Here is a 288,358-nt window from a genome sequence, read left to right on the forward strand (position 1 = left end):
TGCTCTGGAAAACCGACAAACCTCGCAGGTTGTGCTGTGAACTAAAGGAAGGGTAGAAGTAATTTGCAGGCATAATGCATTCTTAAGAAGCTGTTTGGAATTTACTATAGCAAGGAAGAATTAGTTGCCTACTGAAAATTTTCTTCATGTTTCCTTAATTTCTCCTCACCCCCCAAAAAATAACGATTTTCAGACTTTTGGATAGCTTTGAATTTACTTACTATATCTTTGCTTTTACTGGATTGTTTGTGTTGCACAGATCACAGAACATACTACACATCTAAGCTGGGCACCTAAGCAACTCTGGTGAGAGAAGAAACCTCCGTGATCAGAGGAAATGAACAACTTGCTCAGTGAGCAAAGTGACTTTGTTAGTCACTCAAACCCAAGCAATTTTGCATTCAGCCCGCACAACTAAATTCCCCCCCCCCCGAAAAATGTCAGCATAAATAGTACAATATGATTACTCTTGTCTGTATTTATGAGATGCAACAATACGTTCTCCCATTTGCTACCTAAAATTACTTCCTAATGTGCTAACGAGTTTTATGTGCCAAGTAACAGCATTCAGTGTTAGGATCAAACACTTCAATTGCATGTGAGAAAGCATTTAAAGACAGATGTGAGTTTTGGCTTTGTGTTTGGTTTTGGTTTTGTTTTTTTTTTAAGAAGTTATTCTTAACCTGATAATATACTCACACAATTTCAATACTGTAGGTCAATTATTCCTAAAGTTTATATACATATGAAGAGCTCAGGGCTTCAGGTTTTATTCAAACACATTTCCTGGATTTGGATCACAGCTATTTGTATTTGCAAGTTTTATTCTACAGCTGCTTTTCTTTTAGTTTTAGCCATTTTCTGCAATATGGTTTAATTAGTGCAGATACTTGGTCCGAGTTGTTAGTACTCTGCAGAAAACCTGAGAAATCAACTGAGTTAGTAGGTGAAAAGCATCCCAGGAAGATTTTAGCAATGGCTATAAGGACTCTGTGGGGAAAGATATTTACAATTGCCCAAGAGGAAATTTATAAGGGTAAAAGGGTCACTGCCAAGAGTGAAGTCAAGCTCCAAAGAAGACCTCTAAGATGCACTTTCTTTTCTGGAGCCAAACCAAGGAGGTTTGTGGTTTATTTTGAAGATGAGATTTGTTCTTGCCAGGCATTTTTCCTCAAGAGGAAGAAAGTTCTGCTCTATGATCAAGTGCAATGTACATTCCTAAGGTAGGAAGAAAGCTTCCCTGATGTTCATTTGCTCAGTGTCTCTGCACAACTTCTGGACAAAGAGAAACAGTCCATAGTTCAACTGAGTCTTTCCCCCTCTGCATTTCTGGGCACAACCAGCAATTACCTGAGTTTCGTTTTCATGAGACAACCCCGTATGCACCTACGACTTGAATAGCTATCTTGCAAGTAGCATTTAAATGGCCTGTTTTACCAGAGCTCAGTACACAGAAATTTCCCTATACTGTATCATCTCAGACACTCAAGTCTTAATACAGTTAACTTTTTATCTTTCTTTTACTCTATTGCCTTTCAATTGCCTCCCCACCTCCATAAAGGGAAAAAAAATAAAGAGGATGAGAGTGAGAGAGATATCTCAATTATCTTGGGGATAACAGAGCACAAGCTGGTATTATCTTATTTTTTTCACAACTAACTCATTTGCTGTATACATAGTCACAAAAATCGAGGAGATTTCTGTCTTGTGTTCCAGAGGAGCGAGAAAATTGATTCTGTTTCATAGTGTAGAAGGCTTGGCACTTGTGTTTCCATTCCTGATGACTTGGATTACAATTAATATTAGAATATATCTTATGCTGAAGAGACGTAAAAAGAAATCTTCTATATTTTCTACATAACTGCCACTATGAACATGAATTTACCAAAGAAAGACACTTTAAACTATTAAATAGTTAAATAGTTAAATTGTAATAGTTAAATAGTTAAATTGTAAATCTTTTCAACTGCTGACTTTTTTTTTTTTGCTGACCCTTGCTGAGTTGCAGTGTGTTTGGCTCCCCACAGTATAGGTTAACTGAAGTATTGCAAGGCATGACTAAAGTATCAGAAAGCATGGCTTGCTTGAGGCATGTTTCAGTGTGTAATTATGGTACTATTATAGTGTACTGCAGTTACGAGTTTACAAAGAAGAGTGTATATATAAGTACACTAAGACGCTAAGGCTTGAATAAAGAGATACTATAACTGTAGCTGAGTTTTCCCTTTTCTCCCCCAAGTTTTCCTGTTTGCCTTGACAGTAGAACTTGGATAACAGAGAAGTATAATACAAGTAATTTATTTAAGTTTTCTTTAAAATCACCCAGAAACTATTTGTTAGGAAACAAAAACCTGTCACATCATAAATCCACAGCACCACAAAACACTTCCGTATAATGTGTATGTAATAAAGATTAAAGTTCTTCTAAACAACTATTCCCAAAATTTACAGTAAAAAAAAATTGATAAGAATTTATCCTCAGTTCCCCTGTTGTAATGACAACAGTAATTTCTGACCTATGGTAGCAATATAGTTATAATTCTCACGTAAGTTATTTTGATGTACCCTAGCCTTTCTCCCTGCTGTGATGGCAAAAATTGCTTCAACTTCAATATTAAGATGATTAAGCCCCACATTTTAGTAGTGTTAGGTCTTAGGAAGAACGAGTTACTCTGTAATATTGACAAATCCCTTTTACTCTTTTACCTGCAGAGCACAGGCTCAAATTCAACAGCACCTGAAAACAAAACTGAAAGTGATCCCCTAGGTACCACACAGTCCTGACTCAGGAACCAGGCATAGCTGTGTGACTGAGGATATCTACCCAACTGACTTAAATTACAGCTGTGTGAGCAGAATGCACAGAAAGAGCGCAGTTGCTATAGGCAAGCATAGGTCACTTTTCTCTGCAGAGGTTCCAGAAGAGATTGAAATGCACTGTTGCACTGCACAGGGAGTAGTTTTATGAGTACCACATGCCATCTACTCATTGCCTGAACAAAGGAAGACATATCTTTACATCTGCCATCCTAGCTCCTTTCGTCAACCTAAGATTCATACTCAAAATGCAGACTTCAATAGAAAAAGCTCTCTTCTCAATATTAAATTCATTTAGAGTTTGTTCTGTGTTTCTACTAGTCTACACACAAACCTCGTAGCTGACTTCCACAATTGCTTCCCCTCCAACTTCAATTACATGCCATAGCATCATTATAGCTCAGAAGTGAAGCTCAGCTATGGTTCTCTCACACTTTCCCATGTGGGCACATATTGCAAAGGACCAGCTCTCACTAAATGTTTCCCAGCATAGAACTAAATGAGGCTGTCAGCCTACCACGAACCTGTTCTCACCTGCCAGCCACAGTCATATGGAACGCATTCTCCTTGGCCATTATCTTAATTTTTTGTCTGAGTGAAACCTGAAGCTGTAAGTATGGATCCCAAGGCTGGGAGCTGGCAGTCCTTTCCAATTGCACTAATACAGCAGGCCCTGCTAGAGCTGGGAACGGCCAAGGACTCGTCTCTCAGTACCTGTGGCAAGCTACTGATGCAGCTACCTGTATCTTTCACCTGTAGGCATAAAGTGAGCAGCTGGATTGCTTCCTTTTCCACCCACTGCTTCTTTCAAAGAACACTCAAGTTCAGCTACCTCCACTTTTCTTCAGTGGCCATTGAGCTAAGGAGAGAGACATAGAGGAGGCGAAGCACTCCGGCTGTAGCTGTACAGTTCGGGGAATATGAAAGATGCCCCAGCTTGAAATGCTGAGGAGCTTGATGATGCCTGGAGCTGGTTCTGCATGGACTAAGCCACCTCCAGAATTAGCATAGCAATACTTGTACACTGTTGCATGCCCAAGCCAATAAAAGTTGCTTTGCCACATGGGATATTGGCTGGACTGCAGCACCACAGGAACACTGAACCAACTGAGAACCTAAGCTGGAAAGTGTGCCTGGTCCTGCCAAGTCCTGCACATTTACCCAGCCCCTGTTGGCTCCAATGTGTTGAAAGCTGTCCATCTTTACTCAGCATGTCCTCCTGAGTTGATACTAGCAGCTCTCCACCTCTTCCCTTGTTAGGCAAGGTTTTTAATAGCTTAGTGTGCTTTTGATCTTAGGTTGTGGCCTTGGGAATAACAGGCCTGGCTGGCAGCACAGAAATAGATTAATAGCTCATGAACTGTTCTCTTAATGGCCTTTGGAATTGCCTCCAGAGACGCTTCATTTCTGTCGTGGTTCATACCCTGCTTACTTTCCATTACAGCCTCCTTTGATGTAGGTCTCTTCAGTCAGACAGAGGAATATCAGTTAAGTCATTTGTGATACACTCACTATTAATACTAAACAAATACCTCCATTATCCACAGGTACTATTAGTATTAGGGCATGTCTACACATGGGAACTATGATGGAATTAGGTAGGTGTGAATTGGTAACGTTTTCACACAACTCCCTGAATAAGATCTCAGTATTATACAAAGCACATATCTGCAGGAGTGAATTAGGCAAAACCTCACCAGAGCGCTCAGTCTTGGTTAGAAGTGGCTGCAGGAAGAACTAGCACGATATTAGTCATCCTGCTCTGCCAAAAGCCAGGTGCTATAGTTCAGCCCAATATAAAGAATGTGCAATTAAAAATACCAGTTACTGGCATAGCTTAGCAGTGATGAAGACTTCAAGAGCACTTTCTGTTACAAAGTGTGTGGAACTGATTTGCAAGTAGTGCTACATGCAAAAATCACTATCATTTTGACTGAACTGTAGACTATATTTCAGCAATCTAAACCTAAAAAATAAAAAAAAAATCAAACTAAGAAATACCCATTTGTCCAATTGTTAAGGTTAACGGCTAAGGTCGGACAATAAAGAGCACGCCTTTGTGACGTGAACGACAGAAAATATTGGAGCTCAAAACTACCTGTTTTGGTCTCAAGCCAAGCCACCTCCTAAATACCATACAGTTTAAAAATTGCAGCCATGCTCATAATAGTACTTTAAACAGCTCATAATAGTATTTTAAACCTCACAATAAAGTCCTGCTGAACATGAATCGTTTAAAATCTCTTTTCCATGAAGACAGTAATACACACAGAGGTAGAAAGGATTTTCCATTCTTGCATTTAGGCGATTCAGACGTAGAATTGTACTGCATATAAAGCTCACTATCCTGATCCCTTAGGGGAAAAGGGAGGAATATATTTGCATCATGCTCATACTTCTGGCCCCAAAAAGTTTTTGCACTCTCTGTTATTACTGGCATACTAAATAAACTTTTTTTATTGCCGACAAGCATTTCTCCAGCAAAACTAGACCACCAACACTAATTGTAAATACACACATTATAACAGCTTCTAAAAGGTCAGTAGGGAAAGGTCCTCAGCTTCTCTCACCACTTCCTAAACCTCTGTAGAGCTATGGCAATTTACATCAGCAGGCCATCTGCCGAATGTAATTTTATTTCCTGAGAAGCGCTGCTCGAGAGATGCTGAATGACAGTCCAGGGGCCATTAGCAGTTCCCAGAGCGAGTGCTCGTAATCCATGGGGAACCATCCAACTGTCTGGGCCTCCTGTGTTGCATTCAGCTCTTACAACAACAGCTTTACTAGGTATTTCTCCACATGAATTCTCGCTGTAAGCGCAGAGGACTGCTAAAAGCCAGGAAGGTAGTCTGTGAAACAGTTGACCTAGCTACTGATGTCAGCCTAGAAAGTAATTTAGAGCTGAAAAAGCTGTGAAAGAATAGCGTGACATTAACTGATGAGCTTTCAGAAAGAATGCTCCAACCGAGGGCAAATTACTACCACCTACACATGGCAATTTCAGGTATATTCACTTCCTTGTTCTCCTCATCTCTCCATCTGTTTCCTCTGGTTTTGCATGCCCACATCACAAGTACATGTTAATTTATTTTCTCCCATCTCCTTTTCCCCTCCCTCCTACTTCCTTGCAGATTTGCCAGGAGCACAGAGAGTCTGCAGACACTCTCCTCTTCAATGGACGGACTCCAAAGGGAATTCAGAATAAGAGAGGAAATTAATTAGGAGTTTCACTCAGCCAGGAAGAGTTCAAGTGTACAGCAGCCAGAGGCAACTCACTGTTTTGACTGGGTTGTCAAAACATGCAAATCTGCATACCTATTTCTTCAGTGCCTCCTTACTTCACCTCTGTTCCATCCCTCTGGGGATGCTATACAATAAATATTTGTTAAATACTCATTCTTTTTAGCAAATTGGATCTTTCTCAAAAATTTCTGGACCATTACTTTGACTAGTGGATCAAGTACTGCTTACAGATCTTAGAGTAGTAATCTTAGCAAGCTCCTTTCCCTTTCATTCTTATGAAAAGCTAACATACCAGTTTTGCATATCATTTAACATAACATTTATTAAATTTATATTTGGGAAACTTGCTCTATGAGATGCTGAAAGAAAAACATGTGGCAAAGAAGCACCGTAAGTTTAATTATTCTGCTGCACCAGAGCACACTCCAAATGCATAGTAGGATTCTCACAAACAGAAAGGAAGACAGAAGCTTTTCTGAGCAAAACATCAGAATCTAACACTTGAAAGGTACAGTGAGTGTCTGCCACTATTCCAGTCTATTGTGCAAAGGCACGTAAAGCACCATCACCCACCACAATGCTCTGATGATGTGGCTGGAGATGGGATTAACAGCAGTAAGTGTGCCGCCCTCTCTTACGTTGTCCCTCGACTGCAGCATTCTGACAGCCTGCTTTTAAGTGTGTGCACTGTCCTGAACTTACACTTCTGAATGTAACGTAACGTGATCAAACCCTGTGATTGGACCAGAGAGTTATCAGCTCTGAGAGGATGTTCTTCCACCATCTGTATTGATGAATTGTAAAAGCATTGTCTCTTGTGCGCTGTGCACGAGGCACAGAGTGACAACGTGCTAGAAGGGCTGAGCTGTTAACGGCTGTTCTCAGCTTGGAGCTAGCTGGCCAGTGAACTCCCACAACAGATGATTAATTTGGGGAGTTCACAGAAATGCCTGTGAGAAAGAGGTGAAAGCAAATTTATTACTGCACCTTTTTTTTTATTTGATACTTGAAACTCTATTCATGTCCTTTCATAGGAGGCAACACTGTCAACTTGGCCTTAGAGCATACTTGTTCCGTTACACAGAGTGGTGGTAAAACAAGTCATCTCAGCTAAAGCCTCCATTTCATTCAATATCCTAACAGTAAGATTCCTGAAAAAAACAACCTTCATGAGATATCCAATGATCAACAAATATGCTGCATGAAATCCTTATAGTTTTTTTTCAGAGTCTTCAGGCTCACTCTCAATCTGCTTTGATCTTAATCTCATGAATAAGCCCTGCCCGTTTCCACTCCACTGTGTGAGAGGGAGCATGGTTTTATCCTTGGCCACTTAGATCCTTCAGTGTGCCCCCTCAACGTTGCTTCTGTCACCCAGGTCAATTCACACATGGGCTGGACATGCAAAAGGGAACAAAGCAGCAAATTAGTTGTGGATCATGTGGAAATGGTATCATAGAGCTGAGAAGTTACAAATGTTAGAAGAATAGCATTTTGTTACTTGTTTCTGATAAGAAACATGGAGAATTTTGTGCTTTTAATTTAAAGAAGTAGGACAATAACAGGAGTATGAAAATGACCATTAAGGACCTAAATAAACTTTATCGCCACAGCCTAAATGCTGATAAAGTCTCACAGGAGGAGAGGAGTGGGATACTTTGGATGGATTGTGATGGAAGTAGACATACGTTGTTGGTAATATTTCCTAAGTTCACTGTGCCTGCTCAGGTCTCACAGTCTGTCTAGATGATTTCTGCAGAGACAATGAGGCAAAGCAAGGAATTTGGGATATCAGTACTTAGCCATATAACTGGAATTGGAACATTCTTTGAGGAACTGACTGGAATACTTTTTGAAATGTGAAGACAAGCCTCAAATCTAGACAAAGACAAGCTTCAAACAAACAGACAAATCCTGCCTAATGAGAGCTTCCAAAAAAGCAAAGATACTTTAACAGTGCAATCCCATGACTGTTTAAGCTGACTCCAAACGGCATAGCAACAGTGAACTTGTCTGGTATTTTACTGAGCCAGCACCGAGACCTCAACCACCAGAAAGCCAACCCAAAGAATAGCTTTGTGCAGGTTCAGCTCCAGGAAATGAACCACAGTGACGTGAGCTGAGTGACAAGAGCACTAAGAAGTAGGGTATAGGAACAGATGGCTGGAAGGTGACAGCAGCACCAAGAATGGTTTTAAACCCATCAAGGAATTAGAGCCAAAATTAGCTGGGCCAAAGGGATGGAAACCTGAGCTGCTGCTCTGCTCATAGAGTAACAAAGACTTCCCTACAAGATATTCTGACAAAGGAATTTTCCTTCTGTGGCCAGAAGACTAAAACAATGCTATCTCATTTTAACAACTGTAATTGCCTGGATGGTTTATATTTTCTTCCAAGACTAAGTCCTAATTTCAAAGCAGGTCAAGATCCCTCTGATACATAAACAAAACAGAAATTCTAATTTCTTAGCCTGCCATCAGTCAGAAGGAGGGAGGTCTACTCCAGCTTAAGCCCTACATAAAATTCACATGGAGAACCACTTTCCTAGAGTTCCTGCAAAAAGAAATGTTTTTTTTTTTCAAGGATCATGCCCTAAAGAAATCACTGCAGTAGCATCTTCCAGTCTAACTCAAGAGTGTTTAATGGCAATGCTCCAAAAGACCAAAATAAAAATTAGGAGGATCTATATACATCAAAAATGATGATATTTTTTAACTGAAATAGTTTGTGCTATAAACCATCTTGGGGATGGTGAACACAAAGACCTGAAGATAGGCAAAAAAATGACTCTGAACTGCATTCCTGTAGTTTGTGGGTATACTTGGGGGCAGACCAAGAACTAACCCTCAGAAAGCCACCACTGAGCAAATTATCTGAGTTCAGAAACAGATGTGTACAAAGAAGCCTGTTCAAACAAATAAGGAAAACATGCAGCACATACAAATCACTGGAAGCTTCAAGTCAGTTCCTCTGAAGACCAAGGATAATAAAAATTGAACACAGAATGCTAACTACATGGACTATAAATTCGTTACCTTCTTCCATGCATATTCTATAGCCTAGGGCATTGAAGGCAGATATGGACTTGAAATGAAATTCCTATTCCGCGTCAATTTTGAACAAGTATCAGAATAACATTTTATAAAGTAGCTGTCATTTTTGTCATCATATCAGCTGATAACCTTGGAGTGACACCTTCCCCCACTGCCTTGCTGGTCACCTTCTGCCACGCCTGCGTGACTAAAATTTAGGTCCTCATTTACACAGGTCCTTGAACTAGTCTTAGAAATTGTGTATTCCTTTAATTTTTAAGAGAGCAACAGAACTTGAATAACATAGGAACTACTAGAGGAAATCAAAATAAGAAAATTGGTTAACTCTGAGAAAGCAGGACTTTCTCCACCTCCGGATACTGCTGCAGGGATGACTGTATACATCCAGTGTAAAAATACGAACTCCAGTTAAGAAAATACTTACCTCAGAGACTTTGCTGTCACATCAACATGTGTCAGATAGTGTTTAAATTGTGAGTTGACTTTGAGCCTTACTGCATCAAGGTCTGTCTCATTCAATTTAAAAATCAGAATTAATATAGTAATCTGTTGTCTCCTCTCACCATTGTGGGGACATCTTGTGATTGCTGCTAACTTATATGAAACATGTTCCTTCCTATTACCCTGATTTCTGATTTACAGATGGACTGGATGTGCACTAGACATGTTCACAGTAATTGGCACAACAGGCACCCTGACCGGGGACTCCGAACCTCACCAGACACAAATAACACACCCACAAGCACCATGTGTAATGCTCCACTGTGAATTAATATTTCTGTGAAATGTAAACATGCTGTTTGCTTCCCAGCATAATTCCCACATCTAATTAATACTTGTCTAAGATATGTGCTATAACCAAGAATGTTCTTTGAGGCTACCTTCATCGTTCTTTCTTAACTGGAATGAAAAAATAATTGCAATGTATTTAAGAGATACTAGAGGGAAGCCAAGATGTCTTAACAACCCTCTCTAATAATACAGCTTGCACTCCTAAATGCAAAGTTAAAAACAAAAACATCCTTACCACGGTGTAGAAAATACCAGTTATACTTACTACATGTAAAGATGCCAAATAGATTATTTATTTACAGCATGGCTTTGCTGTTTCTTTTTCATTGGCACTCTGCATGCTGTTAGGCTCCAGGCTGTTCCCTCTGTGTTCCCTTGGTGATGCTGAGAGACTGGGAACTTTCACAGTGTAACACTTGACAGTAATCTCATGAAGCATTCAGACAATGTGGTAACTTGCTAATATACACTGTAAATGCGGGGGGTGAGTATGTTGGTGTGTTTTCTTCCTTATTTGCTCTTTGTTATACAGTTGCTCAGGTAATTTCTACTGTGGACATTTTTTTTCTTTTTTTTTTCAGCACCCATCACATTGATGAGGCTCTCAGGATGCCCAGTTCATCCCCTGTGTGTCCCTTCACCAGCATTACAAAAATCACTTACTTTCACCCAGAGCACAGAGGTAAATCAGATGCAAATATTCTCAGAACAACTGGTTTATATTCCTGCTCTGAGCTACAGTGATCAGGCACAGGGCTTCTTTAGGGTACCGTAAAAAGCTCCAGTTATGTGACTGATTTCCCCTTAAGTTTCCCTTTCCCCTCTCCCATCTTCTTACTCTGACACCCACATTTGCTCCCAAACAAGCAGCTATTTACCCTTTTACCATAGTCCCCAATTTTGCTGACTTGATATCATGGTACTTTCTACCGTGGCCATCAATTCTGTTAAATTAGTACCACTTTATTTTGCCCGTAGCATGCCGCTGTTTCTTATCCTGCTGTCTTTTTAGAAGTGACGCAAATCAGGGTTAACCATTGGCACATATATCTTTAACATATCTGTTTATCTTCACTCCCCAGCAAGAGGGGTAACAAAAAAAAAGCAAACAAAAAAAAAACATTTGATATACAAAATAAGCTGATGGTAACACAATGCCAAAAATAGCTTATTATGTTAAGTGCAAGGGAGAAAAGCCTTGATATAAAGCTTGATTGCAACAACATTTCAATTTACCAGTTTAAATACAAGACTTGCATTAAAATATTTCTTGAGATACATTTCTTGCTCTCTAAGGTGATTTTTTAAAAATTTATATACACGTATCCAGTTGTAACACTTGACAGTAGTCTCATGAAGCATTCAAAGAGTATAACTTGATAAGTACACACTGTAGATATGAGTGGTTAATGTCTGTACGATGTCTTCCTTCGAGGGTTTATAACATTAGGTTGAGTACTAGCCTCAGACAGGTGACCAGCCACCCGATACAGTATAGCACCCCCAAGCCCTTCCCCAGAGTCCCACAGTCTATGCTTCCAGTGCTCACTGGATCCAGATGGTGTTGCCTCTTTCTGGTCTGCGAGAATCCACTGTAAGTTCTCCAAAAGTAGAGAAAAACTGCTCCATTTCCTTCTGCAACATATCATTCCTCTTCTCTGCATCTTCCTTGGCCCGTTCTGCATTACGCATTTTGATTTCTACCATTGTGAACTTCTTCCGCTCTTGATCCAGTTCTTCATGCAGGGCCATCATTTCTGTCTCCAGGGTGAGATTTCTCTGCTCCAAGCTGCAAAAACAAAATAAAAGCAGACAGCTCGTGAGCAGCGCTCCTCACTCACTTGAGCAGAAATGCACACCACCACCAAATTCATACACGTGTCTTTTCACTTACAAAGCTTAGACCGAATTTTTGAGAGGTGTATCTACAAACCATGGCTTCATCTATGAACGATTCTCATAGGGCAATCTCTTTGGTAGCTCATTTGGAAAATGCCTAGTAACAGCCACTGGCAAGGTGCACAGTAGCAAACAGCTCAATCTAATTCTCCAGGGACAGCTTACGTATTCCTTTTACTTCTGGAAATGCTGACACCCAGCTCCTGCTGTAGTTGCACTAGTGTCCCTTAAAAGGTCAGAGTAATGCCTTTTTTTTCACTACTAATCTCCTTTTTTCAGCTGATTTATCTGCTGTATCTATTTGCAAATACAGACCGACAATTTAAAAAAAAACCCTGCAATCAACATGGGTTCTGTCTAAAAAACGGACCCTACTTCAGATCTAGCTTTCCAATGGAAAGCATTAGAAATCCTAGTGGTACTAAACACACAGTCATCACGCATATTAAACATTATAAGAAGTGCTCTACCACACTGCATACTGAGCTGAAAATAGTGATGTGGGCGAAAGACTGCAATATTCTGTACGCTGCACTTCTGCTGGCTGCTGCTGTTGCCAGTAGCTCTCACATGTTGTGATTCAGCTATGATTTGGAGTGCCAGAGGTACCAATGCAAAGGACTGCTGTGCAACAGAGGTGAGAACAGGAAAACAAGTCCCGAGCAGCTTTAGTGAAGACCCTTTACTACAATGAGAGTGCATTCAGCTCTGCACTGTTGTGTGCACGAGTTAATGCCCAGCCCAGACTTTGAGGTTATTCACTGATCGTTATGGCCATCCACCCAGCAGCGTTGTGTGCAAGAGTCCACGCTATCTGTAGACAAAGATAAGGCTCTCCCATGCCTTCTTTAACGGGTCCAAGCTGTGAAGGAAAGGCTCAGGCAAAGCAGCAGTGCGGAGACAGGACCGTGAGCAGAGGTAACTCCCAGATGCAGCACTGTCTCAAGAGGAACAAGGACTCTGGAAAGGAGAGTTCCAGCAGTCTCCCAGTCCCAAAAACTACAGGTGGAATAGCCACGGCACTGCTTTCATTGAAAGGTGATGCCCAGTTGCCCTTCTGAGTCTCTGCAGAACAGGCATCAAGTATGAGAGCCTACCAATTTTGTTAATTAGATTCTACAGAAATTCACAAGGTTCTGGCTTTATTTTTATACCAATAGGACAGCGTGTCACAACCATAGCAAGAAATTGCTCTGAAACAAACCCCTTTGGATCATGATATCAAAAAAGCAATGTCAGAATATGTCAACACTGAAAGATGGGAAACTCAGTGGCAAGCACTCAGTGACTGCAGCTAGTGCACACTGCTAGCAAGTCACGAAAGGGAAAGCTTCTTGTATTTACTCTGCAAAAGACAGTCAGATAGTAGCGCCAACCCGCCTCACCTTTTTATCCTGGTCTCATACTCTAGTTTTTGCTTGGCCATCTCTTGCTTCAAGCTGGACACCAGGCTGTGCAAAGCACTGTGATTGTTAGTACTGCTGGCCACAAAGGTTTCACTGTTGTCGCTGCTGCTCGTGGCTCGGCTGCTGTGGCCTCCCACACTCCTTCTGTCACTTTTGTTCTCATAGTCACCTGGGTTAGAGAGATCTTCATGTGGTGGTCCATCCAGCACAGAGTCTTCAAAGTTACCTGCATAAAAGTCCTGCTCAGGGCAGGTGGTGGTGGATGAACGACAGGAGTTGGAGTGCTCAGGGAGGGATATTTCACATGAGGATGTTGACCAGGTAGCACTGTCCACACTCTGTTTGTCGTCAGAGTTCACCATAGAGAACTGCTGGTGGACATTGTCGTAGGTGGAAAGCCTGTTGTGCTGGCCTGACTCACTCACCGATTCCTTCTGTTTGTTGTCCCTCAGTGTGACGTAGCCATTGGGCACCCAGCCCGGGGTCCGGCTGTTGAGAGTGTTGCTGTGCCCGTCTGTGCTAGAAACACCCATCCGCATACCTCCGTTCGGCACGCTGTGTGTGCCCATCTTAGTCACTGGTCCTTTCAGGGATGACGTTCTCCTGGTTTGCAGGGTACAGTTTGGTAAGGTCTGGCTCTTCTCTGGGCCCTCCACAGAGCTGCTGAAGGACCCATTGGTGACTATGCCGCTGCCTTTATTAAAAGCAGGATTTTTTTTCACCATGAGTGGTGGGCTTCTGGTGACATCTAGCTTCTGGATGCTGTTCCTGGGGCTATTTGTCTTGCTGCCTGGCAGAGCAGTTGGAGACTCATTGTCCAAGCTTCCTCTTTGGGGAGACTCAGGTTTGTCCCAAGAGCAGCGCCTCACTGCCGTCTCCTTGCTGTTGTTGTTCTCTTTGTTCTGTAGCTGCCCCGGAATCACTTTCTTTGGCATTTCATTGTTGTTGTTGCATACCTCGGGTCCCATCTGAGGGTCTGCATCCTTGGGAAACAGCTCTTCATGTTTGCTAATCATCATGGACATTAGCTGCTGGACTACTACTGTACCTGAAAGGAGACACCAAGCACACGGTCATTAATGGCCTGTCCTGTTTAGGGCATAAATATACTTTATTCACCAGATTCCACAAATACTTAGTAAACATTCAGCTTATACAAACATTTATGTAATGCATCCATGTGTGTAACATCCCGAATGTTTAACATGCCTGTGTGGCAATGACTCGGGGGGGGGAAATTAGTTTCTCTAAGGTTTATCCTGATAGAAGAACTTCTTAGGTTAAAAGGCAGTTGCTACTTCCAGGACGGAATGCGGCTGGCATACTCACTACAGCAGTTCCCTAGGCAACACAGCCTGTCTCCCTCAGCGTACGCCAAGATGAACAGAACGGACAGTGGAGCGGAGTGGAGACACCGCAGCCAAACTCTGTTACACTCCCTGCAGGGACGGGAATTTTCTGGTACCTGGTGGCTAATAAGCCGTATAGTAGCTGATAAACTGCATTGCAGCTGTCAAACAAGAAGAATGCCAGTTGGTGAGCCAGGAACTGTGGTGAAATTGTGTCCTTTAGATGAAGAAATGAGGCAAGAGAATTTTACACCAATTAGCAATAAAAGAATGTATGACTAGAGTCACTCAAACTCTACCTTAATGTAAGAAACAGTATAAACGTAAATGGACCAGGGAAGAAAATTAGCAAGGACTCCATCATAACTTCTGGGATCAGTCAACTGGCTGAACCTGTGTTCTCCCCCACAGGGACGCCTATTGGGTCAGAACTTCATTCTATGCCTGCTATAATAACTAACCTAAGCTAGCTGTTATCAGTAACTAGAGTTTGGTTGTGTATCACTTCAAACTTGTTTTTGCAGTCAGTTTACTATCACCAGCAATCTTTGAACCTTATCCTGTCACAAATCTATATTTTGTATAACAAAATTCACTTTGCGCAAATTTCTGGGACCTTGAATAATTGAAATAAGGGGGATTGACTCAGTGGCTCTGTCAACATGGATCCCCGAATAGGTTAGTCAAATCACCCTCCGATACAGTGTGTTTGGACAGACTGGTCGGGTGTAAGGGTCTTTCTTGGGATACTGACAGACTGGGCAAACGTAAAGGGTTAATTGGCAACGCCCTCTCTTAATGTAACAATGCCTGAAGTGTGTCTGGCTACCAGGCCAGATCTGCACCATCTCTTCCTTCCATCAAACCAAACCAAGCCAAGCAGGCCTCACAGACCCCCTAAGAATAGGAACTTTTGCAAAAAACCTATTACCATAGCAGTAACTGCATTACAGGAAGACCACAGAAAGAGACGATGAGTAGCAAAGGATAACATCACTGTAAGTGATGTGTTTCAACTCAATGTGGCCAACATTTTAAAAGCCAAAGTCTTACTGTGGAACAGCACTTGTGTTTAGCAGTTAAACAGAAAACAGGCAGGCAAGGGATTTGCACTGCTGGAACACAGATGTTTTAGTCTTTTGGAGCAAATCAGGGCAACAATATGACAGAATTAATGTGACTGCCTTTAACCACTCTGTGGTGAGAATATATCCAACCAGGAAACTATGTCACGTTATAGCACAGTATGGAACTAATGCAGGACCACAGCTTGCTACTTGGTGAAATAAATGGCTATTTTTCCTCTTAAAGAACAACCTCTTGGTGCGCAAACCACTAGACTGCACTGTAATTTACACACTAGCATTTATAACTGGATTTGCGGTAATAAAAACGTGCAACTCTATTTCGTTAAGCATACCCTCATTAAGGATTATTAAGAATATTTCAGGAACAAGGTCAAGGTAGTTATAATAACCACTCCATTTTTAAGCTCCTAGAGAGCTTTCAGAGGCATGCTGTGCTCTTCTAATCAATAATTTCCCACTGTGCAGTATTGTTTCAGATCAACACCTTTGTAATATTCCAGATCTTTATACCCCACCCTTAAAAAATACAACTACTAAGAGCCAATTCAATGTGGGCATTCAACAACATCTTCTCTTAGTGTTCATGTTTCATTGTTTGTTTGCTAAGGCAAAATTGTACATTTGAACCACACAGCAGGAAAATTCACTTAGTTACTCCCATAGCACATTTAGCGGTATTCCTTCCGAGAACACTAGCTGTTACATACAGAATTTTACTACAAACATTGCAGGCAACTTTTACTCAGGCAACTTTTACCTCTGGGTTTGACAGGAAAAATTTAGCCCATGATTGGAATTCTGGAAATCTCTCTTGAACCAAAACAAAAACAACACTTCATCCCTATTATACAGGTATGGTTACCCATAGCTCCTTCCTCCTTGAGGTGAAGAACTCCTCACATTCCTCCCCTACTCTAGCATGGGGTCCCTCCCACAGGCAACAGTCTTTCACAAACTGCTCCAGTACGACTCCTTTTCCACGGGGTGCAGTCCCTCAGGAACCGGCTGCCCCAGCGTGGGCCCTCCAAGGGCCACAGCCTCCTTCAGGCATCTGCCTGCCCCGGCGTGGCATCCTCCACGGGCTGCAGGTGGATCTCTGCTCCTCCATGGACCTCCATGGGCTGCAGGGGGACAGCCTGCTTCACCATGGTCTTCACCACGGACTGCAGGGGAAAATCTGCTGGGAGCTACTTTACTCTTCCCCCTCCTTCTTCACCGACCCTGCTGTCTGCAGCCATTCCTCTCACAAAAAATGCTTCACAATCAAGCTCAGGCAGATGCCTCTCAGGTTCTCGTCACATCTCATCTCCTTTCTTCTCTTCTTGCAGCTGGGGTGGGCCGGATCAGGTCCAGTTGGCCGCCAGGTGGGAGGCCAGAGGGTGAGAGCCGCAAGGCCCACAAGGCTGATGCCTCCTCCTCTCTGCCCTCGCTGCTGCTGCTTCTTTTTTTTTAAAAAAAAAAATATTTCCCGCTTAAATATGTTATCACAGAGGCGTCACCACTGAACATTCCATCAGCAATTGGCTTGGCCCTGGCCAGCAGCGGGTCTACAGCCGAGTCCACCAGACAAACGAGAAACTTCTAGCAGCCTCCTGCAGAAGATGCCACCGTAGCCACCCCACTAAAAAAAAAGCAACCCAACACTGCTGGAAATAACAGAATGCAGCTGACAAGTCAATCACTGATGTGCAAGAAGGCCTGTAATGTACCACTGCCTTGTGGGGGATTCTACATAGGTCACTGCAGTATGAACTGGTACTAAGTTTTTCTCATACTCAAGAACCGTAGGTAAAATATTAAATGCACTCCAACCATACGTGCTGAATAAGACCATGCCATATTTGTAAAAAAAGTACATTTTTAGCAAGGTTGCCAGAGCAGCATAACCTCATCCAAAGCCTGTTTGCAATTACACATTTCAGCCACTTTGACAGTAACTTGCAAGATTTAACCCACAAGTTCATTTTGGTTGAAGAATTCTGTGTCTGTAAAACAGATATATGGAACTTACTGCACATACTGTTAATAAACCTAGAGACTTCTTTCCATTACAAGTTATGTACAGTAAGCTCACCCTCCATGATAGTCAGAGGATCTTCCACTTTGGGGCGAAGGATGTTTGGGCCAAAAACAGTAGCCAGATTTTGCACACTCATTTTGTTTACGCCTGAATAAGACTGGACTTCATCAAGGAATCTGTGGGAAAGAAAGAGGCCTTTAAGGAGTATGCAAAAATGAAAAAAAAAAAAAAAAAGGCAAAGCTTTTAATGGTTTCTTAACATAGTTCAAGTATTCCATTCCAAATCCTCAAAGAACATCTTGAAAGCTCAAGGCTATTCTGGTCAACTTCTTCAGATTTTCTTCAAAATTATACATTGTTAACAAAATTTAAACGTCAATCTGGACTGATTACAAGATAACTCTATTGAAGATGGTAACTTTCTCCAGCATAATTAATCAACTACTTTTCTGATAAAAGATCCTTGAAATGCAAACTGTCAGTTAAAAAAGAAGTTTATATTCTTCTAATTTTTTTTTTTTTATGCTGGGAACTTTCTATAAGTTCACAAATTGCAACAGTGTAAGACATGTTTTTTTAAGATTTTAGATGTATCCATGCAAATATTCTACATACTACAAGACATACACAGTTTTCAAGGATACCACACTTCAGGAGTGCACAGCCAAGGCCAATAACTGCAGTTAGAAATGGGAAAACCAGGGTCCTACAAAGAGGACAGAATATATTCACTTCAACCTTCTTGCGTTTCTTGTTGAGTCTGGCCTGCTTATGAAAGGAAAATCGTAACTGTGCACCTTGATAGAGCAAATTAGTAATTAGTCATACAGTAAACCTATATATTTAGTGCATTCAATTAAGTTCGCCAGTCCTCTGACTGTGAGTAATGCTCTTCCTTCAGGGCATGTACACAGACAGGTTTGTCTGTCAGCTCACAGTTATAAATACCATTGTGATAGTCTTGCAAGAACACTTACCTACATATGTATTTCAGCAGATTATAATTGACAGCTGGCAGGCTCTTCACTTGCTTCACCAGTTCTTTCAGGCCCTTTAAGTGGTTTAAGAAAAATACAAAGAGTGAGGAGGCATAGTTTCTTAGTATTTTACCAGAGATTAAAAAAAAAAAAGTCAAATTCCAATTACAAGATAATAAACACATCACTGAAACTGTTAAATGCTATATACAGGTTACCATCAGGAACAGCTTGTAGGACCCATTTTGGATGGGAAAGCTATATTTGGCTAACAAAGATTAGCTCTGGATAAAAATAAACAAGTAAATAAATAACTTGGTTTCATCCTGTCTCTCCCTTCTCTTTCCTTCTTTCTCTGACCAGCAGCTTCGTTCCTCGTCCTGCTGATAACAAGGCTGAGGCTTCCAGGAACATTTCTGGTTTGAACTAGTTGGCGTTTTCATATGAGAAACTCTTCGGGTATTTTACCCAGTTCTGGTCCATACTGGATTCTGGCCAATCAACTAATTTCTGTGCCCTATGGAAACAGAACCTGGCTACACGCCTTACCAACCAGTGCCTTTAGACTCTGTTTCAGTATGGGGTTTTTGGTACTTTGCCAGCATCAGTGGGGTTTTGATTACAATACGTTATGAAAACAAATGCAAACAAAGATGGGTGGACCATGATGGTGCACAACTGAAAATCAGCTGAAAATCTAGCCAGATAGCCTTATAGCTGGACTGTTAAACCACCGTAAAGAGGACTGAAGCGGCTCATCATCTACAGTACTGATTTTTCATAAACTGCCAGCACCAACTCCAGCACTGAAACACCAAAGTAATTTGAATCTTGCTTTCAAAATGAATTTAATGAAGTTATTTGCAGTATAGTTGCAGAGGAGCTACACAAATACACTCTGGACTAAGCCAATATAAAAGGACTAAATTTTAATCTGAAAATTAATATCAGTGCAAGTATAAACAGCATGATGACTAACTGTGGAGTTGTCAGGTGGCTTTACGTTGGAGCTGTCAATGGTTAGAGACAAACGCAACACACACAAATAAATAGCTGCAACTTTAGCTCTGAGGATCCCCTGCCAGAACTTGTGCAAAAAGCAGCTCAAATTAAACCAGACGAACAGCCCACTCCGTTTTGCAAGCAGCTGATAAAAATTTGCACCTTGTAGTAAGCTGTAAAGGACAGCAAAGAAACCAGTCTCATTTCAGTGGATATAAGAGGTTATGACCATAGAAGACAGTTTGCCACACATCTTTCTTCCCCCCTGCCATTCCATGAGATTGGAGCAACTACCACCTCTGTTGTTGGCTCAGAAAGGCAATGGTCTCTCAGTTAGAGAAGAGGGACTCCTATTCAATTAATTAGAAGATTAGGTGGGAGGGGTTCCAGTTCTAGCAGGATTTGAAACGTCAAAAAGGAATTAAACAGAAAGAACCTCCGTAGAAAGTTAGGGGAGTAGACTGAAATCAACATAACGAGACTATTTGTATTTAATTTGAAAAAAAAATATCAGGGTTGACCTCATTATCCATAAGCACACAGAACAATGTAAAAGAAGCCCTTATTTTCTTATGTTTTCAGACTAATATATAGTAGGCCTGTGCCACTGCAGAGCACAAATAATCTGTCAGAACCCTTATTTTTGCTCATCTGTGTTATACTATTTTAGAAGACTGTGGAAGGTGGCCTGCTTCTAGTAGTCCCCTTCTATCTTTTTGAGGCCTTCTGATTCAATGACAGGCAACGAATAGAGTTTGTTGGCCTTTAATCAAAAGTCGGTAAAAACTAGCATCCTGATGCTTAGAAGAAAATGATCCCTGATTTAATGGCAAGAGTTGGACAGCAACTACTAAGACCATTCCTTTTACAGTTCAGAATGATAATCCATGAAAATACAAGTCTATTCCATGCAAAATGGAAGCTACTGACCATAATGATGTTTACTTGAACTGGATTCAGTGACACGCAATATATACAGCTAAGGTTATGCTATGCACCTTTATTTAGACTTTCAAATGACATAAGTGGCAACAAATTTCATATATAAACAGCCTCAATTAATAGATGCACATCTGAAATTAGGATAAGTAATCATCAGCTTCTCTCCTCCCCAAAATTGGAACAGGTTATAACATGTCAGTTTTTAATTTCATCTTACTCAAGTTCCCAACTCACCGTTTCTTCCTCCTTGCTGAGCATTTTGGCACAGGAAAGAAAATCTTCATATTTTGCATATGGTATGACTGGTTCTGGGAGTTCCCTTAGGTACAGCTTAAGCAGTGATGCCACTGTGTGCACATCTGTATTGCTGTTGGGTTGGAAGACAAGAAGTCATTACTGTGAACCAAGATAATACCATGAGATTACAGGCTAAAACCTGCCACTTTTCCGTCGTCACCCCAGATTTTACTCATCAGCAGTATATACAGTTATAGATCATAACTGTAATCTGTTTTTTGCGGGGTTTTTTTTTTGTCCTATAAAGAACTTAGGATACCTGCAAGCAAGAGTCTGACAACTCCGCTGATTATAGATTACAATAATTACACATAGGCCCTATTTGCAGGCACAGGTATTGAGAAGATCCTGGCTCTCATTGACAGGCATCTCACATCAGGCACACAAAATTCATCTTAACTGATGCTTTTCATTTTCACCTGAGACAGAAAGTAGGCGTTGTATTTACACAGTGGGGATTATTCTTCTACTACAGATGGCTCCAGCTCCCAAAACATGCCCAGCATGTCTCAATTCCACCGTATCACCATCTCCTCTGGTATCAGTATTAAGTAAGCAAGTTTTAAAGGAGACAATATATACCACAGGTGTGTAGTTGAAACTTGCCCATCTGAATTACAGTTCTTTCTCTGGCATGCACCTTTTTTCCTATGGGGTCCCACAAAATGACTACTGTGCCTTTTAGCTGTGCTGTTACACCAAAAATCTGCATATACTTTACACAGAGAACCATTAATCCATGGGAAATTTATTTTAGGTCCATTCTGTTCTAAGTAAGCTAAGCCACTGCAAGTCACCAAACTTAGAAAATGTCTGAGTGCTAGCACAACAGCTAACATTACAGGGCTGACAGTCAAAGACCTGGTATGACATGCTTTCTCATCATTACATTTGCAGAAACTTAAGGTATTTGGGATATAGCTAGTAGGAGCCTAGGCTGTTTATGGGGTGTACTCAAAGTAAGAAGGTGGGAGAAAGAAATCACAACTTCAGAGTATGTGATAAAACTTGCTTAAATATTTCTGTGGTGTGTAAAGTTACATTGTGGTAACTTAGGAGTACTTATCTCAAAATAAATAAATTGAAATAGATAAAAACTACAAATTAGCATGAAGAAATCTCTTTTGCATTACTTCTGACTCCATCTCTGGGTTTAGCTACTCAGGCATTTATTCAAATCCTTTCTGGAATGTTCTATATGCTTTCCCTGTTTCAGATAAAGAGTTGTACTGCAAGCTGGCATTGTTCCCCTTGACTTCTAAAAAATTAAAAAACCCAGCTCCTAAATGATGCTAATTTCATTCATAAGAAACAGAAAATGCACAGACATTTCCACACCGTGCATTATTGTGTATTTTCTTTTTCTTTGAAGACTTCACACTTGGAAAATTTTTTAAACTCACAATCTCTCAAAGAGAACCACTGGTATTTGATGCACTTAAGCTTTGCTAGAGGTATGTTAATAATTATTTAGGAATGATCTGCTAAAATAACAATGGCTTTTATTAAGTAAAATCTTAACAAGAATGATGGAAACGACCTTAGATTAATGTGGCTTGGTGTGAACAATCTAATCTAACAGAAGAAGAGAAATAATAAAGTCCTGTATATATTTAAATGTTAACTACCACCACTCTCCTCAAAATAAATTCCCAGAAAACATTTCTATTTCAATCATGAATAATTCCCAGACAAAATTCCAAAAAGTGTTTTCTAGAAAAACTCTATAAACAAAGCAATAATGTAAATCTGTATTTTTAAGGAAGATTCAAATTCTAATCCCTTGATTGCAATCTTCTCCTTGTAGACTGGCTTGGATCCAAAGCAGGAACCCTGTGTTTACCCCGCCCTGCTCCTCGGATGCAGATATGTAAATAACATAGGTAAGGAACAGTACTATACATTAAACTAGATAGAGTTGTACTATTTTATGAGATTTCAAATGCTAACTCAGATTTGGCCTCTAACCTTAGCCTTCTACCTATCCCCAGTCCAGACACAAACTAAGTGAACTGAAGCTCTTCTTGACCTCCTGGCTAACAAAACTCTTCACAGACTGCACAACCCCAGGTCTTAAATCCCAGACCCCAGCAATCGGTCAGGTAGCTGCTTACACACCTTGTTGCCATCGGTGCTGGTTTTTAACGGCATGCATGCCCACGCAGTTGCCACTATTCAGCCTTATCCACGAAGTAAATTTTACAGAGAGATCTTCAGTTTGCTAAGCTGTCGGTGCATCAGGAAAGCAAAAAGCAAATACAGAGGGATAGACTTCTGCTCGTCAGACACTGAAGGAGAGCAGCAGCCACAGGGATGTGAACTGGCAGCCTCAGGACAGTGCCCTACATTGCAGCACCAAAGGGAGCACAGGCCATCAGTCTGCAGAGAATTTAACTCTGATTGCCCAGCATTGATGGTCTTTCCAAAGATTTTATTATTACTATTTTTATTATTTAAACAAGAAAACTTCCCAGGCCTCGGTGAAGAACCAAACGACATCCTTCCAGAGACTATTTCCATAGAACCAGAGAGGCTTTTCCAAAATACAAGATTCAAACAGGCTGAGTGAGAGAAATTACTGAAGACCAATTAAAAGTTAGCACACAGGCCTCCCTGCAAGGGGATTAAGCAATATCACCTTCCCTTCTTTGTACTGCCAGGATCATGCTTCATGTAGTACATAAGAATAATTTTACACAAGTGGAATACTTGCTCCTTGAGGGCACAGCCGATGGAGGATAAAAAGGCTGAAGAAGGGGACAGAAGCCCTGAAAACTGATGCAATTTATAAACTTTCTCCTTTCAATATGAAGTACTATATGAAGACTATCACTGTGAAGGGTTAGCTGAGTGCTAAAAACTGGCTCTACCAAGGAAGAGCTGAGAGAGAAATGCAGATGCCAGATACCAGGCAGCAACAGAACAATAAGAAGTCTTGTATTCTCAAGCTACCCTCCTGAAGTACATGCTGTATTCGAGTCTACAGAAAGGCACTTTCTGAACTGGAATTAGAAACCTCTGTCCCAATTAGTAGACAGGGACACATTTGGAATTTTATTTTATTTTTAATTTGTTCTTTTTAAAATTTGCTTCTGTTGACCTCATGCTAAGGCAATACCGCAGACTGCCACAAGATGGTGAGATTGCAAAATAAGATTTTGGAAAATTTGTTAAGTTTTTTTTTTTTTTAAACTACACTGGAACACTGCTTAGGACTTTATATATCTATACAGAAATTACCATACAGATTTTGGCAGCATAAACAAACATACATAGACACACATATTGCTTGCAAAGCTCTTTAAGAACTGGAATTTTTAATTCTATTTAGCAACAGTTAGACAAAAGCTAGAAACTTTCTTCTTTCAATGTAAATATTGGTATAACAATATGTCAATGTTTTTATAATAATGTAAATAAAAGTGTTTCATATAATCTGAGACATGTTTAGACCTTGCAGTCTAGTACTATTTTTTTCACCTTTTATTTTAAAATACAGAGGAAAACTTTAAAATGGCAGACTCCAGCATTACTCCACCTGTATTTTCAGTGGTTTAATCCACAAATACCATTAAGTGCATTTCAGGCACAGAGGACAGCTGTGAGTTTCAAAGGAGGGCTGAACGGCAAGCACTCTTGAGGACTGGGAGCATTTATTTCCCTTTCTGGTCTGCAGTGTTCTATCCACAGCCTAAGTCAACCAACTCCACAGCCTAAGTCAAAAAACAGCATTTATATATCTGCCTTGAGGGCATTTGTATAGTTTGTAAGACGTGGATCTTTCCAAGGCCTGTAGAGAACCTTTTCCAGCTATGACTGATCAGTTTAAGACAAGGCAGTATTTCTTCCCCCAAACCTGGCCTTGCTGATACTGTAGGACCATTACAGCTACAAAAACGTAATGATTATACAGATCTTGGTATTTCTCTTGCTATCTGACAGTGTAATATCAAACTGTCCTATGATTACACATTCATAATTAACATGATTAAAAGTATTCACTAACAAGTAGTAAAATAGAGAATGTCAATTCCAGCAGAAAATCCTCTGTTATCTAAATTGGAACAACCCTCATTAACTGAGGCAGACTTTCTCCAAATGCACGATGAATAAGTACAAGTTTGAAGTGGGAACAACAAAGCATGAACCAGAAAATTTAATGCAACACAAAAAGCATCAGCAGCTAAGAAACGGGCTACTTTGGTATGTCATGCTGAAAAGTCTGAGAAAGACTACCTGCCTCACTGAAACATTAATACTGCTTTCCAGCTGATACGTTTCCAAAGGAGCATCCCCCACTCCACCACTGTCCATGCAAAGGCATTACAAATGCAAATGCACCACAGCCTCTCCTTAGTCATCAGACTACACAGATTCAAAGCCCCATTCATCCAAACTTTGTCATTAATACCACTCATGGCATTGCTGTTTTGACAGCACTTTCCTTTGTGATACCACAGACACTGTGGAAGTGGCTGTCAAACCGATTACACCGCCTGGAGTTTTTCACCCTCTCTACCATAAACAAAAATCACTGCAGCCCAGCAGTTCACCAGAGACCCACGCATAACCCTCACACTCGGACAAGCAGATGGCGTGTTCAGAGAGCTGAAGTCAGCGCTTCAGAGCACAAAGCCAACACGCTCCTCATAAACTCTGAGAGGAAATATTAACAGGGCAAGGTCACATTACTAAAAGATTTATGCTGTGCCAAAAATAGCTCTAGATCATGATGACACATAAACAGTTTGCATAAAGAATAGACAGTAGGGAACAACAAGCTGCGAGGCTGTAATTCAATTTAAGGGTTCTGGTAATAAAATGAAGAACAGTACAGTTCACACAGTTTGAGTATCAGTACCTCCTGGAATTACTAGAATTACAGCTCCATCATTTCAGATGTGTCACGGATCACAAATCCTGGAAACAGAGAGTCTCCCTCACCAACATATCCTGTACTCACCACAACATTTGCTGACTGTGTCCCTGCTCAGCTGCATTCAGGTCTGTAGAGCAGATCTCCAACCAGTATAGATGTTTTCCTGACATGGGAGGATGAGTTCCTAACTGGTTGCCCAATGTGTACCTTTGCTGCCAGTCTGCAGACAGCTTAAGTGAGATGCTAGAGCCCGTGATAAACCAGTGATGAAACACTGAGTCAGTAACATCAAGGGAATATTACAAATGTGCATAACCACATATAGAGAGAATCGGAGCATTGTTACTGCTGAGAAGCCAGCACCCAGAGGCCAGAAGGGCAAAGCCTGTGTTCAGTAATGTTACGGTGAATCAGGAGTGGTCTGACTGATCTGGGGAGTCATGCTTTGGTCCAGAAATTCAAAGGTCAGGTCAAATGCACAACACAACATGCTGAATGTCCTATGTGATTTTTATTCCTCTGTGTAGATATCTTCAAAGATTACTCTCTATATAACTTTCCTATGTAATGCATATCTAGTACAAGCAGTACTGTGCCTAGCCCAAGTATCACCTCAAGTTTTGCCTACAGCTTGTGAAACATATATGAAAGCATTTACTCTTTTACGCCCTGAGCTGCCTGTCGCCCTCTCCACGCTGCTGCCACAGCCTGGCTCTACTTTACGTTAACACTGATTTCAATTCTTATTTTTCTGTTTAGGCACAGAAAAAAACCCAAACACATATTCTTCTCCTTTGTCCTTGTGCTCATTATTTTTACAGTCCATGCTATGTTCCAGGGACCTATTCAGGGGATCAAGCACTGCAAGGAAAACTGAAGATTGACAGACTCTATTTCCAAGTTAGACATCCACTTCAGTAATTATAACAGCAGCCAGTTCATTCAGGTTAGAGAGTGATGCTTTAAAAGCAGCAATGAGGACAGCAATTTAGGATAGACAAATGGAAAGACAAACTCTATGGAAGGACATCAAAAATTACTTAGAAAAATATAGATCCTTAAAGAGAGACACAAGTGCTTGCAAGTAAGGTGGGCAGAGCCCTAAGAAATAGATGGGTTCCCATAAGAAAAAAAAAAAATCAACCAACTCCAGTGAATATGCTGCTAAATTATTTTATCATTTGATAGGTTGTTCAGAAAGGCTGTTAAGTTTCTGTAAGATTTTGCAGGGATTACAACTATATATAAAACATGGGAAAACATCACAAATAGACTACCTGTTCTTGTTTACTTGAAGAGAAAGCCACAAATCTTGCAACCCTTAGTAAGGATGCTTTAAAAAAAAAACACTCTCAGCTCTTCCACATTGTAACAAAATGTCGTCCTTTCTTAAAAGTGATCATGGCCATCTAAGAAGTCATTTGTAATCGGCAAATGAAATGCAGAGCTGCCTTTTTTTTTTTTTTAAATCACAGCAGACACACAAGCTCTACTCCTGAAACTGAAATTCCTGCAAAGCAACTACAAATGTTCATTCACTGCCAATAGCTAAAAACACACTCTCCTACAGCAGGACACCAATTAAACTGGTTTGCATCATGCTTGAAACCTGTCTCTTAACGTGTATTTAATTGCTAGACTAGGTCTTTAAGTCGTGCTATATGCAGAGGTTATTTCTGCTAGCTGGCTAGAAAGCTGCAATTAGAAAGGACGCGGAAGTGGCTCCAGAGATGTAACTGATGAGCAGATTTTGAGGATCAGGGAAGGAAGCCCGGAACAGGCAGAAACAAACAGGAACCTTCACAGGCCTAAGGCCATTTGTGTTTGGCAGGAACCAGCTTTCTAGTAAAGACTTCATTTCACATAAAAATGTTTTGTGTAGGGATTACTGCGCTTTCCCACTAGGAAGGGAATAAAGCCCCTTCCTTGTGGGGAGCTATCTGCTTCTAAACAAAGAAATTCTTATGTACAGGCTTGTATTTGGAAAATAAAAGAACAATTTTCATAACCAGTGATTTCCAAGTCAGTGTCCACTGGCAGTCTGTACAGTGCCAGTGCAGCCTGCAGCCCCACTGAGACAGGTCTAATTTACTGCATTCACCAAAATGTTAAAACATTCTTTGTCTCTGGAGAAGAGTAAGAGTTGTGCAGGTGGTCCTTCTCACCTTGAGGATATTACATTAGTACCATCCTTGTCATTGTCTTATTTTGCTTCAACAATGCCAGTTGTTCAAGTTCTACCAGTTCTACATTCTGGATTATTTGGCTCCAGTAAACAACAGTTAGCATTTGCCAGCTATCACATACTACATACCCTTTCTCAGCTGATTGCAGTAGTGACTAGAGCAGAAAGTAATATTTTGTCCTATAATGTACTGCATTCTTCTTTAGAGGATTTCATAACCCTGAGAGAATGTAACAGGGATTTTCTTTTGCTAAATATGCATTTATGTGCTTTCCTTCTCTCTTGTGCATACACACAAATGCAGGCAGGTGAGCTCTGTAATTTTAAACTCTTCTGAACATATACATCAGTGATAGTTATGAAAATCCAAGCCACATACATAGATCACATAAATATTAATATTTCTTTTAGTGACATTTCAAATATTTTTTTCTCCCTAAGCAATCTTAACTCTCATGTCATCTGGTAGCAATTGTGATTAACAGTAGATGGAAAGAGGTAATCTAAAAAGAGAAACCCAATTTTGTACCCCTTCTAGGTAAAAATTGTAGAACCAACCCTTATGTTATTTTCCTTACGCAGAGCCATATTCGCTATGCTAATTTTACAGAACAAATAGTCATAATCCACTTTGTATCTTTACAAATGTATGATTTGTAAAGGAGCTGAGGGACTTCAATTTTAAAATATAAGCCACACAAGCAGAAAGAAGCAAATATACCAAGGGCAAGTGAAATGTATTCCCCGGAGGGGACAATTTTACAGAGAGATGAAGCTATACTGGAAATACCAAGGCTATTTCAAATAGCAGCAAGCATGAGTGACTGTGTAATTGCACTGTTAGTTCCTTAAAGCAGATTTCACAATATGTGCAGGTACATAAAGAGGGAGTGAAGTATTTATTCCTTTTTTTTTAAACTGACATACAATTTTCAGGTTGTTTTTTTTTTTCTTCACACAAAAGGCCTCAGCACTTTTCAGTTGTAGCAGCTGTACCTCCCCTTTCCAAGACTGCTAGAAATGCTGATGTTCCTGTTTTCATATGAGGGGGGCTGGGGTGTTGGATGTTTCAAGTCAGATACTGGGTTTCCTCATTCTATGAGTTTGAGAAATTTGAAATACTGCCTCCATTCTCATATACATAGCTCACAATTCTTCAGCAACTTCTTATCCAACTATAAAATCAAGATCAAATTAATACATGAAGGTTTTTGCTGCTCTCCGACGTGTCCTGGGCTCACTCTGCATTTTTACAACTGACTTCTGTATCAGAACACCCAGCTGCTAACTCACGTGAGAGGTACTATTTGTCAAACATGTTTTATGATTCAAAATCTGGCTGTATTTTCTTTTGAGCAAAGCTATTTTACTACTTCTTTCAAATGTGCCACATTTGTTCTGCTTGCATTCTTTCTGTGGTCTTTGACAGAGGACAGGAACACAAGAGGGGAGAAGGGCAGAGTCTCCACAGAAGTGTGGACGGCAGCCGAACTCCAAGGCAAAAGAGCAGATCTGTGCCTTTGAACTTCATCTCCCAGCGGGTCTAAGGTGTTTTAAGATGGTCACCATCTTAAAACAGAGATGACATTCTAAAGGAGTACTAATCATGGTTTACAATCTTACTTTTGTTTTTGCTTTTAATTCTACAAGTTACACATTTTACTGAATTAGCTAAGAAAGCACAAAGAGAAGAAGGATTATTTAAATAAGAATTTCTCACACAAATATATACACAAGCCTATATACACATTACAAAGCATCTTCATTGGTTCTAAAGTCTTTGTTTGACTTATGTGCAGTTGTACACAGCAAAAAATGTCAGTATGAAAAACGGCAAACACCTCAAACATCAGCTCTTTGTGTTAGTTCCAACACTGATGACAGCAGCTAGTCTTTCCCCCAGTCAGAGCCGATGACCTGGCACCACTACGGAAGCATGACCTGGATTCCATTGTGCTTTGTGCCCCATCAACAAAAACCATCAGCTCAGCTCTAACTGCAAAAATCTTTGTTGTATTGATGCATGAGAATGGGCAAAATGTAAATTAATAAACAGAACCTAGGTAGGTTTTGAACTACCAGATTTTTCACTAATAGCAACATATAATTACAGATTAAACACAGTGGATCTGCAGGTTCATGAGAGAAAGGAAGCATGGACCCCTAACATATATATTTTTTTCTTTTCTCTATAGCAATTTTTCATACTGTGGCCAATTTCCAAGAGCTCAACTTGCCAAACAAGTTGAATCAAACCTGGAGATGACACTGCTGTTCAGCACAAAGAAAAGAACTTTACCCAAAACCAAGGTAATCTAATCATATAGGCACTCTGTAAACATTCTGAAATGAACTTCACTGCAAAAGTTTAGAAATAGAACAAAAGGTTGGAGGGAAAAAGTAGATGCCCAATGGAAACAATGTCAGAGACTGGAACAGAATTTATGTCCGTCTGACTTCTGGACCGTTGCTACACCTAAATCACACCTCCCCAAACTCAAATGTGAAAACGTAAACAGAAAAAGTATCCTTCACAACGAGACGTGCAGACATACAAGGTCAGTGTTCTATAAATTCTCAGCTTCAGAAGCAGAACTGCAGGACCAGCGATTTATAGGCAACTTCTGCTGACGTTTCTAATTGCTATAGTAGAGATTATGTGCCTTCTTCACAGCAGTAGCATGTAAAATCTCTTCTCCATTTCATCTGCTAAAGTTCAGCTAGCATGCCTGTTCCTGGGGCTCATTAGTGTGTGCTACAGATATTGCTAGATAACCTTGAAAAAAAATTTATGTGACTGAGCCCCAGTCTCATTAATTTTGAATAGACAGAACTTGTGCATCTCTTCCAAGCTGTACCTCTCAGTTGGGTGTTCAGTACATCATCTTCCTGGAGTTTGGAGGTGGCATTTTCTTCTTAAGCATTTCCTCCACAATTATTTGGCGTACAGGCACGGAAAAAATAACCTTCTGTTTCTGCCATTCACCTGCCTGTATCTCTGGTAGAGGCTGTGCCAGAGACATGACTAGCAATATTCATCTTCATGTCCAAGTAAGGAAAACATACCCAATGGATGCTTCTTTACCATTTTAAAATAAGTTACATAGTTTTTGAACAGTCAGTGAGTATGCTACAAACATTTATCAGCTAATACTGTCACTTCCCACAGTCCTTTGGCTCCTTAAAGCTATTTTCTGGTCAATTATCCTAACTCTCACTTCAACGAGAAACTAATAAACCTCATAGGAAGACAACTCACTCTTCTTTTCCAGAGCATTATAAAATCTTGACATTTCTTAAAGTGAGGGTCAGGACTGAGGAAACTGTCAGAGATAAAACAGCATTACAGATATCTGTCTTCTGTGCATCTGTGATACACATACTTTCATGCGTAACAAACTTGCTCACATCATAGAAATAGGGAAGGGACGTAAATAATTTCCAGCAATCAGGTTGATATGATGGCAATTTTTTGCACTAAAAGATCAAGCTATGCTTTCTTTTATGTTACTTGCATTTCTATCAAAGGTCCCACAAAATAAATGACCTGCCTCTTCCTCTTAATTCACATTAGATCTTCAATTGGAGTGATGTATCCTGGTTCTACTTTGGAGATGTGTTACAGATGTCACTTAAAGCACACACTGAGGACAACCCCTGTTTAACAGTCTCTTTAATCGGAATTTCATTACCGTTATATTAATTCTGATCAGAGTTTAAAAGCCTATGTGGCATTCATAATCCACTGGGTCTGTTTCTCTGATTGCACTCTGAATATGTGGGCTACTGCTATCAATGATTATAGGAGGAGAGCTGAACTTGCACAAGAAGTTAATCTTACAAAAGACTAAAAGTCACACACATCTATGTGAACAGGACTGGGTTCTTCCTTGGCCCAGAAAAGTCTCATTAGATTTGCAAAACTGTATAAATATTGGAATATAAATTGGACCTGGACCCTCAAAACCACGTAGGTTTGTTATTATGATCACAGCAACTTTTATTTTAAGTCTAAAGGCCCAAAATTACAAAGGAATACATAAAAGTAGACTTCCCTTCCAGTCAGTTTTATAGGTAACAGAACATATTGAAATTGGTGATAAGAGAAATTCTTCCTTTGTGGAACTGACTAAGTGCCAGCATCACCACCGTATTTCAAATGATACTAAGATCAAGGCAATCCAGATATTTTTGATTAAGCTAAACCATTAGCAAGACTTTTCCTAACCAGCTTCTCACAAATGGAAATTCTCCAGAAACGCTTTGAAATCAGACATCAAAGTCAGAAAAAAAAATAAGACATTTTAGAGTGATAATAGGAAACATACAGAAAAACCTACAAAACCCATATCATTCTATCTGTTGCTGCAATGTGTTTTACAGTGCTGCAAGTCAGCCAGTAGAGCAGACTGTGTAGTGTCTAAGCTTCAGGGAAGTAGCGGACCGCTGGAGGATTTTACCTGTCAAAAGAAGGCTTCTCTCCACAGTCAAATGCATCCTGTAACTCCTTGACAAGATTAGCCTGCCCAGGCAGTCGAAAAAGGCCTTCTTCCTTTAGCCCCCGCTGTCGGATAAAATCCACACACTGCTCCACCAACATAGGAGCCAGGCGGTTCCCATATCGCTTTTCGTACCGAACAGTATCTTCCAGCTTCTGGCCAAAAATACCTGCATGAAAAGGAGAGGTGTGACTTGGTTGAGATTCATAAAAACATTTGAAGTGCCCAAGTCTTCTAGTACAAACCCATGCAATTTAAAGGCACAGACAAGTAACCTACTCCTTAAGAATAAAATGCTCAATTTCACCTTTCATACTCTCATTGAAATACAATGCTGGCATATTTCACAACAATGCTAAAAAATTATTTAAAATAGAAAACTGGAAATGATTGAGAGACCTTACAGCAGCCTTCCAGTACCTAAAGGGTGCCTACAAGAAAGCTGAGGAGCGACTTTTGACAAGGGCATGCAGTGATAGGAAAAGGGGTAATGGCTTTAAACTGACACAGGGTAGGCTTAGAGTAGACATAAGGAAGAAATTCTTTACTGTGAGGGTGGTGAGGCATTGGAACAGGTGGCCCAGAGAAGCTGTGGATGACCCATCCCTGGAAGTGTTCAAGGCGAGGCTGGATGGGGCTTTGAGCAACCTGGTCTAGTGGAAGGTGTTCCTGACCATGGCAGGGGGGTTGGAACTAGATGACCTTTCAGGACCCTTCCAACTCAAACCATTCTATGATTCTATGATTTTTCAGAGCATAAGCACAGAAAACATAGAAATAATACAAATAGGATTTTCCATCACAAAACTTCTGATTCGCAGGTGATACAGATCTCCATCTTCTTTGGTTCATGCCTAATTATCTATAAAAAAATAAGTAGTTCCTATATCAGGTTCAATGGCATACAAACATTACCTTTACACATGGAGAGCAAAAGATTTATAAATATAACTCAGAATTTCACTCCTACTAAAACAAATTATTAATTAAGTTTTCCAACATAAACAAAGACTTTTCCTATAATATATTACCAATTGCATTATCACTGTCTGCTTTAGCAACAATAAATTTTGTGTATGAAAAAAAGACCCTGATACGAAAGGTGAATGAATGTCAGACGAACTGCAGGAAACCTGCATTTGTACTTAACCTCAGAAGAACATGGAGGTTTTTTGACAGAATTAACTTCAACTCTGATCTGAGGATATCATCACTACCACTGGAAAGACAGCTACTCTTCATAACTTATTTTGCCTCTCCCTTTCAAACTGCAGAGCCAGCCATCATGGACAGCATCACAGTAATACTGAGGTATGTAATCTGTGATGGAATCTCTCTCTTGAGACCACCATTTGTTGAATTGTATTGAGGCTCAAGCAAGGCAATTCAATTTCTATAGGTAGCAAGGCAGTGAATAGCTCTAAGGCAGTCATGACGAGGAACTAAGGACCAAACAACTACCTATGCTTGGAAGGCTCCTTTTCCAATTATGTACACTATAAAGTTGGAGGAGGTGGGAAAGCAGTAAGTCAAATTGTGCCCTTCACTAAGCACACAGTTCCTATTAGTTTAAAAATATTGAACAAGGAGAACAGAGTTGTTTTGGTTTGCTTTTTTTTTTTTCTCCAAGAAAGCCCAAATTTGAGCTAGTCAGCTTTTGCTTTTGGCCTGAAAACTTCATTCCCCCATAAATTACAATTACATGAACAAGTAACCACATTTTTCCTCCATCAAAAGAAAGTTAACTCACACTTCAGTTTTAGGGGGGAAAGTTGCCTTGCATATGCTCCAGGATGTTACGGCAAATGGGTAGCAAGCTGTCAGTCTTCCAAACTAAAGGTTGGGGTTGGTATTTAAGTGCAATTATTTTTACTGTGGCACAGGAAATAACTGATGTCCAGCTAAAACATCCAGAAAGTACATTTCAATGCAGAGCAGCATATTTTGTCATTTCCATGGTACCTACACTTGTGGATGCCAAAAACAGCAGTAGGTAAGAGGACAGAACATCACACAGTCACTCTTTATTAGCTCACTTTTTTCATATTGTACAAAACCCCAAACCCAACAATTAGCAATTAAAGAAGGAATTTTTAACATTTCGGAGCAAGTCAAGCTTAGAAGAATCCTGACTGATGTGGAATATTTGGTGTCTGCAAAGTTCAGATTGTTCATACTGGCAGAGGAGTTAAAGTATAGAATCCTAGAATAGTTAGGGTTGGAAGGGACCTTTAAAAGGTCATCTAGTCCAACCCCCCTGCAAGGAGCAGGGACATCTTCAACCAGGTTGCCCAGAGGTCACCTAACCTTGAACGTTTCCAGGGACGGGGCATCCACCACCTGTCTGGGCAGCCTGTTCCACTGTTCCAACACACTCATTTAAAAATTTTTTTTTCCTAATATAAAGTCTGAATCTGCCTCCTTCTATTTTAAAACCATTACCCCCCATCCTTTCACAAAAGGCCCTGCTAAAGAGTTTCTCCTCATCTTTCCTATAAGCCCCCTTTAGGCACTGGGAGATCACTGTAAGGTCTCTCCGGAGCCTTCTCTTCTCCAGGCTGAACAGCCCCAATTCTCTCAGCCTGTCTTAACAGCCCTCTGATCATCTTCGTGGCCCTCCTCTGGACCCTCTCCAGCTGGTCCATGTCCTTCCTTCTTATGTTGGGGGCTCCAGACCTGGATGCAATACTCCAGATGAGGTCTCACGAGAGCAGAGTAGAGGGACAGAATCACCTCCCTGGACCTGTTGGCCACGCTGCTTTTGATGCAGCCCAGGATGTGGATGGCTTTCTGTGGTGCAAACATGCATTGTCAGTTCATGTTGAGCTTCTCATCTGTTTTCTTAATCCTTACATGCCTTCCTAACCACCTGCAAACTGTCTATGGGGATCACAGGAGTATTAAATGAATTTGACTTTCCTGTATTTGTCTGAGTTAAGGGTTGCTGCTGGTTAACATGGAGGAAATCCTCAAGTCTCTCCATTTTCTAGACCCTCCATCTGGAAGTTGGAATTAAGGAGCAAGGTCCACTGAAAGTCAGATAAGGAATCTGTGTGATTATGAGAGTCTGGGGATTTCAAAGTCCTTCTTAACATACAAGAAGGCTGCTGTTCAGTGCCCCCAAATCGTCCCTTCTCTTGGCTGAACCAGCCCCACTTCCTCTGCCTCTCCTCTAAGGGTGTATGCTCTAGCTCCCAAGCATCTTGGTGGCCCTCTGCTCAACTCCCTCCAGTTTTATCTCTGCCCCCCCTCCCTTATTTAATGGACACAATATTTGGAATACAGTCTAAAAAATGCTGAGCAGAGGCAGTTAATAACTTCCCTTCCTCTGCTGGCTCTGCTGCTGCTGATACTGCCTAGACTGCTGTCAAACCTTCCCTGCTGCCAGGTCCACTGCTGGCTCGTGTCCAGCTTACTGGCCCCCAGGGCACTCAGGTCCTTTCTGCAGCTTTACTGGGGTTATTCCTTCTTAGGTGGAGGACTTGGCCATCCTGCTCCAGTTTGCCTCATGAACATACAGTCTGAACTTCCCTTCAAGAGCCCGTGAGATCTCTTGGTTTTAAATACAAGACTTTCTGCCTCTTTTCAAACAAAATTAATCAGCATAAGAGAGGATATTCCAATTATATGATGTACAATTACAGCTCATGCCCACTGACAGTACAATTAGTATGAATAAGCTTTGTCCTCTTGGCTGTACTTTCTCCTCTCCATGCTAACATTCTTTAATCAGCAATGTGCATATTGCAGCCTACATTTGGAGTGGAAGAGTAAGTTCTCAAACCTACCAGACTGCTTTGAAACTCCAATTAGTAATGACACTGCAGTCAAAACATACCACTTCTTATTAATACATTTTTTTGGGATGCTGCCTTTTTTTTACCCCTTCATTTTAGAATAAGGGTCTTTTGTGCAGTGGGAGCAAAAATCATTCCTATATTATTATAAATTGCTGATGCACCATAAGACAAAATGTAATGCAAAGAGGTGGCAACCATAAAGCATTGAGATGTCTGTAACTAGTGTCAAACAGTATTTTTCAAGACAAATAGAAAGTAACAAGTGATTCACATAGAAAAGTTGACATATATTAAATGGCTATGAGAAACTTGGTTCTGTATTGCAGCAGCAAATCACAGGTACTAAATGAAGAAAACCTTAAAAAAAACTATATCTAAGGAAACATAAAAGCTGATCGGATGGAGAAGTAACCAGTGTCAAAAAAATACATCTGCAAATTGGAGCCTAAAATTACCCAATTCTGGTCCCTTAAATGTGAACATTGAATTGTTTCTACTACTGACTGCAATAAGGTACATTGTAAATTAGGGACTTCATTGAGACACTTAAAATACACATAGCTAGGAATGTCTGAGACAGAATAACTATAGCAGTTTTCTTGGATTTACAGATTGGATCCAGATCCTACACAATTCTCAGAACACAGTTGCATCAAGTTTGGCCACATATATACTTCCCCGCTGGAGGGGCGGGTGTATGCCCCACCATCCTCATGCCAGATAAAGCCTCAGGGATTTGGTACCCCATCTATATGAGTGGTGATAATATCATATCTACCTCACAGGCATGAGAATGTCCACACTCAGCTTTGGGAAGCTCATAGCTAGCGTGGTAATTCTGACAACCATGTAATAACCTAAAGTTAAGACCTAAGTCTCATGGAAAAATCAAAACGTCACACCTTGAAGTACTTCTGAAGTCACTATTTACTACACTCTGCATTCTCCAATGTGTTTGGCTTTGGAACTCATTTCAGGCAGGCTTGGTTTGGTTTCAAAGTCTAGACTGAGCTTCTCCAAAGGAAGTATTTCCTTCATCTAACAAATGCAGAATGCTGCGCCAGGCAGCACTTGGCCATGAAAGGAATCAGTCATGATAACCCTGTACAAATATTGACTTGAAGTTACAGACTTGCTGATGCCTTATGGAAAAAGTACTCTGTTGCCAGGGGTAGAAGTGGTGGAAATATAACAACTCTGCTTCCATATCATGTTGTCATAACTTGCTCATCATCTTTCCAGTGTCTGTTGGGTTTTTCATTGTTTTGGACTAAAAGTCATGATCATTGCCCTGTAAGATGCAACTTCTTCCACTGTCCCTTTGCAATGCTCTTATCCCCTATTATGTCACAAGTAACTACTACAGAGATATTGTAGATTAATAGTTTATGAAGACTAAGATGTTGACTACTATGAAGCAAAGGCAATCCTGTGAAGAATTGTGGCTGCAAACATACAGTTACCTTTGTGGTTGGCAGAGGCAGACAATGGTGAACACTAGCAGCTACACTGGTAACTACCAGCATCTGCTTTACAGAGAAGCAAGGGAAAGACAGTCCAAGTTATGGAGACTAAAACATAACCAAAACCACAGAGATAATTTCACATACTCTTTTTTTAAAAGTAAATTTCCACTACAGTAACTAAACAAGAACACTTCTGTGGAGAAGGAAATAAAAGAGAGCCCTCATAACTCATGCTGTAATCCAAACCCAAGTTCTCCTCCTAAATCTCCATGTCTTCAAAATCTGGAAATGCACAGATGCACAAGTGCTGACCTGTGGTTTGGTTTATCCTTGGGATAGGGTGACAGAGGAGAAACAAACAAACAAAACCAAGAATAAATCTTGAGATTCAGCTGGTGGAAGGCAGGGAAATGTACAGGATTCCAGTTCTGACCAGTCATTAGATTTAATCAGCAGAACTGCTTTTTCAGAGAGGCCCTTGTAGGTCTTTAAAGCTATATCCAATTAAGCCAAGATCACGCATAACATCAAAGAGGAAAATCACATGCTAGTAAAGGGCATGCCGAGCAGTTACACATTAACTAGAACATTCCCGTGGCAGAAGTTTTGTAAACATTTTGAGAAACTGGATTTCCAAGCCTAACAGATATTCATAAAGCTTATGAAAGACACTACAGTGCTACATCCAAATTCTGTGTACATCTGCTCAAGAGTTGTGAGAGCACTGCAGTATTTTCAGTGGTACACATTCACAGTCAAAAGTATGGCTTTAAAATCTACGAATGCTATTAGTCAATTATTTCCTTAGCTGCTGAACACAGGCAGGGGTCACATCTCAAGTCTATTGACTCCAAGCTTCCAATTCAGTAAGAAAAAAGAAGAAAAATCTAGGCAGCTGTTCTGTCTCCTCGTTCTATGAGGATTAGCTTGAAAAAGCCCACCTGCTACTCTAGCTCTACCACTGCACACAGACTCAGTGAGCAGAAGGTTTCTGCCTTTCCCAAGCCACCCTTCAGAAATCCAGATGATAGCATCATCTTCAGAGAGCATAAAGCACAGAGCGCTGATGCTTTCAACAGTGGGCTCACACCTGTACGTGTGTTCTCTCAATGTGCAGGACAGGATCTCCATCCTTCCAAAACAAGTTCTGAGTTTAAGGGCTATACTGATCAGAAAGGGTTAGTTAAGGTGAAAGGAACTGATCTCAGCTTAGGATCTGGACGAGAATTTTAAGCAGCTCTCAATTCTACATCAGTAATTCATTGACAGTGAAAATAACAGATCAGGTGAACAGCTTTCAACAGCAGGGCTGGGAACAAAGGTCCTGAAATAACACAAAGAAGGGGCTGTCATGGCCACATAACACTTAATATGGACTTTTAAACTGTTATTTCTTGTCAGCTTTCTGCTCCAGCATTCCCCAGCAATAAGTGCTGTTTTGAGCGGATCAAAGGCAAGGAGTATTTTCTTCTTCTATACAGATTTTGTAATGTCCAGGAGAGGAAAAATCCCATCAAAACCAGTGGTGGCAGAATTTTATTCCCAGCTGACTCATTTGCTTTCCTTCAAGCCTTCTCCTACCCCACAGTCAGTGTGATGCCAGCAGTAGATAAGGTCTGATAAACTCCTGCCCTGGAGTTTAGCACAGCTGCACACCAGAGGTTACTGCCTAGAAAAAACAGCTCTGAAATAAGAGCAGAACTAGTTACATGCTGGAAAGGAATGGAGGCAGTTTTAAAAACATCACCAGGAACTTACCACAGTCAATCACGTCGGTGCCTGCACCATTTCTCAGTCCGTGGCCAGTGCCACGTCCTCCTCCAAAACTCTGCTCACCCAAGTTCACCATGCTATTGAATGTTATCACCACTGCATGCCAGCAAAGTTACCCTCAGTTATTGCTTTCTCCACTTACCCTGCATGTGCTCTCAGGAGGTTCCTGTGGTGGCACTTAAACAGAACGTATCTTCTCTAAATTGGATCTTGAAGATGCTTGGCTCTTTCTCTGCTCAGATGCTGGCCTCTAAGTACTGACCACATGACCTCTAAACAGGTCTAACATTTAAATTTTTTTTGTGTCTATTCACAATGAGCTTTGATCTGAATTTCCAGGCAGGGTTCTACAGTTTTTATCATTGGTGAAGACGACAATAAATATCTCTGCCTAAACATACAATGTCATAATTCCCTCGTAGTTCTTCCCATGACTAGCCAATGGTTTTCCCTGACAATTTTGTTTTCTGCATCGTGTTGCACAGCTTAGAACTAACTGATCTGCTTTGCAAGTATGGGCTAGGTTTGCAGAAGGCTAGTCTTGCCTTTTTTTCATACTTAGGTATAAAATCTGCAATGAAGTTACAAGAATTTGGTATACTAATTCATGAGACAAGTGTAGTTAGCCTGATTTGCCTGTGCAACCATAGTAAAGGCTTGACTGAAAGTCCAGTTAATCTTCATCTTTCTGTTTACTTCGTGGGACATAGACCTAGTTAAACATGCACACGCAGCGTTCTGCAGCTCTGATCTGCGGCCTCGTGACAATGCTCTTGACAAAAAACCTGTACAAGAAAGCAACTGAAACAAATGATACGCAGCGGAAAGCAAATTAGAAGCATGGCCTCCATCATTTTGTCCTCTGCCCCAAGCGCTGCAGCTTCCTTTGGAGTTTTAGACATGAAGAGTTTTGGTGTCAGAACATATGCGGAAAGAATCAACAGCTGAAGCTCTTCCTGGAGTGGCTAAGGCTGAGCCTCGGGCACAAAGGCAGCTGCCTGCAAAATTATCAGTTAATCCTTTATGCAACTTCCAAACATTTCTCAAATAATTAAGTGTATAAAAGGGGCCCAGACAGCTCTAATTCACACCGACACCTTGAAATGCACTGGCACACTTCATACAGACACAGCCACGTCCTCCTGGCCAGTTTCCAGAAGGACTGAACTCCAGCAACCAAGGGAAATGCTGGCCCCAGGGAGGGGGGGTACAGGCAGCAAACAGCTTTCTGTGCTATCTCAGCTGCAGGTGATAGCTGATCTCTGCTGTAGCTCTGCAGCGAGCCCCTCATTGGTTGTGATCCCTCATTTCAAGGCATCGCCCCTGACTGCCTGCGCACACAACCCTCAGAAGCAATGACGCCACTACATCACTACTGAGTCTGGTGAGCAAAGAGCTGCATGGTCTTGCAAAAGGACAAATGGTAGCATGGAGGAACAGTTTAGGGAGGAGCAAGAGATGAAGATGACTGTATTTGTACAAGCCCTGTGTAAGATAATTTCTCATACATTGAACCACATGATATTTAGCCCTTCTACTTGGATTTCTGTCTAGAGTAGTTTGTAAGACAGCACCAATATTCTCCTCTTCCCCCACACAAAGTTTTTGTCATCCTCATAGAGGTAGTTTCTCCCCATCCATCCCAAGCACTGTGCCACCTTATCATCACTTGTCACATCTCTTTCTTAGACCTACGTTTCTCTTCCAGCACTTCCAGCTGACATATTTGGAAGCCCAGCCTCCTCTTTGCCCTCCCCTCCTCATGCTCTGCTTCAACAGGAGTATGTGCAATGCAGAAGAAAACTGGCTTTAAACATCTCTATGCAGCAGGTGGAAAGGCAAATGCAGGCTGCAGGGCAGCAGGATGAAGTGGCAATGCAGCACTTGCGACAGGACAGTTCTCATTGTAGGGCTACACTTCAGTCCATCAGAAATCTCTGAATCCAAGGACTTAGTCTTCTGCACAGAAGCACATTTACCACGTTGCTTTGCTCCCTCTCTTCTTCCCCTTCCTCCTACACAGACAAAATGCAAACTCAAACTCTTTTCCCTGATGTTCTGCCAGACAAATAAGGCAACTCAGAGCATCACAGCTCTGATTCCCCCACCGCTCTCACTGATTTTTGCTCAGAGGCTCTGCAATAATCTTGTCTCAAGCCACTCATTCAGGCAGCCCATTCTTCAGCTATTATGTAGAGGAGACAGTATCAGCTGGCCAGCTACAAACAAATGAACAAAGAAGTAAATAAATCATTCATGCAATGTTGGCATCTGCATTGTATAACGCCTTTTGTTTCGGTACTCTCATCTGCCCCTGCACACGCAGCCCCCTTGACTTCTCAGAAACCACAGCTTCACTAGTAAAGCAGAACACAGTGATAGAACGGACCTACCTTTACGGAAACTAAAACACCGCTTAATTCTCCTATAAGTAGTTTTAGGAATGAAAGGAGCTGCTGCTAAGGCACCTGGGCTGCGGATTCCAGCATTTCTGTCTTCAGGCATCATACAGGCCAGGGCCCCCACGTCCCTCCAAAGCTTTCCTTTACCGGCTGCATCCAGACGAAACACCACGACTGCTCATCGTTACTGACTGCTGAAGCGTTTTTATAATACTGTATTCTCCTCTGGAGCTAGGAGATTTGTGGTCTTCTAGATCTTGGGTAGGGCTTGAAGTGATTTTAATGTTCTATTCCCTGCTTCAATTTTGCTTTGGGGAACAATTTCCTTCCGTCTATTTCCTTTCTTTTCTATTATTTCCTGCGGCGAGACAACTGTCTATTATGCAATGTCACAACAAAAGAGTTTCAGCAAAAAGATATATCTTCCATTCAAACAGAAGTGCCTGCGCAGACAGAGGGGGAGAAAGATCTCTTCCTCCCAGCTGGAACAGGGGGTTGAGTGGCAGAGACTCCAATTCCACAGGAAAAGGTCAGCGCTTTGCAGTGCGCAAGGGGAAAGAGAAGAACAATACCAAAAAGGCCTCTGAAGAATTCTCCAGGATACGATACTCCTTGCTCGCTCCCTTTATCTCTGCAAGTGAGAAGCAAAAACAACAGCCCCTTTGCCCAAAAGGCTCTCTGTCCATAACAGATTCTGTTCAGAACGTGTTTTGTATAGCCAGCTCCCTGTCTGATGTTCTTATGGGCTTCTTGCTTGTTTTATTGCCTTCGAACTACTAGAAGCTCTCATGGGAGAGGCGCGTCACATGCGGCAGCAGCGCATCTTTGCCGGCAGGATCCTGGGGAGCTGCTGAGGAATACGTGCCTCCACACAGGGATGCTCTGCTTGCTCTTTCCCTCCTGGTTCAATGCCTGGCAATGGCAGCCACTGCTGCTGCTGTTGCCTGCGCCAGCCCCTCGCATGCAGCAGGTGCAGGAAAACGACGGAGAGGAGGGAGCCGCCGCAACGCAGATTTGTCTGCTCCTCCGAGTGACTTTGAGTTGACTTCAGGCGGCTGTCGTCTGCGGCGGCTGGAAAAGCTAGCAGGCTGTGCCTGGCTCCTGCAGGAGGTGCCAGACCTTACACTGCTACCCCTGCTAAAATGCTCATGCTCCTTCTTTTCGCCTCCTCCCTCCCCCTTAGTTGCAAGCTCTGCAATTAAAGCTCAAGCCTTTCCCTCCTGTAAAAAATTGCCTTTTTAATCTAATCAGGAAAGGAATTTCATGTGCAAACAGGCATTACATGCCCTGGCTCATTTACATTTCTTTTCCCTTTCAGAATTTTTTCCACAGTCACCTTATTCTTTCGGTGCAAAACCCAAGCTGTTTCTGATCACCTTAGCAGATTCCCACCTGCCCCCCACTGCCTTGTCTTTCCAGCACAGGTTAACAAATAACAATTTAATGATATGGTTAATCATTTATAAAGCTCCTTGCTCTGGTACCAGGAGTCCTTTCCCACTGCCAGACAAACTTTAAATATTAGTGCCTCACCAAGGCTCAGACACATCTGTTGCACGTGGGCACACACACAGCTTGCTTACAATGCTTAAAAGAACCAGAAAATTCAAATATGTTACTGAAAGTGGCACTTGACTTCTATGACACCAGACTATTGTGGTTTACCATCTAGTACTGAAATTTAGGAAGCTGATATAAAACTGGTGTTTTGATTAATTAGCTGTCTGAAATAAATTTGTGTGGCAAGTAATTACTTGTTACTGCCTAGCCACCACCATGTGACTGTAACTTTCCTGTATCTTGTTTATAGCTAATGGAATAGGTGAAAAAATTTTTAACTTCAGTGGCTACAGCTGATAAAGGCAGGCTCTTAGACAACTTAAGCCAGAAGTGCCCTTCTTTAGAAGGGTCAGAGTGTTGCAGCAGCTGTAGTAACAGCCATGTAGCACGGGATAATAAAAATATGACTGTGTCCAGCCATATATAATTACAGAACGGTTAACAGGGCTTATTAAGATAGCTCAGACTATCACCTTAAGTAACAGGTAGGTAATAAAATGGGGAACACACTAGAAACACAGTTCATAATGGTGACACATCCCACAGTACTGCTTTTGCCTTGTTATCACAGTAAAACCTTCTCCATGAACACTAAACCCAAAATCGTGCTCCATCTATTCTCACGTTTTCCAGGGAGTTAACTGTTTGCTTCCCTGTACAAATAACCCTGAGTCAGTGTATTTGCTCAAGAAATCCATTAGGAAAAACAAAAAGAACATGCTTAGAAGTGTTTTAACTAAAAATGAATTTAAACAAGGATTGCACTCATCTCTTGTTTTATGCAGATCAGCATTCAAAGTCTTCAGCGAGGTGCTTCCCTGAGTAATCGGCATTAAGCACTCCTACAACAATGATGATGTCCTGAGAATTTTCATGGTGGCTGGAAGGATTCCCAGTTGTAAACTAGAAATAGCTCTTGCCCTATAAAAGCAAATGAGGTGCTGGTGAAGAAAGCACAGGGTCAGGACTCAAGAGATTTGGTTTCTATTTGTAGCTCTGTGCATGGACTTCGGCTAGAAACAGAGTTTCACGTAATATCAGCTCCCCGCCTGTAAAATGTGGACACTTCTCCACCTGCAGAAGAATTGCAAGGTTGCCTTTCCTCATTATTTGTCACAGAAAGATACTGTAGTGTTGAAAGTCAAGTGCAAAAAAATCACAAAGATACTCTTCGAAATCCAGTTCTGTTACGCCCCCAAATTTATTATTGCCACAGTAGCTTATGCTGCTACTGGACTGGTGTAAGAGAACACCGAGGAGCAAAACACGAAGCCTGCTTTACAAAGAGAAAGTTAGGGATGAGAAATCTTCATGCCATATAAACAACCAGATTTGTTACCCAGCCTATCTGGAGAAGACTGTCCTCCCACCTCCCTTCTCCCAAACCAACTCAGTATGCCTGTAGAAGATCACACCTTTTAAGACAAACCTTTCACTGTGTGAGTTTTGGAGTTTGGTTTTTTTGGTTTGTTTTTTGAGCATCTTCCTATAAGATCTATATACCCAGATCCAGGACTGTGCCAGCTTATTAATGAATAGGGCCAGGTCCCAGTGAGATGACTGCTTAGCACCATCTTTCTAGGGCACATTTCTCCAAGAGGAGCCAAAGAGAAGGCGGTCATGTTTGAAGAGGTGCCAGGCAGGCCCTAGCTGATCAAGTCCTTCAGCACAGCCCACCAGCAAGACTAAAGCTTTCTCCTAAGAACTGTGTGACATGAACAGAGCACAAGGGAAGACAAGTGGCTTACAGGAAAAGTTTTATTTAGAACGATAATTTCCTTCAGTCCCTCCCATCCTCTCTCCTGTGGTCTACCTGGCAGTTTGAGAAAAAGACATTTGCAGTCAGCAATCACAGTTTTCAGTGATAACTGTGCTTCTCAGTCATGAAACAGCACAGACAATCCTGCCTGACTTACTTCTCTAGCAACCTGCAGTCAAGACCAAAAAGCGTCTGATGCAACACAGGTGCTCTTGCACAGTGGAAAAATATTTCTGTCCCTGAACTTGGGAGATTTGAGAGCTTCAAAGTACTCTGAGAGCTCCAGAGTAATTAATGTACTGACATTTTGTGCAAAGATACCAATCATACTTGTATTATAACAATACAGGCATTATCACTGGAATAATAATGATGAAAATGTTGATAATAATCTTTAGCCCATTCAACATGAGAGCTTTTTAAAAAGACAACTAGACGTCCGACAAGAAATTTTGATCCAGTACTACTGAAATTATTGTGTATGCCAATCAAAAGAAAAAGAATCTATCCTATACGGCTAGCGCTAATATTCTGAGGCTTTTATTGGAGCATATAGCTTTATACAATAATACTACTGGTCTTAGCTGTCCCTTGCAGGGGAATCACTGACAGCTTCTTGTAGAAATACATGGATGGTCTTTTAGCTGGTGACCAAACGAATTACCCTGCTTCTCCTTGCAGGAAGTTGATTTCATAGAAGACCAACCTCTGTGAAAACTTCCCCTTGCCTTGCTAATACACTATCATATGCTATCCTCATCAAGGGAAGCCATTCCAGACAGCTTAAAGTCTTTTAAGTGAGCCCTCTGTAACATGCCTGGTACCTTCATTGCAAGTGAAAATAAAGGATTGACTTCACAGTTTTTGAAAGATCTAGACCATTCTGCTCTTCTTCACTTCAAAACTCTGGCTGTGACTGAGAGATGACAGAAGAACCCTTACATGTCTTTGTGTATCTGAGAGCCTTGCATGTTGCCTCACTGACTCACCTCCTCCAAATGGCGCCCATATAACTCTGCGAATGGACTTCACCCAATCCTCCATGTCATTCTGCGTGCTCGCCATAAGAAGGTACGTCTCATGATTAGCTGTCATCCGCTCTCGGTCTCCTCCTGCAAGAGAAGATAATTGCAGTTAGAAACCCTTTTGTTTTCCTGCCTGGTCAAGTTCCTGCCAGGCTGACTGCTGAAAGCAGTAAACAGTGGCTCCATCACAGACACAGATACCATACAGTGGAGTGTTTATCGCCAGAAACGGCATGAAAAGAAGGTCCTGTAAGTACATTCCCCATCAGAGAGCGAGAAGCTGTCATGCTTCCAAAAGGAAATGAGAGGATCAGTGTCATCGGTAAACAAAAACAGCCCCATGCCATTCCAAGAACCACAGGGACCTGCACTAATCTGTAACTCGATATACACACTGGAAATTTTGCAGCAGTTACTGTACCATGATGGAAAGAATAAACGCAGAGAGAGATAAGCATGTTTTGAACAAGTGGGGATGACTCCATTTTTATTTTCAGGAGCACAATGTGTCACATTCATGGCAATGACATTTGATATATTCAAGTGTTGCTGTGAATCCCTAAGGAGAAGGCAGCCGACGCTATCAGCTGACATGGTACAACCCACTGCCTTGGATGAGTCTCAAGGAGATTAGATTAAGAGGGAACACACTGCCTTATTATCCTTTATTTAAAGGATGGGCCAACACTAAGAAGGTCAAAAGCAGAACTTGGCTTGCCACGGCTCCAGGTTTTCACACTTGCAGTACCTGTTCATGTCCATCCTAATGGGTACTATGTTAGCGCAAGAGCCCATGGGGATTCAAACCACCTTTCCTGCACTGCAGAAGGAGCAAACACTTCAAGAAAGATTGCACCAGACATTTTGAAACCCTTTCACTGAGCCAAGGGGCATGCTTGTATACGTCACGCACAAACGTGATGCATCTAGAAATTCCGCGAGTTCTCTGTTCATCTCTTTCCAGCTTCTTCCATCTCTATTTTTGATTCTAGTCATACCTAAAGTACATATATCTGTCCATTACAGCAGAAATACTGCTCCTGGGAGGTCTTCTGAAGAGTGCCATGCTCAGTGCTGGTCACTGGAACAGCTAGGTTTATAAAGAAAAAATTCTGAAGGGCTAGAAAGTCCAACCACAACTTCCTGGCACAACTGTTTGGAATGAACATACTTGTGTTGTCCACACTTTACAGAATCTGGACACACAGCTGAAAAAGGGACTGAACTGGAACTTGGTGAACACAAAAGCCAGATTTTCCTAGACACAGGCAGATTCTACTGAACGCTTATTCTTAAGGTTTACATTATTATTCAAAACTTAAATTTTAACTCGGAGTTAAAAAGAAACTGGTTTTCTACAGTCAAAACACAGCCATTCATATACCATATGTTCCCCAAAAAGGCATCCAAAGAAGGAATCCAATGCAACAACCTGAAGTACAATACATTTTAGACTATACCACAGTTTAAAAGTCTGAAGAACATTACTTTTTTTTCTAAGACACAGTTAAAAGATAGGGATGAACCTATTCTATGAGCCAACACTAGAGAAGTATCAGCATGAGCTAAACTGCGTTGTATTGTTTGGGAATCTTTTCAGTGACTAGCATAAGAATTAGTACAAAACATGGGTCTTACTTCTATGCTATGTTCCATCATTTTTACCTCTCAAGAAGCAGAGGATGAGGGTATGGGGAGCAGGAAGCATTAGCATCCCAAACGGCAGCACTCCACATAAACCCTGCCCAGAAAGCACATAGTCAGGCGCTGGAAATTTACTCCCCATCTCTAACTTTTACATAGCCATCTTGACCAGAGTGAGGACAGGTCTCTCTCACTCAGGCACAAAGAGTAGACATGATACTGTCTACAGTCTACTTAAACTGATGTATTTTATATATCATCTAGAGTTCTCATCCAGAAAAGACCAAAAAATAAAGATACAAACAGAATGCCTCAATATATTGTCACAGCTATTAACTATAATATTAATAAATATAGTATAGAGAAAAAAAAAAAGCATACAATGCATTTGCGCCCTTTTTGGGGCTGTTAGAAACTGCAAAGATCAGGGGACAGATAGGAAGAAATGACCATGATTCAGGAAAGAGCCATCTCATATAAGAAGTATCAGATAAACAGAAATAGATTTTCTGATCTTCAGTAGGTCCACAGGACACTTCTGAAAGATGATGTTTAGAATCTCCACTTTTTTTTTCCCTTGTAGTATTATTGTTATGACTATAATGAAGCATAAGTAGATCACAATCTCCAAAAACCAGACATCTATTCATACCGTAAATATTGGCATCATCAACTTGAAAATGGTGCTCATCATGAAGTCTAGTACAGCTGTGAATGCATCCTTATTATTTTCCTGTGGGTGTGCAAATCATAATGTATTTTACGTGTATTGTTGTATAGCTCCAGATAATGCCTTCTCAAATATCCCTTCCTGCATTTGTAGTTCAAATATGAGAAATGAGAAATATGAGAAATCCTGTGTGTTGTGGCCTGCTTGTGAATACCTAATTTGAGGGGTTGGAATACGAATTCCGCTTTTTAAAAAATCTTTTTCCCTTGTGACTTTGCAGGTGTCACAAGATTTGGAAGGAGCAGAACCCGGTCTACCTAACCAAAGAAGTTGACTCTGGCATCTTCAAGATGAAAAACTGCTGTTTACACAAACCGTGTGTATATCCTGTTTTTTCCAGGTAATAGCCTTCTCTGGTAAAGGCCAAAATGAATTGGACCTATACTGTTTCTCAAAACTACAATGGAATATGACATATTTTTATTCCTGCAGCCCTAACCAACTCCTAATCTATTTTATTTTCTTGGCAGCATCAGAAATGAATTCTTATTTATTGAAGGAATCTATCCATAACATCCATTTGGAATGGAAACAGTGAAACAGCACAATATCATGATGAATCTTCTACTCTGAACAGGTCCGATTTCTTCTCCTGCCTTCTTTGGCACTAACAATGACTCAGAGGTTCCCAAGGGCTCCTTCCAGCCTCCTTGGGGGCTTGGTGACCAGTAAATAGGACTGCTGCTGAGCTTCCTGATCAGGAGAGCCTGTGGGCGCTCAGCCCCATGCCAGCTGCAGCTCTGTGCACTGAGCCAGCCCCGCTTCGATACCAGCCAGGCGAGGCATTTTAAGAACTCTTGCCAGCAACTGAAAAAAAAAAAACAAAACAATTAAAATATGGCGAGGCAGGTCCCTGCAGGGATCCACTCCGCAGGGGGAAAGAAAGGGAACAGCCTGTGCTTGCTCATGCAGCACCACACCACACACTCGGAAAAGCATGAAGCGGAGGTGACTGAATTTAAGGGTGACTGTTTCCTCAAATACCAGGCTTGACAACTCTCCTGCTTTTTATCATCCATCCATTAAATGTGAATCCACAGACATTTTGCATTTTGCCCAGGGAAGTCGTGCAAGGTGTTTTTATTTTGTACTCTCTTTCTGTCTAACCCAACACCTTTCTCTTACCTGAATGCACCCAGGCTGAACTTCGAATGAAATATTTGCTTGTCCTTTTAAAAGCATCTTGGCATTTCTTGCAAACAGTAGTTCCAGCATTCTTGAGAATGGAATGTGAAGGGATTAAATTCATACCAACTGTTTAAAAGATAATTTTCTCCCAGGAGGAACATCAAAAACTAGGATTAATCTGATTTTTCAGAGCTGAGAATGTCATGGCCAACCTCAAAAGAATATTCACATTCCAACAAGAAAAATTTGGGGGCCAATTTCAAAGTGAAACAGTTCCCTACTCCCTTGTGCATTTCTCATCGCCACAGTTTCTGAAACCCTTGCTCTCACCTTTGGAACTGAAAGATGGTGAAAGGCAGACTGCCATTACAACGGAACCCACGGGGTTTTCTTTAGAAACATCCTCCTGCTTGAATGCTTCACATTCGTTTCCTAGATTTTTTATTTCTCGGGAAAATGCTAAATAGTAAAATTTTAGCCTTCTAATGTTTCAGATGAATACACTAAATGTACTTCCATATGGTATTCAAATGGGTACTCTAGGTTACTCATTACATCACAAAAAAAATCAAGCCATATACTTACAAAAAGATTTAGGAGCTGATATTCAGACACTAATTTCTGGAAAACTTGCCTGAGGAGTCCTTTCTTTTCTTTCTACTGCACTCTCTTTTAAATTTATTTTCTTAATTTTTTTAAAATCCTTTCAAATTCGTATATGGTCTGGAATTCTCTTCCAGCTACTACTGTCCATCACCACATTTCCGCATACATGCACTGAACAACACTGCCCTCTTCTCCCACGCATCCCTGTTTCTCCCAAAACCTCATAGTTGTACCAGCCTTTATGGCAGAAGGGTTGATCTTTGTACAACTGATATTCCATACAAATCATTTGCAACTTAAACATATGCACCTGTGTTTTGCATAGATCTTCCAATTGCAGCCCAGTGTAGAAGTGCGTGCCATCCCCGTGTGCAGTGAAGCAGGCATGCTCTTATCCATCCAGATGTATGACTATGTAATTTATAGCTCTTGATCACTACTCCAATTAGTATTTATTCACAAGCAAACCACCAATAATTATGACAGAATTCATGACTCTTCCACTACACTTTGTGTTCTTAAATTTTCCCCAACGCTACAAATGAACTGCACATTAAGTGCCATGTTTCACTTATTTCTCTGGAAAAACCCACCTGTGTTTCCTTCATCAACTTTCACTTCACAGCATTCATCCTGAGACTTTTTAATCCTAAGCAGAAATAATCTCTGCAAGTTGTAGAGGATACTAGAACATCAGAGACCAAGATGAAGAACCTTATTCTCCTTTTTTTTTTTTTCTTTAATGAAACTCCTTGTTTAAGAACAAAATTGAAATTATGATTACCCAGTCTTGGTATCAACTCAACACTAACCGCTGCTGCTTTAAGTGCAGAAGTCTTACTTGACATACTGATGAGCTACTAAAAGACAATTCAAATCCATACATGTCTGTCTTCCATATGCTGACACTGGCAACTACAGGATCCATCTATCCTCAATGGAGTCAAGAAACTCTACCATAGATGTTAAATTATAATCACACCTGACTTTAATGGAACATAAGAACTCTTCTGCTGGCCCCTGCCTGTGCTCCGAGCTCTGCGCATCCCGAGTCTGATGAAAACCACACATTGGTGCCTTTCAAGGATGATTCAGGTTCCTGCATTGAGGTGATATGGAACAATTTGCCCTTCAAACTGACCTCAAATTGTCATACCAGTTTGAGCATGAAAATGTTTTACGTTCCTTCCAACTGGGACATTGTGAAAACCTAACTGCAAAAAGGTAGGTGGGGTCTCAGGTTGAAATTTGAAAAGCAAAATGAAGGAGCTACGCTCCACGATGCAATTGTATTTTAACGAGATTGGCTCTGGGATTCAGTGAGAAACCTTTCTTCACAGCAAGTGAGAATCTGTGCTGAAGGCTTACCAACTGCTGCATCTCACATCACCAATTTAAAGAATGGAAAGAGACACAGCTACTTCAAATTTGCAAAATTTTTGAACTGTGCATACTGCTTGCTAAGCACCCAAGCATATGTTCTTACAGATGTGCCGGTGGAGGGGAAGTAGGGGCAATGAATTTCTGCACATCAGTTAGGCACTTATTTCTGATGATACAGGTATAACATGGAGCTTGCAGATGAGAGCTAGGGGGATGGCTTTTGATTTTTCTGCTGTTTTGTTTGTTTGTTTATAATTCTTAAAAGCTTCTTTATTCTGCATATGCCTTGTATTGCTCCAGCTCTTCCTGACTACTTAAAACTTTACCAAGAATTTACAGCTTAAAATCAAAGAGATATGGGCAATCATGTATCTTAGCTGCTTATTTGATGATTCTTGAGATTTTAGGATCCATGTTTCGTAGACCTTCATGACAAAACTAAGTGCAGAAACTTGTTTCTAGGAAAAAAAAATTTAAGCTAATAAATTAACATATTGTCACTATTGTAGCATTTTTTTAGTATCCCATCATAAGAGATAGTGAAAAAGAAGCTGAAACATTTCACTTGCATATGAAAATAAAAAACAATTGAGATATACCAGTAATTGAAATTAGGAACTTCTCACTGGCCCTGTTAAGTAATATATGGCAAACCAGATTCCAAAGATCATAAAGATACTAAGAAGAAATTCCTATGTACTTTAAACGTCTTAAAATTATTAGATAAAATAATATGTTGGCTGCTTTTTCCACAGATGTTTAGACAGATAAATCCATCTAGATGGCTGAATGTTAAAACATGAGTGGCTACCATTAGAATTTAACTCCTAGGCATTTTCAAAAGGTGTTCCATAAAATACGAATGATACCCCCTGTTGTTCTGTTAAAACCAGAGCAGGTAGCAGATCCAGCTCATTATTTTGAGTTCCACTACATAGCTGCATTACCTCTAAAGCCTCAATGAGAGGTAACAGACTGGGTTGAGGAAGATATACAAATTACAATTACAATTCTTTTACCCAAGACTGTCCTGTTATAGCTCTGTTCTTGTTTGTCTCAATGTTGCTCTGTCTTCTGAAAAGAGACAGAGATGGCTGGAAGATACGCTTCCATCACCTATATGTTTCAAACGACTAATACGACCACCACTGGGAAACCTCAGCTTTGAAATACAGAGCTATCAAACTCAGCATTGTTTTACTACCAAACCACATTATGTGCACTATTTAATTTCTCTCTTCACAAATAACTAACATATTTTCCTGAAGAGGGGAATTACGTAACTGCAAACAAGTCAGTAATGAAGATACTGCTTTTTAAATATTTCAGTACAAATATAATTTTCTGCTGCTAGTATCCAAGCCAATCTTTTGCATTAATATCTTGAACAGCAGTTTTCTGCACTAAGGGTGTATTGGGTTTGGGGCATACTAGCTTTTCAACATGAGGCTGCAGCCTAATTTAAGTTCTAAATGGCAAAAGACTGTGAACACAAGTACACTCCCTGGTGAGCTTTGTCCTCTGTCACTTTTCCCAGAGATTTCCCCACTTGCAGAATGCCTGGAAGACAGCAGGGCTTTTTCAATAGAGAGAGTTGTTTTCATGAAGCTTTGAAGCAGCTGCTGTTGGATACCTGAAATCAGGTTCAGGAAATGTATTCATCATGTGTAACGTGACGAATACTCTGTACAGATAGCTTTCTTCTGTGCTGCAGGGTTACAACTGCAGCGCATCTGTCTAATAAAAGTAAGTTTAGTATCTTGCACAATAAAAGCATAAAATCAGTGCCATATTTAAGCATTTTGCATATTGCATAGCTACTAAGTCTTTCTTCTAAAAATAATAATTATTGCTTAGATACCTGAGCAAAAAACTGTGATGCTTGCTCATCAGCCGTTATAATTGTGTCAGAAAGAAGTCATTAATGAGGAAAAGAGAGATGTGAATTCAAATAATCCCTTGTACAATATAAGAGCTCTGATATTTTTTCAGAGCACTTAATGTTTTCAGCCATGTCTCATTCTTCCTCTCCTCTATTTTTGCTGCCCTTCCTTTATTCCTAGTTTGAACTTCTGCTATGCTTCAGATTTCACAATTATCCACCTCATCCTCAGATATAGATCCTGAGTGGTACCTATTTCATAGAATCATAGAATGGTTAGGGTTGGAAGAGACCTTCAAAGGCCATCTAGTCCAACACCCCTGCAATGAGCAGGGACATCTCCAACCAGATCAGGTTGCTCAGAGCCCCCGTTCAACTTGGCCTTCAATGTTTCCATGGATGGGGCATCCACCACCTCTCTGGGCAACCTAGTCTAGAGTTCCACCATTTCGTAAAGTCTGTTCCTCCTATCTATCCCTGTCACTGCCAGCACAGTTAACTTTTGTATCTTGCTCTTCCCAGCTGAAAAAATCTCATCTCTCTTCTTGCTTAAGGCACACTGCCCAGAATATTTTGCTTACACATTGCATTAAAAGGCCATCAAGCTGTGTGGACCTCATCCCAGCTCAACCCTTCACCAGCCCCTGAGCAGCACACATCGCTGCCTTCCCAGTTAATCACTACCACTGAGAAGTCAGAGTCATGCTTCTTTTGCACTGCTGTTGATATTTTTAGGTTTTCCAGAATTTTTCAGCTTTGTTGTGATATAAAATGCAGTCTGAACTGTCATGCTTGCTGTTCCATTGTGACTTTCAGCTGTTGTCAGAGTTGCTGGTAACACTTTCTGCATCCATTAATGATTCCACTTTCTTATTGATGCTGAAGTTTTGTGAAACCACACAACAGCAAAAAAATATTTTTCTACTTTTTTTTTCAGCCGTACTGACCGACATTAAATTACATTCTTCTGCCTGTATAGGGAAGACTGACAATGAACTTACAGAAACAGATGGATCAGGGAAAATAAAGGTCAGATTTACAGTATGTGTGTTGTACCTTTATACAAAAGAAATTGCTTTAGTGCCATTGACTGCAAATATCCTGAACACACACTCTGGCACTAACATGAAACTTAGCAAACATTCTGACAAAGCATGTATTGTAATTTTACCTGGTCTTGACAAACTATTACACTTAGTGCAGGGAAGCAGAGAAATAATTTGGTGGCTCCACAAAAGACACACTCAGTACTACTTCTTAAGACTTCTCATTCTTTGCCTCTTGCAATGGAATCTCACAAGGGTTTTTTTGGTAGGAAGATGTGGAAAACATAAATAAACAAAAAAAAAAAACAAACAAACCAGAGATTGGCTGTAAGAAGCCCACTCCTCTGTGTCCTTCATTACTACTGGGATTTGAGACATACACAATATTGAACCACCTGTGGGTCAAAAAAAAAAAATTGTGGGAAAAAAAATTTGCAGGCCATACTCATCTATGTATGTGTACAGTGCCTTCACATTGCCCTGTTTTCAAAACTTAAACCATAAAGAGCTTTCCTCTGAAATTATGACTTCAAGAAAGTAAAAATAAACCCATAAACAATTAAAAACATACTGTGGCTTTTTTAGTTAAAATTTGTACACACAGAAGACGTAAAATAAAATTGTCAAGGCCTTATTTTTTTGGACAAAGAAAGTAGACTAAGTCCATCTTTGTGAGTTTTCTTCCCCCATTTTTCTGACATTGGTCAGTAGTTTCCTGGGGACAGAGGCAAGAGAGATTTGCTTTCTGAACTATAGCTTGGATACTTAGAGACAGCAGAACTGGCTTGTGATCCCCCAGAAGAAACAACATAGAGAGAAGAACGTGGGTTTTGCAACGACCTGTGATGCTCCAATGTTTTACTGCTTTATTTCTACTAGCTTCACATCAAGCTATATAATTTCTACCTCAATTGCAATAACCAAGAAAGGAATGGATTGCTACAGCCAGGTCTCAGCTCTGTGTTTCTTGCACAGTATTTTACCCAGCCACTGACTACACAGGGTTGTATCTGATGCTACGCCTATAGGGTTGGTGATTTTAATTGACAGGATGTCCTCAGCACTGAGGAGTTCCACAGAAGACCTATTGTCTTTAATAGGAAAGCTTCACTATGAAATTCAAACATTTTTCAAATACTCTTATGTGCATTCATTAGAAACGGGGGAGGGCAGAACTACAGAAATGGCTCCACATTTAACTGCTTCAACTGCCCACTGGTTCCCACCTGATTGTGGGAATATTGCTGCAGTGTCCACAGACAATTTATCAAATTTAACAGTTCTCATCCCTTGAAATTACTATTTCACTTTCTCCTTCCAATACCAGATAAAATCTGTGGGAAAATATCGCTTGTCATATTGACTTGCCAAGAAGGAATCAACATATTTATGTAGTTGGGAAGAAGTGTAAGGGTCACATAATGTCAAACATCAGTGGTGGTGCAAGACTTAGTGGATCACTTCACTGTTACCTGTTGTATCTGATTTATTCTAAGAGGAAAGCACAAATACAAATTACTACAGCAAACTTATTTTCTCTGTCCTACGTGACACACCTCAAACTACTGCACTCCTGTCATTTGACAGTAAGAAGCTTCTTTGAAGTGTCTCAAGTTGAACACCCAAAATGACCACCATGTTACTTGAAATTTGGCTGATCTCTAACTTTATTTTAGAGAAAGTCTCTGCACACATATATCCATCTCTGCTGCTAAGGAGAGAGAGGAAAAAGCCCCATGCATTTGCTGGTCTATACATAGTCAGCAATGTAAAAAGATGCTTTAGAACAGGTTGACTGCGAGGACTCTGTTTTGGCAAAAAGCAAGATGCTGGAGCTGCAAGAAATGTCTGCCCTGTGCTACCAAATGCTTTCCTGGCTCTTCAGCCTCACATCATGAATTGCACTGAAGTGCAAAGACTCAACTTGAGCTGGATTATTTTGAAAGGTCAGTTCCACAGCACATATTTGTATTTAATTTCCTAGCAGGAAATTAAAACTTCTGATGATTTTAAGTAAGGAAGGATCAATACCTGAACAAAAGCCCTCAAGTGTAAATTCACCCAGGGACTGGGAGGACTTACCTATGCACATTGGCATGTGAACTTCAGGCTGCAAAGCCAGCATGCCAATATGCCAGACCTAGCTTATCAGCAAGAACAACATTCAAAGCACGTGCTCACTTCTGCTCTCTATTCCTCGTGAATACGGATACCCTGAGCCTCCAGCAGGTACAAACCGAGATGCTCTTTCATCAGTCTAAACATGCTCTTGTGTGCACAACATAAGGGGGATAATTAACTCGGTACAAAACCTAAGTCAAACAGCTAAATTCTTGTGATATTTCTTTCGAAAGAGGCCAGCCAAAACGAAGAGCTTTGATCAGGAGGTAACCATCCGGTATCTCAGGACAGTGAATTGCAGCTGAGCCATAACTTGAGCCCGTCTTTGAAATTCTGTCTCATACACAGGCCTATAGCCATTGCTGCATACAGACAAGCAGACAATGCTATTGTTTATTCATTTTCAGGTAACAAAACTGATCTGCCAAACACAGAAAATGTTGCATTTCTTATAATTCTACAGACAATTATTTTGTAAACAGTCAGAAAAGTTATTGTGTTTCCAACAGCTTCCAAGAAAAGCACTTTCTGTTCTGCAGCAGGAACTGGCAATACTCTCCAGCTTCTGGACATGGTGCTTTCCAGTCTGCACTGAATTACACCCAAACATAGAAATACTTCATTTCTCCAGAGAGCAACCAGTTATTTCAGCTCATATCTGACTTCAGATTTGATCACAGATAAAAATAATAGCTCTTTGTGGCATAGATACAAAACCAAGAGGACGCAAATATCCTAACTGAGCAAGTATATATTATGCATACACATAATTTCATCGTAACATCACTTGATTAATAATGCAAAGTCATGTTTTAGCAGTTTAGAAAATAAATCAAGAATAAGTTATTCAGTAAAGCATTTGGGCTAATTGACATATACAGAAGACAATTATCTAATATAGAGTTAAACCTCAGCATACAGCGATCTTGCTTATCTAAACTAGCAGGAGATTTTAGTCGTAAGTTCAGGACATTTGCTACACAGCTCATCTGAAGTCAACCATCTCCAGGAATATCGTGCCTCTTAGCACCATTTTGGGATAAGAGTTCAATATTAACTGAGACAGAAGCATGCCACTTAACGAATTATCAGCTCAACTCTCCAGTCCTTTAAATGTCTCAAAAATTTCTAATTCAAATGCAGCTTTCCTCAAAAAGAGCCACCAAACAGCAGTTTTCTGCAGAGCACAAACAGTGCTTAGTGTTAGTATTTTATCTCCACACCTTGCAATAGAGCAGATGAAGCTAAGAATGAGCAGAAAACTCTTTTCAGCTTTGTATTGTTATATATATGCAACCAATAGACACATGTTGCTCATTCACGAGCACAGAATCATCCCAGGGTGCATTTACTTCTAATTTGGGTAGGTCTACACTTTTGCCTTGACAGCTAGAGCCTATATAGCACTGAACATCTTTTTCAGACAAAAATCACTTGTGTCTCATTTCTGGCAGTGTACGCTAACAGAAAGTACTTGCAAGGAGAAACGCAGTATATTTTGAAGTATTGTTTTTTATATGACATTATGTGGGATGAAATGCTAACTTGGTTCATGCTACAGAAAAAAAAATGTAAAATGGATAAAATACATACATTTTCACAGATAGATCTTGTACAACAAAAAGACTGTCTTTTCTCTACTTGCCAATTCTTTGGAACACTGGAAGAAGACCATCGATGAGGTGAGACTCCTGCCAGCCACAGACATGTCTCTGACAGGTGAAGATGGCCCCTCCTTCCCTCTACGCTTACACTTGGTCAACTTCCCACACAGAAAAAATCCACAGAAACTCTGACACGTGTAATGAACTCAAAAACTGCTTGGCAGCAGCATTACACAACACAGGAAATGCTCATCGTGGGTCCACTTCTTCCTAGGAGAAGTACCAGGAATTCTTTAGTCCCAAGATATTAAATAACACTTGAGAACGGATGCTATCTATATGACCAAGGAAACAGCAGACATCAATATCCTCCATCAGGCAGATGTGGCAAGGGGGGATAACATGCATAACTCCAACAGTAGCTGTTTAGCTTAAAGGAAAATTGTTTATTGTTTCTCGTATCTTTTCACTCACAAGTACATCACTGGGCTAGTCAGGGAGAGCCTATCAAAGATTTTAGCTTCGGCTAGTCATAGGCTCAAGCGGTTTCAGGTCCACTGGGAACCAATGGAGCTTCAGCTCCTAATACAAGCAGTTTTGCCTCCAGATCCTCATTCCATCTGAGAAAACTCACAGGTGTGCTTTATGATACACTTTAAGGTGGCAGTCAGATAGTTAAATCTGAACTAGTCACCATATGCTCTTTTTATGGCAAGGAAGAACTGCCAGAGGGTGATTTATCTGAGCTATCTTTGGAGCCTCTTCTAGGACGAGATGAATCACACTGTGGACATGTCACTTCTCTTCCAAGCTGTTAATGCCAGCCCACTCACATTGGCTTTCTTGGTGAGTTCATGGACATGCAGTCCATTCCCTGGACTGCTCTGTACTGTAGCTTTCAGACGTGCACAGGTATATGATTGTGAGGACTCAGAGAAGTATTAGCATTTCTTAAAATGGCCCGAAGTATCTACAAACCATTTACTTATTAAGAAATATCAGTAAATGCACAAATTAAGTAATCTGCAATTAAGCAGAAAAAGTTATTCAAGACACTTACTTTTCCTGCTAGGAAAGAAAAAAAAAAAGTTCTTATAATAAAGTCATAACAGTGCATGACAAACATGAGAGGTAACCAGTGGGTATTTCTGATTCTGGCACATGATTTTTGGCAAATTTCTGTACATCGGTGGAAGGATTCAAACTCTGACAATGGAAAAGGGGACAAAAATCCATCAGTGACAAGCAGGACACCAGCAATGTATTAACCAGCAAAGCCACACGCTCATCAGACACTGGCTAATATTGAAGACAGCATCTGTCCTTCAGGTAATCACTGACCCCCTCAAGAAGCACAAAGCCTGAACCAGGAAACAGTTACAAGCTTGGGATAAGGATCTAACGATGGCACGCAAATATCTGCTGCTGACAAAACAGGGAACAAGAATTTAAAGGCCATTGATTCCTTTGAAAAATTTACTGTTCATAACCACTACATGCACTGTAAACTGAGGCCTCTGTCCAGAAGTTGGTACAACTTTCTCATGTCCTCACAGAATAACAGAAGAGTGTGCTAATGTTAGCTGGAAATTATCAAAAAAAGATTTCCCTGAAGTTTAACAAGATTCTCTAGCTATGTTGAAAGATACAAAATTACTCAATAGTAAGTTATGTTCTTTTGATGGATTCTTTAAAATTCTGTCTTATGCTTAGATTAAGTCTGTAAATTCAATAAAAGGGTTATTCATTCACTGACAGGCTCCTATTCACTAAGGATGTTATTTCCATATGGACTATTTTTTTTTGTCCTATGTGCTGAAGACAGACACAGGAAACAATTGTCCTAAACCACGCAGCATATATGGCAGAAGATATTTTTATAAGAACAGGAATAAAAATTATATGATAAGATAGAAGCCAGTAAGAGATAAATATTTGCCAGTAAGATGACTAAACTAATCACCAAGACTTCCAACTCCAAATATAGTGGGAACTGCAGGATCTCATATCATGCTGTGCATGGAAGTTGCCAAAACCTGAGAGATTTTTTGGAAAGGTGACTCTGGTATCTTAGAAAGACTCAGTATCAGTGGCACAGCTTGAACTGGCAAGTATCAGAAAGATTGTGAGAGAGCCGGCTCCTGTAAGGTTTCCCACGTAATTTCTAGAAATTAAGTTTTCTGATAGGGACACAAACTCTCTGATGCTTGTCCAAGCTGAACTGCTGAGCCCCTCTGAAGTGTGCCGAGCCACTCATCATGGGGAGAGAGGGAGGCTGCCATCAGGAGCAGAGTGTTTTTAAGCAATGCACCCAATGCAGGGGCGCAACTGTGCTCCCAGGAACTGAGCAGAAATCCCAGGTAAGCCTGAGACAGCACTTTACAATTATTTCTCCAAGTATTTTATGGTATAGCCAGCAGCTGCCAGAAAAAAAGATGTTTCCTATCACAATGAAAGCCAAGTCGCTTCTCCCACGTACCACAGAACAGACTCAGACTTTACTGGATGCTGTGGTCAATCTATCAGACATAATACAATTAGCCCCCAGTTTAAAATAATTTCCTCCTTTGCAGCTTTCTCTTCAAAATTAAATATTCTGTTTAGCGTTGTTTTACGCACTCACACAGAGCTGAACTGTAAGTTTGCTACCTCGCCCAAAGCCAACAACTGCAGGCAGCAGGGCGGCCGTAGAGCAGTCTGTAGGCATGACTGCAGTTTGGGGGTCCCCCTGCTCCTCCATGTAGACTGAGTGCAACCAGCCTCATCAAACCTTTCTCTGAAAGGCTGCTCAGCCAGCATCAGGAGATGCAGGAGAAATGCTTTCCTATGTACCAGGGTCTGCTTAGGTTTTCAAAATGAAAGATGAAAGAGAGCAACTGAAAATACTTGAAAGACGATGTTTAGATGAGACCCTACTACGTGTTGCACTTGCAGCACAATTTTAACTTCCTTTCAAAGAATTCATCTTCAAAACATCTCTATGGTCAGAGATATAGCATCTTTAAATTATCAATAAAATAATAAAAGCACCTAAAAGGTAGAATAATTTGTTCAACGCTTTACAGAAAATAAAAAAAAAAAACCAAACCACCAACTATTGTACAGCTCTGGAAAAAAGCAGCATGATCTCATCTCTGTGCTTCCTTTGCAAGCACACTACCCCCATCACTTTCTGAACTGTCAAGAAAATAAAGTGGATACAAAGTCATTTTGAACATTCAGGTTTTTAAGCAAATGCCCTGGAATTTGACACCTATGTTCTCTATGTTTTGTGTTTTTTTCTGAGAGTATTATACTGTAAAAACATTTATTGATAACAAGGTGAACAGGAATACAGTTTCCATCACACATACTACATTTTGAAGTTTTAAGCACAAATATTCCCAGAAGAACCACACAGTAACTCTTTATTCCATAATAAAAATCTCACAAAGAAAAGAAAAACTCAAGCTGACTATGGCTAATTAAACAGTGAAAGAGACAAAAACTTACTACAACTTCATTTTTGCAGACCTGTATAAGAGATCTTGTTGCCATGGACAGATTGTCAATATCTAGTTAATCTCTCCATGTTCCTTATCTATTAAACACAACGTCAGCTGATGCCCAGCATTACAAATTACTCTGTGACTACACAGCACTCAAGTGGAGAGAATAATCCTTTACTGCCAGTAGCTATTTTTTTTAGTGGAAGATGTATTCAAGATGAATGGCACAACAAGTGAGCCAAATGACCGAAGGACACTCTGCTAAAAAGACAAGAGGCCACAATACTCCAAAGCTTATCTGCCTGGAGCTGCTACAGTACCCACAGATGGAGAAAGAAGTTACCTGGCAATGGGAGGAAGCAACTCAAACCAGGCTAAAAATCCCCACCTGGGAAGCAGGATATGTAACACAAGAACCAGGCTGTACTGAGATCTGTGCTGGCTGTGGCCAGGCTGCTAGCCACACCTGAGTGAGCCAAGTAAAATCTCTCCTGGATAAACCCATGTGACACTTCAGGGACTACACTTAAGAAAAAGTCCTTCATGTATACATGCTCCTCAGCCTGTGAAAAAACCTGCACTGCCCTGTTTGTAGGATGGTTTCTGCCCGAGTCATCTGTGGCAGGAGAGTTTGTTTCGTGCTGCAGTTTCTGTCTTTACAGTCTCTGACTAGGCTCACTTTTCATGCAGAAGAACTCCCAGAGAATTAGGTTCTAGCACTCGGACAGAGACTGCTGAGAGGGGAAATGGCCTGTTCAATACTCAGATTCATCTGTTCTGCAACTGGTATACGCAGAGTAAACGAACTTGAATTACACAAAAGAACTTAAATGATTTCTCCTCTGATGAAGGATTAACTATCAATGCCTTGAAAGGCATCTGGCAGCAGTAATCTGCAAGCCGTCCTTCTTAGGAGGCTGGACCACTACAGAAATAACTGCTGTTCCAGACAACAGTAGGCTGCCAGATCAACAAATGGATTAACACTGTCCCAAAGGCCCACAGATCCAGCCTTGGACCCCAGTGACCGGGTTGCTCCTTTTCTCCCTCAGTTACCGTAGTAGTTATGTTGCGTATGCCCAAAACGCCACCTAAGTTTTCAATATTTGGGCACAGGAGAGAGAGAAAACCCTCTTGTTTTCCACAGTCTCACAGCTCTTTGCTACTGACTTACCTAGGAATCTCAGAGAAGTCGTGCCATTTTTCCTGAGCTTCAGATACTCTGTTAGCAAAACGGGAACAAGTGCCTTGTGCCTTGCTCTGCTCATTATTTTGAGATTAAACACTCTATTTAAGTGCTGATAAAATAATTATAAGTGAGACAACATCCTGTGGAAAAGAAAATGAAAAAGGCAGCAGGATCTGAGGGGAGAGGATAGGTTAATTCAAAACAATGGTGGAAATATAATGATACAATTAAAGTGGTAAACAAATTTAGAGGTAATGAATCACTATATTAAACTAAATGTCACTATGCATTCTTACCGTGTAGGCATAATTCTCACAAGAATGCCTTAAATAACTGAAGAACTAAAATGCACAAAGATTGCAATTTTAAAAACTAATGGCAAAATCTACCATTTAGGACTGCTAATAAGATTCTGCAGTTTAATAGCTTTTCTCCCTAAAATAGATTTTGTATAACCATGTAACTAACCTCACAGATCTCAGATCCAGTGGTTGACACACTGGAGGGAAGGGATGCCATCCAGAGGGACCTTGACAGGCTGGAGAAGTGGGCCTGTGCAAACCTCATTAAGTTCAACCAGGCCAAGTGCAAGGTCCTGCCCATGGGTCGGGGCAATCCCAGGCACAAATACAGGCTGGATGGAGAATGGATTGTGAGCAGCCCTGAGGAGAAGGACTTGGGAGTGCTGGTGGATGGGAAGCTCAACATGAGCCGGCAATGCGCCCCTGCAGCCCAGAAGGCCAACCGCATCCTGGGCTGCATCAAGAGGAGCATGGCCAACAGGTCAAGGGAGGTGATTCTGCCCCTCTACTCTGCCCTGCTGAGACCCCACCTGGAGTACTGTGTCCAGCTCTGGAGCCACCAACATAAGAAGGATGTGGACCTGTTGGAGTGAGTCCAGAGGAGGGCCATGAAGATGATAAAAGGGCTGGAGCACCTCTCCTATGAGGATAGGCTGAGAGAGTTGGGGCTGTTCAGCCTGGAGAAGACAAGGCTCCAGGGAGACCTTATAGTGGTCTTCCAGTACCTAAAGGAGGCCCACAGGAAAGCCGGAGAGGGTTTTTGACAAGGGCATGTAGTGATAGGACAAGGGGGAATAGCTTTAAACTGAAACAGGGTAGATGTAGAGTAGACATAAGGAAGAAATCAGTCACTGTGAGGGTGGTGAGGCACTGGAACAGGTTGCCCAGAGAAATTGTGATATCCCCTCCCTGGAAGCATTCAAAGCCAGGCTGCATGGGGCTTTGAGCGACCTTGTCTAGTTGAAGGTGTCCCTGCCCATGTCAGAGGGCTTGGAACTACATCATCTCTAACATCCCTTCCAACTCAAACCATTCTATGATCTCTGGTCTCAATCTTCTAGGGCAACTTCCACGACTGTACTAAAATATACATGACACTCTTAGGTCTGGGAGACAGATTTGTTGCCACAGAGGCTGGGCCACTGAAAGGCTGATTCTTTTCGTAACTGCTTCTCAGCAAGACTCAGGTATTATGTCCAACAGCTCTGCTTCCGTGTGCAGCAACAAAACGAAGGTGTTTATTTATACATGAAAGGGTTGCTAGGAATGGAACTCTGTTTATGGGGTGAAATCCCAACAGACCCATCTAGGCATCAAAACTCAAGGTTTCCAAAGAAAAGATTGCCAGAAATAAGGAACAGTCTCCTACCACATGGTGCTCTTGAAGCCTGTCCGCATGAAAAAAATCACGGTCTTAGCTAAAATGAGGGACAATATTGCCGTGTTTAGAAGAGGTTTTTAGCCACAACAGTAAATAATTATTTCTTTGAATCTGAACAACCTGTTGGAGAAGATGCATTCTCAAGGGCATTTTTTTTTTTCCATTTCTTTTCCATAGACATAAAGTGACCAGGCATGAGAAGGTTGCTTTGGTAATACAGCTTCAAGGCATCCTGACACACAGCTCAGAAGAATGGTAAGCTTGGGGCTCTCCCCTGGAACTATCAAGTCTCTACTCCAGCACATTTCGGTGTTCTCAGCTTTCATGTTAGCTAGCACATGGGTCTGCCCTTGTTTGCAAGCCTCTGCTGCAAGCAAGGGCTGCCTCAGTTTACAGCACAAAGAGTGTCCTAAGCCTCTGCCAAGGAATGCTGGATGATGAGAAAGAAAAGCATAGGTGCTCAAACTTGTTTTAATCCAGCATTTACATAAGCAGTGATAGAGTAGAAGACGAAATATTCATTAAATACTAACTTGCTATGGGTCCATTTGCAAAAGCTTAAGAGAAGACTGACCAATTAACACTTACTTTAATAGGAAGCTAAGAAAACAGCTAGGGCTTATCAAACAATGTTAATCTAGCGGCAGACAAACATAATCAGACTCTCATTTCACCTCACATTTAACTCTTTATTTTCTCCCTACTTTTTCCATGTGCTTCAGTGTCCCGAGCCATATAGCCGTGATCCTTCATTTCTGTTTTTGTTTTATCCATCATCCTGCCTTGTTTTATTTCTCAGGAGTAGGTCCACATCATACACACTCACAGTGATAATCTGTGAAATCTGTTACTGGACTTTCTGAAATCTGCCTGGGAATCTGAACAGCTAGTCTGAAAGCTGTTTTCTCATCAAATGCCTCCATTTGTGTATCCACTTGAGATTGTCAGGACTGGGACCCATCCATGCCAGACCAGAAATGATCATGAGCCATTATATTCAGCTGATGCTTCTTTTTTTGCGAATTTCCTTGGACTCCATGTTTACTTGAGCAAGAAGAAAGCATTTCCCACCCTTGGGAAGGGAGAACGTACAAAAATAAAGAGGAAAGATAAGCTACATCCATATGACAAAGATGAGTGACAAAAGAAAGTTTCAGGAGTTGTCAGAGAGAGATGTAGGAACAAACCTTCAGGCGAAAGGGAGAGTGGTGCCTGCAGGTCTGAGACCACAACAAACAGCTCTCGCCTCTGCCAGAGGCAGAGAAGGTTCACCCTGAGCAGCCTGCCCACCTGCCAGCCCAGACTCCAATGTGCAGAGAGTTTGGATGTGAAGGACAGACCAAACAAAACCCAATACATTTAGGAATCCTACCAACTTCAGATTATTTCTAATCTCTTGTGCTTTATCCCTAAGTAAACACAATTGTGTGCTTAGTAACTCCACACAAGGTCTAATAAATTGCAAGGCTATCACCTGTGGAGAGAGCCCACAAAAGGCTGTGTTTGTGCTAAGATAGGATCTGAGGAGTGACCTCTGGGGATGGGATAATGAGTGCAAGTTTCAGCTCCAAGGAGGAGTTACTGGAGAAGGACACACATGCCCTGGAAAAGCCAAGGGAGGAGAGGGTGACAGCAGTGCCTGGGCTCTTTCTGTTTAGGCTCCAGACATCTAAAGCACCTGGGATGCTGCATCCAGCAAATCTGGCCCTCAGGATGACTCTGGACCAACACTCCACATACATATATGTGTTCATGTGAACAGCCAGCCAACACTGAACAACTGGCTTTGCTCCATTACTTGCTTTAATTCAGGTACCACAGAAACCCAACCATTTGCAATATTAACTTCATTTAATTTTGTTACTGTATTACTTTTCCCAGGCTAAACCAAGCATGTTGAAATCTAACAACCAACTGCAGCACGTGTGGAATAGCTTCATCCTCCCATCACAAGATGAAAAAATACATCTTGCTCAAGGACCATCAGATCCACACAGCCTGGTCACGCTACAGCAGGAGAGAGGCATCGGACTGCAACGTGAGAGCATTTCCTCCCAGCAATCCCCTCCTCCCAGCAGCACAGACCACCTCCCTTACCTCTCCACAGAACAGACGAGCACAAGAAGAGATGTGCTCATCAGTTAAGTGCCACTCTAACTGTAAAAGGTACAATGCTATCACCTACATACCAGCACGCTGCCACCGCATACCCCAAAGTACTATAGTTAAGTTAGCCTCGTCCACCTCCACTTAATAAGCAAGTCATGGCCTCTTGCACCAGTTTCAGTTTTTAAGTGGTCCTAAGACATAGTGCCATGCAGAGCTCACTACAGTAATCCCCTCCTGAAGCAAGGAGGTGTTGGATGAATTTGGTAAATGATGCAATAGAAAATGTTTATATTCTAATGAGGTGCAGATGGAAAGCAAATAGTGGGTATAATAATCATCTGAGACACTCCATTCCAGCTGCTCTTTTACGTAGATTTTGGACAAACTGTGTCAACTCCAAGCCCTTAATCCAGGGGGTCCCACTGCTTCATTACCCCACCACCCCTCCTAACCCATCTTGCATGGGCCACAGGTATGAAAATGGTTATCCACGGGCCAGGCTCGTATGCACACTGCATGAAATCTTCCATTTCACTGTCTGCTGGTGTGAGACAGCTGCAACAACGACATATTTGACAAATGCATCCATTTATTTTCTTTTTCTAAGTTTTGAAATAAGGCTTCAAGCCTACTGAAGCAGCTGCAAGCTGCCTCAGTAAGACCTACGAACAAGAGTTTGTTTGCAAAACAAACTAAATTTCTCTGGGCCACTACCAAACGAAACTGAACCTCCCAGACAGCACATCCATTCTCTCTGTGAGATGGCAACAGAACCACTTGAGTTTCTCTATTAGTATTTAAGCACACAACTGTGGAAAAACCACAGCCCGGCACCCAGCCTATTGTGTCAGAGGCTTGTGACTGCTAGATGTCCCTCAGAGACCGCTCTTGGAAGGTGCCAAGCTCACACCTTCAGTAGATAGTAATTCAGCTTTCATGCAGGTGGGCTCTCTAAAGGCACTGAAAAGGAAGTTATTGCGCAACATTTCTGCAGAGCACTGCACTTCAGAGCCCTCCTAGAGCAGGCTGTATTCACTCAGCTCCGTTATATAGTCCATCTGTAACCAGTACTGGTATGAACCCAGAGAACCCTTTTACTGCTCTCCATACTATTGCAGAAGTCAGAGATACGTGTCACCTGTGTTACCTTCAGCAACAGAAGAGACTCTCTGTTGTCACTTGCCAGGATTTGTAGCTACTGGTCGCTAACTAGACTTTCTCTCTCCAGAAGATGGACTGCTCTGACTGCTTCCCATCACCACCACAGCACGGCTTACGAAAACCCCAGAACACCACTAGAAGCTTTGCGTACCTTGCAAACCAGCTCACCTTGGCCCTTGCTCTTGTCAAATCCAGTTGTGTGCTTCTCACAGAGACCCTGACTATTTTATAAGTGAGAACAAGGAAACCCTGCTCAAAATGCACTAATACTGTATGTTGCCTGTACCTCAGGACATAAGCAACCTTCCAGCCAGATCTACAGCTTTTTGCTTTGACATCCATAGAATTCACCTGTAGTTTCCTGCAAAACACATGTTTCTTCACAGTCCGCCTCTCTGTCTCCCCTCCCTGCAAAGGACAAAGGAGGCTTATGATCAAAAGAAGAGAGACAAGGATATCAGCAGCCTACGAAATCTGCTCAAAGCCGTGCAAACAACAGCTCTGACCTTGGAAGCAGTCAAAACAAAATTACATCTTATCTGGTTCCCAGCATGGGTATCTGATTAGCCGGAAGGACACTTAACATGGCAAGAAAGAAGTACCCTCACTACACACAGGAAAATCTTGCCTGCGTACAACAAACCAACCCAACAGTAAATTCACAAGAGTAAATTCAGAACAGTTACTTTATGACAGAAAGTGACCGTGTACTCCAAGTTAGCTGCCTGGATGCCATCCTATCGCTAGGGATTAGGTCACTTGCCATTCCAGCCTTAGAATTCAATATATAAATTACTTTAAAAAATATTGTTAGCCTTGAAAACATAATTATTCCTTGGAGAAGGATGAGGAAGGTTGAAGGTACCTCTGAAGGGTGAAAGGAGATTTCTAGTGTGTGCACGGCGGTGTAGAAACCATACTGGTAGGTAAAGGAGGGAGACTGATTCCAGTGCTGGGCTAGAAATGTGCAATATGCAATTCCATTAGAGAAGATTTACACTGGTAGACTATGCTTGGGATAAACTGCTAATCCTATCCAATACATAGGGTTAGAAAAGAAACTGGGAGGTTCGTGCCACTTGCATCACAAACTATACAGGTCAAACATTTTCTTTGCAGTAAGAGGATGAGGTGAAGCAGTTCACTAGCTGAGTGAAATTATGAACTCCATTTTGGGGTTAAGATGCAGGTCTGAGAGTTGAAATGCAGCTGTCATCTAAAACATCTTTGATGGGTATTTTGTTTGTGTGTGCATTTGTTTTTTTGTAAAGGGATGAAATGCCATCCATATAAGTTATCTCAATGTATGCATTATCAAGTATATAACAAAATTCCTCTGAAGCCAAAAACTGTAAAAATGAGCTGAGAGAGACCGTGGGATTTGCAGCAGCCAACCATTTTAAACAAGTAAATCCTCTCTGAGAACAAACCACGCTGAAATTGTTCCCAGGCTGCATTTGCCAAAGCGGGGAAGAACACATACACTGGCTCAAGTTCTGAAAGAAAACCTTGCATTTTCTAACCTGGGCAAGTGTAGAGAGGCTTTATTTTAAAACAAACAAACAAACAAACTAGTCAAACGTTTCCTATACCCCAACCCACTTCCTCTATATTTAGTCCCTGAGCTGTTAATTTAAGAGTAAACGAATTGCTGATTCTGACCATGGACTCCACAAAGAAGAACATTCAGAAAGCTGCTTTTGGCAGAGATACTGGAGAAATTGCTAAGTCTCAGAGACAGGTTCTGGGAACCAGTAATTTATTTGTTCAGTTGTGAAGGCCAAGACCTGGAAGCTACACTGCATTAGAAGTTTATGAGAGACTCATCAAAACACAGAAAATTAGATTAATAAAATCTCAGGTGATAATGTATTAGGAAACACTAATTAATGAACAGCAAGTATATCACCATCTGTACACCAGGTGATGACATTTGGGTACATTTACCCAAGAAATACACTCTCCTTTCTGTACCCTACATGCTGAATACACTGCTGCATGCAGGACAGTTTCCCCCTGTGGCATCACCAAAAGTTCAATGTACTGGAAAAACATGGAGACTGCTATACAAATCTGCAATGCAGGCTGATGGTGAGACCTTTCTCCATTGTTGCACACCATTTCAATAGCTTTTTCTATCATGTGATCTGCAAATAGTTAAAGATTATCAGAATATTTAATTTAAAAGTCTCTTGTGAATTTTTCAGCATTTGTGATGACTTGGAAAATAAGAGGCTACTTCAACTTCTGCTTGTAGTAAGATCCATCAGCAGTCTGTGAGGTTACAGAGACAGAGACAAGCAGTATTTAGCCCTATCAAGTAAGCACAGGCTTTCCACTGGCCTACCACAAAATCAGAGATTTAATGATACACCAGTTTTCAAGGCAGATATGATGGTTATTGAGATGAAAAAGCTGCCTTCTGAATGGACCCTATATTGTATGCAGTCATGGAGCTATTCTAGGCCTAAATCCTCTGCTAAAAGTACTGTAAACACAGAGGACATAAACAGTCTGTACTTGAAACTAAAAGTAAAAAATTGAGTATTTGATTCATAAAAATAGAAACAAAAAGTCCCAACCAGCAACAGAAACCTCAAGTAAACCCAAAGCACAACTTCTCCATCAGATAAATTAATGCCATTATAGAGTCATAAGAATCATTACAAAGCACCCAAAGAACCAACTCAGTTCTCCCTGTCTCCCTGAGCCTGCTGAACGCTCACTCTTTACAATGGAGGCCCTTCAAGCTCTGTTGCCTGTCCTATTTCGAGCTTTGGGATCCAGTTTCAACAGGAAAGCCGATGCTACTGAATCAACAGCAGCTGAGCCGGCGTGCCCTCTCTGCCTCCTGTCGCCTCCCTGGCTGTGAGGTGCACCAGCCACGCTACAGGAGGGGATCCTAGTTTTAAAAAGCAGCATTAACTTCTTCTGTGAGAACAAAAGCCTCAGGTACGGGCCACAGAAAGATAAGCATCTGGCTCCTCCTGCACCAGGAATAAATGGGATTTAGACCCCAGTGCTTCCTGAGGGACACACTTCAAGACTCCAGCAGGCTGTACCTGCCCAGCAGCAATGGGCTCAGACTTGCTGCTTTGCTCTTAACCAACCTAGAGGACAGTCCTTGCTCCTCTCTTGAAAGCACAAACATGACCGAAGCACAGCACTGGGAGGGCGCAGGAGGCAGGCACCTGAGTTTTTCAAAATCACTGATCACACGTGAGACATGGTAGCACCATCCACAGGCCACAAACACAATGAAAAGGCAGGTCTTTGTGAAGCCTGTGAAACAGAAAGCTGGGCACAGAGAACCTCTCTGGGTGGAGAACCACTGAGCTGTCCGAAATGCCATGTGCTGGGGTTATTTCAAGCAGAGGGGAAAAAAAAAAAAAAAAAAAGAAAAAAAGAGGGACAGACAGAACTGCAGTTATAGCAGACATGCACCGAAACCTATCCACATATCCTCAGGAAACAGAAACTGCAGTGATGCTACACTGCAGTGGGGGCAATCGGGGATGGAAATCTCAAACTATTACACAGGAATGACACCCATAACCAGCGGGGCACAGACCTCACCGCTGCAGGAGGGTCAGCGGCTGCAATAACCCTCTCACCCACTCCCCATGCCGCACTCTGACCCTGGAGGCTGCTCCTCCTTTGGTTCAAGACTTGCCAAGAATTTGGACCAGCTGCTCAAAAATCTGCTCTTCAACAAACAAATTTGCTCTCTGTTGGAAGGTCCCTTCCAACCCTAACCGTTCTACGATTCTAACAGCCTCATGTGCCAGACTGCATCGGCTGATGCAGAAGTCAGAGGCAAGACAAACAGCTTTCAGGGAGACGATTAACAGCAATACGCATATACTAATTATGTGTTTTACCAATTCTGGGTAGGTGATAGTATTGTCCCTCGTGTAAATCTATAGCAAATAAAATCCCTAATTTCACTATAGGTGTTTATATGAGCTTTCACCAACTTTGATTTTAAGCTGCCTATTTCACCTCAAACATCACTGTTTCATTGATTACAACACATAAACAGAAACACATGTTTCTAGATCAACACTTTTTATGTATCACATGTGATGACAGATATATTATGGTACTACACAACAAGCAACCAGTCAATTCTAACCCCAACACAAGGTACAAGTTGGGAATATTTCCATTGAGAACAATAGGGTTAAACTGGTCCAAACATATTAGCAGCACGCTTTTGCAAGCTAATCTTTTAACTAACAATAAAAATGCGAATCTCTCTTCTGTTTCTCTCTCAAACACTTGTTGATATCAATGGTAATCATGTCATGAAACAATGCACGACTGGATATATTTGAGCCAAAAACACTATTCCAAAAATCCTTCATTTTCAATTTTATGGAAAGCCCTGCAATCTTTCTCATTTGGACTTTATAAAAGATGAATTGATGTCTTTTTTATCAGCTGTAAAAATGAATTTTATGACCTAATTATGCCTTCAAACAAACTTTATCAAGGAAACTATTCAGAAAAAAAAAGTAACAGCCCACTGAACACTGTGACACAGTTAAAGGTAGTACAGAAGGACAGACACTCTTCTGTTACGCCATTTCACCGCAGCAGTCAGAAGATCCTCTTTTCTTTATCTCTACAGAGCCCACGTTACCGAACAGGCCTGTGAAAATAAATTCAGCAGTCACAAGCGACACCGCAGCCAGCTCGTGCAGTTAACATTGCGTCGGGACGTGATCCCGAAAACCCTTACCACTGTGAAGTGCCTGTGTATCATCAAGCTTATTTCAGTGCAAGAATCCTGGAAAACTTGCTGGAAACCAGGCAACTGATCCATCATTTCCCAACTTTGCACTGCACAAACTCAACTTCTGATCCCTCTGCCGTCTCCCGCTGCACCGACAAGCCCGGACGTACTGACGCGGCAGGTCTTGCCAACAGCCAGGCTCTGCTCTGCTGTCCACACACCACTGCTGTGTAGGGAACTCGGGGCAGTCAGTCTTAGCTTTGATGCTGTGCGCTTTTAAATGCCACACGTCAACCATGTGCGGTGGGGTTTCTCCCACTTGCTAAATATTAATTAAAATATTTTCTTAAATAACCAGTTGAATATCTATCCTGAAACATATTCAAACATTTATTAATTTAAACTAAAATTTGTAATCCTTTAAAAAGGACTCTTCGGGATACTCGGCTGTCCAGGGTGAGGCACTTTCATCGCACTTATCTCTGTACTACTCCAAACTAATCAAGATGCATTCATTAACCACAGACAATTACTTAATCCACTATTTTCATAACAGGGGCCAGATCCCACACAATGTTGTTGTACCACTTTTTTTTTCCTATGAGGGGATATGTAAAAGAAAATATGATGAGGCATCAATATTGATGCTAATTGTCAGAGTTACAAAATGCCAGTTTGCAACAAAACTTCCAGTTTGGGATTTGCTTTGAATCTACCTGTCATTATAACAGATGCAGCCAGTATGCCCACTGCCTGCCAAATATTCTGCTAAGGGCTACTTAGAGTAGAAAACCTTTCTAATGACAGAAATTAAATTCCTATTAGATTCGCTGCATATCATTTCTCTACTGGAAAACTGAAACTGAGTGTCATTCAATGCTACAGCCTCTATTCTCCTGATAGGCAAGGATAAGCCACAATGAAATCTGATTTAATTCTTAGTTTATTTAAATTATAAGTAACTTTCTGATTTCTTTGCCAATGCCTTAAATAACTCAGCAGTAACAGACAGGCTTTGCAGAACTCCTGAAGGTCTTACAAAAATAGGATATCATAATTCAGCAGTCCCTGTAGAAATCTGAAGTATTTGCAATAACAGTTAACATTAATAAAGGAACCCACAGCTTGCAATACAGGTATAGTGATATTGCTGACAATATTTCATTATAAAAATTCCTAGAGGGCAGCAGGGATTCAGCTATGAAGACAGCACTGACATCCACAGCTCTGAAGGGAAAAAAGCAGATTTTGACTATCATTTCTTAAAAAGGAGCTTGACTCTTACACTCATTCAGAGCTCATTCTTTCAGATAAAGTTCTGTTTCTTCAGTCCACCTAAAGCACACGTTAAAACACACAAGGATGGCATTTCAAGTTGGAGTGCAGTTGTCTTCCAGGCTTTACATTAATAGACATTTTGCCTTTGTTTTGATTCATATAATTGCCAGACTAAGCTCTGGTAGAAAGAACACAGTTAGAAAGGCTTTAAACCATGCTGTTAGATTTCCCTACATATGGATATGACAAGTATATTATTATTGACAGTGACTGCAATATCTATCGAGGATGATACTTCCAACACTACATACTGTGTCTGTAATTCAAGAGTGCGACTTGGCAACATATAACCTTGAGCATAGAGTGGTATAATTACTAAAGAAAAATGAGATGGAATTACAAATTTAATTTACTCTGACATATTTTTAAAAAATATATATACAGTTGGTAAATGGTGAGACCAAAGGAGGAGAAATTGTAAACCTGGGGCTGGAAATCTAGTAATGTACATCGTCTGGCAGCTCCGAGTCCAAACCTGTGAGTGGTCTGCACAAACTGAGGTGGAGCGGACAGGCTCAGAGACATGCGGTGACTCCTCTGGCTCCAAGTCACCCAATGACCATGGTGGAAAAGCAGTTTATTCACTGCTGGTGGGCGTAGGACAGCGCGTAGTCTCCTGTGCACCAGCTTTTCCTTTGGCACTTTTCACAGCAGCTGTACATGATGTGTTTGTCTGCAAAACTAAAATTAGTGGTAGGGAGAGGAAGGAAACTTAGGGAGAAGGGTCCTCCCCTAGTTTTCTGTATTCAAGATATTGCAGACAAATATTAGCTGGCAGCTGCAGTTTCTACCAGGTGCTTTGAATTATATGGATAAATATGTGCAGCTGTAATTATTGCAGATGGGTCCCCTAAAGACTATACAGAGCTGTGGTGGGGAAGCAGGCTGTGCCTCAGTGCGGGTACCGGGCAGAAGCCTGTCTCAAGGCTAAATGAACACTTGGCTTCTGACCTGCTCTGATGGGAGAGCATCTGCTATGAACAGGGTCACAGAAAGCTGCCTGTCTGCCCTGCCACCTGGGCTTCAGAGGATCTCCACACACAGCTGACTGTGGCACATTTCTGACCCGGTCCTGTTTCAGCTGTGGTTCTTCAATGGTCACATTCAAGCTTGATTACTGAAGAAAAAGTCTCCAAAACCTCCTGAGTACAGCACAGAAACCAAGGGAAGAAAGAAACCAGTCTAGAAATGTCTGCATGTGGAGGGTGATGTTTGATTTTGTTCATGACAACTGAGGCTCACAGGAGACACTGCGTGTGGTCCCTAGCCACGCTGCACCAGGCACACAAAGGAGCACTCTGCCCATTAGTCAGCTACAGGTGACATTTCTGCTTTGACAAGGATTTTACTCAGAATGTAACCCTGCACTGCACCCAGCCTCTGGACTCCAAATGTAGAGCAGGTACCTGTGGGATTTATGGTCCTGAGCTTGTTGTGTGGTTTATGCCAAGAGCTGCAAGCATCTGACAAAACTCTCATTTCCCCTCTTCTCTGCTCGTTTAACCTCTCATTACAGATTCACAAAAGGACCTCAGTAAAATTAAGCTATTACAATCCTACAGAATTTTTGTTTAGATAATATGCATGAAGAATGAGAATGTAAAATATTTATACAAACAAATTACACTTTCCATGCTAATGTGTTAAGAGGAGAATGAAAACACAGTTTACACTGAAATTCCTTCTCCCAGTAGGTAGAAATTAGATATCAGACATGACATAGTGTTAGGAAAAAAAAAGTCAGTACATTAACCATGCCGCAGCCTGACATTTGCAGCTCGAGCCTCCTTTATGAGTGTATCTTTTCACATATGTGCAGAGGGAAAACGTGCAAACCAGCCTCTGTCTTCGCTTCCTTAGCCCCATTTCTGGTACCATCATTTCCATAGACTCAGGTGGCTCATTCTTAAACACAGAGTTTCATCATTACAACTCTTAAAGTTCTTGTTATGGTTAAAATCTGCCTACTCATGGAAAACATGTGCAGACCCGCACACTCTCCTAGGCTGCAGTAAAAGTAACCCGCGGTATTATTTTAACACAGGTAGGTAAGTCAGGTTACAACAAGCAGTTCTCAGCATGACATGCCTACGTACTGCTGATGCAATGGCTGTGGAGATGCCTGGATAAGGAGAGTTGGCTCCAAATGCTTGATTCCAGTTATGATCGTGGTTTAGCATACGGCCCAACTATGTGGGCTCTTAAACCGATTGTTTTGTACTGCATTTAACCCTTATGGCATACATTACATACCTAGATTGTATTAAGAAGCACATAGCTGTTATGGTAACAGCTTTTGTAGGAAGATGACATTCTCATCCCCCCATAAAACCAGCAGCTATAATGGCACCTTCTGTTCTTGGTGATACCCCAAGCAAATACATCCAGTCACAACAAGTGAAGCAGGCAGACTGCTGCTGCCATCAGCAGCAATATTTTCTGCAGCTTGATGGGCTTTCACTGGAGACGTTCTTCCTAAATAAGGACCCCTAAGCAGGTTAAATAGCCAAGGCTGCCTCACACAGGGATTACTTCTGATCAGCTGGTGAACAATGGCAGCTTTAGTCTATTCTCAGCACCTGCAAAAGGCAGCAATAACCACCACAAGTACTACAGCGAAAACGCATGGAGAGGTGCTGAACAACTGGCTACTACAGTCATGGATTTATTAAAAAACACAAGCCTTCTAGGTTGCTGAGCACCCGTAGCATATTTTAATAAGACAGCAGAAAGGCAGCCGCTTCTTTTCATTATTTCCTACGGGGGAGCCGGCCTCACTTTGGCACAGCTGTAGCAACCCAGACAACAACAGAGCATCAAGGCGGACGAAATCACAGAAACAGAAACACACTTAACCACCCAAGTGAAGCATTTTCATTAGCGATTGCCCTGGACCAGAAAGCAGCATCAGAGTGCCTTCCCTTAGAAAGACTTTGGTAGAGCTGAGATCTGAATCAGGACTTTGTGCCTTGAGTCTGTGCTATTTTTCATGTAACGCTTGGTGTAAGGCTTGTGTAGCAAGCATCACGGAGGAGAAGGGAACGTGAGACTTCACTCTCGGCTCTCAGGGTGACAACAACTCCTACCTCAACACAGCTGTGGCTCACAGCTACAACTTTTTGTAACGTACCTGTGGAGCTCCCCTTTACAGGAGGCCATTATAACTGTGGAAGGATAATAAAAGCCAGTTGTGAGAAGGTGAGGACTCTGGCTGCTAGCAGATGCTAAGTTGGGAATGACCCTGATAAGATGAAATGAGAGCCAGAGCCTGACCAACAAACAGCTTTAGCAGATGCCATCGAGGCTGCCTCTCTGGGAGCAACAAGAGGGGATGCACCAGAGGCAGCTACAGCTATTTCTGAATGGCAGAAGCCTTTGCCCAGCAGCAACACTGCCCAGACAGCCTTATACTGTACATCCAGGTAGCCATTCATTCCCTCTAGGGCTGCAGAGATCAAAAGAATAACATCACATCTGTGTTGTCCTTGAAACACTGCCACTTCATTTTCATCAATTCATCTCACCTGCCGCTTCAGAAGGAGAGTCAAGAAACAAACCTCTGCTTCCCTAAAAAAAAATCTGAAAGAAGCAAAACCAAATGGCTCCATCCCAAGCAAAGCCCTCCGCTCTATTGATTACATTTAGCAGCACGAGCATGGCTTTTTCCCCATCCTCTCTCCAGCCTGGTGTCAACAGCCTGCCCCAGGCTCTGTGAATTAACTCTCCACAGGAAAGCTGTGACGCACAAGATTATTACGTTTTTCTTTTCCGAAATGCGTTTCCAGTCCAGCTAGCAAAAAGCAACAGGCTCCTTCAATGAGGCTGCGAGGCAGAAGGGTAAACACAGTCATGGAGAGTCCTGCAACACCCTACCTAGAAAAGCAAGATAAAGGGAGCCTTCAGGAGAGGACAAGCTCTCCAGGCCCTCAGGCTCTGTGTCCCTCATGCACACATACACTTGCCTGGCAAGGAGGGGAAGGGTGAAGGAAAACATGGTTCAGTCTGGAAAATTAACAGCTGTAGTGAGCAGGTCTGCTTCTAATTTAACCTGCTCTTAGCTGTGGAAGAGACTAAGGGTGGGAAAGTCAATATTTCCTTAACTCACCCCGCAGCTCGGGATTCGGTCTGCTCTGAGTCACCAGGGAGTCTGAGGGACCTCTGCTTTTGTTACTGTTGCTTATGAAAACCTCTCTTAACAAATACCTTTGATCCCCATATAAATCTTTTTTTGAGTATCTGTCACGGGCTGTGGCCCAAAGGCAACACATATTTTCATATCATCAGGATTTTCCTGTCATGTATATAACTCAATAAAGAAAAGAAAAGACAAATACATGAGCATATTTTTCAGCAGATTGCTGTGGACTGGGAAAGCAGTTATTTTCTTTAGCTGCTGCTGCTATAAATCTAAATGTGTAGATATGAAAATATTAAGATAGCCTTATTTATAGCTATGTGAATAAGTGAGTTTGTGGAGTGCTGGCCAAAGAAAACCAAACAGTCACTCTACTGACTCGAAATGACAGGCTTTTTGGCTTCCTTGGCAAAACAAAACTGAAAATGCTTATTTCAGAGCAATAAAAAATTATAGTAATCCAACATGAAAGTATTTTGTTCATTTTATGCCACATTTTAACAGCAATCTAGATAAGGTTATTTCAAAAATAAGAAAAAAAATTCAAAAAAGTTATTTCAAAAGGTTATTTCAAAAAAGAAAAATACCTCCAAACCCATTATTTGTTGAAAACATCAACCAAAATCTACTTGTATTTTTTACCTGCTCCATTTGGTGAATTCAATTCAACTTCACGTATAGCTTCAGTCAACCAAGAATACCAAGCTTAAGTTTTCCAGCCCTCTTTTCCCACAGCATCCAAGCATCAGTTAACAGAAAATGCTTCTTCCCCCTTTCTAGTCTCAGAAATTTGGTGTCAAATACATAAAATACAGCTTGCAGCGGCTGGGCAGCTAGGCCCAGGCCATGGCCAGGTCTCTGTGGCTGCAGGCAGCGCTGGCGGCCTGGGCCCGGCTCCCCGCAGCACCGAGCGCCCACGGCAGACACCAGATGTTCAGTTCCACCCTGCTGTCCTCCACCTATACCAGTCTTACCGACAAGAGTAAAATGAGTGTAAATGTTTAAAACATTCATTAGCACACTGACAACCTGTCCTTGGGCACACTGATCACTGCCAGTACAGCTTGACACCACGGCAACACATTACCCGGGATCTGGCAGCCAACTGCGGTATTTTGCTTATTTTGCAAGCAAGCTGGCATTATGTAATTATAGTAACAAACCATTAAGATGGGCAATTAAGTATATAATACGGGAATTAAACATAAGGCACAAAGAGCAGGAGCAATTTCTTCAGTCTGTCACTGCACGGATCCAGGCAGATGTGTTTGTGTCATTTGGTTTTAACAGAAAAATCCCAGCAGCAAGAAAGGGGATGGCACCTGGCTCCCTGGGCCAGCAGGTCTGGCATAATAAAATGTTGACATCCATAAAATGCAGCCCAGTTTCTTGACCTGGGTCAAGCAGCTAAGTGTCAGCAGAAAAGCTGATCTGAATGCTCAATGTTTCCAAATGATGATTTAAAATCTTTTTGTTCATAACGCAAACAAAATGTTTCTGCCCTCACAGTTGCGATCTCAATGTATACTCAATAGACAAACCTCCACTGAGGTGGAAAATCAATAATCACAAACTACTGTTTAACATCCCCAAATGGTGACTTTTGCTTGGAAGTCTTACACTAGGATACTTCTGAGGTAGTGCCTCTCCCATAGTTGGTACCCAGTTGCATGCATCTTTCAACCATGACATTTCATTGTTGCATTCAGGAAAAACGTGTAGAAAACAAGCAATGTATGTTCTGAAATGCTACCCACACCACAACGCATTCACTCCCTTGGATGTTGCCAGTCAGCAGCGGCAGTCCTTCACCTGAGCAACACCTCTGTGCAAAGACCTCTTATTTTTTAGGTACTCAGAGGGGCAGCCCTGCCCTAGCTGTTGTGATCCCAACCCATGGCTGATCCTGAGTCAACCCATCTGCAACACCATTATCCCTGGTTTCCTTACACTAGATGAAATACAAAGCACACCCACTGTTCACACTCCATATGCTGAGTTAGTCTTCCTCAAAAAGTTATACAGAAAAGGCAAACACCAACATCATTCCCTTACTCTAACCTTCACTTTGACACCTCTTGCTCACCGAGCTCCAGCGGCCAGCGTTACCATGCTATTTGTCTGGGGGGCATTTCACAGAGGTCGCCTTCAGCCATGGAAGACAAAATTCTGCAGCACCTGGGTCCTCAGTCCTGGCCTTCAGTGCTGATCCCCACAGCTACCACAGGCAACCGAGAGCACGCCCCCTTCCCCCTGCTCTTCCTCATCCTCCACACTTGCCACCCTGAGGCACCTTTGGGCAGTAGCAGCTTCTCCCTGCCTTGTTTCTCCCCTTCCTCTCTCCCACCCACATCCCAATAGGAACTTCATCTTGGTTTTCTCAGGAACGTGTCTGTCACTCTCCACCACAGGGACACTGTGTCCTAGCCCATGGACAGTATTTAACATACTGCAAAATGTTTATTTCCAACTCATTTACACTTTGTTATTCTTGCAGCCTTCCATATCTTGTATTTTCCCTAAGTTCTTCAGCTGGAAGCAGAAAGCTAGATCCTAGGACTATAACACAAGCTTCCACAAGGAAAGCTGTTCGGTGAATTGTGCTTTTAACAAACGGGAAGGATTTAAAAGCCAAAGAGAAATATAACAGTGACGACAACCCTGACTGAAACCTGTCTGATAACTCCCGCCTGTATTTCAACATCTCCTCAGCCACAGCACATAATATAACCATTCTCTTCTGGGCAGTCTGAGTCAATGTTAATTAAAGGCACCAGCATTTTTACACAGCCACCAGGCTGCTTTCTCAATCTTTGCAACAAAGGCATTGTTTTCTTGCTCCTGCTCTTCCAAAATAATCTCTGTCCCTGGGTAAATTTAGATTTCAAGGGAAAGTGCAGAAGGTCTACAAGAACCTCATTAAAATGCTCCTTTCATTGGAGCAAGGCAGATGTTTTTATTTGCAGAAAAGCAAATGGAGTCCCAGGCCAGGGGCAAGCGTATGCCCCAGCAAGGAGAGAGGTGGCAACGGGCAGTCTGCACTGGTGGGCACGTTTCGCTTTCTGCAATTTGCTTTTGCAAAAGGTTAATCCTTGACGTGTTTCGAGGAGGCAAACGCCAAGTTGCTGTACATGTGGCTGCATACAATGGAAAGATTTTTATAGCCAAGGACAGAAAGGTCAGGGACATTCATCAAGCTCACATTTCTCCTGGAAAGCCAGGCTAAACAGCAAGTTTCTGAGTATGAGCCTCTGCTCACAAACGAACAAAACTAAGGAATATAAAACTCCAGGTGCTGGGAAAAGTGCAGGTGCTATAAAGGACTTCGCTCATCCCAGGCATCTTCTATGTTCCCCCTATCGTGCCATTAGCTATGACATAAACAAGTCATTAATATTTCTAAGCCTCTAAAGAATATATTTGGTGGATGTGGTTTATATAATACTAAGGCTTGAAACGCCTAATAAATGGAAAGGGAAGCGCATTTTTGTGTGCATCACTGGAGCAAAGCTGGACATTTGTTGTCCCCTACACCACCTACATTCAAGCCAAGCCTTGCAACAGTTACAAAAATTTTTAGACCACCTCCTTTAAGTAGCCCAAGGCGCAATCAGTTTGGGGAATTCCCTCTAGCTCCCAGCAGAACTGGTGAGCCAAACCTTGCAACTGAATTACACCACACCAGTAACAAAGAGCAGACACCTGTGCTAACAGCAAGCACAGGAGGAAAAATAAAGAGGAGGAACAGGAGGAGGAAAAAATAAGGAATTTGACCATTGGAGTAAGGAGTCTTTTCTATCCAGATCTAAAAAGTTACCACCGATGACTAAATGAGTAATACCTCTAACTTCATCCTACCCGCAGCTTGCAAATTTTGCTGCAATGATACAAACCACCACACCTGTAATTCCTGCAAAGTAGCCTCTCACTTGCAGCTCATCCCCAGCCTCCCCTCAGGAGCTCTGCTTTGGGCAACTCCTGCATCCGAGCCAGGTGACCTCTCCTGGCCCCTGGTACAGCCAGGGTACAGAGACAATGCAGATGCAGCCATTCCTTCTGGGCTGGTCTCCCCTGCTTCCTCTCTAACAGCTCCCATCTCGTCAACCGCTCTCTTCAGATAAAAAGGCTGACAGCTGAAGTATAGCACTGTAAGGAAGAGGTGCTACAAATAAACCTTCTAATATTTTGCAGGTCATCCTCTCAGAGACAATCACAATAAATCCAAATTTCTTTATTGAATTACACTGCTAGCTTTTTCCTCAGAGCTGTAGTTCAGTATACCCTTGAGTACCTGCACATTTTAGTATGTTATTTCCCCTGCATATATACAAGAACAACACTTTACCCTGTAATTCTTTTTCACCTTGCTCATTTTAAACCTGAGCATCTCTACTTCTGCTGCATTAAAATCTCTGTCGTAGCAGGCTTATGTTAAAAAAGTAGTGATTTTTATGAAAGCTCGGACATGAGAGGCTGGTATTATAAATGATGTGTGAGAGTTACGTTAATGTTGCTTTTTGCTGACAACTTTCCAAACTATGACAATTCTATGCCACCATGGAGCGTAACAGCTACCATTACACAGCTGGCACAGCCACAACACAGATTTAACACACTCTTGATTTGTTCTAATTCTGATCTTATTTTGAGAAGTTCAGAGATTTTTCCCTTGTTCTCATGATTTGTTTTTGATGGGGCAAAAAAAAAAATACACCCACAAATAATCCTGCCCTGTTGTTGTAAGACTTACTGAAGTGATTCTTTCCGGGAAAGAAAAATAATTTGTAATTTCTACCATCTAAAAACTGTGAAGCTCCTAAACAAGACTTCTCATCTGTCAGGAGTGCTGGGAGTTATTCTTAGCACACGCTGACATATACGCAGGCTTTTCCAGTACGGACACAACGGAAGCGCCGCTCTGCCCTCCAGCTGGAGGTGTGTTACAGCCACAGCTCCTACGTGCTCATCCTGAGGAACTGACGTAAGTTGAAATTTCCACATTACAGAAAGTTTCAGCAGATGCAAGCTTTTTCAAATGGATTCTGGTATATGCTGCATTGATGTAAATGTTTTCATATGACTACAGATCACAGTGTTGGCAAACACATTCAAGCAGAAATGCAACAAACTTCATCTGATGACATTTACCCTGGGACAACCTGCAGCTTTCAGTGTAATATTTTTAAAAAGGGACTTGTCCACTCCACCACAAACACAATGGCCCTCTAACCACTGTTGCTGCTTTTACTTGCCCAGTACAAAACCAAAGAGCACACGGAGTACCTCTGCTCCTTACTGCGGCTGCTCCTTTCAACTCCCAATCTCTTTTCCCGTTTTTCAGGACAGCAGGATAGGCTGGTTTGTCCCGGCACAGCCCCACCGTCAGCTGCTAACAGGCCGTATACGTGCAGCTCTCCGCCACCGATCCCACGTATGTTTTATTCCCATGAGGGCAGCTCAGTCTGCTGCCTAAACAGCCCTGGACAAAGATTACGCTGCCACAGCGGTTTCTCCATGGAAGAGCCGTTTCTGGGTAATGCCCGCCAGGCCTGCAGCGGTGTGAAGCTGCTGCACGCAGCCCTGTGACCTGAGGTTGGCAGAGGGAGCGAGATGGGGCGGCCGTCAGGGCAGCTGCTGCCCGCCACCGGAGAACAAGCTCTTCTTTGGGGCTCCTGTTGAAGGCTTTTTTTTTAGAAAATCCACTTTAGAAAATGCAGTTTTGGTTTGCCAGAGATAAAAGTGACCTGCAAAGGGGGGGGGGGGGGGGGGGGTGAAGAGGAAGCGAGTGGGCTGCTTAAATCCACAGTGTTACACAGGTCCAGATACACTCATTTCTTTCATACTATATGAGTACACAACAACCTTGTTCTCTGGATATCAGGTGCAAAAAAATGAATCTAAGGGGATTCTTTCAATTTACTCACGCAATTCAGATCAAACCATGGTTTCAGCTGCACTGGTGGAATATTTTGGGTACTCTGAATGTATACAATGCACTCAGAATTAGCCAAAATACTGATCCAATACACCATTGAGCTGGGAGGTGCTGAAGTAGGTAAAATAGCTACGAAACCCAAAGGAGCATGTAACAAAAGGGATGAACAGAATGGCACTGATTTTGCAATGATGACAAGTGACAAGAACATGCCTGTCACCAGTTTTTGCGATGCTTGGATCTCAGAACTTAAAATGCTCAGGTACTTACCAGATGTTATTCAGTACATTACACATTTTCTAGACTAAGGCTACATTTTTATCCTTAAGCTTGTTAGTTCTCCCCAAACTGGAAGCTAACACAGCACCAAAGAAAACTTTAAGCAGTGACATCTCAGCATTTCCTCTTCCAGAGCCAATAATCAGCTATGCAGTACTGCACCTTGCCTTCTTATGGCCAAGAAGCACTTCCCGATCCAGACTGCGGCTGCTAAGTGACTTTAGTCACATCAGGGAAAAACATAAGAGGGAAAGATTTTCTTCCCTATGTAGGTGCTCCACCACTGGGAATCCTGCCATAAACTCCGAACACAGGCTGTCAAAAATAAAGGTCAGGTCCATGCTATCCTCCTGACCCTTTCCCTGCCTGTTGAAGGGAACAGATTTATCACAGTTCATAACAAGATGCAGGAGAAACATTGGTTCCATCTGCAGCACGGCAGACAAAACACAGGCAGGCAACAGGAAAAGAGGATAAGTAGAAGGGTTTGTTGAGCTCCCCCCCCCCGCCCTCAAAGAACACAACCTTTTCCAAGCTGGGAGAGTTCTAACACTGAAGTCTCCTGCCAGTACTAGAGAATGCCAAACTTTCTGGTATTTTCAAAATAGTCAGTACCTGGAATTGGCTGAAAAACACCCAGGCATTTAGCTTGCTAACAATAAATTATTTCCTATAGGTTTAACATCCAATGAAGGCATCGCCAGGTGTGAGGTCCCAGCTCACAAGGGGCTTGGCTGTGGCCTGGGGAGCGGGCAGCAGCAGAGTACGCAGCCAACGCCAGCACGCACAGCTCCCCGCTGTGCAATGAGAAGCACCACGTTGCCGTACCAGGCTGCTGTCACGTAGCTGTGTCTTCAGAGAGCATCATGTCAGCAGACAGAGTTTCTGTAACGGGGGCCAACTGTAAATGTGGATTCATTAATACAGGACTGCTGCCTGGTACTTGTTATGAGGTGCTAACAAGCTTTCAACACTGAACTGCAGCTGTGAACGCACCTAGAAGCACTGAGTACCCAACATTGGCACACCAATGAATCCCTAAAACATGCTGCAAATGGATCTTTTAATTTTACACATCTTCAGAATACTATGAATGTACAATCTACAGCAGACAGTCACTTCAGCTGTATCAGTGTTTCATCTAACCAACTAAATCACTCTCACATTTCAAATTCAACAGCAATAACCACAGGAGATAAGGCAAAGCGTTCTTAATGCAAAATCACAACTCCAGTTTCTTATACAGAACAATACTTACTAAGTCTGTCTTGTGTTGGTGCCTGTGAAGTGACAGGCTAAAAGCTTCACCTGGCAGTATCTTCCCTCCTGTTAGGTGATAACACTCCCCCGTCAAGCTTCCCTTCAGTTCGGATGGCTGACCAGGTTGGTCTGTTTGCTAATAAAGTCATTCCCAGTGTCCACATACCAGATCATGGGTCTGCCCCTCTTGATTTCGATGATATTTTTGTCTGTTTTTAAATAAGTGTTACCATCACCTGCTCTTGTTCTAGTTTATATTGTCTTCTTCCCTATGAGCCAATTGTGTATCAACTCCCCAATTAAAGTCTCAAGGCAAGAATTCAAAGCAATTTTTAAATGGTAACTCCTGTTTCAAAACCAAACAACTATCCTGTGGCAGCAGAGTTCAAGGCCACAGGAATCTGTTGCTGTAATGTCTCCAGCCTTCCCTGCTTTAATGAGGCTTTCTTGTGGGGGAGCAGCTCCTCTCTCATGAGAGGGACAGCTTTCATTACTGTCGAGCTGAAATAAAAATCAGTTGTGCCTAAGCCTTCCTTCTAGTGTGCCTATAGAAATAAAAAAAAAAAAGGTTTATTTTCTAGGAAGAACAGGAAAGGAAGAAAACATGAGAGCTACAAACATCAAAGCAATAAGAATCTAGGGTTATCTCCTCATCGATTCTCATTTCACTTAAATCAGCTCACCCAATTTTGTTGTTGCACGACTGCACTTACTATTTTATCTACTTATCATATGCTAGGTAAAATAAAATGGTACAACCACTGCCAAGGACTTCAATGAACGAAGGGTTTGCCTTCCTTACCCCAGCTACTCTCTGCTTCTTTGCAGCTTCCACACTCAAGAGCCTGCTTTGTACAAAGCCAGTACTTCAGCTCCTGGTGAGGTGTTTCAGAGCACCAGCAGCCAGGACTGTCTTCCCACTGCAGTTCTGCTGCACTGCCCCACTTACATCAGTGCGAGCACTTTCTTCGCTTTTCTCTCAACAACAGAGCAGCTTGTGTTATCCCCTCTTGCCCCTGAATCAGAAGACCACATCCTACATCCAGGACATTCAAATGCAGAATAAAGCCTCAGAGTCCTTCCAACATTGTCACTAGAGTCATTCCACCTTCAGCAAAAGTACACAACAAGGTACCCAAGGGTAAGACAGAATTTCCATATGGGATGGAGCATGGCTGAAGTGACAGACACAACTAACTGATTTTCACAGCTGTGAAAGGACAACAATGATGTTCTGTTAAGCCTCCTTCCTTGGTGGTCCTTAAAACAGAGTATCACATACTGTTATCAATAAATACGGTACCTTCTGCTCATGCTCGCTGCACTGCCATTTTTCTGATACAGTCAGCAACTACACAGTTGAAATATTTTTTTCCATTTTACTCAGGAAAGGGTCAACAACATCCTGTGATCAAAATGGGAACGAGAGCCATCTTAACACTGCATGTTGCCTCTTCACAAAACCTCCAGTTAATAGGCTTCGCACCAGCAGCCTGGAAGAGGGACCCGTCCCCTCCCTGCACAGCAGTGGATCATGCAGTAGCTATGTGGTGCCGACAGCATGCTCCGCTCCGTCCACTCCCTGCTTTTCACCAGGCACAAATGGCGACAGCCTGACAAGTGCATTAAAATTTAGGCTATCCAAAGGCAGTCAGACAGAAAATTTGCGTACAGACACCCCCCCCCCCCGGGCTGCCTTCTTTGCTTCAGCTTCCTAAAAATAGCTTTTTAGAGTGGAATGAGGCTTTCAGGGTTTGCTTGGGGTTTTTTTAACCACTTTCAAAAGGACTCCCTCATCCATGGGCTTTTGTTGCTTTCAGCAACTTACAGGTCAAAAAGCAGAAGATGTACTGACAAAGGACACCTGACCCACATCTTGCCTCACCGTGCTAGGTTACGTGTTTCCTGTGCGTGCTTATGTAATAAAGAGAAACAGTGCACGTCAAAGGGGTTTCAGGAATCGTGACCTCTGCTCCTGCCTCCTCAGTAGCTTTTCGCCCAGCATTGGCAAATTCCTTGAAAAATCCTCTGCCACATTTTCCTCTTCCTGCAAAAAGCAATTAAGGATATTTACTGACCTCACAGAGGAAACATAGCACTTCAGTTAACTAAGGCTTGTAAAGACTTTAAGATCACCAAGTGAAGGGCTTTATAGGAACACGAAGTGTGTCATAAACCCAGAAAATTACCCAGCAGAGACACAAAGGTCATATCTGAAGTGAAGTGTGTCAAATAAAGATCCCGTTTAGATTTAAAGAAAAAGTTGTATTTTAAATAATTTAAATTACTACAATGCGCTTTCCCATCGTACCTTAACTAAGATTTTACAACACAGTAATGAGAGAGGTAATAATTTCACATGCTACTTGGTGAACTGGGAGAAATGTATTTAAAGGCGATTTGCAATCAGAGATACCTGACAGGAACCAAGTATAAATGTTGGTGTATAATCTGCTTTACGTTGTAAAAACGGAGTGAGGGCCCACACAAACACAAGCAAAAATGCCTCTCACTGCTACTTATCACTAGCTTTAAGTAAAAGCCTCCTTAAATTTTGGTGTTAAAAAAAGAAATCAGTTCCTTTCAATACTTCAGAACCTGAAAGCTGCCAGTGACTGGGTTCTTACAGGGCTGAAGGACAGGATCTCCTGAGCTGCATGGGGAGAGAACAGCATGCAGACAGGGACAGGAGAAGGTGCGCGCAAGGGCAGGGGACAGGCTGCTGCTCCCACCACGGCAATCTGCAAGGTCAGCAGTAGATTTTGCCCCCAGGGCATTTCTCACCTACCGCTGTCAAGCCAGATACCACGCACCAGCTTAAAAACTTGCCAGCTGCTGGCTCAACCAGCCAGCATCACAAGCCAAGTCACGGATCAGGGAAAATACCTTGCAGTTCCTGATGTAATAATTACATGGCAGTGGCTGCACCATTCCACAGGAACTCACTGCTGCCTCGGGATCCTTGTGCTAAGCAGAAGGACGCAAAGGCAGCTGGGACTACAGCTTGGCCAGAGGGAGGGCTGGCAGATGAGGGTGACCCTTCCAGGAGAGCCTGGGATACCTTACGCTTCAATTGGTAAACAGCAGCCACAGCGAGCGCCTGTACTCTTGCTGGAAAGCTGGCCCAAGGCAACATTTTTGACAGTTCATTTGGGTGCCCTTAAAGCTACCAAAAGTTCATGTAATTGGTCATCTTCTCTGCCTCACATCCCCACAGTATCGTTTCTTTCCCCTAACAGTCCTCCCTTTACCACATGTGAACCTTGAGGTGTTACTTCAGGTTTCGCAAGGTTGGAAGGAGCATAGGAGCAGGGATGATGCACTTAAGCAGTCGCCCTTCCCGTTTTGCCTGGTGAACAATACACTGTTCCGAGTATCCAAAGCCCTTTACAAAGCAGATCTCAGCAGTGGCTCCACACTCTTTTAGGATCAGTGACTGCTTAAGGTAAGAACTTCTCTGATGAAGGATCTCAGCATCTTCCTTCCATTGCTCTACCTGACAGCTTCCTCTGCCCTTGGGCAGCAGCTTCCCCCTGCAACAAGCCACAGGCTCTGCCATGTAGCAGGAGACCCCGGCGGAAAGGCTTCCAGTTTGGGGAGAACTAACAAGCTTAAGGATAAAAATGTAGCCTTAGTCTAGAAAATGTGTATTTCCCAGTCTATCATCACACATTTTGGAGATGCAGAAAAAAAAGCAAAGATAAGACCATGTTCATTTGTTCCTCTCAGGATGTCAGTACTGAAATGCAGTAGATTGTGGTTCAAGACTCATTCCTGCCAGAAACACTCACTGGACAATACCTATGTGTGATGTGCATAAGGTGTGCAACATAATTTCTGCAGAAAGAGAGTGCACAGTACAGCTTATGCAGGCTGCAGAAAAGCAGTTGCTACTGTGATTCAGCAGTGATCTTGCTGGCATTAACTCATCACCATGCTGTTTCTGAAAAAACATTGAGTTTGCTTAAATCTGGCCGATTGACCTTGTATCGCTTCAGCGCCTCTCTCTAATGACTGCAAAACTTCCAACCACAGTGTTTCTGATTCACTCGTATGTGTCCAAAAATCCAATTTACAGGCTTTTGCCAATAGCAACCAGGATGAAAAAGCTATTTGTGAATCTGAGAAAGAAAAGAAGATGTAGAAGAGGGAAATACAACAATCAAGGCATAATCCAATTCCACACAAATTAATTCTTTCAAACCTCCTCAAATTAAGTTTAAATGAAAAAAATATTTCCTGAAGACACATTTCTCATTCAAAGCAGCCACAGCTCTTCTGATTGAGTGCCTAAATAAATACATTGCACACATCACTTTTAATAAGGATAGATTTTTCCATTTTATCTTTGACCATTTATTGCAGGCTCTGACTGCACGGCCATCTCACCCATATTTTACATCACTCTGGGCCTATGTTTTACACCTTCATCCTATCATTTCATTAGTTTTCATATTATGAGTGTGAAGTAACAGAGCTCTCCAAAGCCACTAACTCTCCTTTTCTTCCACGCTGAAACAAAGATCTCAACAGCAGGCCACGGGAGGATGTGAGTGGTGCCAGAACACACAATCTCTTTCCTCTGGTAACACAACACCATCAATTGGCTTCCCAAGTGGCAGATGTTCAAAATCCACAGACATGCATGGTAGGCTTTTACTGTTAGAGGAAACATTCTGGGGTTTTGTCCACTTAATATTGGAAACTTAGAGACATCCCATGGGGAGAATAAAGTGAACCGAGCAAAGCCTGCAGCAGAATGTAAACAAGGAAGCTGAAACAGCTGCTGGATGTTGTTAGCTCTTCCACATATTTTCAGGAAACTCTCTTAAGGTCATAGATAGATGAGTATTATCTGTATTATCCTGTGTGGAAGTGGTTCAAAGCTGCATAAGGGGAGGTTGAGACTGGACATTAGAAACTGGACATTACCGCGAGGGTGTTCAAACACTGGAATAGGCTTCCTAGAGAGGTGGTCGATGCCCCATTCCTGTCAGAGGCATTTGGACAATGCCCTTAATAATATGCTTTAACTTTTGGTCAGCCCTGAATTAGTAAGGCAGTTGGACTGGATGATCACTGTAGGTCCCTTCCAACTAAAATATTCTACTCTATTCTATTCCATCCTATTCAATCATATGATACTTGTTTTTAACAAACATTTGCTGCTTCTAGCTGCCTCACTTTTATTTACTGCTAAGTGTAAAATGGCAATTCAGGTTTTCATTGACATCTTTCCATTCCCAGAAGCTGGGCTTTTTATTTTTGTGTATAAGTGAGGCCAACCTCTTTACCCTGCTGCCAGACAGACTGAAAAGTGTACTTGTCAAATCAGCTACATGCAAAGATAGTATCATTCAAGAAGAGCACCAGGAAACAGATAATAACATGAATTTGTTACCAAGTTTGGCTTGGTACCTTTGCAAGCTACCAGTAACATTGATCTGCTGTCATATCTAACCTGCATATTCTCAGAACTGCCACGCCAACTCCTTAAGTGATTTCTCCTGGTCAGACACCCCTCCTAGTGACTGCACTGTGCGGGGTACCCATGGAGTTATTAGGATGCTACCTGCAGAGACAAGCCTCGTCCTGGCCAAGCAGAGAGCTGTCACAACAGGGGACAGCTTTAGGCCAGGAAACCTGTACCCCGCCAGTGAGTGCTGCAGCAGCTGGTGCTCTGTGCCGGCCCTCGGGGAACGTGTGCTGCTCCCACCCTCAAGTGAGGAGCCGTCCTCTTTTTCCTGAGCTTAGATGCCCATGACCCATGGCCTGGAGATCCACAGTTTAGTCTCCGGCACTCTGGCATCCAACCAGCAGACAGGAAAATCTCTGGGAACCTGAAAACTACGTTACTTTTTCACTGACAGTAAAATTCATGGCCGTGTTTTCAAGAGTGCTGTTCCTACAGGTGGGGTCAAGTTCTCACAAGGAGTTAAGAATCTGTCTGCATGCCTGGAAACGGGGAAGGTTCTCAGAAGCATCCCAGACAGAGCAGCTCTTGTCACAAGCTGAACGACCCCAATATGTTCCTGGTAGTTTTGAAAGTTTGCCACTTAGTTTCATTGTTAAATGTATTTTTCACAAGACCTGTTCCCAAGAGCAGGATATAATTGCTCCTCTGCCAGTAAGAATGAATGCTGAGAACTTGCAACTTTTTACATGCACTGTATTAAAGCACTTCTTGGAAGAAGTGGGAGCTGCAGTCTATGGATAATGTTCAGGTTAAGTACTTCAGTAATCTGCTACCATCTGACATTCACAGACAGAAAAGTTAATGACTTCATTCAATGATTTAAGGATTAGAATGAATTTGGTTTTGTATCAGACTTGGCTTAAGAAGGATGAGCTGGATTCATTAGAAAATTAAGTTTAATTAATAAACTACGTCTAGTTAAAATTAGCTAACGAATTTCAGGGGAAAAAAAAAAAAACAAAAAAAAAACCCAAAGCAGTTTTAAACCAGACTATGTAACTGTGATTTACAGCTCTGCATCTACAGGACAAGAAAAAAAAAAGAATCAATTTGACAATCATTCATCTTCAACAGTAACTCAGAAACCAATATGTCTTTGAATTGACATTTAAATGACAAACTCAGCCCGGACTTCAGCTTGCTTTTGAGCTGCATTGCTTGGATTTATCGCCTGCAGGAGATACCAGGTGCAGAGCTTACATGCAATCCATCATTTTTTCATCCCAACTGGAACAATAAAGCCAGAAAGATACTATATCTGCTTGAACTAAGACTTCTGCCCCATCTCTGAGCCTGCACAGACACTAAAGTACAACTGTAATCCCATCTTGGAAAGAGAGGGCAAGAGGCAGCAGCAGTCCATCTGCAGAGCAGGGGAGGGGAGCTCTGTGATATCCATAAGCAGCTCCAGAATAGGGCTGCTACAACACAGCCCATGGTACCACCGTCTCCGGCCGTGCTCAGGGCATGACAGCATCTCACCCACTGACCTAATTAAAAGGCTTAAGGGTCTGGGGGAAGAGGAAGAAGGGATTTTATATCCAAATTCTGCATAAGCACATGCTCATTTCATAACAGCTCTCAGAAGCATCACAACTACCTCCCTCTTACCTCTCATATTGTGCAATCCACACTACCAAAAACCAACTCAATTCCTGCTATTTTGGGCTGTCTTCAAGCAGGGTAGTTGACAATAACTGTAGGTAGTCAAGAATAGCTATAGTATGTCAAAGGTAATGGAGTCTGTCTTTTGCCTTGAGGGCCATGTGTCTTTCCAACGCAAGAGGTACAGGAATATCAAGATCAGATGATGTAATTGGTCACACAGACTGTCTCTTCTGCCAGGCTGATAGCACACACCAGGCATGAACTGCATTGCTCACCTAAAAGGTAATACACGACAGCAATACACAACTTGCTGTGCACAAGTATCCTTTGTGCAAATGAAAATATGGTACTAAGACATACTGGTGAGTATTTCCAGCAGTGGTTTGTTTTATACCTGCTCATGAAACATTCAGCATAAGGGAGAAGGAAGACAAGAAGATACAATGCTGATAAAGAAATATCCAATTAACCTTTCCAGCAGTTATTTGGTAAAGTTTGTGCATTTGATCACCGCAAGCAGACAGCTTTAATCTACATAGACATGCACAGCGTCTCCCAGAGAAGTGCTATTTGCCACAGCACTAAAACATTTGTCATTGAAGTTTTAATGAAATCTCATCCACTTCTATTTTTTCCAGAAGAAAATCCAACTAATTCATCTTAATTATTAAGACAGTATAACGAGTTCTAGACTATGCTGACTCAGTTTACTGACTTCAGGTCATAAAGCAACTGACTCTTCATTGTCTTCATTTTAGTAATCAGTGGCAACTTGGCAGTCAGTATTGAAGAGTATTTTTGTAGGATAAAAATATGGATTGGCCAGAATCAATGAGAAAAAAAAACCAGGGTATTTAAATTTTAATATTTTAATATTTTTTAAAATAAGCCCCAAAACATTCATTATCTAATCTCACGTGAACATGACTGATTATTAGCTAATTATTTGAGCTCCGTTTATGCAAACATAAGCCAACACATGCTATAGTTACTCTGTTCGTGCCATCTGCACTGTTTGCATACAAATGCACATGTCTAGCACGAATACACTGAAAACTCAGTTACAAAACTGCCACTTCACCTGTCTTTTCAAATGCACCTAAAGCGCTGCTGAGGCAAAGAACACAACCACAGCAGCGCAGAGAGCAGTGCAAGAGCGGTGCATTTTGGTAACACACATTTCTAGGACACACAGGAGGCTGCAGCAGCTCAGCATGCTGAAAGCTAAGCGGGATCTTTCAACAGAGTTCATGGGAATTCAACAGTTCCCCTTCCTTACATTCTCTACCAAATAACTCAAAAGAGGCGGCATGTCATGCTATTTTAAGATAGTGGTATCATTAAGGGTAAAATAGGAGCAGTTATTTTAAAACACAGCATTGCAGCTAAAGTGCATCAAGGCTTATCCCAAAATCTGGGTCTGACTCTGAAGCAAGGAATTTGCACACACTGCAGAAGCGAGTTAAAACAAAAGGGTGAAAATGCAGGACAGCAAAGTACCGGCCAGTTACCCAAGGTATATTACTTATGCAAAAGTTTCTCTGCCCAAGTCCAGCTGCTGCTTAGAGCCCTGAAAAAGCTGGGAGCTGCTGCATGGTGACTAGCAGGCTGAAATCCTCACTCTTAAAACAAAGCACACTTTAAGAAGCTGTTACACAGCATCAACTCTTGCAAACAGACGAGGAGGCGCGCGAGATGCTGCCGAAATCCAACAGCTCAGCTCCCTGGCAGCATCACAATGAGCTGTGACACAACACACAACAGTGTCCGTCTTGGAAATAAATCTGAAGCTTTCCAGCTCTCACCTGGCACAAGCGCACGCTGGCAGCAGAGTCAGTGGCGGCGCGAGGGCTGGTGCCGCTGGGACTGCCACGAGCAGTGGCCAGCCCTGCCCGCGCTCCCACTATCTACTTGCTGGCGGCACTCTCTCCTGTGACTCCATCGCCCAGGAATTGCAACCACCTCGCCCCTCGGGGCGCGGTGCCACTGGAGGACCCACGAACATGGGGATGAGACATGCCAGGAGCAGACCCTAAACCTCCCGGGACGAGCTTCCTTGGCGTGGGACTGACCTGCAGGAAGCATCGCAGGGACAAATGGAGGTCAGGAGAGCTGCTAGAGGGAGACCACGACACTGGGGCAGAGCAGACCCGCGCCAGGCACCGCGCGTACGTACGCACACACTCAGACTCGCACACGCAGAGTTTGCCAGCAAACCCTCCACCCCTCAGTCGGGTCTGATCAAATCCTCCTCAGCTGGCTGGCCGGTCAAAGGCAGGTTATTTTCTTTTACAAGTTAATGCAGTTAGCAGAGAGGAATGGATTGTAGTACTTGTTACAGGCTACTCACCGGCACTGAAACGGCTGTATTTCTTTAAAAGCAGAATGCCTTCGCTTTGGGAAACTTACTTCTGTTTTGCTATTGTCATTTGCTAACTTGCCCAAGATCCTCTAAAATCCCAGAAAAGGCTAGGAAACGAGAAGAGACGGTTTAAAAGCTGACGGTCAGGACAGGAATTTATGGAATGAAATCTTTAAGGGCAGGAGCAGATAGAGCCAGCCAGCTAACGCTTTCATGCCCTGTCTCTGACTAGCAAATTCATTTGGTAGGGAGACCGAGGCTTACAAGATGATTTAAAATACCTGGTTGTGATGTGTGCTTCTCCACATCAGCTGGGAGTCCTTGGCGCAGCTAGCGCGCTGCTGTGTCTCGTCCTCCTGCCTTTTCCAGCAGTCCCCTCGCAATCACAATGTCGCAGTTCCCCAGGCCTTACAATCAACTGGTTTGTTGCAAGAGGACTAAAAATAGTGCTGAATTTTTCACTGAAGCACTTGCTTGAGTGAACATAGTGCCAGTCAGCCCATGCGTTAGCAAGCTGTACAGACCTTTAATATTCAATATAGCCCAGATCCTCCCGGTAAAACAGCCATTGACTTTTTTCAAAAGAGTTTTTTCTTTTTCTTTTTTTTTTTTTTTTGAGACAGCACAAAATAAATCCTGTTTCTGACTGCTAAAAGACAAAATGAGTGGAGTTGTTTTAAGGATATCCACAGGGAAAGACTGAGTCACTTAAGCTGCTTTTACGATAAAAGATCCCTGAAGGAAGTATATCTCCTTAGTAGTCTCCGAGCTGCTCAGAGATCCATATGCCTCCCCTGAAAAACAAAGTTTCACATAGTTGGGGTTTTTGGTTTTGTGTTGTTTGTTTTTAATAGTTTGAACACCTCCTTCCGCTGCAGAGTTAGTGCTAACATGGGAAACAGAGCAGGATTTCATACTGGCTAACACCTCGAGAGGATGATAAGCAGAAGCGCCTGTCCTGCAGTTCTGCAGGGCTGTTAATAAAGTCTGCGGAAAAGAGTACAAAGTGGCCCATAAGAACATTGCATATGAAAGTTTATAGCATAGGTTGACAAGTCCAGGAAAAAAAATATCAGAGAGAATTATTTTTGCAAAGTCTTTCATCACTGTGACCTGCAAACAATCACTGATGACAAAGGTTGCAAAAAAATGTCATTCAAGACACAGTTGCCAGAGCTTGCTGCCAGCATCCAAGCTGTGATCTCAGAAGCAGATTTAGATGCAAAACTTCCAGTTAGCACAGACCAGACACACGTTCACGTCGTGGCACGCAGGTGGAAAAGCCAAGAAATGAGAAGGTGTAGGTGATGGCTGGCAACAGCCACTTCTGACAATCATTCTCCTGGTAGTTGCTTCAGCTGTGAGGTGAGCACCAGAGTACACCTAACAGAGAGCCAGGATGTCCGAACCACAGCAAGTCAAGTCTTACTGCTGCCGGTGGACGTCACTCTGTAAGAGCATTTAGAAATCCAGACTCTATCACATAATATACAACAGCGAGAAGGCGGCATCTATTTTAGTCTGTGCTACACCGAGTCATTATATGACTATACATGGTGACTTTGTAAGTCAGTATAAATTTGCAAGAAAATTATTTCTTCACCTCAACAAATAAACTGCCACTGCTAGAGAAGCTTTCCAGAAGTCACCCTCCAGGCTAGAGTAGTACTGTACATACATACATATTTACATATATACATACACACACACCCACAGACAAAGATAAATCTATAAATACATATATTTTAAAGGAATATTTTAGAATGGAAGTAAACATTAAATAGTTGGGGAGTTACTGGGAACGTTAGAGGAGAGACACTGGTTTTTGTTAGATTCACTGATTTTCATAGGAAGAAGTTGAAATCAAAAAGATCAAGGTGGTCATGTGGCCCATTTGGCTGTTAATGTAAAATTGTCTCCTACATTTTTATTTCACCTCATACGTCTTTGAACATTGCTTCGATTTAATTTGCTTGGCAGGAGAACTACAGCGTTTTTGCACGTATCAAAGGGCTGGCAAATTCCTCCTACTCCTTTCTATTGCTGACAAAACCTGCTGCAAGGCAGCATATAACATCTACACAGCAGCAGAGGCAGCCACAAACACAACAGCATCTTCATTCCTGCTCCAATTCCCAGCTATTATATGTAGAGAAAAAGAGTATTAACAAAGCACAAAGTTCTTACTAATACAGCCTCACTTTGCAATCTGTTACTTCCTGTGAGTTGATTCTAACGAGAAAATACTTCAAAACACATTTGAGGACCAGCTGCACCCAGTGATGTCACCCAAGGAGTGGAATATTCCCTTCCCAATACAATACATCATACTCCGATGCTACACAACAGCTCATTCCCTTACTGAAATCAAGGGGAACGCTGCCATTAATATGAATGCAGCCCTGGGTCTCAGCCTCTTGCAGTCATGTTGAGCAAGTACCCTACTCAATATTGTTTTTCTCAGTAATTCACAACTGTCTACCCAGTAAGAGGGGCAACGAGAGAGCTACAAACATTACCTGTCCCCAAGGCCTCAGCAGCCAGCTTTCTGCAGCTGCTTCTCCAGCAGTGCGTTCATCTGTGGAGTGATAACAGATTCACAGAATCATAGAATACCAGGTTGGAAGGGACCTCAAGGATCATCTGGTCCAAATTTTCTTGGCAAAAGCACCATCTAGACAAGATGGCGCAGCACCCTGTCTAGCTGAATCTTAGAAGTGTCCAATGTTGGAGAATCCACCACTTCCCTGGGGAGGTTATTTCAATGGCTGATTGTTCCCATTGTGAAAAATTTTCCTCTTGTGTCAAATCAGAATCTCCCCAGGAGTAGCTTGTACCCATGATTCTTCATCTTTTCCATGTGACTCCTGGTAAAATGGGAATCTCCATCTTCTTTGTAGCCTCCCTTTAAATACTGGAACATGGTAATAAACTCTCCCCTAAGCCTTCTTTTCTCAAGGCTGAACAAACCCAATTCTCTCAGCCTTTCCTCATACGGTAGGCATCACAGTCCTTTAATCATCTTTGTGACCATTCTCTGGACCCTCTCCAGCCTGTCCACTTTTTTGTATAGCAGGGACCAAAACAGGCCACACCAGTATTCCAGGTGTGGCCTCACAAGAGCTAAGCAGAGTGGGTTAATGACTTCTTTGTCTCTGCTGGTGATGCCCTTGCCAATACAACCCAGCATCCTGTTGGCTTGCTTTGCTGCAGCAGCAGCATGCTGTTCACTTACATTGAGCTTGTTGTCCACCAGGACCCCAGGTCCCTTTCCACAGAGCTGGGTAGATCCCAGCCTGTGCTGCACTCCCAGATTATGTTTTCCCAGGTACAAGACCTTACATTTGTCTCTGTTCAACTTCATAAGGTTCTTGTTAGCCCACTCTTCCAGCCTATCCAGGTGTTCCTGCAAGGTGGCTCTCCCTTCCAAAGTGTCCATCTCCCCACTCAGTTTGGTATCATCAGCAAACTTCACCAGGGTACACTTGATCCCTTCATATCACTTATGAAGATATTAAACAGTGTTGGGCCCAATACTGATCCCTGGGGGACCCCACTGGTGACAGGTTTTCCAGTTTGAAAAGGAGTGACTTACCACCACCCTCTGGGTGCGGCCTGTCAGCCAGTTCCCCACCCAGTGCATGGACCACTTGTTTAGACTGTAACACGTCAGTGTCTCTAGGAGGAGGCTGTGGGAAACCATATTGACAGCCTTGGAGAAATCCAAGTAGACAATGCCCACTGCTTGCCCCACATCAACCGAGCTGGTTATTTTGTCGTAGAAGGTGATCAGGTTTGTCAAGGACGATTTCCCCTTGGTGAATCTGTACTGGCTTTTCCCAATCACATGCTCCACATGACTTGTGATAGCCTCCAGGAGGATTTGTTCTGTAACTTTCCCAGGGACTGAAGTAAGACTGTTGGGCCTGTAATTTCCTGGATCCTCCTTTAAGCCCTTCTTGTAGATAGAGCTGACATCGGCCTTCTTCCAGTCTGCTGGGGTGTTCCCCAATATCCACGACTTCTGAAAGATTATGGAGAGCAGCCTCACAAGGATGTCAGCCAGCTCCCAACACCCTTGGGTGGATATTGTCAGGGCCCATGGATTTGTTGGGGTCAAGCTCCTGTAACAGTTCACATACTAACTTTTCCTTCACTGACGATGGATCTGTGTTTGCATCAACCTAGATTTTTGTTCCCAAGGTCTGGGGCCCAACAGTTATGGTAAAGACAGTGGTGAAGAAAGTGTTGAGAACTTCTGCCTTTTCAGCATTGTTGGTGACTAATTCACCTCTCCTGTTTAACAGCGTGCCAGTGATGTAAGTATTTGATAAGCAGCCACTGCCTGAGGACTCAGACATTGGTTGACACTATTCAGGGAGAGAAGAGTGGAAATACAGGACCATGGCGGCCAAGATTTAGAGAAGTTCACTACTGAACTCACAACAAGATTGCTATTGCCACTGCCCTGCTGAACCACATCACAACAAGAATGCGGCATCTACCATTGAAAATGATGAAGTTAAAGCTCTGTGTCCTCCTGAGAAAAGTCCTTCTGAACATCCACCTACATCGCTCAGAGTATGGTGGCCCTATATAACGACCAAACAGACTACAAGATCAATTTGGTTGGGAGCCAACCCATAAGTCTGCCGCGTAGTTTGGTCAAAAGTGTATAAGCAAGAATGACAATCATCATCTCACGTGTCCAAGAATAGCCTGGAAAACAGTGGTCATTTTTTAACTGTCTGCGACAAGACCTCTAAAGCTTCGTGTTGTAGGATTCCTCATTACAAGTCAGGGTTAGCCTGAATCTTCTCTGTTACCACATCTAAGCAATTCAGCTGGGCTTGGGAGAGCACTGAAGACACCCAGGGAAAAGCCATGCCATGAGCGTGCAGAGCTCCCTGGCCCCTTGCTCTGCCCGGGGCTCAAAGGTCAAGACTCTTTGATACCACTTGACCACTTAGATACATCACTGCTCCCAGTACAAATTTAGAAGTTATTACTTCTATTTGCTACAATGCCTCAATTTGCTTACCTGCAAAACTATCAAAAGCAACAGAATGGGTCACTAATGTCACAAAGTCATATTTGAATCCTTAAGTGAGTGGACTCAGCAACTTGCTGTGGATAGCTCAAGAATGCTACTTTTGTTCCCAACAGTCTTCTAATTGTGTGTTTGTATTCACACCTTACGCATAAGGAATAGATATTGTGGAAGCATGACTTATGGAAGATGACACCACCAAAAACTGAAGATTAATCACTGGTGAAAAGTGTAAAGCATGATACAGAACATAATTCTGAAGAACTGGTCTAGTAACTCAAAAAAACCCCAACAAGCGCACAACTAATGCTTAAAACATATTCAGTGGCCAAATCCCAACGTTGAGTCTTCACACTGTGTAAAAACAAGAGACTGAGTTACACTTAGGCTACCTTGGCCCATTTGGAAGGTAGGGCTTTTTAAAAATACATTTCTAAAGCACAGGAGCTCCTGATCAAGCACAGCAATTCAAGAAGATAAACACCAGTTCTGTGTGAGAATGGTGAATTACAGATTTCAGCTAAGCAAATCAATAGCCTCACAAGGTGCACTACATCTAAGACCAGGCTCTAAACTTCTGAATTTTCTGAATAAAAATTACACTGTAAATAGCCTTCCACCTTTCCTGCAGTGGAAAAGGCAAGAAATCTCTCTTCTGTTCCCTTCGTTGCCTCACACTTCTGCTCTCTGTAGCACCATGGAATATTAAGATGCAATCTTTTGTAAACAGCACGTTTCTGTGTCTGCCCCAGCACTGTGGGGCTGCATTCCTGAAGTTTTTTGGACATTGGTTGACACCAGGGCCACCCGGGCAGGGAGCAGCTGCGTGTGTAGGTGGGCAGGGACAGGCACATGGGAAGCTTACCAACTGCGCTGCCTGCAAATGTCATGAACTCATCTGCGGCTCTCTGCATCCAGACTGGTTTTCCTCTCCTGCTGGCCAGCCAAGATGAGGGAAACTGGTTTGCTGGACGTTTTGCTTTCTTCCCTAGTACCATCACCAGCAAGAAACTGCATTTCTTACCTGATGAAACAAACTGCTTCGTAATTTCTGCTCTGCCTTTAAGGTCCGGGGTCCACTGTGAAGTATTTCCTTCACATTTCCAACATCCCAATGAAAAGATCTTTCGTTTCTACAGGAAAGACTGTAACTGAGCACGCTGGGATTATTTTTAATACTTCATGTGACTTCAGAATGTGATTTTTTTTTTTCATAGTGCATGTTTAAATGGGACTCAATCCTTTTTCTCCCTTAGTTTTAGTAGTTTAAGGCAGGAACCATTTTCAGAGAAGCCAGCTGGGCTACACCCATGCAAAAAGGCAGCAACACCCAGAAATGTGAATTATAAGGATCATACGCTAATGTAAATTTAGCTGTCCAGCATATCCCTTGTGTTTTATGACATATGTTTAATAATATGATCACACATATATTAAAGAATGAGGTAAGAAGGAAGGCAGCTAAGCCGTGTAGGTACTCACAGAATACTGCTGAGCGGAATCTTTAAAATACCTATCAATCCTCAACTGCTCAGGGAATTCAGTGTGGCAAGAACACTTTGGGTTCTTTGTTAAAACCTCCTAGGATGATGTCCAGATTTAGGTTTGCCCTCCACATTATCAGTCTCTCATTGTCAATAAAATAATCTCCATGAAAAGTAAAGCTGTCAGCTTGGCCCTCAAAATTACTAAAAGCAGCATTACGAAGATAGGCTTTACCAGATGTTCCTATCAGAAGCTGAACTGTTCTTTTGATTACTCTGCTGAATAAAACTGTGCTATGCACGTTCCATGGGTAGGTGAAAAGTCAATCACATGCACAACCATAACTGTAAACTAAAGGACACATCAAGAGGGAGATGAGATTACAATCACAGAAAATGAGAATCAGGCACAAAAATGATTTCCTATGAGATACAGACGCAGCATCTGGTTTTGCATATTCTAACACAGGAATAAATCTTCCTGAGTGCTTTCCTCCATTTCCTTCCAACTTCACTGCAGTCCAATTCCACATTTGTGCATTTGAGGTTTGAGTTGGTTATATTCACGCAGCCCACAGGGATGCCCAAATAACTCCGAACATGACATGCTGATATCTTCTCATGGAAGCTTCTGTCAGCTGTACCACGTGAAGGGCTTTCAGCCGCACAACCATTTAAGTTGCCCAATTACATTTTTGGCTGCTGCTCCGCCTTTCAGCTTAGAGAAACCCTCTCCAGAAGTTAGGTCACAAGAATGAATTGCCAAAATATGCTACTTCTTAAAGAACTTACTCCTAAAGGGAATGGGATACATGAGAAACGTTATAGCAGGTCTGGAACAAAACATCAGAAAAAAAAAACTATTGTGCTATTGTAATCTGTAAGGACAACATCTTTTCTATCTCCCTCTTATATCTCTTTGTTACAGTTGAAGTGCACAGGTTCATAAACACAAATTCATATGGAAATTGCACTTCAGATATCAACTCACTTTCAGTTTTGATGCTGGGAAAGTATGATGTTTGTGTGATGCATCTGTCCTCTTGACATAAGCAAACACCAGCTGCTATTTGCTTGGTTTGAAAAAAAAATGAGTAAACAAAAAAATTATTAATTAAATGGAGAATTCAGAAAGCTTAGATGTGGATTCAAAACTTATTACGCAATCACATCAGCTTTGAGTCAAGGAGATCATATAAGACAAGACAGATACTCCAGTATATTGTCTGTAGTAGTAACTTGACACTTTATTTACATGCAGCATTAACATCTTGTCTGACATAATCAAGTACGGACTTTGGTATCTCATGTGCTTAAGCAAAATCAATGCTGAGAAGAGGCCATATGCTTGTTCCACCTGTGTTTCCCTCAACATCACAGTGAAATGCTAGTGAGAGCACTGTCTTTGTTTCAAATCCAGAGAGGAAATCAGAAAATAAGCAGAGGTTCTGAAGATGGACATGGTTTTCAGGTTTGACCATGAAAAATAACCCTCTAGGTGAGCCAGAAAAGCACGTTACTTGTTCTTAAATGGAAAACAGAACTTCCCAAACTCTTTGCCTTTGAGAAACACAGATAACACGTTCTGCAAGTCACAAGGTTTTATTCCCAGCAATTTTTCCAGCAGCTCAGTGACATGTGCCACCAGGATGGTACAGTTCACCTGCAATAACACAGTTACGAATCCAACTCTTTAAAGCTGTTCCCTCCTGGGTCATCAGTTCAAACACAGCCCTGATCTGAAATGACTGAAAGCTGCCATAGCCTGACATGTGCAAAGCAGCTCCAAGGCAACAAGACCGCGGTTTCACTCACTTTGCTGCTGGAGAAGCATCACCATAAAAAATGACTGTAGCACCTCTGATCTCCAGCTCAATAAAAGAGGCCAAGGGCAGGCCACGTGTGGAGGATGGACTCTGACTTTGTCCTGTGATTTCTTTTTGTTCTGGACAGAAAGGTTTGCAAAAGAATCATAGAATCTTTAAGGTTGGAAAAGACCTCCAAAATCATCAAGTCCAACCATCAACCTAACACCATCATGTCCACTAAACCAAGAAGAGACATACCGAGTCTCTGCCCTCTTAAAACTTCTGCGTATTCTTTCTGTTACCTGCCAACTCTCAATCACACTTGGCAATACTATCATTTCTGCTGGGCTATGTTAAATAAGATGCTGATAGCCACTGTCCTGCTGAGAAGGTGAAAACACACTTCCTCAGAAGTGCTTTGTCTTTTTATATAATCTGTGGGACTTTCAAAGGTCCTACAGAAAACTGTGACTTACAGCTATTTTACAAAATTTTAATAATACACAAATCACACATATGGGCCCTGGCAGTTTTCCTAAGTTCCAGCACTGATCTCAGAAGAGACCTGTCTTACCCTGTGTAACTTGGTCTCCATCAGGAGTTCAAACACTGATCCTCACCCATTAAGGCATGGAGTAATGCAAGCTTTTATTTATTCCAGAGCTTCCAGGAGAGAAGAGCAGCGTCAGGGCAAGAATTATCTGTGCACCACCATTTCCCAGCTCGCACACAGACACATCAGCTGCAACCTGACAGCTAGGATCAGTAGGTTATTCCAAAAACATGGACTCAAGAGCAAGCTGGAAGGTAAAGCTAAATTTCTGTACTTCGTATTGTTATAACTTGGAGAAAGGGTCAAGGGAAAACACAGTAAGAAGGCAGAAATCTTGCTTCTGTCCACAAAAGTGCTTTTGTGCAGTTTATAAGCAGAGACAAAAGAAGAGTAGTGAATACTCATTTTCCATATCCCCAATAGGTAAATGAATAAGGATCTATGGGATATTAACTATTCTCTTCTGAGGATAAGACAAGAGAACTGTTTGAGAAAGGAGTTACATAAACATAAACAGATTATTCCTCTAGGCTGCAGTAAGTGGATAAATATTTTTACCCCCTTTCCACAGCTAGCAAAACAAATGTAATGAGGCAACAGTGAAATATCTAAAAACAGACCTGAGAGAGGCAGCTCCAGGAACAGAAATGAAACGCATCAATTCCCTAGCCATTGCCACTACTCACTCAATCAGTGCTGCTCCATCGCTAACTAGACTAAAAATAATAAATCACGTATTTGCTTTGCTCAGGGTAGAGATGCTCTCAGCAGATACATTCCTGTTCAGCAGTGAACATGGGGGATAGCCATGATCTTATTTCCAATTTGGCTTGCTCAGCTGCAGTATGGGGCGGGCATCCCTGAGGAATCCAGAATTTACCACTCCAAAGAGCCTTCTACCTGAATGGCCCATTTTTGCTGGCTGTTGGAGTTGAGCTGTCACACTTGCTACACAACTTTTAGCAGCTGTTCAAAACCCCCTAATTTCTTGGTCAGTCCAGGCTAGAGAAGAAAAAGAAGTTATAAGTACTTTCCAAAGGGCAGGATCAAAATGTGCCAAGAGCAAAGCCCTGTCAGAAAACACCTAGGCTTGCTGCCAGTACTCTATGAAGGATCTATTTTACACGTAAACTTGGGCATAGATTCACAGCTCCAATATTTATGGGCTTTTTACTGTGACAGGGCTCGTCAGAGCCTTCCACCGCACTGGGCTTCCCTGACCTATGCAGCAGGTTTATCGCAACCCTCAGGCCCATGGTCATGAACACAAGATGCAGGTTCTCTTCCTCCTTTGGGAAACAAGAATGTGACTTTTTATACTGTAATGATCTCTGAATCAATCCAATGTACTTCCAAGCTCAGTATGGTCTTACACTCTTTGGATAACCTCTTCCTGTACTTCCCTCAATTACACAGTTTTCCAAGGAGATAAAGCACAAATTCTTCTCCCTTTCACCCCAAACCTGTAATCCTTACGGAGTGCCAAGAAGCTGAAACACCCTGAAGACTGCTATATCCTGTAAGCATCTCCTACAAGCATGTTGGGAACTTTGAGGAACTAAGCAAAATCAAACCCAACTCTTTGTTAAGGAGAATCGTTCTCCCCATGTGACACACACATACACACATGATCCACAAGTACAAGCACCAAAAAAGCATTAGCTCAGGTATTCTATACATATCTATATCCTACACACTATCACAGCAGGAGACATAACTGTTTAATAACATTTGAAAACAGCCAGTACTATTTACTGAAGGATAAGCAAGAAAACTTTTCCAAATGGTGCAGTTGTACAGTGAGGGGCAACTTTCAGACACAGTACAACGCACAAGATATGTTCTGTCCTGCAAAAATCCTTTAAATTATTTCAACTGGAGTAAGAGTACTTCAGAAACATACATTAATTTCTCATTATTAGCACAAATGCAATTCACTATCAGAAGCATAAATGTCCCTCATTTTGTGTATCCTTCTCTACCCTCTTCCTTGTCTTTATACCTACATCCGGTAGCACGACTTCTTCATTTGATGCTCATAATGCTTTCTTTTTAAAGCCTATCCAGACAAAATGTGTACACAGGCACGCTGTTCCAGCCAGACTAATAGCACATACAAAACTCCAGTGTCCTTCTATGTACTAGATGAGCTACAGTCTGGCATCATCAGGATTTACAAACACACCTGTCTTAGTTGACATCCTTCCTTCAAACAAACTGAAACAGCTCAACGCCTTCCTGTGGCTACAGCGATTACACAAAAAGTGAGACAAAAAACAGTGCAAGTGGTTGGCAGTTGCCAGAAAGCTTGCTACCTCTTGGATAAAAGGTGGCCTAGCTGGTGACAGACAACCTAGTTCCTAGTTCTTGCATTTTGAAGAAACAGGACACATAAAAACTAAAGTAAAAGTTATTATTTTTTATCAAGTGCCATTATCAGGGAAGAGAGAGAGCCTGAAGCTGTTTTCCTGCATCTACCCAGACTACTAGATTTTATCCATAGCCTCCCATGCAGTCATTCAGACTTTTCCAGACATTTAAATCTCTTCAAGTCCTGACAAATCCTTTCCTTTAGGTTCTTGCAACATCTGAGCCACCATCCTGCAGCTGAAAAGGCAGGGAGCAGGCAGCAGTTTGTAATAGCACCTATTAGCATCAGCTCATACAGTGTAGCATAAAGAAGATGATCTCCCTCAGAGGTAAGAGTGTTGGCAGACAGATAAGTAGTTACCCGAGCCTAAATAGGTCAATACCAGTATAGCAGTACCAGTTCCCAAAAGGCTTCATCTGCCCACCAGTTACTTCAGCTCTGTATAAGGGGGAGCCCAGTTCAAGCAACACATCAGCCGCCATGCGCTGGCTACTTCAGCAGGAACACTGTTGCATGGAAAAGCTAGATCAGCACGTTTTGAAAACTTAAATAAAATTGATTCTGGATTAAAATTACCAATTGATTTCCCTCTTGGCCTTCCTGGGAATTGAACCTGTCTACACAATTAAACTGGGTAAAGATTTTCTCGGAACCTATAAAAGCCTTTTATAGCCGCATCTCATCATATTAAACACTGCTCTAATCTATTTCAAGTTGAAGACACAAATACTGAAACACAAACTGAATACACTCAGCACATTATGCCTTTAAAGCACTGCAAAATTTTACTTACCAATTTCCATCTGAATTAAGAGCAATCTTCTCCTGAGCTGACTATTTTGTATGAACCCAGCGACACATTGCTAGCTGGGAATAAGCAGATGAACAATGTGGGGTTTTTTATTAATCTCCATTTCATGGCTGTTTTGGGCTATCTGTAATCCTCACCAACAGTGGCTGTACCAGTGGATGGTCAGCTGTCTGTACAGCAACAGTAGCACATTTCTTAATCTGTAGCTCATACTGACTGAAGTTTAGTTACAGTAAAGAATTAATTTTCACATACCTTGTACTACCTGAAATCTACAGTAGCAGTTGTGGCTAGCACTAGGTAGCGATGTGCTAATAAAACAAGACCTAAGAGCAAAACTAAAATTGTTAAAGGAAAATGATGCAGCTCAGAAATGAGATGCTGCAGTATACATCTTCTTAAAAATACTTAGTCTGACATTTTGGCTTAGCAACCCCAGTGCTCTAGTGTCAGTGCATCTTCCAGAGACCAACCAGGGCATCGCTGGAGTATACCCTACATCTAAGAAGCTGTGGAGAAGACTGCAAATATAACCCACCCAGACGGCACGATCTTATCAAAGTATAACATGTCAGTCTGCTCATTTAATTAAAACCCATTTCTTTCCATGGTTAATGGCACATCTGTATAAAAGAAATGGCACCAGAACAGATGTTAGTAAATTTGTCAAAGCTGCAGGATGATTGCTCTGACTCCGGTGTCTTTTGAAGGACTACTCTATTTACATTCCTACTGATCTCTCATGTCAAATCTGGTAAATATTACCTCTCCTCTGGCTGCTCTACAGGACAACATAAACCACGTTTCTTGGTAAAAGTCGTTCGCTTTGAGAAAACACCATATGATTATAGGCAGGCTTTTCTAAGATGTCAGAAGAAAAACCTTTAACGATGAAAAGCATGCCTTCATTTTAAATGGGCCTTTCTCCAGGTTTTCTTTCATCTTGTCTGTTCAGGATTCCCATGAAAAACTGCAGCCAAGAGTTAAAACAGGAAAAAAGAACTTGGAGGTTGGCTTGGCTAAGACAAGGGAGGGCTTGTAATCATAATCCACATTTTGGTGGCATCAGAAACGTCCACAGCAAAGTGAAATCTACAGGTTCACAGAATAACCTTACTCTACAACCTGGCATCCGAACCAGAGGCACAACCCGTGTATGATCAGCCTGTTCTGCGCAGAGCAGATCTGGACAAGGGTGGGCAGGGGTGCCAGCAAGCTTTCACCCCAGGGACCGAATCAGATTAATAAAACGCTTTTGAAACATTTGCATTACAAAAACCAATTCAGTTACCAATGAAGGCAAAATAATTGTCAGCAATGTCAAAGGGACCACAAAATTGTTTAAAGCAAATGTGGCCCTACACTCTGTTCATGGGGCAGGTCATCTAAATCCATGTAACAAAATACTACATTTTGATGGGTTAACATTTTCTTGTCTAGCTAGGGAAGTTACATTTCCAAAGACTAAAATACACAATGTATCACCGTGAACAGTTTCATTGCAAAATTCTGTTCAAAGAACCAGAGGCACACAGGAATGCTGCAGGGTCAGCCACACAATGAAGAAGGGCAAGGGGCTTTCAAAAGACACAGTCGGGGCTGTCAAGTTGCCAAGGAGGCACCGTGCAGAAGTGCAATCCTCTCTTACCAGAGGCCTGCTTGTTTAAAGAAAGACCATTCCAGGCAAATTTTTTCATTTCTGTGATTCTGTGCAAAAGCTCTTGGAATCCGAGATGCTCCAAGACAATGAGAACAACTATAATTTATGAAAGCAATGTTAACAGAAATCTTACCTGTCTTCCATAAGAATTGCTCAGAGAGCTTTTCCAAGGCAGCTCCTATCACTTCAGTTTACCAGTATGCAAATTAAAGCAATTAGGCAGTAAGTGGCTCACTTGATTTCAAGTGAATATTAAAAGATAAAAGGAGGCTGAAAAACAACCTGGGTCCACACTAAGGTGATTCATGACCTGTAAATGTAAAGCTATATTTCATAGCACTAGAGAAGGTGCAAAAAAAAAAAAAGAGGACAAAAACTTTAAAAGGACCTGAAAGGATCTTCAGTACCTTTTAAAATCATTGATCCTGCAATACCCATTTATAAAATTACTGTACAACTCAGCTTTTTCCTTTTACACCCACCTTGGTGCATCCCATTGCTCATACTTAGCTGGAAACAAACTAGGAAATGCCAAGTCATTTGAAATTATCGAAGCATGCACTTACACAGAACTGCCGAATGAGCAACTTCCTTCTGAAGGCTCTCTCACATTTGGGTTTCAAGATATTACTTATCATCAGAGCTGCCTTGGCTTGGCCCTAGCCTTCCACTACTTCAGCAGGTGGAGTTTGCCATGGAAACAGGAAACGAACTATTAGATCATACAAGGAAACACATAATGGATGTCTTTAGGAAGTAGAAAAGACTTATTTTCATCCCAGGAAAGAGTTTCATCTTGAGGGAGCATGGAGATGAGCAGTTAGGTCACAGGTGGGTGGATTGAAACGTAAAAGGGCTGGACTAGAAGGCTGGTCCAAACCTGCTCCGTTGTGGTAAGGGAGCAAGTCAGTGCTTCCAGGCGTTGGATGGGGATTCACAGACCACTAGTTATTCTGCCATCATGGATCCCCTAATTATGCCCTCCACGCATAATATTTTTTTTCTGCTCAAAGCTAAGGCCCTAAGGGCCAATATAAAGGAAATAAACATGGAGTAAGTTCCCTGATGAATTATGGACTGGTTATTGTCTATGCATAATTTCACCAGCAGTAATTCTTTCCATACTAAGCACTTCTTCTTAGCTACCTTATGACAAAATCCAACTGTACTCAGCTCTTACAGAAGATGGAGTACCTGTCTACAGAAGAATAGAAGGTAACACTGAGATGCCCGTTTCTCCCTAAGACAGCTGGCAAATCACTCCTTCAGTTTCAAGTCTACTGAACACAACCATGTACTTCTGTCTCAGAAAACTAAGATCCCGTGCAATCACTTATTTTCTGCTTGCTTCTTAGCATAAACGGGTATAAATGTTTCAAGAATCATAAATGTTTCAAGAAAAAGACAAATGTTGAGCAATACAAATGCAATCTTCCTCCATTTTAGTGTGATATCTATTTGCACTAAGGGCAGATGGATCACTTAAAACATTACGCATTTGCAATAAGCAGCATGGTACCCAGTCTTGCTCCCTGTATAGTCTGTTCTTTCAAAAACCTCCTAAACCTATTATTTTTCTACTAATTTAGTAACAGTGTTAAAGATCATTCTTCTAAGTAGATGTGCATCCAGTTGTGCTAGCTTTGACATAGGGGTAACGGTCTGAATTGAATTTGTCTGTTAACAAAGGAATTACCCTTGCTGGGAAATAGCTGTAATTTCTTTGGATAATGTATAGAGTACATAACTGGGAGTAATACAGGAAGATATGAGTGTTGGGAAGCTTATGTTACACTGCACTCCTCAAATGTAGCTGTAAGTAAAATGATATTGGATCATCAATGTGTTGTTTTCATCTTGTACAGGATAAGCAAATGCAGCCCATCTGTTCTGGTTTTGTTAGTGAGGGGGGGCCTAAGGTGGTAGCTTCTGTAGGAAACTGCTAGAAGTCGCTCCCCTTTGTTCAGTGGACTCGGACGGGCCTAGGGCGGACCCGCTGCTGGCCAAGGCCAAGCCAATTGGTAGCAGAATGTTCCGTGATAACACCTCTGCGATAACGTATTTAAGAAGAGGAAAACAGAAAAAAAAAAAGAGAAGGAGAGAAGATGGGAAGCAGCTGAGCGGGGGCAGAGAGGCAGAAGCGCAAGCCTTGTGGGCCTTGCAGGCCTCACCCTCTGGCCTCTCGCCAGGCAGCCGACTGGGCCTAACTCGGTCCGGCCCAGCTGCAAGAAGTGGAGAGGAGATGAGAAGTGAATAAGATGTAAAAAGATCCTGAGAGGCGTCTGCCAGCCTGTTGTGAGGAACGGCTGCAGACGCCAGGGTCAGTTCAGAAGGAGGGGGAGGAGTAATGCGGCTCCTGGCCAAGATTCCCCTGCAACCTGTGGTGAAGACCATGGTGGAGCAGGTTGTCCCCCTGCAGCCCATGGAGGTCCACGGAGAAGCAGAGATCCACCTGCAGCCAATGGAGGACCCCACGCCAGAGCAGGTGGAGGCCTGAAGGAGGCTGTGGCCCATGGAGGGCCCGCTGGGACAGCTGTTCTGGAGGGACTGCACCCCGTGGAAGAGAGGACTCACGTTGGAGAAGTTTCACGAAGGACTGTGGCGTATGGGTGGGACCCCACAACGGAGCAGGGGAGGAATGTGAGGAGTTCTTCCCCCAACGATGACACAGCGGCATAAAACAACGCGTGATGAACGGACCGCGACCCCCATTCCCTTTTCCCCCTCTGTGCCGCTTGGGAGGGGAGGTAGTAGAGATAATGTTAAGCCCAGGAAGACGGAAGGGTGCGGGGAGGTTATCTTGTTCCCTGTCTCATTCTCCTGCTAGTTTTAGAAATAAATGAATACTTTTCCCCAAGTTGAGTCTGTTTTGCCCATAACGGTAGCTTTAAGGATTTCTTCCCGTCCTTATCTCAAACCTTGAGCCGTTTTTCTTATATCATCTCCTCCTATTCTCTCGGAGGGTGGGGGGAGCGAGAGAGAGACTGCGTAGTCTGGTCCTGATCGGGGCTGAACTACGACACCATCCCCACTTAGCCAGTACACCCTTGCTACTTCTCCACTGTTATCTTGTGCAACTCATCGTTTGTAGGGTGACCCACAGAGCTGGTTCTGCTTTGTGCTGTAGTTAACTGACCTGCTGTTGAAAATCCCTCCCAGGCCTGCAGTTATCAAGATATCTAAACTGCCACCTGCTTCATGCTGGACAAGGGAAGGAAATATAATACATGCACAGGCTTGATACTCATTTGGTTTTTTCACTACTTCAATAGGTATTCAGCTAATTGATATTAGTTAGCAGCTTTTATGTTAATTGGAAACTCATTCAAACACTTTCTTCACCTCTGGGAAAAAGATTTCCAATAAGAGTTTTAGAAAGCTAAGTTGATCTTACTTAGTTCAAGGGAGAAAGGAAAACAACAAAAAAAAAAATCAATACAGGACAGAGTAACCTCTCAGAGACACCTTGTTTTACTTCACAGGAAGAACAAGCATATCCCCACACCACTGCATTTCTCTGGAAGAAGTCAGGCCAATTTTCCTACGATTTTCCTTTCTTTGGTACATACACTCTGAAGGAGCAAGACATCTGTTGAACTATGGGTTTTTGAGACTGTTCGGCTGTAGGGGGATCTGATTGTGCAGTCAAATCCTTTCAGAGCCACTGGGGTACTGAATTTTCAGTATACATACCTATACACAGCAGTATGAATGTGAAGAGATAATCTAAATTACCATCTATCACGGTATTAAAATAACCTCCCGCAAGGTCACCTTTTCTATTAAAAATGATGTCTTGTATGATTTTAAAAGCCACTGAAATATCATTTAGCTGTTCACAATTTCTATTGTCATTTACACTTGCTTTTCTTCCAATTTAGCCACTGGACTTTAGTGAAGGCAGTCTGCTCCCTTGCAGCACAGTGTCAGCACACTTAGGTTGCACACGCTGGTCACAAGAATTCCATAACTGTAAATTTCCCCACTATGACTTTCAAAAAGCCTATAGAAATATTTTTACTCCTGTGAAGTTTGAAGGAGAATGCCCCCTTCTACTTCAAACAAAGTAGTAAAACATCAACTGTGTTTCAGATGACAGTCCTTCCAAACTAAGTGATAGTCTTCAGAAAAAAAAAGACTATTGCTCACAGATGGAGTAGCAAAGTTCTACAAAAAAAAAAAAGGTAAAATAAACAAACCCAGAAAATTTGCAAGGGAAGGCAGAAGACGGAAAACAAGGAAGGAACCTCAAATCACTCAAGACTTATTATGATATAAGATTCATTACTTTCACAGATGCAATTTTTGACAGCTTGAATTCCAAGATTCAGTAATTTTAGTAGAATTAACTCATACCGAACCATTGGAACTGCTGGATTTGCAGCAATTACACATAGGCATGGTAAAAGATGTTACGCTACGCGGTGACAGGGAGTTAAAGCTGTTGTGCTAACCAAAGTCTTGATAATATTACAGTTCAATTTAATATTTTTTTGTGGAGCCTCTAGCAAATGGAAGACATTTGAGGGGAGAAAAAAAAAAAGCCACCTCCTTCCCTCTTTGCAGAGGTGTGCACCCCTAGAGTTTTGTCCCTAAAAGACATTTGTGCCAGCTGCCCATAAGTCATAACTCAATTTGTTTATTATTATTTTTTAATTTAAAGCAGCATAAGTTTCTGATTTTCCCAGAACATTTCTGCTAAGGGAAGGTTACAACATCTCTTGAGACCGGAACATTTGCTCTTAATGGTTCAAAGGAAAGCTAGGGGCAGCTGCTAATCACTCCAACTACTGCCATTTTGCCCTTCAGCTTAACTGCCATTTACAGCATCTATCTTATTTTTTCAATTAAGTGATAAAAGACAACAAAAAAAAAATTCTATGACTAAGCATGGGTCTCTCATATCTCAGATGCAATGGTTGGATTATACCTGCTGTCTGAAAACACGGCAAAACCTAAGGTGCCTTCTCACATGCTGGTATGCCCGTGCTAACTTTCAAAATACTGCACAAGGACAACAGCAGCAGCAGGGAATAGAGGATGGCACAGGTTTTTGAATCAGCTAGGGGAAAAAAAAAAAAAAAACCAACAAACACCTATTATTATGCTAAGCTCTCCAAAGAGTATATATCCTGGTGGGCCAACATAACAAGAAAACAGCGATCAGCCAAAGCCTTCCAAGAAGAGGAAGGAGACAGGAGAGCCCTAGTTTTCATGTGCATATGCAATATCCCCTTCTGATCTACAAATGTCTGATTAGCTGAAATGACAACAAGCTGTGTGCCCTCCAGCTGGTATTTGTGACTGAAGTTTAATGAACTAGCACTGAACCAAAAACAAGAATAGGGAAACCAACAAAAATGTAACATTAAAACATAGGAAGAAAAATCAAATTAAGCGTAGTTGCACTTTCCAAATCACTAGGTCACGATGAGTAGGAAATTAGATTAGTATGTGGTTACGCAAAGGTTAAGGAGTGGGACTTTTCTTCCCACACTTGAAGGAAAAAAAAAGAAAATGAAAAGATTTTTCCAGGTCAGGGTTTGTTTACAGTTATTAGGATTAAAGGTCTAGAGCTTATGGGAAAAATGTGTCTCCAAGTGGAGAGCTTCCTCTTTTTTTTTGGACTAGTTTAGCATGGCCTGCCATGACTGCATCCATGATAGCTCCAGAGCTGAAGCAGTTCTGGGAACAGACATGCCAGGGGGGAAAGCATGCCACTGTCCCTGATCTGCTCTGTGCCGTCATTAACTTCAGAAAACTACAAAATTTATTTCATGCACATACAAGAAGATGTACTCGGGTTTTTGGTGAGTGACTTTCAGTCTCATGCTCTGTAATGCCATCACCTGTAGAGCTTAATGCACTTTGCAACTACCCTGGTACAGCCCGGGACTTTGTCAGCAGAAATTTCCAGACTGGACTCCGCCCCCTTCACCTCACCCCAATTTCCATGTTTACAAGTTTGCAGCCAGGTGTGTCAAAAGTGGACAGAAAGTGGGCAGGGAAAGCACTGACAAAGGGCTTGGAAACCAAGATCCTCTTATCCTGAGAAGCAACTTACCAACTGAAAAAATTAACAACTTCATAAGCGTAATTATTGTGGACTCAATCTCTGAGACATGTGCAAGGCGTTACTCCTCTTCAGAATTCCCTTTTACACTCATGTCCTAATTAAAATGAGATTTTATACATGCATATACAGAAGCAGTGTAGTATAAAGCACAAACTCTCCCCATCTCAAAGCAACATATTTTTGGTTCTGCTGTTTTTCCCTACGAAAGGGCAGAAGGCCAGCCCTACATGGAGATTCCTCATCGTCGTGGCAGCTGCACCCTGGAACAATTTGACTGTCCCAAGCAGACAATGCTTAGGAACCTCTGTGACCTCAAGTGAAGTTTCCAAATACTATGACTAAAATGAGAAGCGCTACCAGTCACAAGGGAAATACTCCTAAACATATTGAGCTCTGAATACTCTGTCCCCGGGGAATCCTTGTCACATAAGCCCACGCTGTCCTGCTGGGAGCTCACATCACATTCACAAAGTCAGAGCCTATGCGTCGGTGGTAATACTAAGCTGCAATATCTCATCTGGTTAACAGGACCAAAATATCCCCCCTTCTTTTCCCAAAACAGAATCAAGAGGAGGAAAAGCAGTCAAAACTGCACGCACTCCTTTCTCCTGACCTTTACAGCAGACATGCATGCATGCAACTACGGCATTTCCCGGAGGGAGTGAAGAGAGACTGCTGGCTGAGGCATTCCCAGATAGCTCAGAAACATTCATCACATCATTACCCAGAAACTGGTTTTCTTCTCAGGCCCAGGGCTGACTCATGTATCTCAGCTCAAGCTGTATGAACTACACAAGTCTGTGGCATTCGCCTACAAGCAGCCTTCTGAAAGACTCTGCAGGCACATTAATAACAGATATCAGGAAGATTCTGCAGGTCTTTGGGCATCTGTGGGTGTCAAAAAGCTATTGCTACTGATCATCAGGTACTGGTCAACCCTGATCAAGAAAACTCAACTGAACCTTGATGTCTCACTTCCCAATAAAACCTGGTCCTTGTGTGATATTTCACATACCAAGGCAGATTACCTGTATTTCCGAGCCCTCAAATAACCAAAGGCAGACGTGCACTGTTTAAAGTTCCATTGACAATATAGTTCAGTCCTTTAAAGTCCACTTCATTGTCTTCATTTTTACACAGGGAAGAAGGGAAAGCTTCTTGTGGCACTGGCAACAAGCGCTTAGTGCACAAAGTTATTTCTGCATGAAAGTAAAATATGAAAGGGTTTCCTCAAGAAAACCCCACTGTTAATTCTTCACATCAGATGACTGGATACTGTGAGAATGACTTGGTTGATGTTCACCAGCAGCTCATGGAAAAATATATTTAATTAGTTTTTATGTTAAACCACAGTAAGTCAGTTTGACAGAATGCAGAGTAAAGAGGGCACTTCCACAGGTTTGGCAGAATTAGCCAAGGAAAAATTCCTAGATCCTGCACACAGCAAGATATTTTGCTGTCTAAGGGCAGCCTCAAAAAAGGCTGAGCTTGTCCAGTATGAGTATCAGAGAATTATTTCTGGGTGTAATAAACATGTGCTAATCATCAGTATTGACATTTGGAATCATGCATCATGCACACTAGAATTATTACTAAGTAGATGCCATACATTTCATTTGATGAGAAAATGCAGAATGCAAATTGCAAGGGGGAGTCAAGCAACAGTCTGCAGGAAAGACCAGATGTAGACAGAGGAACATGAGGGCCTGAGCAAAAGGCAGGCAGCAGTATGAAGGAGAAGCTGCAGCATTGCTACACGTGAAGTCATCCCAACAGACTACAAATTCACGTGATATGCTCACTGTGCTTGCTCAGCATACTTCCAAAAAGTCACTGTCCCTAACCTGAGTTATTTTCTTCTTCACTAAGAAATTTGTGAAATACTCCCCAATAGTGAATATTTCCATTTACTCATTCGTGACTGGAAAACTGCTTTACTGACTCTACAGGCTCAGTGCTGAAACTTGCTCTGAGCATGTCTCCAAGGAATCACTTCAGTTTGCTGAGAGGGTAAAGCATCCAGCCACTGAAATGGATTACCCCACTGGGTCCTTAAAGCTTCAAAAGCCTTTGAGAACTGCAGCCTTGACACTGAGGAGCGCTGAGCGCCATGCTTGGACACCCCCCTTTTGCACAGGCATTACACACCTCCCTTTCTGACTCCCAGCTGCACACTCCAGCGGCGGCCACGTGCTGACTGCGCTTCAGACTACATTCCTCAGCTCCCAGACCATTCTGTTTGTTTTTCATCAGAAGCAACAGCCTAAAGCAATGGAAACTGTGGGAATTAGCTGCAGTGTGTGAAAACACCATTTACAGTACTTCAGTGTTCAGGTCTCTCAGACAATATAAATTCCTCCCATATAGATGCCTGTTGCTAGCTGGCCCCAGCCCGGACGCAGCACATACCCAGAGGGATCCCTGGAAGCACTGAAGCAGAGCAGGCTGTCCCCCTGAATGCAAATAGAAATTATTTCTCTTACGCAGAAAGGGAAAGTCAGAGTAGAGGAAGGCAGGAAGGTACTGAGCTTCAGTGATGCTGTGGGATTTAGGCTGCTGTACTTTGAAGGGAGCAAAATAAACCTCTAGCAATTATATCAGTGGAAAAATAGTGTATGCATCATCTTTGCCGTATTCCTGTGAGGCAAGACTTTTATTCTACTACCCACTGTATCAAAAGCCTACTGTAAAAGCAGTCAACAATATACTAATGCTCACTTGGCAGGAGGGGAAGCATTTCTGTATATCTCTCTTCCCGTCTCTGTTCCCTCCTCCATCAGGTAGCTGCAGACAGCAACACTGACTCCCCTTCACCTTCTCAAGACTGAGAAGAGCCACCTCCCTCAGCTTCTCCTCTTCTGACACTGCTTCAGCCATTCCCCAAACAACTTAGTACATCAGGGTCTTCCCTGTGCTGGGGAGCCCAAACTGAACCAGGCACCCCTCTCTCACCCTGTCGCTAATGCAGCCTGGGCTGGAGTTGGCCTCCCTCACCCCAGAATGTCCACCTGACACCCGCTCAGCTCCTTGCCCACCATGTCCACCAGGTCTCCTTCCAGGAGGTCAGGATTCCTCAAAATAAATCTGGCCTTAAGTTTTTCTACGGCAAGAAGAATTCAGGAGATAAATTTGGAGATTCTGTAAAATCCCTAACTCTCAGAGCACACAGAAAATGAAGTAGTCTGGATAATCTTTCATTTTGTTAGCTTTCTGTTGTCAGAATGCCAGTAGAACATGGTCTGGGAAAGGAGGGATGGATTTGTTCATGCAGACCACAGTCGCTGATTCAAGTGAGAAATGCAGAGCTCCACAGAAACTCCAGCGGAACAAGTGATGCCCATGCGGACTCCAAACTGCGCTCCCCCAGCCAGCACCAGCTAGCCTGCTTGGATGTTCACACTAAGAAGCACAAGTCTTCAGAGATTTTGTATTGTGTAACATTGAATAAATATTTTAAAAGCTAAAATGACTAGTTGAAGTCCCTTGACCCCAGAGGAAAAGCAAGAATTTCCATCTCTACTCTGGTGTACAATTCATTTGAGCAGCCGGAGCAGACAACAGTACTGCCTTAAGTGATACCAATCTACTTTCAAAACACAGTGGGAGAACACCCACGTGCACTGCTCACTGAGGAATTTATGTAAAAGATTTCAAACTGGCTGTCTGATGTGAACAATGTTGTGACAGACTAGATAACTCACATTGCTGCTGCTTCTTGCCGTATAATGCCCTGTTATTTCCTAATTCCTACACATTTTTATAATTTGTTACTATTGTCTCTTGAAAATAGCACTTCAGCTTTTCACCTTCAACTACATATAAAAGCAGAGCATGCCATCGTGCATTTGAAATACTTCAAATCAAGCTACAAATAAATTCAAATTGTATTTTCTTTAAGCATAAATGCAATCTCCATAAAAGAAGAGACAACCGGTAGCACCTTCAAAGATACTGTGTGAGCAAAAAGATTGTCAAACTTATGCTACAGCAGATTTCTAGTTGCTCAGAGAAACAGAACATTTGCTTGAGGTCCTGGGGAAATTGTAACCTTGGACAGATAAATTAAGGTACAAAACCCACAGAAATGCCACCAGGAACAATATTGAAAGAACATGAGCAGCACCAATACCACCACATACCAAGGGTAGGCAACAGCTTGGCAGTGCTTGAGGTTTTCCTGCCTCTTCAATATGCAGTGACAGCGCATGCTGGTTTTGTGACCTTTTCACAGAGCAGGCTCATTGAATTGCATCTCTTCGTGCCACCTGGTGCAAGCAAGGCATAACAAGTACACTGTATGCCCAGAATAATTTTAAGTTTGCAAAATTAATGCCAATAAATGTCAGCACTGCTTCCAAGCCTTTTCCATAGCCTTCACAAACAGTCCAAATACAGGGGAGATTATCAACTCTCAGGGCACTGGCACTTTCCAGCTGTTAGGCAGCCCCAGGTTGCTGGTATTTGGCCATCCTGAATAGCCAAGAAGAGAGTGGTCAAAAAAATGGAAATAAAAAAAAAAGAAGACATTCATGAGAAATGACAATTAAAAGCAGTCGACAGTTTGAAAACACAAGGTACCTTTCCATTTAATTTCAACAGTATCTCAGCACAGGCACCAAGAATCACTTTTTGCTGTTAAGTCATGGCACTAAGCTCTAGCATCATGCCAGGAGTGGGACTCCATGGTAGCGTGCTTCTGGACTGTGCATGTGTGCATTATTAAAAATAAGAGAAATAACTGCACTTTATTGAATGGCATGGAAGCAAACTGCTGGAAAAAAAAATGGTGACACCTCAAGATTGGAGGCACTTCAGGTTACAGCAAACCTCCTCTGCCAGAGACTGAGGCTGTACCGCGTGTCCCGTCAGACAGGCAAAACACAGCATCATTGTCCCTTCCCACTATCTCAGAGAGGTGCCATATGCAAAACTAACATTTTCATGCACAATCTCAGCCACCCACCCAGTCCCGCTACTGACTTCTGCTGCTGTCTTGTTGGATGGCAGGGATTGCAACAGCCAAGTAGCAAAACATCAATGGGCTGCTGGCAAGCACTAGCTGGGGTGTACAGCTTCCTCAGGCAGCTGCAGACCCAAGGGTGAGCTGCTCTCTGATATCCCTTGCAAAACAAAGTTTATCCATTCCCTGACGATGTGTAAATCAGCATTTTCCCATCCAAATTTTTCATAAACAACAGATGGACACTATGTTTCTTGTTTATCCAGGAAATGCAGACCAAGAGTACCTCTTGGGTTTCAGTGGGCAGAGTAACAGAGGATGAATAGACAGAGGAACAGCTTCAAATTCCTGTCCTTCTCCACCGAGAGCACTAGCAGAGCAAGAGTATCAGGCATTATGAAAATATTTTTTAAAAAGCTTTGTCAGTCTTTCAAAGAAACGCAGTACATCATTCTTTTTCTGATTAAGACTTGACTTTAAAACATGTACGTTAATGAAATATTTCATGTCTATTCTTAATCTCAGCATTTTCACCAAAAACCTTATTAGAAGGAATCTATAAATGTCAGTGAGGCATTCAGAAGTACGCAGTGAACTGGACTGATTAGTCACAGTAAGTAGCAAATCATGATATTTTAATCATCTTCTGCATTCCAGTGTACGCATATTTTGATGTCTTTAGAAATGCATGTGAACTACTTCTGTCCTCATACACTACAGGAAATATCAACTGTGAACACAAATCAGAAGACATAACACTGTCAACACAGACGGACAATTTTATCTCTTCACCTCTTCTAAGTACAAACTCACAAGTTATTAACTGCCAGTCTCTTCAGAATGTAAAGGCACAGATGATGCTCTGGACTAACAACCTAAAAGAGCAACCATTTCTCTAAACAGGAACTAAGAGGATTCTGGCTTAACATTTATTTCCCAAACTTCCTGGCTTCACTGTTCTCTTGAACAGAACAAGTTCAACTAGTCAAAATAGCAGATCCATGACAATACTGTCTCCCCATTACTGAGAATTTTTAAGTTATTTGTTTTGCAGTCACTGATCTTTCAAGAATAAAAGAAAAAATTGTATTTTTAACATATGTTTATTACATTGTTGGAAGGAGAAAGCAAACAATTTTTGCAGGCAGTTTTATAGATAATTCAGTCTCCCATTTTGGCTTGCTCTATGTTGACTCTGAGTTCTCCAGCAAACTAGAAATTACATTACCTCCCAGGTTTTAGGTCCCAGGGCTTCAATTACAAGAGTGGGCTGTTCCCGGCTTTCAGAATTTCCTAGCTTCTTCTGGGAAGAAGTGCCCATTCCATACTGACTCTCCTTAAACAGATTTTTCCATCAGATTCATTAACTCTATTCTTAGTTGTCTTTCAGGCTCCTTCTTTCTTCCCATTGAGCTCTAACTCTTAGCTAATCTGAAGCTCCCCAGGAATATAATTATTTTAACATCTAGAACTTAGCTGGATGCATTAAAAAAAAAAAAACCATATAATTTCTGTTACACAGAATTGCTGTTTAAAGAAGGAGTATAACAGGTTACCACAAAGAATCGTTTTGAGAATGGCCAACAACACTAGAGGAGGATTCATGTGTGTAGTTTCCCACTGCAAACACGCATACCGTTTTGGAGGGTTCCCATTGTTTTATATGTAAAGCCATTCATTTTTTCACAATAAGCAATTCTCTCTTGCTCTCTGCATGCTGGCACCTACCCAAAGACAAAAGTGAGCATATTCAAGTTATTTTCCAGGAAAAGCATAATTTACAATGCTTCCCTCCTAAGGCTTAGTAACCAAATCCTTCCCAACTATCCATCACGCACGTTAGGCTCAATCAAACCCTTTGCAGGGTAAGGTCCACCTGGGGTGGAAATGAAAGGTCCTGTTGCACCCAGAGTCCAAACCTTCTTGTTCTCTGCAGAGACTTACTACATTTCATAATATCAGCCTTAAAATTGCCTGCCCAGACAGTTTTGGGCCCAGTACGGGGCTTCTTCAAACCACTGCTCAGTCGTGCACTCAGCTACTTACAACAGTGCCTGAAAGTCAGCATAGGAAAGGGGAAGAGGTAGTGAGTAAGTGTCTCTGAAGGGTATTTCTCTCTCTTTTAATAAATCTTTAATAAATCTTTTTAGCTCTTTTATGAGAAATCTCTTAATGAGCAAGTCTGGAATTACAAGGTTCAGCAGACTGGAAAATCCCAGCTTATAACATGATTTCCTCTCTTCCACACCTTACGGCAAATCCTTTCTTGCTCAGGGTACCTAGTGCCCTAAGGGGTTCCAGGGCTTCACTACGCATGGCACCAAACACACACATACACAAATCTTAGACTTCCATATAGTGCTCACATCCCAGTATCTTAGGGCATAGGTTACGCTTAACATGCAGCTACACTGAAGGAAGGCACTGAGGCAGAAAGGAAGGGCTTGTTGCATGCATGCTAGGAGGGGGGCAAATACTTATGGATCAGATCATTTAATTCCAACAGGCTTAGCTGGCCACTGCATATTCCACTGCTCTAAGACAGCTAATAGGTATGACTCACAGCCAGAAAAAAGTGCTTTTATTTACCAACTTATCCCTGACTCAGTCTGGTGACACCCAAGAACCTTAATGTTTAATAGAACTGAGTTTTTAAGCCCTTATGGAGAAGGCACAGCTCTTTTCTCCAAAGGTGGGCAGAGAGCAACCTCCCTGCCAAGGCTACACTGGGAACTCACACATACTGGGTCTACCTGTTTCTTCATGTGAGACAAATATCACATGACTCTAACACGTATTTCAGTGTTTTTAACAACAAAATTCATGCAGTGCGTAATACTTTATGAAATAATCTCTAAAATTGGATGCACATTCACATACAAAACTGAATGGCCTCAAAGGAACAATTCCAGACTCTTACAGAAAGGCAGCTGCGAGGTGTGTGCCTTATCTTCCTTGTCATATGGTTTTGACTCTTTCATTGAATAGAATTAACAAACATGGTATGATAAAATACCTTAGAATTTTTAGTTCTTAAAATAAAAAAAAAAGTATTAATAAATCAAATTATAAAAACCCATTCACATTTATTGTCTTAATAATGCAGCATAAACTGGGATTAGCTATCCTGTACAAAAGCTTTTTCCTACTGTGCTTTTACTTTATCTATTAAAAATTGAAGGACTAAGCCACAGGATGCTCGTTTTGCTTGTGTGCCTGCAATACCAGTCACGCAACATGTGAGTTTCTGACTGTATCGTGAAACTGCTATCTGTAGGTGTATCAAAGAGATATCACAGGTATGAGTGCAGATATCCCATGAATGCAATTTGGCTCACAGTCATCAGACAGTAAAACTTATAAGGAATTAACTTGCCAGCTAGCGATGCTAGTTTAATTTCTCTTTTATTTGCTTTCTGAGTTAATGTAAAACCTTCAAACAGCCTCCAAAAATTTCAGCTTTGGGGAAATACAAGTGCCCATCTGGCATCTAGTTTGCAGATATGGACTTTGTCTCCTAGAAATTTAAATATCTTTTCATAAACCTAAACTTCCTTAGGAAAACCTCCTGTACTAGAGCATTACTACTTTGATTTGCCAAGAAACATTTGTCTTAGGAGGGATCAAGTTAATGTTTATGTAGCACTGAAGACATTCTCCTGTGCTAGATCTTCAGGCTACATTCTTACTCCCAGAAATAAAATATCGTTTCACCTAAGGAGAAATAACAAGCAGCACAGTGTAAAAGATCTAAAAATCAGATAATGACCCTAACAATAATTATGCTATGAAGAATATTTTGGAAGTGGAGGTTTCTCACATGCTGCCATACATTTCTGCAGGTCTGAATAACTGGGCTAATAATTATTTAGCAGGTCAGATGCAGACTGGAGACCCACACTTTGACATGGCTCGTCAGTTGGAGTTTTGCATTTGAATTCGCACAGAAAATGAAATGGCGGCCACAACAAAAATACTCCAGCTTTGGCTTTGTTTGTGTGTAGTTTCTGAAACAAAAAGCACTACTTAAATTTGGCTAATTCAACAACACATCCACTGGGTTTCTTCCTGCCTGCTGTCTTCCACCAGATTTTAAGACCACGACAGTTCCACAATGTGAAATGACCAGCAGACAGCTTGAAGCACCATTTCTGGGAGCTCGTCCCACAACTCAAGAGCCACGCTAGGAACCACTGAAAGCATTAACAGTGCACTCCAGTGCATTTTGGTTATGCTTTCTGCTTTTCAGTGCCAAAGTTGAGCAGAATTACATCCAGTTTCATGCTACAAAACATACCAGAAAACACACATGAAGCAGAAGCAGCATTGTCCTCTTTAGAAAAACTAGAGGCTTCCTAACAACTGGAACTAAAACTAGGACAATTTTTACTTTCTGGTTTTAGAATTTCCATTCAATTCACCATTTTTTTCTTTCATTTTAGAGGCTTAAAATTAATAAATAATGCTGTCATGGCTCACAAGCGTGTTCTAACCCCTGAGACAAAGGCATTGCACTAAAACCACAACCACTGGTAAGCCATGAATTCACCACAACCATCATGCACTTTACATCACCAAAAAGAAAGCAGTGACATGGTCCAAGCACTCAGAAGGGTATTGCCACATGGAGAAGAAGAAAAAAAAAGAGATCACAAACAGAGAGAGGAAGGCCTTAGCAGTAGCAAGTTGCAAGTGAATGCAAAATTTTTCTCACATTTATCTGGCCAACACTACTTCACTGCAGCAAACATAGAATCATAGAATCATAGAATGGTTAGAGTTGGAAGGGACCTTCAAAGGTCATCTAGTCCAACCCTCCTGCAAGGAGCAGGGACATCCCCAACTAGATCAGGTTGCTCAGAGCCTCATCCAGCCTGGCCTTGAACATTTCCAGGGATGGGGCTTCCACCACCTTTCTGGGCAACCTGTTCCAGTGTTCTATAACTCGCATCGTAAAATTTTTTTTTCCTAATTTCCAATCTAAATCTACCCCCCTCTATTTTAAAACCATTACCCCTCGTCCTATTGCAACAGGCCCTACTGAACAACCTCTCCCCATCTTTCTTGTAGGCCCCCTTGAGGTACTGGAAGACCACTATCAGGTCTCCCTGGAGCCTCCTCTTCTCCAGGCTGAACAGCCCCAACTCTCTCAGCCTGTCCTCATAAGAGAGGTGCTCCAGCCCTTTTATCATCTTTGTGGCCCTCCTCTGGACCTTCTCCAACTGGTCCATGTCCTTCTTGTGCTGGGGGCTCCAGAACTGGACACAGTACTCCAGGTGGGGTCTCACCAGGGCAGAGTGGAGGGGGAGAATCACCTCCCTCGACCTGCTGGCCATGCTTCTCTTGATGCAGCCCAGGATGCGGTTGGCCTTCTGGGCCGCGAGGGCGCATTGCCTGCTCATGTTAAGCTTCTCATCCACCAGCACTCCCGAGTCCTTCTCCTCAGGGCTGCTCTCAATCCATTCCCTGCCCAGCCTGTATTTGTGCCTGGGATTGCCATGACCCAGGTGCAGGACCTTGCACTTTGCCTGCTTGGACTTCATGAGGTTGGCACGGGCCCACCTCTCCAGCCTGTCAAGGTCCCTCTGGATGGCATCCCTCCCTTCCAGCGTGTCAATGGCACCACACAACTTGGTGTCGTCGGCGAACTTGCTGAGGGTGCACTCTATCCCACTGTTCATGTCGCCAACAAAGATGTTGAACAGGGCCGGGCCCAGCACGGACCCCTGAGGGCCACTCATGACCGGTCTCCACATGGACATCGAGCCGTTAACCACCACTCTCTGAGTGCGGCCATCCAGCCAACTCCTTATCCACTGAGTGGTCCGTCCATCAAACCCATGTCTCTCTAGTTTAGAGAGAAGGATGTTGCGTGGGACAGTGTCAAAAGCTTTGCACAAGTCCAGGTAGATGATGTCTGTTGCTCGTCCCTTGTCCACCGATGCCGTCACCCCGTCATAGAAGGCCACCAAATTGGTCAGGCACGATCTGCCCTTGGTGAAGCCATGTTGGCTGTCACCAACCACCTCCTTGCTCTCCATGTGCCTTAGCATGGTTTCCAGGAGAATCTGCTCCATGACCTTGCCAGGCACAGAGGTGAGGCTGACCGGCCTGTAGTTACCCGGGTCTTCCCGGTAACATCCGCTCCTGAAGAAGAAACACCATTGGCTTTTGCTTCCTATGAGCCTGTGTGATCTGAAATGGGACATGTGCTCCCAGTACAGCTGCATGAGGGCCACCCAGCATCAGAAGCGTTTGGCCAACACAAATCAGCTAAGGGGAGCTGGACAGGCTCCAGGCCTCCTTGCCTGCTGATGATGGAGAACTATAGCTGTAAGCAGTGTCAACAGCAAATGTCAACACCTTGGCACCTACAGTCACTCTGCTTTTTACTCCAAGTTAATATCACAGCACTGAAACACTAAGTGACTCAAACCATTACTTTATTTGGTTAATGGTATCAGTAAGGGTTATCTCACTACAAGGTAAAAAGGTATAAACCAACTGGCTGTCAATACTGCCTTCAGTAGAACTCCACCAGCTGTGTAACCCATCCTTCGAGGGCGTCTGCTCCTTCTCTGCTTGGAAAAGCACTGCAGGAAAGCTTGAAAATGCAAGTAGCCCCAGAAGGGCTGCACAAGCAGGTGGCTGCTCAACAGTAAGTTTCAGCAACAGCATGAAAGCAATTTAAACAAAATTCATGGTGATTGCACACACTGCAAGAGAAGAGCTGAGCACCCCATGGCCACCAGTGGCGATGGTTCGGCTGCACTGATGTTCCCAATAAAAATTTAAGAACAAGGGGAAGAAGGTCCAAGAGAAGAAGCCAGCCCAGGACCACTGTCCCAGGCAGCAGGGGACATCAACAGAGAGCAGCTGAATGGCAGGGCCATGAGGGATCTTCATGATCCTCTGATCCTGCTGAGTCTCAGCAAGAGCAAGGCTTGTGGGACTGGAAAGAGAACAACCAGTTCATTGACCTCCATGTTTTGTTCATTTAGTATCCAACAGCAATAATTTAAAGGCCAAAATATTGACTTCCAGGATCCGTATTTCACCAACTAAGCACTGGCTCCAGCATTCACGAGTGCTGAGAACAGAAGCATGCGCATCTACTAAAGATTTCTTGACCATTTGCTCCCAAACCTTGAGCAATCTTGTTTCCTCAGCACTGCAGATCAGGAAGAGGGTAGATTTTGAAGTCTTCCCTTTAATTGCTAGTCCTTACTCACCAGGACACTTTCCCAGCTGAAATAGTATTCTCTTCACTTGGTCCCTACAGAAAGCAACTTCTGAAGACAACCAAGATCTAAAGAGTACTGTAAAAACCTCAAGAACAGCATCACATAATTTATTGCCTGTGCTTCTCAGAAGCTACAAATACTCCCAAATTTTCTTCCCTCTGATTCCCAAAATAAATCCGCTGAAAAGTACCCAGGATTTCTGAGACATCAGACTGATGTTAGCTCCCTGCTATTCTTGGAAACACCTTGCCTACAGTCTCCCATTTACTCCATCAGTAATGAAGTGAATCTAATCATTCTGCCATGAATCGCTGAGCTGATAGGCTATATTAACTAAGAAGTACTGGGAGCAGCTGTTTATTTTAGTGTTATTTGAAGCCATTAAGTAGCTACACCACTGTATCATCTGGAGGGGAAAAAAAAAAAAAAGGAGAAGAAAAAAAAGTCAGCTCAGAGTGGGAAGCGTTTGTATGTGAATGCCCTTTTCCTTTTTCTTCTGCTTCCTGCCATTAAAAGAACATAAAGTTCATCTTTGGCTGAGTCTCACGGGACATACTGATACGATTTCATAATGTGTAGAACACTGTCAAACATGCTGGCTGGTTAGATACAGGATAGGACAGGAATATCTGTATTTCCATATTAACCTCCCTGAAAAATTTCAGCAGCATCAATGGAAAACCTGCAATCCCCCTCCCCTATCACCCAAACCCCCAGAAACAAATAGTCCCAAAGTCAGAATGTTGTCAAATTTTGGGTACAAATGAAAAAGGTAAAGAATAATTACATGCTGTCTTTGAAGTGGCATTTCTATAACTGACAAATGGTTTATAAAGGTGAAACTACACTTGTTTCCTCATTTTAAAATATGATGCTCTTCTGTGTAGTAATAAGTATGTAAAAAAATCATCTTATAGGGGAAAAAATTCCTTTGTATGGAATAAAAATCTTACAGTATGTACAATATGAATTGTAAGGTATGTACACATTATAGGGAAAAGAGCTTCCCAGGAGGATGGCTGTGTAGAAGATGGGGGCAGGAGTGGAAGAGTTCTAATGTTGCACCATTTGTTTGAATTTTCTGAAAACAATCACCCTGCAGATGGATTTTATCAATCCTAGGCATAAATTCTGACCTTAAAAAGGAGAAAGTAGTTTGTTTGGTAAACATATCCTCATGTATATAAATAAACAATACCAAATATACATACATACTTACATCCCTCTGCTGAGTATAAACATACCCCATAGATGCTTTCATTATTAAAATTGTGTTGCTTATCACTGAAACAGGACCTAATCTTTGCAAACATTGTTCTAAGTCAACTTAATAGAATCAGTTTCTAGCCAGCAGAAGTGAAATTTTAGATATTGTTCTTATTTAAAGGTCAATGCATTTGAGAGGTAACTCAACCTCACAAGCCTCTTTTGGGTTGTTTTTTTTCTTTTTTACTGTAATAAATTATAGGCAAGGAACAGCTTAGAGAAAGCATGGCTGGGTGGGATTTTTCTTATTCTTTTCATGCAGCTCTATTATGAAACAAGATCCACAAAGAACAACGGGCTAACTTTCAATGTTATTGCTTGATTTACACTTGAGAAGATACTCTCAGAGCTGCGGTATATCGTATTACATATAAGGCTTTTGGATGCAATCTCTAACAGACTTCCTGGCTACATGCAGTTATTCAAGTCCTTTCAGTGACTTTACCCTCCTAGAACATTCACATGGGGGAATAGGGGAGAGAGGATATTTAAACATAGCTACTACAGCTGCATTCAAATTTGATACTTACTAGTTTTCAACCTAAAATCCTCTTTCCTACTTCAGTGCATGATGGTATTTTCCATAATAGCCTGTCATAACTGGGCTGCAATCTTGTTTATATTGAAGTTGCTGGGAATTTTGCCACTGGGACTAGGAGTCAGATGTAATGCTGCAAAATTGAAAGTGGTGGTTTGCCAGACAGAGGTCATTAAATGTTTCCGATAGATCAAAAAAAAAAAGAGAAAATACATTACAAGATTTTTTAAGTATATAGGAGCTTGCTGCTTGCAAATCATTATTCAAATCAGTGAGCCAGTCACAAGTAAGATCAACGCACAAGCATTTGATTAAGTTATGTCCCGTCTGCTTTAATGAAACTGTCTGTTTTAGTTATAACATTGCCTCTTATACAGATATTCAAATAATGCGAGCTAAAAATAAGAACAAGCAGGCCATACACTCTCTCACAAGCTGCTAAAGCACTGAACTACTTTGTGTCGGGATTCTGATTCGTTACAAATTTCTCTTCCTTTCTGGGGAACATTTATTTCAATAATAATAGGCAGAAACTTTGCAGTACTGATAAAAATGTGGATTCATCTCCACCGATAAGTCACTTTTGCCAAACATTTTGAGGTATTTGAAAGATGAGATGTGGCAGCACAGACCAACCAGATCATAAATACTGACTTCCCAAAACAAGCCCCTGTAAATCTGTCCACTTATTATGGAACTACATGTAAAGAGAAGTGGTTCAAAGACCAGAAAGATGTCATGGCATGGTCCTCATGTTCATTCCAGTTACATTCCTGTCCCTCTGCAGCCTGAAGCTGGAGGCAACCAGGAAATTTCAAGTCAAGCTCACGTTTTATTCTGAGTGCATACATTTCTTTACCCCAGGCAGTAGAGCACACACTTTTTTAAAAACACATAGTATTACTTACATTGCAAATACATCAGAGGATGAGAGGATAGCTCCAGTTGATCCTGGGGCAGGACCCGGCACTGCAGGCTGCAATCTGATCCCAGCACCCCGAGTCCCCAGAAAATTGTTATTCTCCCTCCAGCTCTACCATCCACTCTGCTTATTTTTAAGTAATCTTTAGCAATATATTTGAAGTAGATTTCAATCACATCTACCCTGAATGAACACGTAATCGAGTACTGCCCATCAGACTGCACAGGGGAAGAAGCACCTTAAGCTACTCCAGACAAGCTCATGTCCGCACCCATGGACCTGCATGCTCTCCTCTCTCCCGAGACTGTGTATCTGGAGGGAGATTCTCCCACTCCAAGTTTGCATTTCTGCTTTAAATTATATGTTACAAACTGAAGTTGTCTGCGCAACAGGGTCAGTGAGAGACAGGCCTGAACACAGCATTCTCCAGTTTTCTTGATACAGCACTATTAACCAGAACATTAAAACAAGAAAATAACAAAACCAAAACCTAGAAGTTGTCCCCTGTAGAACATTTGCAAAAAAAAAAGATTAAATTAACCTCAGTTTAAGAATTATGGTTCTTTTCCCTACATCACATAGGTGAAATACTAGTTAGCATAGTATCTGGAACATTTTACCCTAACCACTGAATATTTAAATGTTTAATAGTGGAATGGGAAAAGAATAAAAATCAAGACAACATCCTAGGTGCCCAGAGGCCATTTGGGGACAGACTTCCAAGTATTTCCAGAGTTACACAGAGATTATGGTCAAGTGTCACAACAAACACTTAACATTCGGCAATCTTCAGTAACTGCGTGGGCGCGCTTCCCTTCAAAAAAAAAAGAGTGAATCATCCCTCTTCAACACAAGTTGGTTTTGAAATACATTAATACAAGGTGGAACATTTAATTCTTATTTATTATTAAAAATACAATACACAGGTATTCAAGAGAGGCTTTTCTGAAATAGCTGCATGTGTCAAAAATATCCTAGGTAAAGAATCTATATTCACATAGCACAATCAGGCACAGAAATGCTGTAACCACAGTGTGTAGCATCTCTCTTGCGCACGCACACTTCTGTGCAAAATAGCAAGTCTAACTTGCACTAACAGAAAAATTACGGCAATGAGTTACAAGCAGTGTTTCAGGACCGAGAATGGGTATTTCTAATCCCCTAAAAAATTCAGTTTCAAATTTACCCACTACCCTTTCAAAAGTCTGCAGATGATTGCTGTGACCCTTGCAGACACTGCTGCATCTTGGCTTGCTAGCCTGCACCACGCCGGGACTCACTGAAGTAAGAAGGCCACTGCCAGCCCCAGAATTAAGACCTGTTCGTGCTGAGCAGAGGACCAGAAGCCTAGAGTATCTTGCATTTGTCAGAGACCTTGCTTCTGGAGATACTTAGTGGAATGGCTGCTCTGATGTGGCTGGAAGTTGAGAAACCATATCTCCAGGGTCTCCTAGAGAGTCCTACGTATAGCAAGTCCTACAAGACACAGATGTAGAAAGTAATGGAAAAAATCTCTTTTGGCACTATGTTTTGGCATAGGAATTTCTGCACTGTGAGCCAGTGTTGGTTTAATTCCCACTGTTGGTCATTAGCTTAAACTCTATGGCAATTACAAAGCAGTAACGTTACAGTCTGGAAGCCTCCATACTCTTCTGCACTCGTCCTCAAAGCAGAGGAAGAGGTGGGAGAGCTGCACGCTGAGGCTGAGAGCAATTTCAGAAGACAGTCTGTTGAGCAGCAACACAAGCAGAACAACCTCCTTAAGAAAATACTGCTTGTCAGGACATGTCACAGATGGAAAGAAAATCTGAAGTGTATTGGAATTCAGGTGAATTTTTCTAACGCAACAGCTTTAAAGCTCATTTTCAAATCTCTGAAAGCCTTCAAGGACAGGAAAGGACTGTTCCCTAGAGAGGAGATATAGCCTATTCAATTTTAGAAACAACAGTTACTTTCCGAGAGGATGCAAGGAATGATTGCAATTTATGAAAACACAACATGAAGACTATGCATAGTTTTCCATTTGACTACTGTTCACAATTCAACAGGATAGTTCAGCCTATAAATACATGTGCACAAATACAGAAAAACAATTTGAATTAATTTAGCAGTTTCACAGCATTTATATGTGTGGTTTTCAATAATCCACTATAATACCATCTGATTCTATAATCTTTTCCTAGTTTGTTTTTTAATTCTTGTATTTATATTCCATTAACTACTTCCACCTGGTATACAGCTGAAATACTAGCACCTTCCAGAGAGGTGGGCTTTTTCTGATTATCTTGGTTTTTTTCTTGTACATAGGAACTAATTGGTCTTTATACCTGTTGTCTGCCAACACTTCTTGAGAATTCAGTCTAAATGCCAGAATGGAGCTTTTTTAAACCCTAGTTGTTCATCAAACAAATGGTTACAGCAGCTCCTATACTGCCTCAAATGCTCTCTAATTTTCAAGCAGCCCTGGACAACAAGATGCTTACAGTGTCATTAGCATGGTATCACCAAGCTATTATTTTTGGTTACAAACTAACATATAAAGCATTTCGGAGTACAACTGCCCACCAGGAAAGCAACTGGAAAGTTTTTTATATAAATCTAGTGAGGAGAAAGCAAGCAGCCTATTGGAGCTTAAACTTACATTCGTATATGAAAACTTTTTGCTTGCACAAATCAGTGGGTTTTTAAATTTCAAAATAATTTGTAATTTAAATGCAAATTGAAGGAACTGTTTACTTTACTGTTTACTTTCTCTTCTTGCAATATATGTATACTAATTGAAGATAGATTTATATGCCTGTCAAGAGAGAGCCAAAATGATCTATCCTCAAGTACATATTCATCTGCTGCCTGTCCTAACTTGTCAGCTTTGAGATTATACTAGTGGGAAATTCTATTAAGCATTCATTGCCTTTAATTTTTCTGCCAGTTTTGTTTCCAGGACCTGATAAAACATCTAACGATGCCAATGAAAAACCCTCCATCTATTCAGGCTACTTCATAATCAATGGCAACTTTTTAATGGGATGATTCACCTTGGTAGGTAAACTGGTGGAAAAGCTGAGACACATGAAGTTTTACACAGCTGATAATACACAGGATCAATCCCTCCTTTCTTTCCAGCACACAGCATCATGGTTTTATTTTGGCTACCACAAGACTTGTTTCTCTGCCTCTGTCAGATGGTTATTACTCACAACTAAGACTACAGAACAATAAAGTCAGTATCAAAATCATAGTCAGCATCCTGCGCTGGTTCTGCAAGCTTCATGACTTGATCATTTCAACTTACTAAATTTAACATATCTGGAGTTTCCCAACTGCCTTCCCAAAAGGATTATAATTGCTCATGTTTAATTTCTGGACATAAAATAGTCACACAGGAAAAAAATGACAATAATAAATCAAGAACAGGGCTCTGCTGAGAAACATGCAGTGAGGAGCTGACAGATAGATTAAAACTGAATTCCCCAGCTTGAAAGTCAAGGATTGGCTCAGTTCTTCCAAGTCATCAGACACACAACTGTGGGAGTTCACATAGTTTATTAGGAAGTTAACTACATTGCTAGGATAAGTTTAAATTGAATTACACTGAGGCGAAACTCTCTCCTCACACTGAAGAAAACACAGGATTACTTCAATTTTCTTAGACACTGTAAATAAGACTAAACACAAAACTTTGAAGAAGAGCATCTGTATCTGAATGAAGAGGATTAAGTTGAGTAGGACAAATATGCCGTGTAACTACATACACTAGCAAATATAGGTGAGGTGACCAAGTGTATCTGGTGACAGAATAGCAAATTCTTTGCTCATGTGAGACATTGAATGAACTAAATAGATTTGATTATCCAATACAGAAACAAAAAAAGAACAGACAAATGTTTGTTTGGCTTTTTTCAAGGTTATCTCAACAGATCCAACCACTGTTCTTCAGCCCACTCAAAATTACTGCTATAAAAAATACATAGAAATCCAATCTCTTCTTCAAAACATCATCCTAATGCACAGTCCAGACAAATGAACAAACTGTGCTAAGGACACCATACTCATTTTCCCAAAATATTTTTTTTTCCAAGCAAAGAACTGTACTTCACAAAAAAATACCATCTGTAAAGCAATGTCTTCTTGCCATGGGCTGCCAGAACTGGTAACAGACACAAAAAGTGCAGACTTTCAGATGGAGATGAATGGGGAGCAAATCACAGCTGTGACTGTGTGCGAGGGTACCTACTCACCATGCCCACCACAAGTCAAGTCACTCCACCAGCTCTGCTACATACGTCTACACTGACATTGGGAGCATCATTAACATGGACTAAGGCTTAGAGCATCCATGAAAACTTGAAAAGTCTGGCTTGCTTAACAGCAACAAGAAATGCTGACTAAGGTGTACAATAGCCTGCCGTCAAAACGCACATGAGCAGAGCGGTGGCAGAAGGAGTGAGCATGAAGATGCCCTTGCTGCGGGTGGGTTACCAGTGTTTCCTGGGTAGGGCTTCCTTAAAACAACTTCCCAGGACTGCTGTGGCCACCAAAACGGGAGGCTGCAGAGGGCAGCACTGCCATGCACATGGCTTGGACCACCCAGCACAGTACATCACAGGCAATAGAAATGAAACATTAACTTTATTAACCTCATGGTTGCATGGATCGTAAAATCTCCTTGATTTTAAGGTCTCCCTGAAAACCAGTGGACTCTTAATGGTTATCAGACTTTGTACATGCTGACACTGTAACTGGCCCTTGACAATGAAAGCTGGCACAACAACCCTTTCAGTCCTGCCCATGTGCCCCCATAGTGAGACTTTCAGGAGCAAGGTTTTTTTTGTGAGGCTGCATGAAGGCTTTAGTCAATAAGACCAGGGTGGTTTGCAAAGGGTAACTGGGACGTGGAGTGACAAGGACAGGACTGGCATTGCCAACTCTCATAGACCACAGCAAGGGCAGAAACACAGCTCTAAGGCAGGAAGACATAGGAGAGGAAGCAAAGACTCATCAGAGATGAAAAGGGGATTTCTCTTAGCAGGACAAAGAGAGCTGGGAAAAGCCACCAAGTACAGGAATAGCCAAAGGCCTGGCTACAGTACCACTGCTTGTTGCCACAGGATACAAAATCTGAAGTAAATTGTAAGCAGCAGCTAACAAGTGGCGCTCTCAGCTTATTGCCTGGCACTGCATCAGGGCAGAGTTCAGCCTGTTTACAAGGTCTTTACACCGGAGAGGTCTTTCTAACTACTTCATCAACGACCTCAGCAGAAGGAATAAATGGATTTGGAGAAGCTGATCTCTAAGTATTCAGATTTTAAGTGTACACAAACTATTTGGTAGGCCTGTTTAGTAGCAGAAATTAGGAGAGAGATTCTTTGTCACACTGCAGAACACAATATTGCTGTGGAGCACAGACAGAGCTCAGGCATCACTGCCACAGACGCACAAAAATCCAGCTTAGATTTAAAGCTCATTTTGTTGTAAGAACTGGCCAAGATTAATCACTGAAGTATATAAATGAGTGAAATGACCACTAAAAGAACTGCCACACACTCCTCATAACATTGATCTCGCCATCAATTCAGAAAAAGCAATTTTCACATGACTAGGAGAGAACATGAATTCTACTGAACAGTAAGCCTGTACAAAACCTTGATATTTTTCTTTGCAGCAAGTCAGGCCACTGAAGGAGTAAAGGGCAAGATGAAGAGCTAAGCACAGTATTTAATCTTTACCTATTCTCTTCAGAAACAGACACAGGTTAAGTACAGCCCACCTCCAAGGACATACTCCAGCTACATCAAGGCTGAAATTGTCCTAATGCTTTTGGTAGAGATCTTAGTGAGACTGAACTGTATGAATGACCTGCTTCAGAAAATAATAACAACATTAATTTAAAAACAAAGAATAATAAAAAATCATCAAGGAACAGGGAGGGTGGCCAATTAAAATGACAGTTTTAAGTTAAAATTCACATAACTAAATAGAGCTACACTTGTCTCAATTTCACTTACAGCCTAAGAAGCATAAAACACCTTTGGAAAAGGTGTATCATGCAATATTGCCTCTACTGCAGACGCGGAGACTCAACCAAAGGCAAACATGGTTTGAGGCACATCACACGTGCCATCCAGCGCTAGTAATTACTAATGTGCATCTCTGCATGATAGATTATATCTTTTCACACAGCAATTTAATGTGTTGAGTTACAGTGTCATCAGTTGAACATTTAATTACTATGGAATAAAAGCCTTATTAAATCTCTTCCCCAGCCTTTTTTGGTGCAAGGCAACTTACGAACATGAACATATCTTCAGGGCATTTCCAGGGGAGTATTCTCTATCTATTTATTTTAAGTAACATGTTGGTATGTAGTTGATGCTGTTAAAACAGAAAAGGAATTAAAAGAGAGCTGATGCATTAAAAAAACAGCTGCAGATCCAACAGTACTTAATGGTACTCTGAGAACATAAACCTCAGTTATCCCAGCTCCGGTGTCAACACTCTCTGCCAAACATACCTGAATTGCGGTTTTATCACTGAGGTACGCAGGAGTCCTAAGAGATCAAAAGCACTTTCAAGTGGAAAATGATTTTTACATTTTTCTTCTCCTGTCATCTGCATGTGAGGACAAAGCAGTACTCAAAATACAATAAATCAGCACATACAGGCACACCTATTACAGCACCTTCTTTAAGCCCACTTCTCCGCAAATCCATGGGCGTTTAAAAAGACTGACATGTAAAAAGTCTTTGGGGATTCATTAAATAGGTTTTACTGCACTGAAGTCTAACTTATCTTTGACAAGGCTTTTAAATGACAATCCTAAATATGTGTTTGGAGTCAACAGAGCAATTACAGCATTTTAAATAAAGGCTGGTTAGGTATCACAAAAATTTACAAAGATTAATAATATGGAACTACAATAAACGGATTCACAATCATTTGTGGCAAAATTCTGCTCCTCTATCCATACAGATTGCCTTTAGATATACACATAAAGAACAAACCTTTGGAGGGAAGATATGCTTGTCTATGGGCCCAGCTCCTGCCATAATGACAACTTTCTAAAGTAGCATCCCGGACTCTCCTATGTGCTCACGTTCCTGATCTCTTGTCACTTTCCAGGAAGAACTACTGAATGTTGTAATTGTGTGCGGTACACTGTTTTACACACTCACAATACATTTTTCGTTTTAATTAAAGTAGAATTATGTAAGAGACATCTCCATGTTTTGTTTTTTTTTAATCACAAAGCACTATGTATTGCACTATAGTTGAACATCTAGGTTCTTTATGACTTTCAAGCTACACTCATGCTATAATATTTCATAAACATAAACTGTAAGGTTTATGCATATAACTCCAGGAAAGCAAAATTACAGTTATGTGGAATGTGCCAAAACATGTCCCTAACTATTCCCATTCCCCATCAGTTTGGTACCAAGTGCAGCAGTGGAAGAGGGAGAGACAGCAAGGAGAGCTTCACTTTATCTAACGCTTGTAGCTAATCACCACCTGCAGTGTATCTGGCAATACATATCAAACAGAAAAACAGACATCCAATAAACGCAATGGGAAAAAATTTGGAGCAGCTAAACGTGGTAATGGTTTCAAATATCCATCAGTGCCAAAGCTATGACCCTTCTATCGGCATAATCCAAACCGAACAGATGGAAGCTAAATGTGCTTTTATCCATCACAGGCCTCTAACAAACTGCAGGCTCGTCTCCCTGCATGGATTCTCTTTCCCCGTTTCAGAAGTGCTCCTCTGCAATACTGCAAATGCAAAGACAGCATGCACGTGCATGCATGCCTTGCATGAACAAGTTTTATACTAGGACTATTCGTTTGCCTTTACCATAGCTTATCTCGACTTTCCATTGATAAGAAAATAACAAGGGTATGGCCCAAATTATTTCACATTCCCCTGACATAAACACTCCCCCTTATACACCTTTTTGGTAGCCCACTGTTTAATTTCATTATTCATTCTCCTTAGCTCCAGCCATTATTGTCTCTCATACCTTGATTTTACTGTTTGGCTTGCTTGCTGCTAGAAGTACACTCTCCCACCTCTGTATCATTTTATTCCCATAGCTGAGATGTTAGCATTTTATTCTCTGAGCAAAGATGTACTTGGTGGTGTAGGCAGTTTATCTGAAGCTTGTCATTAAACTCTTGCTCTCTTCTCTGTCCTTAGAAACCGAGGACCACACTTAGAGATGACAGTAAGCCACAACACACATGGAAAGGCATGAAGTTGCCTGCACCTTGTCCTTCTGAAGGGAAGTAGCCCTTGGTGTAGTTAATCTCGTTTGGGGATGTTTATCCAAGTTCAGCACAGTCTCCACTGAGCCAGCTCATTCTCTCATCAGCCTGTGTAAACCTCCTGTTATTACCCCTCTAACATTACTAAGAGCTTTCACGGTGTTACTGTCCTTGACAGGCACATTATTCCACCACGGTTTGGGAGCCTCTTGCTGGCCCCGTGGGTGAGCAGGACCCACTCACTCCTGGTGAAGCGCATCCTTTTGCAGCAGGAGCAGAGAGGCCTGCAGCATCCCAGGCACTCCCGCCTCTCCTCCCCAGCTCTCACACCACTGTGGCACGCAAGGCACAGAGACGGTTGCTATTTTGCCACCACGTCCCTCCCGCTCCTATCTCTTGCCGAAGACGGCAGCCCAACAGGCGCGCTGCCAACTCCTTCTGCCAAGGTCGAGGACAATAACGCGCTCTATGCTCTCGCGGCCGAGTCGTGCCAAATGGTAGCAGATGGCATCTTCCCCCCAGACCCCGTAGCTGCAGCACTGCAGTTGGCAAGCCGCAAAGATCACCCTTCCCTGGGTGTTTTCCTTCTCTCTCCTCCACGTTGGCACACAGTGGACTGGCTGATGAGGCTGTCACATTTTCCATAATTGCCCTGAAAGAAGCCCTTTGCAGAGCAGATCCTTTTGCCAGCCTTGGTCGCATGCAGCCAGCGCGTGGACAAAAGGGTAGGCTGTCCTGGGACACGCGCTGCCTGCAACGCACACCATGGAGCGGGAATTTTGCTGCTGAGCACAGCTTGTTTCAAGCCAGAGCAGCAGTCCTTCTTCTCCCACAGAAAAGAGTGTTCAGTCTGCAGCAGAAGTCAACATAATACCATTCAGCACTGCTCCTTGACATTATTCCTTCATTAATCATCACCTAAATTGTAGACCAGCTTCATTAAGATCTGACAATCAACCTCACGCTTGTAATTTGAAGCTATCTCTTCACAAACATACATCAATCACATGTTCCTCCTTGTTATTTCTTCCAGAAAATAAAAGCTAACCACTCACTGAAGTTATGAATATAGTGAGGATCTGAAACACAGCACAGAAGATCAAGATTCCACAACCAGTTATGCCCATTAGCTTTATAAAAGACATACAATTTAATTAGAGAGATTCCCATCTCCAGAGGTAGCAACTCCATGAGGAGAGACAAGAGAATGTCACCCTGGCCAAAGACATTCACATCCCATGGAAAGGTTTTCCTTTCCTGTCAAAGGGAGGGAATCAGGCTAACCTGGCTCTTACTATGCTAAATAACGAATCAGCACCATGTACTAGTACATGATGTAACTGTGAAACTGGCAGAAAACAGGTAGAAATTTTGCTTTTTTTAAAAAAAAAATTGACACCTGTGCTGAAGAAACAAAGGAAAGTGAGGTCCTTGCACCATAGGCTTAAAAAGTTTTGTCCCACTTCTCTACTACTAGGCTGAAAAAGAGGAAAGATGATACTTTATTTTAAATAAGGATTGATGTTCCCCTAGCACCAGTAAGGGAAAAGGGGAAAGATGAAAGAGTCTGCAGAAGGACTGGATGAAGAGCAAAGGACTTGCGAAGCTTACTGTCACAGCGTGGAGGATTAGGTCAGGCAGTAACATCCAAACGTGAGAAAACACAAAGCATATCTGCCTTAAGATCTGTAAACTTTAGGAAAATAATCCAGTTTCTTTTCAGATGACCTAGGCAGTAGGAAGTACCATATTCTGACGATATTTGTCTAAACCATCCTTTAATCCAAATGTAGCTTGCATTTCCCACTACTTTCAGAGATGAGAGGGCTTCACAAGCTCACTGCCTGTGTACTTTTGCCTCCCACATCCGGGGCACAAGCTCTTTAGGGAATCAAGGAGGCAAGATCTGCCTTCAGACTCAGCCACCAGCTTTCCAGAGAGCTTCAGGCAAGTCAGTCACCTACTCTCTGTCTTTCCTGCCATTTTAAGTGAGATATCACTAGCTATTTGACATGGGAGGTATATGCATTTTAATTTATTTACTTTTTTTTCATCTGCAGAGATTCTTGCTCAAAATAGCAACAAGCATGGGAATTTCATCATCATCATCATTATTATTATTACTACTACTATTATTATTGCAGAAGACCAGCAGACACTGACCAAACAGCCCACTGGATAATGGTCTCTTGAATGTCTAGACTTTGGAGCATCCCTCCGTAACATTTCTGTCTCACTTCCTCCTACAATGCTATTTTCATTACTCAGTGTAATCAAGTACAGATCATCTTTTAACAACTGAAATACAGGAAGTACACATAGGCAACTGTAATAAAAACATTATCCTCTTATCATAAAACTTTGCATGTTGACTAAAGTTGATGGACCCTCAATTCTGTGAGCAGAGCTAGGACAGCGAGTAATCATCACAACTCATCAAAATAATGTCAGCAATATGGTTATTTAGGAAAATCTTTTCTCAAAAAGCTTGAGTTAACCACTGCCTCTGATTTTTGCCAGTACTGTCTTCCCACTTCACAGAATTTGGGAATCTAAGTTTCAAGCTGTGCTTCATAGTATGCTAAGGATACTGCTGACATGGAACAAGCTAAAAATGAAAGCCCCGAACAGGGTATCCAGCACAGAAATACATCCATTACTCCACTGGACTTTTTGATGTCGCCACTAGAGGGCTACATACGAAGTTAGCAGCTCTCAAAGATGCCGCTCAGACTGCTATTGTAGTTAGGAAGATAAAAAACATTTTGTTTCTTTTGACACAAAGTTTGTATTTACACACTAGAGCATGTCAAAAGTATCAACACACATGATGTTGTATTGGCAAACAAAATGGTGTGTCCATGGCATATAGTTAATGGACTTAACACAGACATTGCTGAAGACCTACTGTAGCTTCACAACTCATTCAAGCCGTACAGCTGGGCTGTGATTTATCTTCACCTCCACAGAGTCTGCACTACAAAAGTTCACGAAATTCCTCATATCTTTACAGAACAATGGAAAAAGTCAATATTGCTTCCCACCCCTCCTCCTATTTGCATCCAGCTGTGGAGCCCCCAGCATAAGAAGGACATGGGCCAGTTGGAGAGAGTCCAGAGGAGGGCCATGAAGATTATGAGAGGGCTGGAGCACCTCTCCTTTGAGGACAGGCTGAGAGTGTTGGGGCTGTTCAGCCTGGAGAGGAGAAGGATTTGAAGAGACCTTATAGCAGTCTTCCAGTACCTCAAGGGGGCTTCTAAAAAAGATGGGGAGAAACTCTTCAGTAGGGCCTGTTGTGATAGGACGAGGGGTAATGGTTTTAAACTAGACAGAGATAGACTAGACATAAGGAAGGAATTTTTTACAGTTAGGGTGGTGGAACACTGGAACAGGTTGCCCAGAGAGGTGGTGGATGCCCCATCCCTGGAAACATTCAAGGCCAGGTTGGATGAGCAACCTGATCTGGTTGGAGATGTCCCTGCTCCTTGCAGGGGCATTGAACTAGATGACTTTTAAAGGTCCTTTCCAACTCAAACTATTTTTTGATTCTATTATTCTATTTGGTCCCCAAGTCACTATCAAAATTGTCAGAGCACCAAGCTCTCATTCCAGTTACCTTTCTCATTTCCCAAGGACCACCTGGCTTTGCGGGAACTATCTCTGCATGTCCAGTATTACTCTTGTATGTAGCAGATCACCTCCAGAGTGACACCAGTGGGTCACATAGAGAAGCTCATCCACATATTGCTAACTTAATCTATGTAAAAGTAGTCTGCTTCTAAATTTAAAGGCACAAGTGAAAAATAACTTTTTAACTTCAGCTTTATATGCCACGCTTGAGCAATGGGAAAGGCAGGCAAAGCAACTGCACTCATTCAAAATTTTTATAGAGTCCGTGCAGTCTTCTGCCACATGAAATTAATGTTACTGACAACAGATGATTGAAAAGTAAGTGGAATTACTTTACAGGAAAGAAAATGAAAGCTACAAGTGTTCAGGACTTTTCATAAGGGTTTCATCCATCACCTATCTTTAAAATATACTGTAACTAGGAAAAAGAAAGCAGGCAATAGTACTACGTCTACTATAAATACTCATATTTTTAACCTATATCTGTAGTTGTTCACAAAGACAGAAGAGATTCAAGATAGCAGGGTTTATATATGAAAATTTGTGATGGCTCATGTTTCACTAACATCAAAGTCACACAGCCAAACCGTATGAGTTTGTCTATTTGCACATGCTGCATACCTCAAAGACATTTAGAAAGGGCTCTTTTTTTTAATAGTCTTGCATCTAGATTTAATTCCTGCAGCTTGAAAAGTAGATGGCATAAAATGCTATAATTTTATATATATAATCATAATTTATAATTAATTTTAGGCTAAAAAAATCTTTTAATTAATATATCTGTATTTAAAGAAATCATGTTTAAATCAGCTATTGCAGGCTCTTCTATGCTAGATACAAGTGCTGGAGTTCTACCAAACTTCTGAATACTACAAGGTGTCCCATCTCCCCTTGCAGGATAAACAGGACGTTTTCTGGTAGTTCTTTAGTAGTCCAAGACTGAGTCACACCAATCTTGATCTTTAAATAAATGTCATATCTTGAGGGGATCTTCCACCTGAAGGAGAGGAGGCAAAACTACTCATATCACTGCTGCTTTCCCCCAAGCCCCCTGTATAAAGGTTATAAAAACTTATTGCTAGCGATCACTAGTTCAGATCTACATTTCCTTAACATAATTAATTTGCAGGGCTTGTACCTCTCACAAGGATGCAGGTATCATCTCAAACATGCGTGGACACGAGGGCACAGAGAGGAGGTACTCAGTCCAGTGTGACTGCTGGAACTGGAACAAAAAGCAGGTATCTTGAACTTGGTGCCTTCCCCCACAGTTGTTCAGTAGCCATGACAACAAAGGCACGAAAAATATGGCTGAGAGGGATATTACAGACATTGACCTGCAGAGGACTGCGCTGGAAATTAGCAGATTTCATTGTGCCAGCACAACAGCTTGGTGGCGTGACCCGCCATCTCATTGCACAGGGATGTAGGAGTGGGCATGGTTTGGGTTTTGCCTTTCTAAAAACTATGAAGGAGACAAACCTATTATGGGCACATCAAATATTTGCGCATCACAAGAGCTGCTGCTCAAGATGGAAAAGAGTTCATTCCCACTGAGCCCACACCATTACCCTTGTGAGAAACAAGCAGCAAAGCTTCAGCTGGCTTCATTTCTCTGGCTTGCTGACTCCATGCATTTCCAAAGGTCACTTAAAAAAAAAAGCAGTTTACAGTTGTTAGAGCTTCCTTTGAAGGACCAGAATGAAACGGGGTATGCCACTGTGTCCACAGGTGGAGAGGTGGCTCCCTACCAAATACATTTTTGAGAAATCACTGTTAACAAGGACAGCGACGTGTTCGGGAGATCTTCAATAGGAAATGAGCAGCGTTCAAAGCTGCTTTAGTGCAGTATGCCATTACATGGAGATATCTATGTGCAGTAAAGCTGGTGCCCATTTGATTAAACATCCTGCCTGCTCTCTCCAGAAGATATCAGAGGTATAATTAGTTCAGTTGGCAGTATCAGTAATGCCCTTGAGGTCCTGTGCTCCTGACAACTAATGAAGAGGCACTGCTGGCTGTCAGCGCATGCAGGGGGAGACATTCATCTTTGTGGCAGCACCAATTAAATCCACGGGGGTCACACCAGAAGGAGAGAGGAATTCAGCGCACGGAACAAGTCAAAGCAGCTGACTGGTTTAACACTTCACTTTTGGGTTTTGTATTGTGAAGAAAAGGGAATGAATTTTGTGCTATCCACACTGATGGTGAAGGGAATACAGAGCATCTGCATGACATGCTCGGGTGTGTGCACATGTGCACTATGGAAAGGTGCTTCTTGCAGCAGGGAGGGAAACCTTTTAACACACAAACAGTTTTCTCCTAAAGTCAAGAGAAGGGAATTTGCTTAGTGCATTGTGTTCCTAATGCGCTGCTAAGCCTTCAAGGGAAGCTTCTTGCCATAGCAATTACTCCTGAGAAGATAAGGCAGGGAACTCTTGCCACTTATTTCTCACAAGGCTACATCCTTACAGAAAACAAACAGTTCTACTTCAAAACAACAGGGTTCAAAACCTTCTAAAACATTTCCACCCCCAAGACATCACAATGACACCAGTCACTGTCAAACATATCAGCTAATCATCTGCCCCATTTGGTGCCCCACTGTAGAGTCCAACCTTTCTCATCCCACAGAAGTCCTGCTGCCATATGAAGAATACTAAAATACTACAGTAAGTATCCAGTATCCAACCTGTTAAGGTACATGGGAGCACTACAAAGAAAATTGCTTGTTTAGCCTAAAAAGATTTATCTGGAATTCTTGTTTTGTCTTACTTGTGTCCTTTAGGGGAAAAATGCAAGTGAACTTATCAAATCCACATTTTCTAGGCCGTCATGGATCCTTCATTAAAAATGTTGCCAATCAGTATGTGACAAGAATTATCACTTACTATGGCCTTCCCATTTCAGATGTTTGAGAACTCATGGCGAAAAACTCAAAGGGCTTAATCTGCTATGCACTGGCTATCAACAGGGAACTGGAGAATTTTTAATAACTCTACAACACACTGGCAGCCATTTATCTCCTCAAACCTCACAACACACTTGTGGAGGCCAAAGGACCAGTTCACCGACAGTGAAATCAGTGTGACATACACATATGCAAAACAGATCCCTCTTGACTCTCAGCCATAGGTGCACAGACCTAAGCAAATCTAAGCTGACTTAAATAAGACAGCTATCCTGCAAAAATGAAATAACATCATCCTTTGGAACTAAAAAAATTCATTAAGCTCTGAGGAGTGAAAGCCTATTGCAGCAGTAGATGTAAAACAGTCTATTATCCAACCTTTTATATAAAGGAAGCTTAAAACCCGCCCCCAAACCCACCTCATGATCCCTACCAGAACAGTTAATCTGCAGGAAACATCATTAGGAAGATGGTATGCAATTAAGGACATAAAGAAATAGGCCTATGGACACCTCTTTTTTTTTTTTTTCTGACTAATGAAAAAATAATTCTAACAATTTCAAAGTTCTGGAAATTAATATTTCACTCCCTTGCAGAGATTCTCTAATAAAGCCACAGGCTTTTGGGAAATGGTCTGTAGTCAAAGACTTCAAAAGTTCATGAAGTCAGCCTAGAAACCTGCTGAAATACTGCTCACTGTTCTGAGAAAGCACAGTGTAAGAATTTCATGCCAAAAAGATGAGATTCAAACATGCTGTGAACAGCAACAACTCAAGTCCTCCAAAATAGTAACAAATACTTCGTAGGGCACTCTCCACAACAACATTGAGGAGCTCTTTCCTAACAACCATTTGTAAAACCTACTGCAGACTTCTAAATTATCTGAAAATAATCTTATGAGAAAAGCTGCGATGAAAAAGCAGCCAAACATTTTAACAGTATCACAGAATTAAAGACTGCTGGAGTATCAAAACTAAGTCCCGAGACAGACCTGTACATGGTAGTCCAGTGAAACTGCTGTTGTTTCACATCCTTTCCAGCTGAAGCATTTCAGAAGGTAGCTTAAGTATTTTAAGTACATGTCATATTTTGATTTATATCCTGTACTTCTACTTGAAGAAGCAGAAGTGAGTTGTCTCATTTTGGTAATCCGTTTGGCCTGTTCTCAGTACCACAAAGGGAACCAACACTTCTGTTGCACAGCATCACTGAGAAACTGCTTTCTGAAAGGAGGTACATACAGAAAAATTGTGTACAGAGCGAGCTCATCTAAACCAGAACAAAAACGGTGTCATTTTCCTCAGCAGTACCTCTGGGCTTGTTCTCTTGAGTATAGCTCTCATGTCTGACAAACTGACCTTAAACAAACAAAAGTGTACAGCACTGGAGGTAATTCCTGCCTTCTGCAGTCACCACCATCCACGACTCAAGAAGGATCTCATGTTCCCTGATGTGAAGGGAGATAGCCCAGAAGCCGTGCACACAGGAAATCAGCAGACACGCAAGTGCAGAAGAACGCAGCAGCAGGGACTACAAGTAACTTCCTCAAAATATTAGTTATTTCCTAAGAATGAAATCATGCCTTAAGCTGCAGACACAGAACTTGGGGCTGCAGTGAGAATGCTTTTAGACTTGAGAATGAACAGACTTTTAACTCAGTACTACTAAAGTACAAATTCAGCCACACAGTTACATGAGCTGGCTATGATACTTTGCCAATGGTGAAAAATAGAGCACACATATGCAAAGTTCACAAGCAAAAGATTCCACAGGGAATATCAAAGATCAACGTTTGGAAATGTACATTTCACAGTTTAAACAGCACAAATTAAATATTAACACTCATGCAACTGAACAACTCGTCAGAGAAATCTTTGGGATATTTGTCTCTCCAGGGGATCTCATGCATTAGAACACAGCACGCAAACAGATCACGTGCTAGCGAACACGGTGCTGTAAGTAAGCTTATCTTCAGTGCTGTTTTCTCATTAAATCTGCATGTAATAGAGGACGGGGAAAAGAAATATATTATTTGATAACAATCAAAGGGTGAAATACCACTGGAGTGGTGATCTGGCTTCTTACCTGTGAAGCCAATCTGTAAAATGACTTACCACTCTCACAGAGCAGGACATCAGCCACCACATAAGGATCTCAAATAACAACAACTGAGGAGGAAACAGTATGAGCGGTTTCATTCCCAGGTTCAAAGTCCAGTCAGTGATGAAGCACATTCCTTCATCCATTCAATAACCCTCATTCTCTTCTAGGCAATTACCTACATAGTTCCAGATTATTTTGAGCTGGTGGTGGTTCCTGAGTGTGTCAGGAGTTGAAGATTCAAGTCCTGGGAGCTCCTACAAGCATCCAGACATCCCTGGGAAAGCCACAGGTTCCTACTGCAAGGCTTTCCATATTGCCCTCGCTCAAAATGCCTTCAGGCAGCAACCCTTGGAAAGTCCACAGGACTCCAAAAAAGATGCTCAAGCCTTGTGTGAAAAACAATGGATGAGCCTGAGCTTCCCACATCTCTGTCCTCAGGCCCTCCTGGTGCAAATGGGGTGCAGCAACTTGACTCAAGCAAGAATCAAGTCCCCATCTGCAAACCACGGTGCTTTCACGTGCCTCTGTTCTGCACCTCCATACCTACAAGTGACACTTAGTAGGGGTGTCACAGCTAGGTCACCAGATTCAGTCCTGTGTGAACACAAATGCCTTCCTCCATTACACTTGCATGCCAAGATAAAAATCTCAGGTTTTCGTTAGGAAGGAGCAAATACATAGAATGAGATTGTATCTTCTAAATAAAACTAGTACCAATCCACAAATAAAACACAACCACTTGAACAAACTCAATCACACAACTTTGCTATATGCAAACTCAATCACACAACTATGCTATATTTCCCATTTAAAAAGTATTTATTTAAACCCTCTTCTGGTTTCTGTTGAGTATGAAACATTCCTCTGAGCATGAGAGAAGCTGTTAATAACCAGAGACATCGCTAATCACCTCGTGGTCATGCTGACTCTGGTACAGAAAACTCCTGCACAGAAGTATGGCGTGGGCCTGGTGCTGTACAGGACACAGTTTCACTCCTGTAAATTAACTTCGTCAGCACAGCAAAAGAAATAAAGGGAACAATTTTAAGTATTAAATCATGTCATGACTTAAGGAATGAACAGAATGTTTTCAAAATGCAAATTAAAGGCATCTGTATTTTAATTACAGCATCAAAACTGCAAGATACTTGTCTCCACACACATTTCTTCCATTCATCTTCAGGGATGGCTGTATACAGAGAATTAGTTTCATAGTATAAACCTACTCCCACGTACATTCCCAAAATAATTTGCATCTATTACCAATAAACAAACACACACACAAGTTTTCAGGCCGCCCACAGACATGACAGACAAAAAGAGGACTTGTCACTGTTGCCTTACTTCAATTTTTAATCCAGGCAAAACAGAATCCAACAGCAGTGTGAGCTTCAGTGCCATACATTTAAAACAACATTAATTTAAGCTGACAAACTAAAAAAAAAATACCTGCAAATAGATCCTGTTGCTATGTAGCTGTTTTCTCATATGAAAGCTAACAAAGGCTAAATAGAACCTCGGCTACAATATATTTTTCTCTATTACACTCAGTGAGCTCAGTTTTTTTGCTGTCAGACCATAAAACTTCTATACTGAGTCACTATGGGGATACAGATGACAAACAGCTCCATTACAAGAGACTGACAATACTTGCCTTGAGAAGCAACTGTGACAATGACGGTGGCAAAGCTCACTTCATCTTTGCTTAACATACAGCTGACAACACTTCTACAGGCACTGTGTTGCCTCCACAGTCAGCCTGAGCCTCAATGTTAATTTCACCCCCCAAAGATCAGTGCTGTGGCACGAACTGTCCTATCTGACTTCCCAAAAACTTTTTTTCATCATGAATTCTTAGCATAATATCTCACCAGGAAAATTCTCCAGTATCAAGTCACTATAGCTGCATGCTTGTTAGCAATGGAGGAAAAAAATATATACTGGTGCTACCCTAAACACGTTCAAAACCCCATACTCAGAACTAAAAACAAGCAAACAAAACAAAAACCCCTACATGATACTCAGGGGGGCTCCAGATAAACACTGAAAGCAACGCAAAAACTAATTGCAAATTACTTTTTAACTTAACTGCACAGAAAGATGGCATAACAAATATTTTGGGAAATCACAAGAGCAATGGGGCTCTCCCATCAGGATTGGCCATCAGTTCAGCAGCTGGCACGCGCATTGTCAGAAAGCATTCAGTGTGTTCTGGGACTGTGGGGAGAACTTCATCAATTGAAAAGAACTCTCCTAATTTTAAATGGAAACAAACTTGCAATGTTAATAATACGTTTCTTTCAATATTTTGACCATATGAAAAAGATACAGATCACAGTGAGAAATTTTTAAACATGTGATTGATACAAGCTGGGGTGAGCATTAAGCAAACCTCATAGATACCACACTTGCTTTCTCTGCATACTAACTCATTACTGCACAAAGCTTTCATAATCAAATTCTGTGCCATGCATAAAAGGAAAAATAAAGCTGCACTGTGCTGAGCTATATCTGCAAATTCCAGTGAGTGACCGGCCTCCTCAGCTTTGAAATCTGCTTCATATTTCTTACACTTCTACAACATATCAAAAATCTCCATGCATCAGTCAAGACAACTACATTTGTGCCTTGACATGGAGATGGTTCAAGAACAAGAACATGGAGGTGAGATTCAATAAACATTTTTTACCCTTTTAAATAGCCATAATGGGAAAGTAAATTGAAAAGTAATGTGGGGATTAACAGAATATATTGAATAAACACAGTGGGCTAACTAGATATTGAAACATAGAATCATTTAGGTTGGAAAAAACCTGTAAGATCATCGAGACCAACCGCTAACCTAATGCTGCCAAGTCCACCAGTAAACTGTGTCCCTAAGCAACACACCTACACGTCTTTTCAGTACCTTCAGGGATGCTGACTCCACCACTTCTCTGGTCAACATGTTCCAATGCTTGACAACTCTTTCAGTGAAGAAATTTTTCCTAATATCCAATCTAAACCTCCCACAGCACAACTTGAGGCCGTTTCCTTTCATCCTATCACTTGTTACTTGGGAAAAGAGACCGACACCCACCTCACTATAACCTTTCAGGTAGTTGTAGAGAGCAATGAGGTCTCCCCTCAGCCTCCTCTTTTCCAGAGTAAACAACCCCAGTTCCCTCAGCCACTCCTCAGAGGCCTCGTGTTCCAGACCCCTCACCAGCTTTGCTACCCTTCTCTGGACATGCTCCAGCACCTCAATGTCTTTCTTGTACTGAGGGGCCCAAAACTGCACACAGTATTCAAGGTGTCGCCTTACCAGTGCTGAGTACAGGGGCACAATCACTTCCCTACTCCTGCTGGCCACACTGTTCCTGATACAAGCCAGGATGCTGTGGGCCTTCTTAGCCACCTGGGCACACTGCTAGCTCACGTTCAGCTGGCTGTCTAACAATACTCCCAGATCCTTTTCTGCCAGGCAGCTTTCCAACCATTCTTCCCCAAGCCTGTAGCATTGCATGGGGTTGTTGTGACCCAAGGCCAGGAGCTGGCACTCAGCCTTGTTGAATCTGTATTCACAACTCTTTGGGCCTGGCCATCCAGCTAGTTTTTTACCCCACAAAGAGTATGCCCGTCGAAGCCATTAGCAACTAGTTTCTCCAGGAGAATGCTGTGGAAAACAGTGTTAAAGGCTTTACCAAAGTCCAGGTAAACAACATCCACAGCCTTTTCCTCATCCACTCTGTGGGTGATCTTGTTGTTGGATCCTCTTTCTGGCCCTTCTTGTAGATGGGCATCACATTTGCTAACCTCCAGTCAACTGGGACCTCCCCTGTTAGCCAGAGCTGCTGAAAAATGATTGAAAGTGGCTCGGTGAGCACTTCCGCCAGCTCCCTCAGTACCCTTGGGTGGATCCCATTCGTCCCCATAGACTTGTGTGTGTCTAAGTGGTGTAGCAGGTCGCTAACCATTTCCCCTTGGATTATGGGGGCTTCATTCTGCTCCCCATCCCTGTCTTCCAGCTCAGTGGGTTAGGTACCCCGAGAACAACTGGTCTTACTATTAAAGACTGAGGCAAAGAAGGCATTAAGTACCTCAGCCTTTTCCTCATCCTTTGTCACTGTGTTTCCCCCCGCATCCAATAAATGATGGAGAGTATCCTTAGTCCTCCTTTTGTTGTTGATGTATGCATAGAAACATTTTTATTGTCTTTTATGGCACTAGCCAGATTAAATTCTAGTTGGGCTTTGACCCTTCTAATGTTCTCCCTGTGTAGTCTCACAAAATCCTTGTAGTCCTCCTGAGTTGCCTGCCCCTTCTTCCAAGGTCATAAATTCTCCTTTTTAACCCTGAGTTCCAGCCAGAGCTCTCTGTTCAGCCAGGCTGGTCTTCTTTCCTGCCAGCTTCTCTTTCAGCACATGGGGACAGGCAGCTCCTGCTCCTTTAAGATTTCCTTCTTGAAGAATGTCCAGCCTTCCTACACTCCTTTGCCCTTCAGAGCTGCCTCCCAAGGGACTTTGTCAAACCAGGCTCTTAAATAGGCCAAAGCCTGCCCTCCAGAAGTCCAGGTAGCAAAGAGAAGGCTAGCAAATCACTTAAGCAATACAGACAGTCAGGAGTACCACTCAGTTGACAAGGTAATGTTCTCTATGCAAATCTACACCCAGGAAAAAAAAAAAACATACAATCAAAAACACACAACTAAAACAAAATTTGGGGTTTCAAAGCAGCAATGCTTGCTGCTGTTACAATCTGCTTATCCACCCAGAGTGACCAGAGAGCATTCTTAAGTGATGGCACTGATGTCACCAAGCCTATGTGCTATACCAATAAGCTCTTGATGCTAAGTTATGGATTCCTTTGTTACCACAGGACACACTACTTCATAGCATCCAACATAATCTAAAATAATTACCAAATACATTTGTGCTGTCACTATGCCACTCAGTGGTGCAGCCCCTTGCCATGAACAATCACGCTTTACACTGAAAATAAAATCACATCCTTTTCCTATGATGACTGGAGGTGAATGAAAAAATTACAAATGAAAATATTAAGAAAATAACCAATTATTTTTTTTTTTCTTAAATTGAATCATTAATCACCTTCAGCTTCTGTTCTGGCAGAACAGACCTGGCCATTTGTCACTGAAAACAAAACTGGAAATACTTTTTACATGGAGTAGAATATCCTACCTGGAACAACTTCAAAAAGGAACTTTCCTGGACTTTCTTCATTGCAGGGATGCTCAATTACTCTGTTGCCAGGCAGAAAGATGGTACCCTAAAGAAAAAAATAACAAACATGGGATTAAAACTGCTACCATGCTGCTTCTTTTTGGACTGCGTTATACATTAATTTGTGGTGTGTTGCAGCTGGACAGCTGATTTCTGAAGTGAGACTGAGGAGGGATTATCCCAAAAGCCAACATCATAGATCCCCTTAATTAACTGAGGCATTCAATAATGGCTTCAGGGTTTTTTTTATCTCTTGAGTTTTTGATACCATGCAGATTTCTGTACTAATCACATGTACTAATTCCACTGTGCTGCAGGGAAAAACTCAGACTAGAAGAAAGGGTCAGTTTGACCCCCTCGGTGAAAAGCTATGAATTTGCATGTCTTAGGCAGATGGACTTACCAGCAAGGCTTCTTGGCTAAAGCCAAAGGATACGTGGACAGAAGAGTAACCTCAGTTTGTGGGGTGCATACTCAGTTCCTGCTCTGTGCCCTTTCACCATACCATCCCAGGGAAGCAGTGCAGGGAAAACGTCCCACTCCCATCCACTGGCAGCACCAGCAGACCAGCACGCCACAAAGCCACAGCAGGCACAGCGAGAGTCCTATTCAGCGCCACATTAGCTACAGGCAGACAGATGTTGGATAATCTCTGTGTCAGGCACTGAAAGCTTTTATCACAACTTTACTACCTTCAGAAGGCAGACAGGGAATTTTAGCTGTGCATATTTAGTAAATGGTTTGGTAATTTGGTTACCAAAACCAATGCCTGCAACCCTCAAAAGATTTCTGGGGCTGCAGTGAAGGCATAACTTGCCCCTTCCCACCTTTCCCCTGCTGTCACATGGGATGGATAGACTGTCCGTTTCCTCTGGCAGCTCTTTGTCATTTTCAGGTATTACAGTCCCTCCTGGTACCATTTCCCTCTCAGTTAGCAGGCAGTCCTTAAAGAAATCATGCTGGGATGGCTGTCCAGAGGTAAATTTTCAGAGCAGCATTCTAGGAATTGTATTAGGTACAAGCTCTCCATCACTGTTAATGGGCAATAATACCTACTTACCAATATTCTCCAGTTACTGCATAACAGGGCCCCTATCTCCAAAGTAAACAACTTATATAACTTACATGGTTAAACACAGAATGTCTCGAGTTGGAAGGGCCCCATAAGAATCACTGTGAGTCCAACATGGAGCACAATTTTCTATAGTAGTTTCATCAAATGCTGCTTCTAAATATCTGTCAGACCTCTATCTAAACAGCAGTAAAGGTATTCCTGTACAGGAAAAATGTCAATTCTGATATCCAGTATTCACTGCTATGGCCTACCATTTTCATTAACGAGCAGAAGCATTAACAATTATTGGGAAGGCAAGACAAGCAGAAGGTCTCCTTCTCACAAAGGAGACCTTAAAAATCAACAGGAAAAAGTCATCTGAAGAAACAGGTAAAGAATGTTTCACATCATCAGAGCTTGTACCAGCTGATGTGGTGACCGAGCTCTACGTCAGCTTGCCAGTATCTTGCTGTCTGCCAGCAGGTACAGTGTGTCACAGAAAGCCAAAGACAGGGTGCACAGATATTTTACCAGACCATACAAAATCATCTCCATTAAACACTATGGTACTTTTTACTGAAAACAGATGAAACAGAACAGCATTCTGCTGAGGTGGTATCAGCAGCAAGCATTAGCCAGTTGTGGGCAGCTTTCCCCATCATTCCATATACAGATGCGTTATAAGCCTAAAGTGCCTTGGTCCAATAGCTCTACTAGAAGCTATTTTCTTTTGCTCCTGCTACAAGCAGCAACTGCTAATAGTTGTTACACTCCAAAGCCTTCTGTGCAATACCTTATTAGGCAAGAATAGTATCATAAACAAAAAAGATTATATGAATGTGAAAAGATAAATCATAAAATTGCTCAACTTCTCATATAACAGTTGGAGAAAAAACCAGCAAATATAAGGAATACATTTTTCTGAGAATTGTGGGAGACTAGGAATAAGAATCTCTAAAAACCATTTTTATCTACATGTATTTTATGTCACATGTAATAGACCATTAAGACTGGCATAATTTTCCTGCCCACTTTAACTTTCAGCTTGAGCTGGTTTTACCTAAAAAAGCTCCACTCAGCACACAGGATGAGCAGATTCATGCTGGAGTCTTCATGCTGGAGTAAATTTCCTTGGCTCAGGAGCTTGGGTCAGTGAAGGCATACAACACACTTAAGCTAATCATACATCTTACTATTCAATTAAACAAAAATACAAAATCAAGGAGATCTAGCCTACAGCACTGTAAACTAAAATAAATTTACAAGACAGTAAATGAAAACTGCATTCAACTTCGCTGTCAAGTCATTAGCAATAGACACGCTGCAGTCTCATTACAATGTGATGCTTCCCGATTTTTTATGTAAAACCCTTTTAGTATTTACTTTATAGTGAGCTGTCTTAATGATAGAGTTTTGAGAACATAAGAACAAAACAGTCACAATATTTATAACCTTAGCACCTTCATTTCATAGATAAAACCTGTTTCATCTGTTAAAAAGTGACGCCTAAAGCCACACATGACAGCTAAGTTAATATGAAGGGAATCCAGACAGCGACACTGTAGAGAATATTGCTATGGTTTAAAAAGAAAACATGTCTCCAAATGGTAATTTTCTTATACAGTCTATTTTCAGAACTATTATTGGAAACATCAGTGCACGTGAAATACTTAAAAATATATCTATGTGGGTTTTTTAAAGTAAGAAAATAGCTTTGTTTGTGCAACACGCACCTGGATGCCCCAGACTAGCGGGGAAAGCCTAAGAGAGCGACTGCAGCTCTTTCACTTCCCATTCTGTCTGCTTTCACACCCACCTGTCTGCCTCCACCGTATGGCAACACTTCCCCTTCACTAAGTTTTATAGCTATATACATAGCTGTGCCAAGGCTATCTGGAGTGTCCCTTTGCTTAGTTTCTGAGCAGCTGGTAATGCATTTCAGACAAGCACACTGATACGCAAGGAACACATCTGCACCGTAACAAAGCCCCTGCAGCCCCTTATGTGGCATAGCCCTGGCTACCAGGTATTTGATAGAAGCCAGGGGGGCATCAGACCCTATGTCACTGTTGGTCTCCTTGTTCAGTTGTCTTTCTGAGCCCTTATGGTGCAACATCTGGCCCATCCTTACAGCTTGGATACTCCAAAGAGTACAGACTATAAGATTGTTACAAAGGTTCAACAAGTTAAAGCTCTGTTTATCCCCTTGAGTCTCTAATTCCGGGGGGAAATAAGAGAAAAATCAACTATAGAGTTTTAGACACCTAACAAGACAGTAATTTGCACATAAAAGACGAAGGTGATTTCCAGAGGAAACACATGTTTTGACTTGGGTATCAGTGCATGTAACCGTTCCGTAATTGGAAAACTTCACATTGCTTCACATCAATTAGTAAACTTCACATTGCTTCACATCAAACTCTACAAATCATTCACAACTCCTTAAGAAAAAAATCTCAACCCAAGACTACAGATTGGACCAGATTAATACTCTGCTTTCAAAAAAAGAAAGAAAAAAAACCATGGTGCCAGCAGGGAACAAGACATACAGTCTACAGAAATTCAGAAAAAAGGGGAGTGGGCAAAAAAATGTGTCCCTGACCCAAGTCCCTCTTCGCTCCCGTTGCCCTTCCGTTCGCAGGCTCTGCCTCCACCAAGTCAGCAGCATTTCGCAGAGCTCCTGCTGCAGTAAGCCCAGGCTGGTTTTCAGTTTCCAACACTTCTGTCCTTACCAGGGCAGTTCTGCTTCTCTAGCTGAGCGTTGAGGGTGACTCACAGGATGCAGAAGTGTGGGTTGCTCAAGAAGCACTGGCCTTTTCCCTAACCAAGTATCAAGCCCACTTTTCAAATGAGCTTCTCACACACATGGCTTTTACTGCAGTACACTGTTTCTTGAAATCAAAGATCATCTAAATAGCAGAACAACAACATTTTCATTAAAAATATGCATATGTGAAGCCTTTAACTGAAGAAAAATTACTACTCAGTTAACGAAGTGCCTGATAAAATACTGCAGTGCAGCAAGAATGACATAAATGTACATTGGATTAGAGTCACTGCACTACAATCTTGTTCAAAGAGATGTTTTATCCCACGCTGGTCCCCTGCAACATTTTCAGCACCGTTCAGCTGATTAACTTCATGAGGAAGCATGGAAGAGGAGACAGGATGGCCACTACACAAGTGCTTCATGACACCCAGCTGGCAAATGGTATTTCTGTTTTCACACATTCTGTGTAATGCTGTAACAGTGAAGCAATCCTATGTCTCTTTCTCTTTGTTTTCCATTACTCTTCCCTAGGTACACTTTCCCCAGCTTTGTTTGAACTTCATTTTCTGAAGCAGACTTACCACCTGTGTTCAAAAGATACCAGGTTTTCCCCAAGAGAGCTTACAGTACAAGGAATTCCATGCCTTCAAGATGCTGACTGGCAACTATGAAGACAAATTTTCAGTACCTCTGGATGGATTTTACTCAAAAAGCATGTTAGACATATGAGGAAATTAAAAGGAGATTTTTTTCCTTTACCTAAGGAAAGGTTCAAACCTACCTCACAGCTTAATTTTCTAAAGAAGAAGTCAATTCAAATCTGTGGTGGCAAATATCACATGTACTGTTTGCTTGGTAATGAACATCAAAACATTTATTCTGACATGAGAGAGAGCTGGCAATTTTACTAGGACGTGCTTACAGCTTCTTTAAAGATTTTTCTATCTTTCTCTTCTGTCACACATGTCACTTAATGGTTGAGTGCCTCTCTCTAGTTGAGAGAAATTTCTTTCCTCAAGAATGAAGCAATCTTGGTTTGAGCAGCCACTAGAAAAAAATCCTTTAAGATTTTTGCTCCACAAAAGAAAGAAAGCTCATACGAAGTTAAGTTGTAACACCACAAAAGATTAAGTTTGCCTAAAACCAGAGGCTAGATACAGGCACACTGCATGCCTATGGTTTTCATTTCTCTAGTAAGGGCGAAAGAGAAGGGTGACCATTTCCTGATCACATCTGAGACAACGTCTGAAATTACTTTTTCTCTTTCTGACTCTGTTTCCCAGCACAAACCTCTACCTTGCAGTTGAAAGTAAAACTTAACATGCTGTCTTCCAACCTCTAAATTCTGCTGGCTATTTTAAAGAGTTTCAGACAGATCTTGTATTAGTACGAAGTAGCTTTCCTTTCTAAAGCACATTTTCTGTGGTATCTAGAGAAGCTTTAACACCTCTGTTTTACCTACCCTCTCCTGGCTTCTCCATAATGAATGAGCTTATTCAATGATATGTTGCCAGTGTCTGTGAGAAACACTGCTCCTCCTGCAGAGATTTTGCTTTTCTTTCCCAAGTTTGTCACAGCGGGGTATAAGGAGCTGGGGAGATAGTTATAGAGGGTGAGCCAATTCATGAAGAATGCTCTTGAGAGTTACCTCAGGCATGAATGCATGGTCTGCATCTGCTCCCACACAAGCACTTCCAGAAGGAGTAATTAGAATTGTGATTCAGGAGAGGGGAGACAGGTATGATGGGACTGAGCTCAGTTAACAGAACAGGATAGGTCACAGAGTCCAGCAGCCAAGAGACGTTATGGGAGCTCTACAATATAAGATGCCTTCCTGAAGAACCCACTCTGCAACTGCCGTGCTGCTTAATGATAGGACCCCTTGGTATTTTCTGAAAGCAAAGAAAAAGAAGACATTAATAAATAAATTTGGAGATGGCATTGAGTTTAAGGACTCCTGAGTACCAGCTAAGCTCATTATTAGATGCATGCATGGAAGTTTTGATAAAATTAGGCTTTGTAACGATCATTAAATTTTGATCAGTAGACCACAATGGGATTGGGCATTACTAAATTATTACAGAACAGAAAGGCAGCTATGAAAAATCGTACTTCCAGTAGCTCTGGTCAATAAGAAAATTAGCTTATTATTAGATAAAACTATTTTCCCGAGGAAAAAAAAAAACAATAAAGCACAAAGCATCAGAACACAGAGGACCAAGTCTTGCTTCACAGATCTCTTTTGCAAACAAAATTTACTGACTTCTAGTCCTGAGAACGTCTAGGCCGAAGTAATGCAATTATACCCCAAAATGATGATATTTGGCCGGATAAACTTTCAAGTATGGCCTCTCATTTATATATAGAGCTCTCCAGTGACAGTCTTGTCAGATACAGCAACACTGTGAGAGAACGTAGCATATATGATTGAGCAGGTTAAATCAAGTCAGTCATTAAATACGGAACTAAACATTTTTCAATATAAGATTCAGAAGGAGGAAAAAAAAGCCCTAAAACTGAACTTTCTATTTTTTTTCTATTTTGAAAAGCTGGGTAACCAGTGATCACTGCACACAGTTGCTTTACCTCCAAGGGTCAAGTGGGTATCATTTATACATTTAAATTTATACATTTTACATTTATACATTTATATCATTTAAACATTTGGTTTAATTCCCACAGCTGATGGAAAGGATTAGGATCTAGTCCATGATGGAAAAAAACCCCAAACATTTAGAGTTACCTGAACTGCTAATGATAATTAAGTGCTTTGCTGGGTCTCATTCTGAATTACGCTTTCAAATTGCAGGAGGATTACTTTAGAGGGAAAACAGTCTAACTGTGGAAACACTAACAACACTACATCCTTGTTGGAAAAAAATACAGCTGGATAATTCTGGTTGGCTTTCAGAGCAGACTGTCAAGACCTGACCCACTGTAACAGTTAACAGATTAATATAAGCAATAGATATCACAACAATTAAAGGAGCAAATGTCACCCTGGAGCACAGACGATGGAGCAACAGATAGCTTCTCTGCTTGCCTCTGAACTGAAACAGCCTCAGCCTGAACACTAGGCCCAGCCTGAGGCCCTGCGCTGTGTGCACACTCGGCACACAGAAGGTGGAAAAAACCCACACAAGTGATCGGAGTGCTAAAACCCACAACCTCTCTCTCACAGCTGGTCGGTGGGACAAAAGGAGCTGAACCAATTTGCTCCAAAATAACCATGTGCTTCAGTGCAGTGCCTGGCCATCATTTAGTGAAGATCATTAACAAGGCCTAAAAGAAAAAAGAATAATGTCATACAAATAATAATTAAATGACACCAGTAATTAAAATTTCACCATTTCTAAGTCCCAGGAAACCGTGCCAGAGAGGCCTTTGCAGGAGAGGGAGTTTACTCAGGTGTCCACGCAGGTTCGCATGGACAGGTTCACCCAGCAGGAACCCTGCAGTCGCTCCGGTTTAGCACGGGAAGAAATCTCCTTTTACTGTCACTTAAATACAGCTACCCTAACACATATAGTCAGAAAACCGCAGTGGCTAAATCCATGGCCAGGTAAATCCCAAGTGGAGGGCAGACTGCTTCTGATAATCAGAAATAACTTATCACTTCCAAAGTTTCTCATCTAGGATCATTGTCCTCTTCCTCTGTCATTTTCTTCAGCATTTTTAGTTGGCTTAGCTTGTAACAGTCTTGCTTACGACAACTTATACTACTTTACTCTTAAAGTCTACTAAAAGGACAAAACTGGGCTTTTTAAACTGAAAAATCAAACAAGAGAAATATTTTTAAATATATAAAAACCAGCTTTGTTCTCTAGGATCAATGTGAACAGGAGAAGAAATAGTAAGCAACTAGAGAGCACAGTCCTGAGAGACTGAAGTCTTGAGCTCTGAAGCACTTCAAAAACAGATAAAGACAAGTATTTATCAGGAATGATTAACATAAAACTGTTCTTGCCTTGAGAAAAGGGATGATTCAAATCTGTTTGTTTGGGTTTGGTTTGTTTTATGACTTCCATGTTGAATTTAAGAAGTAAAATCCTTTCCAACTCCAACATACAGAGTTTTTTTCAAGGAAAGGTATATATGGCCAAGCATCCCACTTGAGGACAATTCATTTCCACATTAGTATGTAGTAAAGGTTGAAGTTGCTGGAGATTTCCTAGAAATTACACATAAAGTACAAATTTTACAGCATAAGTAAAGAAAGGTGGCAGACAGAGACATGGGAATGGAAATACAATTCCCGATTTCTTGTTTTCCGGTGCAAATATTCTTGTTGGCTTTTGCCTTGCAAGAATACTCCAGTGGAGTTTGCCTGTCCTATACGAGTTATCATCTTGCAATTTTTTACTGAAGAAAAAAAAAAAATTAATTTCATGTGGAAAAATCATTCAGCTTAATGGCAAAGGTTATCTTACTTTTGCAGGCGTTTTTAATGCCTATATTGCATGTTGTTTTAACTTCTATACATTGCTTATATTTTGTCTATATAGTAAATGTTTTATGAGCACGGGTTTGTAAGTGCTACTGGACTACAAATACCACATTGACACATTTAGCTTTCTGACATCTACTGTAAGATACTCTGTTGGTCCTTGTCTAAGGGATTACATTAATTAGCAGTGATCCTATCTCAGGAAGACTGGTGTCATGTCTTCTGTGCTATCTGAACAATTAACACAACTGGAAAACTCTGAATCACTGATTACAAATTACCTCTCAAGCAGTACAATTTGTGTACAGTAGATTTTTTCCAGTTTCAACATTCAGTTCAGTGTATTAGTCTGCTTCTTCCATTCTGTGATACTGTTTCCAATTTAAAACTGGACTTTTCAGATAGTTTCTCAGCTTTACAACTGATCAGAATTACACATTTTCATAGCTTTTGCATGAGATCTAGATGTTTCTTAATCAAAGTATTAGTAATGTGTGAAAAGTATCCTTAAATATTTTTATTATGCAACCTAAATATTGAGCAGAGAATTCTGGCTGATTAAAAGCTGCCCTAAGAACTGAATTGTTTGATACTTGATGTATGCAAGCATACAAAGCACTGACATGGTTAATAAACATACTGAGTTTGCCATTGAAAGCTGACGCTTTTGGCAAGACAAAGGTGTTCTAAAAACTGGACTCTCAGGCAAAGTAGATACCTACATAAACGTATCTATAAATTAAAACACTTTCACAAAAGTAAAAATAAAAGAAGTAGAAAAAAAATTCACTTTTTGAGCCTTTATCTTAGCAGTTTGGCTATAAGGACACTACAGGAGACCATATCCAAAGCCTCGATGAAGCTGAGCTATATACAGCTGCTGCCTCCATATCCAAAAGGCCCCTGAAGGACTCACTCCTGGACCTCACCAGGGACCGCACGGAGGATGACCTTTTGAATTAAAGATGTCTTTTAAAAATAGCCAATAGTTTTCAAGATTATGTTGTCTCAAAATAGCATTTACTTCAGTGACAATAAAAAAAGACTTTCATAATCTGGATTTTTACTCACTTCTAGTAACATGAAGGTATTTTACTATGTTCTGTAAAGGTACAGCAAGAACAACTGAGTGTACTTGGGTTTATGGAAGCTTTTTATGAGTTTTGATATTGAAGTACCAAACCATCATTTATATGCTTTTCCATAAGACACTGTGACAAGTTCTTTGCAGATCTGTTGGGGAAGTATCTTGCAGAGTGCCAGACAGTCTAGGGTAAAAACAGATTCAGGGTGACTGAAGGCCAACATTATTAACTGCACTGTAGCAGCTGCTCTGTTCCACATCGTATTAATATAAATAGTTTAGATTCCATGTTGCTATCATAATAAATTACCAAAATATAAATGACCATGAAGGTCTTCACGGTCTGCAGGAGAGACCGCAGTATCCTTTACAAAAGCGGAGTATGAGCTGCAATTTATGCAAGAGAAGAAACCATGACAAAGTTCACACAGCAGGTGAACAGAAACAAAACTCCAGGTTTTCTGGCAAACACGCTAATACTCTGGCCACTGGACTGCTCCCTGCCTGGAGTTATTGTTAAAAGGGGCCTTTCCTCCAACTAACAAGAAAAAATAGTTCATACAAGTCATCTGCTGTCAACACTCTGGAATCTGCTTTTTTGAAAGAGAGGCAGCTCCTGAAGTTTTTAGATGCACATTTATTTCTGTTGCACATTTATTTTCTTCAAAGTAAAAACACAGGGCAAATATGTCAAATCTGTTGGTTCACCAATCTGCAAGTAAAAATGTTTACTTTGGATCCTGACCAGAAGTGGCCCCATTTTCTGGCATGCTCCAGAGCATAGTGACTACAGCTGGAGGCTGGCATCATCATGGGAAACTGAGGTACTGATTAGGACATGGCAAGAGAAAGGGAGGGAGTGTCTCAAATTTAGAGCTTCTTGTGAAAACCGTCACAGTATTTTGTCTTATAGGACAAAATACAGTTCATCCAAAAGAAAAACAGAGAAGCTCCTGAATTCCAATCTCACATTTGAGCCATTGGCTCAAGGCGGCTTCAAAGTCTGTTGAAATCAGAACAGACAATGAAGGTAATTAATGAGGTTTCCTTATTATTTTTTTTTTAATTTAATTTTACAACTCCTGTCCCGCTACCAATGGCTATTACTGATCATGCCTATTACTTTGCCTACGTACCTCACACATCTCTTCACAGCTTTCTCCCTTGCTATTCTACCTCCTTACCTACTGCTTTTATTTTTTCTAGCACCTTTCTGCCTTCTGCATCCCTTCTACAACATCAGAGAGATTCAGTCTGGTCATAAGCATAGCTTAAGCAGAAGTTTAGTATTGTTTACTCGGCCAGAAATGTTTTCCACACCCGTAACAAGCATCCACTGTGCTCCTGGATGGAGAACAAGAGTGGTGATTCATTGAAGAGCATAGGAAAAAGGATCCTAGTAAGTTGTAATCTTCCAAACCGTCACCAATCTAAGGCCCTTAAGCAACACACTTAACTCATCAGTGGTAAAAAAACAGCACATCAATTTTCTGAAGAATCTCAGAGGAAGGCATTTATCTTTACGCAGATATTTCAAGTCTGACATGTTCCACATCTCCTAATTCCCCTCTGAAAACAGGCTACAGGAAGGAGACTTGGGTGAACCCTTCTTTTACTGCTGAAAAAAACCTCCACTAAGCCCTGTCTTACAGGGCTTAATGCACTCAAAGACTTTCCCTCTCACACACACAGAAGTATAACATCCTAGTACATTTTTGGTTTACCCTGAAACACATATAATCTTCCATTTAGAAAATCCAGAGGAACTAATTTCTCATTAATCTCATGGCGTGACATGAGCTTGGGCATCCTTCGGCTCCTGACAAAACACTGGGTCCCTGTGGCTTTGAACAAAAAGCCCATCCTCATGGCTGAGCTGCATGAAAGTCACATTTAAGATTTAATGGCCTTCACTAGTTTGCTGCTATTCTAATTAAAACACCAGAATTGCTCCACTTAGAAGCATTTGCTAAATGACATCTCAGAGTGCCTGAGATAAGGGAAGTCTCAGCAAAGGCAAGTGACAGCATTAATTTGACTTCTTCTGTTAAATAAAGAACAGCTCATTAAAATCTTTAACAGGTGGCAGGTTTGGCAGCCCTACTGTGTGTAGGCTCTAGATAGATTTATCATGCCTTTCATTTTAAAACATTTATGTGAATGCATTTGCTGAGATAAATTATCTTGTTCACAAAAGTATCCTGTTCAAGGCTGCTGTTTTAACTGTTACATCAATCAAATTATATTGTAAAAATGTTAGCATCAGTTTTGACAATCAGTATCTCATATTTATAGCTTTGGAGCTCTCTTCATCAGTTTTCTATTCCAATTCTGGTAATTTTAACATTTTAATCAACAATTGTCGAGGAAATACCAAACACAAACTGGTTAGTTAACTCATTTAATGTAGGTGGATGGATACCAGACAGTTGCAGGTGAACTGCTTCTGAACATGCCCCACAGCAATCCAAGAAGAGACATGTAGACTCACAGGCAGATTTTGGAGTTGGATGGGGGGGGATATGAAATGTTGTTTTTATGGAAAAGCAAGATTTCAACACTTTTCACTGAACAGCTGTCCTGCGAAACATCTGTCTAAAGGAAAAAGAATGATGCTGCTATGTTTTCCCATTTTTACTCATAAACCCTGTTATTTTTGAATGCAACTGGATGCACAAAAGCCAGGCACAATTTCCACCTTTTCCAACAAGCACCCAAAGGACAGCTCACTCGTGTGGGGACAGGTCAGGAGAGACTGGGTGCACATAACCCTTAGGTTAAACATTCCCACTGCAGAGGAAGAACACCAGAGCCTCACATCCCAGATACCATCCATCCAGCTAGGAACCTTTCAGAAATGCTTGCTGTTTAGCCCAACAAATATTTAAGTATGTATGCTATGAAAAACTAGTTTCTACTGCTATGATCCATTGTTGGAGTCCCAATCAAAAACTGGGACCCCCTGGAATACACTTAGCACAAACAGAATAAAAAAGCTCTCCAGCCTGAGAGCTCCCCTGAATTGCAAGATGATAAACATTACAGTCACTCAAATACAAACAGTAGCAAGTTCATTTGAAGCAACAGTATCCATCTATTTTTAGCAAGGCTTGTATTAGGGAACAAAAGACTATTTTCCACAACTCTGAATTAGAAACCTCCATCTCTAAATCACCTCCTTTCCCTCTCATAAAGAAGCGTTTGTATCAATGACTGCTCCAGGGAAACTTTTCTTTCTTTCTTTCTTTCTTCTTTTTTTTTCCTCTCTCTGTAAAGCAGAGATGATCAACTGATGAGATATTATTCCACTCTAGGGGACTGAGCAGATTTTCATTTTGAAATACAGATTTGTACTACAATTCAATGACCTCTCTCCTGAGTACAAGATAAAGACTTTTGTTCCCATTTATGCAAAGATTAAAAAAGCTTTGAGCGCTGAGAAGAATTTAGGATAAAATTATTTTTTAACATGAATGGTTTTATCATCTAGGAAAACCAATGCAAGTATCAAAGCCTGTAAATGCTCCTGTCTGATATTTGGTACACAGTCCTCGTCATTGAGTTCAAGAGCGTTTTAACCGATACACAGCTGTTTCGTACCGTATAGTCAAGACTTAAGATATCTCTGGCCAAGAGGCCTTTAAAATATGAGTGCCAGTCAAATGAACGACATCCACCGTCAGCTTTGTGGGATCCTTGTCTCTATTATTAAACCAAGACAGACACAGCATCTATCCAAAGCGTGGATAGGACACAGCCTCACATTATAGACACAGTCAGGATTTCCAGACTTCTGTCACTCGTTATTATCAATATTATGCTAGTGTCAAGGGAGCTGCAGTCTGTCCTGGTCCCTGCTGTCCTGTGCAATGTCTTTGCAACAGACAGACATGGGAAAGTAAGATAGTGGATGTCAGAGCCCTTTTTGGCATTTAAGCTTTTAAAAACTATTAACTACCCCTTTATCTCCCATCCAGTATCAACTCCTGAACTTGCTGTTCTTAAAGGAAAAGGATGAGTTCTAAAACCAAACTGTCCTTATTTCCACAGGGGGAAAAAGACCCATCTGAATAAAGGCACTGCCGTGGACCTGCTGTCAGAAGCTTCTTATACTAATCAGTGTGGGACCATCTCAGTTTCTTCTCCACTGCACTGTGTTCTGTGCAGTTGTTACAAACTTGAGCTGTTAAAGAGCAAAAAGTGTTTTTATGTGCCTCACTGCTGATAAAGGGTTAAATGTCTCATTTAAAGGTACTCTGGCAAGACTCCTCTCAACACACTTACACTGCCTGGTCTATTTTAACAACCTTGGAATGATTCTTGATGGAGGCTAGAATCAATGACTACACCAAAACCAGAGTTCAACCATTAAAACAAAAAAAAGCCCTCCACCACCCAACCCACCTAACGCTGGGTTAGTCCACAGTGTTGGTGCCAAATCCAGAAGCAGCACCATGTGCACACTTTCCAGCTGTAGCTCAGGACTCTAGCTCCAGCAATTTTGAGGTATGAAATAAGGCTCCATTAAATAAAAAAGCAGAGGTGCTCCCAATTATTTTACTCCCTGCAGTCAGCTATTACATCTTTTGCTAGCAACATATTCCCAGGACGTATTCTGCGTTGTTCTTTTGCAAAGAAGTTGGCCCATGGCTGCAGTGATGAAAATGGGAAAGATGGCCAATTTAACCGATGGTTTTGCCCACATCGCACGGGCTTCAATAGAGCCATGCACAACTGGCCTCTGGCCATTTGACTCGGATGAGACTGCAGCGAATGCGGTCCACGTAGATTTATTTCCCACCTCGCTGACTGTCCGATTTGGAAAGGGAAGGAAGGCAGCTCCAGAAAGGCAGAGTCACTTATGGAAATATTTTCAGCCTGCCAACTGAAGAGTAAAGAGCATTTCAAGAATGTGGTTTGAGGTCATTCAGTTTTTCTCTACTACACAAGCCATTCTGCTTGGCGAGAAGAAAGCCTCCTCCCCCAGTAACAAGTCATGTTGTACACGCTGCTTATTCAGCTGCAAATATGGCTTTTATCCCAGAGGTAATGGACTTAGAGAAGGCTATTCTTAAGCACTAATAGGCTAAAGGAACTCAATTATTTTCATTTAAAGACTAACGAGGCTCTCTTGTGAGCTATTCATTTTGTTACTTCAGGAGCCATGCGGCACTTGTACCACATCCAAGTAAATAAAAGGAAGGCAGAAAAAAAAAGTCATCATGACGGGCCCTTTTAATGGCCATAGACCTCCTACAGTGCTGAAATTCCCTTTAAACGGGAAAAGAGAACGATCATCAAAACGCCCATAATGGTACATAGAGCAGCATGCAAGGGTCAAGCTGTAGACAAAACAGATTATAATGTAATTGCTTATCAGCCCTAAGTGTTTGGGAATTTTTACAGCAACATTTCAGCATTTAGACTTGAGTGCTGGTTTTTCTCAAGCACTCGATATTGACCTGATATCATGATTAGTCTAATGCACAAGAGCTCCCTTCTGACGAGATCAAGAGATTATGTGAGTTTATAAGGAACAGGACCACTGTTACCAGCTTGTCACCTTCACTTTGGGGAATGAGTCCTTGTGAAGGTTACCCACTTTGTCTTCTTCTGCAGCTACCCAAGACTGACTGCCACAAACCTCTAATCACACCTTGAAAAACTTAAAACACATAAGGCTTGCTAACCACTGGAGGACAAAGTTATTTCTGGTGTTTGAAAGCAAGGTGGAAGACAGCCTCTATCTTCTGCAGGGAACAATACTCTATTACTTCGTCAATATGTATAGCAATGCATCAGCAATCAATCACCTCACTTCCACTGCTTCACAGGTTCCTGGGCACCTTTTTCAACCGTTTTTACTTCATCTCATTCCCATTCCCATCCATTTTCCAGCAAAACCAACTATAATAAAATTCTTTGCAAAAGTTGTTTTATTTTTCCAAGTCCAGACCATCTGAAGTTCACTTCCTTGTGCTACCTGTAACACAACATTTTTGTTTGAAATGGCTGTTATTTTCTGCTCATTTCCTCTCTGGTATTTAACATCTGATGAATGACAAACAAACATCATGAGACAGGCTTTGTCTCATTCCTTCTAATTAGACAGACATATCCATAATCGAACTTCTCACTAGATATCCACAACTCATGAAACAGGTATCATATATATGTAGAGCAACGTGTATTGCATGTAGAGCAACTCTATTACAATATTTTAGCCATGTAGCCAACAGAAGATGTGAACTCCTTATGATCAGAGTGTAACTCACAATAACCACCACCAAAGAAACTCGTTTTCACTAAGAAATACAACACTGAAGAGCAACGTCCTAATCATGAAAAGTTAACCACAAGATGAAGTCTCTAAGCAATAAGGCTCAAGCTCTGTAATATTTCCTGGAGATTAATGACCAGCTGAAGGAGCTGATAACCAGAAGCAAAGACAAGTGTATTTCCTTGGAAACACCGCACAAGGCCAAGCTTGTTACTGATAGAGGAACTGAGGAATAAAAAAGGAGACGTAGTTCTATTCACTGCCTGTCCTTAGGCCTCAGGCTCTCAAGTTATTACTACACTTTCACCATTTTCAGAAATGTGCATTTTATTAATAAAAAAAAGTAAAAAGCAAAATCAAGTGCCTGAAAGACTTTGCTCCAAATGCAAGCCACTGCTGAAACTCAAGTTTTTCTGTCTGCTGGCCAACACAGCAGGCTTTAGTTTCACAGAACCTTGCTGAAATACAGAATAATTTCCATATGGTCATATGCTTTCTTCAAATGAATAATTTTTTTTTTAAGTTTTTTTTCATCATTAATGCCTTACTGATATATTTTAATTATCCACTGCAGCATCAGGGCCGATATGATAAAGCTGTAGTTTTAGGCATTCACCTTGTCCCCGAAAGGAGCCTCATTTTTCATACAGTCAGTGTATGAACACTGAAAACTCATCAATCATGCCGCCACAACTTTATCTCAAGTTTTATTTGCACATTCAGGTAAGTAATTTGAAGTAAGCAAAAGGCAATCTGACTCCCAATCTAAATGCGCAGGCCACTGAGTCAAAGCCTTTTACAAGTCAGTGTAAATGTAGTGAGAAATGAGTAACAGCTGACAGGAAAACATCAGCTTCTGGTGTGCAGTAGAAATGGAGGTAAAATCAAAATTATCTTACAAAACACAGCAGTTACCTGAAGTTTATCTGGCAACACCAGCAGTCACCTCTCAGTCTGCAGACTGTGAGTAATGGATGAAAACTACAGTTTTATCTCAGGCTACCTCACCAAAAGTTATCTGGACAACTGCCTGCACTGCCTCCACGCAGGGCGGCTGGTCGTGTAGAAGAATGCTCCCCTTGCTTTTAAGACTTTATTCCCATCGCTGCTATGTTATCTTAGGCAGCCCACCATGAGCCTCATCACCACAATCAAGGACATCCCATCTACTCCAGCAAGGTCTATTTTATACTGCAGATGATTAATGGTGACAGTTGTCTCTAATTTATTGGGACCATTATTATCTCGATCCAAAACCGTAGGGAGCTGTCACCCTTGCTCACTTGCCTTCTGTGTTTTAATGATATGGGACAGGGGAGACACTTCTGGAAAACTCATGCTGGAGTTAGTAAAAAAAAAAAAAACTGTGGTTAATGGTTTGATGAAATTATTCTGTAGAATTCAATAGACGATTATATATTCCTTACCGAAATGTCTGGAGGTCATTCAAAATTTTAGTATTTCAGAGAAACCTCCAGTATAAAGCAACAGTGAAATTTCTATTTCACCCTTTTCATTTAAGAGCCTATAAACAAGCATGTCTACGTGGTCTATTTTACAATAGAGCAAGAAAGCATGGTGGTCCTTCTTTACATCTGGTGTTTACATTAAATAATTAACAAGTAATAAGCCTCATCAGTGGAAAGTACTTATAGAGTAAGAAGAACAATGACACAGTTAAGAGACAAAGTATCTTTACAGATTTATATTTCAATACAAGACTCAAGAAAACAAGAAGTGGGTGTGTTCCTGCATCAAACATCTTAACATCCCAAAGCCATGTCCCTTTTACTTTAGGACCACATGAAAGACATCTTTGCACAATGCTAATTATTGTCTGTACTTGCCTAGCTGGGACTATCTACAGCAACTAAACACCCACCAGCCTCAAATACCACAGTGCTAATATCTATAAAGGCATGCATATGAGAAGAGACCCATTTTCATTTATGACCTAAGCTAGGACTAGAAGAATGCATATTTCCAGAGATGACTGGATACATTTGGCAAAGAAAAGGATTTGGCACTACTCCATCACATACATGCGATTTTTCCCTGCCCATTCAGCTTATGTGACACTGGAGGAGCCAGTCACTCATCCACCAGTAAACTCAGCAGGCACAACCAGAGCAGATGGAGAGGAGCTGTCTGGGCCTGATGCTAAGTGACTGCATTAATCCCAGTATTATTATGCAATTCCTACAGATGTCATGTCTTAAGAAAACACTTAACATAATTGCCCGTATGCAAACACTTGATACACATACTATTTCACTGTGTCACCAGCTCTGTTGAAGTCATGGACAACGTGCAAGGTCCAATGTATTTTACCATTTCACTGTAGCAATAATGCCCTTCCAGTCTCATAGGAAGTTATAAAAAGTCCTTCCTTTTTTATTTCCCCACAGCCGAATGTACAGAGCCCTTACTCATTAGGGCAGTTAAGTGTCTCTTGTAAGAAAAGAGAAATGACAACATTACAGTAAGTTTCTTTGCAGTTTACCCCACAAAGCCTACCTCCTGCAGGTAAGTGAAATAAGCAATGCAGACCAAAGAAACCATCACTATACAGAAAAATTTTCTAGTGAAGAACTACAAAATTTCAAATGCAGATTTGCAGATTCCTGCCCACTCCACTTCTATTCAATTTACTGTTAATTTAGAGATAATACAAAAGCTATTTTACTCATCCTTGAAATGGTGACAACTCTTCTCCTAAGTGACTGGCACACAACGGTCATCGCCAGCAGCCATAGCACACACCATGCTGCGGAAGAGGGTACTATCCCAAAGCACCAGCTCACCCCACTCATATTCCCTACCTCTGCCATGCTTCCACCAACTCATCACGAATACACTGAAAGCAACATCCAGACATGGATGCAATTCAACCAAGCGCATCCCTGCTCTACACACATTCAGATCTGTGTGTTCTTAAGCAAATTTTAAAGGCTATTTCCACCATTCTGATCCTGGATAATAAGAGCCACGCTGCAACGAACAGGTGCCGTTTTCTCGAAATCTTTATATGACACACTGCCCCCATTCTCTGCAGCTGCAGGGAGCCCAGCCCTCTTTGTCCCTTACAAAATATACTCCATGGGTTTAAGAGAACGTTTTTCTTTTAGGAACCTAACTGTGTAGTTTCAGCAAGTTCTTTCAGGTGAAGAAAAAATCTCACTCCTCTACTCATTTTCACAGGATTGGTTGGGTTGCTTGTGCATGCAAGTGCTGAATGCATGAAACTTTTAATTCCTTCTTGTGAAGGAACATTTTCTGTATTTTCCACTAAAAGGCAGGTCTTGGGCAGAAACAACAACAAAATGTAATTCCTAGCACTCACTACAAAATGATACAGAAAAAAAAAGGAATATTTATTTGTCCACCTTGCTGATGACAGAGCCTAGCATTTGCAATTGCTCCTGCAATGACAATCTCCACCTAGGCTGAAAATCAGTGTATGAACTATTATAACACTGGCGACTTAACTTATCTTTTTTTTTTTTTCTTCTATGTATGCAGCTGTCAGTTTTGAAAAGGTCTTACCTTAATTAAGATAGTCCTAGCATGCCACTTCAGGTGTCTGACAGAGGCTTTGTCTTAGATAAAAATCTGTGTCACATTCAGTGCACAAAAATGTGTATCCTATTGTGTATTTAATCCACAGATTAAACTAAATTAATGATCATCAATTCAATTTCATTATTTTTCAACATGCTACAACCTCTCCTCAAATGAGATGTGCATATTTTCAAAATATTAACTAAAATTGAATCTTCTTTTCAAATTCTATTAAAAATATTATCTCTATCTGCTTTGACTCACATTTTGCAATGTTTTTAAGTCTAAAAGTGTTCATTAAGTTATCCACACACTAAAACTAAAAATTGAAAATATCTGAAAACCACAAACCTAGGCTTTTCCTTTTCAGATACTCAATTTGTCCCCACAGAAGATTGCGCAAGCCTTCATATATTTTGCAACCCACAAAAGAGGTAACACTTTCTGAAATTACAGTTCAGAAACTCCCTCTGTTCATTTGGATACTTGCCATGCTAGGTACAGCAGATGATCATTTAAGGATGAACATTTGTCCAGATCTATGTCCTTAGGCTTCCTGCCCTTTTCTCCCCCAAAGATGCCAGCCACACTTTTGTTCTTTCCAAACATTCCCAATACACTCACATCCCTAAGATTTTTCTGGCATTTTGTCCTTCCACTCCATTTAACCAACAGAAAGGTGGGGAGAATGTGAAAGGACGGTGTTACTCCAGGTAACACTGCATCAAAACACAATTGCATCCCAAGCATGCTTTGCACCAGAGTGCAAGACGCAAAATGGGACTTGTCACCAGAGCTGAGTGACCAAGGCATTCAAGTTCCTGGCTCTCAGGACAAACACCAGCATACACAGAGCACAACTCTCCTCACACTCACCTGAAGCACATGTTTTTCCAGTGGTTGTTCCTCCTTCATTATGAAGCTAGTTCAGAAGGAGGTACGCACACTGGCGTAACAACTAATTGCTTTGAAGAGAAAAAGGAGAAACGCCGAGACCTGAACGCTAGTCACCACAGACTTCTTGAGCACATCAAGGTCAGTGCAAAACCTGTACCACCAGCAGTTAGATGAAGTGTAGCCCACAGAGTGCTTTTAAGCTGCCCCAGATGCTGTCTGAGAACCCAAATATTAAAAGAAATTGTGCAACAGCTGCACTGCTCTGCTCACCTAACTCAGGGCAAGGGCTTTTCACAGCATTTAATGAGTGCTATGTCAAGCTGGATACGAAACCGAAAATATTTCCTACTTCTACCTGAACATACTGAGAAACTTTTGATCTAGTAAGGCACCTGACAAATGGAATGTAGTCTCTGCTTGTTAAGATAATAGTGATGTAATCACCCATTATACGAGTTCAACTGTTTTTTTTTCCCTACAGTGCTGTGAAAGAATTAGATAACCCAATGCTACAACAGTCATTCAGGGATACCAGGGTTGAGCAGAAGTCTACAGTGAAGTAAAGCTGGGATACCTGAAAGAAACAAACCTTGCAATAACAGAAGAAATGGTGCTAACTGACCTACTTTTAAAATCCACTCAACACTGTCAGCTAGATTGTGCAAAGTTTTCACCTCCAACAAGTGTTAGATGCATACACACCGTCTGCATGCATGTACCTATCCAGAATTCTCACTGCTTAGTCTTTTCCTTTGCTTTTATACAAACCAGCAAGGCCAAAGCCCAAAGCTTCTCTCTTACCTGCCTAGTTCCCAGAACCTCTGTTCTAAAATAATTTTAAATCTTTTTACCAAGCTCCACACGTAAAATGGCTTGTCCCAGAAATTTTGGTTTGCTTAGAAGGAGCTCATAAAAAAAACCACTGGATTCATTTGGAAAGTGACATGAATTAGCAGCTTCAAAGCATCATTCAGGATCACTTACACTTCAGACAGGAAGTCAAAAGACTCATCTCCAACACTCTTCCATTAAAACACTCTCTTCAGCATTTTCCTTTCAGACAGTCTTTAACTTAGGTCTTCTCTTAGAGAAGCACAGCTTCTTGCCTCCTTCCCAGCTCAACTCCATCACTGCCCAAAATCCAGCCAAACCCACAGCCAGTTTAAGCTCAGCCATCCTTCCTGAAACCTTCTTTCCTCCTCTCCTCCACACGTCGCCCTGAAGAGTGCAGGCGACAATGGCATTCCCTGCTCCTGGTGATATTGCTACTATTTAAGAGGTATGCACCAGCAGTGCCCATAAGAAAAAATTATGCTGGTTTTCCAATATTTCACACAGACGATTATATCCCTTAGTAAATCCCTTCCTGAAATTACTTAGGTAGAGCAAACCCTACCTTACTGCAACGTCACCTTTTGCGTCAAGTGAGAAGGCCTTCTCCCAGTACTTATTCTTGCAGAGATCTCTTTCTTTCCCCTCCCAGCCCTGGCCATTGCATCTCTCAAAGGAGATGATCACAGTTTTCCTCTCCAGAGGGACACTCGGGACTCCGTACCACCTCACTCCTGCTGGGCACACAGTGGCCAAATTGTCAGCTGTCTGTGTAAGCAGTTAACAGAGGAATCTGTCATTCAACCTCCTCGCTGGCTACAGACACATTAATGAAGCCCACGATGTGCAGCAATTCTTTTCTGGATAGTATCTGTTATTCACAGCCACCCTACATAAAAAGCCTTTATGCTTTTTCTGAATGTTTGCAACACACTGGGGACCCGCTGGACACAGTTCACAGGATAATAGGCGGGGGGTTGCCTTTAGCTGGCTTCACTCTTCAGCAGCCATTTGTCCCATTGCTGGCATTACCACCGACTTGGGAGAATCATATGTCTTGTTCTAACATCTCAGAAATGCCTTGGTATTTTACTGTCTGGTTTGTTTAACATTATTATTCTATTGTCAAACATTAATTTAAAAGTGTCTACACACTGAGACTTAGAGAGCATTTTGTAAAAAAGCTCCTTTGTCCCTGTATCATCCATAGAGTACACGTTCATGAGCTCTACTGTGAGCTGCCTGAAGTTTTAAAAACAATAGTGGCTGAAGTCCTTTATAAGAAAGCACTACAGGCCAAATACTAAAGCTAATGCCATTTGCAGATGCACACTGTCTCTCACAAGCTGAGCCAAGCAGAATAATGCAAGCAAATAATTATCCTCTGAAGAAAACTGAGAGACTGTGAAGAGTGGTGGTTAACAGATTAATGGAAGTCTTACCACCTCTTCAGATCTGGAAGTCCAGCTCTTCCTCCCCACATCTGCTCTGAAACCCTGGTCCTGTTCTCTAGCCGGTCATTTAACATGTTCTTCCCTCAATCTCAGGTTACATTCTTTGAGCCCACACAACATAGCTAAATATTCTCATACAGGCCCCTCTGATCACTTCACCCTCCCTCCCTCCCAAGGTCAAATGCTTACATTTGCATCCAAACTCCCACAGCACCACATTGAAGCCCCTCATCTGGAAAAGACTGCCCAGCTCTGCATGCATATATTTAACCTCTCTCCGAAATTCCCCTTGCTTGCACCCTCTCAACCCTGCCAGCTCAAATGACACTCTGCAAGCTACAAACACCAACTGGACTAGTTCACATTTGAGCTACTAGATCCACAAAGCACTTTCTCACTGGAATCTTGATATTGCACAGCATCAGTCTCGTCTTGTCTTTCCACCAGTACTTCCATTCCAGCAGCAAAGAGATGGCAGGACAGGGGTGACAGAAATCCATCATCCATGCCTTACAGATGGTCCTGGTCCTGACACATGGATGCTACCAGAGGAAGCCAAGCGTGAAGAGTACTTAAGAGCCTTTCACCCTTGCCTGTCTCCTCCTACTTCCCCAGCTCTGCTCCTCTCCCAAAGCATGAGAAAACAATAGAAATTAAAATCAAACTAAAGAATGGGCATTTTCTGGCAGACTCCATCCCACTCACATACACAAGTTTGCTCTTCTCTTCAATGGTAAAACTTTATTTTGGGTAACAGGGTAACTTGAAAGCTTATGAAGGCATATCTGCTTAGGTATACAGGTGAACTCAAGTCTTTCAAAGTAAGAGAAGAGGGTCTGGAAAGTATCCTGCATTTCTAGGGTCCTGTAGCATACTGGAGGCATACATCTGCTGATCACAGCACTGGAAGAAATGGCTGCCATTACACAGAATGGCTGCCATTACACAACTGAATTACCATGTGCTGCTTTTGAGAGCTGTACTAAATGTCTAATGGTTAAAGACATTCAGTAAGGAAAATATTTGAGAATTATTGGAATTTTATGGAAAATATTTTTTTAAATATAGTGAATATGCATCATTCAGCTAATGAAATCCTTTTAACTTCTGAAATCTGGTGTCTTTTAATAGAAGTACTGGTACTGCTGGCTTTGTAACAGAGACTCCATCTTACCCAGAGGCAGCAAATTGAGCAGGACCCCGGCAATGAAAAAGACATTGAGAGACACATCTGTAGTACAGATTCCATACACAACACTGCTTTAGTTAGGACAAAATTGCTCCAATGATTCAAAGAACAACAGCTCACATATACAGCTATTCTGAACGCTACACTGGCATTTTCAGCAGGACACAAATAACCCTGAGAAGTCCCAATGCTGTCCAAGAGAAGCAGCAACAAGCAGACCTTCCTTCTGTTTAATTAAACATTTCATCAGAAATACTACTCATCATATAAAAAAAAAGTGCAAGAATACAGCTGTGTTGTGAATGCAAGCCAAGAACAGGTATCTTGATTTTACTTTGTGTTTTCCTCATGTCAGCCTAATAGCTTAATTAGCTTTACTCACAATGATAAATACTCTCAGATTTAGACATTAAATCAGCCTTTTGTGCATTCAGATCAGCAGATGTGTTTTCTTCACTCAGGTAACGAGATACTTCTTTCCAGTGTAGCAAAGGGGCACCAAAATAATCACTGTGTTTACTAGACCAGCTATTACACGAAGGAGGTTAAAACAAATGCCATCATGCACACTTCTTTGTTTTTAAAATTGGATGTAATCTGTTTCTTGCAATCACAAACACATCCACAGGCCTCGTGAGAAATATCACCTAAAAACAACAGTCATAATGCATTGGTCCTAAAATTCTGATTTCACACTTGAGTAAGGGCTAAGTTTTCACACTCCAAAGCCACAAGTGCCTTGGAAAATGTAAAGCTCCTGCTTGTAGAGGAGAAGGGAGAAGGACTGGGCCTTCTTCCAGTGAAGGCTGCTCCACAGTTGACAACAGCCAGTGATAGCACTGATGTTTGCTAGACTTAGTCTTTTTACTGGGACAAGTGCTTTATTACAACTTGGAGACTATTTCTCTAGAATCTCCTCAACTTAAGATACGTGATACGTCTGCAACTGGCTGAGAACAGCTTGATTACTCATGAAATGCTAGGTTTTACCTTCACTTTGGTGCAAGTCAGAGGGTAGAAACTTATTTTATCCAGTTCTTCTTACTGTCACGTTACAAAATACTTAAGATTTATTTTTCTCTGTACCCTCCACCTCAGCTCAGGTTAACCTATTCAAAAATGAGGCAACTGGCTAGAAAATTGAAAGCCAAAACTTCAGTACATCAAAAAGGCTGACAGAGAGGCTCTGTATGTTTTATTTTTCAGCTGTGACTTGTACTTCTTTTTCCCAGATAGTGTTGGTTATATAAATGATATTATATAAATACAGAAAGAAAATGAAGAAGCACACCTGGAATAACAATCAAACCTAGGAAGCAAAAGGAAAAAGATGTTCTGTTAATCTGTAGTTAGTTAAATGCAACATATATGTTTTACAGCCTGGACTGTGAATGAAATCTAACACTGGACTTGTTCCAGACTAATCTGTGAATTCTCATACCAAGCAACATACCTTTGGCATCCATTACTACACATATCTTGCTAAGCCTCAGCCTTATGTAGCTTTTCACTCCTGGCAAAATACTTGGGGACAGAAAAACTTTGATAGTGTATGGAATTTAACACATCTTCATTTAAAGGAAATGAAGCAGGCTTGATGTTCATGAGACTGATCTGGCATTCTTGAGAGGCACCAAGAAGGTTACAGCACAGTAAACTTCACGTTGCTACATCTGCCTGTTTTTCCTGACGCCACTGAACGTCTCATACAAGCTCTACCCATGGCCAGTCTCTCTGCTCTTAAACATTTATGTAAGGAATTGTGAAAAGAGACTGACTTCAGACTGCCTTTTTTCTTTATCCTTTTCAGAGAAGGGCTACCAGGGGTTGTAACTAATACCAATCACACTAGCATTTCTTATGAGTTGTTTTCTCAAGAAGTTCCTTTAGGCAATCTTTCCCCTGTTGAAAGGGATTATTTCAGTAACACATAGAAGTTGGTTTGCATAGCACATCATCTGTCTCACTTACAGGAAACTAGATCATTATGTTAGATTTAAGAGTACTCAGATGAAGAGGTAATACTGCATTCAACAAAGATACCAAGAAAAGCTGTGAAGCTCACTGTCAGATATTCCATGGTTAGTGATTCCATATTAGAAATGAAAGGTTTTTTTATGAAGTGCACTGAGCAACAACTTCATTTGCAGAAAAATATGAGGAGAAACACAAGATATAAATAATTTATAAAAAGGGCAGGCGAGTAGTCCTAAACCAGAGCTGAACCCTGTGGATTAGGTGAGAAACGCCTACACTGCTGAGCCATCATTCAAGAAGATTTTTGTGAGGTCCTCACTGTATTCTAGCAAATGCACATACAGCAGCTTACTAAAGCATCAGTTCATTACTTAAATCACAGCCTCGTATCTGTTTTCTATCACCTGCATGACCAGATCATTACACTAATGTCAACAGGCTTCCAAAGCACATGCCTGTTTCTATGAAAGTCCTTAGTATTTTTCAATTGCTTGTGGTCATTACTCAAGAGTTAAAAGCATTTGCTTTTTCTTAGAGACACTGCAATTACTCACTCAGAGCAGGAGCTCTTTGTGTGTAGCTGCACAGGCTTCTAATGGGTTTTATTCTGCAGCCCAAGCAGTAACAGAGAAAGCTTTTGTTAGCTCAACTTTTGGGCTGCAAATCTGCTGAAAAGGATGTCCCTGCAGCATTAGAAGTTAATTTAGCTGCTTCTGTTACCATTCAACCCTTGGCCTCTGTTTTGAGGCTGCCAACACAAATACCACCTGTGATGGCCATTCTCATAAATTTGTTCTGTACAAAGGCATTTGAAATGCCTGGCTCAGCTTATCAGGGAACACGTGGCAACCCAAAGGCTGTAATAACCAAGACACCAAGGAAGGGGTTATTTTTTGGTCCACAGTGTCTATGTTACATAGCACATCTTCACCGTTTTGAGACATTTGAGCTTGCACAGGAGTCAGGTTTTTTTTCACGTGACAAGTCTAAGCTCACACAGAAGAGCATTTATGCAGTCCAGCAGAATAAAGCTGAAATTAGTGGACTTGTACAAATGCTGCCAAAAATCATTGCAAGAATCTGTCCTTAGTTACTACGGCAACAATATTAAATAAGTCCCTTAGCAATATGCAAGGAAATAAGCAAGCACACCTAGGATTTAGAATCATGGAATCATAGAATGGTTAGGGTTGGAAGGGACCTTCAAAGGTCATCTAGTCCAACCCTCCTGCAAGGAGCAGGGACATCCCTGACTAGGTCAGGTTGCTCAGAGCCTCATCCAGCCTGGCCTTGAACGTTTCCAGGGATGGGGCCTCCACCACCTTTCTGGGCAACCTGTTCCAGTGTTCTATAACTCACATCGTAAAAAATTTTTTCCTAATTTCTAATCTAAAACTACCCCCCTCTATTTTAAAACCATTACCTCTCGTCCTATCGCAACAGGCCCTACTAAACAGCCTCTCCCCATCTTTCTTGTAGGCCCCGTTGAGGTACTGGAAGACCACTATCAGGTCTCCCTGGAGCCTCCTCTTCTGCAGGCTGAACAGCCCCAACTCTCTCAGCCTGTCCTCATAAGAGAGGTGCTCCAGCCCTTTTATCATCTGCGTGGCCCTCCTCTGGACCTTCTCCAACTGGTCCATGTCCTTCTTGTGCTGGGGGCTCCAGAACTGGACACAGTACTCCAGGTGGGGTCTCAGCAGGGCAGAGTAGAGGGGGAGAATCACCTCCCTCGACCTGCTGGCCACGCTCCTCTTGATGCAGCCCAGGATGCGGTTGGCCTTCTGGGCCGCAAGGGCGTATTGCCTGCTCATGTTAAGCTTCTCATCCACCAGCACTCCCAAGTCCTTCTCCTCAGGGCTGCATTTCTTTAAATAGAAATGTTAACTATGGCCCAGCGCCAATTGAGCTTTCCCACAACTCAAGCATTCTCTTAATAGCATATGCTAAGCTAGAAGCTACCTGCAGGAGCTCCAGGCTATGAATTGATCAAACGTCACCGAATTTGAAAGTCAGGCTCCAAAACACAACATCTGTACCTACACATTATTTCAAATGTTTGCCCTTAGACAAGGCAAACTTACCACATAGCCTCTGCTGCCCAAATTAATGGAGTGCACAAAAAAAAAAAAACACAACGATTTACTTTATAAAAGTTAAGGCTCCACATAGGCTTGAAAGAGAAAGCATTACATTTACTTAAAGATTAATTTGGAGATTGATTTCCACGGAATTTCACCTTATACTCCCCACACGTGCTGTGTAGCAGTATTCACATGAGTTGCTTTACTACCACAGCTATTAGGCAAGGAAAGCTAGTGATAAACATGTAGAGCAGACCATTGCTGTCTGACTGAATATGACAAAAGGCATTGCACTGCATAGGAGCTGGTAATACAAAACCACTGGCATGATTAGAAATTTAGATCAGCAGTGTTTCAGACAAGAAGGTGGCATTAAGAAGACAATGAATGACAGCTGTCACAACATAACATCAGGTATATTTTTTAACTAGCAGCAGCCTGACACCATCCTTACTCCTCTCCACACAACTTCATTAACCTATTAAATATACATTCATTAGCATCCACCAGAACTGCACTTTTCATCTGGCAGGCAACAGAGAAAAGCAGAAAGAGCTTCTCCTCTCTCCTCCCTGCCCCAAACCCTGTCAATTGGCAGGAGGCAGAAATGGAGAGGAAAGGAGGGAGTTAGTAAGCTATTATAAACAAGGTAGTTGCCTGGTTCCACAAAGCAAAAGGTGGGGTGTGTGCAGTTTGCATGGCAAGGTTTTGGTAACAGGGGGGCTACAGCAGTGGTTTCTGTGAGAAGCTGTCAGACGCTTCCCCTGCGTCCAACAGAGCCTGTGCCAGCTGGCTTCAGGGTGAACCCGCCGCTGGACAAGGCCGAGTCCATCAGCAACGGTCGTAGTGTCTCTGTGATAACATAGTTAATAAGGGAAAATACTGATGGGAAAAAGCAGCAGCGGAAAGAGGAGTGAGAATGCATGAGAGGAACAGTCCTGCAGACACCAAGGTCTGGAGGGAGAAGGTGCTCCAGGCATTGAAACAGATTCCCCTGCAGCCCATAGTATTGCCCCTGGTGAAGTAGGTTGTCCTCCTGCAGCCCATGGAGGCCCACAGAGGAGCAAAGATCCACCTGCAGCCCATGGAGGACTCCACACCAGGGTAGGTGGGTGCCTGAAGGAGGCTGTGACCCTGTGGGAAGCCAGCACTGGAGCAGGCACCTGGTAGGACCTGTGGCCCCTTGTAGAGGGGAGCCCATGCTGGAGCAGTCTGTTTTTGAAGGACTGCACTCTATGGGAGGGACTCACGCTGAAGCAGTTTGTGAAGAACTGTAGCTCATGAGAAGGACTCATGCTGGAGAAGTTCAAGGAGGGCATTCTCTCGTGGGAGGGACCCCATGCTGGAGCAGCAGAAGAGTGTGAGGAGTCCTCCCCGCTGAGGAGGAAGGAGCAGCAGAAACAACATGCGATGGACTGACCACAACCTCCATTCCCTGTCGCTTGAGGTAGAGAATTGGAGAGTAAAGTTAAGCCCAGGAAGAAGGGACAGGTGGGAGAAGGTGTTTCTGAGATTTGGTTTTATTTCTCATTATCCTGCTCCAGATTGTTAATAAATTAAGTTAATTTTCCGCAAGTCAAGTCTGTCTTGCCTGTGAGAGAAACTGCTGAATGATCTCTCCCTGTCCTCATCTTGACCCACAGGCTTTTCATTATATTTTCTCTTCCCCATCCCTCCAGGGAAGGGGGGGGGGGGGTGGTGAGTAAGCAACTGCGCAGTACTTAACTGCCAGCTGGGGCTAAACCATGACAGTGGGGGCAGTTCTCTGAACAGTGGGACTAAGCAGATGCATTGGCCACCAAGAACTGAAATTAAGCTGTTGGCTACTTTACATCTTATTAGAGTGCCTATCTCCTATCTTTTCCAATCTAACAGCAGCTGTTGGCTGAGTCTAATTATACACACAGTTTATACAACACATGGTAGCATACTTGAGAGCTTTAGCTCTGCATGCACACATGGGTCAACGGAGCTAGCATTTTCAATCAATGCCACGAGGCATTTTTGCTTTATTCTGTTACAAAAATATTTACTAAAACAAATTTCCCAGTTTGGATTGATTAAAGACACAGAAGTCTGGAAACATGTATTTGTTGTTCCCAAATGGCTTTGAAAGAGGACCTGGGGCTGTGCTGCCTGCCAGATAAACAGGCAGACTCAGGTGAGATCATCTTTTCTTTACTATCCCGACTTTTCAATTTTGGTTATAACAACAAAAAGGCCCAGTGGAATACCGAAATCCAAACACCAAGGAAGGTTCACATTTCCCACCTACAAAACTATGTTAGCTCAAGGAATTTTGAACTTCAGTCACTGGACTGGTTTTCTGAAGCCCAAAAGGAGACAGACACGTTCTCAGATTTGCACAGCATCTAGGCTCACTGTTTGGTTTTTCATTTTGGAGCAGGTAGGTGTCAAAATGCATCCAACAGGCTGATTGTGGAAAATATTTACAAACTTTTAGTTTTAGTTTAAACTGAAGATCCACTCAGGAAGCTAGTGGAAATGCTGGGAGCAAGCAGAATAGGAACATCACCCTTTGATCTGTTATCTTCCAAGTCATCAAATGGGATGGAGACACTGAACCATGTCAGAGAGCAACAACTGTACAGCTGGCCCTTTATGAATGCTATAAATGCTGGGAGAGGAGGGGGGCACTTATTGCACCAGCTGAAGTATTCAGAGGCAAAGGAAAACCCAGGGGAAGTTGGAGTCAGACAGAGAGAGAGCACAGTAGCAATGCAAGGAGGACAAAGACTGCACCTGAGAGCTGTTTTGAAACTTCACTGAAGTTGAGGGAGAATGAAAAGCTACAAGCCCTCAGGAACGAACTATGAGCAGATTTAAACTAACTGGTACAGCAGCAGGATGGTAGTTTGTAGATGTTACCAGTAAAGTCGCAGACAGTGACACAACTGCTATATGCAAACTGACTAAGACAGTCAGCTTTGCATGTAGCAAAATGACTGAATACTCCCTGCATTGCACCGAAATCTAAAAACCATCTTCATGAGGGAACTGAATTTCCAACAGCATAAGCTGGGGCAAAGCCCTGAGCAAGAACGGCCTGAATTTGGCTCAGAATCCATAACCTTCCACAGTGTTTAGTGACACTCCTGTAATTAACATTAATGCTGGAGGAGAAACCTTTTTTCCTCCTGTGAAAATTTTTAAGACTCTTACTGGGCCAAGCGCAGGCCTCCCAAGTTTTTCAAAGGAGCAAAACAAAGAACAGTTACTGAAAATTCAAGTTCACATTTTTGGTCTGAAAGAAGGAGAAAAAAGGCATTAATGTTGGAATTTGATCACTTCCAAGCTGAGCACCTCAGTGACAGACCCTGTGGCTAGTTGTCTCAAGCTGAGGACAGAAATTCAGTCCTGTGAATTTGAGAAACCTTTCCCAAGGCACAGAATAATGGCATTAGAAACACCCTGGTTTCAAATAAACGTAGCCTTATCACGCTAATCTCTTTTGTACACAATTCCCATGGGTATCTACTGATCAAAGTGTATTACACATTTAATAACACTAACATAACTCATGGCAGTAAAAAAAATGTGTTTCTACAAATAAGTTGCTGAAACCCACAGCAATAAATGACTTAAAAACTTACAGAGGCACACAGGTATTAGAAATAGCAGAATTTTCCACTTGGTGTAAAAGTTAAGACCTATTCTTCAATCACCATCCCTGTATTCCAGAAATTTCACTGCCTGAGTTGCAAAAGCCCGCTTATATTCATGTACCTGAGGAGCCGTTCTCTGAAAGCCCATTAAAAAAAAGCCCAAAGCAGTTTTGGGGCTTTCATTTTACTTTTTGCACTGAACAGCTACCACTGTAGCAGTTCACTATGTGAGAAAGACCAGGCTTGAGACTGCTTTGCCTGTTGCCATGCCAGGTCAAATCTGTTTCTCATATCAAAACAAACCATGAGAACTGTGCTACTCATATCAGGCAGGATACAGCTCTTGCCTCGTCTGAAACTCAATCAGTAATAGAGTTAAGAAGTTAATTTTCATTCTAAAACTTGAGAGACCCAGGAAAAAAAATGCACTTGTCATAAATAGAAAGGTATGTTACACAGACATTTCTCTTCCTTCAACTAAGCGTTTCAAGAAACAGGAAATCTCATTACACAAGGAACACATGGCTCACCCAAAATCTGTTTCTAGTTTGCACGACGTGTGCAAAACTGCAACGAGCAGGACTTTATTTTAGTGAGCTTATGCAAAGTTAAGAGCCATGAAGGGAAAGAAGATAAAGGAGAAATCACACTCCCGACTGCAAAATGACAATGGGATAACAGGAACGACCAGGCCACAACTGCGCCAAGCTCAGTGCGAGCCAACTGCTCCCCTGCAACCTGCAGTGCAAGTTTACCCTACAACAAGCACTCCACAAGCAGAAATTGTTAGAAGGGGCACACAGTTAGTCGCAAGGAAGCTCCATTCAGACATCTGAAAAATAGGGCCACTATTTCTTGTCTACTTTGTATTTTTTTTGCAGTCAAAGTTCAGCAAGACCAGCTGGAAACCTTTTATCAAGACTGCTCCAGAGCATGTTACTGTCTCAGGAAGCCAACGGCAGAATGCCTTTGCAGAATACCAAAAAAACTTCATCTAAAATGTGTTGGACATCCTTCGATTCCACTGCATTCACCTGAGCTGTTTTAAGGTGTGCTTTCTGAGTTATTTTTTTGTGGGAGCTTTTTATTTGTTTGTTTTTCACACTCCATATTCACCACCCTCAAAAAATAGACCCAATAGCCAATAACAGAAAGCCTTCCTGGTAAAACCTTTCATTACGGGCAAACATCACTATTGACCTCAAGAAAATCCTATATAATTTCATACAGCTTATTGAGTTTCCAGTGACAGTCCTGAGAAACATGCTTTCTCTATCAGCCTCCCACATTTCCTGTGACATCTGTGTAATTGTATTTGATTATTTTCTCCCTTATAGTTTGCAATAGGTTTTAAGTAACTCAATATACAAAGCATGCTCCTACACAGGTAAGGTTTCACCCAGTAGCACAGTCCATCCCAAGATCATTTCTGTTTCCTAGACTAATAGCAAGTGTTTTGCCTAGAAATGAAAAAAACATCAGCATCAGTGGGCTGGACACCCCTTGCTGTTTTCACATCAAGGCCCTGAATTTGCTCCATGAAATGCAGAGTTTTGAGCAAGGCCCATGAAGCTAAGCGTGAAGAGACTTCGTGCTTCGCCTCCTCCACTACGCGAGACCAAGGGAGCTGCTCCTACAAGTCAAAGCAATATCTACTGAGAAGCTGTTTCGCTTGCTACACTGCTCTTCAGTATTTACACGAAAGCTGTTTCTTGTGGCTTTCCAAAGACAAGGAACAGAGTGAATAATACTCCGATCTCCCTTACTGAAAATCCTCTAGGCAGCAAGGAGAGACGGCCGTTTCTTGTGATGCAGTTCTAAATTGCATGTCTAATTAGGTTTTTTCCCTTTACCTAGAAATGTTATCCATTCCCTTTTACTTTGTAAAAAAGTATTATGCTGAGTCTTTAATCATATTCAATACTAATACTGAAAGATTTCACCTACTGCCAGGCTAAGTTTCAAATTACATAATTATCATATTAATTTCTATTTAACACATTCATTAGAAGCTTTACTTTAATTTAAAAATGCAACTGGAATTCGTCACGTTTCCTATTAATGCCATTAAATGGATTGTTCTTGTCAATTAAATTTTTACACAAATTGAATTAAATGAGAAGTACATATTTTGCCGGAAAGTAATACTTCAAAATATATTTCGCTTCAAAATATAAAGACAGACAGTCTTTCCCTTACAGGCAAACAGTGACCTGTACTGAAGATTGCAGCTGCAACTTACTCAATTTCAATCAGAGACCAATTCAAATTCCACATTTAAGATTCACACCTTTGCATTCAACTCTGCTGTCCCTTCCCAGGGTTTGTCTAAAGTCCTGTGAGCCACTGAATACTGTTTAGCATTACTTATGTTGAACAGTTAAGAGCTTAACAAGATCTAGAGGATAAAAGCTCCACACCAAAATGTTCAGGATGGGATATAAACTGAAATAGCAGATCATCACTTGCATTCAGGAATACACCAACAAGTATTTCTTGAAGGCCAGTTGATAGTTCTTTAAGACCTCTCTACTGTACACACCTCAAATTCAAGTCAATAAACCAAGCTGAGTGGCAATAACATCAAATATGTGTCTAAGCCTAAAATGCTGTTTTTACTGAATAAACTTGCTCATTCTTGTTCATTTGCACCTCATATCAATGATGCTCCATCAGTACAGGTTACCTAGCTTTGCTCCCATAAAGTCACTTCCTCAGTAACACCAGGAGAGAGCAACAGCAAAGCTGCAACAAGGGGATGATGCTTGGAAGCTCCCTCCTGCTGCTCACAAAACCACAGAAAAAGCACGCTGTCTCACTGAGAAGGCACTGACTTCCTCCTCCCATCCTCAATGAAGACGATGCCAACCCAGACACAGCTGGAGAAGTTAACCATAGGCAGAGAAGCAAGCAAGAAACAAATTTACTTGCCTGCATTTAAACAATAGCTGAACTGTGAAATGCGGAATGCAAAATGCTGATTTCTTTCAGCTGCCCACATTTCAAGCTTGGATAGCTGACCTTCAGATCTAGCACAATACTAGCTTTGTAAAGCACAACAGGCTGTAAGGAGCGAGGTGACTTACCCAGGGAGCAAAAAGAATTAACAAGGCAAAATCCAGTATCACTTCCAAGAAGTAAAAATTACACAGAACTATCAGAAAACAGATTTTATTTCTTCGCATGGCTTGCTGACTTATTTGTTAGGTTTTTTGTCTTCTGGAATTAACTAGATTATTGGTATCCATACCCACATCTTCAGCAAACAGAAATGCCATCTTTGCCAGATACCCAGAGGATATCAGAGCAAAAGATAGCTGCTATTCTTACTGGTAAAACACTACAAGGGAAAGATTCTTGTGTCTGATGATGATAAAGAATCAATGACAATTCACTGACCTTGACTATAAAACTAACAGCTGTCTGCTGTTTTTGATTCTGTTGTTGTTCACTAGCTCTGTGTGCCTGTAGGCATCTCACACAGGTTGGCAGAGACATTTCCCCACACTCATACTGATAGTTAATTACTTTTAAATTTAATAGTCTGACACCAAGGAGATGTACACATACTGACTGAAGCGTATGTGCTAGCTAACTATATTATTAGCAGGACAGAACCCAAGCCCAAATGCTAAGCAGAGTAGTGCTCAGGACACCAGAAACTGGACCATGTTTTCCTCTAATTTGCAATACATCTATGAACATAATAAACTCACTGGATTTTCTTGTCCTTTCCTGCTATAGTTCTTCCACCTTTTATAAATATATATACTTAACTTGTGCAATTAGAGCATTCCTCAGGACGAGTAATCACCACTCTCTGCCCCTTTCCAAACACAACCAACCACTAAGCAAAATAAAAACTACAACCCAATTCGGAAAACAACCTCATTAACTCTCTTCTATTATATTATTGTCTACAAGAACTATTGTACAATTGTACCTTGTACAGACTGTACAATCCAGTAGTGAATAAACAGGTATTTATCCTAAATACAGATCCAATACTACATGGCTAATATAATAATACAACAAAATACTGCTTGCCATTTCTTAATGACATCCCTATGCACAGAAAATTCATGGTATCAGTGGAGCTCTTTGCTTTAGCTCTCCACTAAGAACAACAAGGTTCCCAGAAAGTCATAGCGATTTTCTTGTCAAACTTAATGCAGCAAACTCTTCAATATAGTTAAACGGAAAAAAAAGAAACATTTCTGTACATGGCACTGAACCTGGAAAAAGATTCAGAAACATTCGAAAGCTACACCAAGGTAAGATACTGACCGATCCTAATTTGGACACGCCCATTTATTTTCCAAACCTATTGGTGTATTTTAAGTTACCATAAACATTTTAAATTTTATGGCTACTTTTTACACTCTCGATTAACAAAATATATAGATAGTGAAAGATACATTTCATTTCCCAGAAATTATAAGCTATTTAATATTCAAAGTAGTCGTACTAACATAAAATTTGTAAATATGTAGTGTGTTATTTAAGTAACCTCTACTACTTGGGATAATTTTAAGGGCAAACAGCTACCAAGGCTGTGAAATCGGTACTTGAAATTAACTTGTGTAAGAATCTTATTTGGGAAAAATTACCTCAAGACTGAATGGTTTTCTTAACATGTGCACCATAATGCAACCTGTAAGGCCTGACAAACTGTCATGAGCTGTTCCATAGAGGAAGCTAGATTAGATGGGCTTTACATCTCTGAGAACTCCCTGTGAAATTCCAGATAAAGGTACACCATCAAAAGTTAGTAGGCATATAAAAATATGATTGCAGTTATATTTTAATATCTGCACAGAGGTAACTCACAGACGGCAGAGCTTTTTCTGACATCACAAGGAAATGATGAACACATTGGATTATCATACTCCTGTAAGTGCTAGCACAAGATCTCTCTTAACTTATTATCACAGAGGCTCAGGTGTGCCCTGAGCTGAGAGGCAGCATTATTTACTCTGCTCTTATGCCACTCTAGACATAGGTGACCCTAAAGTATGCTGGTGAAAAAGCTATAGAAATAGGAAAATAGATGAGCATTAAGGAGCAGTAAATCACCACAACAGAACCAGGCAGCAGACCGCAGTCCGTTCCATATTACAGATGGCAATGTATTCAGGATACAGTGTTAGGGGATTTCCTGCTTGGGAAGACAAAAAACAGGGATGATCCACATTTTAAACAGCAGAAAAATAAGAAGTATCTTTTCAAATACAGCTTATTCATCTGCCTCAATCAAGTCCATCTGACTGACTTTTGCTACTTGATCTTCATGTACATTTCACTCCCTTTAAAACACTGCAATGAGAAAACCTGACCTGGAAAAGCAAGTTTTAGGAACAAGCCTAACAGGGAAACCATACTAACTGCCAAGGCTTGACTCAGTTTTGTGTTCACAGCCATCAAAATGCCAAGTTGTACTGAGTCAGTGATAGAGATGGAGAGGTTTGGGTCTTTAAACACCAGGCAATTCTACTTGCATTAATTTATTTTCCTCCCTCACCTCCCATCCTATCTCCTCCTTTCACTTACCAAGGGCTTGGTTTCATCTTCATCTTTGAAATAGTAAAGCTGGTCACCCTTGAGAACAAACCAGCGCGTGTGCCAGGTCTTGACAAAGCCTCCTTGCTTCCGCAGCCACCCACACTTAATGTTACTGTGCCGCCCTTGGCTCGGCGGGGGAGTCTCTGCAGAGCCATTGCGTTCTTCCATACTGGGACTGGGCAACTCTCCTGTTCAGAAAACAAGAGGAAAAGGTAAAATAATTAGATTATTATCCAGGCAGTAACTTTCTCCTTTCGACACAGCTGGAGAAGAAACATGCCCCAACTACAAAGATGTGCTAGAAAAGCATTTACCATCTGCCTGCTTATTCTCAGACTAGCACCCCATCAGCTGAGAGAACACTACTCACCTACAAAAGACAATCATAACAATAATGAACTGAGTTGCTAAAAAGCAGGCAACAGATTTGTTTAAGTACAGTGTAAGATATTTTAACTGGCACCGAGGAAGACATCAGCTGTTTCTTGAGGTGAGTTCTGCTGGATTACAGGCAGTAACAAGGCATGAACTTACAGTACATCTTCAGACTACGGAAAACAGTACGCTTCCCACTACCAGATCTCCCCATTTAATAGTCCCTGACAGGCTTGAGGCTTTCAGAAGCCTCTGGTTCCCCGGGTTCCCTCTGGTTCCACCAGACAAGCAGGCTTTTGGTTTTGTTTTACTGAAGTCCATTTAGTGGAATGGTGACAGTAAGTACAAGAATAGCTGCATGTTCTCTCATATAAGCAGCCCCCTGACTGAAGCGGGTGTGTGTCCAGTCATGCTTATTACAGACATTTTGCAAATCATATAGAATTTTGGTATGTCAACTCAAAGCATGAAAAGTGTGTCAATTGAATTAAACTTGACAAAGTTTCATGTGGCTTTTCGGCCTTGTTAAAACTATCCTTTTTAACCATCTCTGGACAGTCACAAATCTTCCTGATGGATTTTGTATATATAATCACGCAGTCATGTGCTTAACCTTCATGGTCAAAAGGCTCTCCCTGATCCCCTATTAAGTGTAGAGCTCAACAAACTCAGGATTTTGAGTTGCAAGTTCTGGTATTTTCAGTTGAAGTACAAATCAAATGGAGACCTACATGTGCCAAATAGTGTATACCTAAACAGAATAAAATGTGACTATAACCACAAACACAGCAGTGTGAAAAATTAACAGTGAAATTTCACTGTCTGTAAGTGCCTGAAGAACAATATGTTTCTTTTTTCTTTCTAGACTGTCACTGGCAGCCTTTCTTGCCTAGTCAGGAACTTGCACAGCTGTCAGGGCCTGGGAAAGCCAGCTTCCTAGTACTTATTGTTTCTAAACATCAGGGTGGGAAAAGAATAAAATACCCTAGACATTGCAGGCAGGAGACATCTCTGACTAAGAATATCTAGACCAAAGTTTTCTGTTCTGACTTTGGCCATGTAGACTGATGAGTCCAAGCCTGGCACTCCTGCTCTGGTCCCCTGTGCAGCAAGAATACTGTTACTGAACACAAGAACAGACATCAGCATTGCAAAGGTATGTGCTCAGCTTCTAAATCAGATTAGAAACAGAGATACACATTCATTTGATAGATGAGACCATCCCTCTGACAATTAATACAAGTACTTTGTCTGGACAGCGTTACATCACTATAAAATAAATTGCAATATAATCAAGCAAGAAGAACTAAATAGATCAATAGATTCCAGTCAGGAGTGTTTTTCAGCCCTTTCTTCCCACCGTTCACACATATCCTCCTTTGGAACAACTTCTCCAGCTGCCATCTCTGCTGCGCATTTACACCTTTTGCTTTTAATACCCGCACACAATCTGTTGTCTCGCCCCTGCTTTGGGCTGGATCCTGGAATCCAATTTCCGTGATTAAAACTCTGAACTGCCCCATGCCACTGAGGTTAATGGGCCTCAACACGAGCACAGAGGTTTCATTGCAAAGTACAAATTGCAGGATCAAAACTTAAATTGCTTGGTATTCTTCTGAGAAAAAGGAAAAGAAAATATTTATCCTGCCTCATTAAGGTTCACCTAGAATCACCCAGCATACTTGTACTGTTACATTCACTTGAGCAAAGTGTCCCTGCAAAACATACAAATGTGTCTGGCTCTCAGCAGTGCAAAGATTTGTTTTGTGCCTAGGGTTACAATTACATCCTAACAAGAACGAACCAGCGAACCAGCTGATAAACCCTCAGACCACACTGACAGAGGGTTTCTGTGAGGGCTCTGTGCCCTCAGAGTACACGCTCTGAAAACTGCAGCTCTGGGGCTGCAGAGTACGTTAGATGTTGCAGGGGGTTTCTGAACTGAGCCTTGCCTCCTTCCAATCTGGAGCTATGAAGATTCAGCTACCACTAGACAAATTAATATCTTGCTTTCTCAGTGCCTTGTTTGTAAACATGCACTCACAATTAAAGGTGGTCTGGGCTCTTGTAATATTTTTTATTCACTTTGCACTATAATAATTAACAATGGATGCAACAAAGCAGTGGCCAAGAAGCCTCTGAAACCCCTACAGCTTGGATGCCCAAGCTCTCTCATTTGTTACCTTAGCCCTTTAGGAGGAAGAAGACAGGTTAAGTGAAATTATTTGCAATCATTATTTGCAATTATTTGCAATGATCAGAAAATCTCCAAGAATGTACTTCATTCGTACACAGCAGGCTTTATGAAACTGACTTGTACTCTACCCCTGTGTATCGTCATGTGTGGTGAAAACATATCAGGGATGGGGACAGACTTATCTGTGCTATATGAGATCATTCTCTCCAAAAGGAAATGCATCCAACTCATAACTGGCATTTTTTGAATATGAGCAGAAATCTTTTGGATGCTGCTGTTTTTTGGCTGGGCCAAAGCAGATGCCAAGAAGCAACCCTCCAACTCACATCCTTAGAAAGTGAAATAGCAAATATTTTAAGGAAAGTATTGTAAACAACAGGTAACTTATTGCAACTGAAAAAAGTAAGGAATGAAATCATTACCCATAGGCTACCCCTTGCTCCTTGTTGCACAACCGCAGAAAATCACAGCTCTCAGCTTCAGCTAACGTGTTCAGTTTGTCTCTGCTACTTGGGCCAGCCTCAAGGCAGGAACAAAGGAAGAGTTTAAATACAGTAATTATGTGTATCACTGCAGTGTTAAAGACACCAGGTCCCTATTACACTTGGACCATAAACAGGAATCTAAATACAAAAGTCAAAAGCAGTTAACTACTTGGATGAAAGGCTACTTTTAATTTTGTTCCACAAAGTCACATTTCACTGGTGTTGACACCAGTGTGCAAACTAAGTATCTGGATTTTAGACAGCCAGGGAAAATGTTAATTGATCTACACCTCTTTGTCTGGTAAAATTTATATCTTAAACTATTTCTGCAATACTAAAAAAAAATGAGGTGTAAGAGAGATGACATTCTACTGCTCCCAAGTCTTCATAGGCAAGTGCAAGCTCTCCTTTAAAGCAGTAGTATATGCTTGGACATTTTCTGTACAAAACAGTTGTATTATTTCATTTATTAGTGATTTAATTCTCTTCAGCAGTTAAAATTTCAGCCACCTAACTTGGTTTTGTTAAGAGGAATTGTATTTAGTCATGAGATAAAGTTTGTTTGTTGTTTTCCATCTCTCCTTCCGTTTCAGAATCTGTCTACTACAAACCAGACTCCGAATCAGAAATTCCAGCAGCTGACTTACTTTCACTAGTTGTTTTTACAGCTGTTTCAACACCAAGATCATAAAAATAAATTGCAGAAATATCAGGGTGCTGGCACTGATGCAGAGAACAGCGAGGTGCAAAGAGTATGTAAATAACACATGACAAAGTGTGGAATTACATCGACATACTAAGTCCTCTCACTCCCATGAGACGAGGCAGAAAGCCATGCATTTTCAAGCACTAAATGAGCATATTCCTCAAACCCATCTTATGAACAGGAAACACAACTTGTACTTGCTGCCAGAGTCAACTCTACTGACTTGGCCAACCTCCAGTTTAGGTAATGACCAGAACTAAACAAATGCTACATGGTCTATTTGTCTGGGGCTGGCTGTGGGCTAACTCTCCTGGGCTTGTCTGGACATCAGGAGTGCAAAGCAAACAAAATGATAAATGTTTCCTGACACACTGGCTCTGCATCAACATCTCCTGGTCCACAGAGCCCACAATCATATACCACTGCTGGCCCCATCCAACCTTTCTCTGCTCCTGTAAGGGCATCTGGCTCTCTCACTAGTCTGTCTAGAAGGCAAAGAACCACACTTACATTCTCCTTGCCAATGTGGAAGGGCTGTGTCAGTGCCACGCACAGAAAGCAGTGAAATGCTTCTACTCAGCTAGCACTCACTCGATACTTAAAATATGGAATTGGGCAGCTCCCCGAGATCCCAGCATCTTGCCCAGAAATAGTCAGAGCAAGTCATTAAAGCATAGCAAATCCAGTTACAATGAATAGTCACAGGACTGCACCAAGATGACCCGTTTGGCAGGACACTTTCATGGTTTGCAGTATGTTTTTATTCTCACTGAAATTTCTCATGGCCAAGATAGCACATTTTAAACATGCAAAACATCATCAGCATTCACTTCCAGCAACCCTTCTTCACCTTTACCATTGCTCAGATGCTGTATCAGGTCCTTTGCAGCCCAATGCCAGCCTGACACACAATGGATAAAGATGAGAAGCCTCCAAAGCGCCTGCCCCAGAACTGTACCCCTCCAGCCTGTCACAAGGTCTAAGCCCCTTGCTCTCCCAAAAGGGCAAGCAATGCAACATCGCATGGAGATGACTTCTCCAAGTCAGATACATTAACAGATAACCAGTAAAAGGCTGCAATTTTGCAGCAACAATTGACTTTGTCATTGACAAACATATCTGCCAAATACATACACACACACACACATCTATACATATGCACAATTCATAAAAATCTTTGTGGCACAATGCTTCTAAATAAAATCAGATTACTTCAATACTGCAACACTTACATGAAGAGACAGAACTCACTTTCAAAGTGATGTCTTATTTTGGGTTCCTTCCTACTTACTTCCTAGGAGCTATATACAGCGTAAGTGTCTAAGCTTAAGTTTATCAGTATCTTTCAGGTGCAGAGTGCTGCCTCTGACCAGTGAGTTTCCTCTTGATTTTTCTTGATTTAGTCTGGCTGAGTAACAACTTTGTAAAACCATTTAGTATGTGAAAACATTGTCTGCATTTGTCTTACTCATAATATGTCTCAAGACACCTGAATCTGCTACAACACAGGCATGTGTTTTTGAGCAACTGCTGCAAAAAGCGAAAGACTGGCCTATTTCTCACCATCAGGGCACTTCAAATCAGCTGCTACTCATCTGTTGTGTCAACAGGATATCGCACATGGAAGGAAAAAAACATGTCAAAGAGGTAAAAAAAACTTTAAAAGAGAACTGACTTTCTGCGAGTGCTTAGCAACCATTTTTACAAGATGCACATTGCAAGGAGCATGTTTCAAGTTCTGTCATTGCAAGGACAGATTTTAAAGCATTCCTGTCTTGTTCTTTTTCAAAAGCTGCAGCAGTGCACTTGCCAGTAGCTTTCCTCCACCAGCCTTTAGAACAAACATTATACTTTTATCCAGAGGGTTTTCTGAGACATCTGTGAAATCTTTTGTACTCCTGGCAGTAACACTCCTAATCACAGACACATCTGGCTGTTCTGCATTCCCCACTCTCATTTTTGTCCTATCAGGGACAGCCTGAAGTTACTTTGCTTGGAAGTATTTCACTTCCAAGGACCAAATAATTACTACTTAAGCAAAAAAAAAAAATTGCGAGAGGTGTTATCAGCAGTTAGATTGTAGTAAGCCTGATCCACTGCCCAGTGAAGCTAAGGTAAAGACTTCCATTACTTTTCAATGCATTTTGGGATCAGTTTCAAAACCAAGACTGAATGATTTTGCTAGAAAATTCGGGTCTTCGTCAAATATAACTTCTTAGCATTTCCATAATTTGCATTTCCATGCTAGATCCATCCTACAGATATTCCTAGCCAAACTTTTACAAGCCTACTGTTTGCTTACAGGGCTTCAAGTACAGCTATAAATAGCCCCCCCAAAAAGGGGACTAGAGAATTTATAAAGAACATAGGAAGGTATTCAACTTCTTGTGACTTTCAATGTAAAGTAGTTAACAAATTCTGTCAGGCACCTTTGAAAACATCAACTTTTGTGTGTGCATATTTATCTTTTGTGGTTGTGACTAGTGTTAGCATACACGTGCCCAGTTTAAACCCTGTAGATGAGGTCTGGACACTAGTTCACTTCCCTTCACCATAGCCCCTCAGCATCACCTGCATTTGTCCCAGTATGAATATGCCCATGGTCTAGGGTCACTGTTTGGCATCAGACCTGCCTTTTAGGAATCATGTAATGGACTAGTCTCTCAAAAAACTGCCCTATTACGTTCAGGACAGCACTCAGCCCACGCTGGCGGATAGGAAGCTGAAGTGCACCAGACACTTTGCAATTGCTCTTGAAACAGCAGTGATCAATAGCAGTGCCTGTGTATTTAGTCTGTGTGTTCAGGTCTTTGGTACAAAACGCTGGCAGACAGGGGGGACTGCAGAGCCAGAACCTCTTGCCTCCCCTTTGTCCTTTCTGCAGTTAGCAGTGAATGGAGCTCAGTTCTAACCACATCATTTCTGTACTTGCTAGAACTTATTTCTTCCCCATATACCATCAAAATCACATCAGCTTCACTGGTAGAGACAGCCGGATAACGAAGTATTTCAGTGTCTCCCACATCTGTCAGCTGCTGCTAGGTAAAGCAAAGCAACCGCAGCAGTTCTGTCACTACAGCATCCTGCTGCCAGATCAGTATTCTGGGTAATTGTCATAGGTTTACTTTTGCTGCCTTTGCCATTAGGTCCTATTCTGTTTAAACCCATGCAGGAACATTCAGACAAACCCTTTCTTGTCCTTCCACTACCATTATGGCAGTAGGAGGCATACTGAAATTGCACTCCTAAGAGCACTTTGTCCATTACAGACTCTCTTCTGACACGTAGAAACCCCACTTTGTTCTCTCCATCGCTTCCTAATCCCACCACCTTTTCTGAGCCGAGATGGACTCCACCTGCAGGTTTGTGTAACCGTTAGACATTCACATACAATCTGTCTGGCTCTCTTTTCTCAAGTGCAGGTATACCATATCTGATTTAGCAGTGCTTAAAAAACATCACACCACAGAAAAGGGGTTTGAAGGCATGGTAGCACACAGTTGCAAGACAAGGTTGCTGCTACCAATGTGACTGGAAAAGCGAAGGTGTGATTAGAATGGAGTGGTCCCTCATCTTCCAGGTTTCTGCCCAGGCTTCCACTTTAGGTTTTTTATTCTGTAAAACTGGCAGCGCTAGAGAGAAATTGCATACAACAGAAAATCAGCTGTAACTATCTGGAGAGGCATACAAAACTACAGATAAGACAGAAAAGAGCCTCTGGTAGCTGAAGGGTCAAATGGTGCAAGACGAACAAATAAATGCAGAACAGTTGGCAAGTCTCACAAGCTGAAATACTGAGCAGTGAAAAGGTCAGGGAGCAAGTCAAAAGCAGCATCTGGAAGAGCAAAAAGATATTCCAACTCCCAGATGTCTCTCCCAACCAATGGGTTATGCTGCCTTTGAATATCTGACACTGAAAAACCTCAAACCCTGTTTACAGCTTCATACTTTACATGGAGAAAGTGATCATAAGGACAGCTTAAAAGTAACTTAATTCCCACATATGAGTGGTGAATACTTCAGCACTTACTAGCTTCACTTACAAAATAATTGATTAAAAGTTGTGTCCAAGCATGATCTCAACAGATGATCTCTCAAAGTACAAAAATAATCTCTGGCACTACTTTTTGTTCTCAAAGACTGATGGCAAAAGGCTTTTGAGTACAGATGTCAGCAGCTCTCTGACAGTGAACCGTTGAGAACGGAATGAGGCTGCTTGCTCTTTTAGGAAATCCAACACAACAGCACTTCCCGTGTTGTCCTACCCACAGCAGTTCAGGCCTTCCACATTCCTTGTAAAACTGACCAAGAGAATTAAGATGTTACATCAGTATGTATGCTGACAGGCGGGAGAAATACATTCTAGTTTGTTTACAGCAGCAAAAGCCTCCTCCCAAACCTGCTGCAATTCTAAATTGAAGGAGAACACAAGTTCTGCAAAAAGGGGCTGTGGTTGCTGGAGAGTGGAAGGAAGGAAGAGGAACATTTGCTGCCTGCACTTCAAATTCATCTCTTGCTCAGAGCAAATACAGCCCCAGCAAAATCCCAGCTCTGGCAACAAGAGGCTAGCGCAGCAAGTACTAGCTGGTGACATCCCTCCCGATACACAGATGTTCAGAGCAGGAGGAATCTTATTTCTGGGTGCCCCTGTAGAAGACACAGTGGAAACAAAGGAAGATTCAACCCACCTCAACCCACCCCATAATCACCTTTCAGTTCACATTTGATAAACAGATGTCTGTGGACTTATTTTTTACATACTTACTGTTAACATGTCATGCAAAATTACTTCCTTAGGCTTTGTTAAGTACAATGTAATGTGTTTCCTTTTCAGTTCAAAGTACTTCAAGTAACAATAGCATTTGGTATTCCTCTGAGAGATCTTCTGAAGCAGACATCTCACACTTGGAAATGTGTTCCCCAGAAAGACCATGGCATCGCCGAAATGTGCGCTTGGGAGCATCCTGCCCCAGTGTCTCAGAGGAACTGACCGAATTACAGCACCCGCCTGCACCGAAATTCAGAATTATCACATCCATTTCGCACTCGCTCTGGAGGCACCTGGACAGTGCAGCACCTGGGGGCAAATGCATACGTTCATGTTACACAGGTACTTAACGCATCCAGAAGAGCACATGGATAGTAAACAGATAGGCACATACTGTATACAGGTCATGAGCGCCCACCCAGCTTCAGGGAGTATCCTGGCACCGTCCCAACTGAAACAAACACAAGCAAGTTAGAACCCAAGGCTCAAACTTGGCACACTGAAGGGTGCATCCGCTTCCATTCCTACGAAACTCAGCACCAGAGTCAAGATACGTGTCATCTCTGTGTGCCAACCCCAGCAGGACCTAAACTTAAAATACACCTACTCTTAAACAGAAATCAGTAGAGTCTTAATGCTGCTCAGAAATGTTTTATATAAACGGTAATTGCTTCTGTCACTTAAAAACATTAACCATGCTGACATAAATTTCCATGTTAGAATACTGGAGACAATATACTCAAAATTTTTAAAAGCATATGTGTGTCTTTCCACAGAAAAAGCTAACTCAAAATAAGGACCATTACTTTGTAGCTGATATTTCCATCTTCTGCCCAGGAAAAGCATTAATTACCAAATTACTTACCAAATTAACATATCCCTTTTTAAAAACCAAGCTTGCATCAGAAAAAATAGAGTCTACAATCCTTCCTATATATTTGAGAAAGCAGTAGTGAGTATGTTATGCCATCTAAAGTGTTTCAGTAAATGAAAAATTATGCTATGCTACACTAATGAAGCAAGTATGTCACTGCCCTTTCTAGTAAAGCTCTAAGCAAATACCATCCCCGGATTCCTAAGACAGCACCAAGACACACCACCACACACGCACCAACACCTTTGACTCTGAAATTAACTCATATGGAAGAACGGTATAAATTCATGTGGTCCTTATCCTTTAAAAGGTCAATCTGTGCATGGATGCTAACACCCACTTTCCTGTTTGTACAAAAGGAACCATTAAAGTCAAAGATGTAACTCTCTACTGTGTTACACCCAACAGTGTTCAGCCTCTGTTACTAAAACACACAGTTAAAAGGTGAACACATCTTCTTTAAAAGCATTCTGTGTTCATGCATGTCTTTCTGATCATCACAGAAAATGTATTTGAAATTTGCACAACACAGAGCATAACTGCATGCTGACACAGTGGGCAGCCTTCCTCCTCACACGTGTCTGCTATGTGAATTGACTGAGAAGCAGAACTGAGGTCAAGAGCACTTTAGCAAGTAACTGGTTATCTTCAGTGACTTGAAAGCTAGCTAAAACCATGTAAACATCATTTCTGGCATTGCTCCACCAAAAAGAAAAAAAAAGCATTTCTTGAACGAAACACGTATTGTTTCATTTACTTTAAAAAAAAAAGCACCACCTAATAGCAAAGCTACACCAGGCACTCTCCAGGTTTTAAGCGGGCTACAAAACCAGAGACAGTTGCATTAAGCAGGACTAACACTTCAGAAAAACAGCCGCAAAAGCAGAAGAGAAACAATCCAAAGATGGCAGGTCCTGAATCTGTGGCCACTTTGAAACTGTGCTAGGCATGCTCATGTTTACGTAGTTCCATTTATTTAGCAAGTACTTAAAGAGAGGCAAGGTATCGTGAGAATATAAATTCCTCCTGCTATGAACGACAGAGTTCATTAACAGCATAAAATAATGTTAAGAACAAACCAACAAGATCTACCTTCCCTCATTAACTCCCTTTACAGTAAGGAGAGTGTGTTTCATGTAAGTCACTACCTGCAGAGCATAATACCAGAGTGCCCAAGAGAAAAGTTATCACCTACATTCAGAGGTAAGACTATTTCACATTACCGTAGTCAAAGCAACAGAGAAGCCTCATTGCCCTCCCCCCCAAAAAACCATAACTCTATATGGATATCATTGCTCTGCACTGTTGCTTTCTTGATTTTATGCTCTTCCCATTTAAACGGCTGTGACTTCAGAAGCTGCAAGTACTGCCTTGGACAAGGACATCTTGAATCATGAACCCCATGAAGAGATTTCTCTCGTTTGTGAGTGAAAGGGGAAAAAAAAATCTCATTGTTGATGCTTCTCTTTTTACAAACTTGAATGTGCACAATTTACTTCAGTGTTAACATGTTACCACTCATTTTAACTGAACTCATCCTTTCAGCATGAAGTCACAAGGAGTACAGATGGACCTGGATCTGGGTCATCTCTGTAGCACTACCAGAAAGATACAGTGCGATATTAAATAAATCATGTTTCTTCCTTACTAACACAGGTCTCCTTTTCTTCACATCTATACACATTTGGTACTTAATTCTGAAATGTTCTCAGCACTAGCTCTGAAAACAATTGCAGCTTATCTCCAAGATAAACATTTGCTTTTTGTGACAACCTAAGTTACTCATCACACTTCAGCACTTTTTTTTTTCATCTTTCAAAACTTTGCTGACTGTAATAAATCAACAGGGAACAAGTGTGTCAGGATAACTCTTGAACGATATTGGTTCATTGGGGAATTGCCGAAAGCCACCAGTCATCATGCTAACACATTAAGATGCTTGGAGACCAAGTTACATATTATTGCGCTCTTAATGTCAAGACGGTCTCTGTAAATGGTCTACTAGTTGGCTCAGCTAGCCAATAACACTATGTCATCCCTGTCCCCATACCCTACCTCCCTCCAAATTACATCCTCAATCATGACTGAATAAAACTCATTCCCATTTGCAGCATGCCATCAGAAGCAATAAATTACAGGGCAGGAGAAGGTAACCATGTTCACATGGATATTATAGATACAAGTGAACAGCATTGGTCATCGCATTGGCATTGGTCATCGCCCTGCCAAGCAAGCATGGTTTGAGGACTGGGCTCACCAGGCTGATCTGCTCATTTTGCTGAGCTAACGGCTCTGGCAATGCTGCTGGCTGAGGTCCTTGCCTCTGTGGTAGCCCAGGGCTAGCTTGTTCCTGACTCACAGGAAAGGAGATTCTTGGCCTCAATGTCGACTGCTCTTCCTTTTGCACCTCAGGCGGAAAAGTGGTTTCATGCAACATGACAGGCATTTCTTTCCCAGTAACACTCCTTTTGGGTCTTTAAGTTTCACCCCTTCACTAACACCAGTCCTCTAAAAATTGTCATAATGGGATAAGAAACCACAATGGCTCTGTGATACATACAATCAGTCAATGTTCATCAGTAAACAACACAAAATAACAACAAAAAAGAAAGAAATATAACAGAAAGGCCTTCCGCATCAGAATGAACAGGGCCTTCCCAGCCTAATCAACTCACCGTAAAGCTGTGAGGGACCTACTTGCTATGTAATGCCTGTAACAATAAAAATCAAGGAAGCTTGATCACAAATCAAATAGTATGAACAATGATTAATATTTTAGAAGGACAGAAAATAGAACGGCACTGACCCAATTCATAATCCAACCCAGACTTGAATAGAGAAAAAAAAGAGGGAGAACTGCAACAGAAATATAATGCAGTGTGGCTCCTTGCACCTAAAAATCAAGTATACCTTCTATACACTACTGTCCTCATGAAAAGAGATGTCAGGATTCCCAAGTGTTATTTTACAAGAACTCCTATCCTTATTATTAATCTCTTATTATTAGTTGAACTGTTTATTTCCTTTCTTGCATTTCATTCAACTTGTACACAGCAGTTACCTTACCCAGCTTCAAGTTCTGTTCAAGAACCAATTCATCCTGCAGTTTTGTTCTTCCAGAAGTTTCAGTAGCCCTAGTAATGCATATTACTTATGTAATAAGTCTTCTTATCTTTCCCTTCTTTTTGGTGGATATAGGTTAAGGAAAACAGGACAAAATCAAATTCCTTTCATAGAATAATTATTTATTTCCTCTGTGATCTAAAGCAGGTGTCAAAATAGTAATTTCAAAAATATTTAATTTTAGAAAGAGGAAAGGACACCTTTTCCCCCTCACTTGTAACTCTGAGGTTACCTATAACCTGTACCAACACCATCCTGCATTTCAAAAGCAACATTTTTATCAGTGCAGGAAACCAATAGAAGTTTAAATCAGTGCCTCATCAATTCAAGCAGCTCCTTACTTGCTTAAGTACAGGTTGTTTGAGGACTTATTTTTGCAGAATAAGGTGCATTCTGGAAAGCGTGAATTACATGAGGTGACTGCTAAGAGAAACACAGTCATCAGCACCACAGTGTATTCCATATGCAAGCCAGTGCAATAGAGCTGCATAAAAGCTACAACTGTGACTTTTATTATTTTAAAACTATCAGTTATGTACAATTTTTCCCAATAAATTACACTTAAACCAACCTCTAGAACAGACATTGCAGAAAAGCCAATGTAAGGCAATTAAATTAATCTATTCTTCTAGTAACTTCATACTTGACTTCCCTTTTTTCTCCATCTGCAACCCTAACTGCACTCTTACTTTTTCATCTACTCTTGATAAAATAATCATTTGGAAGTTAACTCTGTTTTATCAAGTTGGAAGGTAAAATTTTTAGACATCAACCCCATAGGAAGTAATTTTTCCTCAGAGTTGTATGTTCTACATCATCTTGGTTCATCACTTACCTAAATTTAGGAACCAAGTTTAATTAGAACAGATGCAGATGGATTAAGATTTTTCAACTTATCTTCCAACAGACACAAGGGTTCTCAAGACAATATTTCAACCTTTATGAACAGAAAAATAAAATTAACCTTTAAAAAAAACAGATTAGTCAGTATAAACAATGTATGAAATCACAGAGACAATTGGCTTTTCTAGAAAACACAAAGAACTTTGTACTTAGGGAGTCTGCAGAACAGATGCCCTGTTTATTGTCTTGTGACCCAAGTTCTCTTTTTACATTAGCTCTGGAAAAGCTTTTCTAATTCTTCACTTTTTTGTTTTAAATTATTCCTAAGGCCTTTGTCTTTTAGAAGACATAAGACTGCCAGTGCTGCTTCAGAACTGTTAAAGTGAACAGCGAGACTCATCAAAAACAGTTCTTTGCATTTCCTAACAAAACAGTGAAACACCCTGGAAGTTTCAAAGAAATAAAAATAGCTTTCTACATAAAATTTTCAGAATTGTCAGAGAGAAAAACAATCGAGCACAGCTAACAGATGCCAGACTTATTTTGTTTGTGGAAGGCATTCAGTTTCCCTGGCAATAATCCAGTAAAGGAATCTGGACAAAATACATACAAAAAAAACCAACAATGCATACAAGCACCAACTCACTTTTCCTCTTAGGATGATGAAATTTGCCACGTGCTTCAGTGAAACAAAAAAATAAAATTGTTAATTCAGTTGTTGTTTGTGACTAGGCATTGTAATAGAGCAGTATCACGTATCTACCTTCTGCATCAAGGCTTGTTGAAGAATTTAAGCACAAGATATTAAGATACCAGACATCCCCAAGTGTCTTTTGTTAGGATGTGCGAGAAACCTACAGAAGCAGCTAGCTCATTAAGGACTTTAGATCATCACACAAACATAGGCAGTAAGAGCTGAGTAGTAGCATGGCTCCTCTACCCTACACCAAGAGCTAAGTCAAACCACAGCTGACCTGATAACTTCAGCACTGGCTCATTGCAGCCCTCTAGGACCAGGCCACACCAAAGAGATATGGACCATAATCTATAAATAGATAAAAGCAGCTAGAACTTGGAAATCCTGTCTGCTTTACACAAATAGAGAAATAACTCCAATTTGATGCTTTCACTCACAAAAGTACTTGCAGTTATAATTCATCAGGAACAAAAATACGTTTCTGGCATTCCAGTTCTCTGCTAAATTAGATGCAGATGATGAAGGGTTTTTTTGAAACATACGGAAGACAACACAGATGAAATCTCAGCTAGGCCTTGGGAGATCCCATACATAAAGCATTAAGCTTTTTACAACACATAGAGAATCTAGGCGGTAACTACTATGATTTCATTTCATAGTGTGATTTAGGATGATATTATGAGACAGAAATGTTAAAAGAAAGTAATAAAAGCCTTTCATGTACCCTCAAATAAAGTCAGATGTTCATGTGTCATGTATCTGGACAACCTCTGCTTTCAATGTAAGCCTGATGTCCGCTTCAAAGGGAGGAAATTAGACAAAAGGGGAAAGAAAGCACACCTCTCAGTATTGGCAGCCCCAGGAAATCAAAGACCAAAAGACTAAATCCATCACTTTCCCAAAACACCCAAGACAGACCAAAGCCTGTAAGACATTTAACTGAGAAAGAAATTGAAAGCGCAAGTCCTTGCAGTCCTCAATCTCAGCCACCAGTACACAAACCTTGCTCATTTGAATTGTCACAGTATAGAAAGAACATTTCTGCACGTCCACTGCTAATATACTTTTGGTTATCCCTGTGAAAAAAAGCCATTCCCTCCACACATTCCCACCATGTGTAGATGGCTTTAATCTTTTAATTGGCCTTGCAGGCAACAAATACAAGTTTAACCAGGGTATATGTTTAGCTTCCTCAATGTTTAGTTTGTCCTCAAACATTAACATAACATTGACTTAATCCAAAATATTAAAAGCACACACTTAAATCCCAGCTTCCCAGTTTTTTTCCCCATTCTGAAAATATTTGTACACGTTAGAGGTTATTTACTGGTGAATAAATTCTCCTTCCAAAGCACCATCCTTTGGTACATAGTTTGACAGGAATTAGCTTGATCTGTAAGCTCTGCAGTAAGTAGTTTTGACACCTGGGAGTAGGATGTAAATTTTTTGTGTGATACCTTTCTCTAGTACTCTCTGATTATTCGGAAAATTGTCTATCCATGCTACAAGCTGATGTTTTAGTCCTTATACAAAACAGATTTGAAACTTATCCAAAGGAGCAGCGATTTCAGGATTAATTGGCACAAAAATTTTGTGAATAGCCTGAAAGTTCCACCATCACCATGGCATTTCCAAGCATATACACACTTTGGTGTTCAAGTAGCGTCAAACATTTCTTATCAAACATCTACTGCACTGGGACTATTCACATGAGTAAAGCATGTAGCATGGCTAGTATTACTGACCTAGCCATACAGAGATCCTGTTCACATTGATATAGATTCTGTATAGCTACTGAAGAAGTTGCATATTTCCAAAATCCTTCAGTTCTAGTAGTGCTGAAAACTTATCTCCACATTATCAACTTTTCCCCCTTTTCATGCAATCCAATTGCAAGACAGATATGAATAAATTCAGCTGAAACCTTCACCAAAGCTCACCATTTCCACTGGAAATATTTTTTTTAACATTTTGCCTACGCAGGGAATTTTGAACTATCTCTGTTTTGAAATAAATGTACTATGAAGAAGGTAAGTACAACCAGTATTGGCTGGCTTCAGAAAAAGAAAACCACAAGTCTGTTTGGGTTTTATGTATACCTATTGCACTCTTACATCACATACAGTACTGAACACAACTGGAGCACTGTCCCATCAATAGCGTGTCTGTCCTAAATGTCTGTATTCACTGCTCCAAATGACAGCACACCCAGCTGCTGCGATGGGAACTCCCACATGCTCAAACTTGTGCATGCACCAGCAAAAACACAAACTCTGAGAAGATGGCCCACTTGTAAAGTACTGTGAGAAGTTAAATTGAATTTAAGCCCAGGTAAGCTTTAGCCTTCTGGGGTGCAGGGAGAAAGTTGCTCTAAAACGAGTTTTTATGAAAGAGTTTCAAGAGTATGCTCCATAGCAGCATGAGTTGTGCCACAGATGAAATTTTCACTTATGATCAAAAAGTTATCATGTTACATCTCTGTTTCTGGGATACTCTGTTTTTAAGTAGACGTGTGAACCATACAACATTCCTTGGTCTATAAAGCAGGTGCAAACCACAACTTAGAAATGCATTAAAAAGCAATCCTCAGCCCTACAGACTTTGCAATGGATAAAATAAAAAAGAAACAATAAGACCTGAGCAGGGATGACAGCAGTGTCAGATAGTGTCAGAAACTTTACTTTATGTATATCAAGTAACATCTTCAGGTCGGACAGATTAGGATGCTTTCAGCAAATAAGTTCACTAATTAGTTGCTCCAGTATGATTCTATTGCTTATGCAGGAAATATAGCTCAGTTAACCTATAACTTGTCTCATTCATACATGTTAGATAAATTAATTTTCACAAGGAAATGGTATGAACCAAAACAAGGTCAATTATTTCACTTTCTCAAGGTTTGCCCCTCTACTGAATAGCTCAGATGATGAATTACAAATACGTATTTGCACCTAACCAAGCTTGCAACTGTGCAAGCTGCTTTACTGGTTGGCAAGACAGGGAAATACTGGAATCCATTCCTGGCAAAATCTTAAAGAGAAGTTGGTTCTTGAGATACACCACCTCTTTGATCTTGAAATCCCCCCCTCCCCAGTAACAAGTTAAGGATCTGACTAATCTTTCACTAAAACTGAGCAGATGAGATTCTTTTCAGCATGTGAGCATCCAAAATCCTGTACAGCCCGTAATTTTCAAAATTATTAATTACTGTGACTGGCTGAAGAATACAGTCAGTTTCAAAGCTAAGTGCAAGATACGTAGAACGAAATAAGAAAGATAACTTAACTTTCATCACTATTATCAGATCACTGTAGATTGCACCAAAGTCATCCTTAAGGATGACACCAACCGGTATTTTCTTCTGGCAGAATGAGACAAGATCCAGTAAGCAGTTTTACTTTTTTAAAAAAAAAAATCTAACATGTCTTTTCCTGTTACTCACTAAGCAAATCATTGACAAATTTCAGCTTCACCAATTCACATTTTTCTTTAAAGCTTGTTGAACAACCTATAAAGCTTCTCATTTTGAATAACTATGAATAGGAAAGAGGCTCGGGTTCATTTTCTGGATCCAAAAAACTGCAGGTGGAGGAGGAATGTGTATGTTAGAACCACTCTGATCTTAAACCATCTCCCCTTTCCCCCTGCCCCCTGTTTAAACAGTACTTTTGTAAATTTACCTCAATTTATTTTCTTCTGCTCAAAACTGGCAAATGAACATTCCTTTTGTAAATATTTTGAGACAAGTAAAATATGTTCCTAGGAATTTACTAGGCAATGATTTAGTTACTACTACTTTTATACAGCTCAGTCACACAGCTTTTCCTGCACAAACACTCCAAGCATAACATGGGCACAGCTGTGCAGCTGTGTTGAGCCTTTAACAACTCTACACCTGGTTCAACAATTGAGAAATATAAGGGAGGCAGGGCAAAGGCAGTCATGAAAAACTCCACTCTCAAATAGCAGTGGAAAAGCTAAAATCAGTCTCCACGTACTGTCCCTCCCCTTCCTAAACAGACCTGTATACCTGTAAAGAGCAGTGTAAGAAGATGCTCCTGTCCATACTAAATTTTTCACAAGAAGTGTAATGAGCTAAGAACGCACATTTTTGGCAACCAAAAAAGACCTGTCTGCTGTACCAAGTGGTTTTGATTTGCTGGTCCTGTAACAAGACTGACAATATCTACCACAGACTCGCATACACAAATCTTTGCAGAAAATGTTGCAACAGAGGTGCACATCAGAGTATTTTGTGAAGGAGTTTTCAACTAAAAATAATGCACAGAAGGAGGATATCACACAAAGTGGTACAGCCATAACCTCTCCATTTTACTTGGTTTTGCAACCCTGAAACATTTACCAACTATTTTGTAGAAGGAGTAGAAGGAGTTTGAAAAAGGCATTCAAGAGAAGCACCTAGCTCTCCCAGTTATAAGTGGTCTGGACTGCTAATTCTGCAAGATATAACCAGAGTATGAGGACAGAAAAGAAAATGGGAATCACAACCTGAGCAGTAACTTTATGGCCCGATTGTAGTCTTTTCAATGCCAAAGCTATTATAAAGTGAGGATGAGACCATCTCCAAAGAAATCTGTTTTTGTCAGGGGAACAAACAAACCTAGTGACCAGCATAGCACCAACATTATATATCCAGGGCCTACAGCTATTGTGTTATCACACAGAAATTACAAAAGACAATTCAAAATCTGAAGAAAACACTGCAACTAGCTCTTTGAATCTGCAAGATATCAAGATACTGGTAGAAAAAAAAAAAAACAAAAACAGAGAGTTGTCAGATGGCAGCTCTTTCACAGTATTACAGAGGCAAGACTTATGTAGAATTTTAAATGAACAACAATATAAACAAAGAAGTAGACATTTATCATGGTGAGCACTTTAAGTTGATACCTAGTAATAAATCTTTGTATGTGATTCACTGCCAATTCCATGTACAAGCTCAGGTATGCATAACAGTTCCTGAGAAGATGAATAGCATAATTTCAAGATTGTTAAAAGTGCAATTATGACCACATTTCTACCAGATAGTACTGAACCTTAGATTTCACACTCTCAAGAAACCCCTTTCCATCTTTCTAAACATTTTCTCAGCTCAGACTTGAATCTGAGTCTTACTTTTCTTCAAAACCATTTCAGAATCATCTTAATATCTTGAAGTTCCACACAAAGTGTATTATGTTATATTAGACACTAGTTTACAATATTCACTCAAAATCTTAATTTAAAAAAATCATGCAAGTGATGAGCTCCCACTAACGTTTACAACTTCATGAATCAGTGCTTTCTGGCAGGAAAGTGTTTTGGGAAGTTGTTGACCAGCTCTCTTCAATACAGTACCCAAATGGAGTTTTGCACAACTCCCAGAAATAGGAATCCAACGGTACGAAAAGGTGACACACACACACACTCCTCACACTCACACACACTCAGACGTAACAATAGCTCTTCTGTGCAGACAGAACACTACTTCAATTCAGAACAGATGCTGAGGGGAACCTGATCATGTCCCTGTGTCACATCTTACATGGAGGACTAAGTCACAGTTTATCCTTTGAATTACTCAACTGTAAAGAACACAAAGTGAAAGGAAAAGAAGAAAACTGAGATGTCATCACCACAGCTGACAGACAAAGTAAGTCTAGACACATCTGGATATTATGAAAGCAAAATATTTTTAACATGGCTTCCAGTTCTGCTCTCTGGCAAATATGCATTAGATGTGCTAAACTCTAATCCCAATTTATTTGAATTGCAGTTTAGAAATTAAAAAAAAACCAACCAACCAACCAAACAAAAAAAAACCCAAAAAAAAAACCAGAAGGGGCAAAATTCTGCTGGCAAAACTGAAAAATCCCATGATAAGCAGCATAGCACATGATGGAATGAAAAAAATCATAAGCAGTTCGAAGAGGAAGAGATTTCAACACAGTTTTCCAGAACAAGTTGCTTTATCATCTTTATTATTGTTCACTGAGGAATTTTACTTCATGTTTGCTGCATGGAAGGAAGGACATAAGCAGCTCTCGCAGCAGTGTGACATTTCCTCAGACACTGCTTGAGCAATCTGGGGTGCTCCAAAAAAATACCTCACATCTGGGATCTGGGGAACATCCTGGCATAATTCAACTCATGGTCCAGATTTTCATAAGAATTCACCATTCAAGCAGCCCTGTGACAAATCTTTTCCCAAGGAAGTATTTAAAAGCTTGAATCTGCAAAGCAAAACCTTAGCAAGCTGTCATAGCATCCCTTAAAAAAAAGGCTTTAATAGTGGTAACTTGGAAGTGATGGAATAACTTACAAAACTCAGACTTTGTCAAAGCTATTACAGATTTTTCCTTCCTATCCTAAACCAGTGAAGTGGTTGCTCTTGGAGAGAAACCTCTTTTAAGATTTATAAAACGATTTTGTCTTCACAAGAACTGCAAGAATCACATTTGATGGGCACAGAACAAACAAAGAAGACACTGCAACTCTGGCCTATTTCTCACAAGATTCACATTTGAAGAATAAAATTTGCTTTCTCTGATAAAAAAATAGCCTGAAAGGAACACAGAGTAAAAATAGATTTCTTTCTTCATTACAGTGGTAATATATAACAAATTATTTGCAAACTTGCTTTCCAGTTCAATATGGAAAATAATACATCATCTCAACATACCATCAGCTTGTTTACTGAGTTTGATTTTTCTCCACTGGAAACAACAAAGACAGCCTGGAAGACATTTAGGGCAGAGGAATGAAGATGAGCATTTGGTTGCACTGACACCATGACAGCCAAGAAGAAAATACAAAACATTCTACAGATGCTTGAAGGGTGCAAATACCAAGGAGAAAAACAACAACTTAAGGGGAAGATGACAAACACTCAGGCACTAAGGCAAGCAAATCAGTGGCTCGGGAAGTATATCAGAAATATCCACTAGCAGCAATATAAACCATCAAAGTTACCTTCCCACAGCATGCTTAAGTGAGTAAATAGTTTCTGGTCAAGAGATCAAAAATGAGCACCACCTTTCCATTGCCCAGAAAAAGCCTTCAAGGATTCAGTGAGAAACACTCCTCTATCAAACAGTTTCTTCACAGCCAGAAACGCGTGTACACTGTTTGGCATAAGTTCAGTTTTACCATGCTCTACACCTTCATCCAAATTCATACTAAAAAAAAGATGCTCTGAATAGTATTCAAACATCATCATCATCCTGAGGACTACAATTCCATAAATCCAAAGTTGTTCATGAGGACCCTACATATAAACACAAAACGTATATTGTGAAGACGTGCTTATTTTACTGTTTAGCCAAAAGATTTCTCAGTATTGCTACCACCTATTGTTTCAGATTTCCCATGTTTTGAGGTTTGCATGATTTCACATCAAGCTTAAAATGTTACATGCAGTTGTGAATTAATGAAAATTCACAGTTCAGGAAAACTGATCTGAACATTTCAGTTCAGGAAAACACACCGTAGTATGCATCACTGCTAATTACTTCCACTCTATGTGAAGAAACATTTTTACAGTGTTTTTTATTAAGACAGCAACTACCCTGTACAGGTCAAAATCAATAACTTCAGCATATGAACAAACTTGTGGATGTGCGATGGACAGAACAGTAGTAATGATGAAAAATTATTACCTGTGAACAATTAAAGTAATTTTTATTCCATTTTTACTCCTCTTTCAATTTGTAGATTAACACAAACAACTCAACCATAAAACTATGTTCCACATTTTTCAACTCATACTGACTTTATATTTGTTTCTTACACTATGTTTACCTGATTCTTGTTTTATTGGTATGTGTTGCATTTTTCTCAGCAATACTTTTTCTGCCTTTTTAATTGGGTTTCAGGAGATACTGAACACAATATAAATGGAAGCCATTGTTCGGGGAAAAATTACATAAGCTATCAAAAGCCCACAGCAGATGTATCTTGAGGTCACAAACCAGATCCCTTATGCAAACAGGATGCCAAGACATTGTCAGCAACACTTAGGGTAGCAACAACAGTACCAACTCCAATGGTAATAGGTTTTTTTGAAAGAAAGGTATGTCAAGCCATACTGGCAAAATAGTATGGATTGTGGAGCTGCTGACACTGACCTCTACAGCAGGTCAACATACTGACAACAGTAAGTCCAAAAAGCGCTGAAGGTACATTACCACCCACACTTAAACTGGCCTCAGTTTTCTGCACAGCAGTTGCTGGGTTTTCTAAGGTCTCTGGCAATTTTTAAGAAACTGAAAGCAAACATGGCAAACTGCAAAACAAACTGCTATGTACAGAGGACAGGAGATGTTCAGTGGAAATGATCCACAATTTCACCACATCCGAGGAACACATTCACCCTAAACCTATCCATGAAATTCTGAGCCCTCTCCTGTGTTAAACATGTGCCATGTATGTTACCTGAATGAATGCACACAGTAATGAAATATTATTCCTTCTGGTCCATTGTACACAGAGGCTGCAATTACAACCAGCTCTCAGGTAGGCTACAAAATACAAAGACACTTGGTAGTTTGTCTTCTGTACTCTCCAGAGGACGTTTTTTTTTTTTAATTTGCCAGCCCTACACAACCACAAAGGGGCCAGTCAAAATTTGGCTGTCAAGAATGATAAAAATTTACTCTTATTATATCATATTTGTATTCAGCCATTACACAAGCTTACAAGAGTTCATTGGACTCTGATAACAACTAAAATTTTCTGATTAACAGCTTCTACATTTCAGCTGAAAAAAACACAGCAAAATTAGTATAACTATGCAAAGAAGTATAAGTTATCCTGAAGACCTTTGCTCTAAATTAATTATTGAGAAATGACTGAATCATTCATAACATACTTTATAATTTGCTCATGCTTAAGCCTATTTATGTGGCTTTTAAAGGAGACTGTAGTGAGGGATGTTGGTCTCTTGGTCTCATCTCCCAAGTAACTAGCAACAGGACAAGAGGAAATGGCCTCAAGCTGCAGCAGGGGAGGTTTAGGTTGGATATTAGGAAACAGTTCTTTACTGAAAGAGTGGTCAAGCATTGGAACAGGCTGGCCAGGGAGGTGATGGAGTCACCATCCCTGAAGGTGTTCAAAAAACTTGTAGACGTGGCATTTCAGGACATGGGTTAGTAGGCATGGGGGTGTTGGGCTGACAGTTGGGCTTGAGGATCTTAGAGATCTTTTCCAACTTTAATGATTCTATGATTCTAGAAAACATTGCAACGTATCCTAAATGAAAACACAAAGGTACAGATGGCTAAGTGAAATGACGGGGGACTCATTTTCAGCCTAGGTGAAAAAAAGCAGCAGTTTCAAGTTCACCATTACATTTAAGACAATTCTCAAGGCACTAAAATGCTTAACATAATTTGTAATCACTTAATTTTTTGTTCCCCCACTCAAATGCTTACATTAATGCAGCATTTTTCTAAAGTGACACCTTGTACTATTCAAAGTTTCCTTGAATTCCATAATGAGATAAAATCCAGTATTTTGCTTGGTTGTGCTTGATGTTTGTGATCAATAACACAACATGGTGTCTGTTTCCTGACTGATGGAGAGCGTCTACCTTCTTGCAAGGGAACACTCACAAACGGTTTCACAAATGTTTCCTTTTCACAAATGCCTCCGAAAGTTTAACAGTTGTGTAGAGGCACACACTCGTGCTACCAAATGACATAAAGCCTGACTATTAACAGGAAGCAAACACACTATTAACACTATTGACTACTAACAAGAAGCAAATACACTACGTGCCAGCCTGGGTAAAATGATGAGGTGCAGAAGCCAGGAGAGCCATTACAACTATTGATTCTCTACCATGGAGAGTTTTTTCCCAGTTCTGCAAATGACATCATTCCATTTAAATTTCTCATCTATATGGACAATGAAAATAACCATATTTAAAACAAATCAATGGCACTTCTCAAGGAGGCAAGCTGCAGTATCTTATTTTTCCTGTAATATGATTTCCAGGTTCCACAATCCATTTTCAGCAGAAAATTTTGTAGATCCTCACTCTACACATCATTTTGCAGACAACCACCTTCACTTATCTCCCTGCAAATCAAGGTAATTCTACAATATTTTCTCAGAGTATACTAGCATAGCATATGACAGACCAACGGGTGACAAAAGATAAATCAATAGAGAAACATTACAACTGGAAGATTAAGCTCTTTTAGACAGTCCATAAGGAAATATGCAATGCTAAAAAATACCGTGATATGGCATCAAGAATCAATCGCATACATCTGAATTTCATTTGTTAGCTGTTGAAATGTTGCCAAGTAAAACAAAACAGTCATAATAAAAAAGTTGTAAGTCACTCACAAGGCCAAATTTAAGCCTAGATGCCACTAGCAGAAACAGGCAGCAATGGATCTAAGACTGTGTTTTCAGGATCTCTGAGACAGAGGAACTCTAATATATCTACAAAGAAACAAAACATGCAAGAAAAATTACTACCTCCTTGTCCATGAACTCCTTGTCCAAACAACAGCAATTTATCAAGCCAATTCAATCCTGTCCTAAGTGTACAAGTGTTGAGACCAAGGCTTTCTTTCCCATTTCCCAACTTCAGAGACTAGTATTACTATTCTCCTACCTCTAGAACACCTACCACAAGAATTTTTTTCAACCTCTGCACTTTCCTTCACTGTTTGACAAAATTAATGACCAAAACAATCAGCCATTCTAATGTTACAATGGAGCATCAAGGCCATCGTGAGAGATTCTACTAAAGCATTTTTTGTTTTTCATTTAAAACATAATTTAAACCAATGGAATTGCCAATTTTATTATACTATATGGCATTGCATATATATATTGAACAGGGTCAGTAAAAATCCCATAATACATATTAAAAAAATTCAGGTCACTCCAACTAAGCAGCAATTTTACCTTGTGCTCTTTTGTCCCAGGACAGCGAATGAGTATCTTCTGTCTCACCAACACTATCCTGGAATTCAGTGACCTTTTGATGACAATTTGGTCAAAATTAACACATTTTCACATAAGCTTTCAACTAAAACGAGTCTTTCTGCAGAGTTGTTTCAGCACCACCACCAATCAAAAATATGACAAGTTGCAGCTTAAAAACACTCTGTAAAGAGCTCTGTAAAATTTTAATAGACCAGTTAAATTGAGAGAAATTACAGGATCATGTCATGATTTCCACACTACTTTACTAGCCTCAAAGCTTCTGCAAATGATGAACTAGCCAAAAAAACACAGTTTCTTTTTGTTCCACTTTCAATGAGTTTCAGAACAAACTATTTGCTCATATCAGTTTCCAAGCAATTTGTCTAGGCATCCAAGTTTATAAACCAGAAGAACCATTCAAGCCTCCTTGTGTTTAAATATACCCAAACCAAGAAGCTTGTTTAACAGGCCTGTTAGGCTCCGTGATTTATTTCTTGACATTTCCAATAAATCATCTTTTTGTTCTTGCAATAAGACTTCAACCCTTTCATTGCTAGTCATCTATAGCAGATGCCAAAAAGCTGTGCTTCTGCATGCTTCTGGAAACACACAAAAAATCTGCTTTTTCCAGACCTCCAGCAGTACACACAGCTCATTTCTGAGCTCAAGTTTTCATCCTATTTTTTAAGCACAGAAATGAACTTCACACTAATCTAGAAAGGACCTTGCTACCCCCAGCTCCAGACTTAATACTTTCCAAGTTAGCATCCATAAGTCTGCATGCATCCTTTCAGCTGTACGGTCACACTACAGCCAATATTCAACACATACTGGCTGAAACTGTCAGTAATCTCCCCGTACAGACTGATTTTAGACATGCTTGCTATTTGGTTTCCATGCTTCTAGGCAATTCCCTAATATCTTTGGTAATTCTCCAGGACAACATTACTTCTTACTGCATGAAATAATGAAAGGGTGGATCAAGGGCAAGAATAAATTTTATCTAGGGATATAAAAGAAAACTTCCTCTATCTTAGTTATTTACTTATTCTCCAAAGCACTGGGGTCGCAGGGGGAGGGTGTAAATGCAAGACTTTCAGCTGTAGGCGCTGCAAGTCACAATTTCTAAATAGTAGAAGTTCTACATGGGTAGAACAGATAGGCAGAAGAGCAGTTCCTTCTGGAAATTCTACACTACCTTACCTTGTTGATAGTACTAAATATTCCTTCAGTGGAAGATTTGGTTAATGCTTTATCTTTTCTTTTATGTGAGCATGCCATAACAGTAAAAATGGGCAGAGACCACTCTCCAAGTAAAACAGGTTTCATTTTTATCTTGTTTCCCTTCCCACCCCAGACTTAATAAGTCAGACAACTGAAAATGGAAAACAAACACTATCTTTCAATACATAAAGACGCAGAGGACGTGTTCACCACATGTATTCAAGAACAGGACTTCATAAAGCTCCATAAAATGCAAATAGAAGTTTCCCATGAGAGAAAGATGTAGATTTAACACAAGTATCATGGGATTTTTTCAGTACTTCAAGACTACTTTGAATAAGGTGCATACAAACTATATCTCTCAATGGGCCTCTGATCCTCAGCTAGGGATGAAAGGAGCAATGAGGCTATGAATCAGTAAGGTACATGATACTGTATTCACATTAGAGCGCTCTATTTAAGGTACTTGATAGAGGAAATAGAACAGCCCGCTGACTTGTCACACACACAGTAGTCCATCATGCGGCACCTCCAAGACTCAGAAGAAAATGCTAAATTTTTTCTCAAAAAAAAAGTACAAAAAAAAAGACGAAAGTTCCTGCAGCTCAGAAATCAAACCACTGAGTGAAAAAAATGTTATCATAGCTACCATATTTTTTTCCCTCCCTGAGAGTCATGTTGTATGGAGATTTGTTGGATATTTTATGGCATTAGAAAAGAAGTATGACCTAACTTAAAGTATCTTCATAACTGAGTGGTATCGCAGGCCCCAGACACCCAGTTTTGGTTTTGTCTATACCCAGACAATCCCACCAGTCTGACTAAGACAATGCAACTATGAAGCAAAGAAGGATATTCAGCTGCTTAACAATGGATGTCATAGTGGCACAATGGTGAGCAAAGTTACAAAAGCTAACTTTCCCTCAGAATTCTAAGCTGATGGGACACCACAGGCTTGTAGCCCAGCTGTACCTTTTGAGCAGCATCACCTCCTACAAAACTTCTGCTACGAACTATGAATGCTTCTACACAGACCCTTCCTTTCCCCTCCAACATGGCTGGAGGCCCAGTGCACAGCCCAGCAGCTCAGACCCGCCCTTGCCAGAGAATGCAAAAGCAGCTGTATTTTCAAAGCAGAAACCTAAGGATCCTTCTTGTCTCAAGGTAATAATGATGTATAAAGGAGAGTTAAATGGCAGGTAAAACATTTAATGAACTGAGGAAAAAAAAAAGCAAAAATTTTCTGACCAGTCATTTGAGAAATAACTAGCTCCTCATGCCACATTTCCACATCTATCAACACATCCCAATTGCTCAGTCTACAATTTAGCAGTCCAGCAGCACTATCAGACAATCGGTCTGCAAGTGAAATCAGATCTATTCCTTGTCAAACCTAGCTGGACCACGGCAACATCTCAGTGATCACTGCCTGCTTTTCACATCCTCAGAAAAGAAACTGAAATACTGCAAAGGTATGTCCCTCTGAAATCTCTCAGCAGCACTGATTGTATCACATTATTCCAGTTTTAGCCCTGTCACTGTACTAGCGTGACCTTTTCTTTATTGTTTTGTTGTCCTGGCTTCATTCAGCATTGGTATAATAGCACAGACTAGAAAATATTTCCTTTACTGGGTATTTCCACCAGGTATTGTATAGTAATTTATCATTACTTACTGGACACCTAAGTAAGGTGCAAAATACTTATTGCATAGTCATATATAGACTAACAATATGTCCTTTTGACTAAGATACCATTTTCTAGCAGTCCCTATGAAAGTAAGAAATGGTAAAACTCACGTTTCACAGCCTTCTTGTTCATGCTGGGAGATGAAGATCTCCGAAGTAGGGTCCCAGGAGTGACACCATCAAATAACATGCAAATGTCTGAAGGGAGCCTCAGCATTTAGGATTTTATTTCTAATGCTAGCAAAGGATCACTTCTATGCTGAACTCCTGTTCTGCACTTTTCCAGTTGCCAAGGAAAGGTATCGGGAGCTGCATGAGCCTGCATTGTATGGCACTGCTGCACGACAGCTTAATCTTGCTACGTGATAAATAGTCTTGACACTGAATGTGCCATGTGTTGCACGCTCAACCAGCTGCTTTAGTCCTTTCCCGGTGTCAGCCAAGAGCACCACAAGCCTTGTGAGCCCAGCAGAAGTGCAAGAGGTACACAGGAAAATTCAGCACATATTAAACAGGAGAGGACTCAACAGCCGACCGCAAGATACTGTACTGTGGGTAAAAATCTGTGCCAAGTTCCCCAATTTACAGAGTCATCATCACAGCTGGCCCCTGCTTCTTCCCAGAAGCTTCCCTCTCCCCTTACGCCTGGCAGAAGGGAGCATTTGAAGGGACTAATGTGGCTGTTCCCATACAAAGACCCACAGACCACTGCAAAGGGCAGAGTCAACAATCGTTTCTAAATGTGGTAAAGCCTACCAGTAACAGCTGACCAAATCGGGAGTCGAATAATCATGGCAAGTGACCAGAATTGTTTGTAACATCAATGCTAAAACCTAGTATATTCTTCAAAATCAGCTAAGTTACCAGAAATTAATTAATAGTCAGCTCATTATAGGACAGAATCATCACAGTAAAAATAATAAGAGTCCTACTGTGAGCATGTCGATTTGCTGTCGATTATATTTCTGTCCTGGCACATCTTATAATACATGTAAAATACTCCTATGGCTAGGGACTAGACTATTCTTTCACAAGTGTCCACACACGACAAGCAGGCAGGACAGGAAAGGACCTCCTGATTCATTAAGCCCAGCTTCTGAAGCCTCACGGGAGCCAGCAACACGGTTACGTTCAGAGAGTGAAAAAGCATCATCGAAACAGCTATTTTAATATTTCCCCTCACCCCCACCCAGCAGCCCCAAGGCTATCCAAGAACTCCTTACTCTGTTAGACATTTTTCTCACCCCAGCACACTCAGGGACAGCCTACATCAATTTACTCCTGCATTATCACCCAAAATAGTTCTGCTCCCTCCCTGATGTTTACCCACCTGATATATTTCAGTACAAAGATTAAGGTTGTTCTCTCATTTTCTCTAGAATACATAAAGCCAGGTCTGATTTTCTCTTAAGAAAGAGGATTGAAGCAGGGGTGGTTAAGTCTAGGCAGCAGACATCACACACATACCAGGTTACATGGAAAACTAAACAACCCAAAAGCAGCAGGTCTCTTTTGCTTGTAGACAGATATATATTGGTTTTGTAAGTTTTCATAACTCAAAACCACTACTTACAACGTGCCTTCTTACAGCTTCTTGCCGCTTACTTAGTTGTGGCCCCGAGAGGAAAACCCAACCTAAGAAAGCCTGCTGGCATCAAGACATAGATGTCTATTTATACAAATTATGTTTTTTTAACTATCATTTATTACACATTTCTGAAGGATGATGTTAACTGATGCCAGTTTGAGCCCCATACTCTCCCAGGAGGAGAAGGGGTTTCAGCATCAAGCATCAAAAGTTAATAATGTTTTACATTCCAATTAATTTATTGACTTCCGAAGAACTTTACCTGAACTGTATTTAAAATGGCACCTTCAAGACTTCCCACTGCCATATAATGGAATTGTATTTGCTTTTTTTAAAACGGTGAATAAACCTGTCTTACAGTGGATGCTGAATGATATTTTGCAATACACATGAACAAAATTAGTCCCCAGTCTTGAAACCAGTTACTGACTGGGGAGGGGGAGTGGTGGGAGGCAGGGGGAGTTGCTACAATGCTTTCATTCTAAAACTTTATTATTATCCATACCGCAGAACTCTGACAGAACAAGCTTTTTGACCAGGACTCTTCCTATTCACTACTAAACTAAGCAAATTTTACATTGAAGTTACGAAGAGGAAATCAATTTGGGTTCCAGCAATGCTATTAAGATCCCCAATTACCACAGTCACATTCTGACTCTAAAAGCCCATTTGCAAAGCTTACATTTTGGGACACTTCCATTTAGCTCTACTGAATACAGACCCTAAGCAGGCTTTGTACTTGCAAACTTAAAGTAAGAATTCACATTCCCTTTAAAACAAGGCACATCACTATCTCCAAACAAAAAGGCACTACAAGTTTTCTCTTTCCCAGGCAGATCCTTTAACATTTCTCCCTTAGTTTGCTTGCTTCTAATGAGAAATTTAAAAAAGAGAAGAAAAAAGAAACATCCATGGGAACAGCTGCACAAATATTGCAACTGCCAGAGATAAGTTTTCTTTCTAGCACTCAGAATTTCTTGTTTTGTGTTTTGCAAGACTACTTAGTACTGTTTAACCACAGTGACTATCCATGCATCTGACATGCAATTTTGATCTCAATCACGGATAAGATGTAAAAGCTCAACACAAGCCCACCATAGAGACAAACAAACATACACACATAAAACATCCAGAAACCCAAACCCTTGAAGGGAGTGTCTAGAGGCTCCATCATATAAAAGCTTATACAGCAAATATAACTGACTTCTTGTGGCCAATCAAAATACCATGATAGGTAGTTTACAATTGTAAGTAGGTGTACAGCACAGCTTTTTCCTTCATCATTATCTCACATTTAACAACAATACTAAGACCTCAAATTACTCAGCACACTTTCCAAGACAATACTTTGATAATTAGGCAATGATATAATTAAATAAACAGATTTCCAGAAGTCTGTCTTCATGTCTTAGATACATGTCTGTGTTCACATACTTGTCTTCGAATTGCAGCAAACTGTTATGCTCCAAGAGGAAGAATTAAGAATTAGTTTATCACGCTCTATGCTATATATCGATAACTGCAATTTTTATTTCCCAGTCCAAACCCAAGTCGGTAAGGTGCCTATGATTAGCACTCCATTACAGTAATAAGCAACTAAATTAAAGTAGCCAGTTCTAAATACACATGGCCATAGTGGCAACAAGTTCTTGGAGGTATTGTAGAATGTGGAGTTCTTCAAGGTTTAGGGATTTACTGAAACTTTTTTTTTTCCCCTAAAAAATACTGAAAGAATTATTAGCCACTTTGGCCATGGGGGGCAGTCGCCACGTCCAGCTGATACACAGAGTAGGATGTGAAGAATGGGAAGCAAAGCTAATTGTCTGCAGCCTCTGGATCGTTTTTCTTTCTCAAGCAACTAAAGAGAGGCCTTAAGCATACTTTAAGTCACCCTTGACTGTAGTGCTCTCCCATTTGCTAAACAGTCATTTAGCACACTGGGATTGTCAGAGCACAGTAGCACTTCAGCTTCTTTTTCCATCTCTACAGTGCTGGCTGTCAAGCAGGGTATGTAGGGAAAGACTCCCTACTTGAGTAAGCTCCAGCGTGCTTCAGGGTGTCTGCTCTACTTGAATTCATGTGACCCACTCTTGTGATTCGTTTTCAAAATACTCTTCCGGTATGATTGTGTGGACACATCACCGCAGCACTACTTGGAAACAAGGTTGTGATCTTTAAAAATCAAAAGTACAAAGATTCATCACAACTTGCTTTGCAACACCAGCTCTTATCCTTCCTTATGTCCACAGGTTTCCAACTGAAGGCAGCAAGCCTTCATGTACAGCAACAGCCTGCTGTGGTCATTCAGCTCCTTTCCATCAAGCCACAGAGAGAATATCAGATGCTTTTTTCCCCCTACATAAGTAATATCCAAATAAAAGAGGGTCAAAACTGAACAAATGGGTAGCTACAATGGGATGGAAAGAGGCCACCCAGCCCAGTATCCGGTCTCCAACTGAGACTGAAGTAAAACCTCAGGGACAAGCAGGATAACTAAGACAAGCACACAACAATACTTTCGGCTACCTACCCCTTAAAACTGGGTTTTCCCTTTACTAACCACAACATTTTCTGGCAAGTACTTGTGCATCTTAATTACACCTAATTTACATCTTGTGCACAGTACATTTCATTTGTTTTGAGTCTGTCACCATCACTCCTGGATACACCCTGGGATTCCTGTACTGGAAAATAAGGGAAGAACTGGCCTCTGCTCACCCTTTCTCTGCCACTCGTTAATGCAGTTTTCTCAGTCGTCTCATCTCCAGGCTGAAAAGTTCCTTCCTGCTTCACTGTTTCTTGGAGAGAAGCTGTGCTGTGTCCTTGACCATTCTTGTCGCCCTTTTAAAAACCTTTTGCAGCTTAAGCTGCAAATTACTGGCACTTTCGGGTAGCAAGGGACTCCCCTGGTGTCATATCTATCCTTCCTCAAATTTTTCTTCTCAAATAGAGGATGTGGTAGCTGGAGGCAGTTAAAGAAAAAGCTAGAAAGGCAGCCTACAGAAAACCCAGGATGCTGCCGCTGCAGCTGAGGTCGGGTCGTTTGAGTAAGGATTAACTGAAAGGCTACTTTCTCTGCCTACTGAAGGAGCACTTTAGCTCCTTGCAAAATAGGGAAATAGCTCAAAATACGGAAACAGTCAACAGATTTTGACCACACTAATCCAGGAAAAAGCATGTTTGGGTCTCAAAGTTAGTGACATCTAGAGCGGTCTTACTGCCTCCAAGATACAGGCAAATTGTTGGGTTCCAGCATTTTACTTTTTATAATACTTTATGATTGTTCAATTTGGCAGGCCAAGAACATCAGTCCATTAAAACGTAAGCTGCTCTAAAACCAAAGGCAGATGTGGGAAAAGGACGATCAGAACACACCAGTTATTTCTTGGAAGTCACAAAGGTGAAAAATGTCTTTGCTAAAGAGTTGCTATCGTAATTGTTATTACACAAAATTGCACAGAACTAAATATACAAAAATGAAAGGTATTTCATTACAAGAAAATATATAAACATTGCCAAGGAATTCAACACGTGTTGCTAAAGTTTGTCTCACTGAGCCATTGAGCAGGAAAGCCCCTCCAAACTAACCAGCACAACAGTAAACAACAGCAATTTGTTGAAGTTAAAAGCACTGAGCTCGTGTGCTCCTTCAAGCCCTCTGGCTTGGTGGAGCATGACATTTTCATTAGGAAAGCCCAATGAAACAAGAGCTGAGCCAGGCAGACAAAATTAATTCAAACAGTTAACAGATAAGTCAAAAAGCATGACCGTAAACAAATAAGCATCATACTGCAGGTGGTTTCTAGCCTCAGGAGAACTATCTTATTTTGCAATTTAGCCAATGACTTGGAAGAAAACAGAAAAAAAAAAATCTGGTCATGACTGAAAAACTCTGCAGGTGACAAGTACCGAGGAAGCCATTAATTACAGAGAGGAAAGGTGACTGACAGCCGTCTGTGCACCAGCCTGTGTGTCCTTGCTCAGCAGATGCACAAGTTGTGAAGAACTGACAGTACCAGAGAGCATCTTCCTGAAGGAAAAGCCAAGGTCCCTGTTCAACACAACAGCTCAGTTTCTAGTGCCACCCCAAGACTACTTAACAAGGAAAAAGAAAATATAAAGATCATTATGTCTCTGGATTTCACAGGACCGCACCCTAAGTATTACCTCCAGTGCTGGTATTCAAACAGCTAGAAGCATTTTGTGAAACTGGAAACCATTTTTAAAATGTTGGAATAATTAAAGAACAGGAGAGCATAATGAAGGAACTCTATTTTCCACTTTTACAAAGAGAAGGTAAAGAATAACACAGTAACTCTAGAGGGAGCAGAAATTTGGATAGAGAAGGCTATTAGACATACAAAGAGCTAATAAGAACCAGAGCTAGCAAAGCCACAGCTAAAGACAGTCAAATAAAAAAAAAATAAAGCACATAATTTAAGACTGATGATAATTACACCAAGTGAATATATTGCAGAACAGAGAGTCTATCAAGTTTCTGTTAGCAAAACAGGATATTTTTCGAAAATAAATGATCTGTCTTACAATGGGAGCTAATCAAGGACTCTTATGGTTCATTTTGGATTCATAATCAATTAAATACAAAATAAATTTACAGCTTCACTCCAGTCCTTACCATCCACTCTTTGACCACCCAAATATAACTGGCAAAATAGTGAAGTAAAAGGAAAGAGTCAGGAAGTGTGCAAGAAGCTGCAGAATAGGAAGAAGTTTCTCAGTGTGCAGCTCCTCACACCAAGATCAGCCATCAGACTGGCTTGCATGCCCATCCTGAGGGTACCTACTGGAAGCCAAGACAACAAAACCACGAGGCTTGGGAGGCATCAGCTGCTGGCTGTCTTACTAAGGTTGGGACACCACAGGGACCAAAGCGAGATGCTTCCTAACACTACCCAGCTGCTTCTGGGAGCTCATGCACAATGCCCTGGCTCCCACAGTACTGCCGCCACTGAAGGCTGTGTATCCTCCCTGCTGCTATAAGACTGAGATTTCAGCATCATTTGATTACATCTCTGCAGATGAAGAGTCTTTGTTTGTCTCAGCACAGGGCTTCTTGATGTCTGCTATACTGCTGAACCTAAAGTATATCCATCTTCTGCCATAGAAAGAGAATCTAAGCTGGAAATTTGGCCTCTATTGGTTTTTTTAAGTTTCTATTCTGCCCAAGACTGGCAGTGGAGTAATAAGTTTCATTAAAAGCGGTGTGTTTCCTTATCGTCCAACAACATCAGCCACTTGTCTTACCTGGAGTCTTCAACATTACAGAAAGTGAAGTTCCAGATAGTGAACGAAGAAAACTTACACCAAATATTCTCCTTCAGTGTTTTTCTTGTTTTAGAATGCCAAGAGAAGACAATGTTTTCTTTTTCTTCCTGGCTGAAAGCTAATATACAATTCATTCACCCGCAAGACAGTTTACAAAGCAAATGCCACCCCAATATTATAAAGTGTTGCACTCTGTTCCAGGAGGTTATTTAAAAAAAAATCATGCCAAGCATTCCCTCTGCCCAATATAGATAAAGCCAGTAAGTAATAGCGCCAGGAATAAAGCATACTTCCAAAGGCCATCAGGTCACAATAAACACCAAATAGCCTGCAGAGAGAAGACAGCTAAAGGTAATAGGATGCAAATCACTTCAAACTACCCATCGTGAATTTCAACTCCCTTTTTTTTTTCCACCTGGTGTGTTTAAAAAAATCAGATATTGCATCAAGCAGCTAGAGATGAAAAGGTCCTGAGAGATGCCTGTGTGCTATAGCTGCACATGGAGCTTGCAGGGGTTTTCTATTCTAGTTACTTCTGAAGACATGACCTTACCAGGAGTTCAAACTATTACTTGTGAGGCAATTTCCTTTAAGAGATCGTCATTTCTAGCTTTCTAAACTCCATCTTCAGAAAACCAAACCTAGCTAGAGGACCACTAATAAAAGCAATCTTCACACACCAGCCTGGAAACAAAAGAAAGGCACATGTCTTAAAGGAATAATCCAAGCCTCCCTCTTGCACCCCGAAGCTCATTGCCATACAGTGTGAAGAAGTCGTGCCTTCCACACAGAATCACGTTGTTAACTGAATTTTCTACATGGCTTTACATTTTTTACTTACTATAGGGCTTTTATTGGGGGGGGTGGGGGTGGTTAGTACACTATTTGTTCCAAACTAAACCTATCTAATTTCATTAAAGAATGAAAGCCAAGTAAAGAACAAGAGAAAAAAAAAAGCAGCTGAGATAGGACAACAATCAAGGAAGCAGCAGACAAGTAACTTTAAACACCACATACAAAGAAACACAAGTTCTAAGCACATTTATTTTTAACACAAGTCACTGTATCACGTACTAGAAGATGCTTTTTGCAATAACAAAACCTGCCACAACATGAAAATTTCATGGGACTAGAAACAAGCACTTGACTCAGTCCTTCCTTCTCCCTACCTCTGCTTGTAACTCTGCATGACGTCTGCAAGTATGAGATGCCACTTCAATGATTTTTAGCTAGGACAAGATGCTTTGCCCCTTGTATTGACAAATGCCCCTTCCTCAATTCTCACCTCACAGGGAATCCTTTTCCCCTGAACATACAGAAGCTGTTGTCGCCTTCCAGGTAGAGAACTACTCCACAACAGAAAACCTAACAGCATCTTAATACCTGCTGATCTAATAAGAGTTATCACCCTCTCCCAGCAACTATGCTACTTAACAAAGAGAATTCAGACTAGTATTGGACAAATTCAGTGTTATGAAGTCACTATGCTACCCAGGGAATTAATTTGGGCAAGGGTATCCATCTAAAAAAAAACCCTTGCTGTTTATTTCCAGTTATTTGTTGTAAAACTGTTTCTAACAATCATCAAACACAAATTATTTATAGCTCTCCTCTCTGCTGAAAGAAGAAAACCCCCAAAGTGACAACATACATGCATGTTACTTCTAAGAAAGATAGATAAAATATTCCATACAAGCCCAATGGAGGGGGAAAAAAAAAAAGATAATTACTCCCTTATCTTAAAAAGAAATCCACTCAATAGCTCTAAAAATTCACTGAAGATTCCCTAACTCTTTTGTGATGACAATCCAAATCCTTATTGTACAGTCGGTCCCAAGTGAGGACCTTATCTCCGAAAGACTGCTTGCTACAGATACTTGTGTGGAAGGAGGAAGATTTTAAGATCACCACCACAAATCCAAAGATGAACATTAACGTGGAGATAGCAGAAAGCACAAAGGGCTTTCACTTCTATTTCAGCCAACAAGTAGTCAGATGACACGTACTCCATTTGTACCCCTGAAACCAACAAAAACGAGTCCTGTTCCGAAGTAGTTAACATTGTTAAGAAATAACAGCACACTGGAAGATGCACACACACACCAGCCGTAACACATACACAGACAGCTGCTGCCGCTGCTCCCTGCGCTGCAGCAGTTATTTCTCCCGCAGAGCTTTGTCCCGCACGTTGTTGCCGCCGGGGTCAGATCGGCACCGCCGCTGACCCCCCGCCCCGGCTCCGAGCCGCCTCGCTGCCCCGCTGCAGCGGGAGCCCCGCGCCGGCGCCCCTGCCTCCCGGGAGCAGGGTCGGTATTCTCACCCATAAACGCGGTGGCTCCTCAAGAGCCGGCTCGGAGGCGGTGACAGCTCGTTTCGGCTCGACTGCGCTGAGAAGTTTCCTCTCCCCCCAGCTCCCGGCCGCTCTGAGCTCCTCCGCGCTCCCCTCCCCACCCCCGCCCTTCACGATCGTCGCCCAGGAGCCAGCGCCGCCGCCGGCCCGGGAGCAGCCCCAGCAGCCGGGAAGGCCGGCTCTGTGCGCGGGGCTGTGTCAACACACGGTACGAGGGGCCGGGACGGCCTCCCAGCGCCAGCCCTCAGCCGCAGCCCCGGGTTTCAGATTTCCTTGGCGGCTCCGGAGCGACGGGAGGAATCCGGCTCCCCCTCCCCGGACGGCTCGGGCAGCGCTGCGGCCCTCGCCTGCCTTGGCTGCTTCACCGCGCTGTGCCGGGGTCGGTGCCACGGAGCAGAGTCCGGGCTCTCTCGGGGCGCTACCGCCTGCGGGTCCTTGCACAGGGCAGCCGCGACCCGATGGTGCCCTCGGGATAAGGGGCTCCCCTCCTGCTGCACGCGTAGGTGACGGCCCCCAACTTCCTCTCCTCTGTTTTCGCTCGTGATGCTCCCTTAGTCAACTAAACGCTCCAAGCGGTCTCGCCTAATTTACTTTCAACAGCCTGCATCTCTTAGTACGATGGTCTGTTTAGGGAGGACTCGGAATTTCGCCTTGTGTGGACCTGACGGAGGTCCCCGTAGGACCTGCACCCTGCTCCGCAGGCCCGGCTCTGACGCAGTCACACAGCAGAAACCAGAATGGGAATGATGATGGGTGCAGCTGTACTTGGGTTTCAGGAGAAGCCATTCCCTCTCGGAATGGCACAACTGTCGTCTGCTCCCGGGTGACTCTGTGAGCGTGAGGCTGCACTCCTCTTTTCCCCGCACTCAGAGGGCAACGAGTGATGTGTAACCTCCCTCCTGCCACTTCAGCACACCAGACCCGACAGTACTGGTTCTAGGTGGAAACACAACCTTTCTTGGAAAATCCCAATTGCTCTGTGTTACTGGTATCTTCTTTCAGACCCCCATCAGGAGACAAAAAGCAGTTTCTAATACTATACCACAATGAGATCAGAAGAAAAAATTACTACTAATAGTGGAAAATAGCACATTACACTTTCAAGCCCAAGCAGCATTCTACATATGGTACATGCTACCAACAAAACTCTGCCCACTTTCAGCTACACATAACGGGTACGTGGTGTTCCTGTAATGACTGCAGCTGGGAAATCTGTAGAAGCTGGAAAAGAGTTTTGCATAAGCCAGAATCTCAGCATCTGATGATTGTGCAGCTGGACAGACCCAGACACACTCCCACTGACTTCCCTCCCATATGCCAGTTATCAAAATTCTGCATTTGCTGGTTCCAGCTCCACCCAGTGTGAAAGCACTAAAAATCCTGAGTACTACAAGAATTAGTTAGTCTTTTGAAAGCAATTTGTTTTTCTAACAAATTTCTCAGATCCATGAAGATTTTAAATAGATGAGGTCTGAAGAACATTTACATACTGCAACATATGACACATAGCTTGCAGCAATGATAATGGGATACCAGTGCACTGGAGCAGCTTCAGCTTTTAAAAGGGAAAAAAAATAATTCAGCTGCCTCGTTATCCATACAGAATCAAATCTCTGAACTCTGCCTCTCACTAATGCTGCAAGAAGGGTTGAGTCCTGCAGCATCCAGCCCAGATACCAGCACATGAATGAAGGGGAATGCCCAAGATGCTTTCCTCACCCTCCCAGCTTGTCATCAGATAGTCAGCCAGAAAGGAGGGCTCAGCTCACATCAGGACTGGTCCTTGCTCCTGTCCCAGGAAAATAAATCCAGAAATATTTACAGAAATAAAAGAGGGACAGCATGCTGCACCCCACCAAAATGCAGCTTATCCCAACAACCACATCACATCGAAGAAAACACTGAATCCTGCTGATGCCATGCCAGTGTAATTTTTTTTTTTTTTTTCAAAGAGTAAACAGGGTATACAGACACATAGTTGCTCAGGAAGAGAAAGTAAACATGCACAAAGTAGATGGCAAGGGGAAGGTCAGAATTAAACACAGGCACAGCAGGATACCTGTGCTGGCCTTCAGCTTGGTTAGCTGCCAAACGCAGGCTCACAGGGAGAACAGCCAGGATGACATACTAGAAAAAAACATTTTTAATGGACTGGAAAGCCTTCCACCATCAAGGACCATGCCTGTTCTGATGAGGTGCCAGTACATATGGGAGCCTCACTTTATGAACCACAGTAATAGACATTATATAAAAACTTAACTCAGGCACTTCTGTAACTTTTGTCTCTGCAGCTCTGCGCCTTTATTTGAACAACAGCCATATTAACACACAAGACCTCTTGTTTAAATTATAGGAAATTACTGTTCTATTACTGTACTGTTCTCTTAAGAGAGAAGTAACCCCGGGGAAATTTCCAGCTACCACAGAGAAAGGAGAGCAGCACAATGTACTTCCTAAGCGCAGAAGCACACAGGAAGCAAGCTGCAGGGCAGACTAGAGCTGCTGGCTGCTGCAGTGGGTACGTGCAGACCCCCCTGGTCCTGTGCCAGACCTGCTCACACACAGCAGAAGGCTCACAGCCTTGTGCCCGCAACACAGGTGCTTTCGAAAACTGAGCTGCAAAGCCACTCACATCCTCGAAGAACTGCACATTTGAAGTCTGGCTATTAATACATAATTACAACAATAACAATGAGGAGACCCTTTGTAGTCCGATTTCCTTCCTTCCTTCACTTATTGGTGGCCCTTGGCTACTGTTCTCTCTCTCCGCAGCAGTTACAGTTTGCTAGCTGATACCCTTCGAAAGCTGAGTTCAGACCATAAATCATATTTGCAGCTTTATGGGCTCATTTGTAAGATGCATTGAAATCCTTCAGCCTGAGTTGTCTTTCCTGCTCATACATCATCAATATCTAGTCACTCAATAGCTACAGTAGGGAAAGGCCACTGGGAACAGGTCTATAACTGGAAATGGCTTATCTAACTCCATGCAATACACAACTAAGCCTACGAAAAGCCTGGTTTGGTGCTGGTAGGTCCCCAGGTAGTTTTCCATGCCAAGACTGCTCCTATCTAACTCCTTGGGTACCAAACCCAGAGAACAGACTGAGACACTTCAGAGACTTGACCTTTGCATGGCAAGGAACTAAGATTTTTAATCTTTCCCTCTGGAAGAAAAACACATTGATTTTTTTTTTCCAAAACTTCTAATGGATGTTTTGGAAAACAGAAATCAGAAACACTTTACCGAGTAATCAAACAAATGGGAAGGATGAAATCTGCATTTGCATGGGCCAGTTTGAGCCTGCTTAGGTATGGAATATCCATGGCCAAGTGCAGGCAGTTCCAAAAGTAATTCTGCCCCTCTGGGAAAATGTACTCCTTTGGCAAGTGGGGACACTTAGTTGGGGGTGACAGAGTACCTTTGTCAAGTTCCCTCTTCCTTGCTTGTCTTATGTAGAAATGTAATTACTACCACTACTGAACTACTTACAGTCCACTACTAAGCCTCTTGCCCTTAAAGCCTTTTACACCAGTGGAAGCGGCAAATTGACTTTGTTGCTCTGTGCAGTCCCTCACCTTCTCATTTGGTCACTGCAGAAGGCATAATAGGTTATTTGGCTTACATCTGCTGCTAAGGTTAACTACGTGGCTGTTTGTTAACACCTGAAGATACATGTTGAAGAGTTCTGACCTGCAGGAACCCAAACAGGAGAAAAAAAAAAAATTCAGTAAGCCAGACTTATTTTGCAGGCATTTTCTGATCTAACAAGAGTGGGCTTGCACAGTTTGTGGACTTCATAGAGTATATACAGGAGACTCATTATTCTTCTGTGTGTTCATGTTGGTATATACACATACAGCCTGTGGAACAGGGCTTTCTGCAGGCATAACTGCAGTCTGGTGAGCAAAATGGGCAAATGTATAAGAAAGCAGGAAAACCTGCCACTTTTTTCAGTGTAATTAAACCAAGAAGGCATCTGCTGCTCCTGCAGTTTCTGTTGACTAATACCAATGGAGATGGCGGTACTGAATTCACTACACGTTTCAGGAAATATCTTCTCATCCTATTCGCACTGGTTATGTTGTGCAATAGAAAAGGCTGGACAGTCATTTCCCATTTTCAGTTTCATGGAAATCAGTTAACCTTATCCTTAACTCACTTACAGATGAAATCTGTCTTATCTCCCCAGTGCCTGGAATATTTTGGAAGATGTAGGATTTTTAAACACTACTGTTTTAACTTTTGTGGGATATTTTTGAGTGCTGGCTCACCAGCTATTTCCTTCATTCATCCAATATTACAGCTGTCAATAAAGAAAAGAATTGGAATTTAATATAGCAGGTTTCAGCAAAATTTAAGGCCACAAGGTAGAAAACATAACTACAGCTCACCGATAATCTGTATCATTAGTCCTCAGCAAGAAAAGGACAATCCACACTCATGTAGGCAGCTAGGGTCTGGCAGCCGGAAGATATCGCGCTGTACGGGAAGATAGGACCCCTCTCCGGATAGCCAATAGCGTTTAGTCTATGATAGCCAATAGCGTTTAATCTATGATGTAAGCAGACGGAAGTGACGTTGTAAACCCAAGCTACAATAAGGCCATGTTACCTACCAATAAATGCCATTTGCCGTCCACCACATTGGTGTCTGCGAGCTGATGGACCAAGCAGCCTGGGGGTGGTCGCCGTGCCATTCCTGAACCAGGTCGCCACGCCAACAAAGGCAACACACTCAGAATTAATCAACAAACACCTTGAAAAGTGGCTTAAATCTTTACTGTTTCCATAGGGACAGATTCTGCAAGATGTTTCACAAATGAGCAAAGCTGCTTACACTAACTGCCCTAAAGCACAGACATGCAAGTGCTCAGAAACAGGGCCAAAATCTGACGCATCTGAAAATGGATTGAAAAGTGTAAAATCTTCCTTACACATACAGGAAACTTCTACTCATAGTCATCAGTAATGTTTGGATAATTTGTGCATCCTCAAATCTATCAAAATTTAGCTGTCCAGCTGGGAATTATTTTATCTCAAAGAACCTATGGGCATCCAGCCACTTTCACATCAACTTCCCTCAACCGCAGCAAGATACTCCTCACCAGTTTGTAGATTTTCTGCTTTCCCTGCTTTACAACTTCTTCCAGCCCTGTGCTTGGCAACTGAACCTCAGATACAACTTTTAGTTGCACTCAGCAACAAAATTCCTAAATTCATGTTCTGTTATTCAGTCTAGATAACTGGGACTAATGTAGGACTCTTAAGATATGCATGTCATACATCAAGTCACATGGGAGAACCATAATACTAAATTTTTTAAAAAAAGGTTTTACATCACTTTTCTCTTCCTTTCTGTGCAAGTGGCTCAGAATAACCAAATGTTTACGTTGGATGTCAGTATTCAGCTGAGAATTTCTCCTCCTCTTATAAGAGCACAAACAATTTTATCTGGTCTACTTCCTCCAAGTCCAGATTGTTGAGTCTAGAGTTGTACTAAAAACATTGTGAAAAACAAAATGAGGTTATCCTGGCCACATAGAAGGAAGCTGATTCAACTACGTTCTGACTGAGGAAAATATGGCCACCCATGTAATATATGCTTCAAATTATACTAATTCCTTAGAACTGAAAAAGCATCAGAAGACAGAGAATAGAGCTTAAATAGATACAGTGATGATTTATGGTTTGATGGAAGAATGCAGAAACGTAGAAACAAGACAACCAAGATCAGGTACATCAACAGAAAGCTTTAAAACAAATGTTTTTGTTTAAGCGCTCAGTAACTACAAGATTTGACTTTTTCACAAGGCTGTTGCCAGGATTTCAGATTAGATCTGATTTTACACTACTTGGCTTTGATTTCCTAAACTTCTTCCAATATTGGTCCAAGATTATTTTGGAATTATCCTTTACTAACATAAACATACTATTCTTTCCCACCCATAAAGCAAATTTTATTTGGACTCAGAGGACAGGCAGAAGGTAACTGACCTTGTGTCTTTGGTCAGAAGAAGAGAACACAAGCAGATGTATCCCTACAAGGATACATCTAGGCAGGTAGGAAGGAATAAAAATAAAAATCCCCTTTCTAACGTAGCCATTCCAACAGTGAATCTTGATTTATTATTGTAAATCAAAGCTCAAACCAGAAAATCTGGATTCTGTTTGCACAGGACAGTTTAGAACAAAAGGTTTTACTTCTATTTCTTTCTATATCGAGAGTAAAACCTTCAAATATACAGATAGCATGCGTTTTCTTCCCAATTTGACAACGCACATTTCACAGAATTCTTGATGCTATGCAAAAACAATGTTGAGGTTTTTTAAAATACATTTAAAAACCTGAAGAATGGGATCTTCCTGTAAGTTGACATTCACGTGGAAAACCAACTTTTTAGCCTGTCCCTCTTGGGAACACTGACATCACAAAAAAAAAATATTCTCTATAAAAATTAGTATCTACACTTATATTCTGCAATACATTACATAAAACTCCTCAGTTGTCCATCTAGCAGCTGCAGCCTAGCTGAAATTAGCAAACACAAAAATATTATGTGTCAGGAATTATTCTGGTGATACACTTAAAATGTATATACACAAGAATGCAAGCAGAACTTAATGGTATAGCTATGTTCCTGCTAACTGGTGTTTATATGCATAGTCTCACCTTCTCCTCATAGATGCAGACTCTGAGCAACTCCACCTTCATAAGCAACATACCAGGTTAAGCAGTAGAAGAAATCAAGCCATAAGAGCTCAGATGATCTCACCACTGGCCAAGTAATCTTCTCAAGTCACTAGGAAGTGAGTGTTAATTCATCAACAGTAAACAGGAGCTCCAGTTTACATTGTCTCTCAATAGGCTGGATGGAAAAACAGAAACATCCACCCCATAAAGCAGCAGTAAAGTTACAAGGGAAAAACAGCACCCAGCAGTGAACCAGACTGCAGGAATAAATGCATAAGATGTGATGAATTTAACACAGTTAAGTGAACAGGTAAAGAATTCAGAAAACCATCAACAATGAAATGATGTGTCATTGTGTCTCTTCTTCACAATCCCTATGACTTCTGAGTTGTCTGCACACCCTGTCCAGGGAACATTCATTCACCTAACTGTCAAGGCTCATTTCAGAGTAGAAATATGAAAACACCACAGAGAACATCCTCCTGGTGTGATATCATACTCCTTCCTATGCTTTCTTGTAACAAAAAGCTTTTACAGCAAGTGTACAAGTACAGTTGCTGCACGAGACACAAGTTTTGTCCATTTAAGAATCCTCAAGCTCAAATCTATCACAGCAATGACTTCTGCTGACATCTGCAGCAAAACATCACCCTCTGAGTCAGTCGCTGTTATGTTACATCAGTAAAGAACAAGCAGAGAGGAGTAGGAAGTCAGTGTTTCAAACAGCTTCCGTTAGGAAATGTCTGTACCTTTTACTTGAGAAAATGAACACAACCACTCCATTGTATTTTACCCTGCTGGCACATGAAAAGGAGGAATCTAACAGAATCAGGGTTTAACATTGTCACAGATTCCCCAAGGGAAGTCCTAACCTGTTGGTCTGCAGCTCTAAAGAGTGACAAGTCTCTTGAACTACGTCATTTAAGATGCAAGGGGAAACAGAGACAAGACAAATATTACCACATCCCAACAAAAAGAAAAAACAAGAGAGCAAAACCTAAACGCAATTGTTACACAATTTGTCTAGAAAACACTCTCCTGCACAAGACAACAGGCTTAGTCACCAGGGACAAACTAGAAATCTTGGTTTTGAAGAGAAGATGGCCAGTGATGAGTAGTGTACCTCAGGGGTCCATATTGGGCCTGGCCCTCTTTAACATCTTTGTCGGCAACATGGAGAGTGGGATAGAGTGCACCCTCAGCAAGTTCACCAACGACAACAAGCTGTGTGGTGGGGTCGACACACTGGAGGGGAGGGATGCCATCCAGAGGGACCCTGACACGCTGAGAGGTGGGCCCATGCAAACCTCATGAAGTTCAATAAGGCCAAGTGCAAGATCCTGTACATGGGTCAGGGCAATCCCAAGAACAAATACAGGCTGGGCAGACAATAGACTGCGAGCAGCCCTGAGGAGAAAGACTTGGGGGTGCTGGTGGACAAGAAGCTTAGTGTGAGCCCGCAATGTGCACTTCCAGCCCAGAAAGCCAACTGCATCCTGGGCTGCATCAAAAGAAGTGTGGCCAGCAGGTGGAGGGAGGTGATTCTGCCCTTCTATTCTGCCCTGGTGAGACCCCACTTGGAGTATCACACTGAGCTCTGGAGCCCCCAACATAAGAAGGATGTGGACCAGTTGGAGAGAGTCCAGAGGAGGGCCATGAAGATGATGAGAGGGCTGGAGCACCTCTCCTATGAGGACAGGCTGAGAGAGTTGGGGCTGTTCAGCCTGGAGAAGAGGAGGCTCCAGGGAGACCTTATAGGGGCCTTCCAGTACCCTAAAGGGGGCCTACAGGAAAGCTGAGGGGGGACTTTTGACAAGGGCATGTAGTGACAGGACAAGGGGTAATGGCTTTAAACTGAAAGAGAGTAGATTTAGATTAGACATAAGGAAGAAATTATTTATTGTGAGGGTAGTGGAACTGGAACAGGTTGCCCAGAGAAGTTCCCTCTCTGGAAGTGTTCAAGGCCAGGTTGGATGGGGCTTTGAGCAACCTAGTTTAGTGGAAGGTGTCCCTGTCCATGGCAGGGGGGTTGGAACTAGGTGATCCTTAAGGTCCCTGCCAACCCAAACCATTCTATAATATGATTCTATGAAGACTTCATAAGGCAGTAAAAAACAAACATGTGCAGCATTTCTTGGTCAGCTTTCATTAGTGAGCAAAAGTAAGGAAGGATGATGGAAACAAAAGACACTGTTCCATATTACTGAAGGATTATTTTAAAGAATGCATCAAGGAGGACTGCTAAAATGCCTTGAATTAATCCAATAGTTACTGTGTCAAGACTGCTACTATCAGGACTTGCACAATGTCATACAAACGGAGCATACAATTTCCCAGATTGTGCAAATTTCATCTTTTCACAGATGTTCTTCCAGGTACAAGTATACTTTCTAGTCTTACCTCATTACATCATCATGATAGCATGGTTGTCACAGGTTAGGTGCCGCGAATATATAATACATGCATGAAATCTGGACCTACTGTCACCAACACATTGTATGCCAGGGGAACATCAGTCATTTTCAAAGAGCTTTGGTAAAGCCACAAACAACCTGCTTGCAGGACATTGCCTGCAAAACCTATACTGCAGTGATTTAAGTGCATTCCTGGAATATCCATCACCACTTTCTCCAAGGATAGATACATGTAGGCTACATCAGGGGCTGATAACAGCCACCATCTTACTACTTCAACAAGTATTTCTAGATATGTTATCATTTCCTATCCCTCTGAATAGCTTACCCTGTCAGTGAGCCATTGACCAATGTATCAAGGTGTATTAATACTACTGATTGTCATCTACAGCTGACAATATTTGTTCATTTCCTCAAAATACTTCTAGGAGACTCAGCAGCTTTTTGTTAATGTTATGAATGTGTTCTTATTACCCTAGCACTGAAAATGCTTTTATTAAGGATGCTGTTGCTTTCTTTCATTTTGCTTTTTTAAAATTTTATTTTATTGGTGATATCATTCTTATTTTATTGGTGATGCCTGGGCTTCTTTCAACCACGTATTAAGGCATATCTCTGCAGGTAGTCTACTTAGACACCCAGGTAAAAAATGATCAACAACTGCTCAGTGTCTCGCCAATGTTATAGATCACTTGGACCTGGTTATCTGCTGCTTCCCTTCAACTGTGGTCCTGGCTAGACAAAACTGAAATAAAAAGTCAAATCATTAAAGCTCAAATGCCTTTTGCTAGTAGCGTGTTTGCTTTCTATCAAGTCTCACTAACGGTTCTTGCTGCACTTCAGCTTTAATGCATGATGCATTATTTCTCAGTACTGTAAATCAGGTCTTACTGTGTCCATTATATGATGCAGATTTAAACTAGCAGGGTAAAGTCAAAAAAGAAAATCAGAAAATATGAGATGCAATCCCACGCATATTTGCTGACTGCTAATCCTGACTGCTTTCATCACATCTTCATTGAAAGCTTGGTCACACCCTGAGTAACCTGAGCACTCAAAGATGCAGCAAGTGTTTGCCATTCTCCATCAGAGATGGAGATAAGGAAAACCTGAGTGCTACTTCAGTCCAGCAGTGGTGCAGTACAGCCGTCTTGATGGCTCATTGTAAAACTGTGCCTGACTCTGAGAAAAAAACCGTCTCGTGTTCGGACACTATGAACGCAGACAGTTAAGTAATATGATATCTGTAATTTCCTAAACTGATTAACATAGCCTCTTTCTACAAGACTTTCTCCAGTTATGTTTGCCTTGCTATGTTTGTCCCCTTTTTCTCTGAAAATAGCATTCAAAAAGGCATAAAGAGCAACTAGTGAAATCACATGGATTTAAAGAAGACAGATTGCATGCAGTCCTCGCTGTCGCTCTGCAGTAAGTCAGCTATGAGCTCTTAAAGCATGACCAGAGATTTTGGGGATAAGCACGAACTATTTGCTGCACTGTAGCACAGAGCTGAGAGCTAGAATAAACACAGTGACAGCTCCCTACTTCATCTGGAGAGCCAGTTGAGTTTTTAAGCACTAACTGACAGCTGCTTAACATTTACTCTGCTCCACTATTTGCTTTGGGAGCTTCCAGAATCTCCTGATTAAGCTCTCCAAATTACAATAGAGAGTTCAAGCAATAGATAGTTTTAGCCACAGATTAAATATTAAAAGAAAACAGCAGTCCAAAGTCCTTTCTCTTCCATTCTTTTGGATGCATCGTGAGGCATGACTGACAGACAATCCTCCATCTCAACCAGTGGCACATACTTCAAAATACTAGAGAGCTCTTGAGCCATTTAATTTTAACAGTACAGCAAAATGAGGCTTTTATCTTTGTAGTCCAAAAGCCCTATTTGCCACTCTGCATACTTCCATGTGATCAAATGTAAATAAGGACCTCTTTCTGCTATCTCATACATGAATGTCATTCTGGCATCTGTCTGTTCTTCTCCCACGTAGAAGCTGGTTTTCAGGCCATTCAGTTGACTCAGAGTACTTCTGCTATGTATTTTATGCCTTCCAGGTGCTTAATAAAAACCTTTCAACAGAAAAAAACTTCAACTAGCTCTTGGGTTTCTCTCTGGCAAGGACATTATCATCTATTCTTCCCATACTCTAGAGCTCTCTATGGATACTCCCCTCTTCATCAAGACCCTTTACCCAAGAAGAACCCTGCCCACAAGAACAGGATTTTTACATCTGAGTATTTTAAAGCATCTATATTATGCTTGCCACAGAGGTCTATCTTAAGGCCCTGTCACGGTTTCCCCAACATTACGCAAAACAGATGCAGCGAGTGGCGGTGATGCCATGAGCAGAGGCTGCATGGGATCAGATATTCAAATGAAGCTACATAATTGGATACCTAATCATGACAATAAAGGCTTCTGCACTCATCTCCACATGCCTCATTTATTTTTATGAGTATTTTCCAGAACCTAATATACATCTGTTGACCTGTGTACTCAGAAAGTTTTTAATTCCAGAGATTTTATCAAGGTGTCATGGCAAATGACCTCCTCCCCTAGGCAAGCAGCCACAGAAATGAAAAGGGTCACTTCTTGCAACAATGAGATAATTAAGGCTATTACTTCAAGAAGAAAAAAATGCTTCCCTTCCTTAAGTACTCAGAGTAATGCTTTCAAGTCACCAAGGCAAAATGATAGAGAGTACTACTTTATGCAGTATAATCCAGGATGATGCTGGAAATCAAGAGAGAGCTCTGACAGAGGGTACCAGTCATTCACACCTGCCTCACACTGTGCATCATAGTCTGTGTCAGGTGTCGGGGAACAGAAACTAGTGAATAAAAATGTATACTAAATCCCAACAGCTAGCAAGTGACAATAAATAACTACAGATTTCAAATTAGGAACAATATTTTCCTTTATAGGTAACTATCAGTGGGAAAAATTTCCAACAGTTGTGCTTGACTCTCCATTACTGGAACTCTTTAAAGCTTCAAGATTATATACCAAACAGAAATTACAGGCTTCCCAACATTCAATACTAGGTTTCTTTCAGGGTCTCTTACACACCTGACCATTTCCACAATCTCACGTGTCCCTTCTGACCCTTTATCTTTGCTGCTTGAGATCTACTTATCTCTATTTATGGAAAATCACTTGTGACAGACTTTAACGACACCAAATAACCAGAAATTTTCCACTTACAAGGAGACCAGCAAGAAACATTTGCCATGCAGACAACGGCTGATAGAGGAATAGCATAATCTGCCTCATCTCTACCAAGTCTTTCACAGGAAGTTCCAAGCCCTAACAAGTTAAAAGCTTCTCCTCTTTTTAACTCTTCTTTCTGATAAGTTACTCTCTCTGCCCCAGGCTAGGAAGTCTCAATCTGATGCTCCAATACATTTAATTTATTTTGTGAACCTCTCTGAATCTGAGGTAAAACTTTTGCTATCAGGCACAAAAGTGACAACCTTCTTCCTGTAACTGACAGAGGATCTGTGTGATGATAATACTTACTGAGGTCTACTTCATCCAAGCCCCTCTTGCCTACCCCCCTCCCCCCCCCATCTAATTGTGACTATACAATATAGACTGTAGAGCAGGAATAAAATGTGACTGGCTGCACAAGAAACGAAACTTTCTGTGGAACCAGATCACACTGCATCTACCATTAAGCCCACAGTGGGACTCAAATCCCTTTCAGAGAGGCTGCCAGAAACCTTGCCAGTTCTCAGCCAGAACCTAGCTGTCAAACACAGACCAGGGCTTTATAGCAACCCAAGCCTTCCTGCTTGCCAAACTTTGGGGACCAGATCCAAGAGAAAATGCAACACTCTCATTGATGAGCTTCCTCACCACTCCCACCTTCAAAAAAAAAAAAAGGGAAAAAAAAAAGCTACAATCATTCCTGACCCATCTACAGAAGTATAATGGCATGAAGGTTTGGCACAGCCATCCCACTTCCCCAGACAGCAGCGAATTGCTACACTGCTAACATGACAATGGAGCTGAAAAATTCAGAATAGGAAAATGTGTCCCAGATTGTAAAACCATTCCTACTAATCCTTGCATAAAAGTAATGTACAAATCAATCGTGTAACTGGAGTATTTCAGCAAATCTGGATGCTAAAAAAAAAACAAACGCCCAGCACTATTACTTTCCCCCTTCCAAAAATGTAATTGTGGTGTTGGGAACTTCTGGATATCCATACTGCAGTGGTAATGTCCCATTAACTTCTTCTATTCAACCTACCTGGCGAGTCTCAGAAATGAGACAGATGTCATGAGTGATATAAACAGAGAACAGGATCCAGCCCAAAAAAAGCAATGAGCTAGGGGCCATGAGATTTGAGTTCTAGTCCAAGTTTCTGCCAGCCAAGTGAATCTGGGCAAACCATGCTGCTATTCTGTGTCTTTCTTCTTTCTCCCCCACTTAACACATCTGTTTCAACTTATGCTCTCCAGGACAATGACTCTCTGTTGCTACAATGCCCAACATGTTGTGCTTCCATTAGGAAGCAACAAAAACCTTATATGCTTAATGTGACTGTTGGATATCCAGGCTCAGTTCTCCAAGATTCTGGCACAGGATTTTCTTTTCTATATTTTCTGCTGCAGAGGAACAGGATGAAGTCACCCACTCATTGCACTGGAAGCAAAGTAAAGAGGAATTTGGACTGTGAATCCAATCTTGACAGATCAGAAAACACATCTAATATAACTTCAAGCAACTGTATAAAACATGAGTAAATAATGCCTTGCCAATTTTTACACAGCCCATGAAAACCAGAGAGAACTCACTGATTCTAGAACTTTTTCTGGCACAGAAAAATTTTGGGCAGACCCTCATAATTTATCCTGTACTTGGTGGTATGTAGATGGCTTGGAAGAGAGGAGGAAAAAGTAGCTCAATATTGGTCCCACTGCATGGGGTAAACAAAAGATCAAGTGAGAAGCAGACATCTTTTTGCTCTTATGAAGTCTGGCCTGGAAAGTGCCTCAGTAAAATAAACCACCTTTAGACATGTCTCTCATTTTGAGATACACAACAATATGAATAATAGGACTCAGTAACTTAGTTTCTCCAAAGCTCGCAAACACAGGGCCAGCTACGTACTGCAGCAGGGCCGAAAATTCTAAGCAGACAGACCACTTTCACTGACCTATCTGTGGGCATCTACCTGCAGCAACATCTTCATTATTAAATGATACTGACAACTGAGACATGAGAAGGGGCTCCCAAAGGAGAAATAGATATGCACAACACAGACCATGGTTTAGAGGAGACACTAGAACCATTTTTACTACTGCTCTGTCACGTGCATTAAATGCCTTTCAGAGTTTAGCTAAAGGCAGAAACATTGCATTGCACAGATGCTTCGATGGTAATATCCCAGTGCTGATACTTCTGCTCAATTCCTCCCCAAAGCCATCTACACTGTACTTAAGAACTGCACTCATGAAATCATCACCTCTGCCAGCCAACTACCCACTACGCCCCATTGTTATTGGGAGAGACAGAGGAAAACTGCATTTATAACATAGTGTAAGTCACTCGACCCAAGCAACATCCAAGAAGATGTTAGTTACATAACAAATTCTAGAATACCTTCAATTGCAGTCAGCTACTGACTCACTGTATGTGGCCAAAGCATCCCCAAGAAATAAGAGAAACAAAAAATTAATAAGGACATTGGGAAGCTAAGGATTCAAGTTCTGCATAACACACAAAAACAGACAGGCCCAAGATAAGCCTATCCATTGGGCAAAACCAGCTTTAAGTTACACTAAAGAGGAGATGAATGCCACTAGCATGTAAAATCGCTGAAATCCACAACACGATTTGAAGGTGCCTACTATACCCTATGGCACAGAGGGTCTCAGCTTTAAAGATCATGGGTGCTCCATTGCCACTGCTGATGAGCATCGCTTACCATCTGGGAGGACCTCACTGTACAGACTGCCATCTATCATCTGTACCTTTGGCATTAGATCATTTTTCAAGACAAAGAATGAAAGCACAGAAGTGCCTTTTCTGACTGTTCCAGAAGCTCAGACACATCCTTCTCACATACCACCTTTTCTACCTATTCACGCCTCCATTCCTATACCTCATGACCACATCTGCTCTACAGCAGATCTCAGTGGGTTTTTACACATGCCACATGAATGCAGATGAGAAACGGGAGGATTTCTGCTGGCATTTGACTAAAGTCCTGTCCATCTGTAGTACACATAGGACTAACCACCTTGTTTCTTATTCTCACTATGCCTGTAATTTCTGCACTCCTGTTACTGTGGAACAGTACTGTAGTTGGATCGGTAGTGCTAGATCAGACTGGTGTGTCTCCTACCAAACTGCACTTCACCGTTGCTGCTTCAATACTGTTTTTACAAATATTTTAAATCACTTTTTCCATCATCGTGGCTTCAGTGAAGTCAAAAGGTTAAATGCTTTTGTACACCAGCTGAAGACCTTTCTCTGTACCAAGAAATGTTTCTGTGATTTACACTGTTAACATGTGTCATCACCAGGATTAAGAAACACAGGACTTGTAAAGAGTATAACTGAGGGGGTGAATGATAAGCTTTGGCTCTGTATGATGAAGTAGCAAAGTAAAAATCTAATACAAGTGAATGGCAGTTGGTTTTAGTAAAATGTAATTACATTAATCAGTTGGACATTTCCGGGGTGGAAGGCAGGAGATGGGACCTCAGTATCATCACAGAGTAGAAAAATGTTAGCAGAATGAAGGGAAGAAGTTTTTTGTCCATCTCAAAGGTGAAAAAGTAGCCATTTACTAGGAGTCATCAACAGGAAAGCTGTAACAGATCATAAAATAAGCTTACTGGTTCTTTTCAGTATACTGCTACGGAATTTTAGTTCACAGTCTCATTTCACAAGTATTTTGCGGGTGTCCCTTGATGGCAGAGGCTAAGAAGTCAGTAATTGGCTGCTTTTCTGAATATTATTGTCAAATAGTAAATGTTTCTATCCTGAAACTGAAGAAAAGCATTTACTCTAGTTTATAGTGGCTACTCAGTTTTAACCAGAAAACCTAACATTTCATGTACAAGATGATGTATGGCACATTTTGGGATGAGCATGGGCTGAATGAGGTGCAACCAGTCATAACTGCAACAGAATGTAATGAACAGCAAAGAGATGACCTGGATAGAGAAGTAAACAATTTCATTTAACTCGCTTTTAAACAGAGTGGCTCCTGAAAAGCTGTTGTCGTGGTTTTGTTAGTGAGGGGGGGCCTAAGGAGGTAGCTTCTGTAGGAAACTGCTAGAAGTCGCTCCCCTTTGTTCAGTGGACTCGGCCGGTCCTAGGGCGGACCTGCTGCTGGCCAAGGCCGAGCCGATTGGTAGCAGAATGTTCCGTGATAACACCTCTGCGATAACGTATTTAAGAAGGGGAAAACAGAAAAAAAAGAGAGAAGAGAAGATGTGAAGAAGCTGAGCGGGGGAGGCGCAGGCCTCATGGGCCTTGCAGGCCTCACCCTCTGGCCTCTCGCCAGGCAGCCGACTGGGCCCAACTTGGTCCAGCCCGGCTGCAAGAAGTGGAGAGGAGATGAGAAGTGAATAAGATGTAAAAAGATCCTGAGAGGCGTCTGCCAGCCTGTTGTGAGGAACGGCTGCAGACGCCAAGGTCAGTTCAGAAGGAGGGGGAGGAGTAATGCGGCTCCTGGCCAAGATTCCCCTGCAGCCTGTGGTGACGACCATGGTGGAGCAGGTTGTCCCCCTGCAGCCCATGGAGGTCCACGGAGGAGCAGAGATCCACTTGGAGTCCATGAAGGACCCCGTACCAGGGGAGGTGGATGCCTGAAGGCAGCTGTGGCCCATGGAGGGCCCGTTGGGACAGCTGTTCTAGAGGGACTGCACCCGTGGAAGAGATGACCCACGCTGGAGCAGTTCCACGAAGGACTGTGGCCCGTGGGAGGGACCCCACGATGGAGCAGGGGAGGAATGTGAGGAGTTCTTCCCCCGACCATGAAGCAGCGGCGTAAAACAACGTATGATGAACTGACTGCAACCCCCATTCCCTCTTCCCCCCCTGTGCTGCTCGGCGGGGGAAGGTAGTAGAGATAATGTTAAGCTTGGGAAGAGGGAGGGGTGGATGGAGGTTATCTTGTTCTCTGTCTCATTATCCTGCTATTTGTAGTAATAAATGAATAGTTTTCCCCAAGTCGAGTCTGTTTTGCCCGTGACGGTAACTTTAAGGATTTCTCCCTGTCCTTATCTCAAACCTCGAGCTGTTTTTCTTATATTTTCTCTCCCTGTTCTCTCGGAGGGTGGGGGGAGTGAGAGAGAGACTGCGTAGTCTGGTCCTGATTGGGGCTGAACTACGACAGCTGTAATTAATTTTCTAATATGTATAGGATGGCCACAATCCAATAATAAGCAATGCCTTTATATCCAATTCCATTTTGTTCCCAGAATTTTTAGGAAGAACTGATTTGCTTTAGGTGTTTTTACTTAGTAACTTTTCCATCAAATAAATGGATTTTATTTCACTGACAAGAAAAAGATGGAAAGACTCCAGCGATTTGGGAGTTGGTGGTTTGGAGGTTTTTTTGGAGGTGTTTGTCAAGATAAGGGAAAAAACATTACTGTAATATTCAATAAGAAATCCTGAGAGATTTCTAAAAATATTTCAAATCCGAATTTGTTGTTTCCATTAAGCATATAAACAGTAACCTAGAAAGATGGAGTTTTTAGTGACATGATAAAGCACTCAGACAATACGGTGGTGGTTTACAATGTCACCAGGACCATTTTAGTGTTTGTTTTTTCCTTCACACCTCTCTTCAGTCCTGTTTATTATTCTCTCTGGATACCATGATTCTTTCCTGAAATTACAAATTTGCTGCATTGGAGAAGCAGCAATTTCAGGAAACCATGTAATTCCTTGATACAACAGATGTATCTACAGTCTCTCAAACTGTATGAAAATCATTCAGGCCTATCAGTTGGTATCAAATTTATGTGTTAGCATTTCTTACCTGAATCTTAACTTCAAATTTAAAGGGACCATCTCCTTCAGCACTGAACACACTCACAGTCCACACATGAATGAACAACTTCTAGGAAAACAGAAAAAGCATTGTGCCTACCTCCTACCCTGAAAAATAAACATATTAAAGAACGGCCAACATTTCTCCATGTGGTAATGGATTACAAGGGTGCCTGCTAGAGCAGCACCATACACTGACCTAAGCTCATGCTGGTTATTTTAGTCAGAAAGGGAAGCCAAATAGTAGAGTTATGTTATTCTTCAAATACAGGAAAAAAAAACTACAGTGTTGCACCCCTCTGCAGAAATCTTAATGACACAGACACCATTTCTTCCAAGGCTTGAGATTGCCAATTCTTATCACCCTCCCTTTGCCAAACCAAACACTCACAGGCTGACCTGGGATATTCAAGGCAATCAATTCCTGCCATTTTTCACAAAACTCATGCTTCCAGTTTGGCCAAAACTTCTTGTAACATCACCTTCTAGAAGTATTTTACCATCTCTGCCTCATGAAATAAATTCAGTGATCAGGCAAGAAGGACAAGCACCAAAATGGACCTAAGTGAAAACCTATGCCTCGATGATCAGGTGCACTGCAGAAAATAGTAATTGTTTTCTAAAATACAGTTATTTCCTACTTGGGCTATCCCCACAAGTGGCCAAACCAAACTCCAACATTTGAACAAGTCCAAACACCAATCAATCCTGGATCAAAGTGACCATTTCATAGCCTCAAGCATATTTCCAACACTTAGCTGACATTTCTGAACCTGCAAAAAAAATATATATATAATATTATTTTCCAGAATCTCAAGTAAAGCCAGTTGTTTACTTCACCAGGATAGGTCACCACTAGTTAACATTCAGCTACCGAGAACGAACATGTTCGACAACTATTTCAATTGTGCAAACCATGAGTCTTCCATTTCTGTGATAAAGTACTGAAGGCCTCATTAACTGGAAATACACACCGGTGACAGTTACAGCCTGAGGTACTGAAAAACCTCAGACTGGAGTTTCCCTTTCTATTGCTAACCTAAATAGGGTGCACCAAACTCCACACACAGGTAAATTTCCCAGATTCATAAATTGAGCAAATGACTGGTGTTTAAGCGCATTTAAATTTAGCCACATGCAAAAGATCACAGTTAGATTCTAAGGAAATAAAAATGCATGGCCTCATTTTCATCTGGGATTGTTTTCTTTATACTTTAATGTTTCTTTGTACAATTGCTAAGTATTCTCTGCCTAGCATGCATTATGAATTTTTCTGTCTTCTGAAAGACCTACACACTCAGTGCTGATCCATGTACCTTAGCTTCACCATAAGACATAACGTATTATCTGAACAGGTCCCCTAGTTTATGTTGCCAGAGGTGAAATAATTAAAGTACAAGTCTAAAGTTTGACAGTGGGGACTGATGACAACTTTGGCATTATTGTCAAACTATAAAGCCTTCAACAGTTTGTAGCAGAGTGAAATTAAGTAGACAGTGCTATCCCGTTGTTCATTTTCCTCTGGACTACCCCTCTCTATTTCTTACCCTTCTCCAATTTCCTCAGGACATGAGGAAAAGACATAGTACATATTTTAAAAGCTACTACAATTATTTCACTACCAGTAGAAGAGAAAACTAAGAGAAAGGCTGAATCCACACTGCTGAACTTCTCTTGATGGTGGTGTTGTCCCTGTTTTCAATGAACTCTTGTCCTACAATAGCATCTGTGTTTCATCTCTCTCACTCAGTTTCTTCAAAGAGTGGGAAAACTTGGGAAGTTTTTTCTAAGAATACAATAATACAATGTGAATGCTAACAAGAAGATGTGTTCCTTGTAAGAACTTAATTTGATAGCATAAAGTACTAGAGTATCTTCCATGCTATACCCATGGAATTTGTTCTATCCAAGCTGTAGAAATTTTTACTTTTTATAGACGTTCAAAATACAATTTGGCCTTGTCTTCTGGGCTTATTCTCTTCAGTAAGTCTCAAGCATGCTTTGGTTGGGTTCAACAAGCTAAACTTTATGGAAATTTGGTGTTTCCCTGCCCTCTGAAAGCCTGCTAAAACCTCACTATTTATACAAAAAGAGAAAAGGATAGTTACCTACCAAAAAGCCACCCCACTCTGATATTGAAAAGATTGTTCACCGTGGACTGTTCATACGTTCCATTCAGCATTTTCCTTAACATCATCTTTAGCTTCTTCACTGGTGAAGAAAGCACAGACAATACTGGCATGAAAATTTTTGTGGAGAATATTAGATCTGCTGTGATTGTGGGAGGAACACTTGCCTGTGAAACACTGTACTAGAATCAGCAAGGTGTCTTTCCCCCCTTCTGAGGTTTTCCTGGCAGCCACTTAGAAGGAAAACTTCCATACAAATTAACAAAAAGGAGAAAAAGTGTCTCACAAAACAGCTGCTTCCAAGAGATGTCATCTTTCATGAACACTACTTTTTTTTATTACATGTAATTTGTAGTAAATGTGGCCTTCTGAAATAACAGCAACAGCACTATCATTTAAAACACTAAGTCACAGAATATAGGAAGACTCATGCCAAAATAATAATTTCAAAAATAATTTTATCAGATATGGCAACCGTTTCTTACACATTTTCTACAAACTACAGCACTTTGCTACTAATGTGCAGAGAAAGAGGTGTCCTTAAAGGGAAAAAAAATAAAGTGTGCTTAAGATCTGCTCATTTTGATTAATAGCTTTAATAAACAGCATAAATTTAAAAATTGGTGCAATATTGATGTAGAAACACTGTATGTGTTTAATCTAAGTTATGTCCAGCTTTTATTATGATAGCTAACTTCAAAGTGTATGTCCAAAGTAAAATGCACAGAAAACAGATTTTTTTCATGAAACACAGTGCAAAGGGAAATTACTACACTACAGCCTTTGACAATACAAACATCAAGTCTGATTCCAATTATTTCTTTTCTGGTAACCTCTTCAATTCTTGCTTCCAAATACTATCAATTTTAAGCTCATCATCCCAAATGGTTAACTCCAGGCCCTTCTGTAAAATAGCAGTCCTTCATCACTGAGATGAACATCATCTGACAGAAAAAAGAACATTACTATTCCCTACTGTAAGTGCCATTCATACTGATGTTGCAAATGGCAGTGAGATACTTTGATACGAGCAAATTTATTTAAAACATCTTCCTTCATCTAACAGCCTGTTCTTCCAACTCTAGCCATCAACCTAACGATTTGATCTAATGCACTCCTCAAAGTAATCCTAGGTCTTAACCACATCTACTGCATCTCTAAATGTTATTATTTTGCAGATCGACTTGGTAAAACATGCATCTTAATGTTTTTACCCTGCACTTCCTTGGTCTGCTTGAACTTCAAATTTGTACTCAAAGACACACAGCCATGCTTTTCTGTCAGCAGGTTAGATTTGGAAGATGTATACCAGAAAAGAGAAAAAATATGGGAAATGAGAACAGTGATTACACCCTGTACCTAAGGACCTGAATATACAGAAAAGAGTAAACATGACTTAATGAACAAGAACAGAAGTGATTTTGATTAATTAAGTATTGGAAAAAAGTATAATAAATAGTATGGTTACTCTCCATTAGAGGTAACTCTGTAGTGTGAAAAAAGTTTCCAGAAGTTCTGTCTAGATTATAATGTGTAAATTTTAAACATAGCTTCTGGTAATAAATTACCAAAATCTGGTTTGTCACAGAACCTTAACAAATTTCCAGACTTAAAATATCATTAATAGCATTCTTAATGTAACTCTGTCCTAAAAGATATCAGTATTGGCAAAATGCCCTTCTAATTTTGTCACACTTCAACAAAAATATCAATAAGGAAATGTATATAACATTACAACATGTCCAGGACATCAATGCTCCTTATTTTCCAAATTGAGCACTTCTCTGCTCACAGCAATAGCCTCAAGATAGCAAACTAACAGATAAGCTCCAGTGCTTACTCAGCTAACTCAGAGAACAGGTCTGCGATACTAGTACTGGTAAGTTTTTTTGCTTGTTTTAAAAAACACCAGTACATCCCAACTAAGCAAAGCTAGCATGTCTGACCAAAACCAAAGTAACTGTAATTGTCTTTGCAGTAACCAAAGTGCTAAACTTCCGAAGAGCTTATCCATAACCATCACACTGTCATGTTTTCCTCTGAGGCAATATCTAGGAAAAATAAAAGGTCATGTAAAGTTGCTGTCAACTATTTTTCACTGACAACTTGTTCAGGAGCATTATAACTGTTTACTTCCTTAGCTGGGTGAACTGAGCCAAGGGCTGAGAGGTTCCAGTTTACAAAAAAACCATTTCATGATTAAAAGAAACCAGACTTGGTTCTTTGTTATAGCTCCTAGTCATTAGTCTACCTTATCCCTTTAATTATTTGGTATTTCATCATCTGAGCCTTTTAAAGAAGCTAAGATAGATATAGCACACGAAATTAAAGCTGAGCTTCAGCGTTCAGCTCTTTTCTATCATCTGGAAATTGTTATAATGAGACTCTTATTGGCCAAACAACAGTGCAAATGTCCTCTTATGACAGAGCCAGCAATGAACTAATAAATGTCCCTCTCATTAAAGCTGCAACCATCTCACTTAGCATTCCATTTCCCTGAAATTATTTCAGGGAAAATTGTTCTTATGCTGGAGAGAGACTGCCTCCTGAAAGAGTATCCCTAGATTAATGGTGACAAAATAGAAGCTGATGCTTTAAGTGTTGAATGGAGGTGTGCAAATATTAGATGACTATAAATTTGCTTAAGAAAGGGTAAGACTGTCAAGATCAACTGTTGCAAGACATTACTCACTTATACAATATAGCACCTCAGTGTTCTGCTTAAATGCTGTAGTCACCTTGTCAACAGAGGCAATGTATTTTTTTTTGCTAGAAACACACAGAAAAGTCCACTTTAAAACCCAATGCAAATGTGACCATGATTTTTCAATCAAGACTATTTCAGTTTTCAGCCTTTGGGATTTTTTGAAATAGGAAAGTTATTTCCTAGACATGTATATTGCCCTCTTATCCACATGCCACCCTGTGACAACAAACAGACAAGCAAAATGCTTAGAACAAAAACTGTAAAGACAATACGTACATTCTGTGCAACATGCTAAAAAACTGCTCTACACAGCAATTCTGCCCTTATTCTAAAATGGATTAAACAATTCATTGCATCACATAGACCTTCTGGACTTACCTTTCAGATAATGTTCTGTATTGCTTGTGTCATGACAAGAGCAGCACAGGTAAAAAACCATCCTTGAAATAAATGCATATTTTATAACAATGTAATTATATTCTGGACATAATGTAGTTGTCCATGTACTCAGTGACAAAGTGTTCATCACTTTCGTTCACTCTGAACATGCAATGCTGCTGGAAGAAAATGCAAATACAAACTGGATGTTAGTCCATATCCCGAGCCCGGGGCTTCTGAGCAACTGGGGCAGTATGCAAGCTCTTCTCCGCCAGGCACCAAAGTGTGTCTGTGATAGGAGGAACATTCGACAGAGTCTTTCACCCATGGGCCAAAAAATCACAGTTCTGATAGCAATGACAGCAATTTAAAAGTTTGTCTTTCATCTAACTTATAGATGGAAAACCAACTCTCCAAATTCTGCACGCACACACATATAAAATTTTATTTGTCAGATGCATAAAAGGTTTCTTCAGCATGCACTCCCCTCTCATTTTTTTTTATTACAACTATGATCTAATGTTTCAGACATCCATCAAAAAAATTCCCTGGAAATTTGTTTCCACCTGTTCTTCATCGGCATATTTCTAGATCTATCAGTATTATCTAACTTTGAGTTCTTCTAAGTGATCTCCAATCTACCATATTTAAGCTCCCTTCTGAACACAAAACACTGCAATGTGATATAGAATGCAAACACCTCTGATTTTACTGTCTGTACGGTATGACCTGGCCATTCCTTGATGTTAGGGCTCTCCATTTTCTTTGCTTTCCCACTTCAAGCTATATTTAATAGAAAATTATAGTTAATTTTCCTCCCAGCCCAAAGTCCCTTACAAACAAAGTAAACATACTCCTTCTTTGCCCTTTTCGAAAGAACAGAGACCATTGGCAAGACTCCCACAAAATCTTTTTCGCTTATTATGTGTTTTGGCTTAGCTTTCACAGGTATTAGCAAAACAATAGCTCAAGTTAAAACCTCACCTTCCAGATGGTGAAAAAACAAGTTAAATGGCCATAGTTTCCTTTACATGCAATAATTGCACTAACATGCTACACTGTGTATTTGCCAATTAAACTCCACATACATATCCCTATCAGCATACCGATTCTGGTTCATTTGTTGCATAGCTCTCCTAGCTATGTTTGCAGCTACTCCTGATGATAGATCACTTTTCATATTAGAAAGAATATACAGACAAATATCTGCAAGAACAGCCTCCAGGCCTATTGTTTTTATCAGCAGTCATATTTCACCAATGTTATTTAGCATTACTCAGCCTTGCACAGGGCCTCTGCAGTAGCTATCATGTGTCATTTTTATGATCCACTGCTTCTACAAGAAAGCCTCCCTCCATCAACACCATCACACAGAACACCTCCAGAGCTCTACTTTTAAGAGCTGTCACTGATGCCTGGTACTTCAGCTGAGCTGCTGGCACATGTATGAATGCGATACAGCCATTCATCTGCTTTACAACAACCTAACTAACAAGGTTATTTTCACATTATTCTTTCTCAAACTTTACTAGATTAGTAGTCCAATTTTCTCAGTCTTATGTGAGCATATACATGGGTAATGGTTGCTACTTTAGAGTTAATGAGGGCTACAGTTACAGCATCCCACAGCACCACAGCATGCGTTAAAACATAAGATGAGGTACATAAAACATTGGTTCTTCAGGTGAGAAAAAATGAGCATTTCAAGCACAGGCTTGCATATTTTCACTCATGCTTAGTTCTTGCAGCCTTAATGGATTTCACAAGACCAGAAAGGTGTCCAGTATTTCTTGAAAAAGCCATGAAGTGAGCATTCAGAGACATCTGCATGAATTACACCTGTATTTAGGAAACATCCTCTCTCCAAGTGAACTATTACAAGGCCACCTGTTGGCCAAGTAAGAGGGATTGTGGTAGGTGCTCTGTGCTGTGAGGCCAGGGGGGACACCACCCATGCTCCTACCAATGCAATTCCTTCTGCTGCTGCACACAAGAGGGAATCTGCCATCCACAATGAGGAGCAGCATCAGGGCCCCAGGGCCAACTTTAGCCCTGCAGACAATCTGTTTCACTCACCTGCTACCCTCAGTTCACTGAGATGCTGCTTTGCCAAGTCCTTGGGTCTGTGCAGCAGTGCCAACTACAGCCATCTTGGCACGTTGCTGTTGCTTCAGCCCCACAAATCGGGCCCTATGCTACAAGCACAAAGTGTAAAAAAGATACTCTTTTCCACTTCGCTGTTGCAAAACCTGTGCCATTGGTTTCCTCTTCCTTGCAAAATGCAGAAGGTAGTCATCTGAGCAAGGCCAAACCCAGGAAATGGGAAGCCCACATCTTGTTTGGTTTTCTGACCAGACTTCTTCAAACACTCGACAGAAATAATCTCATGTTTATTACCTTCTGAGTTATCACAGAAGAAATAGTAGCTAAAGCAATATAACCATGCTTTGAGAGCCTGGTCTGCAAGGAGCTTCGTTTGTGCAGAACTGCAAGCAAGCACATTCTTGGCACAGGGAAAAGAGGCCTCAGAAGTCAGCTCCTTCTCAAGTCCTGCACTGCTGCTCAGCCAGACTCTCATGAGAGACTAGCTGTGGCCCTTCCACATGTCTTGGTCTCCTTTATTAATACGGACTTGCCTATCCTGTTGTGATTATCCCTTGCACAGAAGATTGCCTTCTTATGTCTTCACCTATGACTGTAAGCATGTAATAAATCAGCATAACTGAATCAGTACTGTCACTTAACCAGAGTGTTTTAGCAGACGTGAGACCGCAAGCTAGTAGGCTGATTACAAAACCTCCAGGGCAATAGTAACTCAATGATGAGAGCCAGAACATCGCTGGAATTACAGTAGTATTTAATGTCTGAAAGGAGTTGTTCATTATTTTGCATAATGATCTCATCTCAGGGTCCATCATTCACTTGTTCAGTTGTTTTTCTTTTTCCTGCAGTATCTGGAGCTTAGATCATGAGCTGTTATAGAAAGGGCAATCTTCACTTGGCCAAGCTCACAGAGGCCGTATGACTAAGATGCAAGAGTTAACTGAACTTCAGTGAGAGCTACTTAAGTTTGTCAGAGTGGGAAAGTAGCAAAATTACACTTATAATCAGTTTCATCCAGCACCAACTTTTCCAGTCAAAAAAACCAACCTCTATCTCCTCTTTTTTTTAATGGTTGCAAACCCACATGAATAAAAGGACAGGGAAAATACAGTTCCTTTTGAAGTGAAAAGTTAGCAAGTTAGCACTTGCTAACAACGTACTATCAAATTTATATAGTGAATGGAAAAAAAACCCCCCATGTTTACTGTTTCATTCGAAGCATTCAGATATGTTACTAAAAAGAAACTAAATGCAGAGGAAAAGGAATTTGAAAATTTCTTCAGAGAGCAATAATTGCTAAATACCATTAATGCACGCTGTTCATTTCCTGTAGAGCACTTTGCAAAGGTGCTAAGGTTTAAACACACATTTACTTAGTAATAGACTGAAAATGCTCCTCCTTTCTAACAAGTTAGGCAGGCCTTACTGCCCCACAACTCATTTTTGTGGGAAGAGTTAACCTGAGCTCTTGTGCAACACTCAAGTACACAGGACAGCAGCTCCAGCTCAGGCGCAGGATTTCAGTGTAAAACAGTCATGGAGCACCCACAGGTTCCCCCTCATTGGCACCCACATGGTGGGCAGTAAGTCCTGGAAGGAAGGCAGCAGCAAATACCAGCCAATAAATCTTCATATGTGTCCAAACGTTCAGTAACTCCTTTTGCTTAGTACTGAAGCTCTCTATCTGCATTATCCTGCAGTTCAAGTGGGAAGAGGGGGTGTCCACATTAGAAAACTGGTTTTCATCAGGTTATAATTCTTAACATCTACTTTTTTTTTTGTCTAGTATTTTCTCATTCTGGCTGTTGAACAATCCTCTAGATTATTGGAGGCACACAATATTTAATAATGTCATTAATTAAAACACCTGACTTTTCCAAAAGCTTCCACACTGGAGACTTTTTTGACTACAGGAAGAAACCTTGAACAAACAGCAAAACAAATCAGACATTTAGAAACAGAAGGTAACTGAAGGCTACAGGAGCTATATAATCTCACAGCTGTGAAGAAACCACCACTTGTTCTTAATGTACAAATGTTCAGGCAGAACAGTAACAGAGTGTACAGATGTTGTTTGCTCTGGAGCCCATAATTCTCGATTAGATTATTATTCCCATTTACTACGCTGAAGAGGCTAAAGAAGGAGCTAGAGGTTCCTATCCAGGTATGAAATAGCACCACGTCCTTAGGCAAATGACTATTTAACAATCACTTCTCTTCCTCATTAGATTGCTTAGACAGAGCAGTCTTTAAGACAGATTCAATAAACTTAACTTCAGGGTTAACGTATTAAAAAAAAATTCTTAAGACTTCTGTGCAATAAAGACAGTCTAGAGTGCTATTTCTCATTTAATGCATGATTTTTCAAAATGGATTTGAGTCACAGATTGTCAAATATGAATTTCTGACTTTTTAACCTTTGAAAAATACTTTTGTCTGAATTGTAACATGAAAAATAAATAAAAATAGATGATGGAACCAGTAAGGAATTTGTCCTTTCAGTTATACAAAGAAACAGTTTCCCACAAGAAAACTTATACTCTAATTACAAGCTTCTGAATGAGACAATCTTGTAAAGCTTTGTATCCACTGGTACTATAAATCAGAAGCTTCTAAGTTAGCTTCATTTATTTTCTTCATCTGGAAGCCTTCCATATGCTTTAATGTTTCAACATGCTGTTCTTTTAAATCAGAAAAGAACTGTGTTATTACAGCTATGAGAAGGGTTATTGCTGCTTTAACCAGTAAGTTAGATTTTCATCCTGGTTCCTGCCTCAGTGTTTGATGAGCAAGAATCTGAAAAATCAGAGATTATAACATCCATTTCCCAAATGATGTAGATGAGTATACTTCCTTTTTAATTCCATGGATAACACTAAGCCATACTATACCTAAGGCTCAGACAACTCTACCTCAAAGAGAATGGGTTTGGTTTAGTTTCATTGCTTTTATTCTACAAGTACCTGTAAAGTGGTTCGGGTTTTTTTTTGTTTTTAAATCTTTAATACATGGTAGCTGCTACCTCCACTTTCTTTTATTAGTACAAAGACTTAACAAAACTTCCTTTTTCTCTCTGAAAGGAGCTTTCAATGAATGACCGACTAAAATGACTCCAAAACTCTTGTGATGTGATGTGATCCTGGCTTAGACAAAGCTTCATGCTGGCTCAGCCCAAAGTTTTGCCTCCCATGAGCTTTTTAAACTCAAAAAAGTAAATTCAAGTAAATTTTTGTTTTTCATCTGCCTCTTAGAGGCTCCTCCTACCTGTGCAAGCTTGGTGGCTCACAGCACCTACCTTGTAGACAGCCCCAGTTAACCCAGGCCTCTGAGGCATTCCTAAGACTGGTGCAAATGGAAGAAAAGGTGAAAGACAACAATCACACTGAAACAATGACCATTTGTTACAGTCTGGATACAAGTTCTCTTATAAAACAAAGCAAAGCAAGAAGACCTGCAAACACCACTCACAAAACAAACAAGCACCTAGATAAACTGTTCCAACTACAGAGTGACATAGAGCACTTTGATCTTCACTTAAAATCAGTGTGCTTAAATCCATTTAAAATCAGTTTAAAATGCGTTGGCTTAAAACAATTTTCAGCTAGTGCCATTAAATTGATATGAACTGTGTCTGTTTTCTTATAAAACAGCTTTTATTTTGTATTTAGTTTTTTTCTTACCTGGCTGTCACTGGAATACAGAACTTTCTCTTCAGTCCCAATTTTCTACTCCTATAATTGTGTCACCATTTAGAGTTGTACAAGGAAACAAAATTGAGCACTTCATCTTCCGCCAGAACAAGGGTAAGTAACTGCAGTGCCTACAAGGCAGCAGAGAGATCAGGCCCAAAAGGAAAGACACTGAGCAAAGGTTGAGGGGGTTCCCTCCCTCTTCCACCAGTGGCTTCAAAACTCTTCATCAAACTTTACACCTGCTTGTAATCTTTCATCTGCCTGCCACAGACAGAGTACTGAAAAAAATACCATGGCAAGAAGGTATGCAGTAAAAGACGCAGCAAGAAGCATCATTTTCACTCTGTGGTTGATGCAAACATCAGATCTCCTACCTTAACTGCTGAGTGAACCAACTCCACCCCTTATCTGGCTGCCCAAGGGCCAGCTGGACACTGGGATATCCTGGTATCCCAAGCTGTATGGAAAAACATGCTGGAGTGGAGCAGAACCTACACGCTACAAATATGGAAGACAGTATCTCTCATGCACAAGGAAGCCATCATCAGGTGTGCTAGCAACTAGGGATTTAACACTGATTATTTTTCACTGACTATACATGAATATTTTATTTCAGCTTTGTAGCGACACTTGATAATCAAACATCTCAGTTGTAGGTGTGCAGTAAAAGTAGGTGAGATATCAGGTTTATTCCTAAATATTTAAACTTCCTACTAAGTAATAACAAGCAAGAGTATTTACTGAGGTGTCAGATTGTGGCACACAAAACCCAAAAACTGGTGATCTATGAGTGTACTGGACTGATGTACCTGGAAGGAAAAGTTCTGCTTCCTTTCTTCACCAACACGTTAATACCACAATGGAGGAGCAGCTTATCAAGTACACAGAGCCAGAAGTCACATTTCAGCCCTGTTTTATGAACTCTAGGTGCCTTTAAAACAAAACAAAACAAAAAGCAAAACCAAAACCAAAACAGAACACCTCTACAAGAACTTTTTTAGAAGGCTTTTTTTTTAGGAAAAGCGGGCTGAAGAAGAGAAATGCAGAACAGGAGCTAAGGACAAACTTAGCCAAAAAAATATAACACAGACTTATTGGCCAGGATACCAGGAGAAAGCAAACTATCTAAGGAACAAATCAATGGTGAGACCCACAGAAGGCAAAGCCTTCCAAATATCCAGCCAACTCGCTGAGAAAGGTTTGGTAACACTCTCAAAGAGCACCCTATAAACCTGGGGAGCTAAGGCGGCCTTCTGTAATTTCCTTACCTATGTCATATTCACAGATTTACAGTTCAAACCCAAGCCATGTCCCCAAAATCCTGAGATCTGAACTAACCCCGGTAGCTTGGCAAAGGTGAGTCAAACACCATGTACACAAACCCTGCCTGCAGGTTTATCAACACAGAAGAAGATATGCCTAATATATATAAAAGTAATTCCAGGTGTTCTCACAGAGTTTTCTGAAAACACCATCTCTGTACTCACCTCCCTCACTAAAAATGATGCTTACCAAGTCACCTGTATTTTGACCTAGCCTGAAAACATTAAATTACCATCGTGTCAATCACCAACTATGTGTAAACAGTCAAGCCTTTCAGTGCCTGAAAATACAGCTGTCAGTTGCTTGCAACATTCTATGTGCTTGCAGGGCACAGTGAAAGGAAAATTATGTATGTGAAGCAAATAATATAAAGGCTGTTGTGTTGGGGAGCCCTGCATTATTATCCTGTTAACCTGGCTCACCCTTTAAGGTGAGGACAGGTCATGGGTTTTGGTACACAAGACGAAAGGAAAAGCTGATCAAGAGAGAATAAATACGTTAGGTGTTACTAGAGAGACTTTTTTCCAATAATGCTTCAAAGATGTAACAGTATAGTAAGAGCAGGCAGATTATTGAAAAGGAACTACTAGAGATTTTGCAATATACTGAGCAGAAAATGTTACATGAGTGCCTTTTGAGATACTTCTAGACAGAGTACTTGAGCTGTTTACTGAGCAGCCTACGCAGATATTTGATTTTATTGGAGCAGGCCACCCACATCTGACCCACTAAAAGTGCATATGTGCAAGAAGAATCCCCTTGAAACTGTAACCTTTTAATATAGTCTGACTTTTAGCAAACAAAAGCTCTCCTTCTCTCTCTTCTGTATCATGTTCATACAGAAAGAAATAAAGTACAGAGTTTCACATCACTTCTAAACCATGGAAGATAGACTGGAAAAACTTCAACATCAATAAGCATGGCATGAAGTTAGAATAGGAACTTCTTTTGAGACATATCAATAATCCAGCATTTGTTTTAGTTGCAATTTATGGAAGAATATAAATGCAAAATGTTTACATATCACACATGCACCTAATGGGTTTCAATCTGGCAAGGGAGACCCAAGACTCCCTGAGGAAAAATGGAGGGCCAAAGAAGCAGAGTTGCTCATTACGGGAAGTGCTGGACACCTCATGCCAACAATTTCCACATTTATGTGACCTGAAAATGTGTGTTTTGCTTCTATTTCCCTTATGGCAGAGGCAGGATGAAAACCAACAGGAACTATGTTTCATCTTTTTTTTTTTTCCCCCAACCCTACAATGTATTAATGGAAAAACATCTGCAGGCAATCTTTAAGGTTTCAGAACAGAGAAAGCAGAAAGAAATAGAGCCTACAGTAGCAAAAAAAACCTATGCAATGAACAAACCTACATCAATCACCAGAGAACCATCACCATGTTTCAGTTTGCTTTAGGAACCATAGCCCTGACTGAGTGAACAATTTGATTTAGACTTTCAACTTATTCCTCATGTGGGGCTCTGATTCCTCACATCTACAAGTCAAACACAGGTACCTAGGAGAGAATAAGCTCTTGACAAAAAATGAACATATGACTCTTCTATATACAACATCGAATGGAACTTACTGTTCTGGATATTGAAAGAGTGCAAAATAAGCAGTGCTACTGTAAAAGTATTTGCAATGCTATGCTATTCTCATGCTTCTTACCAGTCAGCACTGATCTCAATGGAGTCACAAGGGAAATGAAGAACAGTGGGAACTAAGCCAGGGCTTCCAACAGCCTGTTCCCTACAGGAATGCCTCCAGGACAAGTGTAATGAAGCCAGTCACAGGGGAATTGAGCTCTGCTGTGGCCAGTGTTGTGTTTATGGAACACCTATAAAAGCATCCAGTCTTGATTTCTGTAAATGGTACAAGACCAACAGCTAACAGATTAATTACCAGACAAGATTCATTCCTTTCCATCAAGCAAAATTTCAGACAGCTACTATCAGAAGACAGAAAATTTATCTAAGGATTAAAACAAAAAAAAAATGGATTGCAAGTTAGATCATATTCAATATTACACTAGAGGATGAACAGCATGAACAGCACTTTTGTGCACTGAATTAAATAGCTATTTGTTACAAACTGAAGACTACAATGTAGTTTCTGTAACAGATATGCCTCAAACTTTCACACGCTTTCCCTTGTAAACCATACTGAAAATATGCCTCAAACCAAATTGCACAATAGAAGATGCTACATAATAAGCACTGGTAAAACCACCCACCCCATGACAGTGCTGAAAGACTGTCTTACCTCTTTTATGTAGTGATTCTTAGCTTCTGTATACACCGGGACACCTTGATTTGCTCACCTGTTAAGATTTTTTTTATAACCTAACACCCACTCCATGCACACTAACCATCACAAAGCCATCTGAGAGGGCAACAAAGTGAGGACATCCATGATTGACTTCTTTGTTAAGCACAGCAAGTTCACATAGTTAGTATATTCTTTAAATGTTTTCAGAACATATTTTGTAAAAGAGATCAATTTCAAGTTTCAAAGATGCTGTGAAGTATAAGGTCTTAAGAAGCCAAGAAAAATACTGTCACTGTTGCTTTTTGCATTTCACTTGACTTGCTCATTTGTCTCCATGACTTCACATTGTAGGTTTTAAAAAACTAATCCTACAACCACGTTTGAATTGTAGAGGAACAAAGTAGGTGTAATAGCATGTTAAGTAACAACAGAACTTCGTTTCCCATATGACTAATACTTTGTCCTGCTATTATTTCACTATACTGAGTCTGAACTCTTTTACCAAACAGCTAGGAAACTCAGATCAAATGTGAAAGAAGAAAGATGTTATAGGCTACATTTCCTGCCAGTGTCCAGCTGCTCAGTAAACCTTTTGTAGGAAGAATGGCAAACTGTAACCTCAGTTACCTAGCTGGATAGCACAGTGACGACTGATGAAAGCATGTCTCCTTACATCCTACAGGTCATTACTAGGACAGTTAACATCTGGCTATACTGTAATGTCAGCTCCCAATAAACAGATCATATTATTTTGCTCAGTTCTGCTCAACCCTTCAGTTTCAAAACCAATTGCCCAACCCCATCAAAACCGATTGCAGGTTTCTATTTTCTGTTTTTACATTTCCTAAACTATGGAATTCATTCAGATGTGACCAAGGGATATAGTATTGAGGTCAAGCACAAGTTACAGGAGAGAAAGAACTTACACTGAGAAAAACTGCTTCTTGATGCATATTTAACTTTTAATGCAGCATGCACTTGGGAGCCCCTATAGAGTTAAACCTGCCTCACACCTTAACAGCTGCCCTGTGCACTTCTGAAATAACTTAGGAAAGGGGCAAGTAACCATCCATGTCCCAGCTCCCAGAATACCAAACATTCATGCATTACAGCAACAGATGCTCCATTATGGCATTGTAGCTTTCTGTACTAGCACACTTTCATTTGCTCCCAGTAACCATCTCCAGTCACCTCCTGCAGACCTCAGATCAAAAACAAAGTGGAGAAAACTGCATTCAGGATCTCAGACAAAATGCAGTTTTCCCTCAGTATAATGGTGTTACCTGAGAAACTGAAAACAAAAGCAAGAACATAATATACCAGAAGTTTTCAGAAACAGTCATAGTATCTGTATCGCACACTTACAGTATCATTAAAATAGTGCTTACATTACTAAAATAACCATATATCAATTTAACCTGGCAGAACTGTTTCCATCCCAAGAAATCAATACCAAATTTTCCCAGTTACTAAATCCTCACAACACAAGATGTGACTTGGAAAACCAAGAAGCACATCCTGGTTGCTCAAACAGGTTCTAAGTTGTCCTCAGATACTGTTGAAACCATGGCCCTTACCTTTAGCCTCATCCTCATGAATCTTTTAGAGAGTACAGTGTTATTTATCAATATCACAGACAGCTGGGTGAAATTTGTATTTCTGCAGGCCTTCTGTGCAATGACTGATACTGAAACTTTTTTTTCAGCAACATAAGGGATTTCAAAGATCTACCCAAACACACAGAACAGTTTCCACACAAATGTTTGCCAAAAAGATGATATTCATGGGAAAATATTTTTTTACACTTCACTAGGAATTTTCAACCAAGTTCATTCCTAGAACTGTATGAAAATTATGACACAGAGCAAGCATGAGTATGAAGGCAAAGAAACCTTATCTGTGAACTGACACTTGAAATAAAGTACACATAACTGGTATAGAGAATTCAGATACAAATTAATAAAGGAACAGTAATAGTTAAATCTTTTACCAAAACATGCATAAGACTCTTAACCTAGAGGTGGCTATATAACCTGAAATACCCTAGCCTTAAATCTCCTTCTTCCCTTCTATAACCTGCTTTTACCTACCCTAAAAAAGGTATCAGTACCTGAAAGACACTGTGCATCATTTAATTTTCTTAGTTTCAGAGTTTGTGTCACTTGCAAGCAACCAAACCTGGAACTCAAGCCAAAAACCAAGTCCCAGGACCGGTACACAGCAGATTTCAATAGATGTTATATAGTGATCAAAAAATTTTACATCAGCATAGTCTAAAAAGGTTCTGAGCTGTAAAGTCCTCCCTTGACATTTGATGTGGCAGTCTTGACAGAGAAGGTGAAGGGTCAGAGGATGTACTAGAGGTGACGAGCAAACACTGACCGGCAGCCATCTCCAGTCCTCTAGCTCTTCACCTGATGAGCTCACCAGCCTTAAGTCCTATAAAGCATCTCCCACGGGGTTTGCAGAGGTAACTTCTGACTTGCGACTAATTTTTTAATGGTGTCTCTCAGTGTCCAGACAGAGGTCGTCTCTATGGTGGCTGTATCATGCAGCCGTTCCAGAAAGTTGGAACAACTGAAAACATACTCTTCATTACCCAGGCTCCTGACACATCACTGACCATTTTAATTTGTTGGCCTGAAAGACAGTTCATGCAAGGGGACTTTTGTGTCCTTTTCTCTCCTCTGTTCTCCTCTTCTGCTCTCTCCTAGCAAGTGTCATTAATAATCACTCTCTGGATTTCACTTGGTCTGACCTCTGTCTGGAGGGAGACTACAGTAAATCTCCTTGAAGTACCAGGTGAAAAACCTAGGTATTATTTCAACACCAGCTCTGCCTGCTTTAGAGAGAGCCTTCAGAGATAGCCTCATGGGGAGGACACATGAGAAGGTCTATGGGAATGTTTACAGTGGTCTCTTTGAAATAAGTTTCTTAACAGCCAGTCGCTATATTGAAGGAAATGGAAATCCTTGCAAATCCCAGTTTAGGACAGGACATACGTACATACAAACAGAATAAGATTTCATCAGTCTCATCACCACGGTGTTAACTGACAGTGAAACTGGTACAAAATGTTCTACCCCATAAAAATCTCAAATCTTAATGAAACCATAACAGTTGCCAAGGACCCAGCTTCCCTGTGTTCTGGGAAAGCAAACACAGATTTGATCTGCCAGGAGTCTCATATTGCACTGAAAACAAACAGCTTAAAGGGTTAAAGTCAGCAGAAGACAGATGTGCTGTCCTTTCCCATCAGCCATCCATATCCTGTGTCAAGTCTGCTTGAGACCACAGTGAAAACTGACTGAAAGCCAGCCTGGGCAGCCCATGAATCTCTTGCATAGCACAAGTTTGGAAACATTTGTCCTTCCCTTAACAGCTGCCACTTCAGGAAGTTGTCAAGAAATACGTTTGGAATAGAAATAACTTGGAATACAGAGGCAATTGAACAACGAAACCCTGAGGTCATGCCCATAAATATTTTCTTTCCTCACTGTTATTGTAGTTAAGGACAGATCATGCCACCCTTACACATACGATGCAATCCACTTGCAGTAACTGCTCAGAAAATAAGTGTTATTAATTAATTAATTTTCAAATGCTTGTTTAAGCCCCTAATTCCCCTGGCTTTCAATAAGAAGCCTAGCTGCAATACAGCTTAGAGCCTGTATCTCACATGGACAGAACTAATCGTCTCCCAAGTCTCTGCTGGGGAAGTTTGTGAACCCACATACCTTTCTGATTTTAAAAAAGTTACCATGGCAACACCTGCACTGCACTGCAGCCTGGAATTCATCAGGCCTTGCTACTAGTCCTGTGTTTTAACAACTGGACCAGGCTTTTCCCTGATTTTTTTACTTTGGTAAAATTCACAGTCTTAACATCCTGGTAAGACAGAACTGAGCTGTACAGTATATCAAGGCTGAAATACAAACCCAAAGCGTAGACAAAAAAATTCCACTGAGTAGCACATTTAATGCGCAAATAACTGTATGCAGAACTGTTGATTTGCTGGGCATTCAACTAACTTAATTTTATGCAAGAAGCTTAAAATAACTGAAAGTGGTTAACTAATGAAGGCATTTAAAGCCAAACAGCTTCTATTTGTAACTGAATTCAAAGTGTTTGAAACTTAAGACTAAAAAATATACTACCACCACTAAATTGAACAACTAGTTCTTTGCGTTGCTAGGAACTCCATCATTCGAGCTACTAATGCGAGATCATACAAAACGTTCTCTGAGCAGGTTCAGTTTGCACCACCGGAGTCAGTCAACCATCAGTTGTGACACAAGCAAAGTAGACAAGGAACAATCTGCAGACCTAATGGGCTGTTCCTCAAGTATTTCAGAGAGCTGGGCCTGGTCTAAACTGGATTTGTGGATTTTGCAGGCTCAGAATCAATCTAGTACTACAGATGCCAACGTCTTAAATCAGTACAACTTCCTAACACTGGAAATATGTTCCTGGGAGAGCATGCCACATTATGAAGTCCACAGGCCTCATCTCTCAAGTTTGGTTTTTTTTTTAATATGTCAAGAAATTTATATATATATATATGTATATCTCGAGATCACTGGTAAAGTGCTGTGAAGGAGTAATATCTTGTGCTAGGGCTCTTTAACAGACCTTGAGAAACACCAGATCATTCAACTACTTAACCTAGAGCATTCAAAAGCATGAATGGGCAACAGTTAAAAAGAACAGTAAAACGAGAACATTTGCTTGCTTCTTGTATATACATAGACACACACAAGAAACATGAACACTAATGGGAACACAGAATTTCCATTCTCAGAGATAATGACTTAACATAAACAAGTTTTCCCAACAGGAAAGCCTCTGGAGAACAGATGCTAGAGGAGACAGCTTAGCTCTGTGTTGAGAGAAACAAAACTTAAAACCTATTAAGACACACAAAAAAGGAACTTTCAGCTGGAAGTGAACCTCCTCTTCAACACTGTAAATCAAACACAGCAACTGTTCTTTAGTTTCATTTCTCAGCCCTTTTACGCCCTCCTCTTCATAATTTATCATTAGCTTGCTCCTTGGTTAAAACCATCGGTCCCAAACCATGAGCACAGTGGTCTAAGGGCAACCAAACAACAAGTAAATCATGTTGCCTGCCTGGAAAAATCTGTCTAAAATCCCAGTCTCGTTGGTCAGATGGATCACTTAAAATATGTCACAAGTCCTGTAATGTAAAAAAAAAATGTGCCCCTGACCCTTATTTCAGATCAAAGACAGGAGATGATTGTAATCTTTTTTAACAATACCAAATAGGGGGAGTAAAGTGAGCATTTACACACACTGATCTTTCCTCCAGCATCTTTAGCCTCCTTCTAATGTTAACAGTCCTCACCATCCCCTTGAAATCCATCACCCACAACACCCTGAATTCTAGAGCACTTGCATGTGTTTGGTTTTTAAACACATGCGGTGTTTATTTTCTCTCACTCAAAGTAGGCAGCTGCCCACAAGCTCTGTGCCACTGAACCCTAGCTTACTTTTCTCAATTGTCCCACTGTAACCCCAGACTAGGGCTGATGTGCAAGATACTAACCCTGTCTTCTAAAGGAAGGCATGGAAATCTAAACTTAGAGTTCCATAACAGCAGCTTGGGAAGGATTACTTGACAGAAGGAGCAAAGTATCTTCTTTCTTTGTTATATCACCTATTCCTTCAGACAAGCTCTGGCTATATTGCCCATAACAGGCTGAAAGATACCTCCTCTTTGACATTGTCACCTGCGTCTGGCACAAGCTGCTGTAAAACAAATCATCAGAACATAATAAGAAAATGCCTCTCAGTCATTACTGACCTAAAATGTTTCTGAGTAATATGAGATCTAAAAAAGGCCTGTAAAGTTTTCTTTACATCTTTGCATCATTCCATATTTTACCTAACGAGATGATTTAATGGTATATACCATCTATGTGATCATATGGATTAAGAAAAACATTATTATGTTTTTCTTAAAGACAGGCATTAAAGAGGCATTTATCAATTTTCTCAGTGCCTTTTTTTCAATTATCTGCTCAAAACATACCTTATTTTTGTGTTTGCATCAAAAGTAGTGAGTAGTTGAGAAAGCTAGAAGGGTAATTCATTTCAGCCAATGCCAGAAACTTCTTTATCCATCATAAAACTTAAAATATCATTGAAGCAAAAGACCAAGAAAGTAGAAGTTATGCTACACAGACACTTACCTTTACAGCCCATCTAGTCACTGTTGGATTTAGTGATGACTAAACTCACATAATGGCTCATCTTACTGGGGAATTTTGTTATTCTAAATGTCATTTGAACCACTCTTCCAGCTGCTTTAACTGCCAAGCCATTGCTAGCCAGGTCAAACTGGTACAGACAGGTTCAGCAGAGATGGCTGAGAGAAACATCAACCTTTTCAGCTAACACCTTCCCTGACAGCCACCAGAGCCCGAGACTTTTTAGAATCAACACTTCCAGAGGAAGGAGGGTGGAAAGGAATGGGTCCTCTTCTCAAAGGTTTAGTTTCTGAGACTAAACACTGATGACTTCGGTAACTGAAAACTCTTCCTACACAACAATTTTTCTCCGTAGCTGTCTGACAGAAGAGCATCTCTTCAGTACCAGCAAGCTTACAAATCTATACTAGAAGGCAAATCCAAATCAACAGCTTAATTTTCTGGATGGAAATTCAGGAACAATACAGGAGACCTCACGTTAGATTTTCCTTCTAGGTTTTCATATTCCTGGTTTGAGAGGCTTGTACTGTTGCTCATACAAAACTCTTACACTAAATATATTCCAAAGGGAAACCATATCAAAACCCAGATTTAAAGAAGCTTCAATGTTCCCAGTTTTGAAGAAAACCACTCCACTTCATTAATGTAAAGACCTAAATGCAAAGTATGACCCCCATAGAGAGTCATGTTTCCACTCTGCAGAAAGAGCAGCAAGGATATTTGACAGCGACAGCTATCCAAGTGAAAATAAAGTATCCTGCAGGCTTTAGGAATACATGGAACAGCTGCAACAGCTGTGATCCAATTTAACTTTCAGTCTTATTTTATGGAATTATGAATATTTAATGTTGACATTCAGAACACTAATCCAGATCACACCCTTTGAAACACAGTATGATGCTTTCTGCAATTTGCTTTTGTGGGTACCTTTTGCACAAGTCTAGGCTTTCATCAGATGCGTGTTTCCTCCTACCATCTGTGGCTCTGAAAACATTAGACCAGATACCTTTAAGACAATTCATAACAGAATGAGGTAGCTATAACAAACAAAACAGCAGTAAATATGCACAGCTGGTTGCTCAGAAATCTCAGTTCCCTCTCATCTTACCCTTGCCTAACTCGCATTTTGTTCCACTTGCCTCACGTAATAAAGTCAACTTCCTTGCAAGCACACTTTCTGTTTATAATTTGAAGTCACTGCTTAAGTTATTCACAATTAGGGATTTAATTTTTCTGAAGATATTAACTCCTGCTTATTTCAAAACAGAATTCCATGTGTCCTGAGTCTACCTCTTTAAAAACCGTATTTATAAATCATTAAACAAGGTTTTCCCCTTGGAAATCGTGATAACTTGATTCTGTACACACAACTCTCTCACTGCTTATGGCCAGATTTGTGACCCCTTTCTGCTGCTTTCCTAAGAAAAATAAAGTCCAACTATTTCCCCAAAAAGCTGTCCTCTGACTTCTGAAAACCAAATAGCTTAAGAGTGCTTTTTAGATCACTGTATCTTGCAGCTGGCTACTAAAAATTTTCCCCAATATTCAACTTTAACATAGCAATTTAATCCCAAAGGCAACAAGCTTAAAAATAACATTTTGAAGTTATAAAATGAACTCAGAGAAACAGATCATTGTGTGCCAGTCCTGCCAGAGCACCTTTAACTGAAGCTTGCCATAGTCTGAGCAAGAGGCGTTAATACAGAGAACGACAGCCCCATGCAATGTTCTGTAAAGGCAAAGGTTTTCTTTAACCACGCTAAGAAACAACTCCAACCCTAAGACACTAAAATTCTTACAAATAATTTGGTCCATAACAGAAAGCATGTTAAAATAATTATTTACACTTGTTTATTGTATTACTTTACCAAGTCTGTTAAATATACACTCAGAGCCAAACCTTAACCTCCACCTCACCTCACTTGGAGTAGCATTAAAGACATAAAAGTATCGTCTTTCATTACTTTTGTTCTTCTCATTTGTTTTAAAAACTACACAGACCCCTAACTTGCACTTGACATTATAGGCAGTATTAGCCTTTCATGTAGTAGGCACACAATTATTAACTCTTAGAAACAGTCATTTCTCTCCCTGTACTGTTTTCAAAACCAAGCAGAACACAAGGAAAACTGTCTATAGGAGATGGGAATATGACTGTTATACTAGTCCAATAACAGTAGTACATACCAGCTGACAGTTAGAATGGCTTTCTATTTTGAGGTTAATAGTATTCCAATGTGTTTTAAATTCACTCCACTAAGGCTCCTCAATTCATCTGCAGCAGGACAAAAATCACTGTTACAACACACAATCTTCTGCTAGCACTGATAAAGAAGCAACAATTTTAAGTATCTCTAACACCTACACATTTTGCAAATGAAGCAAAAGACCTCTCAATGCTAATTTTAACCCCCAGAGTTAAAGTCTAGTGAGAGATGAGATTAAGCAAGTTGCAAACTAGCGTTAAGGGAATTTTAACTCCATTAGGGGAATTTTCAGGTAAAAAGGCATCAACTCTGCAGCGAGCTTTGCTGGTGTGGTTATATTATTACCACAGAGGCAAATCAAATTATTTGCAGGAGGAGTTTATATTTACAAAACACAACAGTGCTGCAAGTATTGCACTGTACTCTGCTTGCTTCCAGTCTGCCCTCTCAAACTCTATAATTTACTAAACTTCCCAAACCCTCGTTTTCTTTCGTTAAAAGCATTGTATGCAAAGTCCACCCTCCCTTCCTCAAGTTGCTCCATGTTTCATGTTAAGCCACATTCATTTCACCACATCTATTCACAGATGGATGCCTGAAGGGCAGGACTTACACTCGGGCAAAGGCTCCGAGGCAGACGTGGTCTCCTGGAAATGGAAAGGTTTTATCAGTGCTGCAACTACCAGCACTTGATCACACTAATCAGTATGTTCCAAAACAGCAGAGTGTAGATTTTCATGTCGAAAAAAGCTATTTTACATATTCTTTTCATTCTCCCTCCAATGTGTACATAGTTAAGATATCTCAACTGTAGGGCACACAGCTTTACAAGTGAAAGCATACAATGAATAGCCTGTAAAAATAACCCATAGTGTCCCTGAAAGAGTCTAGTTTTCCCCTCTGTAAAGTACATTAATTTTATATGTATTATATGTGTTATGTAAAGGTAAAAACTGTGATATTAACGGGTGTCGGCTTTCTCTTCAGGCAGCCCATAGGCTATAGCTGAGGCTGCCATTTCAAAGTCATGCATATAAAACACTTCTATCAAATCAAGTGTTGCACCTGCTTTTATACATGTATTTTAACAGGACTGTCAGTGTAAGAAGATATTGAAAGCATGCAAGTTTGAAACTGAAGACCAAACAAATACATCATGAGTCAGGCTGTGGCAGACCACAACAGTGTTTAATAGACTTTTTCATGCAGGTGCTCAAAATAACCAGTCAGCCCATTTTTACAGGGAATACTATAAAGCCTAGAATTCCTCAACACATTTTATAGCCTAGAACAGGAAATTCATTATTACGAGTTTCTGAAAAAACTCAGCACTCCTGAGTCTTTTTTTTTCCTTGCATGGCTGAACAAAGCTTTTCTTTACCTTACGGCAGTAACGTGATCAGCTTTCTGCCTCGCAGACGCTTACAGCACAAAAGATTGCAGTCTGCACACAGAACATCAGAGGACTGAGTTGGAAGAGACCTCTGGAGATCATCTGGTCCAATGCCCCTATTTAACAAAGATCAGCTAGAATAGGCTGTCCAGGATCAGGCTCATTTGGGTTTTGAGTATCCCCATGAATGGAGATTTCACAGTCTCTCTGACCAATCTCTGATCCTACTTGACCACCTTCACAGGAGAAAGATTTCTTATGTTAAAACGTATTTTCTTGTTTTTCTGTCTGTGGCCATTGCCTTTTGCCTTCTCACTGGTGTAAGACTGAGAGCAATCCAGCTCTGTCGTCTGTGCTTCCTGTGAATGATCAAGTTTTCTTTTACTGAGAATTCCCACAGAACCAAAGTTTAACTGCCTAAACAAAAAACCAGCAACTCTGAAATCTGAAGGCAAGCTCAGTAAGGAAGCTGGTAGATTAAAAACTCATCTGAAAAAAATAGTAATTTTCTTACACAACTTTGCTTTTTGCTCAGGGTGACAGAAAATCTGGTTTATTTCTTGCCATCACATAAGATAGTTCCTTCTTAAAAGGCTGCATGGTCCATAAAAGCAAGCATTAATTCTCTGCATAGGTGAAAGCCTCACAACCGCAAACTCTACCTCAAGAGAGACCAGTAGCAAGCAACTACAAACATGAGCCATGCTGTAGGGCACAACCCCATCTTTCAGATGAAGCCAAAGGAACATGAAGACAGGGGTATCCAGGCCCATTCAGAGCAGTGAAATGTGGAATGACCAGCTGTAAAGTATCATGGTACACTCGTAAGTCTGATAGCCAATCAGAGCTGATGCTGACCTTCAGTAACCTCCAACAAGCTCTGTTTTTTCCTCACCTTTGATGAGAACTCATTGCTACTGTCATGCCACAGGGTATTAGAGCACCGTGACTAGAGTCTAACAAGCAAAAGGACCCTGCCAGTCCCCTAAAAACCACACTGCCTTCTAAGTGATTAACTGAAGAGGGAAGTATTTGCACTTCCCAACAGCACAGCTCCTCCCTACCTGGGGGTATAGTACATGCAACAAATGTGTAAATACTCTGGAACCTTAACTTTGAGAAAAAGTTTGTGTAGATTTTTTTGAACATTATCAACTCTAAGCAAACTACAGAGGCAGGAAGAGTATTTAAGGCATTCAGGATCAGTCAGTCAGCAGATGACTCAACCTCTGCAAGTCTCAGCTCACTCTTTGCACAGGTGAGTAAGCAGCACTTCCAGCTTCTTTTCAAGAACTGCACCAACTGCATCAACTCATTTGATATAATGGTAAAGAGAATCTACAATTGCTAGAAATAGGCACAGACTGAGCAACAGGTATGAAAACAGAATAGCCTGAAGCTTCAGAATTCTGATTTAGCCTTAAAACAAACCTGAACTTAGTGAATTCACAGAGGAAAGCAATCTGGCTCACAGGCTATCCAGGCAACAAAGAAATGGGCTTCTCTTTCAAACTTTCTTGTAGTATATAACTAAGTTTCAGTCCTGGTCCTAGGTTGGGCCATAAGAGAAAAAGAAATTGCCAGAAGTGTATCTAGACTTAACGTAATTTTTAGGTTTTTGGCCTAAACTGCTTTTCAGCTCTTGCCTTCTGATGGAAGCTCATTCCAGACAGATTTTTTGTTTTGGTAACTAGGCTAATTCCCATTTCTCAGCTAGTAATGTTCAACCATATGGCCAAAGCTTTGGGATTAGTACCACGGGATTTAACAAAGACTTGAATTTGAATAGTCTGGGGTTAGACTCACTAATGAAACTAACCAACACTCTGATCTGGAGACACGGAAAACTAGATATGCCTGTGTTCTGTTAGCAGCTCCCCTTCTCTACTGCTAAATCCAAATCCTTCCCTCAAAATGGAGAATAAAAGCATTTTTTTTAAAAGAATAAAATGAACATATTCCAATAGTTCAATGCATGCTCATATTCAGCAAGTACAATAATGTTACCATACCACTATGAATGAGGAATGTTAAGGGACTTAATGCAGCGAAGCACAAGTTAACATAAGCAGCATTGTTTTCAACTGTCAGATGAAATGGCAAGATCTAAAATACTCACATCATCTTCTCATGCACTTGCCAGATACTACCTGCAGGTCAATTAGCACAAACTCCCACACCTTTAATATTTAAAACTAGACTGAGTAAGCTAAAGGAAACATTGGGTAATACTCATTTATGGTCTGGCAAAGGGAAGGACATGAAAGCATTAGATATAAAATCCATCAAACTACCTAATTATGTTAGGGTTTTTCTGAAGATGTTATGACTATATAGGAAAAGTAGCTACCTAAATAAATAAGCTTAAGCATGAGGTTCTTAAAAACTTCTGACAATCTTAATTCTCTTCTGCTCTTCTGAGATAAGTAGTTTCTGCTTCCCTATAAGACAATTAGTAAGCCCTACTGAAGTGAACATTTCTTTGCCTCTTTTAACGTATTCTGAGAAAACATTGCTCCTTTGGTCATACCATTCAAATCTACTTGATAATTAAAATATCAACAGGACCTACCTGCCTTAAAAGTTCTGCCTTATGCCTGAACTTTTATCCTCTATCTCACTTGGAAAGAACGGACACTTCCATAAATCTCAGAGCCAGCAGTAACCAGCCAGCAAGCCCTCAGGAAACAAAGCGATTAAAGCCATTTACGTAACTAAGACAGAAGAATGAATTGAACCCAAGTCCTTGCAAAATTAATTAATGGAGATTCTGCCTTTGTTTTAGTACAGCTTAAAGCACCTTAAAGATTTGAAAGCCAAGCTACTTTTTACATAACAGATCTATTTCCTTCTTCCCTAACCTGCCCCTCCACTGATAAGCAAGTAAGACCAGCCTTCCTTTGTGAGAAGTTGGGTGGAATGATTGAACTGAGATCGCATGTCTACTAGGATTTTGAGTGACAACCTCTATTCAGTCCAGACGGCCTGGTGACTGATAACACAGTGCCCTGAGTCCTCAAACTTAGGTGGCACACATGTGACTTTTGGAGTTAACAGAGCCATCAAAGGTGTGAGCATGAAAGAGCAGTCAGATCCAACAAATTAAATTGGACAGATAATGGGACAGAAACTTGAGCACCTCTCAGAATGATTAAATGAGAAGCTGGTGTCCACTATTTGCTGAACAGCCAAGTCTCAGACTTCAGTGCCCCTGAAAAGCAGGATATTAAATCTAGATTGAGTCATATTTTGGACCTTCAGCCCACATCAAAATAGCATGCCAGAGTTCAAGGTGAAAATAATCACGTGCACCTGACTGAAATGCAATTTACCCTTAACATCTCTGTTACAAATGTTAAGATATTATTTAAAATTTTATAGAAAGCAACCTTCCTAGAGTCAGAACTCACATTAAATCGTGGATTTTTTTTCTACTCAATCCATTCAATTTATGTCTGACAACCATACCCATCACATATAATATTAACCTGACAAGCTCTTTCAGACTAAATCAGAGTCCGAGCACTTCAGACAGATGACAACGTCTGCAATTCATTTGTCAGTGTCCCACGCCCCAAAGCAGGCAACTGAAGCAATTACGACACTGCTGATAATCTTGCAAGCCTCTTTTTTCTCCTGTCACCTACTTCCATTACGAGAATTATATTCTACCTTTAGGTGCATAAAATCATTTAAAACTGCTCATTTGCTAAAGCTTTAGCCGTACAGTTGACTTCAGCAGCTTAATAACCAGGGCTCTTGTATTCTGGTATAGCAGAGATCTCAATTTTCTAAGAGTCTCGTTCATTGCACAGGATGACCTACAGAGCATGTGAATTAGTCTATCATTTTGCCCTGAGGGCAACCACTCAGCTCTGTCTCTGCTATGAGAAATATTGACTGTCACATATACAAACCCTCAGGGGATTTGGCTTCTCTTTCTCTTCTTTGTCAAACTTTATCACCAACAGAAATGTCTGTTTAGGAGACAGTTCAGGGGGCAGGCTGTCTTAGGTTCCACCATTACACAAATTCTCCTGGGCTAAATATCACTTGGGGTATAAAGTTGGAGGGTTCATCTTCCCAGAGTTCTCCTTGCCCAGAATGCAGCCCACCAAGATGCATCTGCACCAAGAATAGGTTTTGGGAGAACCTCTGCTTGCTGGAGAGGCTGCCTTCCCTACAAGAGTCCCTCTGTAATCTCCCAGGCCTGATATGTCCAGGTAGCAAGCAGAGCCCATGGAGAGGCAGTTTGCTTCTCTCCAGTCCTGCTTCCGCCTGGAGCCAGTTTGATTGCTATTCGGGGTTGCTGTACTGTACACCATCATGCCTCTTCTCCCACTGCTCCCTGGAGGAGCTGGGAGACAAAAATACCATTCTTCACATTCAGTTCCAGCCCCAAAACATTTGCTGCAGCTTGCTGTCCAGACACCATCCCTGAGGCACTTCCTATGAAACTTCTGCCTCTTTTTTTGTGGTCCCTGTTCAACTGTACCAAATTTCCATGCTCTTTCTCCTCAGACTTTGATCCGCTTTGGACCAAGCAGAAACAATGGTGGGAAAACAAGATACACTGAATCCATCACTGAAACATTCAGTGAAAGTCCAGTCATTTAAAACATGGAGAGACATCACAGCTAGCACTATCACGAGACACGTTTTCCTGACACATAGATACACATTATTTCCAGGGAACCTTATGAATACAGCTACTCCCTCCTCCCTTCTTTTTAGAGGGGAAATTCAAAAGTATTGCCAGCACATACTCAGTCTAACTTTGTTCAGAGAAAAAGACAAAAATCTTTGTTCAAGCTTGGAAGCCATTTATTGCTCTTTTATGATGACAAAACCATAATAGCGTTAGATTAAACGGAAAGGTTTCCTTGGTATTAGTCGTAGACAGTTTTATATACCCATGTGAACCTGTATTGTGTTATTAAAACCAATCTCAGAATTTTCATGCTAGGTATGCATTAAGGAGATTTCTTTCATTATTCTTGATAAAGAAAGTGCCAGTATTGGCAAAAATTGAAACTAAACTTGTCTATTCTGCACTTTATTCTACCATCACACTCCCTTCTGCTTTTGCAGTCCTCCCTTATGTTATATAATCTATTTTTATTTTGTCAACAATTTATCTTCCTTGTTATTCACTTCACATTTTACAGAAGTAAATCAAAAGCATAATTTCTGGTGACAAGTCGCACTTCTTAGTGGAAGATACAAAAATTTTAGCTAAAAAGCAAGGTATTGATTTTATTTTAAAACAATAAGTATTCTCTGGCTTAATTTAAAAAAAAAAAAGGGGGAAAACATCAATTATCATAACTTCTTTCTCCACAACATCTCTGATTGTTTTAAGCAGAGCTTTTAAAAAGAGGCAATGATGCAATTTAACAGTAGTACATTGCCCATAAGAAATACACTTCCATTGTTTCAAGTAGAAGTAGTTTGTTGGGAAACAATAAACTTTCAAATACATGTCTGCAAAAGCATGCAAATAGCTACTTAAGTTTGAATGTCTTATAGATGGTTTGTTCCCCAACTCAAATAAACTTTGAAACTAATCTGGCTTTGTTCTGTAACTCTGATTTTCACAAGGACAAAAAAAAATTTCACAAGAGGACAAAAAAATTTTCCTACACAAAACTGTTGCCTCTAGCAGAAAGTGCTAGAAGAGTCCAAGGAGTCATATTCTGTGTGCAAGGACCACATAACAATCTTAACTACGTTACTAGAAAACTCAGCATATTCTTGCTAAGACACTTGCTTAAGACAATTCTTCTCAGCGCTGATTCTGACACTCAAGCACACCACTTGAAGAGTGCTGGGTTTTAACTCATTAAGTTTTTAAAAATGCATTTTAAAATATTGTTTTCATTAGTGGGGTTTTTTTGATTGGTGGGAGTTTTTTGTATGTTTTTTTTTTTTGAGTGTTAAATGGATTTTCAGAGAAAGAAATAACTTGTGGCCTGATAGAGACGATTCAGCCAACTTTGTAACTAGAAATCATCGGTGTCCCACATTTCCAGACACCCTCATCAGTGTGTCATAAAGCTATGTGACCATAGTGTTCAAGTACTGTAGCATGACTTAGATCTCCAGTCTTTGTGAAATGAAAGGCGGCCTGTGGTCAACTTGCAAAACTAATATTCGGCATCCTTAGAAATCAATTGTCTCCACTGGCAGTTCCTTATGAGACTTTTGAGAAACCAGTTACTCTGGTAACCAGCTCCTCATCTCTAAGGCAGGAATAACATTTTTCCTCCTCATGAAGAGCAAACAAAAGGGTGAGATGCAAGCTGAGCCACACTCCAGACACAGACCACTGGTACACTTGAATACTCTGGCTAATGAGTGATGCAAGAATTTTTGAAAGCATTTAATAGCTGCAAGTAATCAGCTGGACAAACTGTTTTTACCACACCTCAGACTCGTTGGTTCTGGTGGGTTTCTATCCCTATTGACAATAGGTATCCCAGCTCCAGTACTCACAATGGCATGACATGAGCTCTGAAATGCCACATTGTGTTGAAACTTTTCAGGTTCTGAGCAGAGTTGCCTTTGTCAGACAAATTCAAGCACAAGACAGACTTGCTCCTGGACAGACTACAAACCCAGGACCTAGGACTTAGGTTCTGTTGCCTGGATGTCCACCCATGGTTTGGCTCGGTGCAAGCTAGTGACATAAATCCCACGTAACATGGGGCAATAGGACCCAATTCCATAAACCCTTTCAGACAGATAGTGTAATGCAGTTGCAGAGGTTTGCTATTCTCCTAAATGCATGTGATGGTGTCATGTCATTCAACGAGCTCAAGAAAAATACGTGTCAGGTGTCCAATCCCTTCCCACTAGGATCTTGGTAAAAAGAAAGAAAACTAACCAGAAACATTTTTTACTTCCTTCTAGTTTCTCAAACTTCTGTCATCCTTCTCAGCTGTTTGTCTCCTTTCAGGAGAATGAATGAAGACCCATGTTCTACTCTTCCCTCTTTTTCTCCTTTAAAATGGTTCATGGCTACCTCTAAGTATTGCTCATCTGCAGCCTTCAGCATCTTCCTCAGGCAAGCAAAGGACATACCAGTAGCTCACTGAATGCTTGTTTCCAAACCATGTCAAGCTGAACAGATGGTGCCGTAGTTCAAAAATACAGCCCAGCATCTATCTGTCAGTGCTGGACAGGCATTTCTATTTCTACACATAAATACAGGTTTACAGGACACAAATTACTGCAACAGGTTACAGTCATAACAGACATGCTAAGGTCAGAGAAACAAAGTGAAGGAAAGGATTTTGAGAAGTCAAAAAGGAAATATTATTATTACAGGTTTAACATTATCTGCATTATTTCAGGGCCAGTACAAACTAGCCATATTAGAAAAACTTCTAGCTTCACAACCTGCAACGCATACTTACCCAGTCCTTGTGAGAAGGGGAAAGAAGCATAGTAGCAAGCCAATGCCATAAGTTATTGCTATTTGTACAACCCATTTTCTGCACCGGTTCCCCTGCTTCTTCCTCTTGGAAATGACCTCTTGCTCAGTTGACATCTCCTGTCTCCTCAGTCCCCTGCCTCTGTAGAGCTCTCATATCTATGAATGGGTGAGGGAATAAAGATGACATGAAAAAAGGCAGTCTCCTGCTGCCATTTACTCAACTCCCCTAAACAAGCATTTACCTTCAGTCTTTCCTGTAGGCTCAGATAAAAGGAACAAAGCTAAGTTACCTCTGCATAAATTGAGCTGCTCTCTAAAGAAATCCATTCATGGCTGTTGGCCTCTGCTGCTTCTTTATTCTCACTACATTGCCTTGGAAGGGCAGCATCAAAACTCACAGCTCTTCCTGACAAGGTTCACCATTGTTAATGAATAACAATTGCCAGAGAATAATCTACTTTTTCTAGCATATTAGCAAGCATGTCAGGATCCACAGCAATACCTCTCCTGTAACAGATAAGCTCAAGTAAACACACAGCAAGAAGAGTCATGTAATTCCACTGCCTAAAATCTGGTGTCTCGTTAAGTCTTCTCCACCTAACAGATTTTTTGATTACTTATCACAACAGATATTTAAAAAAAAAACCAAACATGTGGTTCTACTGTTTCTGCAAGTACAATTCTACAAAGCTGACAGGCAGAATGTTGAAACCTCTGCAGAAATTTTAGTGGAAATATCTTTTGGAATGTCATGTGTAATACTATACCTCCATTGAATGGAAACCTCTCAATGAGAGATTCTGGTCAGGATTATTATGGTTTCACTACAGCTTTCAAACTTTCAGATTTGAAGAATCCACCAACTTGTACGGATGAGCACTGAGAGCACATTCTTGGACTCAGAGATTCAGTTTGGCCAGATGCTCGCCCCAGTCCTGGACATCATTTTTCCTAGAATTCCGAAACACAATTTATATTTGATCAGTAAAATAACCAAAGTAGCCCTTTTGTCATACTATTCATTCAGTCAGTTTTAGACCAGCTAGAAGAAGAGAGAAACTGGCAAAGTAAAGCACATTACAAGGCAACATATGAAGAGAAATTTTAGGGTCCACAACCTAACAGAAGTTTAATCCCATTTTTGAGAATAAAGCATGGTCATCTCATACTTCATCCAAAGCAGTTCTCTCATTTCTAATTCTTACCATAAGATGCACACCATGGGTCATTTAAGACACACTTGCACTGGATGACTAAAGGGAAAAAAGCTTCCTGGAAGCTACAGGACAAGAAATTAAACCCAGTGCTACACTGGTAAAAGAAGCTGAGCATGTACTATGAGAGGGATATTTAATCTAAAGAAACAATGGTTTTGGTTTGTCCAAACAATTTTACAATGTTATTAGAAAAAGTATATAATTGAAGTCAACCACCAGGAAGAGTTGCGGTGGTTATGATTCCTCATATTTATTATTCACTAGCTGCTCCAAGCTTGTTGTCACTGACAGAACTTGGTGGGATGACTCGCACAACTCGAGTGCTGCAGTGAATGGCTATAACCTCTGCAGAAGGGATAGGAAAGGATCAAGAGGCAGTGGGGTAGGCCTGTATGTCAGGGAGTGTTTTAACTGTCTAGAGCTTGACAATGGTGATGAAAGGGTCAAGTGTTTATGGGTGAGAATCAGGAGGAAGGCCAACAAGGCAGGTATCATGGTGGGAGTCTGTTATAGACCACTCAACCAGGTTGAAGAAGCAGATGAAATATTCTATAAGCAGCGGTGAGAAGTCTCACGATTGCTAGTCCTTGTTCTCATGGGGGACTTCACCTTACCAGATGTCTGCAGGAAATACAGTACAGCAGAGAGGAAACAGTCTAGGAGGTTCCTGAAGTGTGTGCAAGGTAACTTCCTGACACAGCTGGTGAGTGAGCCCGCTGGGGAGGGCGCCCTGCCAGACCTGTTTGTGAACAGAGAAGGGCTTGTGGGTGATGTGATGGCTGGAGGCAGTCTTGGGCACAGCGATAAGAGTTTACGATTCTTGGAGAAGATAAGGATGGTGGTTAGCAGAACTGCCATCTTGGACTTCTGGAGGGCAGACTTTGGCCCGTTTAGGAGCCTGGTTGACAGAGTGTCTTGGGAGGCAGTCCTGAAGGGCAAAGGAGTCCAGGAAGGCTGGACATTCTTCAAGAAGGAAATTTTAAAGGTGAAGGAGCTTCCTGTCCCCATGTGCTGAAAGACGAGCCGTTGGGGAAGACCACTGGCTTGGCTGAACAGAGAGCTTTGACTAAAACTTAAGAAAAACCAGAGGGTTTAGGGCCTTTGGAAGAAGGGGCAGGCAACTCAGGAGGACAACAAGGATGTCCTGAGACTATACAGGGAAAACATTAGAAGGGTCAAAGCCCAACTAGAACTTAATCTGGCTACTGCCATAAAAAAAAAAAAAAAAAACCAATAAAAAATGTTTCTATAAATACATTAACAACAAAAGGAGGCTAAGGAGAATTTTCATCCTTTATTGTATGAAAAGGCTGAGGTACTCCGTGCATTCTTTGCCTCAGTCTTTAATAGTAAAACCAGTTGTTCCTGGGGTACCCAGCCCACTGAGCTGGAAGACAGAGACAGGGAGCAGCATGAAGCCCCCATACCCTTTCCCACAGCATCCTCCTGGAGAAACTGGCTGTTCGTGGCTTGGACGCGTGTACTCTTTGCTGGGTAAAAAACTGTCTGAATGGCCAGGCCCAAAGAGTAGTGGTGGACGGAGTTAAATCCAGTTGGTGGCCAGTCACAAGTGGTGTTCCCCAGGGCTCAGTACTGGGGCCAGTTCTGTTTAATATCTTTATCAATGATCTGGACAAGGGGATCAAGTGCACCCTAAGTTTGCAGACGACACCAAGTTGGGTGAGAGTGTTTATCTGCTTGAGGGTAGGAAAGCTCTGCAGAGAGATCTGGACAGGCTGGATTGATACGCTGAGATCAACTGTATGAGATTCAACAAGGCTGAATGCCGGGTCCTGCACTTTAGTCACAAGAATCCCATGCAACGCTACAGGCTTGGGGAAGAATGACTGCAAAGATGGCCAGCAGAAGAGGACCTAGGGGTATTGTTAGCCAATCAGCTGAAGCCTGCAGTGTGCCCAGGTGGCCAAGAAGGCCAACAGCATCATAGCTTGTATGGGAAATAGTGTGGCCAGTAGGACTGGGGATGTGATCATGGTAAGGCACATGGTAAGGTCACATCTCAAATGCTGTGTTCAGTTTTGGGTCCCTCACTACAAGAAAGACATTGAGGTGCTGGAGCATGTCCAGAGAAGGGTAACAAAGCTAGTCAAGGGTCTGGAGAACAAGTCTATGAGGAGCAGCTGAGGCAACTGGGGTTGTTTAGCCTAGAGAAGAGAAGGCTGAGCGGACACCTTATTGCTCTCTACGACTACCTGAAAGGAGGTTGTAGTGAAGTGGGTGTTGGTCTCTTCTCCCAAGTAACAAGTGATAGGATGAGAGGAAATGGCCTCAAGTTGTGCCACGGGAGGTTTAGATTGGATATTAGGAAAAATTTCTTCACTGAAAGGGTTGTCAAGCATTGGAACATGCTGGCCAGAGAAGTGGTGCAGTCACCATCCGTGGAGGTATTTAAAAGACATTTAGATGTGGCGCTTAGGGATATGGTTTAGTGGTGGACTTGGTAGTGTTAGGTTTATGGTTGGACTCAATGATCTTACAGATCTTTGCAACCTAAATCACTCCATGATTCTGTGAACTAGCCTTAAAATAACTCACAGCTCCCAGTTATCAGTGTTAAGGAACCCACACTTCTACTGTCCACATTATACCTCTTCTATGATTACACCCAGAATTTCACTTCAAGATCTGTCTGTCCCGAAGTTTCTTCCATGATAAATTCAATTTTTTTTTTTAAAAGGAGCTGAGCATTTCAAGGCCTCATTTCACAATATTCATACAGTGAAACAAGACAGTGTTATTACAGTAGCGCTTCTTGTGGCCCTGAAGATCACGTGTTAGCATTTCCATTATCATCATCACCTCCATTTCTCAGAGGTTAATAACTTTGATGTATTACTCTGCAGCTACACAGAACAAGCTACAAAGCCTCCACCTTGGAGGAGATCTGCAGGACACAAATGGGTCTTTTCCAATTAAAATTAATTTCTTCAAGCAAAAAAAAAAATAATACAATGTTAAGATAATTTTCAAAATATCAGGTAATATAAAACTATCACTTAATGAGTTATATTAAAGTGGAACTTTTTTTCCCCTTCTAACTATGAAGAGAAAGGTCTCTGACCTCACCAAAAATCCCACGCTTGAACTTTATGAGGCTCTTACATTTTGGCAGATCTCCGTCAAAACCAATCAAACGTCACAGTTAACATGTGAAGATTTCAGTTTAAAAGATTCGTTGCAATTTTAAAACTACCTCAAATTATTAATCTAAAAAGGTTCATTTGGTCATAATGTTTTCTCAGGAGTCCATATGTTAAAGCTGAAGGACAAATTCAGTTCCATTAATTTCCAGCACTTACAGAAGATTTAATACAGCTAATGGCACTCCAGCTTTTGATGCACTCTTAAAACCGTATGTAAAGATATTATTTCATGTATTGTTTTCTAGAACAAAAACTTTGAGTTCTTAGTCTACATTCTTTGTTATTCTGTGTGACCCTGTTTAAGTACAAAGGCCCTGGTCCCCAAAGCATACTGATCACTTTCTGATATGAGCATTGAATATATATAAACACAAGGCAAAAACACAAAGGTTCCTCAAATTCTTCTTCTAGACTCCGAGAAAGCTACAACACACCTATAAGCTAAAGATAAGATGCACAGCTCCATATGCTAGAAGCCCCTCTTTATCCAAGTTTTCCACGCTTTTTCCCCTCTTGCTACTTTCTCTTTTCCACTGTGCTGCATACACCTGGTGTGGGTTAGCTGTCTCTGTTATTCTACTCTTAGTGCTGTGCCAACAGCTAAAACAGCAGAAGTTAGGGCAACAAGATGTCATGCTGTAAGATTCCTCAAGAATGCTGCAAGGAAGATGAGGGTCTTCTCCACACTAACAATAGCCACTGGCTAGGCTACAGCTGTAGGAAGTTTCCCCAACAACCTCTGACCAGGACAGTGATAATTAGGCATAATGAGAGTCACAAAACTGAAATCAGATTGATGAGCACCTGTGCAGTACATCAACTAAGTCATCACATCCTGACTTCTGGGCCAGGGAATCTTTGCAATAAATACATTCTCCAAGTACTGAAAACGTTTTGGCCCAACTCATGCAGGTGGAGCTTGAGATAAACATGGCAAGGCAAAGTTGGTAACTGGAGCACTAAAGGTCTCCCTTTGCCTCCCAAACAAGTGCTACAATACTGTCTTATAATATTGCTATAAATATCTTTTTTTTGAAAAGACAAGTGAAAACCTCACAGAACACTATTTGTCCCCTAGAAGTCAGTAACCTGAAAGCTACTTCCTGACACTGATAAGTCCTGATTAGACAATGTCACCTCCCAGGAGAAGTATGAATAACTCAGTAGGGCACAAGCAGCGTTGCAGCCTACGATCCAAAACTTAAGGACAGTTCAATGAGGTAAGAAATATCAATTCTGTTAGCCAAGGGAAGAAAAACTGTACAGGCAAGCTCAGTAATAAGACACCAACAGCTGCTGGCAGTGTTCATGAAGATCTTCTGTTCCCAGCAGGTAGAGAACAGTCATAACAGTCAAACAGTTATGAATATGGATGCCTCAAATTAATGTACATATAAACATAAGGACAGCAATAAAGGTCAGTTCTGGAAGTGAATAAGATGTAAAAAGATCCTGAGAGACATCTACCAGCCTGTTGTGAGGAATGGCTGCAGACACCAAGGTCAGTTCAGAAGGAGGGGGAGGAGTAATGCGGCTCCTGGCCAAGATTCCCCTGCAGCCTGTGGTGACGACCATGGTGGAGCAGGTTGTCCCCCTGCAGCCCACGGAGGAGCAGAGATCCACTTGGAGCCCGTGAAGGACCCCACACCGGGGGAGGTGGATGCCTGAAGGCAGCTGTGGCCCGTGGAGGGCCCGCTGGGACAGCTGTTCTAGAGGGACTGAACTCCGTGGAAGAGATGACCCATGCCGGAGCAGTTCCACGAAGGACTGTGGTCCGTGGGAGGGACCCCACGCTGGAGCAGAGGAGGAATGTGAGGAGTTCTTCCCCCGACCATGAAGCAGCGGCGTGAAACAACGTATGATGAACTGACTGCAACCCCCATTCCCTCTTCCCCACCCTGTGCCGCTCGGGGTTGGGGGGAAGGCAGTAGAGATAATGTTGAGCTTGGGAAGAGGGAGGGGTGGGGGGAGGTTATCTTGTTCTCTGTCTCATTATCCTGCTGTTTGTAGTAATAAATGAATAGTTTTCCCCAAGTCGAGTCTGTTTTGCCCATAACGATAACTTTAAGGATTTCTCCCTGTCCTTATCTCAAACCTCAAGCCGTTTTTCTTACATTTTCTCTCCCTGTTCTCTCGGAAGGTGGGGGGAGTGAGAAAGAGACTGCGTAGTCTGGTCCTGATCAGGCCTGAACTACAACATTAGCCAAAAAAAAATTGAATTCAAAGAATGATAGAGAAATTGTCAAATTCCTATTGAACAGGCTCAGTACCAGTGAAAAAAATAAACAGTAAAAACCTCAAGTATTTAAGAAGCAGAAACATTTAAAGACATTTTTCAGGTAACAGCTAGTCTTCTTCAATACGTAAAGTGATGGAAAGAAAGAAAAGTTGTAGATTAGTGATGAGAAAACCACTGAATATTGTATTTCAGCAGCAACATATGAGCCACAGCAAGAAAGGAATGACCTACTCTCTTATAGCATCAGATTTTTCCATGCAGCATGTGTCAGTCAGCCACACTGCACGTCAGATAAGGTGACAGCAGTGCAACATAACAGAGTACACATTTACCCATGCCTTCTTGACTCATCACAAATGAGTCATCTGCTGTAAATCACAACCAAAGAACTTAGTATTTGTGCCTCTGAGACCCAAAAGTTGTTACTTCCAGAGAACAGAAGCTTAACAAGGACCTGCTGCTCCACATCCACCTCCAGCACTACACTGTGAAACTTTCAAGCCCCATGAATGGGAGGGTGCCTAAAAAGGAGCCACTCAAAAAGCAGGGATGTATTCATTTGGTCGGGGACCCTCCTCCTCAACCTCACCCTGTCCCGCCTGCTCCTGGGTGGGGATAGGGATCCCCCAAAGCCTCCTTGGTCCCATAGGCGCCCCCACCCCACCTCGCTGGGTGGTTCCAAGCTGGGCTGCTGCCAGGAGGCCGCAGCCCAGCCAGGGCACGGTTACCAACTGCAGCTCTGAAGCTTACATTTGGGATGTATTGGTGTGTGAATATTTACTGTGAAACCTGTTTTCCTTCTAACAAGAAATTACACGACTCCAAGGTTGGGATCCGCCACTGCATGTCACATTTCTTCAAATCAACAATAAATTAAAGAACTTCCTCTTAACTGTGAGGTTAGAGGAATCTCTCAAAAATTCAACAAGAGGCAACAGATGAGACAAAACTTGTCTTTTCATGTTTTTGAGGAAGAAAAAAAAAATGCTTGAACTGATTTGAGCTTAGTACTGGCACAGTACTAAGAGGCAAGAGGCATTTCTGCATAGTTTCCTAAACTCACACATCTTGGGGAACTTGGCACAACTCCTTTTAAAACAAGCCTTGCTCACCAGTCACCTTTGAGAGGGGACAGGGTTCACTGCATCCTCACACTTCACTGGAGGTGTAGGAGCAAGCTGAGACTGGGAAAAACCTGGCCACAGCAAGTTTAGAGAGGAAGCAGATTAAAGAAAGTTATGATCTGTAGACCATAAACTGTAGGAAGCACCTTACGAGCCTGCCTCATTGGAGCCTTGTTCCAAAGCAAGTAAACTCCATCATGATCAATAAGCCCTTGAAGTGGATTCCAGCCAATTCATCCAGGGGAAAAAAAAAATAAATCCTTTCAAAGAACAGCCAAATGAGACAAAGAGGTAGAGGCTGCAGCTAAGCGAGTGCAGCCAGAGGTAACATGAAAGGCTACACTCAAGATACAGAAGTCTACTGAAGCATCTCAAAGTGCCATTGCTCTACATATTGTACAAACTATTCTTCTTATTCTTCCTCTCCTTTACTATTCTTTGAGTCAAAGCCAGGTGCTCCCTGAACAGATCTCTGATTTCAGAACTGCTCCACTCAGATGAATAATAGATACCAACTGTGAAAGGAAATAGTTTGAAATTTCAAATTTGCTTTAGCATCACAGCAAAGCCATTTTTGCCCATTGTCTCCACAAATGAACGTGGCCTTCTGCTAAGAAAAGGGTGTATTTTCCAGGGGAAACGTTTCTTCCCAGAAGAAAACAGGATTAGTGCTAGCTTTTGCTCCACATAAGCCAAAAACCTCAACCTGAGTGCAGATCTGCTTATTTACATAGGTAGCAAACTTTCAAGTGTTTAAGGACTCACAAAAGGAGTTGTGAGACCAAAGGGAAAAATATTTTCCTTGCTAGTATTTACGCAGTGTTCTTCCCCACAGATGTGAAAGCATTAGAAGGCTGTCAGTTACTCTGCCTTTTACAGGTAGCAGAACTGAGACAGGCTTGGCACACTATTATTTCGTGTGGTGTGGCCAGCCAGTAGAAGAGCTGGCACTATCACCAGACCACACAATGTCAGACTGATGCTTTATATTCATTGACCACCACAGTGTCTCCCTTTCCTGATCATGCTCAAACGAAAAACCTTAGTTTTCAGACACTTGATTTTCATGCAAAATAAGCTCTCCTAAGGTATGTGAGTGTGTCCTAAACTATGAGATTGTGTCAGATTAACTTACATCTCCTGAGCCCTGTCCTGTCCACAATTATGCCAACAGCATAACTGACATATGCAGAGCATTGCCAGGAACATATGCACAAGACACACTTTCCTTAAAATACTCTTCCTGTGGATATAAGCATGCCTCACAGATATCTTGTTCCAAACTGATTAAACTCCTTTAAGAACAATGAAGCCCCTGAAGTGTATTCCAGCCAATATTTAGTGAGAAAATAACAAGTCTTTCCAAGCAGAAGAATAGCCAAACAGGTCAAAAAAGCTTACATAAATACTACAGCTGATTAGCCAACTTTCTACAATACTAAGCCTTGCAACAGAGATCTGAGTGAGTAACAAAAGTCAAAGTTGGTTTAACTGCTAGCTACACCATTTCCTACTTTGAAAGATGCACAAAGATGTTCCTTTATCAGAATCAGTCTCATAAGCTATAACCTCTGAGGAAAAAACCTTGGGCAAATATCCTTGGGTGTCAACATTTTTGCCTGCCTGCTGTCCCAGCCCTCTTAAGAAAAGACTTACATTAACAGAACAATACAAACTTGTCTTAGCAGGAACATGAACCGTGTGACTGTTCCCTTCTCAAATATATTCTTTTTCTCATCTGTTCTCTTTGCAAATACCTTGAATTGCCAAAATCATCTGACCCACCTTCCCCCAGCAGTGAGCAGGGCACGAGCCCTTCCTGTAGATAACCCCTTCTCCTTTCACAAGCTGGTCTGACTGTGGTTCAGCTCAGGTATTAGCACAGGATCCATGGCTTCTGCAGGAAAAATCATGCTCGTTCTTGGGGACTGCTCATTACATGAACAGCTTCAGCATTCACTTCCTCCACTACTAAATGTTACCACCCTCCCAAACTTGGTGCTTGCATTCAGCATTAACAGTAATATTTCCTAGCAAAAACAAGGATGAGCACACAACATCTGACTCTACAGGTAAGACATTCCTTACAGCCTTGAGACCTGGTCGGTAATTGAGATACATGCCTTAGTTTTGCAAACCTGTTTTGGAGAGATGAAGCTCAGAGTCTCAGATCACTGCTCCACACATGGACAAGTATTGGTGTCAGATTTTTCCTCACTATGTCACATATCTAGGTATTTTGCAGCTTCAAACTGTGTCTTCAAAAGCATCATATGTCTTATTTTAATCACTCTGAAAACTAAGACTTAAGGGAAAATGTATGCCAGTAAGCCACATGGCAAATCTCACAATCCAACTCCTTCAGGTTATCTGCACAGGCTGGGCTGACCAGATGGATACTTGAGTGTTTTTATAATCATTTTAGGCCTGTACTGAAGTAAAGGAGATAGTCCCAACTTCAAATTTTAGTTCCCACCCACCCTACCTCTTCTGCACAGAAGCAACTGTTTGTCAAAGTGACCTAAGAACTCATCTCTCCCACTATTTTTCAATTTTTTTCTCCATTACTTTTAACCACCATCAACTTCTCCCTATGAAGTTCACTACTGCACAGAAGCTCAGACAAGGGTGCTGAGCAGTATGGCACTGGCACAAGGTTTTTTTTCCCTTGGAAACTGCATTGCTGCCAGATGTGGGGAACGGAAATCTAAGCATTTACTTGTCACAGCTGAAGGCAAACAAAATGTTTTCTCTTGCAAAAAATTCCTGTAAGGTGGATAAAAGGGATTTTACAGAAAACTCAGTTTCAACTTCAATTGTGAATTAGTTGCTACTGTCCAGAAACCAACAGCTTTTTCTAACTGGCATTTCAGATCAGAGGTCTGTAGTTTTAGCAGTGGCAACTGCAGTCTCTTATCCTTCATCCTGCAGGATCCTTGCCCACTCCCCCTTTACTCTTCATACTCGTTCTTGGGACAGAGACAAACTTTGCTCGAACAGCACAGAAATCTTGTGCTGGCTCTGCATACCATTTCCACATTGCCCAGTCAGCCTCAGTCCAGTTCCAGCACTGCACTTATGTTGCTCTACTGTTACAGTGTCTGGGGCACCAACAAGTTAACAGGACACAAATATATAGTTGGTAACCTTGCCTAGCAGCTGTTGCATTCCTCAGAAGTTCAGGAGCACTTTTTTTTAACCCACCTGGAAGCCAACAACTTTCTCCAGGCTTATGATTCAGGTCAAGTACTTGTCTCAGCTAGAGTCTTGGAGACATCTGAAGAGCACAGGGAAAGCACATTGCATTTAAAGACATACTTGGACATCAAACAGATAAAGCTGCAGTAAACAAAATCCTAGCTCAGTTTGAACAAATAAATGCCTGAGATACCTCAGCCCCAGATGAAGGAGGATGTGTCAATTTTTTTCCATCATGGCTGGTAAAGAGTCTCCTCAGGTCTTAATATCTGTTGGTTCCCCCCTAGATCTAGCCCAGAACACTTTGGATTCACTTTTCTCTGTGTCTATATATCCCTTATTCAAGAGTTTTGTTCCAAAGTCCTCTGAAGCATCCATTAAAAAAGTGAGAGTGAAGGGGTTGAAGAGGGGATTAATTACTTACTACTGACAATTAGTCAGAGAGTTTGAGGTTCATTCACCACAGCAGTCAGCCAGACTTTTTCATCTGGCACAGCCTCTGTCCCACGATCATACTACAAAACCAAGTCTGAGCTGATGCTTTGTATGATTTACTGAGTAATTTCCATGGCTGAGGACAGTCAAGTCCAGCCACTGAAGAGGCATTTACAGCATTACACCATGCTGTGTCCTGACCAACAGTTACACACCAAAATCCTTGCTTTCCTTTACTAGGATTGGACATCAGTGGCAGTGACCTAGCAGCCAAGTGCCTCCTTAGATGGAAGCTGACAGAGGAAAGAAGAAATGGCCCCAACTGCCACCATGTCACAGATCTCCTCCATTGCCAAGCCTAGCTGTGGCACCTAGTCTTAACTGTAATGCCTGAAGTCATAGAGACCATCTTTAAGGGGCTTGAAGTGAAAACCGCAATACCAAAAGGAGTGTAGCTGATGAGTTCATCCTACAATGTAGTAGAATGTAAATATCGGATAGATTATTTCTCTGTTATTTGCAGTGAAAAATGAGATAAAATGTGTATGTTTTAACAAGTGCAATGTAGCCCTGCAGAAAAAGTGTCATCTGAGTGCAACAGGTGCCAGCATTCAAACTTCAGCTTTGCTATATTAAAGACACCCTAGAGCATTATTTTGTGCATTTGTCAACACAGGGCAGTTGCTGCCACATGCTAGTGATAGATCAAAGTGCTAACCCTTTGTTAACCTACATTTGCTGCATTAAGCCTGCATGAATCAAATGAAGCTCAAAGATATGCAATGATGAAATCTTACTAACAGAATGAAACCTGACACAAATTTAACTGTTTCCCTGCTCTTGAATTATTTTACCCCAAAAACCAATTTTTTTGTGCAATTACATTTGTTTAAACATTCCCTCTACTTATTTGACCATTATCAAAAAGAAACTAGGCTGAAACGTGTTAAGTATTCTAGCTTGTTCCTGGGGATCATAAAAAAATATTACCTTG

At 41.3% G+C, this 288,358-nt stretch overlaps 1 protein-coding gene across 4 annotated transcripts; it reads right to left on the bottom strand.

Moving 5' to 3' along the window:
- Positions 1-10,952: 10,952 nt before the first annotated feature.
- On the bottom strand, positions 10,953-226,040 carry ARHGAP24 (Rho GTPase activating protein 24). Of its 4 annotated transcripts, XM_086747382.1 has the most exons (10): positions 225,940-226,040; positions 188,811-189,010; positions 151,968-152,055; positions 46,198-46,320; positions 32,410-32,617; positions 20,823-20,955; positions 18,645-18,718; positions 17,722-17,843; positions 13,190-14,258; positions 10,953-11,694 (listed from the first exon to the last, which is right to left on the bottom strand). In XM_086747382.1, the coding sequence occupies exons 1-10, from the start codon at positions 225,941-225,943 to the stop codon at positions 11,451-11,453; spliced, it is 2,265 nt and encodes a 754-aa protein (XP_086603508.1). In that variant the 5' UTR covers positions 225,944-226,040; the 3' UTR covers positions 10,953-11,450. The 4 variants fall into 4 exon arrangements, with proteins under 4 accessions (XP_086603508.1, XP_086603509.1, XP_086603510.1 ...); XM_086747383.1 differs by lacking the exons at positions 188,811-189,010; positions 225,940-226,040 and adding an exon at positions 179,697-179,716; XM_086747384.1 differs by lacking the exons at positions 151,968-152,055; positions 188,811-189,010; positions 225,940-226,040 and adding an exon at positions 95,420-96,037.
- Between the last annotated feature and the right edge of the window lie 62,318 nt (positions 226,041-288,358).

Source organism: Chlamydotis macqueenii, chromosome 4, assembly GCF_036417535.1.
Source record: "Chlamydotis macqueenii isolate bChlMac1 chromosome 4, bChlMac1.mat, whole genome shotgun sequence".
Lineage (NCBI taxonomy): Eukaryota > Metazoa > Chordata > Aves > Otidiformes > Otididae > Chlamydotis > Chlamydotis macqueenii.

Coding starts and splice junctions, on each gene's coding strand:
- ARHGAP24 (XM_086747382.1), bottom strand. Junction 152,056..188,810: donor AAGATGAAACCAAGCCCTTG/GTAAGTGAAAGG, acceptor TTTTTTCTTTAG/GGTACCATCTTTCTGCCTGG. Junction 46,321..151,967: donor CCTTTTTGAAGTTGTTCCAG/GTAGGATATTCT, acceptor CTTCTCTTGCAG/GAGGAGACCGAGAGCGGATG.